This window comes from Arctopsyche grandis, chromosome 12, assembly GCF_051622035.1.
Source record: "Arctopsyche grandis isolate Sample6627 chromosome 12, ASM5162203v2, whole genome shotgun sequence".
Lineage (NCBI taxonomy): Eukaryota > Metazoa > Arthropoda > Insecta > Trichoptera > Hydropsychidae > Arctopsyche > Arctopsyche grandis.
Window position 1 is genome coordinate 20,485,712 of NC_135366.1, and position 241,965 is coordinate 20,727,676.

At 34.1% G+C, this 241,965-nt stretch overlaps 17 protein-coding genes and 1 pseudogene across 37 annotated transcripts; 9 read left to right on the forward strand and 9 right to left on the reverse strand.

Annotated features, from left to right (window-relative positions):
• Positions 1-15,888: 15,888 nt before the first annotated feature.
• Positions 15,889-17,920, reverse strand: LOC143919914 (uncharacterized). Its single transcript, XM_077442500.1, has 4 exons — positions 17,608-17,920; positions 16,676-17,520; positions 16,306-16,605; positions 15,889-16,222 (listed from the first exon to the last, which is right to left on the reverse strand). The coding sequence occupies exons 1-4, from the start codon at positions 17,779-17,781 to the stop codon at positions 16,120-16,122; spliced, it is 1,422 nt and encodes a 473-aa protein (XP_077298626.1). The 5' UTR covers positions 17,782-17,920; the 3' UTR covers positions 15,889-16,119.
• Positions 17,921-19,765: 1,845 nt separating this feature from the next.
• Positions 19,766-23,531, forward strand: ScsbetaG (Succinyl-coenzyme A synthetase beta subunit, GDP-forming). The gene is made up of 4 exons (XM_077442501.1): positions 19,766-20,701; positions 20,780-20,935; positions 21,606-21,840; positions 21,912-23,531. The coding sequence occupies exons 1-4, from the start codon at positions 20,042-20,044 to the stop codon at positions 22,103-22,105; spliced, it is 1,245 nt and encodes a 414-aa protein (XP_077298627.1). The 5' UTR covers positions 19,766-20,041; the 3' UTR covers positions 22,106-23,531.
• Positions 23,532-23,625: 94 nt separating this feature from the next.
• Positions 23,626-27,204, reverse strand: LOC143919916 (mitochondrial-processing peptidase subunit alpha). Its single transcript, XM_077442502.1, has 13 exons — positions 27,059-27,204; positions 26,605-26,846; positions 26,452-26,531; positions 26,235-26,375; positions 25,930-26,067; positions 25,717-25,854; positions 25,510-25,641; positions 24,887-24,959; positions 24,679-24,811; positions 24,439-24,604; positions 24,237-24,369; positions 24,060-24,166; positions 23,626-23,993 (listed from the first exon to the last, which is right to left on the reverse strand). Exons 1-13 carry the CDS (start codon positions 27,100-27,102, stop codon positions 23,934-23,936), a joined length of 1,587 nt encoding a protein of 528 aa, XP_077298628.1. The 5' UTR covers positions 27,103-27,204; the 3' UTR covers positions 23,626-23,933.
• A 3,855-nt stretch (positions 27,205-31,059) lies between these two features.
• dare (NADPH:adrenodoxin oxidoreductase, mitochondrial) lies at positions 31,060-34,659 on the forward strand. Of its 2 annotated transcripts, none has more exons than XM_077442520.1 (5): positions 31,060-31,151; positions 31,230-31,400; positions 32,750-32,906; positions 33,120-33,239; positions 33,316-34,659. In XM_077442520.1, the coding sequence occupies exons 1-5, from the start codon at positions 31,075-31,077 to the stop codon at positions 34,303-34,305; spliced, it is 1,515 nt and encodes a 504-aa protein (XP_077298646.1). In that variant the 5' UTR covers positions 31,060-31,074; the 3' UTR covers positions 34,306-34,659. The 2 variants fall into 2 exon arrangements, with proteins under 2 accessions (XP_077298646.1, XP_077298647.1); XM_077442521.1 differs by having other exon boundaries at positions 31,106-31,151; positions 31,216-31,400; positions 33,316-34,653.
• A 2,002-nt stretch (positions 34,660-36,661) lies between these two features.
• Positions 36,662-39,138, forward strand: LOC143920269 (nucleolar complex protein 4 homolog). Of its 2 annotated transcripts, none has more exons than XM_077443074.1 (8): positions 36,662-36,925; positions 37,086-37,403; positions 37,479-37,734; positions 37,818-38,009; positions 38,110-38,281; positions 38,365-38,534; positions 38,617-38,813; positions 38,886-39,138. In XM_077443074.1, the coding sequence occupies exons 1-8, from the start codon at positions 36,884-36,886 to the stop codon at positions 38,997-38,999; spliced, it is 1,461 nt and encodes a 486-aa protein (XP_077299200.1). In that variant the 5' UTR covers positions 36,662-36,883; the 3' UTR covers positions 39,000-39,138. The 2 variants fall into 2 exon arrangements, with proteins under 2 accessions (XP_077299200.1, XP_077299201.1); XM_077443075.1 differs by having other exon boundaries at positions 36,803-36,925; positions 37,192-37,403; positions 38,886-39,072.
• A 762-nt stretch (positions 39,139-39,900) lies between these two features.
• On the forward strand, positions 39,901-41,414 carry LOC143920272 (uncharacterized). The gene is made up of 3 exons (XM_077443083.1): positions 39,901-40,261; positions 40,343-40,712; positions 40,784-41,414. The coding sequence occupies exons 1-3, from the start codon at positions 40,054-40,056 to the stop codon at positions 40,944-40,946; spliced, it is 741 nt and encodes a 246-aa protein (XP_077299209.1). The 5' UTR covers positions 39,901-40,053; the 3' UTR covers positions 40,947-41,414.
• Positions 41,415-41,731: 317 nt separating this feature from the next.
• On the reverse strand, positions 41,732-44,106 carry LOC143920271 (uncharacterized). Of its 4 annotated transcripts, none has more exons than XM_077443082.1 (7): positions 44,031-44,106; positions 43,728-43,878; positions 43,543-43,652; positions 43,207-43,269; positions 43,015-43,142; positions 42,843-42,941; positions 41,732-42,772 (listed from the first exon to the last, which is right to left on the reverse strand). In XM_077443082.1, exons 2-7 carry the CDS (start codon positions 43,860-43,862, stop codon positions 42,495-42,497), a joined length of 813 nt encoding a protein of 270 aa, XP_077299208.1. In that variant the 5' UTR covers positions 43,863-43,878; positions 44,031-44,106; the 3' UTR covers positions 41,732-42,494. The 4 variants fall into 4 exon arrangements, with proteins under 4 accessions (XP_077299208.1, XP_077299204.1, XP_077299205.1 ...); XM_077443078.1 differs by having other exon boundaries at positions 43,728-43,908; positions 43,985-44,100; XM_077443079.1 differs by having other exon boundaries at positions 43,728-43,908; positions 44,031-44,094.
• A 20,758-nt stretch (positions 44,107-64,864) lies between these two features.
• Positions 64,865-71,291, reverse strand: LOC143920360 (folylpolyglutamate synthase, mitochondrial-like). 9 transcript variants are annotated; one of them, XM_077443224.1, is made up of 12 exons: positions 71,085-71,291; positions 70,520-70,585; positions 70,097-70,221; positions 69,917-70,000; positions 69,730-69,831; positions 69,104-69,283; positions 68,896-69,032; positions 68,638-68,818; positions 68,402-68,566; positions 68,104-68,321; positions 65,855-66,000; positions 64,865-65,787 (listed from the first exon to the last, which is right to left on the reverse strand). In XM_077443224.1, exons 3-12 carry the CDS (start codon positions 70,160-70,162, stop codon positions 65,513-65,515), a joined length of 1,554 nt encoding a protein of 517 aa, XP_077299350.1. In that variant the 5' UTR covers positions 70,163-70,221; positions 70,520-70,585; positions 71,085-71,291; the 3' UTR covers positions 64,865-65,512. The 9 variants fall into 9 exon arrangements, with proteins under 9 accessions (XP_077299350.1, XP_077299349.1, XP_077299351.1 ...); XM_077443223.1 differs by having other exon boundaries at positions 70,520-70,582; positions 71,085-71,260; XM_077443225.1 differs by having other exon boundaries at positions 70,887-71,158.
• LOC143920359 (putative RNA polymerase II subunit B1 CTD phosphatase RPAP2) lies at positions 66,257-68,033 on the forward strand. The gene has a single exon (XM_077443222.1). The coding sequence runs from the start codon at positions 66,295-66,297 to the stop codon at positions 67,972-67,974; it is 1,680 nt and encodes a 559-aa protein (XP_077299348.1). The 5' UTR covers positions 66,257-66,294; the 3' UTR covers positions 67,975-68,033.
• Positions 71,292-72,088: 797 nt separating the features above from the next.
• LOC143920464 (argininosuccinate synthase pseudogene) lies at positions 72,089-72,729 on the reverse strand (annotated as a pseudogene).
• Positions 72,730-73,469: 740 nt separating this feature from the next.
• LOC143920465 (putative RNA polymerase II subunit B1 CTD phosphatase RPAP2) lies at positions 73,470-74,318 on the forward strand. The gene has a single exon (XM_077443350.1). The coding sequence runs from the start codon at positions 73,470-73,472 to the stop codon at positions 74,316-74,318; it is 849 nt and encodes a 282-aa protein (XP_077299476.1).
• Positions 74,319-76,324: 2,006 nt separating this feature from the next.
• Positions 76,325-96,163, reverse strand: LOC143920499 (argininosuccinate synthase-like). 5 transcript variants are annotated; one of them, XM_077443378.1, is made up of 11 exons: positions 95,280-95,729; positions 94,967-95,200; positions 78,337-78,407; positions 78,152-78,257; positions 77,915-78,075; positions 77,666-77,750; positions 77,423-77,568; positions 77,212-77,333; positions 76,894-77,137; positions 76,667-76,815; positions 76,325-76,591 (listed from the first exon to the last, which is right to left on the reverse strand). In XM_077443378.1, exons 1-11 carry the CDS (start codon positions 95,391-95,393, stop codon positions 76,425-76,427), a joined length of 1,599 nt encoding a protein of 532 aa, XP_077299504.1. In that variant the 5' UTR covers positions 95,394-95,729; the 3' UTR covers positions 76,325-76,424. The 5 variants fall into 5 exon arrangements, with proteins under 5 accessions (XP_077299504.1, XP_077299507.1, XP_077299505.1 ...); XM_077443381.1 differs by lacking the exons at positions 94,967-95,200; positions 95,280-95,729 and adding an exon at positions 79,075-79,191; XM_077443379.1 differs by lacking the exons at positions 94,967-95,200; positions 95,280-95,729 and adding an exon at positions 78,849-78,954.
• On the forward strand, positions 81,787-89,177 carry LOC143920501 (uncharacterized). The gene is made up of 2 exons (XM_077443382.1): positions 81,787-82,297; positions 87,561-89,177. Exons 1-2 carry the CDS (start codon positions 82,292-82,294, stop codon positions 87,921-87,923), a joined length of 369 nt encoding a protein of 122 aa, XP_077299508.1. The 5' UTR covers positions 81,787-82,291; the 3' UTR covers positions 87,924-89,177.
• A 588-nt stretch (positions 96,164-96,751) lies between the features above and the next one.
• Positions 96,752-100,278, reverse strand: LOC143919891 (zinc finger MYM-type protein 1-like). Its single transcript, XM_077442458.1, has 2 exons — positions 100,195-100,278; positions 96,752-99,569 (listed from the first exon to the last, which is right to left on the reverse strand). The coding sequence occupies exon 2, from the start codon at positions 99,565-99,567 to the stop codon at positions 97,057-97,059; it is 2,511 nt and encodes an 836-aa protein (XP_077298584.1). The 5' UTR covers positions 99,568-99,569; positions 100,195-100,278; the 3' UTR covers positions 96,752-97,056.
• Positions 100,279-102,121: 1,843 nt separating this feature from the next.
• Positions 102,122-105,312, reverse strand: LOC143920466 (translin-associated factor X-interacting protein 1-like). Its single transcript, XM_077443351.1, has 11 exons — positions 105,256-105,312; positions 105,052-105,189; positions 104,818-104,952; positions 104,630-104,749; positions 104,380-104,555; positions 104,132-104,307; positions 103,812-104,047; positions 103,371-103,736; positions 103,147-103,302; positions 102,876-103,053; positions 102,122-102,786 (listed from the first exon to the last, which is right to left on the reverse strand). Exons 1-11 carry the CDS (start codon positions 105,310-105,312, stop codon positions 102,617-102,619), a joined length of 1,908 nt encoding a protein of 635 aa, XP_077299477.1. The 3' UTR covers positions 102,122-102,616.
• A 2,441-nt stretch (positions 105,313-107,753) lies between these two features.
• On the forward strand, positions 107,754-150,661 carry RanBPM (Ran-binding protein M). 4 transcript variants are annotated; one of them, XM_077442461.1, is made up of 13 exons: positions 107,754-107,870; positions 127,903-127,968; positions 144,632-144,796; positions 144,901-145,091; positions 146,254-146,438; positions 146,519-146,631; positions 146,707-146,858; positions 146,936-147,065; positions 147,187-147,363; positions 147,799-147,945; positions 148,018-148,214; positions 148,905-149,016; positions 149,093-150,661. In XM_077442461.1, exons 2-13 carry the CDS (start codon positions 127,962-127,964, stop codon positions 149,224-149,226), a joined length of 1,710 nt encoding a protein of 569 aa, XP_077298587.1. In that variant the 5' UTR covers positions 107,754-107,870; positions 127,903-127,961; the 3' UTR covers positions 149,227-150,661. The 4 variants fall into 4 exon arrangements, with proteins under 4 accessions (XP_077298587.1, XP_077298588.1, XP_077298585.1 ...); XM_077442459.1 differs by having other exon boundaries at positions 107,842-107,870; positions 146,936-147,038; XM_077442462.1 differs by lacking the exon at positions 127,903-127,968 and having other exon boundaries at positions 107,768-107,870.
• Positions 150,662-153,632: 2,971 nt separating this feature from the next.
• Dad1 (dolichyl-diphosphooligosaccharide--protein glycosyltransferase subunit) lies at positions 153,633-154,822 on the forward strand. The gene is made up of 2 exons (XM_077443384.1): positions 153,633-153,957; positions 154,078-154,822. Exons 1-2 carry the CDS (start codon positions 153,750-153,752, stop codon positions 154,206-154,208), a joined length of 339 nt encoding a protein of 112 aa, XP_077299510.1. The 5' UTR covers positions 153,633-153,749; the 3' UTR covers positions 154,209-154,822.
• LOC143920502 (E3 ubiquitin-protein ligase AMFR-like) lies at positions 154,730-220,308 on the reverse strand. The gene is made up of 9 exons (XM_077443383.1): positions 219,941-220,308; positions 181,427-181,684; positions 163,440-163,595; positions 159,100-159,458; positions 158,913-159,023; positions 158,694-158,842; positions 158,516-158,622; positions 156,931-157,310; positions 154,730-156,855 (listed from the first exon to the last, which is right to left on the reverse strand). Exons 1-9 carry the CDS (start codon positions 220,208-220,210, stop codon positions 156,636-156,638), a joined length of 2,010 nt encoding a protein of 669 aa, XP_077299509.1. The 5' UTR covers positions 220,211-220,308; the 3' UTR covers positions 154,730-156,635.
• Between the last annotated feature and the right edge of the window lie 21,657 nt (positions 220,309-241,965).

The following is a 241,965-nucleotide window of genomic DNA, read 5'->3' on the forward strand; positions in this document are numbered from 1 at the left end:
ATTTGGAAAGCAGATTCGGAATTTGCAGGAAAACATCTATAAGAAATATGTACCTTATTTAGTTCATGTCAAAAGTCACATTCAAAAAGTTTAATTTTGTATATCAGTGTAATTCAAGTTGTTTGGAGTTTATTTATCTATCCAAACCCTTGAAAATGTATAAAAATAATCTTATCTCTGTTCTCTTCACTTGATTCCCGTGTTTTTGACATTTTTCAATGTTCTCGAAGCACTGATTTGCGTCAAACGGACATCTTTTTATATTTTTTGTTAATTAATAAGCAACCCAAGATAGATAAAGTAGTGTTATATAATAGAGATTATATGATTTTTATATGTGAAATAAAATATGTATTTTTTTCCCGAAACATATTAACACCGCCAAAGGCGAAAAACTGCTAATTGACCGATTTTGCATCCCCCTTCTACCCATTTATTTTTTTTTTCAACTTGAGTCACTACCTGAACCCTAACTAGCATATTCATTCTTAAATTTCACAAATTTTTGTTTATATTTGCATTCAGTAGCCTGTTTTACTATTTAGCCTTAGTGGTCCATCCAATTGTGTCACACCTCTGTAGGTACATACATATGTACATAATATAATTCATATCTGGGTCTGGGTCACTGTATCGAAAGTCGAAAGCCGAAAGATCGAAAAGAATGTATGCATGGTAAACGGTACTATATACATATGTATGGTAATACTATCCACTATTCATATGTATGAACGGTAAACGAACTATTTCATATATTGTCATAAAAATCGCGAAAAATCTTGGTTTTTCCACATTCGATAGGCACTTTCGTTGCAGCGACGGCCACCATATACCTACATACATACATATATCGGTATAAAAATCACCACATTTTTTGTCTCCAATACACAAATTCAAACACGTGACAATCGAAACGCAATGATACATTACATTATAATCATTTAGGATTCTCGTGTACGTTTAGGTGCATACATATGTATAGGTATAATGCATATTCACGTTCACACGAGTGCGCGGGGCCAGCACTTGAATAGCGGTCATGTCTGTCATGTGCAATTTGTCATGTCATGTCTCCGCCGTAATTTGTAATGAATATAATTGTAAAGTCAAAAGCTGACATCGACTCACGTAATGCCCGACAATTGCTCTATCCGTGGCGCGCGCGCATCCACTGTGACTAGAGCTCACGCACTAAACTGCACTTGCACCAAACTGCATACAATTGATTGCACGTAAGTACATACATACGTATGCAGTCAGTGCTGATAATCCAGCAAGACAAGTTTGTTCCTTAAAAATATCAAACACACAGTCGAGTGTAATTTCACGCATGTATGCATATTGAATGATTTACTTATTATATGTCCTTTTGGGTATACTTGTAGATGGATATGAACGGTATACTTATCGAATTTGTATTCGAGTGGACTCCGAGCAATATTTACAATCTGCATAATTTTCCTACAACTTTTCAATTTTACTTTTGTGCGTTCAATTCGCAGTTGTATCGCATCGATACGCAAACATGTCGAACATTATTATTATCGGGTAAATGGAAAAGTGGAGTGATATTGTCAAAAAAAAAAGGAAAAATAAGCATTTCGTAAGAAAGTTTCCTACTAAAGAGTCTGAGTCCCCGTATTCAAATGATTGGAAATAGAAGAAAGTTCGAAATGGGTGGGTGGATGGGGTGGGTGTTTTGTGCATTAGCTACAGTTAAATATGGCGCCGCCCCGAAAGTCCCTACGCTTCTATTAAATTCCCTTTTTTCTGCCATTCCATTTCTTTTTCCCTTTTGTAAAAACTTCTCCTTAAAACTCAGTTAAAAACCTTTTTCGACTTTTAAATATGTTTCACGAGAGAGGGTTACCCAATCTGCTCGTTTCTTTCTAAACACACCCTGTTCGCGATGTATTCGTCGCTGTACAATTTATATCACGGTGAATTTTCATGGGAAAACATTCGGAAAATCACATTCATTTTGCGGAACACTGATTTCATCGAACTCTAATAAGTGATCCCTTATATATCTTTTTATTTTTATTCAATCATGCACACTCATCTTACAGGGTTCGGTCACTAAAATGTCGATCACGAAACATCTGGCACCCAAAAACTCCATCAATCGAGAGCTACACACGTGAAATATTGTACTAACGAGAACTCGAGTGCCAGATATTCCGTATTGACGATTTTTGTGAATTTTTGCAATTTGCTCAATAATCTGTTTACCGTCGAGTGCACTATACAGATCAATTATAAATACATAATTATTATATACCTATTTTATGACATCTATAGTCTGACATTGTAAGCATTATACAAGGCAAATACGTAAAGGCGAATCAAACATCCACTGAGACATCTATGGACACATTTTCAGCATTTATTCAAATCAGCGAAAATTCGAGATGCTGAATAACCGAATTTTGCGGGAGATAGGACAAGGATGCCAATTTGTTGGAACCGTTGCAATAAAAATCAGATAAATTGACAAACCCTGATAGGAAATGATCGACCTGGAGTCACATATTCAAGGTCTGCCCAGCAGCAACATATTCGAGCCTTGGTTAGCCTCGATTGAAGATAATTTATTCGGAGTATTTCAACAGTGCTACTGGTTAGACTTGGATATTTGTGATTCCAAGTCGATCGTTTCCTATCAGAGTTTGCCAATTTATCTGATTTCATTGTTGAAATCGTTCCTCATCAAATTGGCAAAGCCATCATACCTTCTATTTGTCACCACTAAATGAATATGATTTCAAATTTAAAATCTATAAATTTATATATATACAAGGTGTCGGGGGGAAAACCCGTAATGGTATCATGGTGAAATATAAATTTAGAAAACAATTACATATGTACATAAAAGACGAATCGCGATTTTAATATTTTCATCCATTTAATATATGTATGTATCATACAACATAATGTATGTACATATGTACATATGCGATATTTTCAACTATTGATATGTAATACAGTTCCAATGTAGACGTATTGATTTCTTATATATTTAAAACCTGCTTAAAATAAACCTTCGTGGGGTGGAAACAATGTATTTCATATGGATATTCAAATCAAAAACAAAAATAGAAAATAGAGCGAAATTCAATTCCAATTCAAATTACAGTTTCAAACAATATGTAAGGTCATCGGGCAAAACTTAACTGAAACAAAAATAGCCTGGTATATATTATATGTACATATGTATGTACATACATATTCATGTATTTATTATTTAATATGTATATATATTATATGTATAATAAAAAGAAGATGAAAATAGATTATCAGTTCTATTATAGAATAAATAAAATTTTAAATAAATATTGGATGATTGTTTAAGTTCGTGCCTGATTTTCGTTTATAGCAATAAACGTTTTTTAACAGAAAACGTGCCGGATCTAATTGGTACAACAGAGGTGGCCACGCGGGCTTTTTTGGTGTAGTTTATATTTTGGGGCTTATATTTTGGGGCTTTGGGGTGTAGTTTATATTTGGACCTTTATTTTACTAATAAAGAACGAATACCAGTCAAAAAAGTTATATTGTTCTTGCATATTTTGAAAGGAAATAACTGATATGAATACTTATGGTATATTTGTATCTGCTATGGCTATTCATTGAAACTAATTTTGTATGAAATGCTGTTAACCAAATACTTACATATGTATATCTATAAGCAGGACATTATTTAGCTGCCAGCAGGGATGTTCATTTTATTTTAAAATAATACTCTCAAAGAAGCCGAATAGTTAAAAACAGTAAATAATGGTTATTACGGACCGATGTCATTAAATGTAAGTGCAAGCCTAAATACAAAAGTAGGTATAATCGTCCTCTACAAATAGAAAAAGAAAAATAAAACGAAAATATTTACATCGTTATTGATTTATTTTATTAAAATACATATTATACTTTATATTGAAATCCCCTTTCAAATGCATCTGTATAAAAAATAGGCCAATAGGATAATACTGTAAAAATGAACTACGCACAAAAAGAGCCCGCGTGGCTACCTCTGTTATACAATCTTCTAGTGTGTAAAACAGCATTGAAAATTAGAACTGATTCGTGTAAAACATGAAAAGCTTTTATAGTTTATATTTTAAGGACGGTAAGCTACTGGTCTTAAATCGCATAAAATTTCATACTCTTTTACAGGAGCCCTGTATTTCTTGAGAGTGGCTAAAAAAATATAAATTTCCCCGAGCGGAGCTTAAAATCATTTATTATCCCGTCTGTGTCCTTTTTCCCATTCCGCCACCCGCCACCCCCACGCCAAGTTTCCGTGTCCATTAACAAGTGGAGGGGATAGAGAAGACCCCTCAAAAGTGGGCGGCGTAGGGATGAGGGTCAGGGAGGCAATAATAAAAACCCTATCCGTGAAAAAATTGCTTAGAACTTTCGTCGATGTCAAATGTTCGTTTGTCTTACGGCCGAGCCTTCGCGAGGGTCGTCTTAATTATCAACGAAAAGCAGACCCTCAGATTTGTATTTTTTTCGTCAGTAGTCCGCGTCGGTAACAACCGATCAATTCGGCCTAAAGCGTGCATTTTCATGTGAAAACATACTTTTTATTTATCATTAGTGCGCGCACAAAGGGAACGGAAGCAGAAACATCAAATGCCGCAATTTTGCGATTAACAAAGCGTGACTAAAAAGTTGCTTGCCATTCGTTCATTATTATTGTAATTCTAACCGACAGGGGGTGTCTTGGAAGTTACGCACACATACATATACACGCGTGCGCTTAATGCGATTAAGCTTGTCTAGTTTTCTATCGGAGGGGATGTGAGATGCCTTGGGATGAAGCGGGATCGTATAATGTCGTAGTCCGGATATCGCTCCGATTTCATAAAGATGCGGAGAAAACTTAATATGCTAAATAGACTGTGGATTCGGGGGAGGGGGATGGTGAAGTACAAGCCACCCCTGCGACCGCAGTCAAATCCGACAGTAAAATACGATACGCATGTAAATATTTTAGTTTGTGTAAAAAATTGAGTTTCATATTAAAACTAACAATCCGTAACCATCTAAATTATTATCTGCGCAATAACTGCGCGTAAGTAAAATACTTCGTTATATTTCCATTTGTTGGTATATACAAATGCAGTGTAAAAATATTGTGTTTTTTTTTTTAATAATTATCAATGCCTAGTTATAATATGTTCATACAAATTGTAGTATATATGTATGTATATGTATATACATATATACAATATGTACATAGAAGCATTCGCTGGAAAATTGCTTTATAATTAATTTATTTCGTTATTTAAGTAGGTATGTTAAATAAATTTAATAAAAAAACAAATTTATTTTATTTTATTTTACATATGTATATACATATATACCAGGAAGGCTTGACAAGAAGACCCCAATGCGCCTTCCTGGACAATTAATTACAAATAATACAGCATTTTATTATTACGTAAATCATTGTATTTCCAGAACTTGAAGAACAAGAATTAACAATTAATAAATTAATTACAGAATTAATCCATTGAGACATCTATGGATTTAAATTTTGTACATACTTTTTACAAATTTTACATACAATAAATAGAAGATTTGTGACAACAGGAAACATGATTTTTTGCCAATTTTAAGGAACCATTTCAACAATGATCAGATAAAATTGGCAAACTCTGATAAGAAACGATCGATTTGGAGTCACAAAACCCCCAAATCTAACCAGCAGTATAGTGGATCGAACCTATGATCACTTGGTGCTACCGTTAAGCCATACTGCTGGCATACAAATGTAGGATGTATAATTATTATTTAATATAAATGATTATAATTAATGTATAATAATGTGAGTGATGTTGAACGGTTGTTGCACGTGAGTGCTATAGTGTTAAGAGTTGGTGCCCAGAATGCGGCTGAATGGTGATTGGTCGGGAGTATCGGAGTATCAGCGGGCCGAGTCAGTGTATCATCTCGATACGAGATGACGTGTATTGTATAATAAACGTACAAGGTTGAACTAAGATCGCCTTTAATTGTCTCTCTCCTGCAACCCTCCCTATACCCAGGACTTCCTACACAAATGAATATTTACTATTAGTTTCGCCATGTTTAAGCTGTTTATATTAAAAATACTGAGCGAAGCCGGGTAAAAACACTAGTTTATTATAAAACGACGATCTAATTATCATTCTTATTGTGTTTAAATCACAATATTTAAGATGCAAATATTCAACAAATATTAAGATGCAAAATTTAAGTCATAATATTTTTGAAGCGTTCTAACAAGATCGTATAAATTATTAATTTGAAGCTCTTGCTTAATTTTGATTATACATATGTATGCACATACATACATATATCTGAAAAATGCACTATTCGAACATGCCTCTCGCAGCAGGTCCGACGTGCGTTTTGTGAATGGCGAAGTGGCCGTGATTGCCGAAACTGACGAATTACGTCAAAAGAATGGGATATTTCCTGTCGTATCTGTCGTGTGTGTGCATTATATCTGTCGGTTGTTAGCGTAATGAATGATCAAATCGTTTCTGTTTTTTTTTTTTTTTCATTTAATTCGACGTGCCGCCATTTTTGTTTCGGCTTGCGCTAATTGAGTTCGCCGTTTGGAAATTGCGCGCGCGACAGCCGCCGAATTATTGCCCCCTTTTCTAATATATATTTAATGACTTATAATTCCTTTTGCCGCTATTGTGAATCTTCTACGCTATCGGCGATCATTAATGCCATCGTTATTTTTGCCCCCTACGACTCCGTGCGAATGCGCCCAATAATGGAAAGATAGATAAGAGGCCAACTTAGCGCGATTACTAGAGCAACAACTCGAAATTTTCGACAAATATTATACAACAGCGTTTACGACATACCTATACTTCGGACTATACCCCAATTTGGCTTAATTGAACCTTGTGAAATCAATTCAGAGTGCGCTTCTCTATCGGAAAAACAGTGCAACGTACATATGTATATAATATGATACATCCGTATATCAAAATTTCATCAGAAAAAATCCTATACATTTGAAATATTATGATGAGAAATTGACAACTGAAATTATACCTATCAAATCATTAAACCCTGTACATATGAGATTCCACATAAGGTTGAATTAAGGTACTTTCATAAAACTATAATAATGGTCTCTTAAGTTTTCTTATCTTATTGCGATTTTCATACGAATAAAACAACTAATTTGCTTAGTAAAACGCAATTATGCAAATAATTCAATTTCAAAACGGCATTGCAGTATGTATACTAAAACGATTAGTATCAAATTGCGTTCAGCAACAATGTTGTATATTAATTTATTAAGAAAATTTTGCAATTGAAAACCAGTGATGTAATTTTTTTATTTATTTATTTTACAGGTATGCACCCATATATGTATGTTTTTAAATTAAAAACGACATCTATGGTCTAAAATTGTACAGAAGTATTGTAAGTATTATACAAGGCAAATACAAATATCAATTAACATCTATGGTCAAATTTGACATTTTGTGGTCAAGTTTGACACATCTATGGTCAAATTTGCGGTATTCTATACAAATCAGCCAAATTCTAAATGCTGAAAACTTGAAATTTGCGAAAAATGGATAAGGGTTACTAATTTGTTGGAACCGTTTCAGTGAAAATCAGATGAGTGTGCTGTGCTGTTATAAATACCATACATTATCAAGTATAAATTATTAAACACGATATCTACAGTCAAACATTGTACATTATCATTGTAAGCATTATACAAGGCAAATACGTACAGTGAATTAAATATCCACTGAGACATACATACATATATGGACAAATTTGAAGCATTTATTCAAATCAGCAAAAATTCGAGATGTTGAATAACTCGAATTTTGCGAGAGAGATAGGATAGGGATGCCTATTTGTTGGAACCGTTTCAGTGAAAATCAGATAAATTGATAAATTTTGAAAGGAAACGATCGACCTAGAGTCACAAATCGAAGGTCTGGCCAGCAGAAATCACTGGGATTTGAACCCGTGACCGATTTGTCCGAAGCATTATATGCATTATATGTACATCTATGGACAAATTTTATATAAACCAGTGAGACGTTGAAAACTGGAAATTTGCGATAAATGGGTAAAGATTGCCAACTCTGATAGGAAACGATTGACTTGGAATCACATATCCAAGGTCTGGCCAGCAGCAACCAGTAAGATTGAACCCGTGACCACTTTTTTTTAAAGCATTATATCTATATGCTAAACACTAGTCTATGCTGCGGGTTAATGTTATATATTAAAATATAAAATTAAGTGAGTATTAATTTGCAAATTATTACCGAATGGACACGATGCTTGTAGCTTAGACGAGTAACTTGGACGTACAAAACGTTCAAAAACGATTGGATCACCTGTTGCCACGCTTCGTGTACTCGCATCGTGTAAACCCGGTTTAAAGGTTCATTTATACCAGTACAGCTCAAGCCCGGAAACTCTACGTAAACAGCAGAACGAAAAATATTATTTACTACATTCATATGCTCCGTAATGTGTACGTGGCGTATCCGTAACAACAACTACCGACACGATCTATTCATACTATTCAGCAGTACATGTCACCTAAACGTATCAAACAGAACCGGTTTTCTTTAACCACTGTGGAAATATTCACGCATTACGTGACTTCATAGTGGCGAGTGCACCCGTACTAACTAAAGTGCTGTCATGCGCTTATATGAATATGTTTTGGGAAACGTCATATTGTGAATATTTACTTGGCGCGACGTAAACAATATTACGCCGTATTGTCCCGCTCTGTAATGTATGTATATGCAGTGGCGTCGCTAGGGGTGGTGTCACCTAAAAATTTTTTTTAATAATTATCAATATTTGTTAATTGTTATGAGAGAGAAGCGCCAAAAGAGAAGCTAAGTTCACACGTTGTATCTGGATTGCGTCTCCGTCTGACTGAATCAGTTAAACTTCTTACCTTTAGGTACATACATACATACACGGGATTCTCAGGAATTAGAACAAAAGCCAATTATGACTCATATTTAATGCTATATGTATATAGCTGCATCAGACGGATTTCACGGTAGCTGTATAAATACAGAAAGCTGTATATATATACAGAACTTGCAATGAGACGTGTCGCCGCTCGAGGACCGTCATACAACAAATATGTCGAATTAGCGTTATTCAATTTGAACAATTTGGTGTCGCCCCAAAAATGGTGTCACCTGGTGCAGACCACACTCCCCGCATAGTGACCTAGTGACGCTACTGATATATGTAAGATGATTTTATATCGCACACGTCCAAAACAAGTATGAACGTTCCGAATACGGTCGGTTTTGTATATAGTATGAATAGAAGTAGTCTTTTTGGTGCTGTGCCGAGCTGTTGACGTGCAGTGCTGGATTACATAAATGGACCAGAAGCTAATTTCTAATTCATACATTTTGTTACATATTATTCGTTTATTTATTTGTTTATTAAAATCAATGTACACTCGTCATTACAGATCGCTCCAATGCGACGAGTATACGATAACGGTCAGAATACAATAATACATAGAATACAACCAGAATACATAGAATATAATAATTAATCAAGTGCAGAAATAATAATTATAGAGACATCTATGGATTATTTTTAGATTTTGTGCACAATTATTATTACAATTTTTATACACATAATAAACACGAAATTATAGAGATGTCTATAGATTTCAGATTACTGTGCATAATTTCTACAAATTATACACACAGATCTGTGACAACGGGAAATGATGTATTACCAATTTTCAGGAACCGTTTCAACAATGATCAGATAAAATTGGCAAACTCTGATAGAGAAACGATCGATTTGGAGTCACAAAACCCCCAAGTTTGACGACTCGAACCATCGTTCTCAGTGGTGCTAAATATTATATATACGCTACCATTAAGCCAAACTGCTGGCTAAATGTCTAATACTTATCCGATGTGAACGCTTAAATTGTATATACGGATATGGTTATATGTATGTAGTATTTCAAATTGAGGATTTTCAAAAATGCATACACACATAAAAAAATCCGAATAGAGATGCTGACGTTCACTTAACATGAATGCACTCTGTATATGTAAATTTAAAATCTAAATTGTGTTGTGAATCGCACGTATACAGGGTCAGATTGTGGAGCACTGTCCCATGTATAATGGACGTACGAATCGGAGCGATTGCATATGAAAGGAAAATGAGTGTTCCTAGGGGGTGGGGTGGGGGGAGGGTGGGTCGGTGGGTGGTTGGGTGGCTGCTGGGCAGAGACATTAGGCATAATTCGTGGTTATCGGGTTCGAATCCCGGGGCGAGGCGATTTAATGAAGCGAGTCCGTCCGCATAAATTCGATTCGATGTCTGCGCCGGCATTTTGATTTCCTTTATAGGCGGCCGCCGCGGGGATGATTCGCCATTTCCGGTGGAAAAACACCCACACACACCCAACCCTGTTTACTGGAGCCCATAGTCCACCAATACACGCGCGAGAGCATTTTATCTCTCGGAATTTATCGGCCAACCCTCAAACTTTTCGCGAGAAAATTATTTTGTATGTGAAAATCGGGTGCAAATTTTGCAAGTAGTGAAATTTGTTCAATCGAAATTGAATTGACTTAATCAAATAAATATATTATTAAATGTTGAATGCGTGAAGTGCAATTATCAATTTAAATAAAAAAAAAGATCGTTCATATTCTAAATTCCATTTAAAACAATAAAAGTGGCATTTTACCGCATCGAAAGTCGGAAAATCGAAAATTTTCGTTTACCATGCATACATATGAAGAGTGGGTAGTATATGTATGTATATATTAGTGGCGTGCGGTAAAACTCTTCTCTCTCTTTCCCCCTATCATACAGCCTCACTTAATTTGCGCGAGCAGGATACAAGAGGAACGGGCTTTTCCTCCCGTATCCTGCCCGCGCACATTAAGCAAGGCTGTACGACAAAAAGATAGATAATTTCACCGCATGCCACTGATATATATTATATGGGTGACCGTAAAAAAGTCGAAAATGTTCGTTTACCATGCATACTTATGAAAAACGGTTAGTATATATACATACATGCATATATATCAGTGGCGTGCGGCTAAACTCTATACGTACATATATTATATATACATAGTACCGTTTACCATGCATACATTATTTTCGATCCTTCGACTTAAGATCTTTCGATTTTCGATCTTTCGAAGCTTCTATTAATCATACAAAAATCCAGTTTTTCAGTCAATTTTTCGGAACAATTGAGTACGAGTCTGAAGCAATAAATATTAAAATCAGTGGTGGATCACCTCGATTGGGGGCTCTCTAGGCATAATTTTATTTTGCCCCCTCCCCCCCCCCCCCCAATAAATAATACCACTTTTCAGGCATTCAAAGATATTTACTAAATTTAAAAAATGTGAAATTTTAAAATTGTTTAAACTTTTGGCATCGGATGGCTCCTATTCGTTGAAATCGTTGTTGCCGTGCCTGAATGTGATATTTTCCACCTCAGTGCGCGTAGGTTATCAGAGATTATTTTAGCCTATTTGTCTGGTGGCCTGCGCTCATCATTACTCTTATAATTGAATATGTTGTTGAATTTGATCTTCTCTCTTCCATTTGGGCTTCGCGGGGATGGTTAACGGCTGGTTCTTACATATTGGTGCTGGCTGTGGATGCAAGACGTTCCCTACTATATGTATATTCGGTTTATTTGGTTTTTACATATGTAACATATGTGCATATTTTTTTGTCATTTCTATTTTTCTGCTTTTACCTTTTTTTTATTCTAATGTTTTTTTTTCTTGATTTCTTATGTAAACCATTGTGGCGCTTTAGGCTCTTCCTGTAATGGCACAATTATCCAAAACTATAAATAAATAAATAATTTTCGGGGTTTTTTGGAGGCTCCTACGGATCAGGCAAGATCTAGGCAAGATCTTAGTGCACCTGTGGGATGATTCGCCACTCATTATAATACTAATAACTAAGAACACACTAAACAGTGAGGCATGGGACGCGTAGGTGGACTCCAGTTATAATAGGCGTGTCTTCATGTATTATTAATTCGTACGATATTATTATTTCGACAGTTTCTCCACATATGGGAATCGCCAGTATCGATCAGTGTCAAACCTATGTCAATACAAAGATAAAATACCATCGTAAACACTCCATAGGTGAGGTTTGCGAAGAGACGTGAAGAGAAGTATTTTGTATATTTACCTTTCCTGTATTAAGAAAAAATGTTTTAAATATTGAAAATAGTGTTGAATTTCATTTCAAATATTATATTCAAGGATTGGTGAATAATATATGTATGTAAATAAAATCAATTCCGATAAATTATTTGCAAAATATTTTCTGGCTATAAATAACGACAAACATTTCAATACATATTCAAATAATTCGTCCTTCAATTTGTTTCGTTACATCAATTGAGGTTTATCTGTGATGTATGGACTGCTAAGAGCCAGGTTGAGAATCTGTGAAACAGTATTTTTCCGACTCTATAATAGTATGGAATCTGGAAAAAGCCACCCTTGGCGCAGTGGTTAAATTGACAACCTAAATGTTTTCATTTGTATACAATTTATACCAACATATGATAAAAAAAATAATATCCATTACAATAACAATGAAATATAAATATAATACATTTTATAAAAATATAATAATTATACATAAATATCTAATTTAAATGTGGTCGTATTAAATGCAACGTTTAGTTATTCTATTTGGCTTTCAACGTATTTTTCGTAACATTATTCCGGACTAAAAGAAAATTTTCCAATTGGAAAATGTGAAAAATAGCGTTCGGCTACCGCCATCTATCCGCAGCACAACAGAAGCACAATGGCGTAGCGATAAAAACCATTCTCCCGCCGTATAGCCAATAAAATCTCTATTTTGTCGCAGCCATTTCCTAAATAAATTAATGAATAAAACATGAAGCTCAGTAGCCTCTGGGGTTGCCAGATCTGTGCGCGCAGACCCACCCAAACTCGGGGACGCGAACCTGCTTTTTTATTTAATTTATCTATTTACCACAATCAAATCATCAACGACAAACACCCGCAATCATAAAATAATAAATTTCAAAGAATTCAATATAAAATTTCATCATTTAGTATCAAACTATCGATATTCATAGGAGTGAAATTTGTATGTACATCTACAATTTAATTTAATTTATGTGTAAAATAATGTATCTGTTTAATTTAGAAGTAATTTTATGATTCTGTATTATTTGAGCTAACTATTCGATTAATTATATTAGGGGTTGAACATCCCTGAAATAGCCGACGAAGCTCCGAGTTTACACTATTTCCGGAGAAGCGTTCCCGCTCACAGTCTAACCGCTGACGGTCTATGAGCTTTCATTGAAAGATTGCTTAGAATGGTTGCGTGCACTAAAGTTTCATACTACTATTAGCGACCAATTTGTAGGAAAAAAACGTCTCTTTCGCAACATATCAGCTCGAATCGTCGACGAAAATCAGTTCAAGCGTTACGATTCATATTTTATATTTAGTGTATTTTATACGGTTGTGTGTATCTGCGGGTCTTTTTTTCATCTTTAATTTATTTTTCTTGAATAATGATTTCCAATCGCTTCCATTTCGAACGGACGGAACCTGAATATATATAGGCATTATCTCGTTTCATTACTCCTCTTATTCTTCACAACTAGATATTAGCTTATTCAAGCGTGATTTTATGGTGTTGCAGTCGAGGGAATGGGGTTCCGCACGATACATACATTTTGTTCGATGCGAAAAAAACATTATCAATTTTCGACCAATAAATCTGTATTAAATCATCGTCCGTTTCTTCATTTTAAGCGAATCGTACTAACTTGGTTTGTTCCTTGAACCTCCAATTATATAATAATACCAGGGCTGTGGAGCTGGAGTCGGCGTCGCGGAGTCGCAGCATTTCCAGGGGAGTCAGAGTCGGAGTCTGAGTCGTAAATAAACGTGTTTATTACGATTATATTTCAATTTAAATTTCTATCGTTGGCCAAACCGCGCAAAATGGCAAAGTTTCAAACCGATCGGAAGAATGTTGGAAATAGTGTCAGACCAAAAGGCGAAGTAAAACTAAAAAGAAAATCAACTGACTCCCGAGGTTTTTATTTAATTAATGGTATTATAGTATATGTCAACTATAGTCTCCAATTTTATTGAAATAAATCCACTAATAAATTTAAATTTAATAATTCCTTTATAAAAATCATGAATTTAAATTACATTATAAATAAAATCGGTGAATTGCACGTTGTGGCCAAAGCCGATTGCATGGTTTTTTTATTCTCATATTTCGAATTAAATTGATTTGTTTGCGTATAAAATTCGGGTCTACGTGACGAGCCAGAATGTTAAATTACAGAAAACACAAATATCGGAAGGCAAAGATCGAAAATCGAAAGATCTTAAGTCGAAAGATCGAAAAAAAAGGTGCATGGTAAACGGTACATACTCACTTAATTTGCGCGAGCAGGGTACAACAGGAACAAGAGGAACAGGCTTTTCCTTCCGTATTCTGCGCGCGCACATTAATACGATTTTCGATCTTTGCCTTCCGATATTTGTGTTTTCTGTAATTTAACATTCTAGCTCGTCACGGAGACCGATAAAATTCATACACATACACTAATTTAAGGAACTTACTTTTTATTTATACTTTTTTCATTACTAATCATATACATATATATATATATATATATATATATATATATATATATATATATATATATATATATATATATATATATATATATATATATATATATATATATATATATATATATATATATATATATATATATATATATATATATATATATATATAATATCGCTATTTTATGTGTCTGTGTAAGATAACGCTCGTCGTACTATAATAGTCATTTCGATTCGACATACATATGTACGTCACAGTTAAAACACTGCCAACAAAACGTACGAATATAATACGAACATAATAACAGATCAACAAAAAACTTATATATACTGTTTGTTACCAATGTTTCTAGGTAAATTAGTCTCTGAATATTTAGCGCCATCTATTCAAAATTTATTTAATTAATTTTTCGAACATAGACTGACACATTTTTTTCGTTTTTTTTTTTAATTAATAGCTTAATATGCCATAATCCATGCGATGATATTCCATCGGGCACAACATAATTCAATAAATTGGGTTACATGTCAATTTTTAGTGATTTCTTTAATACCTTTTTTATATGTATTTAGAAAATCACTATTATTTTTATTCTTGCTAACAATTTGTATGTTGGCTAGGATAGTCTTTCTTACTGAGTCAGATTTGGTAAATTTTGAAGCGACTCCACAGCCCTGAATAATACATTCAGATTAAATATGATTGTTACAAATAAAAACATTCGTTTTTTTTATATATATTTTATTTATATATATAGCCAGCAGCATAGCTCGGACGTTAAGTTTCTGCTTACCGTCAAGAAGGTGCCGGGTTCTATCCCTGAATGAAAATGAATTTTTCAGAGTATGCTGTTGGTCAGACCTGGATTTTTGACTCCAGGTTGATCGTTTCCTATCAGAGTTTGCCAATTTTCTCTGATTTCATTGTTGAAACGGTTCCCGGAAAAAAAAATTGGCTAAAAATCCTTCCTACCTACTATGTCACCACTATTTGAAAAATTTGATTGATGTACAATAAAAATTTATGTACAATTCATAGATGTCTCGTTAATTTGCGAGTTTTTTCAGTGTCTCGCAATTCAACGACTTATAATAAAAATGCTGTATTTGTATTTGTAATTGGCCAGGAAGGCGCATTTGGATTTACCTGTAAGGCCTTCCTGGTATATATGTAAAATAAAAATAAAATAAAATAAAATTACAAATTAGTATAGGATACACTTTTGTCATAAGATAAATAGAAAACATGTAATACTTTTCAACAAATTCATAATGTATTTTTATACTCAAAAATCAATACCAAGGAGATACCAATACTATGTAGTTTAATCCTTTATTCACATTTGAAAGAAAAGAAAAACGCTTTTCAATTATAAAACAGAGGTATTACATGATGATTATGATAGAAACACTTTTATTCATTGAATATTAGAATTCATGTAAACACATCTGGATATTGTATTTTAAAATTTGCACATTTTGGAGTGTGAGCGTCAAAACATATTTTCTCCAAAAAACTACTATTGCAATAAGAACATCTGAAAATAAATTATAATACAGATATATAAAATAACAGTCAGTAGATAAATAATCAATTTACCAAAATTAAAATAAAGCAGACCTCAATGGAAGTTCTAGATTAAGAACGTCTTGTAAATTTGACGTCAGCGGAGGATGAATTTCATCACACAAATTGCATTTATTTGAGATTGTAACATCGTCTTTACTAATCTCATTGGAAGCTTTGACTTTGCCTTCACCCGTATGATGAATTTTTTCATGCCTAGAAAGAGCACTTCGGGAATAATATGCATACGGACAATGGATACAACGAAAGCGCTTTTCAGGAAAATGAATAAATTCATGCCGTTCCAATTCGCTACGACTAAAATACACTTTGGAACATGATCCGCATTTGTACCTAAAAACAAAATGATTCGATCATAATAGACATATACTATTTAATTATATACATAATAAGTTTTGCCAACATTGGTTGTCTTTGGTGTTTCTTCAAATGTGCAGCTTTAGTCAGTCTATTTTTGCACATGAAACCACAAATGGGACATTCGTACTTCACTCCAGCATCTTCGTGAATTATCTCATGGCCTTTTAAGTCAGATTTTCGTTTAAATCCTATGGCACACACGGAACAGATGAAATTTCGTTTGCCGTGTATGAGAGTATGTTGCCTTAGGGCCGGTTTTGAATGAAATCCAGCCTCACATCTATCATATGAACATGTAAATGGTTTCAGGTTTAAGTATTCCCGCTGGTGCACGAGGAGATTAAAACGATAGCTGAATTTCTTCCCGCAATGTTTGCAAATCAGGTTTTTTTCACCGAGTTGATAGTACGGTTCTAAATCAGTTCCTTGAATGTGACTATCAATATGAGAATGTAAGCTTGTATCATCTGAAAACTCTTCTAAGCATAATAAACATTCTTTATTCTTGCTTGTCACGAATAAATTGGATAGCCTAGGTAGTAATACATCTTTGGGTTGTATTTTTTTTAGTTTTTTTCTTTTTTTAATTGAACTCAACCTTTCAACTTTTCTTTTACCAAGTTTTTGGGTTGTGGGATTTATAATTTCTTCGTTGCTATCCTTCTTAATATTAGAAAGGTCGTATTCCGGTTCTAATGTGCTCATTGTAATTTCATTTGTCTTTTCTTTTGACATCGTTTTTCTAATAAATTCTAAGCCATCATCGAAAAGGTTTGCCGAAAGTGTTTTATTTGATTGCAAGACCATAGTTTTAAATTCATGGCACATCTCGATCATATATCGGCATCTATGGCATATTTTTTCTGGCTTAGAAGCATCTAGGCTTACCTAATAATAATAAAATCTATTATAGTATGGCTTAGCGAACACATAGAATCAAATATATCATAGTATACAGAATATTAATAAGAATACCTGAATATCAACAAAAGACTTCAACTGTTCTATTATTGATTTATCGCAATCATCGAAAATGGAAGTCATCGCACCACTTGAACGGAGACAAAATCTGCAAATACGATTAATATCCACGATTAACAATACATGTTGCTGGTCATCACTTGGCGAAGTTAAACCGTCGAAAACCATTCTGTTGATTTTTATCACGAAATCTATTATAAATATTTAGAATACTGCTTTATTTTGACACATTTAAATCTAGGTTATAATACTAAAAACGTTGCCAAGGCAACGACAGCTCTGAACAAACATAAAACTGTCAAAAGACAAAGCTGCCAACACAATTCTAGGTTGGAAAGGAATCTGTCAACTTATATATTTTCAAATGTAAACTATAGATAATAATTGGAAGTTCTTGCTAATTTTAGTTGTTAATTTGCAATGCCAATATAAAGTAATCAAATAAAACTTATTTTCAAAATTAATCGTGAATAGGGAAAAATGATTATATTAGAAAATAAAAAATTTGAGAAAATGTTTGATTAGGCAACAGATTTATTTTGCGGCTTTTAAGTGAGTTTTGTCTTAGGCGTATCCTACAGTTCTTTGGGCACATCGCGAAACAAGACAGAACAACCTGGAAAATTTTAGGGTTTCTAGAGAGAGTTGAAGGAAGCCGAGGAAGAGGAAGATCCCTAACAAGATGAAACGGTAAGGTCGGGGCTACCATTGAGAAAACAAGGCCAAAGGACTATGACGGGCTGGTTGGAAAACTCGAAATTTGCGAGAAAATGGATAAGGTTGCCAATTTGTTGGAACCGTTTCAATGAAAATCAAATAAATTGGCAAATTCTGATAGGAAACGATTGACCTGGAGTCCAGTGGCGGCTCATCTATATGGGCTGCGGGGCTACAGTCCTCCCAATATAGTACAAATGCATGCTATTTTTACCGTCCATATGGGCTGCGGGGCTACAGCCCTCCCAGTATAGTACAAATGCATGCTATTTTTACCGTCCATATGGGCTGCGGGGCTACAGCCCTCCCAGTATAGTACAAATGCATGCTATTTTTAGCGTCCATATGGGCTGCAGGGCTGCAGACCTCCCAGTATAGTACATAGGCATGCTATTTTTGCCTGTATTTGATCACCGGTATGGTCAACGAGCTATTACATCCCGATTAATCTCTGCAGCCCCTCCTCTGAATTCTCACGAGCCGCCACTGCTGGAGTCACAAATCCAAAGTCTGGCCAACAGAAATCACTGGGATTTGAACCCGTGACCACTTTGTCCAAAGCATTATAAGTATAGAAGTAGAATGCATAGAATGGTCATTGTTAACAAAAGTATCGTCTAAAAGCGAGCCATCGAAGAGAGAGACGGAAAGTCAGAAGAGAGACAAGAGAGAGAGAGAGACGAAGTTTAGCAAACAATGAACAAACTCTGCCACGCAGAGTTTCTGTAGCAACATTTTTAGAGGCTGAGAGCGATTCTATGCATTCTACTTCTATGATTATAAGCTAACCACTAGTCAATTCTGCAGGTTGATATATGAAATCACTGCTTTTGATTCGGGATAGCACAAATTATGCTTTATTCTTACAATCCAAAATAAAGATTGATGAAATCATACACCCGAAACCTTAATTTTGTTGCCGTTCCTTTCTTCGATATATATATATTGAGTGAATGCGACAATATATATCAATATATATATTGAGTGAATGCGACAATATATATCAATATATATATATTGAGTGAATGCGACAATATATATCAATATATATATTGAGTGAATGCGACAGTTTCGCTTCGACCAGATAATACGTATTTTAAATCGACAAAATCGAGGTTTCATATTCTCCTATATTCTCCATCAAAACTGGACCAATTTTAAAAAAAAATCATCATCGGTATGAGAAAGATATTTTCTGTGCAACTATGCGCGTATTTTTTTTTTTAAATCAACCGTTAAATAAGCACACTGGACTCTTTTTGTGGGTGTAAAAAAGAGGCGATTTTATAGATGTTTGGCGGCTCCTAACTCCTATAAAAAATAACTAATCAAAAAAATAAAACGATAGATGCATCCCAATGGTGGATATCCATAGCATATTAAAAAAGAATTTCTCTAAAACCATAATTAAGGAAGGGAGAAGTCTAATACGTTTGTATGGACAAGGCGCTGGTGTCCATCCCTCTTAATAAACGTTGGAAGTTTTTTCTAAATACATATAGTGAATGTCTGAATGTAAATTTACATAGTTATAAGCCACAAACAACTTTCTTCAACTAGTAAATACAACATTGTGGCCGAAACATTTAATTAAAAAAAATTATGTAACGTGCAAAGTCCGCTGTTTGCAGGTTACCGATAGACCGAGTGACGTTTGTCGCTCATTTCAATTAATCACTGTAAGTAGACACGTTCTAACTCCTAAAAGAAAATGACTTCACTATCCAAGTGCGTACTATTCCAAAGAATCGCCCGCCGATCGCTCCTGACTCCGTCGAGGAATCTCAGCCTTCAAGAATACCAGAGCAAAGCACTACTCCAACAACACAACGTCAACATACAAAAGTTTCGCGTCCTCGACTCGGACACCAACAAAACAGCTCTCAAAGACTTCCACGCCAAGGAGTACGTCATCAAAGCCCAAGTGTTGGCCGGTGGCCGAGGTAAAGGACACTTTGACAACGGCTTCAAAGGCGGCGTTCACCTCACCAAGAATGTCGAAGAAGTATTCCAACTGGCCGATAAAATGGTCGGCAACAGACTCATCACCCAACAGACACCCAAAGACGGTATCCTCGTTCGGAAGGTGATGGTGGCCGAGAGTGTAAATATCGTCAGAGAGACGTATTTATGCATTTTGTTAGATAGACAACACAACGGTCCAGTTTTGGTAGCTTCCCCGGCTGGTGGTATGGATATTGAAAAAGTTGCCGCCGACACTCCCGAGCTTATTAAAACGATGCCGATTGATATATTCGAAGGTGTGACAAGAGAGATGGCCGAAGAAGTAGCTTCGTTTCTGAAATTCGACGGGGAATTGAAGAGTAAGTGTGCTGATGAAATCACCAAGCTATGGAAGCTATTCCTCGAGGTATGAAACTTAATATTAGTACAATTTTTTATTCATATGAAAAGTTTCTATTGATAACTTAATATACATAATTTTCAGGTTGATGCAGTACAATTAGAAATAAATCCTTTGGTTGAGACGGATGATAATCAAGTTATTTCCGTAGATGCCAAGATCAATTTTGATGATAATGCAAAGTTCAGACAAAAAGAAGTATTTGCAATGGATGATACGAGCGAAAGCGATCCACGAGAGGTACAAATCCATTTATAAAAGATTCATATCTGATTACATACTTATTTACGGCCGTGACTAAGGAAAATTTACGACACATTTCAAAATATTAATGATTAACATCAACAAGATATCATAAATTAGCATATTAATTATTTTAATCATTAACTCTTTGCCCGCGGCAATAAATATAGCGAACAAGCCCTGTACGCGGCACCTTTTTCGCGAATTTGGCAATCGAGTTTTCGACCTTAAATACAGATTTTAATATTTACTCAAGTAACCAGATATGTTAATTAACACATAAAGTATTATTTTAAACAATAAAATACATGATATATCTCGTAGTTTTGGATCAATTGTCAAATAATCATTCTTCGTAATTGTATGAGGATGTGACGTCACATAAACGAGGTTTCAGTATGGTTCCACAAAAAACTAATTTTTGACTGGTATATATTCATTTTAAGCAAATTGAATAGATGGCATTCAACTCTCAGTAATATATTCAACCGATTTTGAACCTTAAAACAGTTGAAATAGGCGCATATAAGGCTCAAAATCCCGTGCAAAGTTCAGAAATTCTACGGAAAACAGCCGCGCTACAGACTTGTCGCCCAAAGCTTCCATAGAAGACGGCCGTGGGCAAACGGTCAAAACTAATATGGTTTTCCGTGTGATGTAAATTTAGGTAGAAGCAGCCAAACACAATTTAAACTACATCGGAATGGAAGGAAATGTAGGATGTTTGGTCAACGGTGCAGGACTCGCCATGGCAACCATGGATATGATTACACTGAGCGGAGGCAAACCAGCTAATTTCTTAGACGTGGGTGGTGCTGTTGGTGAAGAGCAAGTAAAAGCCGCATTCAAACTCCTCGCTGCCGACGAAAACGTCAAAGCTATACTCGTCAACGTCTTCGGAGGTACACTTCAAACCACAAATGTTATAAAATGTTATTTATCATCAACATAATGATTGACGTCATCATTCCAGGAATTGTTAACTGCGCTACCATCGCGAGAGGTATCATCGCTGCGTGTCGTAGCATGGAATTGGGAGTACCCCTCGTCGTTAGGCTCGAAGGCACAAATGTCGGCGAAGCCAGGCAATTGTTACACGACTCGAAATTGCCGATAAGAGAGGCTTCGGATCTCGACAAGGCCGCTGCTCTCGCCGTGAAGAATTAATCGACCTTTTATATGCATAATTTTGTTACTTATTATTGTTTGTATCAAATAATTTGTGTATTGTTTAATGATTCCGTATGAGCATTTAAAAAGTCATGCCGAAAAAGGTTAACTATGATAAATTTGTGTTCTTATCACATTGTGTCCTTGCGTGAGCTTGCCCTGTGCATTCGAATGCTATATTAATTTGTGATAAGCTGCCATTGGGTTATCTCAAATACATACAGTTTCGAATGCATGTAAATTTTGTCTTCCAAATTACAAATACGTGTGGTTTACATCTCTTTTTGGGTGTAGCACTGCATTTTATGTCGACACGCATTTCTTACTTAGTACAAAACATGTGTACTGAGCAACAAGAAAAAATTACCAGAGCGGAGCCAATCAATTTTTAAATTTTGAGCCACTGAATTCGAATATGATAATGATTTTGTGGTTTGCTTTCGTTTATGAGATATGAATGTTTAAAATAATGCGTAATTTTTGCATTTTTTTTTTTACTTTTACAGTTTAATTCAAAATCTAGTATTGCTATGCTCAAAGTGACTATTGAGTATAGAGATTTTTGTATTGATTGTGATTTTTAATGACTTGTCATCATCTACAGCCGCACACAATCCACTGCTGGATGAAGACCTCTCCAACACGTTTCCACTCGTCTCTGTTTTGCACAACTCTCATCCATCTCACTCCACACATTTTCCTTATTTCGTCTGTCCATCTTATTTGTGGTCTTTCTTTTATCCTTTTGCATTCTCTTGGGTACCATTCTAGTACTTCTTTTGTCCACCTTTCGTTTATTCTTCTAGCCACATGGGCCGCCCATTGCCATTTCAATCTATCAACTATATCCACTACTCTTGTCATACCTCTCACCCATGTATTCCGTTTCCTATCTTTACTCGTTATACCAGCGTTCCATACTTCTTTGAGTGAATTGGACTTTATGTAGCATCTTGGCGTTCAATGCCCAAGTTTCGTATCCATATAATCTAGCGAATTTTAAAAGTCGAAACTTTTTTTTCCACGATATGCGTTTATTTGGCTAATTTTTCATTTCACCACGTTTGTAAAGATTGGTTTTCTATCTCATTTTTTAAATATCTTAACGTATTACATAATTGGAGCTGTACGATATTGATTTAGCTCCGCACTGCAAACTCAAAAACGTGATTTTTTGTAGCTCAGTGTGTAATCAGACTGTTCTGCAACTATAATACATATGTACATTAGGTTAAATTTTAGATTTAGAAATTCCAATGTTGTTTTTGTTATGTATTTTTTTAATCGATTTTTTTGCATGTCCGTCTACCTCTCAAATTATTCAATATAATTTTATTGACCGAATTAAATGCACAAATTTTTATAACACATATTTAATTTTTATATTAAACGAATAGGTAAGAAGATAATTTTATGATTGTAGATAATATGATTTTTATTTTGACTGTTCTACAATTATACTAGGTATAATACTTAAATATATAATAATAAAATATGTAAATATATATACAATTTAAACTTATACAAGTATTTTAATCTATACTACGCATTTTAACAATCGAACAATTTGGAGACTTTAAAAATCAAACACAATTTGTGACACCTGATTATTGACGTTGATGACAAATAATACATAGCTTTAATGGTAACACCTAACAAAGCCGGTCGTAAATTATAATGAGACATTCAAGCAACCTAAATACACAATAAACTTATTTGAAATATATGTATGATGGCATCCAAGGTGCAATAGAAAATAAAAAAAAAGTGTTTCATAACAATAGACATCCATCCGCTCATTGACACTCTTTTTTCACTATTGTATTTATCTAAAGAGAGATAACCGTCCAGGCGCTGGAGGAGGGTTAGAAATCGTATCCTGAATCTGAAACAGATCATCGTTAAATTTAACAATACTTGAACCTCACATGATTAATAAAACACTACAAACCTTTTGAAGGGAACGCATTGTGCCAAGACGGCCACGAGCGGCAACAGATGGAGATGTTGACAGCAATCTCTGAGCGACCCTCCTAACATCATCCACCGTCACCGATTCTATAAAAAAAAACAAATACTATTATATAACAATTCAAAATTTTTGTATCAATTACAGAAGAATCCTCACCGATAGCTTCAATGAAATACGTCGGGCTACGTCGCATCCCGGTAGCCAACACTTGTCGGGCAATATCCTCAAATACGACTGGCCTCGCTTCCAAATTCATCAATAACATTGATTGCAATTGCGTCTTTGCTCTCTGTCAAATAAAATAAATCAGTATAAATAAAAATAACATTGAAATCCAAGTAATAAAAATCGAAATTACCTTAAGCTCTATGTCAGGACAGTGTCCTGACATTGCAACTAATTCCTTTACAATGATATCGACTGTATCTCCGAGTCTTGGGGGAGGCGATGATGCGTGGATGCAAAACAATCCGGAGTCGGCGTAAGCGTGATTATATGCAGTTGCATTGTACATCCAATGATATCTAAAATTAATTAAATATATTAATAAAATAAAGTCAATACAATATTATTTCAAATAGAATGTTATATTTAATACCTATTAAGCACATTAGTGTATAGTCTAGTGTACATGCCCTTTCCGGGACCTCCTGCTGAAAAAGATCCACCGCCTCCCATCATCATATTCAAAACACACATGGCTATGAAGTCGTCGTCTTGATGTGAACAACCTAAATAATTAAACAATTTGTAAATTAAATCCAGTCATATTCACAGTGAAAGTATATGCATGTATTTTGACTAACTCTCAAATCCTATTACGACGTGTGAAAGCTCGGGTAAATCAGATCCAGGATACAATGGTACTTCACAATCTTCCTATAATGCAATGTTCATTAGTTATAATAATTAAATTTCAGTATATTTTATTGTTACAATCAATATACACTCGTCATTACAGATCGCTCCAATGCGACGAGTGTACGATAACGGTCAGAAATACAATAATACATGTACAATCAGAATACATAGCATATAACAATTAATCAGTACAGAAATAATAATCATAGACATCTATGGATTATTTTTAGATTTTTTGTGTACAATTTTTATACATATAATAAACACGAAATTATAGAGATGTCTATAGATTTCAGATTACTGTGCATAATTTTTACAAATTATACACACAGATTTTGTGACAACAGGAAATGATCTAATACCAATTTTCAGGAACCGTTTCAACAATGATCAGATAAAATTGGCAAACTCTGATAGAGAAACGATCGATTTGGAGTCACAAAACCCCCAAACCTAACCAGTAGTTTGACGAGGACTCGAACCTCCGACCTCAGTGGTGCTAAATATATACGCTACCATTAAGCCAAACTGCTGGCAATGTATGTAACCATTATAAAATATTACTAACGTGAACTATTCCGCCGGCATATTTAGCTTTTGATAAATCTGGAGACAATGCACTGGGTTTTACTTCAGGCCACGCAGATGGTGAATCGACGAAATATTTTTGAACGTATTCGACGAGTGCTCCGTGTTCAACCTAATGAAGTATGTAATACAATATTAAAAAGATCATTTGTAAGCATTCTGTTAAATATTATATGTAAGTACTTACACCAACACCGGCGACTACCATTCTTTTGGGAACGAAATGATTGCTAATATATTGAAAAATTGTTTTTTTATCAATTTTGGCTACATTATCTTGAGGACATATTTTCGGTAATCCTAATGTACTATTTCCATATCCCGCCTAAAAAATAAGTAGAATTTCAATATGTTTGTATTACATATGCAATTCATTACCCATACAATAATTTTAACATACAGAATGAATCATATCAATTAAAATTGTCTCTTGCTCCGGTCGCATTGCTAAAGTTTCCAAATCAAAAGCTACAGCTTGCTGTGCCATTTCAACTTCCTCGTTGGATAATATAGGTCGTAATACTACTTCTGCTAATACCTAAAGAAAATAATAACAATTTGACTTATGTGTATGTATATAAGGATATTGTGCAATAGAACTTTGATTATTTTGATAATCTTGGCTCTAATACCGGATCAACACAGCGTCCGAGTGACCAAACGTATTGTGTCAACCCAGTATAATGCATATATTTTCTATATTGCCTGAGTAATAGTAGATAAACCGCGAGTATCAGCACTGGTAGCGTACATGAGAGCATCCCGTGATGATTGACAGTCGCATATGCCTCCATGCTTTTCGAGTGCCGAAAGAAGTTTAATTTTATCACCATATTTTTGTGTTTGCTGGAAAAATCAAATAAATATATAGTATAAAATAAAATAAGCAAATCAAATATGAAATTAACAGGTAAAAACATACACCAAACGCCAACTTTTCTAGAAAATGTGAAATCCCACTGGGATGAGCGACTTCATATCTAGATCCGGAATCGACGACAACTGAAAATTATAAAAAAAATTTGTTAAAATTTTATGATAATAATTTTAATTGTTTTGAGTAAAATATTCTCACCGCCTACGGTGCAGAATTGGCCAAAACGTTTCTCCGAAGCTACTTTTAATCCATTGCTGAGAGTCGTCACTTCTGTAGTATTGCCTTCAAATTTAGAAGTAGAATAAATAGGAGTGGGTAGTCCAGGCATCGGTTCCGTGAGCGGAGGCAAAGGTGTGACTATTTCAGTAGAAGGTATATTAACAGTAGATTTATCTGGCTCTCTACTGAATTGCCTCTTTGATAGTTTAAATTCATTAAACCTGAAAATTAAGTTAACGAGGAAAATAATTTAACAATCCAACAACTATAGGGAAATCGATTTAATAAAAAAAATATGATGCAATAGTTTGAAATATACAATCATTGAACATTAAACGAAACTTTTCAAATTAAAATTATTCATGCATAATATATACAGATTGAAGAAAAATTTGACACATAACCTCAAAAATATGTACAACAAATATCTTACTTGATCGAGCGGCCCGCAGCCGTCAGACGCAGCCGAAGGGCCATCTCTTATCTCTTATTTTTACTAATTATATCTTCAATTCCCGAAGCTACAAAACCCACGACCCTTTCGGAGATGAGAGATGTCGACCCTCGAGCACCAAAAAGATCAATGTACGACCCTGTCTAAATCACCATAAAATGGTAATTCGACTATTCGTCACATTGCGGTGGTCACAAAGACAATTTTTGCACATTTTAAATTATTGCGTTGCAATGACACTCATTCCCATTTTTCCCGTTTCCGTTCCCGTTTTTTTTCACAGTAATCTTCCCGGACATGCACACAACAAATCCTGAAAGTTTCATCGTAATCGGTTCCTATTCGAGGCACACACACACACATACACACAGACATTAATTTTTATATATATATATATATATATATATATATATATATATATATATATATATATATATATATATATATATATATATATATAAAATGGGAATGAGTGTCATTGCAACGCAATAATTTAAAATGTGTTCGCTACCTGCGTTTTTCCGACAAATGGGAATGGGAACGAGAACGGGAACGGGAACGGGAATTGCATGCGTTATTATGGCATTGCAAAGCATGCCGGGGTTCAGCTAATAAAATATATAAAATCATACACCCGAAAACAAGTAGTTTTCTTTGCAAATACTTTGTGCAAAACAAAACACCGATTGGCTAAACTTAAGAATCATCTCGCACGAAAGCGACATCTATAGAAAATTCATCTTGGCGTTGTGGAACCAGAAATTTTTTGAAATCGGTTTCATTCTGTCTTGTGGATTTGACCCTCTTCTTTTACACATCAATACAGCATTTCTTCGATGCATGCTCAACAAGTTGGAATATCAGCCAGTATTTTATGTTATTTTATTTTATTAATTGAAAAATCAACAGACAGAATGTACATAGATATGTATAAAAAAACAAATAGTAAATAAATAATATATGTAACATCCGAGTCCAATAATAGATTTTTACAAAAATGAAAAAGATAAATATAAGGAAAACAAATTAAAAAGTAAATAATGAAGGCATGACAAAATATGTAGAACATTGCATAATTAAACTATAGTATTAAAATATTTGGAAAAGGTTATAAAATAGAACATAAGAAATTGAAATTTACAAATATAAAACAAATACGTAAAAAAAAAGGTAAATACAAAATAAACAAATGAAAAGGAAAAGAATGAAAGCTATAATATGATTAAATAGCACATCACATAACTAAACTAAAGTATAAAAATATTGGAAATATTGGAAAAATAGAATAGGAGAAGAAATGAATCAATCGGTCAAGATTCTCTTGATGTTAGACCTGAATTGATGTAGGGAAATACCAAATAGATCAACCTCATTCAGCTCTCCGTTAACATCTGTTAACATAGTATTATGGCTCGGTTGTTGCGTTTATGTTTAGCACTGAGAGGTTCACTCCAGGTATTTTTTTTTTGTCAGTAATTTTTATTAATTATATCAACAAGCCAACAGTATGGCTCGGTGGTTGCGTTTATGTTTAGCATCAAGAGGTTACCGGGTTCGATCCCGTGCTAATCTTTAATACTGCTGGTCAGACTTGCATATTTGTGACTCGATCGTTTCTGATCAGAGTTTGCCAATTTATTTGATTTTCATTGTTGAAACGGTTCCTCAAATTGCCAAAAATCATCCTACCTACTGTCACAAATATCTGAATTTAATTAATGTACAATATGTACAAAATTATGTAAAAGTCTAAATCCATAGATGTCTCAATGGATTTATTAATTACACTGAGCAACAGAAAAAATTACCAGAGCGGAGACTAACCAATCTTTACTAACTTTGACCCACTAAATTTGAATATGATAATGATTTTTGTTGGTGGGTGATCGTTTACGAGATATGAGCGTTTAAAAAAATGTGCGATTTTTAGAGTTTTTTGGCTTTTGCGGTCTTTAACACAAAATCTAGTATTGTTGTGCTCAAAGTGAGTATTGGAATCGATAGTCAGATGTTTTTCCTATTGATTGTAATATTTCATTGCTTTAAAATACTTCTAATTAATTATCTAGCGAATTTTAAAAGTCAAAAATATATTTTTTTTTACGGTGTCTCCATGCTATTTTGCATTTATTTGACAATTTTTTTATTTCACCATGTTTATAAGGATTGGTGTTCTATCTCAATGTTTTTTTTTAATCTAAACGTCCTAATTCGAATGGTAATTTCAATTTAAATGCTTTCATTGTGGGTTTGGTGCAAACGATCGAAAAGCGCCAGATAGATTGAACCACAGATTAACTGGATGGCTGCTTTGAACGCAATTCTCGACTTCACGAATGAAAAATTGCACATCAGATGACGAGTAACCTTTCAATGTGCACAGATGCAATTATTAAAATTGAGTTGGATCTTTCTGGCGAGTTTTTAACAATTTAATAAGGAAAAATTCGGAACTAAAGTTGTACAGACTCCAGGGATGTTCAACTCGAGAGCACCCCCGAAGTCGGTTTTCTGAGATAGCTAGTGGTAAGCTTGGGCGGGACTGGTTTCCTCACGGTGCCTTCCTTCGTCGTCGGTGGTCTGGTCTCTGCTGATGTCGGCTGCTCTGCTATGTCCCTTTCTCCTTCGTAATGTGCGTGGGATGCGTGATGTGGAAAAAGGGAGGAAATTGTATAATAATAAAAACAGGTTGTAATTCTGTTTGTATGGTGACTGTATTTTATATATGTATAAATACAGAGAATAAGCAGGGGGGGGGGGGAGTCCGTCGTGAAATTAGCGCGCACGTGTTCGAGAGGTTATGATAACCTCACTCCTCACGTGACTACGTGATCTGACTTCGACGAAGAAAGACCAGGATTTCCTCACTTCTCACCGGACGTATACTGAAGCTGTACTTCCAGTATCGTCTGCCGATCCAGGCTGAGCTGATCGGGACTCGGTGGTGGGAACAAACTCGGTAGCGAACAGAGATGTTCACTCGACCGAAGCGGAAAACGAATAGGGGGCGGGTACGCGCGCTCGGCGCCGATCTCCCTCCAAAACGGCTCCTTTGGTCGTAACGCCACGAAAGCTGACCATGAAGACTTGGTCGGAACAAAAGTATCAGAAGCACAGAACGTATACAGGGTAGGTATGTCGGGACTTCGGGTAGATTTCGCTTAATGTAAGTGCGAGCAGTGCGCACGCATAAGGTACACGTGTCGTTAATCTGTGGTTCAGTCTATCTGGCGTTTTTCGATCGTTTGCAACGCATCGAGGTGGATTACATGCCATCTCTCTTGCACTTACATTTAATTACATTTGTAATGAACGGTTTTTCGCGGGTCTTTATGCAGAGGGCGTTATACGTCGTTATTCTTCCAAGAGTCGTGTTATGTAGGAACGTGGACTAACCTTGGGATAGTTATATAAATGTATATAGTCGGGGAGGTTCCTGACGGCAAGTCGTCTGCGTTGATAACAGCTTCCTCGTCGGTCTCACGGCTGAGGTTTCTCCGGAAACAGCGTGAGGAATGCAGGGGAAATTGGGCTGGAACTCAGGGGAGGGAGTGATGCTACACTCGACCTCGTGGTGGTTCTTCAGCAAGATGGCGGTGGATCTCTCGGCCCCGTCTCCCCCTGGAGACGTGCACAGGAGAGATCTTTCTTCGACGGGAGTTCGCGGGTAAGAGGCCGCGCGCCACCTGCGTGTGCGCCTATATAGATTTTCCCTGGGTGGCCACTCGAAATAAAGGGCTAGTGCTGCCCTATGGGACGATGGGAAAACGTCGCGTTACACATTTAATTTACATTAATTTGCACTTACATTTAATTTGCAGATATAGTACCTGCAAATAGCCACAACCATTAATTATTATCGCTTGTTCGAAATACGTGGTTTGCAAGTGGCAACTACGATGGTCTCGGAATTTGGAATCTTGGATATAGAGTTTTCATCCAAGGTAATAAATTATTTTCAAACGTCAGACTTTATACTGTTTGTTTTTTTTAGCATGGCAGCATTAGTAATGGTGTGTCACTCTTTCGCGCAATATTTCATAAGCGAGACAGGCGCAGAGCTGATTGTCAAGTGAGTGTCAAGTGAGCTATCGAGTATAGAGTATAGATAGAGTGGTCGTATAAAATATCGTTAGTCTTGGATGAGTAGCGGGAGGTGGTTGGTCGGTTCGTTCGCAATGTCTTTAAGCAGTGTTCTTCGTGTGTGTGTGGTGGGAGCCGGGCCAGGCGGCTTTTACGCGGCTCAGCACCTCGCTAAACATCTACCAAATGCCACTGTTGACATCATTGAAAAATTGCCGGTGCCCTTTGGATTAGTCAGGTTCTTATGCATATCTTGTTGTTTTCAAACATTTCAGTTTTATGCGTGAATGATATTTTATTACACTGATACACAGTTTCACATATCAAATCGATTGCATGATTTAGGAACTCCGATTTTGCTAGCATGTATGTATGTGTGAAGTTGCTGTTTAAATCAAAAATTTGAATTACAAAATACATTCAATTCGGAAGAGTACTCTAAACTTATGTAAAGCTATCCACCTACATAGTTTTTAAACTTCTTTTAACAATTTTGTATCAAAGCTATAATATAATGTTATTTTTTGATTTTTAAATGCTTTTTATTATTACGAAATTATGTTCACAATACATCTTATATCTATTTTAATAGCTACTGATCTACTGATCATTTTCTATTTTACAATTTAATTTAATTTGGTTAGTAATCATAGTATTATATTATTCTAATGTTAATCTGCAGCATACTAGGAAAAATAACTCAAAAACCTATTTACAATCCTTATAAATGCTCATAATACATCTAATACATAATATTAATTAAATACTCACTAAAGTCGATGACCTAAAGCATATTGTGTTTAGGTAATCTGTGTTTATACCTGAAGGGTATTGACTATAGGGTATATAATGTTATAATTTGCAGGCGGCCGAAAGAAATGAGAGTCGAAAAAATTATATTCCTTTAAAAATACGAAACATGACATCGTACTTTTTAAAATGCATTTAGTTTGTCGTGTTGTATAGTTGTAGATTGCTGTTGCAAGCTAAAATTATACAACACACTCGAACTATAGCGGCGTAAGCACACTGAGTAGATTGTGAATACACACTGAGTACATGTTGATACTTTCAACATGTACTCAGTGTGTAAACAACATGTAAACACACTGAGTACATGTTGATACTTTCAAAAAAACGCAGCACCCCTAGCCCATATTCATGGTACACAATCCCAAAAATCACCCCCTGGAGTGTTTTCGGTGATATTTTATCTTTGCTTGACAGTGATCAATAATGGTGAATCCCATATTTCAAAAAAATGATGGAGAACTTGAAAACATTCAGTCTCTCTTGTCGTCTGGTCCTGTTCAGAAGTAAACGTTTTTGTTTTCTGTCTGTTTTTCTAGTTAATTTTTATTGTGATTAAAATTTTCAACACTATCCCGAATTAATATGATTTATACAAATGCTGATGAAATTTAAGAGCAGCCAATTTAAGCCGAGCAGAACTCCTAGGCGCGGCCCTAATAATTTGAATACAAAAAAAGTTTTATATTATAATACATAGACAAAGTTTTTTAGTATTGTTCGGGTGGATGAAAGCCTTTCAAAAACCCATTTATAATCAAATGTTATTGTTTTCAGATTTGGCGTTGCTCCAGATCATCCCGAAGTGAAGAATGTGATTAATACATTTACTAAAGTTGCCGAAAGCAAAAATGTTAACTTTTATGGAAATATTACATTAGGAAAAGATATTACGCTAACACAACTCAAAGACAATTATCATGCAGTACTTTTGGTGAGACAAACTATTTTCTTCCCTTCATTTTAGATTCTATCGTTTATCTGCCAATATTTGTAATATGCAAAAACTGATTTTGTATTATTCACAACCCAAATTTCATAATTCAATCGTTGTCATACTAAATTAAGGCTTACAAAATATACACTTTTAGATTCAGCATATTCTATTTCAATATTGATATATCATATATATATATATTTTTTGCAGGCATATGGAGCTGAGCATGATAAGCAATTAAACATTCCAAATGAAAAATTTCCGAATGTTTTATCAGCAAGAAACTTTGTTGGATGGTACAATGGAGTTCCGACTGATCAGAATTTGGAGGTATACATTTTTTTTGCAATATTCATGTACATGTTTTTATTCATTATTATTTTCTTATAATTTTACTAACTTGCAGGTCGATCTATCTGGTTCATCGGCTGCAATATTAGGACAAGGAAATGTTGCTATGGATGTTGCTAGAATTTTACTAACACCTGTCGATATATTGAAAAAGACAGACATTACAGAAAACGCCCTTGCTGTGTTGTCAGACTCGAAAATAAAAAACGTCCATCTTATTGGAAGAAGGGGCCCATTGCAGGCTGCATTTACCATAAAAGAATTAAGAGAGCTTATCAAACTTCCAATGTGTAAGACGGTGTGGAGAGAAAAAGATTTCATCGGTATCGCAGAAGTAACATCAGGCTTAGCTCGTCCAAAGAAACGAATTACAGAACTAATGCTAAAAAGTCTTTCGGAAATGAACGCATCATCAACGTATGACAAACGGTTTCTGCCCGTATTCTGTCGGAGTCCTTTAAAATTTCTTACAACCGAGTTGAATCGATTGGTTGGCGTTGAGTTAGCTCTCAATCAATTAATTGGGGACGACTTACTGACGCAAACGTGCGTTAAGACCGAACAAAGAGAAATCCTGAATTGTGATTTGGCACTAAGAAGTATCGGTTATAAGAGTATACAAGCAGATCCCGACATACATTTTGATTTTTCTAATGGCCGCGTTGCTAACGAACATGGTAGAATAATATCAAAAGACGGCAACGGTGTTCAATTTGATAAGAAAATAGTAGATCCGGGTTTATATGTGAGCGGTTGGCTGCGAACTGGTCCAGTAGGTGTTATTTTAACTACCATGTCGAATGCTTTTGAGGTCGCAGCAAATATATGCAAAGATTTCGACGATTCGAGAAATTTTCTGAGATCGGATGTTAAAAAGGGTGGATTTGCTAGTATTAGGAGAATTTTGGAGAAAAATAATGTACAAATAGTACATTGGGAAGGTTGGGAAAAAATTGACAAGTACGAAATTGAGCTGGGGTCAAAATCTGGTAAACCTCGGGAAAAAATTTGTGACGTTTCCAAAATGTTAGATATTTGCAGTTGATTTTCATTATTCAGATGTCATTATTTTTGAGAAATTTTATAAAATTAGTCCTAGATAAGACTGACTGTAACTTAATTCAAATTTGAAATGCTGTTTATTGTTGGCTTTTATATAATAGTTGGAATTCATTTTGGTAAATGGAACCTATTTATTACTTATATTTTTGTAGGCTCATTGTAAATGAATAATAGTCATGATAATTATTATCATCTTTTCCAGAAATTGTGATTTTTTATCAATACATTTTAGGATTGTGAATGATTTATTAATATAATTAAAAACTTATTTTCTGTTAGTAACAGTTTTATAATGTTACGGTTTATATATTTTTAATAAAAAATTTAAAACCTGTTAATTATGTTTTTCAATTTTCAGACTTCCCCTATTTTTTTTCCAAAAATTTAGGCCGATTATCATACTTCGAATCTGGATATCACTTGTTTCACAAAAATGCATTGATAATACATAAATTCGTTAAATGGATTATTTGCCACAAAAATCGCGAATACGGAATATCTGGCACTCGAGTTCTCGTTAGTACAATATATCGCGTGGATAGCTTTCGATTGATGGAGTTTTTGGGTGCCAGATGTTCCGTAATCGAGATTTTAGTGACATGCGCGAGATCGCTTTTTGCAGAATAATCACCAAACCCATAAATTCATGTGATATTTTATTTTTTACATAGATATATACCAAGAAGGCTTGACAGGAAGACCCCAATGCGCCTTCCTGGACAATTGATTACAAACAATGCAGCATTTTATTATTACATAAATAACTGTATTTCCAGAAGCTGAAGAACACGAAATAACAATTAATTATATAGGGCTGGTAGAGGTTTCCACCGTTTCCCGGCCTATGGAAACTCAGTTGGGTTTTGAAGAGGATCTTTATTACTTTATTAATACAGATGTATTTGCTCCGCCGGAATAAGCCAGGTCGATACTACAATTAATTAATTAATTAAAGGATTAATCCATTGAGATATCTATGGATTTAGATTTTGTACATAATTTTTACAAATTGTACATACAATATATACAGAGGATTTGTGACAACAGGAAAGATGATTTTTTGCCAATTTTGAGGAACCGTTTCAACAATGATCAGATAAAATTGGCAAACTGATAAAAAACGATCGATTTGGAGTCACAAATACCCTCAAATCTAACCAGCAGTATAGCGGATCGAACTCACTGATCACTTCGTGCTAAACATACACGCTACCATTAAAGGTCTGTTCATACTTAACAGCACTGCACGGCTTCAGCACTGCACGACTCCGTTTCAAATATGTCATTTTATTACATTTCTATTCATATCTACCTACACGTCGCGGTCACGTCGCGTTTACAGCAATTTGGCCGAGTGCAAGGCAAAATCGGCTTACTTATACATTACAGGCCAGGACGATACGGCGCAATATTGCTTACGTCGTATTGTCGAGTACTTACAATATGAATGCATACACGTGCATTCGTAGCTACGCGTCAGAATACAAGTCAGCAAAAATGTTTCGACGTTTATCGAACGAAAAATTATGTATAATCGCACTGTTGTTGGAAGAAGAAGCTCAAGATGGCAATAAAAAAGGACAGTTGACAGCTGTTCAATCTTTCGATATGGTTTTGGCGCAAATATTAAAAAAAAATTAAATTTTTTACGGAAATATTTAAAAAAAATTTGTCCATCATCCACAAGCTCCTTATACAGTGTCCAAAACTCTCTTTCGGTTTTTTTTATTTTTTAACATGGGATGCACATCAAAACGCCTCCGTGCTTTTTTATTGCCTTCTTGAGCTTCTTCTTCCAAAAACAGTGCGATTATATATAATTTTTCGTTCGATAAACGTCGAAACATTCTGTCTGACTTGTATTCTGACGCGTAGCTACGAATGCACGTGTATGCATTCATATTGCAAGTACACGACAATACGATGTAAGCAATATTGCGCCGTATCGTCATGGCCTCTAATGTATAAGTAAGCCGATTTTGCCTTCCACTCGGCCAAATTGCTGTAAACGTGACGTGACCGCGACGTGTAGGTAGATATGAATAGAAATGTAATAAAATGACATATTTGAAACGGAGTCGTGCAGTGCTGAATCCGTGCAGTGCTGAAGCCGTGCAGTGCTGTTAAGTATGAACAGACCTAAAAACGGTTACATATCAGAAAGGTAAACGGACTACTTGTCATATGTAAACCAGTCACAGGACAAACGGTCGCTCTAGATCGGTCACACGTGATCACCCGTCACACTAAAACTGGTCACACCCTAAAACTGGTCACATCCTAAAACTGGTCACACCCTAAAATCGGTCACGAGAAAACTAATTGACCGATTTTAGGGTGTGACCAGTTTTAGTGTGACGGGTGATCACGTGTGACCGATCTAGAGCAACCGGTTGTCCTGTGACCGGCTTACATTTGACTAGTAATCACCGAACCATCAGAAAAGAAAACAATTTGAAGAAAATATTTTTAAGTCTGGCAACACTCAAGTATACACGGTATTTTTGACGCACGTGTGTTTGACGTTTGAAGAGTTATCAACTTATTAGGAGCAGTCAAACATGGCTTTTCAGAGCCTTTTAGATACGATTGATAAGTTTTTGGTAATTTTTTTAAGTATTTTTTTATTTGCCATATTAATTTTTGTATGAATTTGTCTTTGTAATCGTTTAACGAAACTCCTGTATAGGTTATGTTATGTTATTCATTGAGCATTTCTTTTAAAATGTTTTACCTGCAATTAAATTACGATTTATTTTGTAGGAAGAAAAGAATAATTTCAAATCAGATATAATATCTATTGAGAAATTTTTCAAAAAATTTGCAAAGTTGAATGAAAACATTGAAAAAAACATATGTATTATTGAAGATCCAAACAATGCAATAGAGAGTGATGTTGATGAGATGCGTCAAACGGCTTTCAAGCTGTCGTGGCAAGTTGTTATTGGAAACATTCTTCGTGGGGGAATCGACAGCCGGCTACAAGCTTTAACGACGGCTTGTAATTTATTAAAAATACAAGCAGAACTTTTATCTACTAAAAAGTTTGATAAATTTTATTTTCCTTCACATATGTTACAAGTAAATCCTTTCACTTTTACTGTGCTCATCTATTTTCAAATCACTTATTTCTAAATCGTTTTTATTTCTCTTTAGGGAATTATTTTGCAACTTTTAAGCGACAAATCAGACAATAGTCAAATTATTCAACATTTTCAAAAGTATACCGACCATAATGATATATTATTTTACTCTTGGAAAATACTTACTACAATTCCACATCCAACACCTGTTAACAATGTCTATATAAATAATTATCTTGATTTGGTTAATATTTTACCACTTCAAAACGATCGCAAAAGAAAATTAGATGAAGAGGACAATAAGCCAAAAATTTTCTGTGAAACACTTGGTGAGTTTAAAAGGCAGCTCATAAGGTTTCAGTATTTATTTTAAAGAATAATATAACATGTTAAACAAAAATGTTATTCATAGGAAGCCGTCGATTTCGTTTTGACATAAAGTGTGTTCATCAATGGATGGAAGAATCTTGGAATTTTATTAGTTCTCAAAAATTACACGGAGCAGTTCTCCAAAAAGCTCTGTTAGTTTTACACGACACACTACTTCCACATTTACCACGCCCCGTTCTTCTTACTGATTTCCTTATGACTTCTATGGACGCAGGTTCGTCTTCACATATTTTAATTCATTCTCGTTTTAAATGTGATAATTTCTTATTAAATATTATATGATATCCATAATTCACTAAATATATATTCCACAGGTGGTGCAGTGAGCGTTTTGGCCCTTCAAGGTGTATTCACCCTCATGCAAAAACATAATTTGGAATATCCATTGGTCTATAATAAATTATACATTATGTATGAACCAGAAATGTTCTTTACCAAACACAAATCTAGATTGTTTTATTTGACTGATATATTTTTGGGCTCTACGTATGTTAAATAAAAAAAATCATAATTTACATTAATTGTTTATGATAAAATTTTATTTTTAACACATTGCTAATTTTATTTAGACATTTGCCGGAAGTTTTGGTAGCAGGATTTCTAAAGAAATTTTCTCGATTAGCCCTTGTTGTACCATCGTCTGATGCAATAATTCTACTTCACATGATTGCTAATCTGGTCATCAGGCATCCTGGTTTGAAGAAAATGTTAGATTATGGAAAATCATCCGAAACGCAATGTAAATTATGAATATTTTATGTTATAAAATTGTGAAAATTATATGATTAACATTGATTAATAATTTACACATGAACTTTTAGTAAAGGAGGATCCATACAATATTGACACAACCGACCCGAGTTTAAGTGGTGCAATATCGTCAAGCCTTTGGGAAGTTGCTGATTTGAGACAACATATCCATCCAGCAGTAGCATCTGCCGCTACATATGCATTCAATGCACACCATAATAAATTGGAAAAACCCATTTCTGAATTTTTAGATGATACCATGGATACGGTACTATATTTTTTTTATCTATTATTAAAATTGTATGTTTGATAGTTATTTATTTGTTGGTGTTTGTTACAGTTGATTGAAGCGGAATTTAAAAGAAAATATAAACAAGTATTTTTAACCACAAAGCCACCCACTTCAATGAAAGATTCTTCAGATGATAGAATAATGCAATTTTGGCAAATTTAATAATATGCTATGTGTTATAAATAAGCAATGTATAATTTATTTGAAATAAATGGATGAAATAATTTTCTATGTATCTAATCTGTTTAATTAATATAATGATAATATTTATGTCTTTCAATGCTGTTGAAAGAAAATCGACCGTATTTATTTCAATTATATTTAGGGGGAAAAGCAGTGGTCTGCCCCCTTAGAAAAACCTTATTTTTCAACCTATCTGCATTTCGCTTTATTTTATATTATTTATATTAGCTGATAATTCTCTTTTTACATATTCTTTTAATGTTTAAACAAATTTAGTTTTTTCTCAAATAATTCAAATGTGAGAAATCTGTTAATAGTTGAAAAACGCAATATTTCATTTTAGGATTTTTTTGGAACATCCAAAAAAATGTCTTAAGAAAAGTGAAATAATTTAAGTAGAACATTTACTTCGTTCAAATATGTACAGTTTAACAGACCTAGATATAAACAGATCTTTATATGTAAACATTTCCATACAAATGTTCACACTTAAACTCATGCCTTAACCTCAACCTAATATTAGTTTAGAATGCGCTTAAATACTAATTTTAAATGTATTTCAATACGGCAAATGAATTTTTGCAACTTACATATATTACGTATTTTCATATATAAACCCGGTAGGACTACTAGTCAAATATGAACCAGTCGCTCTAGATCGGTCACACGTGATCACTCATCACTCTAAAACTGGTCACACCCGAAAATTGGTTACGAAAAAACTGGTCACAGCCAAAAATTCGACCAATTTTTAATTTTTGGGTGTGACCAGTTTTAGTGTGACGGGTGATCACATGTGACCGATCTAAAGCGACCGGTTCACATTTGACTAGTAATCACCGAACCATAAACCCATTTTCTTAGGGTCAAAATAAATAGTATTATGGCCAAACATTAACTGTCAGTGTCAAGTTTGAATGTGACCGTTTGGCAGACGGGCAACGAAACTTCAGAGATCACTTCAAATCATCAATTTTTCTAAAGTTGGGCGTGTTTAATATTCAACTTCTTGGTTTATTCATTTTAATAAACAATGAAGACGGAAAATGGAGAGTTGAAGGAAGTAAACCATCATAAAAAAGAACTGCTGGTCAATTTGCTGTGGGACTGTTTACTATATGACAAATTACCATCGCCACTCGCAAGTCGAGTAAAAGATTTAATGGCGTATTGGGATCTACTTGACAGTATTAAAACACTTAATGCGAAATGTCCCGAATCTGCAAATTACACCCCGATGGGTAACCTATTTATATAAATTCACGTGATCTAATCCAAACCGAACTTACTATACTATGCTTAATCACATCTATACATTTTAGGTATTGAGTTGAAACCTGAAAAACTTACTTTGAACGAAAAGAAAACGATTCAAGCCGTACTAGAAAAGAAGATCTGTGACACATATCCAGATTTATTAGAGAAATTCGACAAATTTACGAATGGAGAAATCAAAAACAAACTGAAACACGGCAAATCTAAAGACACTGCCTTAACTGCCGAACATAACAAAATCGTACAACTTTGTACGGTGTATCAAAAACGTTTAGAAGACATGCACAATATAAATATCGAGCTGTGTCACTGCTTGAAAGAATGGATAGACTTACGGTTAGGTGTGGCAGCGACGAGGATAGAACGCAGAGCTGAATTGTGCAATCAAAAATCTAAAATCAACGAACTGAAGGCAAAGTGCGTAACGGAATGCTTAAAGATGTTTTCAATGACATTATTCATTTACTAATAATTTATTAATTTTTCAGATTGATAAATGTGCAATTAAAAAGGTTCGTATACGGAGGAACGACTGCTATTAGAGACTACATGGAGTACTATTTAAGTATGAAGGAAAAATTCGATGATTACAAAAAGGAAATATATAACTATACGAAAATCTTAAGATTCGACAATGACGATGAAATATAATTGAATATTTTAAATTTAATTTATATGGAATAATAAAACATTTGAAACGTCAGTGTATAACGTTGGATTTGATATATTGTATATTTTTAGAACTTTTTGGTAACAATAAAATCTACTACAACTTATAATTTCGACTAACTATAATACATAAAACTACATAGTTTATCGGATACAAAAATAATGTGCATACATATATATGTTATGTAATATATATTTTAAATAAACAATAATATCAAACATAACGATACATATGTGTAGATAGTTTCGACTGAATAAATCATTATGATTATTCAGGTTTAAAATTATAATTTTGCATACGCGTCTAATAATAAAGATGACACTTTAAATGCAAAATTTACGAATATTTGATGATTGCACAGTGCTACTACATTTTTCACTATTTTGTTACTTCAGTTTTGGCCCAGTTAGCGATTTTTAGCGTGACTAGAAAATATATTATTGTATTGTACTTTCTTATCAGCCTTTTAATATATACGATATAAAATATGACTTGATGTAAACCTTGTCAAAGGTGCCTTATATATATATATATATATATATATATATATATATATATATATATATATATATATATATATATATATATATATATATATATATATATATATATATATATATATTTTCACAAAAAGGAAACATATTCAATACCTTACAAAATTTTAAAGTCTTGTCGAAACCGTCTCAAATGGATTGTCGAATGGACGATTTCATTACAAATAATTTATCATTAATTCAACATACCCCATTACAATAATTTTGTATTATAATATCTTAAGTGATATCACAGTAATCATTTTAACAATAATGTAAGACATTGTCATACAATAAGTGGCAATTTAATTGTTCAGCCTTTTGATAAGGAAAATCTATAAAATAAAATTTTAATAAACTACTATAAATTTAGAGTTTGATATTAATCTCTTCGGGTCAAAAAACTTCACTGATTAGGTAATTTGATCAGGAATACAATTATAATATTTTACATACTAATAACATTAATTACACTGAGCAATTCACTGATAACTCAAAAATCACGTTTTTGAGTTATCAGAACGGAGACTAATCAATCTTTACTAAGTTTGACCCAATAAATTCGAATATGACAATGATTTTTGTTGGTTCGCTTTCGTTTACGAGATATGAGCGTTTCACAAAATGCGCAATTTTTACAGTTTTTTTTGCGGTCTTTAATTCAAAATCTCAAAATATATTTTTGAATTCGCTAGACAATTAATTATAAGTATTTTCAAGCAACGAAATATCACAATCAATAGGAAAAACATCTGACTAATGATTCCAATACTTATTTTGAACACAGAAATACTATGTTTTAATTTACTGACTGCAAAAGCCAAAAATATGGAAGTTTTTATATTTTTTAAATCGCTCATATCTCATAAACGAGAGCGAACCAACCAATATCATTATCATATTCGAATTAAGTGGTAAACTTAGTAAATATAAATTAGTCTCCGCTCTGGTAATTTTTTTTAATGCTCAGTGTTATTAAAATCATCACATTTTACATTATTTGACTGATTTGTAATTATTTAAGGCTGTAATTTCACTGCACACTTCATTGTCGCAAGTTTCATCAGTAGACTCCTTATCAATATAAAATCCACGATACACCGATGGTTCGATTTCTATTGAAGATGAATCGCTGAGACATTTGTCCTTTTGACATTTTTCAATATCTGCATTATGAGCACCTTCAGACGAACCAGCATTGTGCACTTCAAATTCGCACGTCTGAATATTACTTTCTGAAGCCCCCGGAATAAGTGGAGGTGTCGTGCCATCATCTACAATGGCGATTGAATCAAAAATCGTATCATTAATTTGTTATTAAAAATTTCATACAAATGTAATTACCGTTCTCACAATCTGGCATACACACAACGACAGGTTTTCTGCTTTGCAAAACACTTTTTATATTATACATACAACCAATGTATCCAAATATAAAGTAGCCTACGATAAAAAAAGTGCATTGTAATGTAATAAAATTTTGATGTGTAACATTAATAGCACAAAAAATTCATACCTGCTGCAATTCCAATAATTATCGAAACTGATAAATAACCATTATACAGCATAAAGCCCAACATCATCAAATATTTTATAAAATTATTTGTTGAGAACAGCAATACATTTCCTATCAAAATCCAGTATCTATAAAAAAAACTTATCGTAAGTATATTTTTATTTTTAAATTAAATAAATAATTTCTACTCACCTGCTTTGTAATGTAGATTGAATCATTATTGTTATTCGATTATTTACACTTGATTCCGCCCCGCTGAAATATTGCATAAAAAATGTATTAAACTTCTATATATATATACATGAAAAGAATGTCATATCATTTCAAATTTGTATACATATTTAGTTCATAAGACATTAATCAGAAATAAACAAAAGAGTCTTCATAATTTCAAGTTATTAAAACAAAATTATAAAATTTTCTTTATCTCATCATTAATAAAGAATGATAGGATTCAATATTTTATTTAAGCCGATCTTTAAATTGGAATATGTTATAAAATATAAAAATAAAAATATGTAATCATACTTTTGCACGTGATCGGGATTCAATAGATTATTCCTATCATCAGAGCAACGGCCCGATGTGGTCCTCCTAATTCGCATATCATTTTCATGGTGCAATTTTGTTTCTATAACCTGTAAAATAGTACTATTGATACACTCAATTTCTCTAAATGACTATGAGAATGAAAGATTATTCAGCTGAATTACTTTAAGGCCTTCAAAAATCATTGCCAGAATCATCATGAAGATGCAAGCGAAAACCATCGATGCAGCATTCCTAACCGATACACCATCAATGTAAAAATCACCGAGATCCCAATCCCACCAAAAGCTCATATGCATCTTGATAAACTATTATCTGACCCCGGAATAATGGAAATAGTTCAAACTGATAATACAAAGGTTATACAAAAACGTTGTAATGTATGGTACAATTAAACAAAACAAATATGCAATTTAAGTACCTGTTAAACTGTCAATAATTAAAATATCACAAAACGAAAAATTTACTTTTTAGGTTCACTGTAAAAATCTCATTTCAATGTATGAAGTGATAACACGAACGAACGTCAACAAGCTAGCAGACAGTTGGCCATAAAATACTATAAAATGACCATTTCTCTGATAAGCATGATAACCAAATATCACGCGTAGGACAATAAAAACGTCCGGATTGAGTTCCATGCTAAAAATTATATTTGTAAGGTCTTTGTGTGTTCATAATGGTATTATTGTTGACTAATTTATTGATTGTGGGGTAAGATTTTGTTTTTAAGTTTAAATCTATCATTGAAATCTAAGGCTTCTGATCCGGTTACCTGACAACTCGTTCACATATTTTCCGTAAACCGATGATGTGCTCCAGGCATTACGTATACGGCCATCTCTTTCTCACCCCGTCTGTTCACCATGATCTTGTTTACTATGCCATTACGTATGCGGCCATCTCTTTCACAGACTGTCTGTTATCGGTGAAAAAATGGTCTGTGAAAGAGATGGCTGCATACGTAATGGCAGAGAAAACGAGATCATGGTGAACAGACGCATATTCCCATAAGTGATACGAGAATCACCACTCATATACACCTCTCACTCGTGCGCATATCTAAGTTTCCCATCCGAATTGACGCTATTACTACTACTCGCCACCGGTGTCGCGTCGATAGCTCACACACACTAACAGACATTTGTTTACGTTTTCACATTTGACAGTTGACGTGTGTGTACTCCATACTGCGGCATATATAATACATTCATGAGTCAGTGTACACTTTTCTTCGAAGCCGTTGATATAGCTGAACACCATCTAACTCATCTATCATGTCCAACTTTTCTAAAGAATACAAACATAACCCCCTGGGTTCCACATCAGATGACGGTTTATCCATAAAGCTTTTTGCCGGGATGGATTTCATTGTATGCTGGTCTAACAAATTCAAGGTGGATCGTTTCCAAGTGATTTCAATGCTGATGTGGCGGCTCGCTTATACGACATGGTCGAGTTTGGTTGCCTTCCTGCGAGTGGGAACCAACTCGGCTGGGTTCGGAGAGCTACTACTCACTCTGTCTTCAGCTGTCATATAATAAACACGTGCATTAACATGCCAGTCGTCTCATTCGTTCATCCTCCATACTATTTTCATAGTATAGTGGATGTGGTGGAGGCAGTTATCATATATAATGCAATTGTCCGACCACATTTTATGTGTTGTGGATCTTATCTTAGATGCACATAAATAGGTATATTAGTATAAGATCCGTGTTAAAGTATTTAATAAATTTGATGATACTCTGAAAATATATATGTCGGTTTTTATTTATAAGTTAGATAAGAAAATGTTACCTAGGTATTTCGATAGATATTTTATTAGAGGTATGGGGGAAGGCGAGTGCAACAGTGACGGTGTTGTTTATTCTGACGAAGAGAATGCTTCCCGCAAAACGATGACTGACCGTGCATCGCATTGGTACTGCCAGAACCCCGGTGGTCACCACAGAGGGTTACATTTACATAAATATAGCATTAGAGGTAGCAATAAATCACAGAATTTAAAATTAAATAAGAGTAGGAAAAACGTGTATGTATGTAAGTGTTGTTACTTATAATAAGCTGCCAGATGAAATTACAAATATACTTGTAATATTGATAAACTTATGGTAGCTGTAAGGTAACATCTCAAACAGTGTGCATGTATCTATGTACATATGTGAATGTATGTGTATATATTAATACATTATTATTTGTGTGATTGAATATAATTAGTTATTAAGCTTGGGTATATCTTAAATAAACAAATAAAACCTTGATTGTTTCAACACTCTACAATCACACTTCCTATTCAAATCTAAACTGTCAAATATCATTCTGATTGTATAGATACTCCTTTCAAAATTTCAAAACTTGTCTAAATCTTGTTTACACAAAACTGCTATTTGGAACATTAGCCGCTACACACATGAATTGTCATCGTAGTATATTCTGCTTACAATCTACTATTTCTGCTTTTTAATTTACATGTTGTATTTAAGAAAGAAAATAACTGTATCATAATGCAATTTTATAGAGTTATAATTACTTAAGTATGTTTCGAAATCTTAATTCACTGAAATAAATCCCAATTTATGATTGATCGTGTAAATACAATATGACTCGGAATTCCCAAACATTGGCTATTTTTTTTTTTTTTTTTTTGATGCTTGACCATTTCTCGTCCACCTTGATTTTTCGGTTTTAAATTGAAATAAGAGTCAGGTAATTGGGTTTACATACGGGCCACTCAAGCAACAGAATAGCATTTATTCATATAAAAGCATTAAAATATAATTTTAATAACATTTAAAACAATTGTAACAAAAAATATATATTCATTAATGTAAAACACAAAAAAGACACATGAAATAAGTGATTTAAACATTGAATCATTGAAGAATCACCAAATAAAAAAAAATCAGATGTCTCCGTCCTTCGGTGAATTCTTTTCATGAGTTTTAAGACAGAATATCGATAATGAACTTTTCGCAAGAGAATAGGTAAAAGAGAATGATTAGAACTATTAAATTATTTTAATTAAAAGAGATAAACTTTATATGGTGAATGATAAGCTGATTAATATTTAAGTCAAATATGTAATTATAAGAATAACAGAGAATTACACATCTTAAGAAAAATTGCTTTAAACAATATAAATAAGTAATAAAGGTAAAACATTATAAACAAACAATATATGTAAAACATTAATTATTTAGAAAAGGTAAAAACAAAAAAATGTATGTATCAATTTTAAGTTCTGGTAGAACAATGTGAAAACAAGGTTATAATCTAATCGTGATATTTTAGTCAGTTTGGAACTAGAAATAAACAATATTTTTATGGAAAACAAAAGTTTAAACCAGTCTAAGTATTTTCTGCATACCTCTGAACTATTAAATATAATAAAGTTTATTTCAGTTTCATGGGATGGGATGAGTTGTAAATAATTATATTTTTAAATAATCTATATAAAATCTGTCTATCCACTATTAAAACTCCAACCATAGATCCATCTCCAAATCCTTAACAACATTTGTGAGAGCTAAGCGTTCGCCATGAGAATCGGCAGTCATTATATATTTTGGATTTATGCTCCCCAGAAATCTTTCAAAAGAGCAAATGCTGAAAAATTCTCAAAAGTAGTTAGACTTTAGTAGTGATAACTGCTAATGGAACAGCGCTGGCTATACTTTCTGTCAGAACAAAAGTTATAGTGTGTTGTTGCAAATCACAGGATGACGTTGAGTCAATAAATATAATGTTATTAGGGTTTGGTCTCTCTTCATTAGCGGAGTCGTGATTATTACAGTAAAGGGATTTTCTATAAATTTAATTTTGGCGCCTCCTATTCTCCCTATACATTGAATAGTCTAACATTGAATGTATATTTTCTGTAAGAAAAGAATTTTAAATTTATTATGTACATATGTAGCTTTATAAAATGTTCATTGTTATAATATTCATTACCTTGATCATACTAGTCATTTTTCCACCTCTTTCATATAAAAATGCAGCATGCTGTTGAACTGCCTCCACCACATCCACTATACTATTAAAATAGCATTGAAATCAGTGGAACCCAATCACGGGAATGTGTATCGACTTGGAATCGATCCACCTTGAATTTGTTAGACCAGCATACAATGAAATCCATCCCGACAAAAAGCTTTATGGATAAACCGTCATCTGATGTGGAACCCACGGGGTTATGTTTGTATTCTTTAGAAAAGTTGGACATGATAGAGGAGTTAGATGGTGTTCAGCTATATCAACGGCTTCGAAGAAAAGTGTACACTGACTCATGAATGTATTATATATGCCGCAGTATGGAGTACACACACGTCAAATGTCAAATGTGAAAACGTAAACAAATGTCTGTTAGTGTGTGTGTGTGTGTGTGAGCTATCGACGCGACACCGGTGGCGAGTAGTAGTAATAGCGTAAATTCGGATGGGAAACTTAGATATGCCTTCCGCCACTAGCGCCATTGCGCCACTAGCGCAATACTTGCGCAGCTAAGACTTTTTTTGATTCTCGAGATTCGAGAATCTCCTTTTCACGGAATAGTTGAATCTCGAGATTTGAGAATCGTATTTTCTCGAAATATTTGAATCTCGAGAATTCGAGATTTTCTTTTTTTGTTTCTCGAGATTCTCGAGAAAGTATAATTTTTTTTTAATATAGTGAATTGATTCTTTTATCATATAGATGACAACATACGAAAATCAAAAGGACACAAACACTGCATATGTATATTATATCAGGGGTTTACAACTTTATTAAAGACATGACGAAAGAAAGATATAGAGAGATACAATAGAACATTGAATAGAAAACAAAGTAAAATTATATAGAAAAAAATATTATAAAAGAAGGCATGAAAAGAAAATAAAAATATACAAAAGTAATTTAAAATAGTAAAAATAACAGTATGTAAAAAATAATTTTATAAAATTCCCATTGTTGCTACCCGGCTTTGCCCATATTTTTGTGACCGGACAAATAATAATAAAAATACTGACCATCTATGCATATTGAAATAATTACTATAAATTGATTAATATCTAAGGAACAAATACTCGAATTAATAAATCAAAAATCTTTGTTTTGTGTGTGTTACAGTGGGGTCATACTTCAGTGAAAATATATTTTCACTAGAGTTTTAGTGATATCATAACCGAATACTTTCGCACTAGTAACTAGTACCTATATGCACATACATATATGTATATTTGCTGTCGGTTCCCTCATCACTGAGGATCGTGACTATGATGTGCGGTCAACCAGCTGCCTCCATTCAGTTCTAAATTCGGCCAGGCGAAGACTTGCTACCGTGGAAGCGCCCGTCGCTGCAGATACTTGGTCAGTCCAGCGTGCGGGGGATCTGCCTCTGGCTCTTCTGCCTTCGACGCTACCAACCACAACCAACCGCTCCAGGCTCTCCTCACCTCTTCGTGCAATGTGGCCGAAGAACTGCAATATACGTTTCAGGCATATTGTTGACAATCTATCCTTGATTTTCAATTCTTCAAGAATAGACACATTCGTGCGTTTGTCGGTCCAAGGCACGCGCAGTAGCCGTCTCCAGGACCACATCTCGAAGGCATCGATTCTCCGTCTATCCGCCGCCTTCATGGTCCACGTCTCGACACCATAAAGGCAGACAGAAAAAACGAGACTCTTCACGAGACGGATTTTGACAGCAGTTGTAATGGCTCTATTCTTCCAAATCTTCGTTAGTTGTGACATTGCCGATTTTGCTAATGTAATCCGGCGCCGTATTTCCAATTCGCTGCCGCCGTTGTTAGATATGAGTGACCCCAGATAGATAAAATTATCAACCACATCTATACCGTTTAAAGCTGAGTTGTTGTTTTGCAGCTGTTGGTGACGGTCAATTATCATAATTTTTGTTTTGGGGCGGTTTATCTGGAGGCCAAGCACATTACTCTCTGTCTCAACACGACGGATCAGTTCGGCCATTTCTTCATGATTATTAGCTATGAGCGTTGTGTCATCCGCATACCGAAGATTGGATAGTTTTTTTCCACCAATGGACACTCCACCCTTCCAACCATCCAGTGCTCTACGCATTATATACTCTCCATATATATTAAATAGGTCTGGAGATAATATACACCCTTGCCTTACTCCACGTTGTACTCGAAAATTTGTCGAGTTTAGCGAATTGATTCGAACTACTGCATTGTTATCATTATACAAGTTATGTATTATCTTTACAAGATGCATGGGGACTCCCATGTCCAGTAGAACTTTCCACAGATAGTCCCAGTTCACAAAGTCAAAAGCTTTTTTATAGTCTATAAAACAAAGAACGGCTGGAGTTTGAAACTCCCGACATTTTTCAATGAGTTGACGTATATTCAGTATTTGTTCCCTCGTCCCTTTGCCTTTTACAAACCCTGCTTGTTCGTTCGGTATTTGCCATCCAAGGTAACTGCTCAAACGATCTTTAATTATATACAGCAATACTTTACTAGAGTGCGATATTAAGGCTAAGGTCCTGTAATTCTCGCATTTTTTTGTAGATCCTTTCTTGTGTAAGGGAATGAATATTGAATTGACCCAATCTTTCGGCCATACTCCGTTTACCCAGATCTTGTTGCACATATTACATAGCGCCTTTATCGCAGTTTCACCAAGCTCTTTCAGAAGTTCAGCTTGTATACCATCGCTGCCAGGAGACTTTTTACATTTCAGTTTCTTTATGGCATTTACAACTTCAGATGTCAAGATGTCAGGCTCCCTGACATCATCAATTAGGGAAACAATTGAGGTCGACGAACTACCACTGTACAATTCCGAACAGTATTCTTTCCATCGGTTGAGTATCACATCAATATCTGTAAGCGTGTTTCCAAATTGATCATCTATTGTCCAAGTTTTGGGTGAAAATTTTTGAGTGACGATTTTTACTTTGTGAAAAATATCCCTTGCCTGATTCTTTAATGCGTGTTTTTCTATCTCCTCACATATGTCATTTATATATTTAGCTTTATCCCGCCTACAACTCCTTTGAATATCTTTATGTAATATTGCATACCTTTCAAGATATTCTGTCGATGTTATGCCAGTTTGTTTAAGTCTTTTACGTTCTTTTATCTTAACCCAAGTTGAATCAGAGATAAAAGACTTACGATGTTCATTTTGCGGTGTTTGATGTTTTCTGGCATACCGAATTATGAGATCTTTAAAAATTTTCCAAGACTCTTCTACATCTACATTAGGATTTATTTGGAATTCTGCATCTTTTTCTCTGATTACATTGCCAAAATTAATTACATCATCATTGGTGAGTTTAATTGCTTTATTTTGATGTCTTTTAATCATTTTCAATTTCAGTCGAAATTTAGCAACAAGTAAGTTATGGTCCGATCCGCAATCTGCACCTGGATATGTTTTGACGTTATGTATCGATGATTTCCATCTAGAATTTATTAATACATAATCGATTTGGTTGCGGTGACGATCCCCAGGAGATATCCAAGTGTACAATCGCCTAGGATGATGTTGAAACCAAGTATTCATAATGGACATTTTATTTTCAATGCAGAAACTTATAAGTTTCTCTCCTCTCTCATTTTGAATACCCAATCCATATTTACCTACTATGTTATCAATGTTGCTATTATTACCGACTTTGGCATTAAAATCACCAAGAATGATGGTCATTTCTTTGTTTGAGATATTTGACAATGTATCGAGTAGTGAAGCATAGAACGCATTTATTTTAATATCTTCGGCATCTGCAGTAGGAGCATATATTTGAAGGATGTTTAGTTTATACGGATGCGTGTTGAGTTTTAAGTGTATAAGTCTGTCACTTATGGGGTTGTAGCCAATTAGTGCACTGGTTAATTTAGATGCTAAGATCACCGCGACACCGCTATGTGACGAATCTTGGTTACCAGAAAAATATATCGTATTTCCATTTGAAGTTTTATAATGGCCGTTGTTCTTCCAGTGCGTTTCCGAGATTCCGAGTATATCTAGCCCATGAGTGTACATCTCTTTCTCAACAACCAGTGTTTTCCCAGGATTCAGGAGTCCTCTAACGTTCCAAGTACCTATTTTGGATTTGTTCCGTAAAGTTTCTCCAGTCGCATATTTTCCACATGATGCCTGGTGAGTCACATGCATGTGGCCAGTAGCCAATTTCACACCGTGAGACCTGGAACCTCGAAGGCGCCGGGTGTCAGCCGGAGAGTCAGACTTCTTCACACTTTTATTTTTGTACATCATAGTTATCTTGGGAGAATACTGCAGTGGATTCCCACTTCCTTCTACAGCGCAGTAAATGTTTTGACATCTTATACTGGCAGAGCTGCTGCCCACTACCAGGGATTTATTATAGAGTTTCCTTCTCTGTCAAAGATGATACGGTACCTTCGAAAACCGGGTTGTGCTTTTGTTAAGCGGCGGCACTTACTCGCCGCTGACCTGAGACCGTCATAGTGTTGTGTGACATTTTATAGAGTGAAACTTACCACGGATTCACTCATCACCACTCTTATCTCAGCGCTCCTTGTCCAGGACCACCATGTCGCCATGGCAGTTGACTGCAAGAGTCGTTCCCCTATTTGCAACTTGGGGACCTGAGCGGTTGCATGGAGCTCTGCTCTGAGCTTATTAATTACTCCGTGCGGACGGACGTGTGTTTCCATTTATGATATATTTACATATATAGACAGTTTATTCACAATCATAATATTTATGAAATTAGTACCAAACAATAACGTTAACGTTGAGTACAAGTATCCAATATCAAATATTAAATTATCAAAACTAAATATTAAATAATTCAACACTCAATATTAAATAATCAATTATGAAATAATTCAACACTCAACATTAAATAATCAATTATGAAATAATTCAACATTAAATATCAAACCATTCACTCAATATTAAATATGAAATAATTCAACGTTAAATATTATCAATACTATCATTAATAAATCAATCGACGTTAATAGTAAATTATTATCAAAAGAAATGTGATCGAAATTATGTGGGTAATTATGTAAATATGAAAATATTATAAATTTAAATTTCATTTAAAAAATATGAAATCAAGCATAGGTAATGATTCTGAATATGTACTAACTTGCGAGGCGCCAGAAGAGCTACATACTCATCCCAGCACCTCCTCTTTAGCTCCAATTTAACACAAAATTCTACATACTTATCGGGAACAACACACAAACACACGTCCGCACCGAGCTCGCTCAACCCGCGACTATGTATGTAACTTAAAAATATATGTATGTAACTTAAAAATATTGCGATTTCGTTGTAACATGTGTATATGTACTTATATGATGACCGAATAATAACTTACCGGACAAATAATAAAAATACTGATCATCTTTACATATTAAAATACTTCACAAAATTATTTACGAGTTAACAAGTATACAAATCAGTCAGTTTATTGAGCAAAAACATGTAGTGATAAATTAAAAATATTCTCGATATTTTCGAGATTCTAATAAACGATTTCTCGAGATACGAGAATCTCGAATTTTCATAATAGAATATTCTCGAAAAATGAGAATCTCGAAATTTTACAATAAAATATTCTCGAGAAACGAGAATCAAAATTTCTCGAGAAATCTCGAGACGACATTTCTTGATCACAACCTCTAGCCTCGACGCGTCCCGGAATTGTCTCTGAAAAAGTTGGCAGCCCTAGTCTTAAGCTTCTACAAGCGTCTAGGCATCCATGTCGACTATCGACTAATCGACTTATCGAGGACACTATTGAGCTTCTTCCTCTCTCAGGTAGCGATGGAGTGCAGACTTTGTCTCTGCCAGCAGGGTCCAGCAGGGTCCTTCGTCTCCATCCATGACGACCCTCATCCACCTCAGAGTTTGGTGCAACGCATTTGGACCTGCTGTCAGCTGCGGGTCAGTCGCCGTCACTTACCAAGTGTAAGCCATTGCTATTGTTAATTCGCTACTCCTCGTGATCTTTACCTTTGCCTTTCACATTTGCAGGTTAGGAAAGGTGACCATCTGCCAGATACGATATGCCTTTCTTGTGTCAACAATCTGGAATTGCTCGACACCTTTCGAAACTCTTGTTTTCGGAATGACACAACGTCGAGGCTGGAATTAGACAAGTGTTTGAAAGTCAAGCCGGAGGAGGTTTTGCTGGAAGATTTAATATGGGAAGATGAGTTGGGTGCTGATTGGCCACCCAACATTTCCAGTTCACCCGACGATGGCCAGGTAAGTCAATAGGTTTCTAGTGCTTTAGATCGATTCTAAACAAATTGACATGTAAAATGACATCTAATCACTCTATAAATATACATACATGTTTAATTGAATAACGTTCGGTTTATATTTTAGACACCTGGAAGAAAAAATACTTCGAAAGATAATGTGGCAGCAATAATAGATACCAATACACACATTCTAGTGGAAGAATTAACATGTCGAAATACTTTAGATGAGATGTGCCCTACAAATTCTGAATTGGATCATAAAATCAATAGTGTGACACAAAAAAATTCGGATACTCGAAGAAAGCTGCATTATTGTGACATTTGTTCAAAATCATTTACTTCGAAACAATATCTTAGTACACATATAGGTATTCATACTGGGGTAAAGCCACACAAATGTGACATTTGTTCAAAATCATTTACTATGAAAAACAATCTTAGTAGACATATGGGTATTCATACTGGGGTAAAGCCACACAAATGTGACATTTGTTCAAAATCATTTACTATGAAACAAACTCTTAGTACACATATGGGTATTCATACTGAGGTAAAACCACACAAATGTGACATTTGTTCAAAATCATTTATTACGAAATATCAGCTTAGTAGACATATGGGTATTCATACTGGGTTAAAGCCATACAAATGTGACATTTGTTCAAAATCATTTACTGAGAAACAAAATCTGAGTGCACATATAAGTATTCATGCTGGGGTAAAGCCACACAAATGTGACATTTGTTCAAAATCATTTACTTCGAAACACAGTCTTAGTACACATATAGGTATTCATACTGGGGTAAAGCCATACAAATGTGACATTTGTTCAAAATCATTTACTTTGGAAAAATTTCTTAGTGTACATATGGGTATTCATGCTGGGGTAAAACCACACAAATGTGACATTTGTTCAAAATCTTTTACTACGAAACAATATCTTAGTTCACATATAGGTATTCATACTGGGGTAAAACCACACAAATGTGACATTTGTTCAAAATCATTTACTATGAAAAACAAACTTAGTAGACATATGGGTATTCATACTGGGGTAAAGCCACACAAATGTGACATTTGTTCAAAATCATTTACTATGAAACACACTCTTAGTATACATATGGGTATTCATACTGAGGTAAAACCACACAAATGTGACATTTGTTCAAAATCATTTATTACGAAATATCAGCTTAGTAGTCATATGGGTATTCATACTGAGGTAAAACCACACAAATGTGACATTTGTTCAAAATCATTTACTACGAAAAAATATCTTCGTTCACATATAGGTATTCATACTGGGGTAAAGCCACACAAATGTGACATTTGTTCAAAATCATTTATTATGAAATATCAGCTTAGTAGTCATATGGGTATTCATACTGGGGTAAAGGCACACAAATGTGACATTTGTTCAAAATCATTTACTACGAAACAATATCTTAGTTCACATATAGGTATTCATACTGGGGTAAAGCCACACAAATGTGACATTTGTTCAAAATCATTTACTTCGAAACGACATCTTAGTACACATATAGTTATTCATACTGGGGTAAAACAACACAAATGTGACATTTGTTCAAAATCATTTATTATGAAATATCAGCTTAGTAGTCATATGGGTATTCATACTGGGGTAAAGGCACACAAATGTGACATTTGTTCAAAATCATTTACTACGAAACAATATCTTAGTTCACATATAGGTATTCATACTGGGGTAAAGCCACACAAATGTGACATTTGTTCAAAATCATTTACTTCGAAACGACATCTTAGTACACATATAGTTATTCATACTGGGGTAAAACAACACAAATGTGACATTTGTTCAAAATCATTTAATATGAAACACATTCTTAGTAGACATATGGGTATTCATACTGGGGTAAAGCCACACAAATGTGACATTTGTTCAAAATCATTTATTATGAAATATCAGCTTAGTAGTCATATGGGTATTCATACTGGGGTAAAGGCACACAAATGTGACATTTGTTCAAAATCATTTACTACGAAACAATATCTTAGTTCACATATAGGTATTCATACTGGGGTAAAACCACACAAATGTGACATTTGTTCAAAATCATTTACTATGAAAAAATATCTTCGTTCACATATAGGTATTCATACTGGGGTAAAGCCACACAAATGTGACATTTGTTCAAAATCATTTATTATGAAATATCAGCTTAGTAGTCATATGGGTATTCATACTGGGGTAAAGGCACACAAATGTGACATTTGTTCAAAATCATTTACTACGAAACAATATCTTAGTTCACATATAGGTATTCATACTGGGGTAAAGCCACACAAATGTGACATTTGTTCAAAATCATTTACTTCGAAACGACATCTTAGTACACATATAGTTATTCATACTGGGGTAAAACAACACAAATGTGACATTTGTTCAAAATCATTTATTATGAAATATCAGCTTAGTAGTCATATGGGTATTCATACTGGGGTAAAGGCACACAAATGTGACATTTGTTCAAAATCATTTACTACGAAACAATATCTTAGTTCACATATAGGTATTCATACTGGGGTAAAGCCACACAAATGTGACATTTGTTCAAAATCATTTACTTCGAAACGACATCTTAGTACACATATAGTTATTCATACTGGGGTAAAACAACACAAATGTGACATTTGTTAAAAATCATTTAATATGAAACACATTCTTAGTAGACATATGGGTATTCATACTGGGGTAAAGCCACACAAATGTGACATTTGTTCAAAATCATTTATTATGAAATATCAGCTTAGTAGTCATATGGGTATTCATACTGGGGTAAAGGCACACAAATGTGACATTTGTTCAAAATCATTTACTACGAAACAATATCTTAGTTCACATATAGGTATTCATACTGGGGTAAAACCACACAAATGTGACATTTGTTCAAAATCATTTACTATGAAAAAATATCTTCGTTCACATATAGGTATTCATACTGGGGTAAAGCCACACAAATGTGACATTTGTTCAAAATCATTTATTATGAAATATCAGCTTAGTAGTCATATGGGTATTCATACTGGGGTAAAGGCACACAAATGTGACATTTGTTCAAAATCATTTACTACGAAACAATATCTTAGTTCACATATAGGTATTCATACTGGGGTAAAGCCACACAAATGTGACATTTGTTCAAAATCATTTACTTCGAAACGACATCTTAGTACACATATAGTTATTCATACTGGGGTAAAACAACACAAATGTGACATTTGTTCAAAATCATTTCCTATGAAACACACTCTTAGTAGACATATGGGTATTCATACTGGGGTAAAGCCACACAAATGTGACATTTGTTCAAAATCATTTATTATGAAATATCAGCTTAGTAGTCATATGGGTATTCATACTGGGGTAAAGGCACACAAATGTGACATTTGTTCAAAATCATTTACTACGAAACAATATCTTAGTTCACATATAGGTATTCATACTGGGGTAAAGCCACACAAATGTGACATTTGTTCAAAATCATTTACTTCGAAACGACATCTTAGTACACATATAGTTATTCATACTGGGGTAAAACAACACAAATGTGACATTTGTTCAAAATCATTTAATATGAAACACATTCTTAGTAGACATATGGGTATTCATACTGGGGTAAAGCCACACAAATGTGACATTTGTTCAAAATCATTTAATATGAAACACATTCTTAGTAGACATATGGGTATTCATACTGGGGTAAAGCCACACAAATGTGACATTTGTTCAAAATCATTTACTTCGAAACGACATCTTAGTACACATATAGTTATTCATACTGGGGTAAAACAACACAAATGTGACATTTGTTCAAAATCATTTCCTATGAAACACACTCTTAGTAGACATATGGGTATTCATACTGGGGTAAAGCCACACAAATGTGACATTTGTTCAAAATCATTTATTATGAAATATCAGCTTAGTAGTCATATGGGTATTCATACTGGGGTAAAGGCACACAAATGTGACATTTGTTCAAAATCATTTACTACGAAACAATATCTTAGTTCACATATAGGTATTCATACTGGGGTAAAGCCACACAAATGTGACATTTGTTCAAAATCATTTACTTCGAAACGACATCTTAGTACACATATAGTTATTCATACTGGGGTAAAACAACACAAATGTGACATTTGTTCAAAATCATTTAATATGAAACACATTCTTAGTAGACATATGGGTATTCATACTGGGGTAAAGCCACACAAATGTGACATTTGTTCAAAATCATTTAATATGAAACACATTCTTAGTAGACATATGGGTATTCATACTGGGGTAAAGCCACACAAATGTGACATTTGTTCAAAATCATTTAATATGAAATATCAGCTTAGTAGACATATAGTTATTCATACTGGGGTAAAACCACACAAATGTGACATTTGTTCAAAATCATTTACTAAGAAATATTACCTTAGTAGACATATGGGTATTCATGCTGGGGTCCCGTGTTGAGCTGGAATGTAGAGCTACTGCGGCACTTATCTATCTAGACGATTGGGCCATAATTAACAAACTTTCTTTCTCGCCCTCGTAAGTCCAAGTTCTTACTTATAAAGGGTTCTCTTGTTAGAGCCCCTAATATCAAACTCTGAGACTGTAAGATCAAATTTGTCAACGAGTCCACTTATATGGGTGTTGTTCTCGATGTCAGGCTTACATTCAATGGTCATATTGGGAGAGCATTAGATAAAGCTAAGGTTTCCTTTGGTCGTATTGGTCGCTCATGGGGTTTGGGTTTCTATGAAAAACGCTTGGTATACGAAGCTGTGTTTGTGAACTCTTTGACGTATGCATCTAGCATTTGGGGTCATCTTGTCGAATTAAAGACTATTTGTCTTAAATGCCGACATATTCAATGAAATTATGTTACAATTACTCGAGAAAACATAAAAAGTTTTTCATTCTTGTTTTTGCAAGGGCAACAAATCCTTTAACCGCTTAGCTGCCCAAAGCGCCTTAAGGCGCAAACATCCGTATCAATTGTACGCCCAGCGCGTCGGCTGGGCGTCTAAGCGGTTAATCATGAGCCTACCATTGACGGAACACCATACGTACAAATTCCTACACAAAACTCCCATGATAATTTAAATTGTTCTAAATATGAAGAAATAAAATAAAAAACATCTTGTCGTATCGTACGCGTAGATATATTGATTCAATATTTTGTTTTTTCATTTATGAAACGAACGAATCCTATTTTAACTAGTTCAAGGATTTTTCTGTTTTTAGGATAAATTAATTTTTTTCGGTGCACTTGCAACAAGCTCGCGGTGCAAGTGCAGTTAAGAACCACTGCACTAGGCTATAGCGTTTTGTTTCTTTTCCGGTCTAAACTTACTCCCCTTACTAAAAAAAATTGTAAAATTGCTTTAGTGTTTTTATAGTTAGGTTTGAATAGTAAAATAAAATAAAAGTATGTACATAGGTAAATTGAAAACGACCTTCAGAGGAACAATTTTTGCTTATACCATATCTCCAGTTATTAAAATAATGCTCCTTGCACCGTTATACCTACATACATCTACAGATAAAGAAAGAACATTTTCGGTATCTAATAATTTTTGCACTTAACTGAGATCGGCATTGGGGGATAAGTCTCTCAATGCTTTAGTGTTTCTCAAGTATTATTACATATGTTCAAATTAGGAGAACTAAATAAAAATTTTAATTTAATTTAATTTTGCATTATGATATATGTACATACTGTATTATATTTGTATTTCTTTATTATATGTTTTTTATCACCTATAATATTTTTCCAGAATTGTATAATGAAAAAAAATAAAATTTGAATTGAAAATCTGGAAATTTTTGATTTTGAATTTGGACCCGGATCCGCCGGGTTTGCAAAATTTTGGACCCGAATATAATGTCGGGTTTTCAGAAACCCTAGGATATCATAAGAAACCCTAACATATCATAAGTTAGAATAAATATGATTGCTTCAATTATAACAATATTTTAACATTATTGAAATATAACCGCAATGCATGTACGGATGTTAAAACAGCGGTCGGCAACCTATGCCACAGGTGCATGCATGATGCATGTGGAATGTCTTGTATTTTGGGCACATTGCTCTTAATGCTTAATTGATGCTAAAATTCGGAATAGATGCTAATAGATGCTAAATTCATAAAATATGCGAATAGATGCTAAAATAACAAACAAAGGTGATATTTGCATAAAATTTATAAAATTAATGGACAATTTAGAAGGGTCTTCCTATCCCTTTGCCCATTTATTATGTGAAGAAATTGAGGGGATAAAACAGAGCTTGCAGTTTACCATAGACGGTGTTTTTCCAGTCGAAGCCAAGCAACTGCTTTTGTCTACTACTGTAAAGAAAAGAAGACAGTTGGAGCTGTGTATCCAAAAGGCTGCTCAAAAAAGAATCTTAAAACTAGACTCTCACTCAAGACTAAATGAGACAAATCTATTCCTCCAAACATTTTGTAAACTATTCAATCCATCTGTGGCAGGTTCAAAATCTAATATTAATGTTAAAGAAACAGTTTTGTTTTTTAGAAACCTGCCATTGTTTAATGTATTAACAGAGGCTCAATATTTGGAAGGATATCAGCACTTTTTAGACAATTAATAGAGAAAGTGAATCCACGCCGGATATATTGTTATTATTGATGGCAACAAAAATTAAATATGAAGAGTTTGGTTGTACCTCTTTAAAATCTGTTTGGTGTCCCGTCAATAGTGTGGGTGCTGTAAAGTATTTTAGTAAATACAATATAATTGTTACCGATCGTCGCACGAATCTCATAAAAGAATCTGTAGAAATATGCTCCATGTTAATAAGTACAAGAGTAAATTGAGATTCGAATTGATATGAGAAAATTGGGGCTATTTATTCGGGTGCTTAAAATGTACTGATACTTATTTTTACGCTATACATTTTCGTATTCAATAAATATATTATTAAATTCAAATCCCTCTAATTATTTCATTACAAAATTATTTAAAAACACATTGAAAAAAGTTTGTGACCACTATATCGTTGTATACAATGACGCACATTGCATACAGCGTGCAATGATGCAGCGCACACAACACAAATTTGTGCTCTACTAATACGAAAATTTTCCTCACAATTTTACCGGTTTAAAATTCACCACACATCCAATTAACCCTTTTAAACGAAATCAAAAAATAGTGTGGCCAGAACACTATCTTAATAAACATGTTTCAATAGAAAATACTCAATATAATATAGTATTAACAGTGGGAAAAAATCCCAAGTGAAAATACGTAATTTTGACTTTTGATTTGAACTGAACGACTACTTAGAGAGATTTGACAGCTGAAAAGTACTACAAATGAAAGATAAAATACCCGACTGTAGATTCCAATATTCATTTTGAACAGAAAATTAACAGATTTTGAGAAATCGACCGAACAACACCAAGATATAGAAAAATCGCGCGATTTAAAACACACATATATGTATCTCCGAATCTCGAGCCAATCAACACTTTTTATTACCAGATTCGTGTTCACTGGGCATAGATCTATAAGAAAAGTCATATCCCGTCTCTGAAACATTTTAAAAGTCGTCATTTGTCGAACAGTGTAATTATATTTTTAAATAATCTATATAATATCTGTCTATCCACTATTAAAACTCCAATCATAGATCCATCTCCAAATCCTTAACAAGATTAGTGAGAGCTAAGCGTTCGGCATGAGAATCGGCAGTCATTATATATTTTGGATTTATGCTCCCCAGAAATCTTTCAAAAGAGCAAATGCTGAAAAATTCTTAAAAGTTGTTTGACTTTAGTAGTGATAACTGCTAATGGAACAGCGCTGGCTATACTTTCTGTCAGAACAAAAGTTATAGTGTGTTGTTGCAAATCACAGGATGACGTTGAGTCAATAAATATAATGTTATTATGGTTTGGTCTCTCTTCATTAGCGGAGTCGTGATTATTACAGTTGTGGCGGCTCGCTTATACGACATGGTCGAGTTTGGTTGCCTTCCTGCGAGTGGGGACCAACCCGGCTGGGTTCGGAGAGCCGCTACTCACTCTGTCTTCAGCTGTCATATAATAAACACGTGCATTAACATGCCAGTCGTCTCATTCGTTCATCCTCCATACAGTAAAGGGATTTTCTATAAATTTAATTTTGGCGCCTCCTATTCTCCCTATACATTGAATAGTCTAACATTGAATGTATATTTTCTGTAAGAAAAGAATTTTAAATTTATTATGTACATATGTAGCTTTATAAAATGTTCATTGTCATAATATTCATTACCTTGATCATACTAGTCATTTTTCCACCTCTTTCATATAAAAATGCAGCATGCTGTTGAACTGCCTCCACCACATCCACTATACTATGAAAATAGCATTGAAATCAGTGGAACCCAATCACGGGAATGTTTATCGACTTGGGAACGATCCACCTTGAATTTGTTAGACCAGCATACAATGAAATCCATCCCGGCAAAAAGCTTTATGGATAAACCGTCATCTGATGTGGAACCCACGGGGTTATGTTTGTATTCTTTAGAAAAGTTGGACATGATAGAGGAGTTAGATGGTGTTCAGCTATATCAACGGCTTCGAAGAAAAGTGTACACTGACTCATTAATGTATTATATATGCCGCAGTATAGAATACACACACGTCAAATGTCAAATGTGAAAACGTAAACAAATGTCTGTTATGGTGCTTACGGACTAAACCAACGACGATTTTGGGCCAACTTTTTAACCAGCAGTAGCGTACAAAATATCGAAATAAAAATTAATTTTTAAAATTGAAATTAAATATCAAAATCAAGCTAAAGAGCGAGATTGAGCTAAAATTAGATCATCGTTGATGTTTTGAATTACAACAATATTTTGAATTACGACGATACCGCATTTAAAACCAGAGAAATATTATAATTTCTCTGCTTACGAGCGAAAAAAAAAATTGTTTAAGTCGTCACGAGATGTTACTGTATTTCCACGTGGATGATCGATAAAAAAAAACAATTCATAAAAAACGCGGTGTCGGATGTCGGTGATTTGTCAAAGGGTTTTTTTTTCTTTCGTCGAAATAAAATTAATAATCACACATTATCCGATAAATTTTACCTCTGATATGATTTAATTACTTGATTTATTTCGACGAGAGAAACAATTGAAGAATAAAAAAATCCGTTTGATGTGACCGACAACACCCCGGGTTAGCAAAAATCGTTGGATCACCCATACTAATACATGATATATTTTGCGCATTACGGGGAAGTAAAAATAATAATTCTTTGATTTTTTTTCGATCTTAGTCCGTATCTTCGTAAGTCAAAACATCTTCGACAAAAACAAAAGTCGAGGATTACCTGTATGTTCTAAAGGAAAAGTTGATGATCTAATTTTAGGTCAATCTCGAAAATTTATTGAAATTGTGCATGTTCTGTTTTAACTTTCAATATTTCATTTTAATTTTAATATAATGATTATAATTTTATTTTGATACTTGAATTTAATTTTAATATAATAATAATAGTTTTAATTTTGATATTTAATTTCAATTTTTAAATTTAATTTTTATTTCGATATTTTGTACGCTACTGGTTTTAAAAGTTGGCCTGTGAGCCGTTCGTTGGCTTGGTGCGTACGCACCATTAGTGTGTGTGTATGTGAGCTATCGACGCGACACCGGTGGCGAGTAGTAGTAATAACGTAAATTCGGATGGGAAACTTAGATATGCTGTCGGTCAGTTGACCTAAATCGGCCATTTCACCTCTCACACCGATTGGGAGAGAGATTCTTTTGCTGTCGTTACTCTACATAGTGCGTGGTGTTCATTTTCATACACCTCAAATAGTATAAGGTGGATTCGATTTCGGACGATGGGTTGTCGATGAAGATCTTTGCTGAAATCCACGACATTGACGGTTGTGCCGACTGGGTTTCTTTGTATGCCTAACTTACGAATTCGAGGTGGATTGTATCCCAGTCGAGAGGCGATGGCGGAAAATTCGTTTGCAGGCAACTTCCTATCACCTATATCTATACAAATGTTAGCGTTACTTATGCCTTTTTTTGAAGAAAAAATATGTTTTTTTTTTACAGAAAACTTTATAAATGCCAATTCAGCCGTACAAATAAAAAGTTGAAAAAAATAAATCGACTGTTTAGCGTCTATTAATATTATAGTGAAATATACGTATACACATACTAGATATCTTTACCAACACGTGAAGGTAAAAAATACATAGTATTTAATACTTTTATTTCAAAAAAATTAATTTATATTACTTTTACTTTTTTGTTTATTTTAGGAAAATTTGCCTGCCATAATAACCATTAATTTACATCATTCCCATGACACGGAGAGTGCCGAAGCTCTCACTTCGTTAGCTCCATCTTCTGCCACATTTGATAGATTTCAATGCTATTTTCACAGCAAAATGGGTGTGGCAGAAGCAATTCGAGAGCATGCTGCATTTCTTAAAGAAGAATTTAGGGATGATGATAAATTAATGGTGAATGGTACATTCAACCCCAAAAGAAGGACTGTCGCCTATTGGTATGAAAACTGAAAGAAAAATCATTTAGGTGATACAACTGCTTCTGGAATGATCAAGGTAATACAATTTATAACAATGTACATGATACAAGGTTGTGTACATAAAAAAATTTTTTTTACAGAAAATATATGAAACTATTGAAGCGATGGAGAAAGTAGGGGCTGCGAAGATTAAATTCATTGAAGATCTATTCACCGTTTGCATTATGACTCCATTGATGGAAAGAGCTTCAAATTTACAATCAACAAAGGACATAATTTTCATCGACTCGACTTCATCATGCGACCTGCAGCAAAACACTATCACATTTGTCTTAACTGAAAGTGTGGTAGGTGCTGTGTCGTTAGCTGTCATTATCACCAAAGGTCGAGTATTCATCAGCATTTACTCATTAAACTTATTATTTGAATTTTTGTAAATTAAATATTTTTATAATTTTTAGTATATATAAATAACTTTGAATGTCCAAAATGTATATATTTTTTTGTTATGAATGTTTTAAATATTACAAATGTAAATTGTTTTTTTTATTTTGTATGAATAAATGCCATTTCATTGGGATAAACTGGCTTTTATTTTAATCTAAAACCGAAAACCCAAGGTAGCTGAGGAATGATCAAATATCAAAAATAATTGTCAATGAAGATTGAACTTTCTGAACATTTGTGGCGAATAGCGGAAACGCATATGCGCCTCTCACTCTCTCACTATGAGCACGAGTGAGAGGTGTATATGCATGATAATTCTCTCATAGGTTTCGGGTATATGCGAAACGCATGCATATATGCATCCTTATACGTTTTTAAATCATGTATGTAATGACCAATTTGCTCGAACGCTCCAAATTAAACTTATTATAAATACTTATTTTATTAAAAAAAATCGTAAATGCATATAAAAAAATATTTCAGTTGTCTAAATCAAAAGACAACACTTAGAGAATATTTGATAAAAAAAAATCAAATAATTGGTCATGTTATCTTAAAGAAGCCGGTAGGAAACCCTATACTATGGTAAAACAAATAGATTATATATATACACACATATGTAATAAAGAATAATTTTAATTTAAGATTTATTTTACATAGCAAGCACCAGATAATTCGTTTAAAGATTTTTTTGTGATTTAACCAATAAAGGATCCAAAACTGCCAATGCCGCGCCGACCAAATGTAAAGATCCAGTTATCAATATTTGTGGTCTTTTTACGTCATCATTGATCAAATGAATTTTCGAAATAAAACTAATTGCTGACAACATATTCGAAAATACTTTGATTGAGCATTGTTGACCTTCTGATAGCGACAATTTTTTCCAGAGATCTGCGTTTTCATTACATACTACGAGATGCTGACTCATATTTGTATTGATGCATATTTGATCTGAAATAACACAAAATATGAACGAAATATACGAAAACTTATATAAATAGTATAACTTAATGATTACCTGATGAATTCTTAATTATTTTTTCATCAAAAGCAACATTGGGAACGAAAAGAGCCATATCAAAATTGCAGTCTAAGAGCAATCTCATCAGTGGCTCGGGGTTCCTGTCTCTTACATGAAAAATTAAAATCCTATATGAAGAATATCTGAAATAAGACAACGGTTATATAATATTCAAAAACAATATTTGAACAAGATATCTTGATAAATATCCAAAAACGCTTAGAGATAAGTAAATTTATTAGTACAGGCAAATACTATTTTTTAACACTGGTAACACTAATGCATAACCTCGAAACTGGAAAAATACTATGGAATGACAGCTGCGCTGGTTTAGAACGTTTGACATTTAAATAAAGTAAACAATTCTATTCTAATAATAAAACCCATTTACAAAAATCATGGCTACAAAAGCAAGGAAAGTACCGAAAAAGGAAGACATGACAGAAGATCAATTAAAAGCATTCTCAACGAAGAAAAAAGAATGCGATAATAAAGCACAAACTATAGTTATTGAATTGTTAGAGTCACCAATATCACAAACCACCCTTCTGGAACTTCTGCCATATATAAATCAAAATCACTACGAAGATATAACTGTGGAACGGGCTATAATAAAAAAATGTGGATACCCTCTGTGCACTAAAAAACTACCAGACAAATTACCTTCGCGTAAATACAAAGTATGCACCAAAACTAACAAAGTGTACGACATAACAACGAGGAAGAACTTTTGCAGTGACCAGTGCTATGCAGCCTCTACGTACTTAAAACAGCAAATGATGACTACTCCACTTTGGTTCCGCGAAAAGGACGACATACCCAAGTTCTGTTTGTTACCTTTGGATATTAAAGGTGTCAAGGGTGAACTGATAGATATATCCATCACTGAAAAAATTCCCAAGGATAATAAAAAACCATTCGCTAGTTATCTCGATTTTACACAAGCATCTTTAAATGAAATTGATGCGACATCTGACGATGTACAGACATCAGAGCAACCAAAGGATGAAAATACAAACAAACAGCCTGAAAATACAGTACCTGAAAGTAAGAGCAGTACAATTCCATTTAAAGAAAAAGAAACAACGAATAAACCTGTTCTGAGCAAACCAAGCAACCCAACGAAAAATTTTAAAAATACTAAACTATTAGGAGAGGTTATCGAGAGACAACCACCTAAAGTGGATCCCATAATTACAGCTGGATTGAGTTTAAAAATGAAAATGTCTAAAGAATCCGACGAAATTGCAGCCAAAAAGAATGCCGAGACCCAGCAGAAGAACAAAGAAATAAATGCTGGAACTGAATGCTCTCCTCTCGTCATGCACATAGAAAAAAGCTTCGGCGAGTGGATCAATTTAGATACACTTATTTTTATACTCGGTGAAATTAAATTGAAAGAAATAGTCTCGGACAAAGGAGATGAAATTAAAGCACGCTTAGAAGGCATGATGAGTTCAATATCAAGCGATTTTAAATTTTCAGATCAGTATCAAAGATTATGCCGCAAATTGAATTTATTAGAATTGGAAGATAGGAAGTATGATCAAAAATCTAACGACATAGATTTGAAACCATTGCCTGATTATAGAATACTCCAAGAAGAAGGCAAGACGTTGGATTTGAAAGTTAACGCATTTTTCAAAGGCACTATGGAAATACCAGTGCTGAAAAATACAGAAAAAAGTAAAGTCGAAACTGAAGATGAAGAATATCCGAACATTCCACCAGTGGATAAAAATGCACAATCAACACTCCGTAGAAAGATATTCCTAACCGGTTTAGATAAAGTCCTACCGGACATGTTGAAAGCACTTCAGTTGCCGGCTCGAGAGATCAGTGGAGACGTACGGCAATTAGTCGCGACATTTGATTTGAAACCGCACAATGTGATGTTTAAAAACGTGCAGTGGAATCTGATAGCTATTGTTATAATCAAATTACTTTCTATAAGAAATCAAAGGTTGTCGAAGCATTTGAATGGACCGACATCGAACACACATCTCAATTTAATTTTGATGTCTTATAGACAAGATTTTGGGTATTTGGATAGACTCATATGGTGGTTGACAGACATAGACAGGGTGTTACAGACAACTGTTGATACTAAACATTGATTTTAATTAATTTAAAAATTTTCAAATCCAATTTGATATTTTTTACCTACATCTGTATGTATTTAAAAATTTCACTTAACACTTATAATTAAAAATGTTATCAATGATTTTGAATAAATTTTTACAAACCTATAGTGACTTTTAAACCATTCAGCACAAACTTGCATAGACTCTTCAGTGTGAGCACCATCGATATAATAATCTCCGAATTCACACTCTAAAACTTGACAACGACCAGGCCAGACGCTGGATTGTATGGCGTTGAATGTTTCGATTGAAATATCATTTATAGTGAGATCATTATTTTGGTTAATATTATCACAATTTTCAATTAATCCATAAATATTCTAAAATTAAATTTACATATTTTGTCATAGAAAAATTTGTACTCAGATTCAACCTAATATATAAATGAAATTCGAATTACCTGTTTGCATGGAAAATTTTTATTATCGGCCATCCAATTGTGTGCCAATTGTATGGCTAACGATGCGTTCAAATATTTTGCAGGATTTGTGAGACTTGAACTGTTTATTTTAGTCGTACCTATCCACTTATAATCTTCAAGATTTTGAACAACAGCAAGTGAACACTAAATATATAATTTTTCAATTAATCGTAAGATACATAAGTTTGATACTTGTTCAGAAATTAAAAGTATACCTGTCTTATGTTTGCCATTTCTTTGAGTACCTCCATAGCAGGAGGAAGTTGTTTAACTGTAAATGCTTTGCAACCAGGCTTCATTATTCCAGCTTTCTGTCTAGCTATATCTTCTATTCGATTGCCTAACAAATTGGTATGATCATATCCCAGCAATGTTATCCCTACTGTGGGAACATTACTGCAAATGAAAGGTTTAATATTATTTTAAAATATCGAACTACGCCACCAATTGAAATACATTCTATGTAAATGTACCTCACGATATTCGTCTGATCATACTCTCCACCAATTCCTACTTCAATTATAGCAACATCTACTTTTTCACGAATGAATATATTGAATGCCATCACAGTTAAAAATCCAAAATAAGCTGGCATGTCTCCATTATATTTCTTAAGAAAAAATAGAGCAAATTACAGTAAACGTTAAAAAGAAAAATTGCATACTAGTTTATCTTAATTACTTGATTTTCATTAAGCTGCTCATATATTTCACTAAAAATCTTGGCAAAATATTCTTCTTGTATTGATACACCATCCAATTTTATTCTTTCTGTTACTGATAGCAAGTGAGGAGAACTGAAAAATCCTGTTTTATATCCGTTAGACCTTAAAATTGATTCACACATAGCACTGGTGCTACCCTATAAAAAGTAAATATAATACATACATATATAGTTACAGCAATTCGCCATCCACTGCTGGATGAAGAACTTTACATCCAACACACTCCCATTCATCTCTGTTTTGTGCAATTCTCATCCATCCACCTCACATTTTTATTTAAATTTCATCTACCCATCTTCCTTTCACTCTTTTACATTCTCCCGGGTACTATTCCAGCACTTTTGTCCACCTTTCGTCCATTCTTCTAGCTATGTTTGGCCCGCTCCTTGCCATTTCAATCTCTTCACTCTCTCCGGTATAGCCACTAGCCTTGTCACACTTCTCACCCATCTATTCCGATTCCTATCTCTCCTCGTTCCATACTCTATTGAGTACATTGGACAATGGAACACATCCATATGTCATCACTGTTTATATGTATATATATATATAGTATATATTATTATTTCAATTAAATGTGTACCTTTCCTTTGGTGCCAGCTATATGTATTACAGAAAGTTCATTTAATCGACTAGCATTGTAACCCGTGTAGCTCAAATATCTCAAAATGCTATCTCTTTTAATCTAAACATTAAAAATATAATTATAAAAAAAAAAAATATAACTCTCTTATATTGTATGGAGGTATGTACATATAAATAGAAAGTACTTGTTTCTGTTTGAGTGAACTGATGATTGATTGCTTTATTGTGTCTGTATTTGATGGTAATTTATTAAGTTTATCGATGGATTCCTAAAAAAATTATAATGCTTAGTCTTCAACAGATATATACAGAGGAAAAAAGTATTCTACATTAAAATTAACATAACAGTGTAAATATAATTTAACCTTAAATGCAGAATAGGTTGATTTTAAACAGTGATGGTGGGATCGCAGCCTATGATTAAATTTCATTGCAAGACTCTGAATAAACTCTACCGTAAATCAGTAAGGCAAACTCGTTTGGTTTATCCCTAAATGTAAAAGACAGCATATTAATGATTATGCATAAAAAAATTATAATGTGATTAATTTAAGTGATAACAAAAAATAATAGTGGATATAAAAAAAATGAAAAATGAAATATTGAATATCGTGTACGATATAATAAAAACTGTTATGTTAATTTTCACACACATTGAATGTAAAGAAAAACAGACAACATATACAGTATAACGTGACACACTTTACAGATTGTAATAAAACAAAATAATGATTAAATTGAATCAATTCATCATAAATGTATTCATTTCTAAGTGAAGAAAAACTCACCCCGTAATCAAAATTGAAACTCATCTTCATACGACAAGATCTGCAGTATATGCTTTTTACTGACTGCTAAAACAGATAACAAAAAAATAATACATAATATTTGGGACAATTCTACTCAACCATGACGAAATTGTCTTTTATCAGCAATGAAGCAACGTAAACTATTACAAAAGAAGTAAACCGATAAAATACCATAACAAATATTTAGAACTCAATATTATAGTGTTATTTATGGCTATACAAATAAAAAAATAGTTTTTCGCGCGAAACGTCACTTCCATTTTAAACGCTATAGGTTATGTTATTAAGTTTCCTGTTGTATTTATTAATTATAAATTACAATAAAAATATATATGTTTATACTCACTATCTTGATGGGAAATTTCTAGTACTATACGTATGTGCAACGTTGCTCGATAAACACGAAACTATTAGAATTAAGTGTAATGTCCTAAGCTGTTTACAACGTGGTTATTTGATAACATTGGAATAAATCCTTGACACCGTGAACTTTTGATAAATATATGAACAATGTGGAAGTGAGGGGAAAAGCCTAGATACTTGCCTGAATGGAAGAGCGTCGTATTGAACACCTCGATGCGGAACGAAAACACGTGTGCAATACGTGCTCTAATGACCAACTGCTCCAACATAACCATTTCGAAGTTTGACAGTTTGGATTTATTTACGTCGTTAAAAATAAAAAACCTTGTAAAAATTGACAAATTTTGACATATCAATGGGTCGTAATTATAAATTTCGCGCCCATAATGAGCCGTAACGTCGTTAGCATACGGCCATTAATAAATATAAATAAACGTAATAAAATCTCATTTTCATATGGCGATGTGCTACTATTTGTTGTTAACTTTTCAAATTGTATTAGTTAGATACAATTTTAAATGTTAAATAACATTTTAACTTCCATTTTATTAAATGTTTTATTTTAACTGAATTACTAAAAGTGTTAGAGTGGCTCAGTTGCATCAAAATTATGGTCGAAACTTGGTTATGAATAGAAAAAGATTGTTGAAACAAAGAAAAATTTCTGGAATATATGTACATAGAACCAAGCGCGGCTCGTGCATAGGAACTGCGGCGCTGCAGCACCCCCAGAAAAATTACAAAAAATCGCATTTACAACTTGTATTTAGATATATTTGACATACTCATTAATAATGATTATGTCAAATATGTAATAATTATTATTTAAATTATAGTCACAAGTTGTAAATGTATACAAATGGGATTTTTTATATTTTTTCTGGGGGTGCTGCAGCGCCGCAGTTCCTATGCAGGAGCCGCGCCTGCATAGAACCTACCTACATTTTAAATTTTTAACATATTTATTTACATATTTACGTATTTAATGGTTCGGTGATTATTTCGCAAAAAGCGATCTCGCGCAAGTCACTAAAGTCTCGATCACGAAACACTGCACCAATCGAAAGCTTTAGGCGAAATATTGTACTAACGAGAGCTCGAGTGCCAGATGTTCCGTGATTTAGTGACTATAGTGAATAATCCGTTTACCTTATTTAATATGTCACATACAATTAATATCATTATTTAGTTTAGTGCAACAAACAAAATAGTACCAGCTGGAGTTTTATACACGCCGCGTGACTTAAGCCCGATAAATCTATTTTCAACAATATATATTCTACCAATACCATATTCTCCACCCAGCTTATTCAGTTCTTCAACCATTTTTAAAGGATCGGTGATTTCATCAGTAGTTTTAGAATTGTTATAAATAACAGCCTTGATCGGAAATCCTATGATTTATTATAATTGTAAAGTCTTAATGTGTGTATTATCAATATATAATAAAATATATTTGATAAATATACCATCTAAAATAACTGGAGTGTTTGGAGCGTCAGTAGGATTTCGAGTAATTTGAAATAGATTGATTGGTGCTGAACGGGAAGGATCTTCAACTATCCCAGATTCATAACTGATTTAAAATCATATTTTAATCAAAATTTTTTATATAATGTAGATAGATTAGGCACATTTTTTAAATCATTATTATAATATATGTACCTGATATGCATGATGTTAGCATCCATTGACCACGGTTCTTTCAGAGTGACCGGTACTGGAATACCATTCTGTGGAGCATATTTTATCAAATCTTGTCTTCCTAAAAATCTAGTGAAGAACTCTTCTTCTCCGGGAAGGATCTTCAAGTATCCCAGATTCATAACTGACTTAAAATCATATTTCAGTTCAAATTATTTATATGATGTGGATAGCTTAGGCACATTTTTTAAATCTTTATTATAATATAATATATGTACCTGATGTGCATGATCAAGCAATTTTTCTAGAGGGGGGAGATTTCGAATTCCAAAAAAAAAAAAAAAACGCAGTTAATATTCATAGTAAACATTCGATCTATTGACGATGCAATTAAAAATAAAAATACAATGATTATAAAAAAACGATGTTTTGCTAAAATATTTTAAATCAATATATAATTTTCGAACGGTAGACTGGATTTAGTTAGTTAGTTACTGGATTTAGTTCAAAGTTAGTTTTTAAATTAATAATATTTGTCGTTTACGAATTCATTTTTATTATTCAACTGTTTTCTATGTTGAATGCACCCCAGGCCTTCGTCCCCAGTGCTCCCCTGGGCCTTCGCCCCCGGTGCATCCTGGGCTTTCGCCCAGGCGCCCCAGGGGCGAAGACCCGTCCTCCGTCCCCATGTCGACATGGAAACTTTGACTTTTTTACAAAGCTCGCAACGAATGTTACATATATACATACATACATATATACAAAGTCTCTTTCAAAATTATATATTAGAAGGTAATTTTCAGCACTCTTTCCATATTTATTTCTATGACGACAATTCGATTATTTTTTCGATTCAAATAAATTTAATAAAAAAACAAATGAGTATTTACTATTAGATTCGAAGGTACCAAAAAAGGAAAACATGGCAGAAGACCAATTAAAAGCATTCTCAATAAAAGCAGAATCCGACGAAATTGCAGCCAAAAAGAATGCCGAGACCCAGCAGAAGAACAAAGAAATAAATGCTGAAACTGAATGTTCTCCTCTTGTCGTGCACGTAGAAAAAAGCTTCGGCGAATGGATCAATTTAGAAACACTTATTTTTATACTCGGTGAAATTAAATTGAAAGAAATAGTCTCGGACAAAGGAGATGAAATTAAAGCACGCATAGAAGGCATGTTGAGTTCAAAATCAAGCGGTTTTAAATTTTCAGATCAGTATCAAAGATTATGCCGCAAATTGAATTTATTAGAATTGGAAGATAGAAAGTATGATCAAAAATCTAACGACATAGATTTGAAACCATTGCCTGATTATAGAATACTTCAAGAAGAAGGCAAGACGTTGGATTTGAAAGTCGAAGAATATCCAAACATTCCACCAGTGGATAAAAATGCACAATCAACACTCCGTAGAAAGATATTCCTAACCGGTTTAGATGAAGTTCTACCGGACATGTTGAATGCACTACAGTTGCCGGCACGAGAGATCAGTGGAGACGTTTGGCAATTAGTCGCGACATTTGATTTAACATCGCATAATGTGATGTTTACAAACGTGCAGTGGAATCTGATAGCTATTGTTATAATCAAATTGCTCTCTATACGAAATCAAAGGTTGTCGATGCATTTGAGCAGACCGACGTCGAACACACATCTCAAGTTAATTTTGATGTCTTACAGTCAAGATTTTGAGTATTTGGATAGACTCATATGGTGGTTGACAGACATAGACAGGGTTTTACAGACAACTGTTGATACTAAGCATTGATTTTAATTCATTTAAAAATGTTTGAACACTATTAAATGAATTAAAATCAATGCTTAGTGTCATCAGTTGTCTGTAACAACCTGTCTATGTCTGTCAACCACCATATGATTCTATCCAAATACCCAAAATCTTGTCTATAATACATCAAAATTAAATTGAGATGTGTGTTCGATGTCGGTCCATTCAAATGCTTCGACAACCTTTGATTTATAATACATACAGACAGTGGCGGACTGGGACTGAAATCAGTGCATGCCAGGAGTCAAAGGGGGGCCCCCCAGGGTTAAAAAAATTTGTCCCCCCCCCCCCCATATAACAAAATTTTCTTCTTTCCACCACGTCAGGGACGTCATTTCAGCTTTTTCTCGGGGGGGGGCAGGCAAAGATTGGTCAAATTGAATTTTTTTTCAAAAAATCTTTTTTATATCGGAATAAAAATGGAAAATATTCTTTGAATACACCTAATTGAGTTATAAAATATGAAAAAAATAAGCTTATTTTTGAAAAAGTAATAAAAAAATATTATGTAAAGAGAAAAAAGCGCCGCAGGTGAAAATTTTTTTCCACAAATCTTCACATGGTCAACATTAATCGACCATCAAACTGAGTCATCAAAAAACTATCAATTAACTTAATTTCTACCAACTGTCTTTTCACTTTATCTATGTACATGTGCGTAATAACAATAGATAAAGTTTTGTTTTGTTTCTCTTCAAAGCACATAGCAGCGATTATTTTATTAGTTACCCAAAAGTAACATACATAAGAAATAAACGTAGCATTCATAGATCCGTAGTATCTCATTAATCATTAAATTCATAATATTTTCTAAATTCACACTATTCCTTAGTTTAGAGGGGCGAGTGCCACCCCAAATTACGTCCCTGAAAAAAAATGCATAATATTTTCAATGAATGTTAACCGAAAATCGGGATTTTGGGGAGGGGGCCCCTATCCTATATTTCTATTTACATGGATGTGTCTAAATTAGGAATAGATTTTATATTCGGAAACTGTTTAAAATTGTGTATTTAAATCTTACTATATCATCGAAGTATAATCAAATGTTATTTTGAAAGTATGAAGTAAATTTAAATCGCTGGTTGATGATGAATCGTCCTATCAAAATTGTTTTATGCAATTATGTTTATATTTTTCACGAAAATTTGTTTATTCCCATTTTTATTTCAGTAGTTAGTTGTTACATAGGTATTGGTATATACATAATATTGAGGTTGGAAATGGGCCCGGCAAAAGGGCCCACGCAAATGTTGAAACTTACATTTCGAGCCTAATAAAAAAAGTTAACCGATCCTTGGGCTGTTAAAGCAGGTATTAGTTGTTTGTGTATATCGTAAGAAATTTGTTTTGTTGAAATACCCAAACTTTAGGTCCCAAAGTTGCAATATCCTATAAATAGTTAAAAAGTTATTTAATTTTACTGAGGGCCCATATTTTCTAACAGATAGTGGGGCCCACATGCCATCGGGCATGTTCGCTTGTATGGCCAGTCCGCCACTGCATACAGATTTATTTGTGTATGTATTTATAAATTTCACTTAACACTTCAAATTAAAAATGTTATCAATGATGTTGAATAAATTTTTACAAACCTACAGTGACTTTTAAACCATTCAGCACAAACTTGTATAGATTCTTCAGTGTGAGCACCATCGATACAAAAATCTCCAAATTCTTTTTTTTTTTTTATACAATATTTCATTATTTTATTTTGACCTTTTAAATTATTTAAAATCCGACAACCGGAAGTAGAAATTTTTTCTTGTGCAAGTTTCCATACATTTGCGCTTAATTTGTATCTAAAATGCTGTGACAGCTATTAGTTATGAATAATGATTATTATTATACAGCTATTATGAATAATGCTGCCGGTATGTGTGAATGTGTCTGTACGGTTCAATATCGAATTTTGTTTTGTGACCTTCTTATATTCCTCAAATACATCGATAAAGACATGGGTTGGACACATCCGAATTTTTTTTTTTAAATTAAATACGAATTATTCTAATAGTAGCAACAGTGTTTATTGTTTATTTTAATTATTTATTCAACAGGCAAATACATACATATGTAGAATAGAATAAATTACATTTTTCCACTTTGTTGACAAAATCTTGAAAATTCTTTTAAGCGTATTGCATGAATATTTATAAATCCAGTAGCATGGTCAGGTCGCAAGCCTCCATGCTGATCCATACTTACCAATTGCTCACTATATAGAGAAATATCACTCTTTCTAGCCAATACTCTCACTGAAAATAGTTTTTTAATTACTTAATCTGAAAAAAACTTTAATTTAACTAAACATATATTAAGAAAATACTTACCAGATCCTTTATATAATTGTAGCTTTACGTAGCCAGTGACTCCACTTTGAGAATATTCTAAGCAATGCTTTGCAAAATATACTTCAGGGGAAAACCAAAATCCATTATACACTAAATCAGACATGCGGTCTTGATATAATTTCTTCAACCTGAAATTTTTAAATATATGATTTCATTAAACTTTTTACTTTAATATTGTCAATGCTTTAAATTCAAACTATCCAAACCTGAGAACTTCTTTATCAAGGCTATAAACCTCCAAATCTTCATGTGCAACAAACAAAATAGTACCAGCTGGAGTTTCATACACGCCGCGTGACTTAAGCCCGATAAATCTATTTTCAACAATATCTATTCTACCAACACCATGTTCTCCACCCAGCTTATTCAGTTCTTCAACCATTTTTAAAGGATCGGTAATTTCATCAGTAGTTTTAGAATTGTTATAAATAACAGCCTTGATCGGAAATCCTATGATTTGTTATAATTGTAAAGTCTTAATGTGTGTATTATCAATATATAATAAAATATATTTGATAAATTACCATCTTTAAATACAACATCTAACATAACTGGAGTGTTTGGAGCGTCAGTAGGATTTCGAGTCATTTGAAATAGATTGATTGGTGCTGAACGGGAAGGATCTTCAAGTATCCCAGATTCATAACTGATTTAAAATCATATTTTAATTTAAATTATTTATATAATATAAATAGATTAGGCACGTTTTTTAAATCATTATTATAATATATGTACCTGATATGCATGATGTTAGCATCCATTGACCACGGTTCTTTCGGAGTGACTGGTACTGAAATACCATTCTGCTGAGCATATTTTATCAAATCTTGTCTTCCTAAAAATCTAGTGAAGAACTCTTCTTCGCGCCATGGAGCAATCACCTAAAATCATCATGTTGTTAAATATTTTTTTTTATTTTTGGATAAAAGAAAATGTAAATATTGTTGATTCTACTAAGAAAAAAAAGTAAAAAAGAACCTTGGTTTCTGGACTCAACGCATACACGCTTAATTCAAATCTCACTTGATCATTTCCTTTTCCCGTAGCCCCGTGGGAAACATATCTAAAATAAAAAATGTATACATACTCATGTGATATTTATGATTAAGATGAATAAAATTTTCAGTGAGGTGGAGTTGGAAAAATGCAACAAATGACAACATTTTCAGGCAAATTGTATTGCAGAGCAAACAACTGTGGATAGTGATAATTTGCTCATTTACATACTTTGCTTTCAAAGACTTAGCAGTATTGACGAGGCCTTCAGCAATACATGGACGAGCTAGAGATGTTCCAAGTAAATATCGATTCTCATATAATAGCCCCATTTGAACAGCTTTCAACATATAATTTTCAACAAAGTCTCGTCGACGGTCATCTATTACAACCTAGAAAATAAAAAATAACAGTATTGATGAAATTTTCATATATATTCATTAAATATATGTAAACAGTCGAGATTACATCCTTAGCTCCAATATTCAAAGCTTTCTCGCGAGCTGCTTTAAAGTCTTCATCTTGACCAACATTTGCCATATAACAAACCACATGGAAACCTTTGTCGAGTAACCTGTGTTCAAATTATAAAGGCTCATTTGAAATGTATTTTTTATTATAGTTCATTCGAAAACATAATCAAATAAGCATACCATTTCAGGATACAACTTGTATCCAATCCACCAGAATATGCGAGAACAACCAGTTCTTGATTCATCTTGAGCTAAAATTGACAATGAAAATCAACGTATAATGAATTTTATGCTAGTTCACTCGATAAAGTTCGAACATTTTGATTATATTGTATTATATAATGTTCAGCACTCCTTCAATATTTATTTTAAAATAGAATTTACTAAGTTCATTTATTGAAATATTTTATTTTTATTACAAATTTGTTTAAATCATAAGCTTTTGGTGAAAATTGAAAGTTGATTTATATTACATGGCAAACTAATCCGAATACATTTATTTATCAATATCACCGGAAATTTAAATGTATTGTTCATATGTTTTAGAATATTTGTTTTAATTGCTAAACGTGACAAATATTTTTCCATTTGATAACCTTAGTAAAATTGATATTAAGGTTAAATATAAAACGTTACGTATCGATAAAAACAGAAAAATAAATTGACTGTAATTTGTATATGTATGTAATTACCAGATTTTGCTTCATTTTGAAGTAATGAAACCAGAAATAAATTAAAAATGCACGCAAAAGTACGGAACGGTACGACACGCCTAGGTAGGATCTAGCTACGATAGGCGTGTATTCATGTCATTGTTAATCCGTACGATTTTATTATTTCAACACCTAACCAGCAGTATGGCTCGGTGGTTGCTTTTATTATTTATTTATTTTTACATATATACCAAGAAGGCCTTACAGCAGCGGTTTCCAAACTGGGAGGCGCGCCTCCCAGGGGAGGCGCGGACTATTGCCAGGGGAGGCGCCAAAACTTTTTAATAAAAAAATAATTTTCATACCATAATATCTACAGATAAATAAAACTTCATATCGTAGCTTAACAGTAAAAATTCAATGCATGAATGTTTATTTTTCTTTCATTTTTATATATACACTAGTGAATAGCCCGATGAAACATCATCGCACGGGTATAAAATTATTATATACTCGTATAAACCTAAAAAAAAATCCGGAACCGGAACCGGACTCTCATAGATAGTTTTCAATTCTTTATTTGTAATAATTTTCAATTCTTAAAGTTAACGTTAACAAAATGCTAATTTAAGTTAACAAAACGTAAAATTTTCCGACTATACACAAACGGTCATTGACCTCGTAACGTTGAATATTATTATTACACAACACAAATTAAGTGCATATTCATATGCTGTGTATTTACAACCCGTATCCTGGGCAAGGATATGGCATGCGGCGCGGGCTCGTGAGCACATCGCGTTTGGCACAAATCGGAGGGTCCGAGGTTCGATTCCCGGCGGATTTTAATTTCAATTTAATTAAAAATAAATATATAAAAAAAATGGTTCAAAACCTCGCTAAATAAAATAATTTTATTACGTATTTTTATATGGCGATAGCGAAAATTTTCAATTAATGTTTAAAAAAAAAAGGAGAATTTCAAATTGGATCGTGGCGTAACTCCCAACCTTGAATACACCTATAAGAGGGTATTTGAGTGAGGGATGATCGGTTCGAGTCGCGACAAAGTCGTCTCGTCGAAAAATTAATTTATCGATTTTTATCGATTCGTTCATTATGTTCGGCGAGCGTTGGGACACACACACACACACACAGATTACCGTCTTTATATATAGGATTTAATTCCTATAAAATATTATCCGGAGAAGAAGATTTTAAAAATTGCAGCTTTGCAAACGCTCTGTTTTAGCTAAAGATGCAATGCCATTTAATTGAATATGTTCGATATGTCGCGGATAATAATATATTAGAAGATATATTATTTTGCAAACACATTCTTGGGAAGACCACATCCATTGAAAATTTTAATATAATTTTTTTTTTGACAGTTTTGTTGAAGAAAACGACATAAAGTGAAATAATTGCGTTGTGAACGACATAAAATAATAATTGGACTGTGTACCGACGGAGCTCACTCAATGTACGCACACAAAGCAGGCCTTAAAGCATTGATCAAAAAGAAAGCACCACATGCTATCTGGACACACTGTATGATTCTCAGAGCAGCTCTATTGTCAAAAAATATGAGCGAGGAACTGAACAGCATTTTTACAAAAGTTATAAAAATTATAAACTACATTAAGAATAGTCCTTTGAGAGCAAGGCTGTTTGCAAAGCTGTGTGCTGATATGGAAGCTATACCTCACTTTTGTATTATTGTGAAGTTCGCTGGCAATCTCGTGCAAAAATGATTCTAAAGGGTGTTTGAACTCAAAGAAGAAATAGCAACCTTTCTCGAAGAAAACCAACATGAAGAGGCACATTTGTGGACGAAAGATAATTTTATTGTTAAACTTGGCTATTTGGTTGACGTTTTTGGAAAATTGAGCGGTTTAAATAAATCAATGCAGGGATCACAAATACACCCACTTGTTCAAAAAGACAAAGAAAAGCTTTCATTAAAAAATTAAAGTTATGGAAATCAAATTTACAAAAGAATGGGTTGGATAGGTTTTCACTTTCCAAAGATTTCTGGGCCACAGCCAATATTGAAGCAAGTAAAAATATTTTTACCGACCACTTGGATGTTTTAGTGCTGCATTTTTCCAATTATTTCAAAGACCTTGATTTATCAAAGTTTTTATGGATACAGAATCCATTTAACTACAATGAAGAAGACGAATTCGAGCTGACAACCATCGAAAAATAAAAATTGACAGAATTATCATGCGATAGCTCACTAAAACAAAAGTTTCAAAATGAAACCATAATTGAATTTTGGATGAATCTTAGTGGAGAGTATGAATCTTTGTATTGCAAAGAAATGCAAGTGCTGCTACCGTTCGTAACGTCTTATTTATGCGAAACGGGCTTTTCGGCACTAGCTGCAATGAAAACCAAATATCGAGCCAGGTTAATAGTAGAAAAGGAGTTACGAGTGGCACTCTACATATTGCCCCCAAGATTTGATAAACTTTGTGCCAATAAACAACAACATCCTTCGCATTCAATTTTGATGTATTAGACGTAGTTTAATTAGTAATTTAATATAAAAATAAATATATGTACGTGTTCGAATAAATTTATGTTATAGCAAAACCTTTTTATTATTCTGTCTATTGTAGAGTTCAGTATTTTATTTTTAAATAAAGGTTTATTATTTAAAACGTGTCTATATTATTATATCTATTAAAAAATAAAAGGTAGGGAGGCGCGAAAAAAAAAATATTTTAGGGAGGCGTAGAAGCATAAAGTTTGGAAACCGCTGCCTTACAGGTAAACCCCAATGCGCCTTCCTGGCCAATTACAAATTACAATTATAATGCAGAATTTTTATTACAAGCAGTGGCGTAGCTAAAAATTTTGGGCCCTGATGCAAATATTACGCAAGGGCCCTGTTCCGACTTTTATAATGACGTATGGCAAACAGTCTTATTAACTGATTGTCGATTGGCATTATTGACGAGTTGGCAGTAGTGTCGACCCAAGCGGAAGAACGCTACGGTCGGGTAGTCAGCGAAAAGACGGCGTACGGAGAAGTTGTGTTCTCGTACGCTCCGATGAACCATATCCACGTGCAGATTTTACATTTCAATAAACTACATCAAACCATTATCGAAGTCTTTTCCATGATGGTCATTTCGAACCGGACACCAGTAACCTAGGCCACAACACCAAACGGACAAACCAATAGGAAAAAACGTGGTCGAGAAAAAATGGATGTCAATTAAGAAATCGGTATCGTTCCTTTGTTACTATCCGTACCTTTCCAATACTAATAACATGTTTGCTTCTATTTCAGCAATATATTGATTGATGTACAGAGGTACATGACCGCGTGATTGGACGCAGAAAATATATAAATAAAAACATAACCTACAAAGACGCATGGGACACAGAGGTAATCCAAAATTATCGGAACGATCACATAAACATCGTAAAGGATATTCAATCTCAGGCAATCTGTTCAAAAGGCAATCATGTGGGTAGGTCAGTTTTTAAAAATATGTTTTAAAGTATAACAATTAATTAACGCGATTGTATAAAATAATATCGCGCTACGAAGGAATGTTTCATCGGTCGCATCGAATTTCGTATTAAAAGTGTAAAATCAGATGTAGTGTAAAATTAGCAAAGCACGTGGGGAATTATACTTGTAGCCCCAAAGTGGTTTAAAGCAAGTACATACCGGTATATTCATACATCGGTAGATCTATTTGTTTCTTAATGTGTGTAGAAACATCCTCCCCCCCCCCCTCCACGATAAATGTGGAATTATACTTGTAGCCCCAAAGTGGCTTAAACCAAGTACATACCGGTATATTCATACATCGGTAGATCTATTTGTTTCTTAATGTGTGTAGAAACATCCTCCCCCCCCCCCCCTCCACGATAAATGTGGAATTATACTTGTAGCCCCAAAGTGGCTTAAACCAAGTACATACCGGTATATTCATACATCGGTAGATCTATTTGTTTCTTAATGTGTGTAGAAACATCCTCCCCCCCCCCCTCCACGATAAATGTGGAATTACACTTGTAGCCCCAAAGTGGCTTAAACCAAGTACGTACCGGTATATTCATACATCGGTAGATCTCTTTGTTTCATAATGTGTGATGAAACAGTGGTGATTTAAAATAAATCACAAGACTTGTAGCCCCAAAGTGGATTAAATCAAGTACATACCGGTATATTCATACATCGGTAGATCTCTTTGTTTCATAATGTGTGATGAAACAGTGGTGATTTAAAATAAATCACAAGACTTGTAGCCCCAAAGTGGTTTAAATCAAGCACCCACCAATTTAGGGTTGTTATTTCTTCCAAAATATGTTGGATAGATTCTGGTGATAATAGTTAAAGTAGAATATTAAGATTCACGGTTAATTATTGAATATTATTACCTTATCTCTACGAATAGTTCAATTGACAGCTATAGTAGAGAATAACTGTATTATGAGACGAAATAGTGCAACTTTCTGAAATAAATGTCAAGTGCTGAAAACGAGGAAATAGAAGCTTCGACTTCCAAGTCGCATAAAGGTCGAAATCCAACTAGGGACGTAGAACTTATTAGAGACAGGTCAAGCTCTAGAATACATCAGACTCGAAGTCAGACTCAATCGATAGAAATATTAGCGAAGGAAAATAAAGTAGAAGTTACAATGGCGTCAATAGAATTAAGGTATTCGGGCGCGTTAAAAAGACTAAAGGGAAAAATAGAAAGAACCTCCGAAATAAATGAAGGACAGTATCAAATTATTGAAAAAGCATACGACTATTTCCATAAACTCCATTATGAGTATTTAGACAACCTCACAGATATAGAGCAGGCGGATCAAATAGACGAAGAGTTCGACATGATTTCAATGACAATTCAAAATCTTAAAGCGACATTAGATAGACAATCCATTCAAAATAATCAACTAAAAGTAGAGCAAACAACAATTAAATTTGCTAGAGATAAGTTACCGACGTTGACTATTCCCACATTTCAGGGAGATCCATCTGAATGGCAATCATTTCAACAAGCTTTTAAGAATATAATAGGAAACAAAACGGAATATTCGAATGTCACGAAATTACTATATTTGCATCAATCATTACTCGGTCCCGCTTTAGCAGCTGTATCAGGGTTAGATATTAGCTCAGACAATTATGAAATAACGTGGAGTATTTTAGACAAGCAATACAATTTACCAAGACTTAATCTTAAAACTAGGATCAACTCACTTTGTGACTTAAAATTAATCACAAAGGAATCACATATCGAATTGAGAGATCTATTAAATAAGGTAACGGTGTGTATTAAAAACATTGAATCATTGGGTTACGCGAGAGAAATTTTAGATCCATGGGTAACATGTTTAGTTCTAAGGAAATTACCATTTAGTTTATTAAAGGACTGGGAAACATCTCTGGTTGACAGAGAAATGCCACCGTACGAGAAGTTAGAAACGTTTCTGCAGAATAGATGTAACGTATTACAATCTACTGCATCTGTAATTACGGTGAAAGAATTCCCTCATAACCGTCAACGAATCAGGAGAACTCATGTCGCGAATAAAAACCCATCAAGTAAGGTAAACGCATGTGCATTTTGTCGAAATAATCATTTCATAGGCAAATGTGATAAATTCAAAGCAAAATCCAGTTTGGAAAGAAATGAATTCGTTAAATCTAATAACATGTGTTTTAAATGTTTAAATTCATCGCATAAGATAACAAATTGCAAGTCTAACTATAATTGCTTAAGGTGCAAACAAAACCATCATACTTTGTTGCATCAGGACGATACATTTAGTTCAAATAATACGGGAAGGAAGTCAATTAATGCTCATTCTACTTATTTCTCTCAAAGGGAGATAATTTTACCCACGGTACAAGTAGACATTATAACGTCCAATGGAACGGTCGTTAAGGGTCGCACATTATTAGATTCCGGCTCACAAGTCAACTATGTTACCACATCTTTCGCTAAGAAGAATAACTTCAAGTTAGAGAAAATCTCTCAAAAAATTGTAGGTATCGCTAATCAAGAAAGTAGCATTCGTCACATCACCAAGGTGACCATAAGGTCTTCAACCACTAATTACTCAACCAAAGTGTTGTGTTTGGTATTACCAGAAATTACTGGCGAAATTCCAACTGTGAAACTGGATCAACAGTTAATTTCAATACCAGCGGGAATCAAGTTATCAGATCCCCTTTGGAATAAACCGACGCCAATCGATTTATTGCTCGGCGCCGAGATTTGCGTTCATGCTATGAAAGCAGGAACCATCCAGTTAGGAAAAGGTATGCCTATCTTAAAGGATACCGAATTCGGATGGACAATAGTTGGTCCATATCCCGAGGTAAATAATGCTCCAGGGAAGAGCCACATAGGCTTAAGTCAATTAGACAGTCACATTCAAAACTTTTGGATGATAGACCAGGTTCCTATTGTAAAACATCAATCTCTTGAGGAGAAAAGATGTGAGGAACATTTCCAAGCACACACATCACGAGATAAAAACGGTAGATTTTGTGTAGCTTTACCATATAAAAATTCCCCGGTAGTATTAGGAAGTTCATTGCACATTGCGGAGAAAAGACACAAAACTTTGGAAAGACGTTTTTTAGCCAATAATAATTTAAAAATGGAATACAATAAAGTTTTAGAAGAGTATATAAATTCAGGACATATGTCAGAGTGTGAACCTCCGGAGGCACATGAGGTTCATTGTTATTCACCTCATCACGTCGTAGTTAAGGAGTCTAGCCTTACCACTAAATATCGTGTAGTTTTTGATGCGTCCGCAAAGACAACGTCCAATATCTCACTAAATAATATTTTGATGGTGGGACCTAGTGTCCAATCAGATTGGTTAAATTTATTTTTATTAAAACTTATTGAACTCATTCCTCAGACAATCTTCAAAAAATGGAAGGATTGTCAATTATCCAATACAGTCATGAAACTTTAAAAAATTCCTAGATTGATAATACTAAATAATGCCATTAATATACAGGCACACGGATTTTGTGACGCATCCGAGAAAGCTTATGGTGCTTGTATTTATGTAAAATGTACTGATCAATTGGGAAATTCCAAATGTCATCTTGTGTGTTCTCGTTCGAGAGTCGCTCCGCTCAGTTTTGTAACTATTCCGCGTTTAGAGCTGTGCTCCGCTATGTTATTATCAAAGTTAATGAAGTCAACAATAGACCAATTAACAATTCATATTAATGAAAAATATTATTGGACGGATTCAACCGTCGCATTGCATTGGATTAGGGGAGAGTCATGTAAATGGACTACCTTCGTTGCCAATCGAGTGGCCGAAATCCAATCAATATCTCAACCCATTGAGTGGTACCATGTCTCCTCTACAGACAATCCAGCAGATTTAATTTCTCGAGGGACTCAACCATCAGAATTAAATCATAATTCGTTATGGTGGGACGGCCCTAGTTGGTTGAAATTAGATGAATCACGATGGCCTCGAAGACCTCCTGAGATCACAATAGATCTTCCAGAGAGAAGGGTAGTCACTAACGCTACCCTTGTGAGGGAAAATAATTGGATAGATAAATATTCTCATCTTCCAAGACTCCTTCGAGTTTTATCATATGTTCGTCGGCCACTAAGGAATAAACAATTAAACGTTAAAGAAAATAACGAACCGTCCGCTTTAGAATTAAAAGATGCTTTAAATAATTTGATTAGGTTATCGCAAATGGAATCATTTCCATTGGAATATCATTTGCTGAGCAAGGGACATCCAATTCCCAGTAGCAGTAAATTAGCTAAATTGTCCCCTCTATTCCATGAGAATTTAATTTGTGTTGGAAGTAGACTTCCTCTGGGAACAACTCTATCAACGTCACCCATTATCTTGTCAAATAAGCATAAACTTACACACATGATTGTCCGAGATGCACACTTGAAATATATTCACTTGGGTACTCAAGCCTTACTGTCGTTATTGCGGCAGACCTATTGGCCATTGGCCGGACATAATACTGTCAAAGGAGTGGTGCGTTCATGTGTCATTTGTTTCAGAAATAAACCACTGTCACACAATAGATTAATGGGATTACTCCCGCTTGAACGTACCACTGCGAATTTTCCTTTCAGTCATGCGGGGATAGACTTCGCAGGACCTTTTCCTGTGAAGAGTGGTTGCAATAAGAATTCTAAGATAATTAAGGGTTACGTTTGTGTCTTTGTGTGTTTTTCCAGTAAGGCAGTTCACTTGGAACTTGTCGGAGACTTAACGAGTTCAAATTTCTTAAATTGTTTAAGAAGATTCGTAGCCAGACGTGGCAGGCCCAATACGATATATTCCGACAATGCTACTAATTTTGTCGGTGCAAGTCGTGAACTCGTTAATTTAGTAAAATTAATTTACGAACGTCCTCATGAGGAGAAGCTACTACGGTATGTAGCCTCCGAAGGGATTCGTTGGAAGTTTAACCCGCCAAGGGCGCCTCACATGGGAGGGCTGTGGGAAGCAGCGGTTAAATCCATGAAAATTCATTTAAACAAGGTGTTAAAGGCCACCACCTTAAATTTCGAATCATTTTGTACGGTATTGACTCAAATAGAAGCTTGCATGAATTCCCGTCCTCTTAGTCCCTTGTCATCGGATCCACTAGACCTTTTACCCCTCACACCTGGACATTTCTTAATTGGCAGATCCTTACTCGCTCTTCCAATGGAGGTTAAATATAACACTAATGTCCATGCCAATCTGCTTCAGATACAATTGACCACAGCAGCATTTTGGAAACGTTGGTCGGCGGAATATTTACATTCTTTGCAGTTACGACACAAATGGAAGAAGGACTCGAGCAACAATCTGAGTGTGGGTCAAATGGTCCTGTTAAAGGAGGAACACATGCTGCCAACCCGATGGGTCTTGGGTCGAGTCACTAAATTGTATCCCGGACCAGATGGCAGAGTTCGAGTCGTCGACGTCTTTACTGCCAGCGGAGAGTTTCGTCGGTCCAGTCATCTAGTGGCGCCATTGCCGATTCTACCACAAGGACCACTTGACAGGAAGGAAGATCAGCAAGAGGGAGGAGAAACAGCAGCTTCAATTCCGTCAACTTCGGTAGCTTAGTTTAACCCGAAGACACTACCCCCAACGCATATTACTTATTAGATGTAATCATGAGTTTAAATCATTCAATGTTAATAGTAGTACTCCGTAATTCACTTTAATTGTGTTGTGTGTATAATTTAAGCTATTTTCATTTTAACATTCGGCAGTATATATCTCCGAATTTAATCTAATCATTTTGTCTTTATAATATAAGACTTGTCTCATGTCATCACTCGGAAGGATTATATCCGAGTTTAAAATAAACTGTTCAAATTTGACAGTTAAAATTATATTCATGATTCGTTAATGTTAGTCTCCAAGTCAAACTTAATGGAGCATCTTAAAGTACTTCATGTCTACTTAATTATAACCTGCCGGGAGTCATCCGCAGGTCTTATGTTTCTTGTTATGAAAACATAAGTTAACTCTTACTGTTTATAGTATCTATGTGAATCATAGAATAAGTAAATATTATAATACTGAACATTTCAATGTTTAACGTAGAGACATCTATAATCATAGTTCGCCTTCATTTCCTGCTTGTAGGAATGAATGAATGACTTTCCAATTTACTTGTAATTTAGCAATGTTTGTGTTACTTGTTGATGAAATCAAGTTAACTTAGGAGCATTACACTCACTAATCAAGTTTAGTTGATCGGTAATAGCTGATCTGTATTGACAACTGTAATAGTGTCAACATTGTATTGTCTAAGTTAACATCAAGATGAGGAATGCTTAAGTTAAACCATATACAGTCCACTCTCTCTTCTTTAAAGTAAACTTATCTTGTAATGCTTATTCACAGCTTCAAAGGAGATTTCAAAAATTTTAATGTAAATAGAAATAACATTCACCAGAGGTATACCTATAAGTTGAAATATTACTGAACCAATAAATTGATTTTATCCTCACACTGGATGAGGCAAAGGTTTCATTATTCACCCTCTATTTAATTATCTTAAGAGCTATGAGTTATTGTAAACGACTCGTCAGTAATGCTGTAACTCTGTAGAATAACTGTATTGTTCAACAGTTTTCCTATGTGGGACTATGTTCCGACTTTTATAATGACGTATGGCAAACAGTCTTATTAACTGATTGTCGATTGGCATTATTGACGAGTTGGCAGTAGTGTCGACCCAAGCGGAAGAACGCTACGGTCGGGTAGTCAGCGAAAAGACGGCGTACGGAGAAGTTGTGTTCTCGTACGCTCCGCTGAACCATATCCACGTGCAGATTTTACATTTCAATAAACTACATCAAACCATTATCGAAGTCTTTTCCAGGCCCCTTGATATTTTTTTCAAATACGAAATGAAATAAGTTTATGTACATATTTTACATAATAAATAATAAATAATAAAATATTTTAGAAATAATCTCACCAATTTTAATTTTCCTTTCTTGCTTTCATAATCACTTATTAAAATTTGCCGCTTATTTATGTTCAATGGCCAACAATTCAAGATTGTTTTGTCTGGATTGTCCGATAGTGTTTCTTTCGTTGTTTTTAATCATTTTTAATTTACTGAAAAATCTTTCAATACTCGCCACTGTTATTGGTAAAGTAAAAAATAACATAAACACGACATAAGCTTCCGAAAATTCACTTTCAAAACAACTGTATTTTGTTATAAGTAATTATGAAAATTGTTTTATGGTCATGTTTTCAGTGAAATCGTTTTTCAATAATGAAAGTACTTGAATGAACTAGTCATCAAATTGAACTGAGAAAACTTCTGGATATTTTTTCATTAATTTTAAACAATTTTCTAAAATATTTTAATTATGATGAATTCATAATATTGTAACGTAAAGATTAGGTGGGTGGCGCTCGTGGACCGATGGCTTACGAGCGCTAATCACCTGATCTTTCGTTCGCGCCAAAATGTCCTCGCCGAATGAATGAGCCGTATGTAACGGCCAATGGGATCGCCCCACTCATCGACCAATAGTTTACATGTGTATGTATGTATGTGTGTTGTGCCCAACGGGTATAAATATGGGGCGCTCTCGGTCTGGAAACCATTCCGACCTGGAGCGCCGACGCGAGCACACGAATAAACACCTTCTACAACGCTCCTGCGTCTTTCTCTCCGATTCTGGAAACCCCCTCTTCACGCCCACGCAACAATATTAAGAAAACTGAAATAGTTTTTCACTGACTGCATTCCTTGAAAGCGACTTTTAAGTTGAAGGTTTACTTTGTTAATAATGTTATAAAATACTGTTACGTACGCCATGGATTGAGCGAATTGTACTTAGACCAACGGATATCTGTTATCGGTTAACTAAATGCATGCACTTACTTCCAAAGATTATATCTGGACTCTAAGTGCATTTAGCCTAAACAATGACCGTTATTAGTTAGTTCTCAGAATCGGTACGGGAAGACCCATTATCTTGGAAATACATATCCGAATACGTGACTATACAACAGGTAAACAGATTAGGCGTCCTGAGAGATCTACCCTTTATAAGGCGGTACGTAGGCGATATAATTCATTCTGGACGGAGCAGTGACAGTGTGTGTAACTCCTTTATCATCAATAAATGCTGTGAAACGACTGTTGGCCTTTTACTTATCCTCCACCCACCCCAACGCAACAATACATTTAGTCTGAATAGTTATTCACTGTTGAATCTGTAATCGGATGGTTTGTGCGATTTTACTCCACTATGAATACCTAAATGTGAATTGAGGTGTGATTTTGTGAAGAATGCTTTTGAACAAATGTCACATTTGTGTGGCTTTACCCCAGTATGAATACCCATATGTGCACTAAGATTTCGTTTCGTAGCATATGTTTTTGAACAAATGTCACATTTGTATGGCTTTACCCCAGTATGAATAATTACATGTAAACTGAGTTCACATTTTCTACGGAATGATTTTAAGCAAGAGTCACATTTGTATGACTTTACCCCACTGTGAACTTTCATGTGTACATTTAGATTATCTTTTCTGTTAAAAGATTTTAAACAGATTTCACAAGCATGCGACTTTCTTCGGGCATCCGAGTTTTTCTGTGTCACAAGATTGTTTTTATGAGTAAACAATTTGTGTTGGAAATCTATTTTATGGTCGAATTTAGAATTTGTGGAGCACATCTTATCGAAAGATTTTCGAAATGGTAATTCTTCCGCTAGAGTGTGTCTATTGGTATCTATTATTGCTGCCATATTATCCCTCGAAGTAATTTTTCTTCCAAGGGTCTAAAAAATAAACCAAACGTTATTCACACGTAACACGTGTAACTTTTTTATAGTGTGATTATTTTACATGCGAATTTATATTTTCGATTAACTGAATGTTTCGGTAACCCTTTGCCCGCGGCAATAAATATGGCGAACAAGCCCTGTACCTGTAACTGTACCTTTTTCGCGAATTCGGCAATCGAGTTTTCGACCTTAAATACAGATTTTAATATTTACTCAAGTAACCAGATACGTTAATTTACACATAAAGTATTATTTTAAACAATAAAAAACAATATATCTCGTAGTTTTATTTAATATTAAAACGTTACAATTTTCTTACATATATTCGAAGAAACGAGATTATGGATAATTTAATGAGACACGTAGAACTTTTCACTGTCGCGAAAAGTATTCGAGTGCTGATTTTCACCGCTTGCGGAACATTTGTCAGCGGGTCATAGTGCTTGTAGACCGATGGTTGACGAAATGTGATGAGGGCTATTTCCGTCAAGTGCGGTAGAGCTGGTTGCTTCCATCAGTAGTGGATCCTTTTGATACGAAGAGGTTGGAGCTTCGGAGAAATGGTCTGGTTCAGCTCCAGAAGTTCACTCTTCGGAGAAGTATGCTGGTCAGACTCCAGGGGAATACTGTCTGCGGAGAAGTATGCTGGTCGGTTTCTGCGGAGAAGTATGCTGGTCGGTTTCTGCGGAGAAGTATGCTGGTCGGTTTCTGCGGAGAAGTATGCTGGTCGGTCTCCAGGAGGATAATGTCTAATGTTGGGTCGGAAGTATTGGTTTATATACTTTTTTAGGACACGTGGCACTCTTTGTTCTCTGGACGTATGTTGACCTAATATCGGACATATGTACTCGTTGTTCTTTGTTCTTTGGGTACACGCGTTTGACCTATATTCGAGGCGCGTGCTCGGTTCAATGTGCCGTGGGTTTTGTTCGGGTTTTTATGGGTTCAGTGCCAGGACGCAATTAGTTTGAGAATGGGGCCATGCGCTGACCTAAATTAAAGGCACGATTTTATTACCTTGGGTTCATTCGCCTGGACGTAGTTCGTGGTTTTTATGGGTTCATTTGTTGACCTAATTTCGAGCGCGTGCATCCTACACGTGGGGTTTATAGATTGTTTTAACGATCGATCATTGAACCCGTCCTTCTGGAATATTCGAAGGGGTCGCTGCCTTTGACTTCTGCACGTGTTGATCGGCATTCTTGATGATGATGACTGTTAATGATAAGGAAGGTACATAACAGTACATACATCTACACGTCTGACGAACGAACCAGTACTACTGCTGCATTTACAAATGCAGACGTAGTATTTGGAAAGTATTGGACGCTAGATTCGATGACTAAAAAAATAATGCGCATGGAGGAAAAGTCAATTTGGCAGAGGTAAGTTGAAGGAAATGAGAAGAGAACTTCCAAGGCAATTTCGCTTACAAAGGATATTTGTTTTAAGGATACGTTCTTTTACAAAAATCGTAATTTTTTCATGTTACCCTTATTATTTTGGAAATAAAAATCACTGAGTGCTTCCCTGTGTACATACTTTTAATCTGAATACAAAAAAAGCCAAAAAAAATTTGAATTTTATGAAATACAATGGGACCAAAATGACTTTCTATTTTTATTTTTTTTTTGTATTATTTCTAATTTCTATTTTTGTGACTTTACCCCACTATGCATATTGATATGTGCAGTAAGTTTTCGTTTCTTAGTATATGTTTTTGAACAAATGTCACATTTGTATGGCTTTACCCCAGTATGAATAACCATATGTGAACTAAGATATCGTTTCGCAGTAAATGTTTTTGAACAAATGTCACATTTGTGTGGCTTGACCCCAGTATGAATAGCCATATGTTCGCTAAGACCTTGTTTCGCAGCATATGTTTTTGAACAAATGTCACATTTGTGTGGCTTGACCCCAGTGTGAATATTCATATGTGCATTAAGATTTCGTTTCATAGTATATGTTTTTGAACAAATGTCACATTTGTGTGGCTTTACCCCAGTATGAATAACCATATGTAAAGTAAGATATCGTTTCGCAGTAAATGTTTTTGAACAAATGTCACATTTGTGTGGCTTGACCCCAGTATGAATAGCCATATGTTCGCTAAGACTTTGTTTCGCAGCATATGTTTTTGAACAAATGTCACATTTGTGTGGCTTGACCCCAGTATGAATAATCATATGTTCACTAAGACTTTGTTTCGCAGCATATGTTTTTGAACAAATGTCACATTTGTGTGGCTTTACCCCAGTGTGAATACTCATATGTGCATTGAGATTTCGTTTCATAGTATATGTTTTTGAACAAATATCACATTTGTGTGGCTTTACCCCGGTATGAATAATCATATGTTCACTAAGATTTCGTTTCGTAGTAAATGTTTTTGAACAAATGTCACATTTGTGTGGCTTGACGCCAGTATGAATAGCCATATGTCCGCTAAGACTTTGTTTCGCAGCATATGTTTTTGAACAAATGTCACATTTGTGTGGCTTTACCCCAGTATGAATAGCCACGTGTGCACCGAGTTCCCATTTTCTACGGAATGCTTTTAAACAAATGTCACATTTGTGCGATTTTACTCCACTATGAATACCTAAATGTGAATTGAGGTGTGATTTTGTGAAGAATGCTTTTGAACAAATGTCACATTTGTGTGGCTTTACCCCAGTATGAATACCCATATGTGCACTGAGTAAATATTTTTTAAGGAATGATTTTAAACAAAAGTCACATTTGTGCGGCTTTACCACAGAATGAATACCCATATGTGCACTAAGATTTCGTTTCGTAGCATATGTTTTTGAACAAATGTCACATTTGTATGGCTTTACCCCAGTATGAATAATTACATGTAAACCGAGTTCACATTTTCTACGGAATGATTTTAAGCAAGAGTCACATTTGTATGACTTTACCCCACTGTGAACTTTCATGTGTACATTTAGATTATCTTTTCTGTTAAAAGATTTTAAACAGATTTCACAAGCATGCGACTTTCTTCGGGTATCCGAGTTTTTCTGTGTCACAAGATTGTTTTTATGAGTAAACAATTTGTGTTGGAAATCTATTTTATGGTCCAATTTAGAATTTGTGGAGCACATCTTATCGAAAGATTTTCGAAATGGTAATTCTTCCGCTAGAGTGTGTCTATTGGTATCTATTATTGCTGCCATATTATCCCTCAAAGTAATTTTTCTTCCAAGGGTCTAAAAAATAAACCAAACGTTATTCACACGTAACACGTGTAACTTTTTTATAGTGTGATTATTTTACATGCGAATTTATATTTTCGATTAACTGAATGTTTCGGTAACCCTTTGCCCGCGGCAATAAATATGGCGAACAAGCCCTGTACCTGTAACTGTACCTTTTTCGCGAATTTGGCAATCGAGTTTTCGACCTCAAATACAGATTTTAATATTTACTCAAGTAACCAGATACGTTAATTAACACATAAAGTATCATTTTAAACAATAAAAAACATAATATATCTCGTAGTTTTGGATTAATTGTCAAATTATCATTCTTCATAATTGTATGAAGAACTGACGTCACATAAACGAAGTTTCAGTATGGTTCCATAAAAAACTAATTTTTGACTGGTAATATATTCATTTTAAGCAAATTGAATAGATGAAATTCAACCAATTTTGAACCTTAAAACAGTTGAAATAGGCGCATATAAGCCTGAAAATCCTGTGCAAAGTTCAGAAATTCTATGGAAGACAGCCGCGCTACAGACTTGTCGCCCAAAGCTTCCATAGAAGACGGCCGCGGGCAAACGGTTAAGAATTGATCTAAAGCACTCGAATTCTATTTACTTACCTCGCCATCGTCTGGTGAACTAGAAATGTTGGGTGGCCGATCAGCGCCCAACTTATCTTCCCATATTAAATCTTCCAGCAAAACTTCCTCCGACTTGACCATCAAATACTTGTCTAATTTCACCCTCGACGTTGTGTCATTCTGAAAACAAGCGTTTCGAAAGCTGTCGAAGAATTCCAGATTGTTGACACAGGAAAGGCATATCATATCTGGCAGATGGTCACCTTTCCTAACCTGCAAATGTGAAAGGTATTGACAATTACGAGGAGTAGCGAATTAACAATAGCGATTGTTGAAGTGTAACGTAACTGACCCGCAGCTGACAGCAGGTCCAAATGCGTTGCACCAAAAGCGGTGGATGAGGGTTGTCATGGATGGAGACGAAGGACCCTGCTGGAGCAGAGCAGAGACAAAGTCTGCACTCCATCGCTTCTTGGGAGGGAGAAGCACAAACTCCTGGAGAGTGGATAGTGGACGATGGATGCCTAGATGTAGATGCTTAAGACGTTTTGAGTTGAGGATCTTCCTAGGCTGACATGCAAGTGATGTTTCTAGATTGTTGGGTGTCAAAATTAGGGTTGCCAGCCGTCATTTTCTCCTGGAAAATCCAGGCATTTGTACGTTGGCAAGAAAAGTCCACTTTTCTGGTCTGTATTTTTGGTTCGGTGATTACTAGTCAAATGTGAACGTTTTAGTGTGACGGGTTATCACGTGTGACCGATCTAGAGCGACCGGTTGCCTTGTGACTGGTTCACATATGACTAGTAGTCCGTTTACCGTATTTTTGGTGTTTAAATTTTTGGTCTGTGTTCAAATATGAAGGGTCAGTATTTATATTAACGCTAAAATTTGGCTTAATACAAAAGTCATTATTACTTAAGAGATTTATTTATAGGTGATTTGTAGACATTAATGAAATATTGAAGTCTTCAATGTGAAACTATGCCGCACGGACATGCGGTACATGCGAGCCTTTAGATTTAGGGACCGGGAAGGGTTTTAAATACTAGACATTTTTCAAATAAACATCTTGAAAGTCGTCAAAATTATTCATGACTAATAGGAAGCACTAGTTAGGGTCTTACCTAATCGGCACGAACCGACTTCAACAGGTATCCGACAGTACGAAAAGTATTCTTTGGTACATTTTGTATGGGTCTTTTCGTACTGTCCGTCATGCTTACGCCACGTCGCACTTACAACAGTATCCGTTATCTTCTATTCATACCTTTCCGTCAACGTATCGTTTCCGTCTTTTTGACCATCGTGGAGATATACACGCGCATTACGTGCCATGAGTCTTTGCCGTCACTAACGCTTTGCCTCACCTACGGGGGCCTTTTGTTAACATTTGCATGCGGGCCTAATTTTCCTAGTTATGCCACTGTGTGAAACCCAGAATTTTTCTCTAAAATGCCACAAACCCAGAGGCACTTTGTAGAGTTGATTCGAGATCACCAATATTCCACAAAAAGCGATCTCGTACAAGTCACTGAAATCTTGATCACGGAACATCTGGCACCCACCCAAAAACTGCATCAATCGAAAGTAACCCACTCGAAATATTGTACTGACGAGAACTCGATGCCAGATGTTCCGTGATCAAGATTTTAGTGACTTGCGCGAGATCGCTTTTTGCGGAATAATCCGTTTACCGTTTTTATAAGCTACTAGTGGTTTTACCCGGCTTCGCTCGGTATTTGTAATATAAACAACTTAAACATGGCAAAACATTAATAATATGTAATATGTAATAGTAAACTTTTTTTTTTATTAAATTTATTTGAATCGAAAAAAAATTATATTCAACGATATCGATATCGTCGTCATAGAAACTTTGATTTGTTTTCGATGCTCCCACCCAAACCTTTAAACCTTACGTACAAAGTCTCTTTCGAAACTATATATTAGATTTATTAGTTGCTTTTTAACTTTAAAATCCAAGTGACCAATGATTTAATTTATCCTGCCCTATTCGTAAAATTATTTTAAAATATTTTAGTGTAATAAATAAAACAATGTTGATATTATTATTAAACAGAAATGATTTATTGTGATAAAAATTACAGAATGAAAAATGTACTCAAGATTTAAGAATCCACATTCGGACACTGAACAGATGTAAAAGCATCAATCGTATCATTCATGCATGTGGTACTCGATATTTGACTTTCAATTGATAATAATGATAAATCAGCTGAATTTTCTTCACTTATAGGGCTATGTAAAAAATTTTTGATTATGTCCAATTTGGAAAGGCTTCCATCTTGTTCACTCAACATCAACGGAAATGTGAAAAATATTCTCAATAATATAAGAACATTGGGAAATACGGTTTCTAAATCATTTTTAGATATAAAATTCATTGTGTCCAATGTTGACATTTCTGGAGTTAAAAATCCAAATAAATTTTTCAGTTCAGTACACATATCATTTCCGTCAATATCGGAATAATCGCCTTCTCTCAGAGTCTTATCCACATTATCACAATACTCTTTTAGAGTATCTGCACCGAGATTCTGAAGTTCAAATATATTATAAAAGACTTTGAACGTTTCGTAATGATTTTTAATTTGCATTAACCGTTCTTCGGTAATTCTCGTCGTATTATCAATTACATATTCAAAGAAATTAATAATAAAATGCTCTTTAGGATCAACTACAGCTTGACCATCTTCGTTGGTCGTCAGTCTCTTATTGAGACGAGTCTTAACAATGTCAACAGCGGGGAAAATTGTTTCGATTTCAATTTCTTGAGCTATTTTCTCTGCCTCACGTAACACCTCACTAAAGCCAACTTGTTTGTACTGTTTGAAATGCAATGCAGCATCGCTCATCGACACTATAATTTCCTGAAGGTTTGGATTGGAAGATTGTAGCATGTTTGAAATAGGACTAATTTTAGTCAAAATTTCATGCCATATTATTATACCGCATACGAATTTAAATGTACTGATATCTTCCGCTAAACATTGGGCTTCGTACATCTCATATGGATCTCTGTTCCTATCCTCACCAATTTCACATAAAGCTTCGAAAATTTGCGATAGATGATTTTGCAAATAATCCATGATTTTCAATTGATAATCCCAATCTGATGTTTTAGAAAATTTTGTCGATAAGGTAGGACTATATTTCTTTAACACATCCCAGTGATATTCAGAAATCGTGAAAAAATCAAAAAGTTTTCGAAAAGTCACAAAACAATGGATAACTTCCATTGATTCACATAATACTGTACGGACAACTGAAACAAGAGAATGACAAGCACTTGGCAAAATGAAAGCCCTTTTATTCATTTGTGTGATTCTGCTTTGAAGCAGCGATTTTTCCGCTTTTAAAAGTGATCGATGATCATATGCTTGACATCTAATATCATTCACACAAAGTTCCATCTTAGCCAATTCATTCAATAGAACATCACCAATATCTGTTATATTGTTAGGTTGTACAAGAAAGCACAGAAAATGTTCACGAGGGTAAAATTTCTGAGTTTCTTGATCCTTTGCAACAAATCTCACTATCAAAGAATAATATTCGTCGGAACCTTTATCTAAAGAAGTACTTATAATTATGGAATAATATTTGGCTTGTTTGATCGATTCAATTATTTGTTTCTTTGTTTGAGTGGCCATTACGGCTATTAATTCCGTCTGAATCAAATCGCTCATATAATTAACTTTCCAAAGGTAGGAATTGGTGGTAACTCGCCGCACATGTTCACTGATGTGTGGATCAAATTTGGCCATCAATTCAATCAACTTCAAAAAATTTCCGTTATCTCTGTCATATAATTCGTCGGAGGTGCCTCGTAAAGACAAACCCTGAGAAGTCAAGAATTTAATAATTGAAATAAATCTTTCGAGTACATTTTGACAGTGCTCCTTTTCCTGTTTGATTATTTTTCGGTGTTCAGCGTCTGAGGAATTTTGATTTTTGAGAAAGATTTCCAATTCTTTCCACTTCCGAAACGCTACCATGTGTGATCTAGCTTTTTCATGCATCAACAGCGCCCTGGATGTATGCCTCCAATTTGAAAATCCTTCCGTAGGCCATTGCTTAGATTCACTCTCTCTAGCAAATAACTTACAGCAGAAACAATACACTGCATTTTTGTGCTGTGAATAAATCAACCATTTACGATCCAATTCCTCCCCGTTGGTCAGCAAACGCTTATAATGCAAATGTGTGAATCTCCTTCCACTCTCATCACTGGGAAATGTGATATCTTTAATCTGAATAGGACCGGTCCGAATGAGGTATTCCTTCATTTTGAAGCTTATATAATCGCCCCAAAGACCCGGATCCAAAGTGTAAGATATCTGTGCGTCAGATGGATCTTCATCTTGACAATCAATGAGAGTGAGTTCAAAATTTTCCTTGGAATCTATTTCATTATCGTACATATCCAACTGTTCCGAATTTTCTATATTGTGATTGTCTTCCATCATATCGTCGCCCAAAGTTGAATACTGCTTGTCGGTACTTTCTGAAGAGTCTTCATTAGAAAGTAAAGCCTGCATTCTAATTTCGAACTCCTTAGCTTTTCGTCTTTTTCTGTATTGGGCCCCAGACAATTTTATACGCTTTGGTGTAAACATATCTGAAAATCATAAGAATATTAAAATTAACATTTATTATTGAGAACGACTCCATTATCAATGAAACTAATAAAAAGCTTGCAAAAATAGAAACATTAAATTTATCTTATCCCTACACTATTAAATGAGCTATTCCTGACAATTTTATACTCAAAAATGGTTCAAATAAACGACCTAGACTTTCCCTACACTTAATAAAATTAATTAAATTTTATTAAAATTAACAAAAATAAGCGTAAAATATCTAATATACATCTCAAATAATCAGATTCAAACAATTCAAGTAATCAGAAACAGGTAAATAAATATGTATACGTTTAAGATGTACATACATACATAGTGAATAATCTAAAGAAATAAACATGAGAACTGCCCATTCTTTAAAATGCAAACTAAATTTTCACGAATAAACCATTAAATTTTATAAACAATTGCAACGAATTTCGAACGTAATAAATAAATTGTATAACAAAATAGTGAAGATGTTTGAAAGGGTGGAAAATCAGAAATGTCAAGGGTTGTTCAATGGGCGATAATTATATGTGCACGGATCGTTGTGAAAAGAAAGCAAACATCTCAGTATCAGGCTATCGGTTTTGGTTCACAGACGAACTTAAAAAAAAGCACCTTATCGACAAAAACCCGCGAATTTCGTGTGTCACAACAATCACAAGAGCACCGGCCGCAGCAGGAATGGTAGTAATTGGTAGTGGCATCAAACACGCGTTATAACGACCAGGTTTAGTTTTCAACTTTTTATTTTTATTATTTATTTCTCATCATTTTAGCGGTGGTGTTTTATATTAAAGTATCCTATACTCATATGTTTCATATTTAAGAGGGCTGGACACCAGCGCCTTGTCCATACAAACGTATTACACTTCTCCCTTCCTCAATTAAGGCACTAGATAAATTATTTTTTAATATGCTATGGATATCCACCATTGAGATGCATCTATCGTTTTATTTTTTTGATTAGTTATTTTTTATAGGAGCTAGGAGCCGCCGAACATCTATAAAATCGCCTCTTTTTTACACCCACGAAAAGAGTCCAGCGTGCTTATTTAACGGTCGATTTTTAAAAAAATACGCGCATAGTTGCACAGAAAACATCTTTCTCATACCGATGATGATTTTTTTTTTAATTGGTCCAGTTTTGGAGGAGAAAATAGGAGAATACGAAACCTCGATTTTGTCGATTTAAAATACGTATTATCTGGTCGAAGCGCAACTGTCGCATTCACTCAATATATATATATATATATATATATATATATATATATATATATATATATATATATATATATATATATATATATATATATATATATATATATATCGAAGAAAGGAACGGCAACAAAATTAAGGTTTCGGGTGTACAGCCCTCTTAAGGGTTATGAGTCGAGATAAGCGCGACCGTGTTAACCATTGTCAATTTCAATGACCAACCTTTTTTTTGCTCTCTAGCTTTATAGTTGTGCATGCACAACTATAAAGTGTTTAACTTTATAACGTGTTTGCCGAACAATGGATAGCACTGTGACTATCCTACCTCTAGTTGTGAGCATTATCAGGGAGATCGTTGCAAACAGGGGAGACACAATATATTGTGTACATTATATGTAGTGGTTGACCTCTAAAATTTTAAAGCTAAAGGTAGAATAGCCAGCAGCATGGCTCAGTGGTTGGACTTTTACCTAGCACTGAGAGGCATCGGGTTCGATCCCATGAGTTGATCTCGATTTAAAAGAATTTATTCTGAGTATATCTGTAATGCTGCTGGTCAGACTTGGATATTTAAAGGTAGAATAGCCAGCAGCATGGCTCAGTGGTTGGACTTTTGCCTAGCACTGAGAGGCGCCGGGTTCGATCCCATGAGTTGATCTCGATTTAAAATAATTTATTCTGATTATATCTGTAATGCTGCTGGTCAGACTTGGATATTTGTGCTCCAGGTTGATCGTTTCCTATTAGAGTTTGCCAATTTTTCTGATTTCATTGTTGAAACGGTTCCTCGATTAAATTTGCTAAAAACCTTCTTACCTACTATATCATCACTATTTGAGTATGATTTATACAAGCTAAAATTCATAGATGTCTCGTTAATTTCGAGATTTCAGTGTCTCGCAATTCAGCTACATGTAATAAAAATGCTGCATTATTTGTAAATGGCCAGGAAGGCGCATTGGGGTTTACTTGTTAGGCGTTCCTGGTATATATTATATTTATATAACAAAATAAAATGTAATCGATTTGTATTGAATGTAATCAAAAGACCAGACAGGTAAGCATAATTTCCGCCCATTTCTTATATTTTTTTGTTAAATATCAATCTTTTGTCCGTTAATTTGAATGCAAAATGTTTTTATTTTTGCTACTTAATAATTTTTTTATTCAAATGAGTACATATTGTAGCTACTTGATGTTTTGAACTTGCATGCTTTTGAAGTATGTATGTAAGTATATATTTACAACTTTATTTCAGTAAAATTAATTAAAATAATTGATTTATTGTGTCATTTTTAGAAATAAAAAATAAATAAAAAACAGATTTATATGGTTAATTTATAGTAGCACTTAATGTAACAAATACAATTTCAATCTATGTGATTATAACTTCATATTAAATATTATAATATATTTGCCACAATTTTTCGTTATTGGTAATTACAATATTAAGTACTTCTTAGCTATTGGAAAATTTGTCTATTTATTCATAAATAAAATAAAACTACAATACAATAAAACTCCCAAATGCAAGCTTCCTGTGCGAGTAACACTGGAAATAATTAATTAATCTTATATTTATGCTATCTCAAGTAAGCGTATTTTTTATACTATTAATATGTAAGTATTTCCTTTCGTTGAATTTTTTTCTATAAATATAATCAATACATAAGATATTTACACATTTAGTCATTACTATAGTTCCAATGCATACGCATTTGTTTCTTATACTTTCTTGTACATTTAAAAACTGCTTAGAAGAATTTTTTAAACACGCTATCGTGAGATGAAAATACTATACTTTATTTATTATGATGATAAGCTAGTAGCGTGTGACTCTACTAAATTTACCATGCTTCAAGCCAACTCTTTGAATATTTCCCGTTGATAACTTTGAAATTAAAGTTCTTAAAGTTATGGGATAAATCATGTTCAAGTCTGAAGTTTTATCTGAAAATATCCATCTGATATTTAATTCCATTATGATGTGATCTGAAATATTTAAATATATTTTACAATGAATATCTTTACATTAGTTTCATATTAAAATGAAATACCGATTGATTAACATTGTAGCTTACCTATATGAGGATCTATAATTACAAATGCTCTTTTCAGACTTTCGACAGATATAAGTTTATTTAAATTTTTTCTTCCACCTAGTTGTACAATAATTTCTTTTATATATTTTTCTTGGGAGATTTGACGCTGCCTATACAATTCTTTACCCAAATCAGTGCGATGAAATCCTTCTTCACTCTTTAATTAATTATGAACGTGGTATAAATAATATGTATGTACATATGTCAATTTATTGTTTCATTAGTTAAAAATAATTTTAAAAATTCAAACCTCTGTAAAGAGTTTAATAACATCAATATCAAGTGAATTTAATTTTAATTTTAATTGCTTTTTGGCTGCTTCAATAATATTTTGTATCTCCACATCTGATTTCATAGCATATGTTGTTTTTATAATCTTTTCAAATTCTGCTATATTTATTCCTGTCTTCAAAAATCAATTTCTTTACAACACTATAATAAAGTATATCAAAAAATATTTGCAATAAAATTTACTTCATTCATTTTAATAGCATCTAATGTATTTTTTCTCAATGTATCCCAGTCAGCTTTTAGATAATAATAAATATCTTGACTGTGAGAACCGTTTAAAACCCCCCAAAACAATTTAACCTGTTCATCATCATCAAGTAATTCTTTGCAGGCATTATACAAATTATAAGCCCACTCAGCTCGAGTGATAGGCTGTTCATGTAATTCTAAAAAATATTTCTTTAAAAAATCCTGCATTGATATTCCTTTATCGTTTATCTTTGCCTTCCATATATCGTTGATCAAAATATATAACTCTCTTTTTGATAGTCTATGATTCTTTACTGGACCTTCATATTGTAAATATTCTGGTATTATCGGATCAAACCCCTATTTTCAAAAATTAATTTTTAATCATATGTATATGTAAAATCGTCATTATCATATTATTATGAATTAACTTACTAATCCTTTAAAATATTCAACATTATCCCGTTCTGTTGTCGGTCCCAATTCACTCAAAACCAATTGTAAGTTTTGTTTACTAGTTAAACCTTTTGTAATTTGTTTCCATCGGCCAACACCACCTCCTATATATTTTGCACATATCTCCCATTCTGGTCTTGGTGTACCAGTTTCTTCTAATTCTGTTAATTTTTCGTTCAATTCTTCAATCTCATCTTTTAAACTCTTACGATCATCTTTAAAATACATAATTGTCAAGTTATCAATATAATTACTTGCTAATCATATGCAATTTAATGGATTTGGTAAATAAAACTTACCCAAAACTTTTTGATGTTTTTCAGTCAATTCACTTAATTGTTTTAATAATTCATTGTGTTTTCTCGTCATATCAAATTGCTCAGTTTCTAAAACTTCATAATCTTTTTTTGGAATTGAATCTGAATATTTTTCCACCGCATCATTATATTTTTGTACTACTGTTGTAAGGTCTTTTCTGTATAATAAAAGTAATTATTGATTTTAAAAAGTTAGCACTAATAATATTTATTTGAGCATTCAAAAATACCTGCACTGCTCCAATGCTATTTGTAGGACTACAGAATCTTTTGGTTTTTCATAACATCTTTCAGACGAAAATTTTTTGATTTCTTTTTTTAGTTTTACATTCTCCACCAGCAATGTGTAGCGTGCATCTTTTTCAATTGATAATGCTTGATGATTTGAAAACGATTCATTTTCTAGCTAAGAATTTAATATATACATATATACGTGTTTATTAAAAAAGGAAACCATATTTCCTACATGTATGTACATACCTTGTGGTTTTTATTTTTAATAAATTTAATTTCTACTTCCAAATCTGCTATCCGTCTTTCAAGTTGCTCTTTTTCTTCAGCCAATAAATTTTTCCTTTCTTTATCCAAACTCATTGCTCTCTTGAATTAAATGCATAGTATAACTTTTGGAATTAAAGTTGCTAAATATTGAAAAAATATATATTTACCAGTAAGGAGCTATTCAATCTGATTATTTCATCGCGAATATTTAATGAATTCTCATAAGCTATTTTTATATCAAACAAAAGATTTTTAAATGTTGTAACGTTGTTTAATAAGCCGTCAAAAGCATCTCTGTAAATCTGATAAAAATTATTTCATTATCAATTGAACTGAAGTCACTAAAATTTTTAAACAATATAATAGAAAAACAATTCTAAAGTATATGAATGTATATATACTTTTAAGACATCATCGACGAATATTATTTTGTCAGACAATAATTTGCTATCATCCTTTTTCAATAATAATAAATTAGTTTTGATTTTTCTTTCGATCTCAACGAGGAATTTTGCATTGTGTTTTGGATACAAAATTTTCTAATGAAAAATAAATTATAAATTTATGTATTTATACATATATGAATAAAAAAATAAGTTAAATACTGTTTGATTGCCCATTTCACTTATTCCGTGCGTCTTTGTTTGATCCATTTTATTCATCCTTGTTTGGGTGAAAACTTAGCAATTATCTATATTTGCATACGATAACAACTTATCGTTCCAACGCGTTATTTTATTTATCAGTGAAGGATGCAATATATTTATACACAGTTTTAGCGTATTCATATTTCGGTATATTTTTCATAAGTTTGAAAATTGTGCAATAAAATGAGATAAGTGTATCGTCGAGAGATAAAAACTTTTGTACAACTAGGGTATAAATAAAGTTTTACATAGGTACTCGATATAGATTTAGAGTGATAATCGTCGGGCGCTTGAATTGAAATAATAGAGATTTGTGGATGTGAAGAAAGATTTCCAGATCAGGGTGAAAGAAAGACGATGCGTATTAACGGCAGTAGTAATTTAAAGTTGATATTTCGGAAAGCCACGTTGGAATTACAAAACGGAGCGGTTCGTCGGTCTTTTATATTTAAGTATGCTCAACGCATGAAGTAGTCGATCAATTGAAAGGTCCCATTGATCGATTGAAACCAGGGCCGCGTCTAGGAGTTTGGCCGCCTGTGTGCAAACTTAAATCGGCCGCTCTTTAATTTTATCAGCATTTGTATAAATCATATTAATAAATAAAAAATAAAAATCATGATTGCGAGTAGTGCAAAAATCTTACCTTGTGATACATATTTTGTGAGAAATAAAGTGTTGAAAATATTAATCACAATTGAAATTAACCAGAAAAACTCACAGAAAACCAAAACGTTTAGTTCTGAACGGGACTAAAAGACAAGAGAAACTGAACGTTTTCAAGTTCATTCATGAAAATATACCAATCAATACTCAACATCCTTGACGAAATACATCTGTCAGTCGCAAAGGTAATAGAATTTAAAAGGCCTATGTAGCTCTATGTGGACCTCGTTATTTCCTCAAATTATAGTTCGCGGGTGTTCACTTGCAACAGCAATCAACGAGACAACCAAAATTAATTTTAAAAAGTGCGATGTCTTGTTTCGTATTTTTAAAGAATATACTGTAACGTAGAGATTAGGTGGGTGGCGCTCGTGGACCGATGGCTCACGAGCGCTAATCACCTGATCTCTCGTTCCCGCCAAAACGGCCTCCACGATTGATTGAGCCGTATGCAACGGCCAACGGGATCGCCCCACTCATCGACCAATAGTTTACATGTGTATGTATGTATGTGCATTGTGCCCAACGGGTATAAATATGGGGCGCTCTCGGTCTGGAAGCTATTCCAACACGAATAAACACCTTCTACAACCGTTCTGCATCTTTCACTCCGACTCTGGAAGTCCCCTTTTCACGTCCACGCAACAATACTTTTTTCAACTCTCATTTTTTTCTTTAAATTTCAGCCGCCTGTGTGCGTTGCACACATTTGTATGGTTCTCGGAAAAATTGCTTTAAATTGCACTGAATTGTGCGCAGTTTCGATAAGTCCTAATTATCAAAGGCGCTCAAAAAGAACTTACGCAATAAAATTCCACAAAAAAAGGTTAGCACCCTCGGATAACATACAAATACGCTTTGACGCTTTTTTGTGGAATTCTTTTGCATTAGTTCTCCTTGAGCATCTTTGAAAGTTTGGATATCTCGAGAGTCCATTTTTCCGGTCATCCATTTGTACATATGGTAGGCGCGGCCCTGATCATTTGAGTCGACAGTTCATAAGCCGGCGAATGCTGATCACCCATTCAACGTCCAATTTCCACGTCGTAAAACATTAAAATCTATTTACTTTCAATTAATACAAGTCGAAGGGACGAAAGTTACTCGGTAACGTTACAATATCGTTAACAAATTTTAAATCAAAATGGTCGATGAGTTTAGCAGGGTGAACGATTAGCGTTTCCTCTATGTGAGTATTCATACGTACATACATACCTAGTTTTATTCTTATTTAAATACAAACCTATGGAATATCTAACAGTGGCGAACGGAGGAACGGAGGAACGGAGGAACCGGTGAAAGGCTGAAAAGAAACATCGCATTCGGTGATCGGCAGGTTGCCATCCGTATATTCAGCAGTTGGCATTTGTGGCAGTGCGACAGTGGTCGAGTGGTCGAGTGTTCGAGTGTTGGAGTGGTGGCACTGGCAGTGGCAGTGGCAGTGGGAGAACAGCGAACACTCGAGAGGGCGACTAGTGTGTGGGAGTCTGTCCCTCTGGCAGGTCGAGCGCGCGTGCGGGAACGGGAGTGGGAGTGGGAGTGGGAGGCGGCAGGCGGAAGGGCTCGGTCGGGGGAAGAATCGCTAGTCGCGGGTCGCGAGTCGCGAGTCGTGTCGGCCGCCATGTCGGGGTCGGGGTCGGGGTCGGGGGCGGGCGCGGCTGGAGCGGGGTCGGGTGGGGGTGGGGGTGGGGGTGGGGGCGCAGGCGCGGGCGGGTCGGGAGGGGCGGGCGCGGGGGGCGCGGGAGCGGGCAGCTCGTGGGGGGCAGCCCTGCAGGGGGCCGACCGGCTGCGCTCTCTCTACCCGAACGTCAACGAGCAGGAGACGCCTCTGCCCCGCGCCTGGTCCACCAAGGACAAGTACAATTACATTGGCCTCTCGCAGAACAACCTGCGCGTGCACTACAAAGGTACGCCACAACACCGACACCAACCAACACCAACCAACACCAACCGCACCAACAACACCACACCAACACCAACACTAATGTCATCGACCGACCCACACCAAACAAAGGGATCAGCTGATCGGGTGCGAGCCCACCGGAGTGGGGAGGGTCGGGGGCGAGGGGAACTATTGACCCTTCCTATCGGGGGTGACTTTGGAGCGAGTTGCCCTCGTCCGGTGGGGGCTCGCTAGGGCTCCGCAGGACACGGGGGCGCTCCGTCAGCTCGCCAATATCCCATGGCGGCCATGTCCGCTCGACATTGCGCAATATCGCACGGCTCGTGTCGTCGCGCTCTCTCGTCAAACTGGATCGCAACACTTCGCCAGTACGACCATTGACGTTTCTCGTGTGTCTTTTTTTCAGCTCTAAAAATTAATCTCGGTTTAATTCTCCGACCAAGTGTCGTACGTGTTGCCAACTGTCAGAAAAAAATTCAAACATTGAAACGTTTCGATGACGACGGCGAAAATTTTGCATTCGAATCAATTTGAAAATCATCCGATGACGAAATGCGTCGCTTTTTATCGTTGCCAAATTCACTCTTTTCTTATGCGTAGATTTCGACTAATGTCGGCCGTAAATACATATAAACATTCAAAGTCGATAGAAAATAATAAAAAAAAAAACAAAAACAAAAAATAAAACAACTATTTTTCATATATCGTATTCGTATTTAAAATAACGAAAACATGTCTCTCGTTCCTTATCGTTCAATGCCACATCAAATATTTGCAATCGAATTATAAAATCGTTATTTATGTACTTAATGAAATATTTGTTTTATACAGGCGTCCATCCCTGTGCGTCTAAAAAAAAATCTTCCCCGTTATGTATGTATAAATCTATCGTATTTCTATCTCGTACTTATTCCGTTTAATCATTTCATTATCATCTTTCTAATTGCCAATTAAATGTGTTAATATTATTGACTATAATTACAGATATTCGATAGCGTTGTGAAGACAAAAGTATATAATTTACGTTTTCATCTTTTTCAAATAAGTCAGCCATTTTGTCATCCATGTGAGGGAAGGGAAAAACGATAGACAAAATTAAATTAAATTTTTTACAAAACTATTGATTCTTTTGTTTTAGATTCTGTCCATAATTCGTGAATTGTAATTTATATAATTTTTCAGTGATACAATTTGTTCAATTTTAGCAGTTATTTAAACTTCTTCTATTATGCATATAAAATTATAAAGATGGTTGCTAATATAAAATTGATATATGCAAATACATGTATACGTTGAATATTGGTTATATAAATTCAATTCATACAATAAGGTAGACATTTTAATAACAAAACAATTGAAATTTTTGTTTATTTTCATTCAAATTTTGTAACTTTTTTTTATTGCTCTTCCTATTTTCATATATTGAAATATGTTCATATATTATATTTTATTTTATATATATATATATATATATATATATATATATATATATATATATATATATACATATATATATATATATATATATATATATATATATATATATATATATATATATATATATACATATATATATATATATATATATATATATATATATATATATATATATATATATATATATATATATATATATATATATATATATATACATATATATATATATATCAATATATATATCAATATATATATCAATATATATATATATATATATATATATATATATATATATATATATATATATATATATATATATATCCAAAACAAAGAAAATTAAATTACCTATTTAAAATGGAAGGTTGACGGTTTTGTAGAATTATGTATTCCTGGCGTTCTTCCTTTGTGTAGTTGAAAGAAACTCATTCGTAAGCAGAAGTTCCATTATGTAGAAATATTTTTGTGACAATAAGAAAGGTCTATTCCTTTTTTTCTGTTTATTGAGCATATGTTTCAATTTGAACAGAAACATTCTGAAATCCCTTATTGACACGAAACGGGTTTCTTAATTTTGATTGAAAAAATAGGTAACTCTTAGGGGTGGTGAAAGAGCAGACATTGAACTTCGTCCGGGTTGTACTTTGACCCAAATAACAGGTCAACGGGGATCTGAGGGGCGGGGGGGGGGGGGTCATCTGGGGGGCGGCGGCTCCTCTTGCGGGGCTGCAGCGGCGCCTGCGCGCGCGCCCCTGATGCGCCTGCACGTGCACACCCACACATTCACCACCCCTGACCCAGTTGCTCTATTTATATTGACGTGAACCAACCCCATACTTTTGGGTACGTATGTATGTACCCTTCAGTCGAGATACGCACATTTGCACGTGCGTGAACCCCTCTAGACCCCCCCCCCCACGAAGCCACCTACTGCAGGTTAAATTTCTCGCTTAGAGAGAAATTTGCATTTTGACGTGCGAATCCAATTTTTCGATGAATAATCAATTTACTTCACATGTTCTAGTTGTATACATACAAATATTCGAACGAGCCGACCCGAGGGGTGAATTTTTGGAGTGCAGTGCTGCTGCTGTGTCTGTATTCGAGCGGTCTCCGTGACGAGACAGAACGTTAAATTACAGACAACGCAAAGATCTAAAATCGAAAGATCAAAAAAAAAATGGTGCATGGTAAACGGTACATACTCACTTAATTTGCGCGAGCAGGGTACAACAGGAACAAGAGGAACAGGCTTTTTCTCCCGTAATAATGTGCGCGCGCAGAATACGGGAGGAAAAGCATGTTCCTCTTGTTCCTGTTGTATCCTGCTCGCGCAAATTAAGTGAGTATGTACCGTTTACCATGCACCATTTTTTTTTGATCTTTTGACTTAAGATCTTTCGATTTTTGATCTTTGCCTTCCGATATTTGTGTTTTCTGTAATTTAACATTCTGTCTCGTCACGTAGACCCGTATTCGAGATACATACATAAATATATTGATTCATGAGAAATATGTTGTAGTCTAGTCGTTGCCATTCTCTCGGTTAAATACGAGTAAACACTAGTAAGAGCTTTTTGTTCGAAATTTTACCGATTTAATGTTCACCACACATCCAATTAACCCTTTTAAACGAAATAAAAAAATAGCGTGGCCAGAACACTATCCTAATAAACATGTTTCAATAGAAAATACTCAATATAATATAGTATTAACAGTGGGAAAAAATCCCAAGTGAAAATACGTAATTTTGACTTTTGATTTGAACTGGATGACTACTAAGAGAAATTTTAAAGCTGAAAAGTACTACAAATGAAAGATAAAATACCCGACTGTAGATTCCAATATTCATTTTTAACAGGAAATTAACAGATTTTGAGAAATCGACCGAACAACACCAAGATATAGAAAAATCGCGCGATTTAAAAAACACACATATCTCCGAATCTCGAGCCAATCAACACTTTTTATTACCAGATTCGTGTTCACTGGGCATTGATCTATAAGAAAAGTCATATCTCGTCTCTGAAACATTTTTCGTGTCGAACAGTGTAATTAACCATTCTGTAAAGTGTAAATGATCGACGGTGTATGCCATATCCATATGTTACAAAGGTTTTCGATCGCTTTGCTCGTAAGAATGAAGTCTCCAGATTTTTTCTGCACCTCATGTTAGGGGTGCATACCTGGATTAGTTTCGAGTCACTTTCAGTTCACCTTTGTGCAGTTAAGATAGAGTGGGGCGATTTCGTTGTAAAAGGTGGGTCAGACATTTTCAACACGATGAAAAAAATAAATCAAAATTTCGAGTACGTTTGTGTGTGGAACGATCCACATCCTACTCAGTATTCGATAACCAAAGAGGTGGCCCGTCGAGAATGGTTCGAACGTCGAATGTACATATATAGTTTTTGCAGTTTAAGAGCGAATTCGAAGAAATACCCCCGAAGACAGAAAATCATGTCACGAGAAATGGAAATATCTCCAAGATCAATATCTGGAATACCTAAAACTTACCTTAGTCTCGGTGCTTATAAAATTTACACGTCATTTGCTTACGACGTCTGTGAAGATAACGAAACTCATCAAATCAAAGGAGCTTGCTTATTCGTTGTCACGGTGCTGGGGGTGCAGAAAAAAAAATTACAGTTGAAGAAAAACAAAAATGATGCCAGAATGGTCCAGAAAACTCTAGTAGTGGTAGTGGACATCACTCATCCCCTTCACTCGAAGGGATCGTAAAACTACATAAATTACATAGCAGATGTCCTGGATGCGTTGTGAAACTCAAACCTATTCAATAATGAGTATTGATCATCTCAACAGGATTCGAAATCAGTTCAAAAAGCAAAAAAAACAACAACAAGCAGGCGTGGCTGACTGCTAACATTCCGGGATTATCAGTACGGCAGAATGGCCTTTCAGTGAGTCCCGACCATAATCCATTGGATTATAAATCTGCAGAAAATGGCATACTCCAAACGCTTTAACTATTTCATAATAATTATCCACTGCTGGATGTAAGACTTCAACACGCTTCGAATTGTCTCTGTTTTGACCAACTCTCAGGGCGAAAACACACGGCGATGAACATGGCACTTGTTTTTTTTTTTTTAGATAGTTAAACGTGCAAAAAATGCTACGTGCCTTGCACAGATTCATGGAACGGCCAGCCCGCGTCGTCCCAAAATGACCCCCTGGAGTGTTTTTGGTAAAATTGTATCCTTGTATTTATACTTGCTTGACAGTGATCGATAACGGTGTATCCCATATTTGAAGAAATGTAGGAGAACTTGTCGACGTTCCACGTGCCACGTTTCGTGCTATGTGTTTTCGCCCTTATTTCATCCACCCATCTCCCTTGTGGCCTTCCTTGCACCCTTTTACATTACATTTGTCCGTTCTTCTAGCTGCGTTACTCGCCCATTGCCATTTTAATCTCCGCACTCACTATATCAACTACCATATTTAAGAGTCATTAACGATGTATCTGAACAAAGCAATCGACGAATATCCAATGGAAGTGCAATATTTGTAACGGAACTTATACCAAGACTAGGTACAAATATATTCCCATAAGTAACAGTGGAATGAAATTGCGCATAATCACACTGTTTTTATTGGTAGTAAAATTGACTCAAAACGAATTTCGTGTCTGTCGTTTTCGTGTTGTTTATTGAAAAAATAACTACACACGCAGGCAGTGCTACCGATAGTGTGTATCTGAGGAAAAAGTGTTTGCTTATCTAATCATGGTTGACAAGAGTCCCAAGTTAAGATATTCAAGTTGACAAAGTCAATGGTAAAGTCGCACTAGCGAGACCCAAATACAGCTTCCCCATTGGTCGTTTAATTTCGCCTGTCGGTTTTTCTTTGTCCTTCAGTCGCATCCTCATCTAATCTAATTGCTACTTGATGGATTGTCGTTTCTAACGCATTACACAAATTTCGCACTCGCCTAATTTATTATTTGAAATTAATTACTCGGTTAATTGACGGGATCTTTTTATCTTATTAGAGAGTTTCAAAAGTAAATTACAATGTTTTATTGTGAATCTGATAGGACGTACAGCGGTGACCTAATAAAATGTGTCTTCTTCCTAGTTTGTTCAAGGTTCTGTTCCAAGTTGAAGGCAGCTTCTTTGATTTGATGTGACCAACTCTTGGGAGACCGTTTTCTAGCTCGCCTTCAGCGTTCCTGTGACTACCAGAACACATTCTTCCGGGCCATGTGGCCAAAGTAGGAAAGAACCCTATAATAGATATAAAATATGCAGATTTGTTTTAAAAAACGTTTTAGTATTATTTCTCGGTCTCAACATTCTGACGGATTTTTGGTGCTTTTGTAGATTTACATATTAGAATTGTTCTTAAAATCTTGTGAAATTCATTTAAAATAATATTTCGCTGCTTTTAAACGCATTACCCGTCAGATTAAGCTGGAATTTTGCTTTCAACATCAATGTTGAATCGTACAAATGGGATGGTTTAATCCGTCGATTGCGAAATGTTATGTTTTTTCTTTCACCTTTTTCTCCCTTGTCTATATTTCTTGACAAGATAATCTTGTATGTATATTTGTTTGTCATTATATGGAAATATCGTGTGTGTGGACGGCGTCATTAGGAAAACTCATCTAGATGGTTGAATTGCTCTTGTAGTCGGTGAATTTTCAATAGCACGTGATTGTAGAATTTTATCTTGCTCTCACACACGCGAGCAAGGCTGTATGGAATATGGAAGTTACGCTCACGTTAAGATTGTACATAAAAAATTGTATGTCCGAAGAAGTACATAACAGAAGTACAGAGCAGATTTTTTCGTAACATACGTATGTTTGTTTAATTATTTTCAATTGCTGATGAATTCTGCATCGAATTTCGAGAAAATTTGCAACCCGATCAAATCTACAATGCAGATGAAACAGGCCTGTACTGGAAGTGCTTGCCGACAAAAACACTGGCTTTAATGAGAGAAAAGTCCGCTCCTAAATAAATAAATAACATAAAACGTCCAAAGGAAACGCACCAGGAACTCATAAAATGAAATTTTTGGTGATTGGGAAAGCAAAGAAACCTCGATCTTATAAGGGAACTGAAATGAAAAATCTTCCGTCGATTATTATAGTCAGAAAGGGGCAAAAAAAAATGATGGACTTATGGTTACAAAATTTTTGCTCCCTAATATGATATCTTTGATTCCGTCCATGGACCAAGGTGTTATTTCATCAATGAAACGTCTTTATCGTCAAAGTCTTCTGAAATCTCTTGTTGAGGAAGATGGCAACCTGATAAATTTCTGAAGAAAAATGACGATATTGGATGCTATAAACGGAATAACACAATCTTGGTCAAAAGTAAAACCAATAACACTTGTTTGATCATGGATTCCTCCTGACATTGAAATAGATTTAGTGGATTCTGAAGAGAATGAAGCACATGATATGTATATCTGAAATATGTGGATTATTAGAAAATTTAAAATGTTTTGAAAACGTGGGTAAGGAAAACATCGAGGAGTGGCTCAATCATGATTTAAGTGATCCAGGCTTTAAACGCATGGATGATGCAGATATCGTTTCTTTTGTTTTTCAAGAGGAAGAAAATGAGAGTGACACTACAAGTGAAGAAGATACCAGTGGTTACATTAGTCATAAAACGGTACAACACTAGTACTACATAACTACTAACGGCCACTTATCTGCTTAACTATGAGAGTTTTTCTTAATAAATAATGAGTATTAAAATTTTGAAACAAAAATTTGTGTTGTAAATATGATATTATATTCGAAACCAAGTCAAAATTTGACGATTCGGATTATCCGTATTTTTCAATTATCCGTGCCCGTCCTCCCCAGAATTAGCCCGGATAATCGAGAGTATACTGTATATCTTTATTTAATTTTTCGATTATAGCTCGGTCGTCAGGATCGGTCACAGCCAAACCCAAGTCATACTCTCTGTACTAGGGATTGCAATACCGGTAAATCGACGAAAATTCGCCAATTACCGTAACTATTTTATCACGAATTATATAGGCATATAATTCCATAATATTGCATTAAAAATCGATGCAAATGGCGTATTGCGGATTAGGTTGTATGGAATTATTTTACTGTCAGAATTAAATGTGGCAATTTCAAATTTAAAAATTCACTGGCAAACCAAATCGTAATAAATGCGATCAGACGATTGTTTCAATTATGATCGAAACTTTCAAATGGTCTAAACTTTAAATAAATAAATATGATTGGTCAAAAAAACAACATATTCAATAATAAAATATATAATAATAACTATATCCGAATTGGGTTTGGGGAACACCACCGTCACAGCGGGGAGCCAAGTACATGACGTTCCGTACCACTCAGTGTGTTTTCACACTACTCCCCGGTTGAAAACATACAATACTTGATACAGCCTTACTAGAATTAGGATAATTCGTTCTAAATGTCACAACCTGTACTGTGTAACCTGCACTTGTCCGGTGATATTCAAATGTCAGAGTAATAGATCGCGTGTGGCTTACGATACGCATCGTACCATTCACGCTAATTGGTGCACGCGTGCCACAGCAGTACATGCATACATATACTAATTGGTACATACACAGATCCAACATTATCTGGACGCATATGTGTAATAAACCACTATCCACGCATCCAGTTGCGTTTCGGTGTTCCACATTCGACCGATTTGTCCGATTGTGACACACGTTCGCCGATAGAGAATCTGCGAGCCAGATTGTATAAACTGCTCCATCGTTGTTCAATTTGAATCGATTTCGCCGTTTGTGTTGAATCTTTTTTCTTTTGTTTTGTCAGTACATATGTATGAATGTGCGTTGCCGAATTTACATTTTTCTATTAAATCGCCGCTGACAATGTTTACGACACGACGCAGCACGCTGACACAAATCTTATTGACCTGTCATAAACGTAAATGGCGCAATTGAGCTACGAGGCAGTGTTTCTGTGTTTGCGGCGTGCGGACCAGTTGGAACATTTTAAACGGTCTGTTGCAAATTTTTTTTATAATAAAGTAAGACGGTGCAAAATTTTGGTATATATAGTATGTGCAGCGACGCAGCACGGCCAAATATTGTATGTATGAAATTGTATGAGATAGAACGCACTGTTAGTGGCGCGACATTGCGCGTCAGAGTTGCCTTTTGTACCAACTCTGTTGTGCTGCGCTGCGTCACTGCAGCGTACTGTCGCCTAGTGCAGAGCCACGCAACCTCTTGGTATTCGCGGAACACGTTGTTACGACTCGTAGAATTTGTTAGCTACGTACATACATATGCACTTTATTAACAGTCGCTAGCTAGTCCCTACACATAGGTGACAAAAATTTGACTTGGTCGGTTTTCTCCCTCACGCATTAGATCAAAATGGTGCTTACTCTGCTAGGAGTTCCGCGGACATCACGTTGTGATGCTCTGGCCTAGTGCGTTCGGACCTCTAGGTGGGAGCAAAAACGCGAATTTTGAATTTTCAACGATGGACCTAATGGAAAACTTTCGTCGTATCGAGAGCGTTAAATAAAAAAAAATAATCATTAATTTTAACCAATGTCCCCTACAAATGCCCTCAACCAATCGGTTTATCTGGAAAAATATTAAAAGCGAAGTTTTAAACTGGGCAATGAGCACAGCTGATATATGCTATAGCGACCCCGGCCAAAAGTCATCTAATCTAATGACAGACAATATTTCTATTGAAAGTTGGGTTTTAAGCCGGGCAATCAGTTGGTCCTTAAATATTTCATAGCGTTGCTTGCTAAAATAATTTTCGTAGCATGCAATTTATAGAGCGGCTTATATTATTACCCAGTTTGCTGTTTAGGGTCTAGACACGTCTTGTACGCGGCACGTGTTTTCTTTTACCGCAAGTGAAAAAAAACGCAACACGCCTGATCTATGCTATGGCGACCCAGGCCAAAACTCAACTCCTGGGGGTGTTTCGGTGATATTTTATCCTTGTATTGACATACGTTTGATAGTGATCAATAATGGTAATTCCCATATTTGAAGAAATGTAGGAGAAACATGTCGAAATAATAAGATCGTACGAATTAGGCGTACCCTGTCGTTCAATTCAGTGTGCGTCCTTAGAATTACCTTTGCAGTTTTATTCGATGTGTTGTCGTTCCTTGTTGATTTAACTTTTAGATTTGATGTCGAACTTCAAATTAGGTACTGTTCAGTGGCGCGCCGTGGAAGTTTCCCTGTTTTTTGGTCGCACAACCTTATTTACGTGTGCGCGAGCAGAATAGTACCCTGCTCGCTGGAAAACAGAGAGATTTCCACAGCACGCCACTGGTAGTTTGTTATATTTCTAGAGACATTGATAGGGATAGAAATAGTCGGAACGCACACCTACTGTTATCTTATCGAGATGAACTCCTTTTTTTGTCGTGTCACAGATCGTATTCATAGTCCATGAATAATCTCTTCATTGGTGCCCGGCATCGAAACGGAGACATGTTTTACATTAATTCTGGTAAGGTTTATCGGTGGAAGAACAGGTTTCGTCTCGAAGAAGTGGTCCGCAAAATGCGGAACTTTTTCAAAACACTGTCGCTGTCCACTCATTGTCAGACCGAAACTACTTTTTTTACTACACGTTGTATGTATGTATATATGTATTATTATCACACATCGACTTTCGGATCATCTTGTGTATTTTAGCCAACAGCAGTAGGCCTGTGGTGCTGAGCGTAACTAGGTCGCGACATTCGAGCGCTCCCTGCTGCGTAACAGTATATTCCAACGGAACACTGTAAACCTCTTCTCGTTGCACATACACATCTTCCACAGCTTTTACGGATATCGTTTACTTTACGAGTAGTTACTCCCTCCCCCATATTTTCCTTTTCCTCCTTTTTTACAAACCTCCTTTACGTTTTTTCTTCCTCGTGTTTCTTTTATCTGTCAACCTAGGGAGCAAGACACGTGCACTGTAATAAGCTTGAATTTGGAATATGAAAGATCGTCTCGAGAGTTGGTTCGTCTTGAAATACTCTCTGGCCGTATGCCTACTTTCGGGACGGGTTTATTTGACTTTTGCCCTTGTATTATTGGAAACACCCGTGACGTTGCATGTCAAATTGTGCTTCGGTGTATCCGTGTACGTTTTAGAACAGCTGCTAGTATTTCCTTTATGAGATCGATGTATAGGTATATCCGACCTGGTGATTCAGTCCGGCTTACCTGCTCTTATCAAACAAAAAGTTCTTTGTTATCAGCTCAAAGCCGCACAACAAGCACTTCCTTTTGCACTCTCTTTATCTCTCAAACCGTCAAAGAACTACAATGTACGTAGTTGGCGAATGGTGACGTTTGGAAATGCCATGACCTAGTACAATTTTGGATCGTTCATCACCGCTAGACCGGAAACTTCCGTGCCTCATTTGGACTACAAACAATCTCCTAATTTGGTTGGCTCGTCGAGTCTGTGTTTTTTTTTAATTATTTATCTCCATTCTGTCCTATCTCTAGTCTGTTTTTGTAACAATAGTTAGGAAAATAAACCGCTTACCGCAATTTTTCGATTATGAAACACTTGCACATGCATTCAATCAGTTGACGCGTCGATTTACCAGTTTATCGCTGAGCTCGTTCCATATTCTCTTTGTATGTAAAAAATTTAGTTTGATTCTGTTTAGTTCTTTATGTGCTCAACTTGGTTTTCTAATTATAATTTACTGCCCCAAGAGTTCTCTTGCCGCTCGCCCAAAACGAACAATTAAGAGATAGGTCTACGCTCCCTGTGGATTCAAACAAACGTAAAACTATTATTAATTTATTTCACTAGAATTATTAATAAAATATTTTAAATTTATTTTCGAATCGTTCCTAATTGAACACGATTTGAATCTGTTCCTTTCAGTTATTACATTTGTACTCACTTCTTCGATTGCGTTGTTTTCTTTTACCTATCCACAATATCACTTCTAAAAATGTATGTAGATCCAAGGCTTCCTTTTTTAAACGTAACGGAATATTATATCTAAAGCGCTTTCACCATATAAGGCTTTGCAGACATTGTCTTCCTAATACAATTATTTCATCCCATTTGACCAGTAAGCTTGCATGCCTTTTGCGACAGTTAGAGGGAGAGTATGACTCAAATAGTTGGACCCAAAACTATTTAGCGTGCGACGTTTGTATATTAATTACAACATTCCTTCCACTTTATGTATTCATAATTTCACTTGAATCACTTAGGACTTTGGGTCTTCATTAACTACACTCGGCATTCATGTTTCCAACTACATACTCTGTCGGTTTTATCGCTCTTAATTTCAAATCCAGGCATCGCCGGTCGATTCAATTTTCCCTTTTATCCTTGGCTCCCCCCGTCGACGATGACCCAGTTTTCCCAAAGAGCACCTGACCTATATAATAATAGACGGGAGAAATGCACCCCCCCAATCGTCACAGTTTGTGTCACCGCCACTCCCCCGACTAATTAACTTGCGTACGAAAAATTTCAATAAATCATCATCAGAGATCGGCGCGGAAATGCGCCAGCACATAAAAAAATGGGATCCTTTTGTCAATTTCTATTGTTAACCTGTTTTTTTTGCTCTCTGGAGAGCAAAAAAAAGGTTAACATTACAGGTGTCGATCATTGAAATCGCATCGCCGTTAATTTTAGATTTCGTTAAGTTAGCTGTTCTTATTTCGATGATTTGGTGATGCGATTTCAACGAACGTCACTGTATACTTGTTTGAGTGAATCGCGGAAACATTGTTGAGCGAATTTAATTAATTGCTTCTCATATTATTTTTGGACGGGTATTTAAACATACCGTGTAATTCGAAGTAACCGTGGCCTACATTTAACCTTTTTTCTATTTGAACCTCGAAGATTGATATCGCATTTGAGTGCGCAATGTTCCCTAGTTCGATAAGTTATCGAGTAAACCGCAAAGAGGTCGATTTAATCAGTAACCAGTACTACTACATATGCTTGTAATGAATCACCTTCTAATCAAGAGATATGAATGTATATTTCGGATTAAAAAATAAATAAAATTCTGCATAGGTGTGTTCGTTCTTGCTGTGACGTTTTTGTTTATTTTGTATGTATGTATATTGAATTATTTGAAGTATTTGCACGTTCTTTGTTGTTCGCGACAAAGAATCTAATTTTGACACACCGCTTCTAGCAGAGCATTTGCTGCCAGCGTTCGAAAAGATATTTACGAATGTGCTAAGATTGTAAAATCGTTATCATCATCATCGTGGTCGCGCTAAGTACACACACAGGTTCATTCGTATAAATGTCACAATCGATTTACGGTGAGATTGTATTCAGGACGGAGACCGCCTTTGGTATTATTTCTTTCTTATTATACTTGTTCTGTATGTATGTATTTGTGTTTAAGCTGCGGTAAAACAAACGTGCGGAATGTCCAAAATATTTTGGTAGTTATATTTTTTACGTACAATGTATGTATGTAACTTCGTCAAAAATTTAAGTGAAATTTTGCTGCGGTCTCTGCGGCAAAATGTTACTACGGCGTGACATTTTATGTAACTCTTGGAAAAAAATTGTATACGTCTCGTACTGAAAATCGTTAGTTCCCAAAAAATTTACTGTAATATTCTCGACGAAGTTTCGAAATTGATATTTTATAATTCAAATGCCTTTGCGCAATGTTTTGCGGGCGAATATGGTGATGCTTTTCGTTTGGTTTGGGTAGAATTGTTATTGTGTACAATTTGTGCAGATTGATAGTAAGCAATGTGTATATTGTTCGCTGGAGTTATTTTATCATTCCATTTACATAGTTAATGGGTCTCATCATTTTTAGGAATCTGTCAAATTCCTGTCCGAAAATGGTCTGTAAGGAACATGGCATTTAATTATTGGTAAGGATGCACTCAGAAGTGCGGTACGAGATGCGCTCGTGGTTTCCAGCTGTAATGAATCGTACGAAATACGTGCGATCTTATTATTTCGGCAAGTTTTTCCTACATTTCTTCAAATACCATTCGAATCTTGTTAATGGTTATGAAAGTTTTTATTTATTTATTCAAATAGCAAAACTGCTAATACATACAATACAAAATAACAACGTTTATACTAATAATTTATTGTAGCTAAAATTTAACGCACTCAAAAGTGCGGCACGGCTCGTCCAGGTTGCACTGCAGCTGTGATAGGCGTGTCTTCACGTCAGTGTTAATTCGTTTAAGTTTATCCTACATTTTCAAATACCATTCGAATGGTATTACCAATGGTTATGAATGTTTATAAATCACTGTTATTGATCAGTATTGTCAATACAAAGATTAAATATCATCGAAAACACTCCAGGGGATGATTTTTGGGAAGGATCGCGAGGTTTCAGACTAGGCCTGCCAACGTTTTTCTTTTTGCATATGAAAAACAACATGTGTCGCGTACCAATCGGTGTGTCTTAACCCTTTGACTGCTACAACAACGATAAATCGTTGTTTTGAAATCGGCGAAGATTGCTACGACGATCGTTGTTGACGTCATTAATTGTCGTATTTCAATACTTTCTTTGAGCCACCAGCACATCAGTGGAACGAAACATTTTTTTTATATACGTATTTATATTTATTTTTCAATCAAGCTTTATAAATATTTATCAATTTTTTAAATAAAAGCTCTTCAATTTCGGGTTCATCATCAAAGTAAATTTCGGGTTCGTTGTCAATGTCATATAAGGAGTTATTACTTGGGAATTGATTATTATCGATAAATTCATTTTCAGAATCAGTAGAGCTGCTGATTTGTCGAGTTCCTCGGCGAGGAGCTATTATTTCGCTTTCATCACTTTCACTGTCCGATATCATTTTGCAGAGTTAAAATAAATGGCAAAAAACAATAGAAATCCGCTTTCAATTATATAGGTCACGAGACGTCACGAATTCATGCAATCAATCAAATGCAACTGAAATGCATACAAAATGTTTATGATACATGTTGAAAAATTATTTGATTATTAGAAACTTCGCATCCTTGTGTGTCTCGCTCACACGTACACAATTAAAACCAAGAAAGAAAGAGAGAGAGACCGCTACCTGTTTCGAATATATCGCATGTTGTAAGGATACATCGATATCTAAAAATAGATTATTGAAAAGAATAAAGCCTCGGAAAACAATCGTCAAAACTTATTTAGTGTATATATGTAGGTATCTCTTTCGCACGCACGCATGTAAAAGCAAGACAGAAAGAGAGAGCACGAGTCCACGACTGCTTCTTAAAAATGTATATAAAGTATTATAAAAATTACGAGTGTTCGGCGAAGTAAGTATGTAAAAAAAAATATTATATTTTTTTTTTTCAAAATAATTACAAATGTTAGCATTTTTCGCTTGGACATTGAAAAACCTCGTAGCAGCCAAAGGGTTAATATTTGTACTACTGCGAAATAATAATAAATTTATTTTGACGAAATATAGACATGAAAATAAAAGGATGAAAGGAAAATAAAGTATATATATTTGCATAGAAAAAACATAAAATGTAGAAGCGAAGAGAAAGGAAAAATAAAGGAAAACGTTCGATGTTCGCAATTCACCCAATTATTTTTACAAAACACTACCGTTGCTTATTTGATAACAATTTGAAGATCTCATTTATTTTTTTATGTAAAATCTTTCATCCTTATTAAAATAACATGTATTGCAGATGTTCACATATTTTGCGCAATATAAAATCCAACATTTAGAAAATGGCAATAATAGACGAAGACATTCATCTGTCTAAATGCAGATAGATCCTTTTATGAAAATCTGCGTACGTATTGACACTTATTATGCAATTGGCTCACCTTAACTATAAATTGTAAAATACGTGCACACTTTTAATCGAATGGGTTCAGGATTCAAACGTTCCAACGGTATAACGAAACACTGATATTTTTATTCTCATTCATCGGAACCGTTCGCATTGCTTCCTTCGGTTTGTTTGATATGTACTCCATCACTTATACAATTGGAAGGTTGAACTTTATCTCAACTACCTACATTTAAAATGGACGCCCTCGTTCATGTGTTTATGTATTTGCATGACGCAAAATTAGCGTGTCGTCTCCTAGAATAAGCGATTGTGTGTGTGTGTGCGTGTATTTTTACGCAATATTTGTAAACACAGATGACCTCCGACGGGTAACCCACATATTTACACGAATTTTACTCGAGTGGGTAAAAATTTTTATGAAACCGACCCGCCCGGTTTTCACTTTTGATTACGCGCGCGACAAACCGATTCGCGGGTCGATAAAGCAGGAGTCTGCTCGGTCGGTTGACGTTTTTTCTTCGCTCTCTTCAGGCGTTCGACTGCGCGATGATGGCGTGACTTTCGTTTTTATTTTTATCGCGGATTCGCCCGACGAAAGTGAGCGAGTCGTCGTACAGCGCTTCTCAATGTTCGGCTTCGGGATGTTTTGGCCGGGGAAAGCAACGTTGATCTTGCCCCAGATTCGACCCCCGATGCTCACCTACATACGTACGTCAAAACGCGGCTGTTTCGTCACATGGTAGAGTTCTAACACACGCACCACTCGACGTCAGTGTCAATCGACCACGTGTCGCGTTGGCTATAATTCGACCTTATGGAAGTTGTTGCCGAGTGCCATAATCGCCTCCGCAAGTCTATGAATTATTTACGTTCGTTAGTTAGTTGGAAGGTTGGTTCGGTGTGTCGAAAAGCGACAGTACTCCATTTTCTGTTAACCCTTTGAGTGCTGACGTATTTTTTATTGAAAGCCGCCACGCTGAAAATTTCGCCAACATTTGCAACTAGAATTATTTTTAAATCCAATAGAAAGCAGGTAGAAAAATTGTAGCTAATATAAACAAACCTCAGATCACTACCGCCGAGGATTTCGAGTTTTGCAAAGGTGTGGTTAGACTCTCTATTATATCTTGCAACAATATAAAATAAGCAAAGGAAGTCTTAATGAATGTATTTTTGTAATGTAATGCTCACAATCTAAATGCCAAGCCACAATCTAAGATACTCGGCAGCTAGGGATTTTTATTATTGGAAAATCTACAATGGTTATAAATTCAAAAATTCCGGTGTAAACCAGTCTTTATAAACGTTGACAAATGAATTACACGACAATCTTTATAAACGTTGGATTACAACCCATTTTCAATGCAATGTTACCTGGAAAGGCTTAGCGGGTAGTGTTTTTGTTTACTTTGTACATGCTCAAAATACAACGCCTGTCGGCGTTTTCCAGGCCTATGGACTGACGTTTTAAAAATAATTGGATTGGCGTTTTGCCAACAATTATTTTTTCAGGGCCTGGAATTCCTCTCGGCGGCCCTAGACCTGTGTGCACATATTAATGCACTTGGTAAAATATCGCAATTCGGATCAAAGGGGATCAATTTTGGAACTGGATATGGAAAATATTGTAAGTAATATTGTTGGTGACGACGGCCCCAAAGAAAGCCTCCATAATGATATGGCGACATAATCAAAAGAATAAATTCAAAATTCAAAATTTTTTTTTTCAAAAAAAAAAATTTTTTTTAAATATAATATGCCGCGTCTCTTTCCACGATTTCAAGGAGAGAAAGAGATACGGAGCATGGTGAGTGAGTACTTCGTACGGTGACATACAGGCGGAGCATGTACCGTGACAAAATAAATGTCTTTCATTTTCGAAATGATTTCGTCACTTCGGGGACTATCTCGCCTTATAACCAGCGGCGTGGACTCGTGGTTAACATAGTATGCTTTCGAGCAGAATGGTCAGAATGGTCAGAATGGTCAGAATGGTCCCGCTGTTGGTCAGACCTTGGTTTTTGCTCCAGGTCGATCGTTTCTCATCAGAGTTTGCCAATTTTTCATTGAAACGGTTCCTGTAAAATTGGTATCTTCTTTCCTATCTCTCTCTTGTTAATCTCAAGCTATTCAGCGTCCTGTGAATGTTTGTATGAATTTACGTTGTGTAAAATGCTTATGTACATATATTGATTGTATTGTATCTGCACACTTCAGTGCACTGGAGCGATCTGTAAAGGCGAGTGTTCATGTTCTATGAAATAAAATAAAATACACAATTCACCATAGTGTGAAAAAGTTATATGAAAGGCAATTTTGACCTCTGCTCCACAGGAGATTTCGCCGGAATCAATACGCTCACCAAACACAATGAAATGTCAGCTATTTAAATCATCCATTTTTTGACGGCCGCCTGTGCTCAAATTCTAATAATAAAATAACTTGTTATTGAAATCGAATGAACCACCCCTATTTTTTTTTTATTTATCAAGAGGCAATACTCATACGGGAAAAGTAATCTAGCCAATCAGGTTGCACGTTTCAAACTCGGTACTAACTCGCATCTAGAGACAAACTACGTAGTCAACAATCAAGTTTACCAAAGTTTATCGGTGATACCCTGCGGTCGTGTACAAACTCGGGTTTAAGATCATCTGTTTGAGAATACTGTTATAAGTAGAGGTAGGATAGTCACAGTGCTATCAATTGTTCGGAAAACCTTTAACAATGCATTTACAACCTTTGAACAATACACGGCCCCCTCAGACTCCGGTGACTAGTTATAAGTTCGAATGTTGCTCGATTTGTTGTTTCATATATCTGTGACCGCAAGTTATGGGAATTTTACGTCGTACATATTCGCATCCCAATAATCTACGGATTTGATTGAAGCTGCATACATAAATATCATACAAATACATATCGTACACAACTTGATTAATATTTTACATTGAATTAACATTCCCTTTTATTTGTTTCAGGTATGACTTTAAAGTGTTTATATCAATTCACCATCAAGCATCTACTACATTGTTTCTCTCATCATAGATGGTAACATTAAAAATTCATATATTTATAATAAAAAAAAAACAACACTTCATATGTGTATGTATGTATCGCTAATCCGCTAATAATATAAACAGTTTCAGCCAATTTCAATTATAAAATTACTCACAAACTGCTCATTACGAATACATATTGCTTTCTCGAAAAACATTAATTATAAATAGAAGCATAGGAGAGATAATTGCGTCTGCTGTGACGTAAATCTGAAACCTTTCACGAGCTTTTTAGTGTGCATGTGCGTATGAGAGTAAAACACGACACTTTCATTAGATAAATTTATGATTGTGTAAACAAATCGGTGTATATTTATATAGCGATGCACACTTGTATCTCAACTGATAAATTGAACTTTACTCGAGTGAGTGCAACACGATTTCCATTAATTATATTGAAAGTATGTGTTCATCTCTGACGAGATATACGTGCATAGTGATGTGACACGATGCGACGAGGACGCTTTAATTATTCTGTTGACAGTTAGCTCTTCGCTGTCTGTCGTGTCGCCTCTGTAGCCTAAGGGCGAAAACACACTGAGTGGTACGGGACGTCACGTCCTTGGCTTCCCGCTGTGACCAGTGGGTGTTCCCCAAACCGAATTCGGGTGTAGTTGCACGTGCAGAACGCATATGTTTGGGAGGTCGCACGTGTATGTATATATCCATATGAAACCGACAAGTTTCTCCTACATTTCTTCAAATATGGGATTCACCGTTATCGATCATTATCAAGCAATGATAAATACAAAGATAAAATATCACCGAAAACACCAGAAGGTGATTTTTGGGACTGTGTACCACATATCCATGGTTAGGGGTGCTGCATTTCGTATGTTTAAAAGTATCTAAAAAAAAAACACGTACTATTCAGTGTGTTTTCGTCGTTTCTGGTTGCGCCACTATGCACGTGAATTCACTCTCGATTTAGAGGCTTGTATTCGCGAATCTTATACCGGGTTGACACGATGCGAGTAACTTGGACGTTACTCGTAGCGTGGAATCTGGTGATTCTTTCGTTTTTGAACGTTTTGAACGTCCAATTTACTCTTACAAGCTACTCGCATCGTGTCAACCCGGTATTAACCTTTGCGCACAGCATGCTTGATAGATTCGTTGTTTATTACAACCAAACACGTATTGAATTATGCATACTGTTTAAATCGTAATTGTTGCAGCATGCTTGTTTTTTTGTTGTTTTTTTTTTTTTTGTAATATAAAATGAAGTCTTTCAGGGATAACTGATGTAATCAAATCGAAATTTGTTAACGAGTTAACTGAACAGTTTTTTTTTTCGGCACGAAATGGCATTCAGCCATGTTTTATTTACAGATAAAAGCGTCGCGAATATAGTAGGTATATATGTTTTTGTTATTATTATTTGCTATATTTTTCAAAACATTTATGACACGAAACGTTTTTGTGACGTCGACCTGGAATAAAATATGTATGCCTGTTTCTGATGTTATATTCGCGTTTATTTATTTTTTTATTGTATTATTTCAACGAATTTATATATTTTTTAAAAAAAATCGCGATATATCAAAATTTAAATTAATATTCAAGAACAGTGTATTTATATGTATGTATTAAAATGACTTTCGCTGATATTGTTGTGTTGGTCCGTACGTCGAACTGTATAGAGACACTGTTCTGGAATAAGCCATGATTGGAATTGTTTGATTATGTTTGATTTGTATTTTCATACTTGAGGCCCTCCCCCTCTGATAAATGGTATTTTTGTGCTCCTAAAGGTGGTACCCAGGGCCCCGGCAGGAGACCACATCTGCCTTACCTCCACTTACGCCTCTGGATGTATCGTACGTCAGATTAAACGTTTCACATTTGAATGTTTTAATCGTATGTGTCCCTTTGCTTCTTTGTCTCTCATTTGTATTAACTTATTTGTGCAAAATCAATTGCCATTGGCGGCTCGTCGATATCGATCAAAATTTCACACCGTGCAATATATTTAACCTCGTCGCGTTCCTCTGTTGTCTCAATGTTTCTTAAATAATATATATATATATATATATATATATATATATATATATATATATATATATATATATATATATTTTTAGGAAGAAAAAAAAAGCAATTTTTATAATTTTGTCGGACCGTGTTGAATTACGAGCCGTCAGTGGTTATTGGGATCGTCATCACATTCAGTGTAGTTTCATTTGTCTTATTTTTTTTAGTAAGAGTTCAGTTCCGATGTCTCACAATAAATCAGAACAATAAATCCTCGATATCTGTGCTGTACTCTTTATCACTTCAACTAATTAATTGTGTATCATCATCATCTTCATCCCACACGCTCATATAAAATTATCATCTCCTTTGCATGCCTGAGAAGTCATCCACATAACGAGCAGTTAATTACTAACTCCTTATTAACGCTAAATCATCATCATTCATATTTTGAAATGAACTATGTGATTTATTAGAATTTTTGTAATTTTTTTTTATTTTATACTAGCAATATCAAAAATAATCGATTGAATTCATTTGTTAAGACATGTATGTATGTAGCATTGATTGTTTCGCTATAAGCTGGGCGTTTTTAATTTAATGTTGGTCTTCATTCGAGGCTGCCATGTCATTTAGGCCTGCTCTAAGAAATTGAACATCGTATGAAAAATCTGACTCATTATTAGGTATGTATTATGCGATAATTGGGCCTTTGATCTTATGTTAAATTTTGAAAATCGGATTGGGAAGTGAGTCAGATTTTCCATTTGTTTGTTGTGTACGGTTGGGCATCGCAAATGTCGGAGATGACGCGACGGCCTCGTTTTAATCAATTTCATAGTATTACAGTGCCTCAAAAATTGTTTTGTATTTTAGTTTGGGTTGGTAGTGTATTTTTTTTATCGTATCTTTATTTGAAAAAGAAATCTTCACGTGGGGAAACTAATCAGTGACTAACTATTATTACTAACGCATGATATGATTTATGTATTTATTTATTCAATGTGCATAATTGTTCATATATACACATATGAAACCTTTTTATTTTTTTTAAGCTTGTTTATGTTTCACAATTCATAACATTACACACACACACACACACACACACACACACACACACACACACACACGCGCGCGCGCGAAATTAAATTTTAAACAACGGTATTTTCATTATTACATACATATATGAACTAGTTCGTATGTACAATTACATTATGAATTCGCTTACGATTGCACTTTGATAGTCACTCGAACAATAGACACAATACGAATTCATTACTATGCACATCGCTGCAACGCCCAGCACTTCTGGTCTGACAAAGGACGAGTGCCACATTTGAAATCATCGCAGAACGCTCTCAAACGGCGCAGCGTCATCGAGATGCGTTTTCATCATCGTTTATTTATTGGTCGGGTTTAATTTTCATTCGCTTCCGCAAAATCTGCGAAGGCCGCTTCTGAACTAAGTAAGTATGTCGCGTTCGTACAACCTTGAATGTACCTACATACCTGTCCATTCTCACAACGATTTACATATTTCGATAACTAGTCGTCTCATAATTATGCAGTTTACGATTACAACGTGTAAGAGCAATTGATTCGCGTCGTAATCGTATGTTTCTTTATTTAATGTGCTTCTCTTTTTATGGAAACTGCCTCTGTATTTGTATCTAGTGGCAGCTTGGGTTACACTCATGGACCGAAGTCGGGATTACATGTAGTTACTATAATTTTAGCTGTTTTCGTTGATCGCCCACTTGGAATTTCCCGTGTTGGCTCAACCCTTTCTCTTGCTCATAGCTAAAAGAAGACCATTTAACCCCACGCGATGTAACAATATGTATCAAGGAAGATGCGCCACACGTCTAGGACTCCAGGTTATGTCGATCTAATTTCAGTGCATCATGTGGGATGAATACGACGACGCCACAATTGCTGCGGCAATTAATGTTTTGTCATTAATTGAGCCTATCCATTGTATGTAATTGTCAAATATTAAAAGAATTTCCAATATTTCCATTCAAATACCAGGAAACTAGTATGCTACGAAATAGTATTAAAAGACGAATCGTTAGGTTCAATTTTCGATTACACTATTATGGATATCGAATTTAACTCTATTATTGTTTTTGGACCAATTCATACCGATTCACATAATACTATAAATTTATATAATAACGGATTATTAATTGATATATTCTGTAGTTGGTCGTGAATCCATTTTAGGCAAACTATCTTTTTTACTAACCTCTTCTTATTGACAATCCCAAGTTCAACAATTTGGCAGAACTTGGAACCATTGCCTTCGAATAACTGGACACCACAGCTTATAACAATTCTTCATTTGATACATTCCTCTCTATGCAATACCGGGTCGACACGATATGCTTCAAGGCGCAAACACTGAATCGTACGTCATGCATGTGCTCGTGGTTTCCAGCTGGGAAGGGCGTTTCTTCAGGCCGTTAATTGTTAATTCGTACGATCTTATTATTTCGTCAAGTTTCTCCCACTTTTCTCCAACCAGCAACATAGATCAGCGGTTAGCATGTAATGCTAACCACTGATGTAATGTGGTTAGCATTACATGGTACGGGTTCTATCCCTGGCTTTGTTTCTAGCTAGACCTTGGATATGGAACTCTAAACGATTCCAACAACAACAACAACTCATAATTTTTTGGACTTTACCAACACTAGAAAAAATTGTGCATAAATGCCTTTATGATGATTGATTGATTGTTTGATGATCGTTGTTTGTAATTGACCTTGGATAATACTTATGTAAAAATGGGTGTAAACCTGTATAAATAAATAAAATATGGAAATCACCGTTATCGATCACTTTCCATGGGTAAGTATGACAGTTTTTTTGCATGTGCAAAATTATTTAAGAAAAGAAACGCGTGCCGCTTACGATTCTGTGTGTCAGCACCTTAAACCCAGACCGAGTCGCTCGGACGTTACTCGTAACGTGGCAACGTTCGAGTGACCAAATTAGCGCACTCGTATCGTGTCAACCCGTTATAATATAAATAACAGCGACAATTACATTTTATAGTTTATTTCAACTTATTGTTGGCAATCACTTCCTATTTGCATAAAAGCTCTCTTATACGGCCAATTGTGTCTTGCTCTTCATTACCAATTACCATTTCTCGGACGTTATACATACGTATGTACGATCGTGCACACATGTTGCATTTAGCGTTTCTTTCCTAGAATCGTAGTGGATCGCTACGACGATGATGATGATTATTCAGCTCGTAACGGTTCTTCGCATCTCGAGAGTTTGTATGATATAGGAATCACAACACATTTAGCAGATTTCCCGGTCAATTCACTCACTCGCTTTTCAATTAAACCAATCGAATGTGACAGTTCGAGATTGCGTTCGTATTTATAAACGTGTGGGTTGGTCTGTGACCGGTTTGAGCTCCTCGGCAACACGTGGAATATCCTTGAGCTCGTTACGCTGCTTGAGAATCGAATCGAACCGACGATTGTTACGATCCAGAAGTGTTGCCACATCGCTAACCTCGAGCCTCGGATGAAAATCATCAAATAAATCACGTTCGAAGTCTTTGAAACTGTGCAAACTTGTCGAAACGCTCACCCATCCTTCCGTTGGCTGACGTACCGTACTAAGGTCATCAAACTCTTAAATTTACACATGTTTTTTTTTGCGTGTGACAGATCGTCGGTCTTCGTTCGATGTTTTTCATGCGACCCTCTTCATCATCGATTGCGACTCTTTATGATTTGATTTTTAAATGCTTTTTATTATTACGAAATTATGTTCACAATACATCTTATATCTATTTTAATAGCTACTGATCTACTGATCATTTTCTATTTTACAATTTTAATTTGGTTAGTAATCACAGTATTATATTATTCTAATGTTAATCTAAAGAAGAATAGGAAAAAGAGCTCAAAAACCTATCCTCTTTATGATTGAAAGTGTATCTGCTAATGTGTTTTGTTCTATTTTTTGAAACGTTGTTGAAGTTCAATTCTGGCTAAACAGGTTTGAGCTCTGGTTCTACATAGTCTCCCTCTAAACAGCGGCGACGTCACTGGATTGTTTGATTCATCTTTTATTCGTAACCGTTATCTTTGTGGAATAAATTTTCGATCTGGAAAATTTGAATTGTTTAACATTTCCGTATTTGAATAAATAAATTCCGTTGACCCAGAACTATTTCTGTTGGATGCGCTTATTTGGTTTCACATACCGGTCTATTACGACAATTGAAACGATGATTAAGTACACTTTACGCCTATTAATAATTTTCTTGGCTCTTATGATGTGGTATCAAGATAACCAAATTTTTGCAGACATTGCAAATAGAGTGATTTGAATGGGACAAACGTCGATAGTGTTACTGTAACCCATGACGCATTAACCCGTTATACCTGCCATTCGACGATGAAGCTGTATGTACATGGATGGATCCATCAACTCAATTTTGTTTTACAGAACTGTAAGATTTGTAGAGCACCTGTAAAATTATCTTCGACCCTAAGACTGAATACACAAAAAATCACGTTTTTACTTACCGAAGTTTGACCTAGTGAATTCCAATATTACAATATTTTTTGTCGGATTGTTCTCGTTTAAAAAACATTTCATATTATAATTTAAAATCATTTGCCGCTCGAATCAGTACGTTTCGATAAAAAAAATATATTGACATAAAAAACCAATCCTTATAAACGTGGTTAAGTAAAAAATTAGTGAAATTAGCTCATTATATTGTGGAAAAAATGTGTACAAAAAAAGTCTATTTTTGTTTTAAAATTCGCTAGATAATTAATTATAGGTATCAAAGTAATATAAAATTACAATCAATAGAAAAAAACATCTGACTTTTGATTCCAATATTCACTGAATTCAATATTCACTTGACAAAGCAATACTAGATTTTGAATTAACGCGATATTGCCCATTTTTGACAAGGCTCTTCTATATTTCACTTCGCTCATTGGTCTGGCAACATATTATATTATATCCTACATTCTTCCGATTGTTTTGAAATTTTGTCATTTTGCGTGGTTTGGTCAACGATAGATATTTAAATCAATTCCGCCAATACGATAGTAAAAAATAATCGTAATAGATACGTTTAAAAATGCGAACATTTTGGATACCTCGAAGATTAGTGGTCAGTATCCTTATGTTTGACTTTCCGCCACCCTCTCGTTTTGTCAGATTTTAATTGTTTAAACGTCTAACTTTTTCTTTTTCACACTATATCTTATAAAATTTGCATTATAGGTTCTCATTATCTCTCATATATATTTTTACTTCACTCATAGGTTATATAATGAATGTTATTTAAGCGCTCATATCTAGTCACCGGACCCAGAAGGTGCCGCGTATTGTTCAAAGGTTGTAAATGCATTATTAATGGTTTGCCGAACCTTTTTTACAAAGGATTTACAACAATGAAACAACGGATAGCACTGTGACTATCCTACCTCATATCCATACTCATATCTCTTAAACGAGTCGAAGCCAACAAAAATCATTGTCATATTCGAATTCAGTGGGTCAAACTTAATAAATATTAATTAGTCTCCGCTCCAGTATTTTTCTTTTGTTGCTCAGTGATATCAGAGTATATTGTCTAAATTTCGAAAGGCTACAGCTGATTAGCTGTAGGGAGTTAAGTTGGTCTGGAACGATAATATTAATTTGTATTTTTTTTTTTTTAGATATAATGATCACAATAAGATCTTTATCGCTTATTGCCCTTGAGCATTTGTAAAAATCAGAAAGGTGAATATATCTCTATACTTTTTATGACACATAACTATGTTTATCTTTTGTCAGCTCTTACTTCCTAGCATTACTCATCACAATTCTAACACAAAACCACGACTAACAGGTGCTGTAAAATAATACTAAAATCTACCACCTGCAAAGTTAAACTGGTTTTACCATGGTAAAGTTCATTGTTTTGTAATACGTCGCCGATTATTCAATTTAGCGCGTATCCCATGCCCTACAAACCACTCGGTAGTACGATCCAAAAGAGTTTACTAGTTTACTGCTACAATGCAATGAACGTACGTTACTTACTTACCACTGTATTTGGTTTGTGTGAGTTCATTATACAAACCTGAGATTAAAAAAAAATGTAACCGTAAAAAGCAGGCTAATCTTGAAATCAGATAGATGCGACCCAGACTATCGGCTCATTTGTAAATCTGACCCCTCCCCAAGTGAACCAAGTTATGTTGTGCGCAGTTGATATATACAAATAATTTTTATGATTCGCACTTTGTGAATACGTGCTCGATTTGATTTTGCCGTATTGAGAAAACTGACTGGATTATTCTGAGGGTGACATTATACCGATGTCAGAGTGCATTCGCATCTGCAGAACCCGTGTTTTCATTGTCGTCTCGTACGTGGACACGACTATGTACGTTAGTCGAGTGCGCAGGTTTCCTCTTGCATTTTTCCCCTCAGCTCAGTGGCGGCTCGCGAGGTTGTTGACACCTCGTGCCCCGTCACGCGGCGCAAATGCAAACCATAAAAGACAACAACCCTATGGATAAAGATAGTAGGGGCGGGAGAGAGGGAGGGAGGGGGGGGGGAAGGAGAGAGTGCAGGGTCGGCGCGTGCCCACTGCGATTTTGACAGTTTGCGCAAGTTAATGACAGCGCGTGGGAGGAGTGGGGATACATACGTAATGTCAATTGCAGCTGACCAAGTGGCTACTGCACTTTGAGAGTTAATTCGATTAACGAGAACTCGTTCCGCACTGCTGCCCACTCAATCAATACTTTGAAATCTGATCCAACACCCGAAATGCCATATGTTTCGTAAAACGAATTTTGAGGCAACTGTTCATTCGGGACCGTTCTGGAAAAGCCCTTTGAAAAAATGGTTATAATATCATTTTTAGTTACATTATATAATTTTGTTATTTTTAAAAAAAAATCCTTATCGTGGCCTAATTTAGAATTGTAAATAATATTTATGAATAACAAAAGATACTAAAAACGCAAACACACTGAATCGTACGGCATATACGTGCTCGTGGTTTCTCGCTGGCAAGGATATTTCTTCAGGTCAATGGAACCTATGCCACTATCAATATTATCACGCGGTCTGTTTGATAGTGTAATAGGTAAGTATCGTGATTATCAGTAGCGAATCTGGATCGTTTTGAAATCCGCGATATTAGAATCACGATCCGTATTGATAGTGTAATACCCCCATTGTTAATTCGTACTATCTTATTATTTCGACAAGTTTCTCCTATATTTCTTCAAATATAGGAATCGCCATTATTGATCACTCAATACAAGGATAAAATATTAACGAAAACACTCCAGGAGGTGAATTTTGGAAGATCGCGACAGCACAGACAGCATGCCAGCGTTTTTTGCATGTGCTTTAAAAAGTGGTGTGCCGTTAAAATCTCACTGTTTTGGTCGCACAGTCTTGCTCACTGGAGCGCGAGCGGGATACAGTAGGACTAGGTGACGTCATACCGAGTCCCTTTCTATCCTGCTCGCACACGCGTAAATAAGGCTGTGCGACAAAAACAAGGAGAATTTCACCGCACGCCACTGATGCAAAACTGTCTAAATAAAGATGTGCCGTACCGCGTACGATTCGGTGTCTAAAAATAAATAAATAATAACGAATAGTTACCTAAAGATATAAACTATTTGAAATGCCGGCACTCTCTTATCAATATTTTTTATAGAAAATTAGACAAAATTTTTCATTTTCCCCATTTCTAATCTTGGTTTAATTAAATATCTAATGGGATGGGTTTTGACCTTGCTTAGAGGGTTAAATTAGCTTTGGAACTTGTTACGTTTAGATTTCCCGCATATTGCATCCTACTGGCGCACATGCAAGTAAAACTGTGTGCCAGTAGGATCCAAGCTGTGTGCCTTACTGGCGTTGTGCAAGCAGGATGAAAGATGACTTTAAGGACTTTATCCTCTCTTTAACAGACAAAGATTAGTCTTTCAGTTCTTAAAGTTTTAGCGGAGTGGGTCCATACATCTCGAGGTACGAGTAATATTTACTGTCAGTTTTGGTGAGCATTGTTGCCAGGAAACAGTATTTTTTTTTATAAAACTGAAATCATTGCCCACAATGGACCTATCCATGCTGCATCTGCCCGTGAAACAGATACAAATAATAGTCTGATTTTAGGAACAGGACGCAAGAAATGATGCGGGCTCAAATTCTCGCTTCACAACACTTTGCATGCATCTGTCAACTTTCATACCGTTGTATGGACCTTCACTTCACTTCTTTGCATTTACAAAATAATGCCCTAAGCCTAGTGAGCATTCGTAACTGGGCTTAGGGCATTAGTGCGTCTCGTGTTCGAAGACTGTATGCTCTGTCGATCCAACAATATTGCTAAACCGTGACCGTTAAAACATCATGATAATAAACAGTGTTGATTAAACGGGCTAAACGTCCATGTCGTCATTGAAGAAGTTCACATTTGAATTAATTATATACAATATTTGAGTTGAGTCTGGTGTGTGTGTGTGTATATATAATATTTAGCCCACTGCCGTTCGCGAGACTTCCTATCCGATGCAGCGATCGTTTATATTGGAACAATAAACGTTAAATTGTTAAACTAGGCATTGTTGATCTGTAACAGTATTTGGTATAAATGACTCATTAGTTTATTGTGAAGTGGCTTCTTTAGAGACTGATATCCGCAATCGCGTGCTGTTGCTCCACTCGATTATCACCTGTGCTCTTGTCGATGCTCGTTTTCACACATAACGGTTCAATTCTTTGGCAATATCGTGTTTATCAGTAAAAGTTATGTAGCTCGTCCGCCAGTTTTTTTCTCGCTCTTTTTAATTGTGCAAATCGTAATGGCGAAGTAGTTTCGAAACTATTGCGATTCGCTTTGCCCATTCTTGGCAATTACCCTCGTGATTATTTTCGCGATCGGAGTAAGGTTATCATTCTGTGACCCGTGTTACGTTTCGATTGGAATATGTACTTCTAATTTATGAATGATCGGAAACTACGACTAAAGGTCTTAAGCATTCACATTTCAACTGCACGTAACTGCACGTAAACAGCAGTACGAAAAGTATTCTGTGGCACATGTTTTTTTTAAACGCGCGAAAAAAATGTGGCGTGCCTTGCACAGATTCGTGGCAAGCCGTCCCAAAATTACCCCCTGGAGTGATTTCGGTAAAATTGTATCCATGTATTTATCCTTGCTTGACAGTGATCGATAACGGTGTATCCCATATTTGAAGAAATATAGGAGAACTTGTCGACGTTCACGTGCCACATTCCTTGCTGTGTGTTTTCGCCTTTAATGTGTACGTGGCGTAGACGTAACAGCAGTAGCCGACAGAATCTATTCACATTATACAGTGATACGTGTCACCATCGTCCTCTGTGATGTATGTTTAAGCCGATTTTGCCTTGTACACGGCCAAAACTTGTCTGTATAGTATGAATAAAAGTAGTCTTTTCCGTACACTGCTGTACCGGACTGTTGCTTGGCAATGCTCGATGGTGAGAATAGACTTAAATATAGATAAATTATTTTCGCGATGATCAATATGATAAAATCCATTCATACCGTGAGAAAAATCTGTAAAAAAATGATTCTGAAATAATTCAAGTTTGTATATTAAAATGCTGCTGAAAATTTTTCTTTTCCAGAGTTTGTAGTGCTTTTTAATTGAGTTTTGTCAGATGAACTTACATATTTCAAGCTACTACTGGAATCTGCTCATATGCTGATCTCATCTTATTCGTCTACCCCATCTGTATAGCTACATACTGGTACTGCAGAAAGAACCGTATTTATTATTCATATTTATTGACAATTTATGACGTCAAAGACGTATTTTCTTCTGAAAGTACCATATTCGATCATATATTTTACAGAATACTTTTCTGAATACTGTTATAAGTAGACTCCGGACCCAAAGCGCGCCGTTGATTGTTCAATTGTTGTAAATGCTTTGTTAAATGTTCGCCGAACCTTTTTTTTTTGCACTCTAGCTTTGTAAATAGAGCCAAACCGCCCCGATTCCTGGAAAAAGCACGCTCTCTATCCGTAGTCTAGTTATAAGTAGAGGTAGGACCGGAAGCGTACCGTTTATTGTTCAATTGTTGTAAATCCTTTGTAAAAAAGGTTCGGCAAACCTTTAACAATGCATTTACAACATTTGAACAATATACAGCCCCCTCAGGGTCCGGGCTTTAGTTATAAGCAGTGAGCGGCGCTAGGATGTGCCAGCTCGAAATAAATGGGTTTCTTTTGTCAATTTCTATTGTTAACCTTTTTTTTTGCTCTCTAGAGAGCAAAAAAAAGGTTAATAATAGGAACCCGTTTCAGCGCATTTTCGCGCCTATCTCTGGTTTTGACGAAATAGATAGATCTATTTCGTCAAAATACTCGTATTCTAAAATACATTTGTTTGAATAAATCACCGTGTACTCATACTCACCTAACCCTGGAACTTTTGGCTCATATGAAATTAAATTTACAGCGAAATCTTATTTTAAGTCGTTTCTGAGATCAAAGCAACTGGCGAAAGAGCTGCTGAAATAATTTTTAAAACGCCTACTAATACATAGTTCCTGAATTACTGGAGTGTGTGCCAATGGACTTGTTGATATTTGTAATAATTATATTCTATGACTACATATTATTTTCATTTTTGATAAAACTGTCGTATGTACCTACATAAAAAAAAAAAACAAAAAAAAAGTGATATCCAAATAGGCAGATATGCGTCACACATGCAAACGACCGATCGATCGATCGACAGCAGAGGTTTGAACCTTAATTTAATAAGCTGACGCTTGTATCATCTGCGACGTCATGGCGCATTTGTTAATGTGAACGATTTTCAGTTCGTTGGCCTCAGGTTTTCCCCTTTGCCGAGAGGTATGCACATTCTGCGGGAATAGGGAGAGAGTGGGGTTTGCGAAAACTCCCGTCTAGACCGCTCCGGCTGTTGACGTTGGATCCTGAGGGCACTCGCCCTCCCTCCACCCCCTCTTTGTTTTGGCGATTCAGAGGGTGCTTTGCCACCCGCACATAGATACGACTACTCACTACTGTGAACCCGGAAAATTCGCTTTTCCCTAATAAAGATACCTACATTTCCAGTACCGGTTAGATAGAATTCCTACTGAAACTATGCTTTCTAAAGATATGAAATTAGGATTATGTCTTGATCATCTCGTTTCCAGTGTGTGAAATGTAGTATGTCAGAGGTGGCCACGCGGAATTTTTTTGGGCATAGTTCATTTTTCCAGTATTATTCTATTGGCCTATTTTTTTCTATAGATGTAGTTGAAAGGGGTTTTCAATATAAAATATGATATGTATTGTAATAAAATAAATCAATGTAAATATTTTCGTGTTTAATGTTTTAGATAAGATCCATCGTTTTTTTTCTTTTTGTCTGGGAGGTTTATACCTACTTTTGTATTTATGCTTGCACTTTATGTACATTTAACAACATCCATCAGTTCATCTGTATTAAACATTATTTCCCGTTTTTAACTATTCGGCTCCTACTAAGAGTATTATTTTTAAATAAAATGAACATCCCCGCTTGCTGGTAGCTAAATAATGTCTTGCTTAGAGAAAAAAGTCCATAAGTATTAATTTTAGATATTTCCTTTCAAAACAATGCCAGAACAATATCAATTTCTTGGCCGGTATTCGTCCTTTATTAGTCGAAAATAAAAGGTTCACGCCTAAAAAAAGCCCCCATGGCTACCACTGTAGTAAGTAGTTAGATCCAGACTTTTCTTTCTTAGTATAATGGTGGATCTTTAACCTTTCCACCGCGTACGACTACTATACATGTCCTAGCGAACATGCCCTCAGCGCGTGAGACACGCATAGATGTCTTGGAAGTTCCAACCTGTATAAGAGCCGTATATTGTGTTAAAATTTTATAACTTGGTTGAAAATATTACTAAATGTATACTTTACCAAATTCAATAGATGGCAGTAGTCAAAAAAATTCAATATAGGCTAAAATAATTTATAAAATATTACAACCTATATTTATAGTCGAAAACGCGATAGCAAAATCCGCAAAAAAGCAACCGCGTACAGGGCATGTTCGCTAAATTTGGTGACGCGGGCAAAGGGTTAAACATTCATAATGTAAAACTTTATAATATTTCATTTGTAATACATCCAGAACTGGATTTATCTATTAGATAACTAGGCTGAAGACTAGGACCTCAAAATTCAGTGGACCTCCAGCCGAAATGTAAAATTAAAGATGGGCAGTTCTAAAATCATATTTGGAACCTCAGTCGAAAGTCCTTAAATATTTGTCAAGACACTAGGGGGTAAGATCATGAAATAGCCACAGAAGCTATTTTGGAAAGTCACAGTGCTCTTGTTGATGCACTGTCTCATACAGAAATTAAATAAAAGGAAAATTCCATTGCATTATCCTTTACTCTTGATTTGGAGGACTTGGTGGGGCTCACAAGTGGAGTAGTCTACAGCCTCTTCATCTAAATCCGGCTTTGAATACAGCATTTGCATCCCGAAATCTCTATTCCTATTGGTCGAAATGCTTTGCTATGAATCTCTAACGTGCGCTTTTCTTTTTGGTCAGAACATCTAAGCTGGTGTAGCATAAACGTCAAGTGAATTTATGAGTCGGTGTAATAATAATATTTGCTCTCGATTAAACTATTGGTTGTGTATCAAAAAAATTAAAGGCGAGTCGTGAGCTAAGTAATTTGACCATAGTTGCCTTTTAGTACTCGTAGATTCTTGTTTGTATATTTTTTATTGAATGAAAGTTGGATTAAGTATGTAAGATGTCAGTTCAAAATTGTTTTTTTTTTATTATTGAAATTTTTCTGCTTAACACCACTGCATCATATGTTGTCATATATTTATGCAAATGAAGTACAATGCCAAAGAACACACGTTTTTTAGTTTCCTCACTTGGTACATGCTTTTCGTTCGTAGCAAATTAACTGTCAGTCGATGATAAAATGCTTTTACTTTTTTATTGATTTGCTAAAGGTCTAAAGATTTGCTAAAATTTTACCACACTAAAAAAAACCGTTCTAGCTGTATGTATTTAATCAATAGTCTAAATAGTATTGTAAATAGTATTAAATAGTATTCTCACCCAATGGTAATATTCTAAGACAGCTTCGGACGCTACAAACACGATATGTAAACATTTTGACTAGTCCAATTCAACACTATTCATATTTAATTAAATGGTTTTATTTAAAGAATGCACAATTGCTTCCAAGCTTTTGTATGGCTACTTAATACACCCTTCTTTTGATTTTATGTGAATTTATTTATATATATATAAGAAAATCCTTTTGGTATTCCCGTGCGTGTGAGAAATGCGAAAGACGTGTCTAAATCAATATGCATCGTAAGCTTTCTATCGCCGTTCAATTTTTATGTTCACACCGTATTGTCGTCACAATGCTGGCACGCGTTGTAAACACTACGTGTAATTTGAACTGTGAATGTAATTATTACCGTGTATGCTTCCGAATCGAACTGACAGACTCTTTCAGTGACGTCTGTAGCCATCATCGTCGGCCGCACCCGGTCAGCCTGCAACGTTTACTTTTATTATATTATGGCACGGATAATTGCAATAGCGAAAAACCCAACAGCCATGTAATTTCGTATATATAGTATTTGCACACATTTCCCGAGCGAGTATTGAACGGTACTGAAGCGCAACAATCAGGCCGGTGTGTGTGTGTGCAATATGTATGGTGGATACAATCGCATCTGAATTCAGCATTGTTTCGTCGCGGATGCGTTCAATTTGAGCGCTTGCATCTGTCTATATAGATTAGATGCGTTTTCATACATGGTTTAGGATATGTTTGTACATGTGTGCACATTAGAATCTGGTCAACGGAGACGGATTCGTTCATGCGGTACAATTATATATGTTCTTTGTTCGTTTCTGCCGATGGTGAAGATGCTCTGTGTTTGGATTTGTATCCGACGGTTTCATTATGATTGTATTTTACATTTTTCAATGTTTAACGAAGGATACTTATCATATAATAATTTTGAAATATCATATAATAATAAAAGTATCATATAATAATTTTGTTGTAATTCTTTTCATAACAATTTAATTTTGTTCAATTTGACTCTCCGTCTTTCTAAATTAAATAATATCGCCATATCTAGCTTTAATTTAATGACCGTTTTTATTTACACAAACTAACTTTTAAGTTTTTTCTCAAATGACATTTCGATTAATAAGACTTAATAACGATAACAATAAGGGAACAATTTAAAAGTCCATTTTATAAAATAAATATGCATTTAAAAATGCAATTTAAAAAAATGTTTTGTACATTAAAAAAAGTTTCTATGCATTTCTAAATGACAGGTACAGATTGCATTAGAAAGTTTGCTTTGATCATTGAAAAAAATATTTGCCACCAAAAAAGTGGATGAAATGTGCATTAAAATGACATATGAACTGTATCGGCAACATCGCGAATACCAAAATACGAACCAACTTTTGGTTAGGTTTTTTGTTGAGGTTAGGGTCGGTTTTATTTATTTAAGATTACATTTCACCAGTGAGATTATAATTTCAATAGTGAGAAACAAAAGTAAACATTTTTGACAGTTGACAATTTTCAATAGCAATGTTGCCACTTTTTGTATCTATTCTAATGCTAAAATCTATTTTTTCGAATGATCGTTTCATATTTTTTAATGGTCACTTTATAATGCCAAAATATTGTATTTGATGCAAAATACGAGATTGTTTAATGCACCGAAAATAATGCAAATTTTAATGCACAAACATTTTTCTTAAGATACAAAGTATTTTTCACAATGTACAGTTAAATCGTACCCCAACAATAATTTTTTAAATAACAATTTTACTTTTAGAGAGTATTTTGTGATGTTAATTTTTTTCGTTTGTGATAAGCAAGCTAGAGTACATATAATGCGATTGTGTGGAATCTGCATGATGGATATTACTCTCTAGTTATTGAGAAAGTGCAAAAAAAGTGCATTTTTCGTTTCCTATATAGGAAAGAGTATGGGTATTACCCATATCTCTCCCCTACTCTCTTCCTTTTGGGCATGCTTCGGTATAATTCCCTTGAACTTCGGAGGAACTTCTCTTTAATTCGTTTTGTTCTCCAGCTTCTACATGATAATACGTCATGCCCGTCGATACTGGAACAGTTGGGACTTATTAACTATGTATATTATACTCTTGCCTGCATAGTTTTATTATTGGATGGCTTCTACTCCAACAGCTATCTAATGTAATATTTTCCACGTTAGTGAGAGTAGGTTATCGAAGATTATTTATCTGGTAGCCTGCGCTCATCATTATTTTCATAATTGATGTGATGTATGAATTTTGGAATTTTGATCTTCTCTCTTCCATTTGGGTCTTGTGGGGATGCTTTGTATTTACGGTTGATTCTTATATCAGGGCTGGCTGCAGATCCAAGACATTTATTTCCTACTATGTATTCTGATATTTTTATTTTTTATTGTGTATTTTTTTAGGTTGTGGAGTTTGAGTCGGAGACCTCGATTTCGCGTTTGATTCGCGTTTATTCTTTTAAAATAAATAATGTATATGAATATTGAATTACTGACTAAGAGTGAGTCACCAATATCCAATGTATGCAAATCCGAGACACTCTGTTTATATCTCTTTGTCAATTTCTTATGTTTAGGTCAAATTGAGGAGAGTTTCATGTATCTAAAATATACAAATTTTTTAATTAAAGATTAATGGTTTACATCAACACACTATACTGGTACCTAAAAGATATTCTAAAATTGACCAAATTGGAAAAAAATTATTTAAAATTTTTATAATTTGAGTCGGAGAGTTGGAGTCCGAGTTGTGTTTTTTTTAACAACTTTACAGCCCTAGTGGATGCAATACATATCAATATTTGTATTTTAAGACTTGAACAAGCAATAATTAAGAATAGAGCAATTTATCTATTGAAAACTTTTTGATGTGTTCAATCATTTATTATTATTACATTGATATTTGAGTTTTAATAATTGATGATACTAATGATAAAAAAAATTATTCTATTTAGACAAAATGAATGCGTACAGCATAAAGTAAGAATATACAAATTTTGCCTCGTAATCATTAAAGGAATTTCGGAACAGGAAAATAACAAAAAAATAAACGAAAAGTCAAAAACAGACCTTTACAAAAAAGAAAAGTACCAACTCATCGTCATTCGTAAACTTGAACTCTGTGTGAATTCGAAACGTCACTCGATTTACCTCTGGGCGTTTTTGTCGTAGCACGCGCAAAATGTACGAAACATGTGTGCGGTCTGGACCGAAGCCAATGTTCTGGCTCGAATCTGGCCTCTGGGCCACATGCTCCAGCTTCTTTATCCCATCGCAGGCACACAAATCACAACAAATAGTCAAACGCACAATGCCCATAAACTAAACACACACTTATCGTCTCTTTTCAGGTCATGGAAAGACGCACAAAGATGCAGCAAGCGTCCGCGCAACACATCCCATACCACCAGCGTGCGGCCTTTACTATTTCGAAGTCCGTATCGTGTCCAAAGGCCGAGATGGCTATATGGGTATCGGTCTCAGTGCTCAAGGTGTCAATATGAATCGACTTCCAGGTATTGAAATCTTTTTATACCTACACATACATATATGTACATTCGTATACAATTCGATTTTCGTCGGTATACTTTTTAATTCGGTGATTTTGTGTTGTTTTCAGGTTGGGATAAACACTCGTATGGATATCACGGTGATGACGGTCATTCGTTTTGCTCGTCTGGAACCGGACAGCCGTACGGGCCGACGTTCACCACGGGAGACGTCATCGGCTGTGGAGTAAATCTCATAGATAACACGTGCTTCTACACGAAGAACGGCCACCATCTAGGAGTTGCCTTCCGTGATTTGCCTGTAAGTGTCGAACGGAGGTCCAAAAACGTTATTAAGGTAAGATAGTCAAAATAGCAGAAAGTACACAATTCTTCAGGTGGTCGTCTCGTTGAAAGAATTTTTTTCCTAATTTTGATTATTATAATATTTTATAGTTGCAATAGTATAATTATTATTATTTTTTTTAAATGTGTAATGCAATTTTAACTAATTAATTTTCAATGTAAAATCCACCTGAAGAACAGCTATGAATCAAAGAACATGTCCAAATATAAGTTCCTTTAAAATTTATTCACTTAAATATTTTTTGAAAAATATATTCTTTGATTTATGTAGCTATCGTAGATTATATAGTAAATAAAATAAATAAAGAGCAGACTATCAGGATGTCGTCCATAAAAGAATTGGTAAGGATTTATTTTCATTTATATTCATAATATACATTTGTATTGTTAAGTTTCATTGCAATAATTTATTTTTGCTTGGTATTTGATGTGTTTCTTTTATGATTAAGTATAATAATATATGCGTTAAGTATTATATATGCTTTATTAAATATGATTATTAATCAATTGTTTTTTTTTCGTCTCTTATGATGCACCTTTTTGATGCTTGTATGTAGCATGTGACGTACCGTGTAACCCGTTTCTAGAATTCAAAAATTTTCAAATTTGTGTATCTTTATCCGACTGATCTGTCAATTGCTGCATGTTTCCTGCTTTTAACTTTTGTATGAAGTCGCCAAGTGTGATTACAAGTCCGTGTGTAGAACTCAGAATTGCTTTCGAAAAGAAACTTGTAACTGTCGATACACTTACAAATACATCAAATACAAAATAAAAATGTTTTTGATTTTGAATCATTTAGTTATACTATCATATTAATTTCTCATTGATGTGATGAAGTTTCGCGCATCATAATTGAGCACATTTAAATAATCAAAATCATTTCATTTTGTACTTGTGTGTATCCAGTTTTTTTTTTTTTGTTTTGTACTTACATGTTTTATTGTTATTGAGAATCTTAGAAATGCCAATGATGAATATTTTGCGTTAAATTTAATTCATTCAATTAAATTTTAGTATAAAAATCAAACGAATATAATTATTGATCTCTCTCTGTTATACATATGCATTGGCTATTGTTGTGATTTGGATTAATTTGAACTTTTTTGTGTTTTCAGCCTAATTTATATCCGACAGTGGGTTTACAGACTCCCGGAGAGGTAGTGGATGCCAATTTCGGTCAACAACCTTTTGTGTTCGATATAGAAGATATGATTAGAGAATTACGAGCTCGAACGCGTCTCACGATCAACGAGTTTCCTATTCCTGATGTCCAAGGAGAATGGCAAGCTATTATGCAAAAGTTAGTGTATACACACTTTGATATGCCTTTCCATTAATATTTAACTGCAAAATTATTAATGTGTTTTGTTTTATTTTTAGAATGGTGTCTTCTTATTTAGTTCATCATGGCTATTGTGGCACAGCTGAAGCATTCGCTCGTGCCACTGGCCAAGTTTTTGATGAAGAAATATCTTCTATAAAAAATAGACAAAGTGAGTGTTTTGGTACATGGAAGTATTTTGATTGTACGCACTGTTCATATATTAATTTAAAATGTTATGTTTTAGGAATTTTGAAGTTAGTTTTAGCAGGTCGAATGGGTGAAGCAATAGAAAGTGCTAGAAGACTGTATCCCAATCTACTAGAACAAAATCAAAATTTATTATTTATGCTCAAGTGCAGACAGTTTGTAGAAATGGTGAACGGATCAGATTCTGAGGTAAACTTTTGACGAAAATCGATATATTATATATTATCTTTGAGTAACGTTTAATTGATTTTACTTTTTTTTAATAGATGTGCGTATCACGAATTGGTGGAGTAAGCGATATAGGTAGTGGAGGTCAGACATCAGTTATTTTACACACCAATAGCAATGCAAGTCCAACACACAACCATAGTAAACACCATAATTCTCACACTAATGGTATTTTTTAATTTCATTCATATTCATTGTTTTGCTTTTTTAATTGATACGTATATCGTATTATTTGTACTACTCTAGTGTTTTAATGATGCCTTAAGTGTTGAATTTCGTGAATGTTCAGGTACAAAAGAGGAACTGAATAATCAAACCAATATAGCAATGAATGGTACTAACTGTGATAGTGAGATTATTAAAATCAGTCATTCTCCCACAACGGTTGTCGAGGATAATAGCAGTGATGTAGAAATGGAATCCTCTTCTAATTCAACTAATGGCCTTTCGTCAAGTGCTAGTAATGGTGTGTTTGAATTTGTATTCTCCATTGAATCCAACCTCCTGCTATTTTGCGTAAAATTTCCAGTATTATGAAAGTGGTTAAGTCACCCCTTGCTTGTTTTGAGATAAGTGAATTGTGTTTGTCGCGCTTTGTACAAACAGCCAAACTTTCACAAGTCATTTTTTATGTTGTTTGGTAATATCGTGAAATATTTCGTCAATGCTTATAATTAAATTGAAGGAAATTAAACAACAATGTTTTCAATAATACAACTCATAAAGATCAAGAATCTTTTCAAACTATTCATATGTACATATAATCAGTACGTTTTTTTAAGTTGACTTTATCACTTTCATAATCACTGGCACGTTGCACATTGCACACTAAATCAAATGATCTACATATAATGGTATAGGATTTTGATATTATAGAATTGATTATAAATTGTATTTTTAGGTACAAATGGTTCAGTAAGTAGCAATGGATATCAATCACATAGAATAAGTACTACTCTTCCACACGTACAAAAAGGAATGCCCGGTATCACTGCAACTTTGGATTCAACGGCCGATCCAACGATTTTACAGGATGATGACGATATGGGTATGATTTTTGTTTTATTTTGTAAATATTTTCAATAGTTTGTAATTAATTATCTTGAAATTATTTGTATAGAAGTGGATTTGATTGGTGCAAGTATGGTGACAGGCAGCAGTACGTCGGCGGCGACAACTACCACACGTCAAGTATGCGGAGGAAGTAGAGCATCTGTCGAGCGTATGCTTGAATTTGGAAAAGAATTGTATAATATGAGCCAACACTTACCCCAAGAGAATGCTGTTACTTTAAGTGCTAATAAAAAAATGCTCGAGGCTAGTTTTATACTATTTTATATGTATATTGTAAATAAAAGGGAACAATTTAAACGTCTATTTTATAAAATAAATGTGCATTTAAAAATAATTTTGTACATTAAAAAATGTTTCTGTTCATTACAAAAAAGTTTGTGTGCATTTCTAAATGACGGATACAGATTGCATTAGAAAGTTTGCTTTGATCATTAAAAAAAATATTTGCTACTTAAAAACTGGATGTAATGTGCATTAAAATGACAGATGAACTGCATCGTCGCGAATACCAAAATACGAACCAACGTTTGGTTAGGTTTTATTTATTTATGGTTTAGTTAGGGTTGGTTTTATTTATTTAAGACTACATTTCACTAGTGAGATTATAATTTCATTAGTGAGAAACAAAAGTAAACACTTTTGACAGTTGACAACTGTCAATAGCGGAAGACTGCAAAGTTGCCACTTTTTGTATCTATTCCAATGCTAATATCTATTTTTTCGAATGATTGTTTCATATTTTTTAATGGTCACTTTATAATGCCAAAATATTTTATTCAAAGCACAATACGAGATTGTTAAATGCACCGAAAATAATGCAAATTTTTAATGCACTAACATTTTTTTTAAGATACAAAGTATTTTTCCCAATGTACAGTTAAATCGTACCCTAAATAAAATGCTGTTATAAAACTTTTTATTTTACTATTTCAGGACGCATTTAGTCTTTTAGCTTATAGTAATCCTTGGGCAAGTCCTGTCGGTTGGCAGCTAGATCCGTCAAGAAGGGAACCTGTATGTTCAGCTCTTAATTCTGCTATATTAGGTATTCGATTTTTCTGCTTTCAAGTATCGCATAATAATGGAGTGGTATTGGTGTTTATGTATTGTTTTCTTTGCAGAGTCACAAAAGTTGCCGTGGCGAGCCCCTCTAGAAGCGTGTGCCGGACATGCTGCAGGACTTTTGGCATTAATGGCCGCTCGAGGATTGGGAGCGTGTGCATTTGCCGATCTGCAAGATTTGTTGCGTCACTGACCATCCTATTATTCTCACATGCACTGTCACGTCGGCTGACAAACTCAGAACATAATAAACACGTATTAAATAAATAAAAATAATACATAAATGTATAGACTATTAACTTGAGCATCTCACGATGAAAACATTAATTAACAGTGTATTTGTGAAAGTGAATATAATTACAGCTTGCTTTTGGCCTTGAAATTTATAGTGTTATCAAACTTTACGGGGGTGTATTTTATAAGGGTTGTTAAATTTTGAACCATGACTTCAAAGTATTGAAAAGTATCTCATTAGAATTTTTAAGTTGAAAATGATACGCTAAATGCCTGTCCATTCTTGAACACACGCATAATATGAAGATACCACACACTCTTTAATATCATGTTTATTCTGAAAGTTTTATCGTAGTAAATTTTATTTTTTTTCACTTCGTTTTTATTTGATGATCTTTATGCCGAGCGATAAATTTATAAATATGTGACCAATTTTGGCGATTAAAATATTAATTTGGATTAAAATTTAGTTTTTAGTATATTATAATTTTATTAGTTTCCAATTAAAATTTTCGCTATATCGTAAAATGTCAATTGTTGGTGAATACCATTTGAGAAATCATAGTGAAAACATCTATATTGTTTAAATTAAAGAATTTTAATACTTATGACTGTCTTGTCTCGTAAATTAGTTTTGTTTAAAATATTGTTAATCATAATATGTTTTTAATTATATTTTTCTAGGAAATATTTTCCAAATTGTGTTTACACTAAAAATGTGCCTGACTTTCCACACAAACAATGTAATTACCAGTAATTTTATTTCAAGTCATAAACTCATTATGAATTGTTTCGAGTGGAATTTTTCGAGTAAATGGATTTTCGAGTTCATTATTAGTAAAGGTTGTCTATTTATTTTATGAATAAATGTCTAATTTTTTAATTTTTATTTAATGAATCGTTTAAACCTAAGACTCAGTCATTCAAATATATTTATTTCTACCAATGAATTAAACCAGAGTGTGCGTTGTGACACATCAATGATGAAATCATATACTTTTTTTCCTAATAAAGGTTTTCTAGAAACTTAAAACTGTCGTACGTCACTATGGTAATATGTTTCTTCTTCCATATATAGAAATTTTGATACATACATATGTATGTGTCACAGCATGCTCTCTCGGCTTACGTTTACCCGTATATTTATGCAGTACATTTAACATCTTATATTTTATTTTCATGTATAACTCTAATATATTAAAGATTCCTACACTTTGTGTATATGTATATATAATATATATTATCAGATTTGATAAATATCAAAACAAAAATGAAAATGTGAAAGAATCTTGAATTTTTATTTTAAATAAATTTATTTTAACCGATCCACTGTCTTAGATTATTCATTCCTTCGAATATTGATATAACTGCTCATACACAAGTAATGTTTAATTAAAAAAAAAAAAAACTTGTATAGATGGTTCGAATGAACTAAATCAGGATTAAAATGTATTTGTATCCGTGTTGTCTAGTATGCTATGTATTTGCAAATTGTACAGTCAATGAAAATTTATCAAATAAGATCTCATACTAATGCATATAGCGTGTTTTGTTATATCTTCACTAAACCTTGTTAATTTGTAATTTCATATCTAAAGTGTACTATAATAGAGATTACTTTTATTTACTGCAAAACTGAAGACGATACGAGACGTATTTGCAAATTTTGTTTTGCATTAATGAAATGCTCGTTTATAATCATTCAATTCACCAAGTGCGTTAAACGATACCGACTGTTGACCAAAAACGAGTACACGAACCCTCTGTACCAAATCTGTTATGATTTCATGTATGTAGTATTTATTGTGTGTATTTTGTGTGCGTGCATGAGCACAAAATGTAAACGACTTATATATAAATTTACATATTGTCGACAATATCACAATTATTAAATATGTATAAATGAAGATTTTGCAGTCATGGAAATGTTTAAAGACTATGTGATAATTTGGGCATATTTTTAAGCGTATGCCTCTCGTAACTATTTTAATAATAAATAAAAATCTTTGATTAGAGGTTGTAGATGGATATGTGCCTGATTTGATTGTAGACAGTGAATCATTTTGTATAATATAAAAAAAATTACCATTACGTTCACAACGAGCTACAAATTCAATACGATCAGTGTTGATTTGAAATTAAAGTATATTATATTTATAAAATACATTTTCTCATTTTTCAAATTTATTATAATTTATATTATTTTGCTATTTGTATTGTGTACTACTATTAATTTTTTTTTACTCTGATGTATGTGTATGTATATGTTTATCAGTGCTTATTGTATTTTATTATATTCTGTTTGTTCACAAACCTACATATATATATTTACAAAATGTGCTGTGGTGATAATGCATATTTTTCTGAGTGTCAAAATAAAGAAAAATGGTTTACAAACAATATGTCTATCGAATTGTGTAAATTTACTGCAAAACTTGTATTTATTAATAAAACCTTGGAGTAATGTCATGGAAAATTAATTTTATTTTTAATTTAGCTATTTTCTATATGTATGGAAAATTCTAATGATATTGAATAATTTTTTTTTTTACAAACGCTTTATGTTTGGACATTTCATTTATTGTATTTGTGTTATAGATTATTTTCCAGTAAATATAAATCAAAATTGTCTTTTTTCTTCTTATCAATAATCATTTTCTATGTGGGTTGATTTTGAATGATTTTTGTTTGCTTCTTTGAAATATATTGAATCCAATATGCTTGATATTAAAATAAAATCAACAGTGTTTTAAATATAAATAAGTGTTTGTTTACTGTAAAGTTTGGATAATTTTTATTCAAATTTAATATAGTTTATTTATCGCTAAAAGTCTGTACATATAAACTTACAATAGAATTTTATCAACGAGAGAAATTGAAAATAAAGAAAAGCTAATGATTTTGCAAGAATAGTGAAAGTTTTGCAATTGCGATAATATAAAATTAAAAACAATGGGCATATGATAAACATACGGCCTTCACTGAAATTTACATGGGCGAATGGATTATAAGAAGTTCAGAGGCTGAAATTGTAACTAAAAATTTTATTCTTGTTTTACCATTATTATTAATATAAGATGGATTATAAATATATATATATATATATATATATATATATATATATATATATATTCAGTAATAAAATGAATAATTATAACCAACATTTAATTTAAGAGAGGAATGTATTTATCTTTAAAGTGTTGTGTTTTTGTACTACCATGTATTGTCGATTAGTTTTTATTTGTATTAATTGATTATCGTTTCAAAACTGGCTACATGTTTGATACAAAACCAATAAATGCATCATTTTAGCATATGTCGATGTGATTTCAAATTTATTCCCCTTTTTATATTTTTCTTCGCCTTTTTTTTTAATAATATAAATATAAGGAAAACCTGCAGACATCAAAATATTTAATCAATTTAAATTATTTATTGTGCAAACAAAAGAATACATTAATTGTTTTGAATGTAGCTGTCAGGGTTGCACACGAGGGGGCTGCCACTATCAAAAATTTAATTTCAATGTTGCAGCTCATAAAAAATATATAAACGACGGCTGTAAATAAATGGATTTTTATTATTTCAACGATCGTATTATAAAAAATGAAGGCTAAACTTAAGAATCACACCACACTAAAGTTACATCTATAAAAAATTTATAATCTTTTTTTAAATTAATATATTGTAGAACCAGGAATTTTTTGAAATCGGTTTCGTGTGGATTCGACCCTCTTTTTTTACTAGCCTCTTCTTAGTACATATACACACTGATACTCCAAATACTGCCGATCGCTTCGGATGCGAAGTCGCATTTCTTCGTTACATGCTGGACAAGTTGGAATATCACCGAGAAATCCTTTTTGGATCAGCCACGATATCATTTCTTCGCGATTTTCTAATATTCTTAGGGTAAAAGTCTAAATTCTCGACAGGACGGAGACCGCTCGGTCCGAAAGGAGGCTCGGTCGACCCGTTCTTCCTGTGATTGGCTACTCTTTGCGATGCCAATAGTATTGCCGTGCCCTGAATCAGGTAAAAGTCGAGTTAAATCAGGGTATGGCAATACTATTGGCATCGCAAAGAGTAGCCAATCACAGGAAGGAACGGGTCGACCGAGCCTCTCTTCTGATCGTGTGGTTTCCGTTCTGTCGGGAATTCAGACTTTTTTTGCCCCCCATTTTTTGCCGGTATTCAGAAGTATGTAATTACTTTGGTCCATATCATTTAGGTTTCTCTATATTGAAAATGGTGCGGGATGTATCTAAAGTGGCCCCAAAATGAATGAAGCGATTCAGCATCTTATACTTTTTAAAAGTTTAGAAAATTTTGTCGCAAAAAAAAAATAGGATTATGGTCGTAGCGAACACTGCTAGGGCAAAGCGGCCACGTCTCTTTACCGAGCTGTCAACGCCGACCAACGCCGGCTGTCAACCGAGCTCGTACACTCGTAGTCCATTGTCTGTCGATAGACCCGTTAAAATGAGCCAGCTTCTATCCGTTGTGGGTAAACTGCGCCAGGAGTACAAGTCGCGCACGCCCGCCAAGCTGAAAGTGGTGGACGCCTACCTGGCTTATGTGCTGCTCACCGGCATTGTACAATTCGGCTATTGCTGTCTCGTCGGCACTTTCCCTTTCAACTCCTTCCTCAGCGGATTCATCTCCACAGTCAGCTCGTTCGTGCTAGCAGGTAATACCTATATATCTATCTAAGCACACATAACCTTCAATCGCGCTTATCAATACCCCTGTAATTATTCGTTCATGATTGCAGTACTGCCAACTTACTATTTTACTCTTATTTTTTCAGTATGCCTGAGATTACAAGTCAACCCGGAGAATAAAGTACACTTCCTCGGCATTAGTCCAGAACGTGGATTCGCCGACTTTATATTTGCTCACATCATCCTACACATTGTCGTAGTCAATTTCATAGGTTAATGTTATATATGTCTGCTGTTTATGTCACAATTTTGTATGTACTAAAATTCCACAAAGCTTTCATTGTTGATTTTCTTTAAAATAAAAATTACATATTTAATTTAACGGTTTTCAGTGAGTATCTATAATAATATTTAATAATTATTGAATGAATTGTCATATTAAAAAATCTTAAAAGAAAATTCTGATAATTTAACAGTATGCATGTCATGCATTTGATTGAAAACTGTTGATTTAAGTGGTTTTATATATTTAAAATATAGTTTTATTTACAATACAATTATTTGCATATTTATTTGAATCTATTATACTACTATTTTTCGTTATTCATTCAAGAGAAGCCTGCTACTGCATTCACAGCATTCTTTACCTTCTTATTCCTATTCTGCATATCTGTATCTACTCGCTCAGTAACTCCAGTATTCATTCTTCAAGATGATTAAGTAAGGGAGAGAGAATGTTATGTCCGTTGTGTTTCATACAATGCTGATTAAATTAACAAGGAGGAATAAAAAAGTGGACACATTTAACAATATATATTTTTCGCTACAGGAAAATGGCAAAACACCAACATTACTCAAGTAAATAAACATTAAAAATAATATCACTCGAACTGTTTAACCATCGAACTTATATATTTCACTCTATATGTTGTGTGAAATGACTTGTTGAATTTTAAAAACGAAAAGCACAACACTTACTATTTAATACACATACAAGTATCGTATAGGAGACTTTTTAATTTAAACAATAATATTTACACATCAATTAACGACACATGACATTTAAATTTTTTGTAGTTTTTTTATTTTATTTTTTTAATGATTAGTTATAATATAATTCATGCTCTGCATAAGAACTGACTTTTTTTTTTTATTATTAATGTACACATTTTAATATTTAATTGGACACACTGTTTTTACTACACAGAAGTTGAAAAAATAAAATAAACATTTTCTTAGTCTACGTGAAATGTATCTACATCATAGTTTGTAATGTTGAATTAGCTAAAAAAAAGCCAAATCCTAAGTAATGATAGTTCAACTCGCATTATTCCAGCTTTCCATGACACATTAACTTTTCATATAAAAACTAGTATTCTCTGTCCACGCATACATACATATAAGGATTAGAAAGAAAAATCAATATTATTACAAAGGCTTAAGATTAATTATATTAATTAATAATAAACAAAAAACACAACTTCGTATGGTACAAGACTAACATTATGACCGAGTCACAGCCTCTATCAGACAGATACATTTACACCTCAACGTACAATATTTTTACTAACAATACATTACAATAATACTTTGGCATTAACGATCTAAGTAACAGGTGAAAGAAAATATTTGATAGAACAATTTAGAAAATCAAATTCGTCAACAATTCATTTCACGTAATAATAATGAATTCATATGTAATTCTAATTAAAAAATCATAACATTAGTTCACATTAATTAATAGAGTTTTTACACTACTTAGTATTGGGCAAAGTAAGAAATTTGACTTTGGTACATCAGAAAGTATCGTCACACATAAATACATATACATACATCATTAATGCAATATTTACACAGGTCAGTCATAAGTCACATTCAGCATATGAGTCGTTATATAATATTTGAAAGTGGCATAAGTCCTTCTTTTTTCATTTCGAGAAATATTCAAATTATATGTAGCAAAACATTAAATATAATGTTTTGCGTTTAACAATATTTAAAAATACTGGTGGCCTGTAATACGTTTATTCTGATTTTCCTAGATTCTACACACATTGAACTCGAAGGAGTGATAACAATTTGTGAATTAAGTCAAACAGAAATAGTGTTTTTGGAACTGAAAATTGGACTTCCGCCACTTTCGAAAATAGCGGCTCATATAACAAGCTGCTCAATCTACTAATTACAAAACTAAAATTTTTCACATTCCATGTTTACATGATTAGTACGAGCACAATCTAATCATTATAATAATTTTCAGCAACACATGAATTATTTTACAATAAGTACGACACAAAGGAGGTTTTTATATGCTACAATTTCAGTAATTTTAGCAAACACCATTGACAGGAAATAATCTATTAAAGTCAGGATTTTCCAGTCAATAAAATATCATACAAAAGTTAGTAGAGGTCACGACAGAATAACATGCATGTACAGATAGGAAAGATTAAATGCACATTTTCTACAATATGTGTCAATTTTAAAAGATAAATTGCATTAACAGTCGTATACTCGCCAAAGACTTCTCGAAAGATTATACATATTAAAACGCACAAAATAAATTATCATCACACATTCATTGGCAGTCTTCAAATAAGAAACATCAAAAATATTTGCAATAGTCATTTCTGCAGAGCGGCTAACCCTTTAAATGACCAGCAATCTGGCATCGAACAAATACTTCCAACAGTATTCTTCATATTCAAGTATTCAAATCTTTAGCAGCGGTATTGAAAAGACGCTGCGCCGACGAGCTGGACTCCCCGCAACGGTTGTCGCTAGACTTGTTCTTCAATTTCGCTTGTTTGTCCAAGAACTTCTTCCTCGCACTGTTGAGCAGTTGTTCTTTACGCTTCCGAAGAATTCGTTCGCGTTCGTGAGAACATTTCGAAAATCTACCGCGTATCGGAACATGATCCTCACTAAAACAGAATTCAACAATTTAAATAAACATTCAAAACTATTAAATAAATCAAATTCGATTGAGATAAACGGACTTCTCATGCGACGACGGTGTTCCAAAGTTTCGAGGTATTGCATGCGTTTGGTAATGATCGGGTTGGGCTGGAACGAGCGGCAACGAAAACTGTAAAATTCTACGGGTGATGAGATCCGGCGAAGACGGCGGCGGACGTCTTGAGTTCATGTTTTGCGCCAGCAGTATTGCCGGAAGTACCGGGATACCTGGGATTACGTGCAAGGCTGTCAACGCTGAACTGATTCCAGACACGTTCGAATTGTTATCCATTGAGACGAACCTCGGCGGCGGAACAAGTCGCCCGTCGAGAATGTTCTCAATGGTCACCTCCATCGATTTTGTCGATTGAAGGTCTAGGAGTATAACCGAGAGTGGAAAGTGAGGAAACAATTGTTGAACCTGAAAATTAAAAATGTATTAAAAATAACCAGAATTGTATAAACGTTTGTTACATATTATATTTGAATTTAAATCTACATATATATAAGGCCTATTGCGCACTGTCGACTGGTCGACGGGCGACCGGTCGTCGTCGACTGTAATTTATACACTCAAAGTCGCTCACTGTGTGAAGATTTACAATGGGTCGCCGCTGATACAGCAACACCGCTCACTCCAGAATAATGAATCTACCATGTGTACCTCCTTATAAAGGACAAGTTGCCCAGCATAGCATCTCCGATCCGTTTCTATCGTCTAGGCACGTAGGTCTACCCGCACTAGCCCCGTTTGGTGAGAACCCCAGCGTATCCTTTGTTCGGGCACTTACTGAGTCCCGTTAGCCTAATACGGGGTCTCTATTGTTCACTTAGACAGTGGATACTCTCTCCCATGTTCCCACGTTACAATAGAACGCGCACCGGTGCGCTTATGGCGATGAAGTGGTTAATGATTCTTAGTCTGTATACCACACTCGTCGCTTTGGAGGAATCTGTTAAGACGGATGTGCATAATTGATTGAAATAAAACAAATAAATGTTGTGTGTTGTGAGTATTTATATTATTATAGATCGCAAGTCGAGTAGCATTACTGTTTTATCGTTAGTTGAAGAGTGCATTAGTATTGTTGCGTAGGGGTGGGTGGAGGATCCAAGTAAAAGGTCAAAGTCGTGTCACAGCATTTATTGGTGATTAAGGAGATACACACACTGGCAGTGCTCCGTCCAGAATGTCTTGATATCGCCTAAGTACCGCCTTATAACGGGTCGGTCGCTTAAGGCATCTTCGACGTCTAGTTACTTCCCTATTGTTTAGGCATGTACCCGGATATGTATTCCCACGACACCCAGTCCCACGGTATCGGTCACTTCTGAGAAAGGACTAATAGCGGCCGATTCGGTGGCCATTGTTTAGCAATACATGCACTTAGTCTAAAGATAATCCTTGAAACCAATTATAACGGTCACACAGTCTCTGGGATGCTACTCGGCCTAATCTGATTGCACTTACTCGGCGGTGTACGTAACAGTATTTTGTTATATGGCTTTCATGTAAAATCGTAAAATACAACGTATATCTTTATTCGGCTGTACGCTTTAAATATTGAAAAATGTAGATTTTGCATACAAAACATTCATTTTTATGTAGTAGATTGTATGTAGTACCTGTCTGGCCATAGCATCCATTTGAGAATTTGTCGCATGCAGCTCTGCTCTCATCATATGAGTAACCTCTACAGAAAAGCTGGGAAGCCACGAAACGTAACGAGAGCCTAAAACAATTTTTACAATGTTAAAATTCATTATCAGAAAGATTTATTGAAATCAAATGAAAGATATATACCGTCGAAATGGAAAAAGTGGTTGGGATGTCGATTCGGAGGAGGATGAGTAGGCACTGAATTCGTAGGCGAAGACGGCAACCACAATGAAAGTCGTAGACGGCATGTCGGACAAGACGTATCTTGTTGCAACCACGACGACAAACAAGAACTAAAAATATATACATCAAATTACAATTGTTTCGAATTGAAATACATTTTCAATATTACATTATACTAACTTGTGGAATAGATGCGAACACGGCAACTTTCTGGCCGTCTCTAATTTTTCCCAACATATAGCACAATTGTCAGAATTTGCAGTCAATTCTTCATTTGTCGCCATTGGATACCTAAAAAAAAAACAAACAATGCATTAAACAAACATAACATTTCATACGTGCATATGAGAAATAAAATATAACTAACGTTCTCTCCATGTGATTAAGCACCCAGATGTAGTTACGGTGTTTCTTAACCCGTCGTTGAATCTCATGAAATAGATATCTAAGCTGCATACATATGACTAGCGAAGCCATCGACAGGAATATGTTGCTCCATAAAAGCATGTGCAGATGATGGAGCAAGTCTATGATGAGAGCGGCGACCTCGAATGCGAGCTCGGTGTAGTAGGCTTTCGGAGTTCGGCGATCCCGAGTCGGAGTTGCATTGACGGACATGGGAGACGAAGCCGCAGCCCCACTGGAGTCTGGATCGTCGCGAGCGTCCATAACGTGAAAACCATATCGGAATATCACATGCAAAGTTCTGATACTTAGCAGTATGCACTGGAAAAACAAAACGTACATTGTAAAAGACACATTCAAACTGTAAAATGTTATCGAAATACAAACAGAGTAAGCATCATGTATAATATAAACATTTGATCAGATGTGCTATTTTGTGGGAATTATATATATGTTCGCTCTTAATGGTCTGTATGATATCATCGAAGTAGCGCCGCATAAGTATTATACATACATACATCCGTTTCTATAAAAATTGAATATAAATAGGAATATTATTATTATAAACACTAATATTAAGCATAAAAAAACTTGTACTGGTTGTTAGCAAAAAAAAATTCGATAAGTACTCAAATATAATATATGTATGTGCGAGCAATAAAACAGCTGGAATTTTTTCGTCTCGTCTGATTGAGGAACGACGATTATGCGTAATGTCGTTCTGACGGTCACATCCCGAGGAAGTAAACAGAACTATTACTAGGAGACGGACCAATTTAACTTTTTTGGCAAAACTCATTATCCAATTCAACGTTGGTCAAACATCAAGCAATGATTTGATTGTCAGAGCGCAAGGACGTTGGTCTTAAAATAAATTCAGCATAATCAGCCCAAGATCACATTCGATATTCATAGCTAAAATGGTGATATACATATATGTATATATATTGACAAAAAAAAAAAAAACACAATTAAACAAGTTAGAAAATGAAAACAAAAAAACTTAATTTAACACTCCTGATATTTTGACATTTAAATCTAAAGAATGCAGACAAAATATCAACGCCTCACAAAAAGACGATACATTATAATTGAATGTCTTTAAAATATGAATAATATACGAAATATAAATCTATGAAGCAACTCTTTTGTAGCATATAATATAATATATTAAACAAGTTATTTCAATTTGAGTTACTCGGAAGAAATTGAAAGTACATAGTTTCTTAAAAATGAATGAGTTGGTTCTGTCAGATCAGAGTTCTTAACCTTTCGTGTTCTATGGACCCCTTCGACATTTAGATGAAAGCCATGGACCCCACCTCAAAATAAAGGTGCTTCTGATAAAGTTAATAACTTTTATAAGTGTTGATATAACTCATATCAGGTTGTTGAAAGAGTATTTGTTGCCGTTGCATGTCTACGGACCCCCTAAATTAATTCCACAGATTCTTTGGAACTGTGGATCTGTGGAACCCCAAAGAGTCCACATATTGATTTTGATTGATTAAACTTTTTCTTCTAATGAAATGTTATTTTCATACTACATAAGATTGACAGAAGTTTCTTAAAAAATATTTGTAAAAATTAATGAGTTGGTTCTATCAGATCAGGGTTCACAACCTTTATTGTTCTATGGACCCCTTCAGCAGGCAGATGAAAGCCACAGACCCCACCTCAAAATAAAAGTGCTTTTGATAAAGTTAATAACTTTTACAGCTGTTGATATATGTAACTTATTTCGGGTTGTTGGACGAGTATTTGTTGCCGTTGCATGTCTACGGACCCCCTAAATTAATTCCACATAGTCTTTAGGGGCCCATGGAACCCATATTAAGAACCCATGTATAAGACGAAACTACATCCACATATCGATTATATTTAATTAAACTTTTTCATCTAATGAAATGTTATTTTCTTACTAAGTATAGTAAAATTCAACTTTATTCTCATTTAATTTCAAATACAAATTGCTCTAATTGAGAATATACTTATATTTTTCAATACAATACCACAGTATCTAATCTTAAGGATCGTAAATTATTTTTTTATATAAATTATCTCAATTTTAGCCATCCACTCCATTCGTAGCACACATTTGTGACATTCCTATACAACTATGTAAGTAGGTTATCTAACACAAACTCGATACTCGAAGAACCAAAGTAAATATTGAAACACTAGCAACCACCAACGCAATCATTATAACTGTTTAAAGAAAGGGCATTAATGATATGGTTCTGGTGTGGGTTTCTGGTGCTCGAAACAGCTGCCGGCGACTCAGATTAGTCCCCAGCATGCGCTATACCGGTTTCTTGTGAAAATTGGCCTTGGCTTTCGCACCAGAGCCTGTGTATGGCCAAAGAGAGCTGACGCACTTCCTCAACGTGCACACAGCCTTGCCATTTACCTTCGCGTGAAGTCGACCGGACAAGGCGAACGAGCCCTGCTCTGATCTGTTATATCATCAGACACTGTCAATGCTACTAACGCTGAATCTAACACATTCTCATATCTCGGATCAGTCGGTCACTGGAACAAATTGACTAACTTTGACCTCAATGTCCTTTAACAGTTGCTACTGTATCTAGATTGAAATTTGAACAACAGCTAGTTGATAATCGCAATTTATTAGAACACGATTCAATGTAGACTATATTATACAGTGACTTGTATTTTAATGATACAATGTAGAACTCTCTAAGGCATATATCCAGTGGTGTTATCCCAATTTCGGAACAACGGGTTTCCCATCTACATACATATGTAGTATGTATGTTTACCAGTTGCGGTTCATCCATATGGGCTACGGGCTGTAGCCCTCTTATGCAGTATAATTACAGTGATCATACGTCCTTTATTTAATAGGACCAGTCCTTTCTTTCACTGTTCTGTCCTTTAAATTTATTTATTTTCTAAAATTGCCCCTTTGTCCTTTATTTTTTTGTAAAGTCGACTGTTTCGCTAGGACTAGGAAGATGCTACCGGCGTACACTTAAAAAATCAGTTCTGTTTTCTGCTGTAGAAATGTTAGAGAGATCAAAGATTGACAAATGAAAAGATCGAAGAATGACGACAAAGTGACAACATGGATTTATTTTAAAAATCGCCGAATTTTTCATATGTCTCCCTGGATCTAATGCCCCCCCCCCCCCATTGAACGAATATTTTCATTAGTGAATTAAGAATATGTGGACCAATGAGAAAACCCAATTAAAAATAGACACATTATATTTATATAGGAGCATGCATTTATACCAAATGCAACTTTTCAATGTGCTGAAAAGCTTAATATTCACCAATTGCAGTTTAACTGAATCGATTATGATAAGTTTTGGCTGATTCGCGAGAATTCAAAGTCGCTATTTTACCAGAAACTCCCATACAAAGCGCGCCACGCTCACAACGCCCATTTTTGTAGTGAAAGCGTTCTTTTAAGAAAATCATCATTTCACGTAATTATTTTGAAAATAAAAGTAGTTAAGGGCTTCCTTGGGTATATACAAAATTTATTTTGAATACAAAAAATGTCGAAATAATAACGAATCTTCATAAATATAATCAGGTCAAAATGTCATATTTTGACATAAAACATGAGATTGTACTCAGCTATGAATTTAGCGAATTTTAACTATTACTTAAAATTACAATCGTCTAAAATTATTAAAAAAATATTCGTATTAATTTTTAACAAAATTGACATCAGATTTTCGCAATGTTCCGATTTGAAACTTTTGATTTTTAGCAACAGCTTTCCGAAAATCCTCAGAAACCCCAGGATGTATTACTGCATATACACTTACTTTCATACGGGAAGACATTAATCGGCAAATTAGTCTCTCGTAGTTTTTAGCTACGATGTTTGCCGTAGTAAGAGACGCTACGACAGACCTTAAGAAATAAATCTTTCGACTTGGTTTTTATTGAACAAAAAATTCTTTCAACTAAATCTTGTCGTTTACTCATTGTGAGTATGTTCGGTTTATCGTTTGATTGTATTTTGAGTACTTAAAAGGCAACTATGAACTGTCCTTGAGAAACCGATCTATAAAAATTGTCGACGGATAAATCTCTACACAAAATTGCTAGCCATATACATACATATATGTAGTCTATATAAATTGTTAGCTATACTATATAAATGTCCTGTGAAGCTTGAGTTGATTGAATCCTTTTTACTTACAGAAATGTGCAACGAGCCGTTAATGGCTCAATACAACGATCAAAGTAATTATGAGCTAGCAATTTGCGGAATCGATTGCATTAGAATTGAAAGGGATTACTCAGTAGAAATAGACGTACTTCTGCAGCCATAAAGGCGAACGTGTTGAAACCACCTCCGTAGAAGGCCACAGCTCCACACAGCATCAGCAGGACGATGGCCGAAGCTAGGACGATTGACAGGAGAGCGCCCAACCTGGCACCAGCCCATCCACCAGAACTAGACGAGAAGGACAACTGAAAAAAGCAAAAAAAAAACAAATCGTGAACAAAAAGAAAACCTTCACTTACATACCTACGTTTGTGACAAAAAACAAACGGCCAATGCTTTGTATTTACCTACACATAATACATATAGTTAGTCTATCGTTAACTTATCGTACGCTTTGTTGATTTCTGCGAGTCATCGAGCCTTTTGACAAGGTTGTTCGAACCATAATTTAGCTTACGGATAAACGAATGTATTATAATACTATATGTATTATTATACGTTTCGGAGAAAATCGATTGAACCCACTCGTTATTCATATAGTCTCATATTGAGTTAGTGACTATAATAGACTAGTGTTGTGTCCGTTGATTTCAATGTGTGACTTCGGAAAGGAATTGATACACGACTTAAAATAAAGTTATATATAATATATATAAAAACGGACGGGATGTAGGTATGTGACATACCCACATCCTACATAGACACAAAACCAATCAAAGACGAAGTGGGGGGGGGGGGGGGGGGGGGGGCGGTAGAGCGTCATTTGACGTCAGGCCGAGCGACGGGTGACACACACACACACATTCATTCATCATTTCGAACGGGCGAACGGCGCATTAATTCGCACGCGCGCCTATAAATTACCTTACACTATATTTATATACGACTTCGGAAAGGAATTGATACACGACTTAAAATAAGTTATATATTATATATAAATATAGTGTAAGGTAATTTAAGGCCGTTCGCCCGTTCGAAATGATGAATGAATGAATGTGTGTGTGTGTGTGTGTGTGTGTGTGTGTCACCCGTCGCTCGGCCTGACGTCGTATGATGCTCTACCGCCCCCCCCACTTCGTCTTTGATTGGTTTTGTATCTATGTAGGATGTGGGTATGTCACATACCCACATCCAGTCCGTTTTTATATATATTATTACTATTACTAGTGTTGTGTCTGTTGATTTCGGTTCGGTGATTGTTGGTCACAAAGCGCTCGCTCATAAGTCACTAAAATCTCTATAATGGAACATCTGGCAGCCGAAAAGTCCATCACACTAACGAGAACTCGAGTGCCAAATATTCCGTATTCGCGATTTTCATGGCAAAAATTGTCTTTTGGGCGATCGTGATGTGACTAATAATCCAATTACCGTTGATTTCAACGGGTGGCTTCGGAAAGGAATTGATATGTGCATAACATATACTCCTGTGCATAACGTATACTCCTGGTATTCTAAAATTTATCTTTTTGAAATCTCCATACTGGCCGACGCGTCTGTCACATACAAACACACATCACGTCCGTTTTTATATATATTATTCACTTTGAAACTAAACGTACATGGGTGCAACAACAAGATAAGGTACACGGATACAAATTATTCAAACTGCTTGCGCCGGAAAATTCACGGAGATAAAGTAAACTTTGGTAGATACAACGCTTCTCAAACGGTAGTCTTTACAAGATGTCTAACCCCTTCCATGCGTGGACTTTTGGCCGAATGGACACTTGGCCGATTGTGTATCGAATAATACTGACTAAAATCAGATACATTATTCAGAAATCACCTAGACGTCATTAAAATTGTAAATTTTTGATAAATTTAAACAATCAAAAATTTAATTTCGAACGTATCGAACCAGCAGCGTGGACTAGTGGTTAGCAAATTATACTTTCGAGCGGAATGGTCACGGTTCGATTCCCACTAGTAGCTTTGTGACCCCAAGTCGATCGTTTCCTTTCAGAGTTTGCCAATTTTTCTGATTTTCATTGAAGCGGTACCCGTAAATTGGCATTTCCTTTACAATCTCTCTCGCAAATCTCAAATTTATTTTTATATTATTCAATTAATCATGTACACTCGTCTAACAGATTGCATCCAAAGCGACGAGTGTATTATACAGATTAAGAAACATATATCAAATTACCTATGTACATATAATACATAATCTATAAGCATTTTATACAGTACGAATATTCTTGTACATTAATCATCAACAGAGACATCTATGGTGAAATTTTTGCAGCATTTTTGTATACAATCGACGAACCATGAGACACTGAACAACTCAAGGCTTACGAGAGAAATTGGGAAGGGAATGCCAATTTTTACAGGAACTGTTTCAATGAAAATCAGAAAAATTGGCAAATTCAAATTCAAACCACTAGGCCACGCTGCTGGTTACAAGTCATTCAGCGTCTTGAAGTTTGCCGATTTCTATAATAAAATCTACATAGATATACATATATCACTGTGGTTGAAGTGAATGAATTCGCATCGTATAAAATACTTGTATTAAATTGTATTGTATTGTATATGTAATAATACACTCGTCGCTTTGGAGCGATCTGTAAACGCGAGTGTATATGTTCGATTGAAATAAAAATAAATATCGATATTCCGTCTTGTAAGAAAAGGGTTAAATTTGCGAAATTTAGCACAAGGTATAATAATATGAGAAAAAAAGTAAACGAAAATGAAACGGCAAGTGTGTCAATAAATTAATTATGTTTAAATATGTAGGCGTACGACAATTAACTTAACCGGTTGTATTTTAAAACAGTACAAATTCAAATTTTAGAATCCACAAACTGCATAATCAATATGCAAATAAAAGATCGCTAATAATAAAAAAGAAAATGTGAACTATGAAAAAATTACACATATTTTTTTTAACATGTTGACTGTTTATTTTCTTGCGAAACGTGACGACTTTCCCCTCATTCACTTATTAAATTAGCATAATTTCACTAATGAGAAACCGAAGATACAAAACGTGCACAAGTGATTAAACGTCATTTATGTACGTCATATAAGTGGATACAATATCTACTTATTTATAAATTTTCATTTACACGCGGATAATATGTATTATAACAGGCGTATAATGCTTTTTTAACGACATTGTCCACAATCCGAGGTATTGCAAATGACAATTGAAACCGTACACTGTAACGGCGAACAAATTGCGAAAGGAAAATTCGGAAAAGCGTGAAATTGATCCAGATGAGAAAATGTATATAAAAAATATATATGTAGTATGTTTATATCCTCCGACACTGAGTAGGATTGCGTGAAAACAAATAATTGAACAAGTCAAAGAAAAAACCCAGTGGAACTAATTTTTGAGATTTTTTTACACTGACAAAGGTGATATATTACATAGATTTCAAACAATATAAAAGTAAAATTATCAAATTAGGTTATACATACATATAATATATCGCTATTAGCTTGTAAATTTAAATTGGCAACAAAATTTTTGATCAGTTATTTGTTTGATACAATTGGTCAGTAAATTTTAAATTAAATGGTAAGTATTTGGTAATTTGGTCCAACCGTCAAAAAATCTGACCATATAAATAAAGTTACCGTTAAATATATGTAAAATACTCACTAAATCAATAAACCATTCATTATAAATACTGAACGTTTATTTGCATGTATAAACGGAAGATATGTATGTATTTTTTTTCATAGACAAGTAAGGAGTTTTCACAAAAATAATATAACAATTATCAGAAGTTTATAAGAATGCAGGAGATCGCGCCTTTGAGCACTGGCAAGAACATTCTCATCTGTACGCGGACGGCCGGGGAAGCATGCGGGGATAGAGTGAGAAAGGGCGATGCGAATTAGCGACAATAGCCTCGGTGTGGTTCATGTATGAATTCTTTTTCAAAATCACTCATTGAAAATATCAACGGGCACAATACTAGTTTATTATAATAATAGACCAAAAGCATTTAAAATTACTAACCAAAATTATATAAAACAAATATAATTAAAAAAAAATCATTTTTTCCCGAAAAAAAACCTAGTAGTATTTACATTAACCCTTTGAGTGCTGACATCCTTTCCGCTGAAATATCGCCAACATTTCCAACTAGAATTATTTAGAAATCCAATAGAAAGCAGATATAAAAATTGTAGCTTATCCAAACAAACCCCAGATCACTACACTAGATAACTACCGCCGAGAATTTTGAGTTTTGTAAAGGCGTGTTTAGACTATCTAATATCCCCTGCAACAATATAAAATAAACAAAAGAAGTCTATTATAAATGTATTTTTCCAAAACTAGTTCCATCTTCTTCATTGTTGTTAAAGTGTAATGCTCACAATCTAAGTGCCAAGCCACAATCTAAAATACTCAGCAGTTAGGGATTTCCATCGGGAAATTCTGCTATGGTTATACATTCAGAAATTCCGGTGTAAACGAATCTTTATAAACGTTGAAAAATTAATGACACGGATTACACGACCCATGTTCAATGCATTTTTTTTAATGCTTAAGTCTTAGCGGGTAGTATTCTTGTTTACTTTGTACTTATCTGTTAAGGTTTAGCGGGTAGTATTCTTGTTTACTTTGTACATGTTTAAAATTCAACGCCTATCGGCGTTAATCAGCATTCAAAGGGTTGAAAAAAAAGTAGTGTTTATATTAAATTCAGTGAATCTGAATTTATACTGTAAAAAAATATCTACATATGTACTTATGTATACAGTTATAGTTAAAAAAAATCATCCATATGGATTGGTTCCTTTGGGCAAAACTACGTCCGATCAAACGGTCAAATCTGTGATCAGAAATCAATATTCCGAAACGGACGTAATCAGTTTTCGGTGAAAGCTGTCAAAAAATGGAAACACGTGACGTTTTGACACGTGTGATGGATCGTCGTCACTTTTATCCGTCGTCAATATTAATAACGCTAAAAGGATTCGGGTTCGGTTCATAAATTATTACACTAAATTAACCCTATAGTGGCAGCAAACAATATGCTAATGCCACGTGCCATTTTGGTAATTTACCGGTTTAAAAAATACCAGAAAATCTAAGGTCAACAACCTAGATATAAGACTCCAATTTACGAATGTTTGCCCTATTGATACATATACCGAGTTCGAGACTCGGTTCACTTAAGACCGGTTATCCTCAATGTGATTTTTTTATTATTGTTTTTGATGTTAGATCCAATGAAGTTTATCCCTAAAGTATCAATTAAAAATACCTTACACTTAACACTTACATAGTTCTCCAAAGAATAGCGTATTGCCTTACTTACTCTACATATATTATCTGGGTTTGGTGCATCCGCTCTAAAATCGCCAGATTAACAGAACGGCAGCTTTAAACGTAATTCTCGTTTTCTCGAATGATAGATTGCACATCAGATGACGAGTAATCTTTCTGGCGAGTTTAATAAGGCAAGATTCGGAACTTATCGAATCTTGCTTTATTAAACTCGCCTGAAAGATCCAACTCAATTTTAATAATTGCATCTGTGCACACCGAAAGGTTACCCGTCATCTGATGTGCAATCTATCATTCGAGAAGATGAGAATTGCATTTAAAGTTCAATTTGTCTGGCGATTTTAGAGCGGTTGCACCGCATCCATATTATCTATTCAAGAAAAAATCTAAATAGGAACACATTATCGTAAATAGATCGTGTTTATCAATTTCGAATCCCGGAAATATTAGTTTCTAATCTGAATAATGGATCAATTAAACTGGTTCTCATTGGTAGTTACTTATCGCGAGTTTCTATTGTAACATTAAAATGAGTAAACCGGTATTAAATCGGAGAATTCAGTTGAAAAATTCAGAATTTTTAAAAATAAAAATGTTGAAACGAATGTTTGTATTTAGTAATAAAAGATAAATAACGAAATGGAAGTACGTTTTCGGGTCAAAACCGTAACGGGACATTGAAAAAATTCCACGCAATGTATAAACAATAACAAAAACATAAACCGTGTTCACAAATAACGCTAAGGTTCTACTTAAAATTCGGAGAAGAATAAACTGAATCATCATCATGGAAAGTGCTATTGTTATGCACTAATTAGCTCATTAGATTCGCTCAAATTTCCTGCACACACAAATACGATGACAAAAGAAGGAAAATGTGACAATTTCAGTTTCATTCAATGAAGTGGGTTTCATCAGTTTCGCTCTGATAAGGCCGTTCACTCTTCAGTCGAACTAAAATGGCGTAAGTAACGCCAGCGTGATGAAAATATCAAATCTCGGAAGTATACGACGCAAAGTAGATAAGGATCAGTATTGCTTAGCGGTTGAGATTACATTTTCAAATTTCTATTTTGCATTGTTGTATAGATGGAGCTTTTTTGAAGTGTCATTTAGCTTACATAATATTTTTTGCTTCAGGTGATTATTCGTGTAGAGATTTGTAGTTACGAGAGACATATTAATTAACAAATTTTCCGAAAAAAAAAAAAATATTGTCAAATGCAATTTTATTTAAAGATTCTGTCAAATTTCATTCGGAGATCGTATTGATAATAAGAGATATTGAGAGCCTATAAAAATATGTGATTGTGAAAAAGATTAATTTATAGGCGTTTAAACAATTAAAATCTGACAAAACAAGTAGGTGGCGGAAAGTCAAACATACTATTACTTAATAATTTTATTTTATTTTATTTTACAAAATCAATTAATCAAACACACTCGTCTAACAGATTGCTCCAAAGCGACGAGTGTGCTAAATAGATTAAGAAGTACAAAAGGAAAAAATACAAGTTAAATAAATAAATTATATATACAAATATACAAATTAAATAAGGAAAAGATAACTAAATAAAACATGAAATCATAATAAAATCATAATTAAAAACACTAACTCAACCTTTCTAAATGTTCGCGACCTCCATAACTTAGGAAGTGGTGCAGAGAATGAAGAGAGACGTGACAAATGACAATGGCACCATCCAGTGAATTTAAGAAACGGAGGCCGCGAGGAATGGGAGAATAACTAAAAGCCACAGTTCTAGCCAAAGGAGTGTGAAAAAGGGGACGATGGCGGGTCCATATCACACTCTCTGGAGCATGAAGGCCCAACTCAGCCAGGATAGACGGACAGGAGATACAGCCTCTAAATATGGAAAACAAGAACTTGATGAGGGCAACACTCCTCCTGTGGTCAAGATAAGTGTAGCCGACCATACCCATGACGAATTTTGAAGGTTTGAAGGTAATAATGGTCGGTCAGGGGTGTGTTCGGCGACGAGTCTTCTCCACTCCTCCCTGGATTCGGCTTTTCGAAGGGCAGTGACTACAGAGCAGCCTTCTTGACTTGGTCAGTCCATCGAGTAGGAGATCTTCCTGTTCCTCTCCTCCCCTCGGTGGCACCAACGACGACAAGTTTCTCCAGGTTGCCATCATCCCTTCTCGCCACGTGTCCAAGGAATTGCAGAACTAGACGCAGACATATCGTGGATAGGCGGTCTTTCACCCGAAGCTCCTTCAGGATTGAGATGTTGATGCGTTTACCTGTCCAGGGGATCCTCAGCATCCTTCTTCAGCACCACATTTCAAAAGCCTCAATTTTATTTCGTTCAGCTGCCTTTATCGTCCAGGTTTCGGCTGCATACAAACCTATTGAGAAAATAAGACTTCTGACAAGTCCTTCCAAATTTTGGTAAGCCGGATCATTGTGCTTTTGGCCATTCCGATTCTTCTTATTACTTCTCCATCGCATCCTCCACAGTTGTCAATTCTGGAGCCTAAATAAACAAAATTGTCTACAATCTCTAGTCCATAGAGTGTATTTGTGTTAAAATTCCAACTATTGTTTCTATCGACTATCATTACTTTTGTTTTCGGTCTGTTCAGCTCTAGACCTAACCTTCTGCTCTCTGTTTCGACGCGATGTAGAAGTTCGATTATTTCATCGGGATTACTAGCTATGAGCGTTGTGTCATCGGCATATTTTAGGTTGGACAATTTCTTGCCCCCTATGGACACTCCACCATTCCATCCATCAAGTGCCCTTCGCATTATGTATAAATATGTGTTGAAAATATCAGGTGAGAGAATGCATCCCTGTCTTACTCCCTTCTGCACGTTGAATGGAGTTGTCAATGGAGTTGAGTCTAACTGATGCAGAGTTGATGGAGTAAAGATAACACACAACAGTTATGAGATACTCTGGCACTCCCATCTTCAATAGAACATTCCATAGCGAATCCCAGTCTACGGAGTCGAAAGCTTTCGTGTAATCTAAGAAGCACAACACTATCGGTGTTTGGAATTCTAGGATTTTCTCAACGAGTTGGCGTATATTCAGGATTTCTCTCTCTTGTCCTTTTTCCTTGTACGAACCCCGCTTGCTCATTTCGTATCTGTCAGCTGATGTAATTGGCAAGACGTTGTTTGACAACGTAAAGCATTACTTTTCTGGCGTGAGAAATCAATGCAACTGCATACTACTACCACTAAACGTCATCGTCTCCAAAATTTTTGCATTCTTATACGATTATTTTTCACCGTCGAATTATCGGATTTTTTGAATTTCTATCGGTGACCAAACCGCGCAAAATAGCAAAGTTTCAAACTGATCGGAAGAATTTAGGAATATTTCAACAATTTATTATTTCAAAAATTTTCTTCCACATTTGTTAAAATATGGGAATCACCTTTATCGATCACTGTCAATACAAGAACAAAATATCACCGAAAACACTCCAGAGGGCGATGTCTGCGAAGGGACGCGACGATACAGATTTGGCGGACTAGCGTTTTTTTTTACTTACAAAACTATCTAAAAAAGTGCCGCGCACCTCTCTGTCTTTACCTTTACGGTCAAATTGCTAGAGGTTTGCAGAAAAACTCTATATGAACGGACTATTTTTAACTTAAATGATGCACTTTTTTTTAATTAACAGCATTAAATATCTATTCCTTTTCTAATTTATTTTTTATTTTTACATATAATTTACATTACATTGTATATATCAGGAAGGCCTAACAGGCAAACTCCAATGCGCCTTCCTAGATAATTAATTACAAATATTGCAACATTTTTTATTACATAAATCGCTGTATTTCGAGAGGCTGAAGAACACGAAATTAACGAATTAATCCATCGAGACATCTATGGATTTAGACTTGTACATAAATTTTTAAATATTGTACATAAATCAGATTCATATTTGTGACAGCGGGTAGGATGTTTTTTTGCCAATTTAATAGAGGAACCGTTTCAACAATGAGATCAGACAAATGAGCAAACTCTGATAGGAAACGATCGACTTAGAGTCACAAATATCCAAGTCTGACCAGCAGCATTTAATATTAGCACAGGATCGAACCCGGCAACCTCTCGGTGCTAAACATAAACGCAACTACCGAGCCATACTGCTGGCTAATACGTTTGACTTAGACCTGTACGTGCGCTGATTTTGTCAAAATAAATAGAAAATAATAAAGCAATATTATAGATAGTATTCAATAATAGAATAACTGCAGCTTAGATACATTTTACAGCAATATTAGATACATTAAAACAAAGTACAAAACGATTTCACCATTAGAGCAATTCAGACGATCAAACCAGTTTCGCAGATTGCACAACATGCAGTACACGGTGCATTTTATTCGGTCTAGGTTGAAGGTCGATCGGTTTATCGTCAACATTTTAAAAATTACGAAGTAGAAGGCGACCCTGCAGTTTGAGCAGCTCGGGTTTTTACAACGACCGTGTGTCAAACCTCCACACGTAAAAATACATAGTCGAAGTCATCAATTATACGATCTGAAAGCCGAAGTGGACAACTCAATGGAAGACGACTAATTGGTACACAAAAGAGTACCGGGCATTGAAAAATTGGAAACACACTTTTTTCACACGACCTTTGAGTTCTGAAAATACACATACACACAGGCATATGTAGTCGCTTAATTAAATTACACGCTTAAAAGTAACCATTCGAGTTTGTAGTGTACGCTGCAAAGTGGAAAATTACTATAGTGAAGCGAAGTGGAAAATTTTCGTGACTCTGAATGGGTGTTATCAATGTATGAAGACTAAAGTCAATGTAATATGTAAAACGAAGGCTTCTAAATGCGGTCTTCCGCGAAATGCCGAACGTTGGGTTGTAAGAGGTTCTTTTTTATTAAATTTTTGATCGTTCTGTATGTACATATGTAGGCTGTATGGAATTAAAAAACAGACTCGTACAGAAGGCTTCGTTCTACTTTTGGTGCCTTTTAAAGTTTTACTTTATCTATGTTAATATTTATGTACGTCGTAAATAACAAAAAATCACGTTTTTTACTAAGGCTAATCAATCAATCAAGTTTGACCCACTGAATTCAAATACGACAATGATTTTTGTTGATTTATTCTCGTTTAAAAAAATGCGATCCATTTACCGATTTTTGGCTTTAGTAATCTTTTAATTCAACTCAAAATTAAGTGAGTATTGGGATCAATAATCAGATTTTTTTAATATTAATTTTGATTTTAAATTGATTGCTTTAATATAAGCATAATCTAGCGAATTTTAAATCAAAAATACATTTTTTTTTGCACATTTTTCTCGAGCAATCATGCATTTATTGGGCCAGTTTCATATTTTAAGGATTTGATTTTAAGTCAAAGACTAATATTTTGAGCGACTTTTTTGCACGACCGGATCAAATGTATGCAGTTATATGGAGCATGCCACATCGGGTACTCACCGGTTGCCCGAGTCAAAAAAATCAACCGTCCAGTGAGATCGGTTGCTGGCGTTCGATTTAATTTCTTGGGTGACCCTTAGATCTTCTTTTTCATAAAACGACAATATAGAAAACACACAATAGCTATGATAGTATCTTACAAAATATTTTGCAAAAAAACGAATCCAATTCACTCGATATAGGCAGAATTACGCGGATATGACACAGAACTACACACATACATATATAAAATACGTTCAAACTAAAAATGAGTTTTGAGGTCGCTTAACTGCAACAAATTGCAAATGCAACTCAATTCAAGTGCACGCGCTCAATTCGTATATTAATTCGCAAACATGGACCATACATTTTGCAATTAATTATGTGCCTAGTATGTCTGGCCATGTTCCGATATTAAAATTCACAGAAAAAAATCCAATCCAATAAACAAACTATTTTATTATGAGTATATGTATACAATTTTATATTGTATACGTTTACTTATATATTTTCCTTATAGACTAACTTGTTTTACTTGATATGGTATTTATACGACAAGGAAAAATTCCATTTTTCTTTTCATTATGAACTTCATATTGAATATAAATTTGAAATTCAGGACGTGCAAAATCGAAAATGAAAGAACGTGACGTTTATACATCAGTTGGTTCAATCGAAATCAAAAACGTGATTGGATTACACATTATTATATCACACTATATAAGTACATATGATCGATTTCGTGGCCGAAATTGCAGAATATCTCCTCTCAGAAGTGATACAATCTTCAGTCAAAGCAGTCACATTACCGATAAGATAAGTGTGTTACCACCTGTGTGTTATCTGAAATTGCATTGTGCATCACGAAATGCATTTAACCGTTCTAGTTAGCACGTAATCCATTACACGGTCGACTAACGACAATGGGCGATTATTTGCGAATTCTAAAAACGATAGTCAAATATCGAAACACACACGTACATTATGTCAATCGGTTTCTCAACAGCTTGCTGAAAATGAATTGAATGCTAATATACAACAAACATACATATGTACATATAAAGCGAGAAAACTCACACAAATTTTCATTTCCAATCAATGCATATCATAGTTAATAATGAAAATTTACACACGATCGATCGATTCTCATCGAATCGCGCCAGTTGAAATTTCTCAGAGCAAAACAAAAACAAAAACACCGCATAATTTTTAATACATGCATACATCTAATGATAATTTAAAATTACATTGGCATACACGTGACATATTCTCTATTTACTATGCCCATTGGCAAGGTTGAACGCTGAAGTTGGAGTGCGTATAGATATAGTAAAATGTGAGTTGGTATATGTACGTAATTTCGGAACGAGGTTATACTATTACTATTATCAAAATGGGGTGATAATGTTGTCGCAAAGTCGCCCGTGAAATTAGCAGTGTAAATGAAAATTTAGGGCAACCGTAGAAGTTACGTACATATATATGTATGTATGTATATCGTTGATAAAAATGCCAGCTTTAGTTAATCGAAATAAATTTTCAACTGTATGGAGAGAGTCCTTGAATTTATTCATTTCGTACAATATCATACTAATTATTTTATGTACATATGTATGCACGATATAATAGTTCAGCCAAACATTATGTAAACACAAATATGTTTGTATAGGTTAAGGTTCGTATACTTAGCTTTAAACTCGAGTCGACCTTTCTGAGATACATATGTATGTATGTATATATGATCCGTTACATGAATATTTAAGTGGCGGAAGTCCATTTTCAGTTCCAAAAACACTATTTCTGTTTGACTCAATTCACAAATTGTTATCACTTATTTTAATTCGATATATCCATAATCTCGGAAAAGCAGAATAAACGTATTTTTAAATATTGTTAAACGGAAAACATTATATTTAATCTTTTGCGAGATATTTCTCAAAATGAAGAAAAGTGGACTTACATATGTATGTCGCGTTCAATAATAACGGCTCATATGTTAGAATTAATATGTTCATTCGTGCATGAACATACTAGTTTGTTCATACAAGAACCAATCTGGCCAGTTATATATTCTAGTACACAAATAAACACATTGACAAACGAACTACGAGTAATAGTTTATTCATGCACAAACTATTATATTATGCATAAGTTCAAGTATTCTCAACCGTTTTCCTATCCCCTATGTACATATGTATGTATGTACATATTTATGCAAACTTTGGGTTGCAATATTTAAAAAATTATTAATACATAGTTGTATATAATTAGTAAAAAGTTGTAATATGGTTTCCATAGGATTTCCCTTTTAAATATTTGGTGACATCTTTAAAAGTTTTGACAGCTGAAAGTTTAATGCTGTTTAAATTTCTCATTAAACTTTCTTTAATGCAAATAAAGTCAAATTCCTTCTCGAAACTAAACTAAATTTAATGGAGTGTGAATGCGTGAAAATTTTTACGATCGTGTGTGTTTAAAGAATGATTAAATCAGTAAGTTGGAACAATTTAATTGGAATATATTCACCAAAGCAATAAAATATGTATAATTTATTGCTTCCAGAGTTAATAAGCTTTCAAAGCTTGTGAAAATTTTGCGGAAAACATTTATGGTGGTAGTGCGCGTATGTTAAAATGACGAAATGACCCATTCAGTGTCGTCAAAATGAAAAAATGTCACTCAAAATACTCTCAAACATTCTAGAAAGTCCTATTACTATTCAAACATTCTAGAAATTCTAGAATCATCTAAAAAGCGAATAAACTATCTGGAGATGTTTTATAACCAAGAAAAAAGAGAATAATCTTTTGGAGAATATTCTTGGAATATTCTCGACTTACAACACTACATATGTATGTATGTACATATAAATATAATAAAGTAATATAATGTTAGTAGCTGAAAGTTTAATGAGAATTTTTTATGCGGTATCCCGCTGAACGTATTTATCGCATAAAAACATAACTGAGTGTATATATATGTATATGTAGCTTAAAATGAACAAAACTGAAAAGCAAATGTATTAACTATGTATGCACAAAGTATTTTTTTTTAATAATGTAGTGAGAAAGGTGATATTCAACAGCGAGTTTTAAGTTCACCTACATAAGTGACATTATCATAAAAAACGTCTTTGTAGCGTAATGCTATCATATGTACATATTCAATTTTCTTTTAAGATTATTGATTTTCCAGATAGTGAATCATCTAACTGTTTCCACCCCACCCTGACCTTCGATCCATCTAAAACATTACCTAAATATTTTAATTACATTATTGGATTTTCGATTATTGTAGGGTATTTTATATCTACTAGTGACTAGGTTAGTAAAGCCGGCAATTCATTAGCTTCAAATGTAGAATTCAGAAAATTTAAATCTAAGAAGAATAAAAAATGTATATGACAATTTTTTCAAATCAAATTCGTAAGTAATATATCCATACGTACATAATCATCGAACCAAATTATTTAAGAAAAAATGTATGAATTAGGTTTCTGACAGTCAATTTAAGGCATCACGGATTAACATACAATTGAGAAGAATGAAAAAGCAATTTCAGTCAGTACATTTAACCCCGAGACAAGGCAAATCTTCGATGGTGCAATTTTAATTAGAGACTCGCAATCTGCGTTGCGCAATTCTGCTTGACATTCGGTATTCTCTAGGCGAGCTTGCGCAATTAGACATACAATATGTGTACGGCACAAACGCACAACAATGAGAATATAATGTGTACTAAGGTCATCATCGACCTTCGACAATCGAACGGATAAGACGACGACAGTCGTGACAATTTGCAATTTAAATAAAAAGGGTAGCGGAAAAAAAAACGTCGATACAAATGAAAAAGGTGAAGAGAGTCGAGGTGAGGTGAACAATACTTGTAAGTAAGTGTCCGACAAGGTTGAGGTTTCCCGACGAAGGTTTATCCGGTGGGTTTACAATGCTATTTTAATTATCCGCACATTGTTATCACGGGAGACCGTATCGGAATGGCAGTCTGGAGGAAAACTGCAAATGAAGTGCCACAGTGTGAAAACGTGCGGACAAATTGGCTTTATTTGCTAATGCGAATTATATTGGGTCGCACAGTTGACTCGTACGAATTGAAGTGATAACTCTGTTATAAAAGGAAATATATAAGAATATAATTTTGCAGTTTCGGTGTTAAAGTATAATAAGTGTATGTCACAGTGAAATTATATTTCAAGTGAAAATATATTTTCACTGACGTTTCAATGAAATCATAACCAGTTACATTTTCAGGGTTGGTTTTATTCATTTAAGATTAGATTGTTAGGGTTGGTATTATTTCAGGGTTAGGAAAGGTTAGGTTAAGTAAGGGTTGGCCCTATTCATTTAAGATTTATATATATATTAAATTTATTTAAACGTTGTAAATTCATTGTTTGATACATTTTCACTGCTTGAATTGGTGAAAATATATTTTCACTATAACATACATATACATATGTATATGAAATACACGAATAATCGAATAATCAGAATTAGTGTAACATACACATGTTACACACATACATATAGGGATTGCAATACCGAAAGAACCAATACCGGTGGTATGACCGAAAATAAACCGGTATTAAAAAAAGAAAGACCGATAGTATCGATTTTTTTCAAATTCGTACATTTTATTTGTCGAAAACGGTATTATAAAGTGCTGATTTTTTAATTACGTTCATACATTTTAAATGTGATAAAACATATTATTTGATGCATTTTTTCAGTACGATATATATATATATATATATAAAATGATATTACGCCAGGAACTATTTTTCTAATTAGCGTATTGAAAAAAATATATAATTTGTCTTTCAACAACAACAAATTCCCCAGTTGATAGTTGACTCTTCGTTTGCATCTCCAGTGAACGATAATTGGATATCTGATAAGCTTAAGTCGGAATTGCAATAAAAAAAAAACTAAAAATCACACAAAAAAAAAAACACAAAGAAACATTATAATCGTTTATACCTGGGACGTACCTACTTAACAGTTTCTTCCCGAATATCCTGTATTTGAATGTTCAATTTTAGCATATGTTTCAATAAACATGTTGAAACATATGCTAAAAGTGTCGGGATATCAGAAGCAATGTTTTTTTTATTAAAAAATACCGAAAGTATCTTTCTTTTTATTTTGATAATACCGGTATCGGAAATTCCAGTATTCTTGCAATCCCTACACACATACATATACATACTAGTTATACTTTACTTAATCATATACATTATCGTCTTCTTCAAAAACAACGCATACATATGTAATTAAAATCAATATTTTATTTGTGCAAAGAAATCCAATTAAAGTATCCGGAATATGATAGTGCATATTGTATGAATGTCTATTTAAAAAATTATACATAAAAAGATAACCCTCTTTGTCAATTTGTATGTATGTAGGTATAATTCTGTACATTGAACTTTACTTAAAAAATTATCAATAATTTGTTTAAATTACGTTGTCATACAAATAAAAAATGACACTTTTTAAGCACACACATATATTTCGAGGTAAACATGCGTGTCGAGGAAACGCAATATGATTATGTGATACGACGAATTATGTATTTCACTTAAATTTAACGTGGGGTTACATTTGCGGCAAAACATTCGCCTCGTCGGTAAACAGTGAACCAAGTCTACACTAACGAGACAAAATTTTTCTCATATATCACATCTCACTCGCAACAAACAGCACTCGCTTTTCCCCCATTACATTAAATCCCCCAACAAATATGGGTGTCAACTCCTGGCTAATTATCCCGATTTAAATGAGAGCCTCTGATATTTCAAGCGAATGATTCAATGCACACAAACGTCCTTGGTAATATATCGTCACGATTGAATTTTGCAAATGCCACGTCATTTGAAACGCGCTCTACCCACCTAATACAATACAAGATGACGTGGTGATACACCATTGCTTGTACGTATGTCAATGACACAGTATATTGATCTGGTCTAAAACTGAGTATGTTCGTTTCTGTAACAAATGGAAACATCTTATATTCGATCTGAGGTACGTATAATCTTCTGGGCGTAGGTAAGTAGGAAAAGCATTGGTTTGATTAAGTGAAGGTTTTTGGTTCGATTCCGGATACGTTAATCGATTCAAATAGGTACAGCCGTTGGCTGTTTTGGATGTTTATCAAATTAGTTATTAAAAATTCTTTCCAAATTAACCCACTTGAAATCAACTACTGCTTATTCAGTTTTAGATAAAAATTATCATCTGTGAAGGTGCTTCCTCACCTTATTCTAATTTGACCGAAGGTTGGATGGAATTTCAAGTTTGAATTTTACGCCTCTAAACAATGATAATCTATTGCAAATAACTGAATTCAATGAATAATGATCGAGTATAGAAGACAAATGTAATAGAAATGATAAATGAAACTGTGTCAAGATTAATCAAATTTAGATTTGGGAGCAACTATTTTGTTTTAAACAGATAAAATAAAAACATCAAAACACTTAAAAAATATGTTTAACCCTTTGAATGCTGACACCAACGCCGATCGGCGTTTTGTCAACAAGTCCATGGGCCTGAAAAACGCCGATAGGCGTTGTATTTTGAGCACGTACAAAGTAAACAAGAATACTACCCGCTAAGCCTTTCCAGGTAGCATTGAAAAATAAAAATGCATTGAACATGGGTTGTGTAATCCGTGTCATACATTTGTCAATAAAGACTGGTTTACACCGGAATTTCTGAATTTATAACCATAGCAGAATTTCCCGATGGAACTGCCGAGTATTTTAAATTGTGGCTTGGCATTTAGATTGTGAGCATTACATTTTAACAACAATGAAGAAGATGGAACTAGTTTTGGAAAAATGCATTTATTAATATACTTCTTCTTCTGTTTATTTTATATTATTGCAAGATATATTAGAGAGTCTAAACACACATTTACAAAACTCGAAATCCTCGGCGGTAGTTACCTATGGTAGTGATCTAGGATTCGTATGGATTAGCTACAATTTTTATACCTGCTTTCTATTTCTAAACAACTCTATTTGGAAATGTTGGCGAAATTTTCAGCGTGGCGGGCATTCAACCGAAAAGAAGTCACCACTCAAAGGGTTAACGAATAGTAAGTAGGTTAGTATGTACTACATTTTAGAACTAGACGCACGTACACTATCTAGCATTCGTCGAACCCACAAACTATGACATAAATTTTCTTCTTTTCCATTCCATTGACAAGCCTACGCTTACTTAATGCTCCACCGTCATTGAGAACGAATATGTTAAACAGTTCGTAAGTCATTTTAGAAGAATAAATTACCTAACAATATTAAGTGAAACGTCTCATCAATCAACATGTATGTAAGTTTCCAATACTACTTACATATTCGAATCGATCCTTGCAGAGTTGGGCGAGCAGTTGCAAGAAGCCGACGGCCGAGAACCATGCACACCAGAGGACGACCTCATCCATGAACTGCACATTGATGACACCGAAAACGAAGATGAATTTGTAGAAGATGAAGTTCCAAAACTTGTCTTTCACGTGCTGGCGCTCCGACACTCGCAACTCGCCGAACACCACTCGCTGGATCGACTTGCCCAAGATGAAGAGGCAGCAATACGCCAAGTTGATCAACGTCTGCAAAATAACAAAGATAATCAGCAAAACACGAAACGGAAGCTATACATAATATCAACTGTGTACATAGTGTATTATACAATGGGGGAGGATACGTGTAAGTGTAGTTTTTTGGCAAAGGACCAGATGGAAGTACACGATATCGACTTGTTGGTGTCGAAGGCTTTCTCTCAATTCGACGACGCCAATGCGGCAAATGTACACCGAAATCAGGGGTCAATAACCTTTTTTAGATTGGGAAGGTAAATAAGAGAAATCAGAGCAAGAAGAACAACATATCATAAAAAAAATCAATTTCTCAGTTTAATTTTGAGAAAATCTGATATCTAAAATGCACTATGGGAACGAATTCTATAATAGTACGTAGTACGCAAACAAATTATACTTTTGAAAAATAGATTGTTTTTTCAAGGTCGCGTTGTTATTTTTTTTATTTGTATACAAATACATACACAAAATTCATTTCATACACGATTTTGGGGTCTACCTCACGGGCCGGAATGTGAAATGCCGGAAAACGCAAATATCGGAAGGCAAAGATTGAAAATCGAAAGATCTTAAGTCGAAAGATCAAAAAAAAAGGGTGCATGGTAAACGGTACATACTCACTTAATTTGCGCGAGCAGGATACAACAGGAACAGACTTTTCCTCCCGTATTAATGTGCGCGCGCAGAATACGGGAGGAAAAGCCTGTTCCTCTTGTTCCTGTTGTATCCTGCTCGCGCAAATTAAGTGAGTATGTACCGTTTACCATGCACCATTTTTTTTGATCTTTCGACTTAAGATCTTTCGATTTTCGATCTTTGCCTTCCGATATTTGGATTTTCCGGCATTTCACATTCCGGCCCGTCACGGAGACCGACGATTTTGATATGACACGGTTCAAAATACAAAACAAACAATTTCTAGAACTTACGCGGTGCAAATGTTTAAGACGTATTGCCTTTCTTATATTTGAAAAAGAGGGTTTCTACTTTTAAATTCTATTTTATAAATCGCTTTTTATATATTTTACACTTTTTAGCCATAGAACCAACGGCACAATGTAAAATTTTTACACGAAATGTACCCAACGTGTAAAAATATCATTAGGTGTACATACTTCTATTTAGAATCTTTTCATAAAATATATGTAAATAGGCAAAAACAAACCATCTGACCTAAACTATTTAGATACAGCCCAAATCGAACTAGGATTCAGTATATATGCATGTATAATGGATTGTGTATATGCATGTATAATGTTTGTATGTTTATGGATGTATGTATTGTATGTGTATGTGTACATATATGTATATGTATATGTGTATGTATGTATATGTGAATATATATATATATATATATATATATATATATATATATATATATATATATATATATATATATATATATGTGTAGGTGTGTATGTATGTATATGTATATATGTGTATTTTTATATTTATGAATGTATGTATGTGTATTTGTGTATACGTGTAAGAATTTGTGTATATATGGATGGTGTGCATATATGTTTATATAATTGTCTTTGGCCAGGAAGGTGCATTGGGTTTACCTGTTAGGCCTTCTTGGTGTTAATTAAATAAAAAAATAAAATATTAACTGAATCCTAGTTCGAATTGGGGCTGCAATGAAAGTGTATATTAACACTTTCATATATATTCTATTATGTTCACTTCATAAAAATACTAAATTCATCATGCACGAATTAAAAGTGCTAATAGAAATCGTTAAATAGATTCCCATCGGCACGACTATAAAAATATTGTAACCTATGGAAAGCATACATATGTATGTATGTACATAGTGGATGGGACAAACTATTGAGAATATTTAAACTTTAAATATTACAAATATTATATTACAAATTATATTATATTAAATATTATATTGCGGTTTATATTACAAATAGAAAAACTCTCGATGAAAATTTTTCGACACCATAAATTGTTTTCATATAAAAAAGTCAACTGTAAAATTCTCTTTTTAAACGTAAGCTTAAAAAATCATAAATTCCATTTACATATACATATATGTACGATAACCTTATATTAAACATTATTCGGTTCAAAAATGGATCGTAAATTTTCATACAAGCACCGCATGCGGGTTGCCGAATCCGACCGAGATAGATTGCGTGAGATTTCTTCAGTACCGAGGCCTAAAGTGTATTCGCAAGTATGCGAGCACATTGAAAGTGCAGTTTATGAATATACAACATTTAATGTGCATGACGACGTCATTAAAGGCATTATTGTTCTGCAGGGTTCGTGACGTCCGACGATTACCTACGCTGAAAAATGGCGTAACAACATTTGCCTAGTAATGTGTTGGGAGGGCTAAATTGACATCGCGTGCCATACTCCCCCCCCACCCACCCACCCTGTCGTCTCCTGTTACACCGATAGAATTTCAAATGTATGGGTGCAAAAATACGTATGGGTACAAAACACGATTGACGCACATAATAAATTGACAATAGGGTAATTACCGAGCCTTTGAATAGTAAGGTATTCACGGGTATGCTGAAAAGTGAAATGACAAGCATTGAAAAATTGTTCGAATGGTTATGAAGTGTTTTTTGATCGATTCATAAAGTGAGTTCGTTATTAGAATACAATCGAATTCCATTTTCAGATAGTAATTACATACTTTGAATTGTGGTATGTATGTATGTATGTACATATGTATGTAAGTATGTATACACCGGTGACACGACAACTCGTTCACAGATTTTCCGTAAACCGACGATGCGTTCCAGGCATTACGTATACGGCCATCTCTTTCTCACCCCGTCTGTTCACCATGATCTCGTTTACTCTGCCATTACGTATGCAGCCATCTCTTTCACAGACCATTTTTTCACCGATAACAGACGGTCTGTGAAAGAGATGGCTGCATACGTAATGGCATAGTAAACAAGATCATGGTGAACAGACGGGGTGAGAAAGAGATGGCCGTATACGTAATGCCTGGAGCGCATCATCGGTTTACGGAAAATCTGTGAACGAGTTGTCAGGTAACCGTATACACCACCAGCAACATAACTCTGCGGTTACCGTGTAATGCTTTTAACTGAGGGGTCATGGGTTAATTCCCTGGCCCGTTGTTTAGACTTAAGATATATGTATGACTTCAGGTCGATCGTTTCCTATCAGAGTTTGCCAATTTATTTGATTTCATTGTTGAAACGGTTCCACCAAAATCGGCAACCTATCATATCTTTCGCAAATTTGAGTTTATATCATCTCAAATTTGTTGTTATATATATATAAATATGATACCCATTTTGTAAAATGTATGTTTTTGTCGTAAAAATTTATTGAATGTCGATTTTTTCATTTCCATAGATGTATCTATGATATTGTATAAATAAAATCGTTTATCGATGTTTGTAATTGGCCAGGAAGGCAATGCATTGGGTTTACCTACTAGGCCTTTCTGGTGTATAAAAAAGAAAATGTATGGAAATATTTGGAAGAAGTCATCCTAGAATTCGGCCCGGACATGTACCTATGTACATATGTATATAATAACTCTTTTGATATTGTATCTGGATATTACTAGATAAAAAAACGTAATCTTTTTAAAAAATACCTATAGTATGAAGTAAGCTACGCGACACGCTATTCGTAGAATAATTGGGTATACTCTTTTGTATTCTTATAATTATATGAAAAAAAACAGACCACATGTACACCTCATTTAAGTAAACTTGGCAGTAAGAAGAAAAATAAGCGATTATTATTTAGCGAGTAGTGGTTCATATCAAAGCTCATAGACCAATAAGGCAGAGCATCGTAACCTTTGGATATTCGCGGCACACATTGTTTACGACTCGTAGAGTTTGTCAGCTACGTACATACATATGTACATATGTACTTCATCGGCAGTCGCTAGTTATTCCGTATATGCATAGGGACGAAACATTAACTAACATCGGTTTTCTCCCTCACAGGCGATCTCACTCGCACGCATTAGGCCGAAGTGCTGTTCGGGGAACACATATTACCGCGGTGCACAGGTTACGATGCTCTGCAATAAGGTGCAGACACAGAGTGGTACGCGTTTTTTTTTTAAGTTAGAACCTTACCAAAATTCACCCCCTGGAGTGTTTTCAGTGATAATTTATACTTGAATTGACAGTGATCGATGTCGAAGAGTCCCGTATTTGAAGAAATATGGGAGAAACTTATCGAAACAATAAGATCGTACGAGTTAACAATGACACGAAGACACGCCAAATCACAGCTGGAGTCCAACCGAGGCATTATTCGCACTTTTTGTGCCTTACCGCAATTTTGAGTGATCTATCAACATTCTAGTTAAATTAAGGTTGGACAAGATTTGAATGGTATCAAATCCGGATCGGCTTTCTCCAGTTAAAATTTACAGATTTTATCTGACAGCGTTTGATTCAGAACCACCATCATCGAATTTGCAACTTAAAGATCCTTCTATCCATTTCAAAAAAGCAACGGAAAATTACCGGAGAAATATCCTTCATTAAATCGCACACTAAAAATGCACGTACGAGGAATCGAATACGCTACCGGCTACATTGTGCGATCGACCATGAACCAGACTGGTTTCAGATATGGAACCGATCACGTATAAACCGACCTTATAAGTACATGCATATAAATCTTTTAAATAAAACAAACTTGTTACTTATGTACTTGCAACTTATTTGGAAAATTTTATCAATATAAATAGCAATATATTATTTTCAAAACATTGCATAATGTGTTTCAAATATTTTTAACATGATACAAATAAGCAATAGCATGAAATGATAAAACAAATACAGAGATAAACATTTGACCCTAGCATTGAAACTTATGATCCCGAATGTTTCTCCATTTCTAGTGAGTCATAAATAAGAGAAGAAAATGCACTTGATAACATAGTCTAGGTCAAACATCCTATTAAACCAGTTTTCTAATATAATTTACTTTTATATAGATTTAAGAGCATTTTTTTTTACTCCGACGGTCGTTTTGCAGAAAAACAAGCGCCAATTTAAAAAGAAAACCGACCGATCGATATTTCATATTATTATTTTTCCAACCCACAGCGTTCTCATTACTGAAGAGTTCTTATTGTTGAAAAATATGAATTCAAATTCCGTTCGTCGAGAATGTACTTGAAAATTTATATTGTAGCACGCTTCATCCTACAATGAACGAATACGTATCCAGATAAAATTTGAGTGGCACTCAATATGAGAGAAATGCATAGAGCCTCCCTAACAATGAGAGCATTGTAGATACATATGTATGCTAGTATATGCATACATATTTCCTATTCAAGTACCATTTTCATACTATGTAACATCGGAACTTGAAATATCGACTTTCGAAGCCTTAAAATAAGCGCCAATGGAAATGACAACTTGAAAGTGGTCGATAGAATAAGCCCTAGATATAGAAGGTTAATAAATATACTTATTGCATGAGAGAAAATTGCGTTATAATGACATCTATTACATCTATGTATTTTGTACAGAGTACATCTATTTTGAATTGTTTTTATATTTTCGAAAACGAAGACCAAATACTGAATTGGAGATTTATCATTTCCTCTCCGTCCCTCCACATTTCCTGCCACTTAATCAAACTAATGACATAATTTTTAGTCATTTGGATCTTAGTATATGAAATTTTGGCAAACTATAGTAGAAGATTTATGGCTGAGACAATGAAAAAGTGTCAACGCATATTTTTTTAACAGTAATATTTGAAAGTGACGGAAGTCCAATTTTCAGTTCCAAAAACGCTATTTCTGTTTGACTTACATAATTCAAAAATTGTTATCACTTATAAAATCGATATGTCTAGAATCTCAGAAAAGCAGAATAAACGTACAGGCCACCAGTATTTTTAAATATTTTCAAAATCAATACATTAAATTTAATGTTTTGCGAGATATTTCTCGAAATGAAGAAAAGTGGACTTATGCCACTTTCAATTACATATAACGGCTCATATGTAGTGTATATGTTTAAACATAAATTTAAGCGGATTTGTGTTTAAGCTAAGTCCTACTCGAAAGCTCAGGCGAGAGAACTTTAGAATGGAGAAAATGGAGAAATGTCAAAATCCGGAAAGTTCTGCTTTACTTTACTTTAATCTTACGGTCCAATTCCCCAATACAAGTGAACGTAAACATTGGTGATTCTGTACATAATTCTCAATTTTAAATATTGAGATTCGGTATTTTGACACATATCTGCTCAGATAAGATCAAAAAGAAAAAAAATTCTGAGTAACAAATTGATTTATTTACATACATATATATACCAGGAAGGCCTAACAGGTAAACCCCAATGCGACATTCTGGCCAATTACAAATAATGCAGCATTTTTATTACATAAGTCGCTGAATTACGAGACACCGAAGAAATCGAAATTAACGACACGTCTATGAATTTAAAATTGTACATAAATTTTTACTGTAGGTACTTACATCATACTGAAATAGTGGTGACATAGTAGGTAGGATGGTTTTTAATCAATTTAATGGAGGAACCGTTTCAACAATGAAATCAGATAAATTGGCAAACTCTGATAGGAAACGATTGACCTGGAGTCGCAAATATACAAGTCGAACCAGCAGCATTACAGATAACACACTTTTCAATCGAGGTCAACTCACGGGATCGAACCCGGCGACCTCTCTATGCTAAGTAAAAGCCCAACCACCGAGCCATGCTGCTGGCTATGAGATTCAAACGATCGAATACAATTTATTCGCTCGAGTATAATCGCCAATATTCCATAAACAACGAGATTAAGCACCTTTCCCAGTCAGATCATCATACTTAAAGCCACGCAAGACCAACAAATTTCTGCCATATATTAAATGTGCAATAACTATAAACCATATCGGATCTAAAACACGCTAAAGCGATCAAATTTCAAGTTAAACTTGCGCTGAACCGAAATAAAACCACTAAACAAACTATGAATCAATATACACATCTAAAACGAACGGATTTATACATCAGTTTCAAAGATCATCAAGATAGCTCTAACGACCGGAAAGGATCAATTTCGCATGTGAATCGAAAACAATACACAAAATTGGTTATGTTTCATTTTAATGATCTTCGCTGTGATTCAGCATCTGTCTATGCCGCATAATTTGGACACGTCACAAAATGGCGTAACTGACTGGTAGAAAGGTGAAAAAGCAACGGTTCGTTTGGTAAACTCGAATGTGAAAGACAGTAGTGAAAGTCACAGAATCGGTCCGGTCCACGAAGAAATTTCTAGACGAAACTGCTTCTGCTGTACCCAACTAACTAACCAAACGACGCAAGTGACCCCGTTCGAATGGATCGTGTCGGGTTCAAAGCCCCCATCGGATATATCATAACCATCCACATTCGATACTGTCTAATTTGAATCCGTTTAGATCGAAAAAGCTATGTAGAAACCCCGTTGAAATGTAGGAGACGAAAACTCATCCGACGCTAAGATCAAAGGTTAATTGACTGAATTTTTGCATAAACATTCGCCGTTTAAATTTTCATAATGCCTAAACGAGAATGCAAATTGTTGCTCTTATTGTAAACGTACATACATAAATATGCATATACTTGAAATTCGATAAGCTTTGGAAAAACTGTCGCTATGCAACTATTAGCCGCTTGCAAGGAAAACCAAATTCAAAGAACTGCTATGCAAATTGTGAAAAACGAACGACTCGAGTTTAATATTAACGAGAGGTAAAGTATTGCGGGATTATACAATTTGTCACAAGGGTATTTCCATTTAATATTGTGGAAATTCGTCGGTCGTTATATAAAAATGTATATACATAAGACTTATTTTCTATGGATGTAAATGAACAGTCAATTACGTAGATTTTGAATATGTATGGATGTATACAATGGTCGAGCAATTTTCAGAGCTTTTCAATAATACACGACCAAATTAGATCCGAGACAAAATTGGAGCATTATTAGTTAATAATGCTCCAATTTTGCCTTTTGCTCCAAAATTGCACAGCTTTGGGTAATACTGAATAGATATTTTTAAATTATGTTATGTGTTATTGAAATATGTGAAACTGTTATTGTCAGTGAAATTATAATTTCACTGACTCAAGGAGTGAGTACGGATATAACAATATAATTACAAATTAACTTATCAATGTCAGTGAATTTGTAATTTGAATTACAGCGTACGAATTATATTCACAACGTACTACCAACTCTAACAACCTAATCTTTAACCCTTTGCCCGCGTCACCAAATTTAGCGAACATGCCCTGTACGCGGCTGCTTTTTTGCGGATTTTGTTATCGCGTTTTCGACTATAAATATAGGTTGTAATATTTTATAAATTATTTTAGCCTATATTGAATTTTTTTTGACTACTGCCATCTATTGAATTTGGTAAAGTATACATTTAGTAATATTTTCAACCAAGTTATAAAATTTTAACACAATTGACGGCTCTTATACAGGTTGGAACTTCCAAGACATCTATGCGTGTCTTACGCGCTGAGGGCATGTTCGCTAGGACATGTATAGTAGTCGTACGCGGTGGAAAGGTTAATAAATAAAACCAACCATAACGTATTCGCTGCTAAGATACGAGTATTATGATGTGTTTGCGTCTGCATTCAGTCCAGCCAGAAGCCAAATCGAAACAGATATTGAACCATGAGGAGAGTGGAAATGAACAGAAGAGGGGTTGCAGGGAGGGCGTGTGAGCGCTAGTTCGGCATCGGAGTGGGGATGGAGAAGAGCGGGGCTATGACGTGGGATGGCGCGATTCGTATCGGCGACGCACTATCATCCAGCTGTCAAAAATTATAATGTCACTGATAGGGGCCAGTGAAAATGTAATTGGGCAAGATTTCACTGAACTATATCCAGTGAAAATATAACTGGTTATGATTTCAGTGAAATTATAATTTCACCGGTACCATAATCATCATTTACAGCCATTCGCCATGACTGTTGGATGAAGACGACTCCAACACGCTTCAGTTCGTCTCTGATTTTGGACAGTTCACTCACAATTTCCGCACATGGCGATCACACGTCGCTAAAATCTCGATCACGGAATATTTGGCACTCGAAAATTCCACCCACCAAGAGAAACACACGAACTATCATACTGACGACAATTAGAGTGCCAGATATTCCGCAATTTTCGGGTGCGAGATTACCATGTGCGACATTGTCCGTTTACCGTTTTGGGCAACTCTCATCCATTAGCCAGCAGCATAGCTCGGTCGTTAAGCTTCTGCTTAACACATGAGCTGACCTCGATTGAAAAGATTTTTTCTGAGTACATCTGTAGTGCTGCTTGTCAGACTTCGATATTTGTGACTCCAGGTCGACCGTTTCCTATCAGAGTTTGCCAATTTTCTCTGATTTCATTGTTGAAACGGTTCCCGATTAAAATTGGCTAAAATCCTTCCTACCTACTATGTCACCAGTATTTGAGTGTGATAAATGTACAAAAAAGTTATGTACAATTCATAGATGTCTCGTTAATTTGCGAGTTTTTCAGTGTCTCGTAATTCAACGACTTGTAATAAAAAAAATGCTGCATTGTTTGTAATTGGCCAGGAAGGCGCATTGGGATTTACCTGTAAGGTCTTCCTGGTATATATGTAAAAAATAAAATTAAAATTAATCTCATCCCATACACTTTCATCCACCCGTTTACATTCTCACGGATACCATTCGAGCATTTCTTTCGTCCATCTATAGTCCGTTTTTCTACGTGATAGCTACGTGACCTGCCCATTGCCATTTCAATATCATTATTCTTCCCATTATATCAACTAGATCTCCATCTTCATCCCCAAAGAGCTAGCAGTTTCAGAGAGACCCTCTACAACATATAAGGAAAAGGGTCCTTTCCTACTTCATCCATAGGCACAGAACCGGGAGGAGTGGAAGTGGATCGTCCATCAAATTTCAGGCGACATCAATGACCACGACGCTCACCATTGAGCATACGAGGAAGAATCATATCAACTAACTTTGTCATACTTCTCACCCACGTATTCAGTTTTATATCTCTCAACGTTATGCCGTTATCTCTCAACATACAGCGTTCAATAATTCTTTAAATGAATTAAACTTGATGTAGCATTCTGACGGTCAATGCCCAAGATTCAAAGGGGCTTTTTGTATTTGAAAACGGCGGTCATTCGCTATTTATTACTGGACATGTCAATGGTTTGGCCTAGACACTAATAAGTTCTCACCACTTCTACTGTCTTATTGTCTAATGTAATACAATTGGACTTGCAGATACTATGTAATATACCATAAGTATTCATTGCAGTTATTTCTTCTCAAAAGATGCGAGAACAATATCAATTTCTTGACTGGTATTCGTCCTTCATTACCTGTCATGGTTATCATTCGGCTTAGTTTGAATTCATCGATTTCTGATGTTCGCATAATATTAAATATCGTTGCTGATTCCATACTTTGTTGACTTAATTAATTTCAATATTTTTAAGTGTTTTGCCATTTGACATTTGCACTCAAGCAAACGACGATAACACGAAAAAATCGTTTAAACGATATCAAATTTAATAAACGTCATCTAATAACTCATGCGTGCAATGAAAAATGGATAGACAGTGACTGTCCAAAGTTTGGTCCCGATAATTCAAACGATGTAGAAATTATTTGCACGAAAATAATTAACATATGTATGTACATAGAAGATGATATTTCATTTTATACGCACGTCATATCTGCATGTGAAGTAATCGAAACGAAGTTACATATGTAACGTCACAATTATTTTGAAAATATAAAAAATAGATAGTTTGCAAAAACCAAAACCAATTACAAACATACATATGCATATAGGAAATGGTATGTATAAAGTTAAGCTGGCAAAGCTCAACCAGAGTTGGCATCAAATTAAATGGGCAATTTCGTAATCCTAAAAGTCGAATCAATTCAAACAAAAATGTAGTGTATTTAGACATAAGGTCAACCACTCATAATTCACGAAAAGATGCAATGCCCCTTCCGTGTTACTTAATAGCCAAATCAATTAAATCCACATTGCAACCTTGATGTGTGACTTCCTTGAAAACAGACATCGATAAAAATTTTCAAAACCGTACTATGCGTTGATATATTGGCAAGGATTGGCTTTTAGAATGCAAATTCATTCATATTTGCACATTACGACGGCACGCATAAATAAATCTAGCGTTAAACAGAGTCAAGGCTTCGTCGAAGAACATTTATAGATATTATATAAGAAAGAAATGCATGTGGTTATTATATAATGAAATGTAATTTTACACGGTCAAATGTAAGCGTGTGCGTGCGTCATTAGTTCAAGTCGGAATATTCAATTGCGATTTTTCTTTGTGCCGGAATTTTTGCATTGATAAATGCGCGTTTTTAGCATCTCTGCGTGAATATGATAACGTTGAAAAAACACAAGTAAAAAACAATAGCGAAATTAAATACATCGGAAACGATCAAACAAGTTCGTGGAATTGACAAAAAAATAGTTATGACTAAATTTTCCAAAACTAAATATCTACGTGCATAAAAAGTAGCATACTTCAAATGTTATTAAAATAAATAATACACTACATATAAGTAAAATCTGTCAATTGGTATCGTTATGCGTACTTTTTTTTAGATATTTTTGCTAGTGTATAAAATTATTGTTAGACGTTGAATATTTTATTTTATTTTACATATATTATATATGTATGTTAAAGTCGAAGTGTATTTTTAGTTGTAATATATTCGAACAGGCGTTTTAGGTCATTCATATTCGAATACATATCTACAAGCGCAAATACATTTGCAACAATGTGGGCCAGTTGAAAAATAATATAATAGTTGAGTTTGGATAGCTATGTATATTTACGACTGCTTTAGAATTCAATAATGCGTTAATATTTGTTACGAATAAAGGTAATGAGTAGTCACCGGACCCAGAAGGTGCCGCGTATTGTTCAAAGGTTGTAAATGCATTTTTAAAGGTTTGCCGAGCCTTTTTTACAAAGGATTTACTACAATGGAACAATGGATAGCACTGTGACTATCCTACCTTTAGTAATGAGAATCGTATTACGACAACCAGGGACCCGAACCGGAAACGAAAACCGTTATTTTTGCCGGAGGGAAAACCGAAACCAAACCGATGTTTATTTAGGTTCGGTATGATGAAAATATCAATGAACACATTATAAATTGGCTATCTAAAAGTGCACGATTCAAACACCTGTGAATGGAAAAGCAAGAGTAAATACACCCATACCTGTAAAAATTAACTTCAAGAATAAAACAAACTACTAGATTCTTTCTAAACTGTTGTCGCACTTTTGTTCCTAAAAGCAGGGCCCGATGAAAAGTTGGTAAGCCTAGAGAAAGTCAATTAAGTATGAATAAAAAAAATGTATTTTATCTGCATTTTAGCTACATCACAATCCGCTCTCTATTCCGCAGTGCACCAGCGGCAAGTTGCACACGCAAGGAAATATTCTCCTTTGACATTTTAATTATGTATATGATCACAATAAGTTATAGCGAAAATCCGTATAAAGGGAGGTATAGGCGGTGTGTGCGTGTATTTGCATTAACTTGCTAATATTTAAATAAAAGAGAACCGAAAACCGGAACTGAACCGATATATTTATTTTTTAACCGAATCGGAATGAAAATAAAGGAGGTTTGTAAAAATAGCGGTCGGAAATGTGTTCAAAACAAAAATGTGAGTTTCCAACTCAATTATTGACTGGTCGAGTGACGTTTTCCCGAAAACCTAACCACTCCAACCTACTTATAGTCGAACTGTATTTTTAGTTGTAATATATTTTGAACTGTTGGAATGTAATTCGCCATATGGGTCAACACACTTACATACGTGGGTTAGACGGAATATATGTCTAGTCACCGGAGCCTGAGGGGGCCGTGTATTGTTCAAAGGTTGTAAATGCATTGTTAAAGGTTTGCCGAACAATGGATAGCACTGTGACTATCCTACCTCTATATATAACTATTCAAATATAAATTATAACTTAAAATACACTTCAACTATAAAGGAAGCCGGTACCAGGTTAGATGGAATATATTCCAAATAGTCAAAATATATTATAACTGGAAGATACATTTCAACTGTAACATATGTATGTACATATATACCAGGAAGACCCAACAGGTAAAACCAATGCGCTTTTCCCGGCCAATTACCAACAATTATATTTATACAGTATCATAGAGACGTTTGGACACAGGAAAATTCGATTATACTAATATTCAGATAAGTATGTACATTCATACTAATTACAGAGTGGATAGCATGTTTTATATCATAATCAACAAATTCGAGATGTTATAAACTCGAATTTGCGAGAGACTGGATAGGTTGCCGATTTTGTTGGAACCGTTTCAAAAATGAAATAAGATAAAATTGCCAAACTCTGTTAGGAAACGATTGACCTGGAGTCATATATGTATTCAAGGTCTGGCCAACAACACCGGACCAGGAAACGAACCCATGACCCCTCAGTTGAGAGTATTACAAGCTAACCACTGACCCATATTGCTGGTTAATATGGTCGATGGCTTATTTTCTCCCTATTTTTACGTGATATTTTACGACTGTGTTGACGGGGAGATGAATAAATGAAGATGAATAGTGAAGTCTAACCGGATTTATCTGTTTGTGCCTGTACATATATTGCAAAATCAATAAATCAATTTTTTTTCACAAATGACAATATGCACCAGTACGGACGCAGACACACAGAGTGGTACGCGGTAGATATTTTTGCACATATAAAAAAAACGCTAGCACTACTGAAATATGCCATGGCGACCCAGGCCAAAACTCACCCCCTGGATTGTTTTCGGTGATATTTTATAATTGTATTGATATAGGTTTGACAGTGATCGATAGAGATGAGTCCCATATTTGATGAAATGTAAGAGATACTTGTCGAAATAATAAGATCTTACGAATTAACAATAACATTAGGATACGCCCATAGTTGGAGTCTACCTAGGCACGCCGTGCCATACGATTCAGTGAGTCTGCGTTCTTATACATTTTCATTATGTCACAAACGTGTATAAATATACATAAGTTACGGCCTTATTACTGTACCTTTTTCATCGCTTTTAAAATATGAAATATCTCATTTAAAAACACTTTCGAGAGGATGAAAGCGGCAACATTCTATACAAAGAGCTGCATGCGCCACTGAAGCTACAAGTTTCCCATTCTACATATATGTACATATATAAATTATAATATATACTACCAACGTTCAATAAACAGACTCCAGGAAAATGAAAATGCAACGTTTCCACTATTCGAACACCATTTATGTACACATATACATATATACCCATTTTATAACGACTGTAATACAAATAATACCAACGCTGATTACACAGTAAGATTCTTCAATGCAGTATTACATCTTTCTCATCATCTCCAAAAATCAAAATAACACATTAAAGGCTAATTTACGAGTGAAAGCAACAACAACAAAAAAAAAAACCCCCCATTAGATCCAATCTTAAATGCATCGATGACATACATACACAGATTTGAAATTGTTCAAGTTTGGCGTGTACATAAAAAAACTCGATGATGATGATGATATTGTCGAGTAGTTTCAGAGCACTATGAATAAAAGCGTATGCTACACCATTATACACATATATGTACATACATAGTAAGAGCTTTCAATTTGAAACTATGCACTTTCAGACGGTTTTAAGCACACGCTCTATTTCAAGCCAGCTTTTGCTATTGTGCATTCATTTTTAATAGAAGTGCATTAGTGGATCGCATGCGCGCAGAGAGAGCCCTTGTAACATTGTATAACATGAATGTTAACGAAAACAGTCGTATGACGATCTGGTGGCAACATCAGTCCTTTGAGGATCTGCTGGCAGCATTGATCCTTCGACAATCTGGTGGCAGCATTGGTCCTTTGATAACAACGAGCAACAAAAAAATCTTGTTTTTACTTGGTTTTAATTAGTTTCACTAAATATTTACTTATCGGAGTGGAGACTTGAATATGACTGTTTGTTGGTTTCTTCTCGTTTATGAGATATGAGCGTTTAAATAATATAATATGTTGTCAGAACAATGAGCGAAGTGAAATATAGAAGAGCCTCGTAAAAAATGCGCAAATTTTACAGATTTTGGGCTGTTGCTATTGATTGTGATCTTCTATTCATTTAAAATACTTTAATTATTATTAATAAATTCATCAACTAATTATCTAGCGAATGTTTTGTCAAAAATATTCTATTATTTTTCTAGCTATCATGCATTCAATGCGTTATATTTCAATATCAATATGTTTTTATTTTATCTGAACGTACTAATTCGAGCGGTAAATGATTTTAAATTACAATATGAAATGTTCTTGACGGGGCCGCTCATCGCTCCTAAGTGAGATGTGCTTTTCATTTTTCATCTTGCTTTTGTTTCACGTATACAACAGCATTTTTAGCTCAATTTAAAATCAGTTGCCGCTCGAATTAATACGTTTTGATTCTAAAACAATCTTTATAAACGTGCTTAAGTGAAAAATTATCGAAATAATTTCATAATATATTTTTGACTTAATAAATTCGCTAGATAATAAATTTTAACTTTTATAAAGCAATAAAAAATCACAGTCAATAGAAAAAACATTAGAATATTGATTTCAATACTCACTTTTGCCACAGCAATACTATATGTAGATTTTGAGTCAAAGACGACAAAATTAAATAATCTTTAAAAATTGCACATTTTTTTAACCATTTAATCGCCATAAGCGCACCGGTCCGCGCTCTTTCGTGTTTAAAACTATAACTTGAAATTAATTTGGTTTCTTCACAGTGACATCTAAAAATATCTTGTAATATAATAATGAAATTGAAAAAAGTCAATATTTTTCCTTAGTTTGTTATATGTACATATATTCAAGAGGTAGTGTCAAGGGTTGGCACTAAACACAACCATAAAATAATCGAATCGGTTTCTAAAAACGCGTGACAATGCTTGCTGGTTAGATTTGGGGGTTTTGTGACTCCGAATCGATCGTTTCTCTATCAGAGTTTGCCAATTTTATCTGATCATTGCTGAAACGGTTCCTGAAAATTGGTATTAAATCTAATCCTGTTGTCACAAAAATCCGCCTGTGTATAATTTGTATTAATTATACACAGTAATCTGAAATCCATAGATGTCACTATGATTATTATTTCTGATTAATTGTTATATTCTATATATTCTGATTGTATATGTATGTATTACTGTATTTCTGATTGTTTATGTATTTCATTAACGTACACCCGTCGCATTGGAGCAAATCTGTAATGGCGAGTGTGTATTGATTTGTGACAAGAAAATAAATAAAATATCTCATAAACGAAAAGAAAGCAACAAAAACCATTGTCATATTCGAATTCAGTGGGTAAAATTTAGTAACGATCGAATAGTATTTGCTCCGTTTATTACTTTATCTATGTACGCAGTAACAATAGACGAATTTTTGTGATCATGCGAAAATTCAAACTCGAGATTTTGACTGATTCGAACTCAGAATCGATCACTGATCACGTTTTCATGATCTAGAAAAGTTGCTCAGTGTAATATGATGGAAGCATCGGTTCTTTAATGATCTGCTGTTAGCACTAGTCCTTTGATCTGGTGGCAGCATCGGTTCTTTGACGATTTGCTAGCATCATCGATACTTCAACGATCTGGTGGCAGCATCTATACTTTGACGATCTGGTGGCAGCATCGATCTTTTGACAATCTGGTGACAGCATCTATACTTTGACGACCTGGTGGCAGCATCGATCTTTTGACGATATGGTGGCAGAATCTATCCTTTGACGACTTGGTGGCAGCATCTATCTTTTGACGATCCGGTGGTAAATTTGTATAGAACCTCTTCGCTAATTTTTGCGTAGATACCGCGAACGCTCGTTTCTCTTATCGTGACGTGACACGCAATCGCGCATGATAACGCGTGGCGTGAGACGCTGTCCGCCTATAGGAGAGTCGCGACAAAGTTCACACTACGACCAAAATAAACAGAGCGAGCTAAGCGGCTATTTTCGAAAAGACATCGAGACTGAAATACACGTCGTTTGTAAACAAGATGCAATGGTAGACAACACAAACACATACATACACGTCAGATGAATATGTATTGTACCTGTAAACAATGCGCGATCGTTGTGGAAAACGAGAAATATTTATATCCCGGGAGTCTGAAAGGATCTATTTATATCATTTGATAATGATATTTGAGCAGCTGAATACAAAAGAAGGGTGCTATCGACTTTAAAAGATTATTTTTACGTAAGTCACCTTGACCTTGTGCGACGAATATGAATAAATCAAATATTTCTGCATATTTAGTATAGCGTATGCTTTGAAAGCCATTTTAAATATTTTTACAAAAATAAATATACTTGTCTAGTAACATTATGAATGACGACATTTACAAGCCAGGAGAGTTGGATTGAAAAGAATCATAAGCTGTATGATTTCAATTATTTCTGCGGTGCTGCTGGTTAGACTAGGATATTTGCGACTTTAAGTCGATTGTTTCGTATCAGAGTTTGCTAATTTATCTAATCTAATTGTTGAAACGGTTCCTCACAAAATTGGCCGACTACTGTCTATTTTTTGTCACCGCTGTCTAATCTAATATATAATTTTGAAAGAGACTTTGTACGTATGCATACATGTAACATTCATAGGCGCCGATTCGATTTTTTTCGATTCAAAGGATTGGAAGTCCCCGGGGGCGAAGGCGCAGAGGGCGAAGGCATCTTCGCGCCGGGGGCGAAGGCGTCGCCGGATTCTGGTATACATATGATTTCGAAAGAGACTTAGTATATATGTATGTTTGTTTTTTCGTGACAGTCGATTTAATAAAAAAAACAAATGAATATTCAAATAAATTTATATAAAATAAAACTATTCTAATAAATTTAATAAAACGTTTAATATTAGATTAGTCATGTTTAAGCAGTTTATATTACAAATACCGAGCGTAGCCGGGTAAAACCACTGGTTTATAATTTAAAATTTATAAACATATATGGTACATGGTATCCGGACATGTACCCCCTGGTTTTTTGCACGGGGGGTTGATGACCAAGGGGTTTTTGACCGGGGGTATGTGTCCAGGGGGTAAGTGTCCTAGAACCATGGTACATATGTATGTACATACAAGCCTAGGCATAGAGCTACCGGTTTGGCACAATTGGTAAAATTTTTAAAAATTAAGGTTGCCAATTTTTGCTTGCAATTGATATTTACATATTTATTTCTAAACAGACTGTATATATGTATTCTTGAACAAGCAAACACGGGTCGTTCCAAACTTTTGAATGAAAGTCCGTCACGATGATAAGGAAGACTATTCATGGTCGAATCGTTCATATGTTTCATATGACAATCAAAATTGCACTCTATGTGAAATTTGAGATCAACAGATGATATGATATGATACTGCGTTCAAATTAAGATAAACGATAAGTAAAAGGCCTCATTTGAGTTGAAATGAGTTTCCGTATGTCCTAATTTGAACACATCTCAATTAGGATACGGCCTGTAAAACGATTGTATGGGTAAATTAAAAACACCATATGATCAGTTATCAAACGCGATAACCACCTAAAATAAGGTCTTTAAAATACAAGAAGAAAATATGTATGTGAACTACATATATATACATACATCTGTGATATTTTAGTAAATACATCATGCTGCTGTCAAGTTCGTGTCAATATCGCGTATTCAATCAGATGCATCAAATGCAACTCGGAAACATTTGGCACTAAGTGATTAAATTGAATAATTTGTAGTTAGCTTGTCGCGCTCGTTACAAAATCGCATTCAATTACATTGTATACTAAGGTGCATTGTTTCATAACGATTATAATGAAATGATGGAACTTAATGATAGTAATAGAGTAATGATTTTATAATTGCCTTGAGCATACTGATATAGAAGAAAATCGTGTACATCCATACCCACTTTCGATTTAACTAACAAACTGCCACAAAAATGTAAATACACACATTATATGTATATGTAGTATACTAAGTAGCAGGATTCACGCGTAAAAAAAAAGATCGTCGGTAACAAATAACGTTGAAAAATGAGGTAATGACGCTTGAAAAATTAACGTCTGAAAGGATGGAATTAATTTGAGAGGCAGGCGATTCGATGGCGTGTGTAAAATGTGTAATTGTTCATCAAAAGAACAAAAAAGTTTCCTGGAATTACGTAAACGTGACAGGGCAATTTATATGATCGTAACTTTACAACAGAGTGTATGTAAGTGTTTGCAAACTAAAGTACAGTGCGAATAATAAGCAACTTTAAAAGTGTTTAAACAAAGTAAGTGTGCTCAAGTCTATTGTTATATATATATATATATATATATATATATATATATATATATATATATATATATATATATATATTATATAACAGTAGGTAAGATGTTGTTGAATATGATTTATGAAAAATCGAAAAAATATAAAATTTATGTGTTAATGTTTTCTCTTGTTATTCTTTGATTCCTTTTATATCATTTCTGTATTTCATTTATAGCATAAAATGAGTTTGTACCTATCTGGTGATATACAGTGCATCGGTACAACCTGTTACGTCACTGTCATAATTTAAAATAGATAAAAAAAGTTACTAGCATTACAAAATCTTGAAAATCTTGAAAGTCAAAGTAATTACATGTCAAATTTTTTAAATGGTCAAATTTTTTTTCGAAAATATAACATGGTTAATAAATTTGAAAATTTGGTCCAAAAAAGTAAAAAAATAGCGTCAAGTCGATTATTTTATTCCACGTAACATTCTAGTCGTTTGAATTCACTGGCTAATTATTTATTTCAAATTTGCCGAAGAAAATGTACACTAACTCTAATTTTCCGCATATTGTGGGAACGAAAAAAAGCTTATATAAAGCTACGATATTTCTCTTAAAAAATGTTTGGGGGGGGGGAGGGGGAGAAAAAAAATCTACTATATATTTTTTAACAAACGGATAATAGTCGATCAATCAGTGACCAACAATCATTGATGTATAATACACATAGATGGGCCCTGACGTGTGATTTTGGTCGGAGATCTTGTCTTCACTAACTGAGGAGTACGGGGGGTTTAACTAGCGGGGAAGTTGGGAAAAAAATGGTTTTTTTCCCTACGACGCAGCGGTACCTACTGTGCAGGTAGAAACTGTGCATGCTCCATGTATTTTGCATGCGCCAAAAGGGAGACGAAGTTACCAAATAAATACAGACCTTTACATATACATACATGTAAAGATGTCTAAAACAAATATCAATATATTTTTACAAGCCTCATTTATTCCCTATATTCTGACACCGAAAAATCATTACGACTTATTTTTTGCCCTCTTTGTGTAAAAAGTGTGGAGAAAATGCAGAAACAAAAGTCTTCACAAGAAAATTCACTACACGAAAAAATACTGCAATACAGTAAAAGTGTTCGAACGTAGTAAAAAACTGCAAGAAACCCAGTTTGCAATACATATGTATGTACATACATATAAATAAAATAAAAAATTGTCAATGGCTGCCTTTGGATGTAAAATAACTTAATAATATCGCATAATCACGAAATTACGAATGGAAATTTTGTCATACTACAAAAATAAATATAATAAATAAAAAATATCATTGACATATGTATAAACATGTTGTCAATATTAGTGAGATGTAATTCAGCATTAGTGAGATGTTATTCAACATACAAAAATCAATAGCTCGCTTAAAATAAATATAAAACTCAAAGCTGAATCTTACTTTGAAAACGTACCAACACAAAAAAAAGAAACTGCATTTGAATTGAAGTCGGAAAATTGCAATTTAAATATGCGAAGATTTTCCACTCGACTGAAATACGATTCAAAGAGACGGGAAAATATTACCGATCTCAATCTGGAAACGGAAGGTCTCTAATGGTGGCCGGCTATTTATTTTCCAGAAAGCCTTTATTTTAAACGTTTAAAAGGGGTTAATAACGCAACGGTATATTTACCGATTTCCCCTCTCCCCCTCCCCCCACTCACTCACCCTAACTAAGTACATAAATTCGTAAAAACAATTACAGCGTACGTCGAAACGAACAAACAAACACAAGCCTAATCAAGGAAAATCCTACGAAATTCCCATAGCGTTCGTCAAAATGGATCGTCATTATTTGACAAATAATTCACAAAGGCGCTATTATTTACCAGAATCATTTTCACGCGAATGTCTAAACAACCTTCGTACAATTGAAGATTTTTTTTAATTAAAACGAAAATGTTAAAGAAGCTTATGACAACAGGAAAAAATGTTTGGCATAATGTTAAGTTGTTGACGTGAACTTCTATACATCTTGCCAACTCAAAAGCGTCACCACTGACTCAAAACAAATACACAAATAAATATCAATAATAAAAACACTTGGAATCTAAACAATTAGAATAATTCAATTTTTATTGCACGACGCATCAACACATTCAAAATAAGCGAATCAACTTGAAAAACGAATAAACCGATTCTCCAACGGATCTGCAAACTTACTTAACACAAATCTGCGAAAATACTCAAATTCTTACAAAAAAAGAGTATCATAAACCGAATCGCATCGGACATGCAATGTCAATGCGTAAATATCAAATAAAACGTGGTCGAATAATTACATCGCGTGTTTTACCATGTATCGTCACGTTTTGAAACATGTGTTCTCAAAATGAAGAACGACATCTTCTCGCCTAATCGGATTGTATCGACAAACATTCTGCGGAAAATGGTGTACGTACATACATATCATATCATTATACAGACATATATATATATATATATATATATATATATATATATATATATATATATATATATATATATATATATATATATATATATATATATAATATCGCTATTCTGTAAGTGTGTCTGTTTGTCTATCTGTGTATCTGAGATAACGCTCGCCGTACTGAAATAGTCGCTTCGAATCGGCATACATACATACATCACAGCTAAACCACTGCTAACAAAACGTATACGAATATAATACGATCATAATAACAAAAGAAAAAACTGTTTGCTACCAGATTATCACCATTGAAAATTTATTTAATTAATTTTTCTATTGGTGTTTTATATTTTTTACATGTAGGTAGTAGCTAGGTAGTTTTTATCTTTTTTTCATATTAAACAATTAAATATAAATACTAAATTTATTATATTTAAAAGATATTTGAAATTCGTGGTCGAATTGAGCGCGTGCGGATCGAACACATGACCGACGCACGACCGATTTCTTCTAATTTTTTATTATTTAATAACTTTATATGCCAACGCCCATGCGATGATATTTTATCGGGTACAACACTAGTGTTAATATACATATGTAGGTATAAAATCAACCAAGGTACATTAAATATATATGTACATACATACATAGAATTCGAGATACAAAGGTGCACTTCATGAACAATAGGCTGACTCGTACATGCATTTCATAGTCGAGAGACAGTTCAATGAAGTAAACGAGAATATGTATGTACAAAAGGGCAGAAACAAATTGAAGGGTACGTGGTACGTGTTTTAGAAAAATAGTAAAAATGTACAAATTCTATTGATAACTGGCTTACCTCGATAAAATAAATGAATTTTTGTTATTTATCAACAAGAATATTTGAAATATGATTTTTCTAAGTAGAATTTTATTTAATTTTCATATAAAGACAATTTAATATATTATCCCTATTAATTCAATTCAGATTCGTGTAAATACTAGTATGAGCTTTTAGTTCGCAAACTTACCGATTTAAAATTCAGCACACTTCCAATTAACCCTTTTAAACGAAAACAAAAAATAGTGTGGCCAGAACACTATCCCAATAAAAATCTTGCAATAGAAAATACTCGATATAAAAATAGTATTAACAGTGGGAAAAAATCCCAAGTGAAAATACGTACTTTTGACTTTTGATTTGAACTGGACGACAACTTAGAGAGATTTGAAAGCTGAAAAGTACTACAAATGAAAGATAAAATACCCGACTATAGATTCCAATATTCATTTTAAACAGGAAATTGACAGTTTTCGAGACATCGACCGAACAACACCAAGATATAGAAAAATCGCGCGATTTAAAAAACACATACATATATCTCCGAATCTCGAGCCAATCAACATTTTTTATTACCAGATTCGTGTTCACTGGGCATAGATCTATAAGAAAAGTCATATCTCGTCTCTGAACCAAAAAAAAGTGGTCATTTGTCGAACAGTGTTATTGTAACATTTGTCTGGAAAAAACCCAACAGCAAAATATTGTTTTGAATAAGACATTTATTTACACACCAAACTTATTATTTAATGTTAATAATATTTAATAACAGTATTTTATTACACAAATACATACATAATACCAACAACAAACGAACAATTGTTAGAATTTAATTTTATCGTAGGTACGCTAATATAAAATTATATTTTATGGCACAAAACGACATTATAAAATGTCATTTCAGAACGCATAAATGCAACCAAGCTATGCAGCAACTATCAATGCACGTGAATCGTATTTATATTATTTCAATATTGCAAATTGAATGCATGCACAATATGCATATATGTATATGTACGTACGTGTTCGATTTGCGCATAACCTAACGAATATACGCAAAATAAAAATATTCAGAACTGCATATGCACACAATGTGTAGGGTTGTAAATAATCAACAATGAAGCTTTCATTGCGTGAAAAATTATAAATGTAAATACACGTGTATGCGAAAATGATTATTAACACAGTAAGAGCGATGCGATAGTGAGGCTTTCGAATGATGTATTTCAACACGTAAAATGTCAAGAATATATACTTATTATCATTTCTATATACCATATGAAGTTCATCAATTCAGTGGAACGTATTGCAAACTAGATATGTATATTATGGCAAACGGATTATTGCGCAAATTGCGATCGCGCGCACGACAATCGTTGTCGTTGGCGCCACAAAAGTCGCGAATATGGAATACCTGGCACTCGTGTTCTCGTTAATACATTATTTCGCGATTGATGGAGTTTTTGGGTGCTAGATGTTCCATGGTCGAGATTTTAGTGACGTGCGCGATATCGCTTTTTGCGGAATAATCACCGAACCGTATATTTTATACATAGAATGCGGCTTAGCATCGATTCATGAAATCATTGAAAATGAATCTATATGGAATTTATGCACATACTCGTATGTTGAGTTATGATTAACATCCAAAAGAAATATAACAAACAACGTTAGGCAGGTGATTTTTTTTAAGCTAATCAGATGGAGAATTTTAGCCCTCGCGGTTCATAGAAAGAATTCAACGCTGATTACATAACACTGAGCAACAAAAATATCGTTTTTTACTTACCGGAGCGTAATTGATTAGATTAAGAAGTTGTCTTGGCTTCGAAACATGCGCATGTTTCGAAACATGTGGACCGATATGAGCGCCGAAGACTGTTCCGAACCGCTGAAGACCGATGCTGATATCTTCAAAAAATCGACGAGGTGGTCGCCAACGTCTGAATGCGGACATGGCATTGAGAAGAAGTTAAGTCGAGGAATATATATTTTTTTTTTTCGGTGATTTTACTTACTTTTATTATGTAAGTGCGAACCATCGTAAGTCGAGGACTACCTGTATATTAAGTTTTGTGACCATGTAAAAATTCGATGTCGATATTTTGAACTTAAAGTCGGTCACTTCAGTCGTAAACAGCAAAATTATATAATTCATCAAATCAAAGGATAGACCAAATTACGTTTGATTAGAGAGACCATTCAAAGATATGACATCAAACCAATCAGCGTTAATCATTCCATACGAAATCCTTGACATAGGTAATGTTATTTAACACGAACGCAACACTGATTGAAACATACACAGATCAAATTGAAAGCAATAGTTGTAAATTCAAGGCGAGCCGAAAATAAGTGCAGGTAATTTCCACCGATTAAAACCTTCTGTACTTACCTTTCGAGTTATAAGAATCGAATTTTCAATACCTCGAATCAAAATCGAGGTCAGCTGTAGGTGCGAACAGAATAAATTTGATAGATTAATCAATATCGAAAACGAACTAATCCGTGCCGCTCGTTTCGAGAGGCGTCCGTAAAGTAGGGGGTTAATCCGTCGACAAAAACGTATACATATAAATGTACGTAAACAGGTAAATTTATAACGAGCCCTATTATTAATTAGGGGTGGCTATTATATGTATATGTATATACCGATTCAAACCCTTTTCGTAAAATTATTTTACATGAAAAAAAAATTCGACTTTAATTAAATGTATTCAACATTTAAAAAATATAATATGTATATTCCAATATTAAACAAATATATTTATTGCACATTATTAGCGAAAAATTATTAGCACTGGAATTTATTTATTTGCACTTTAAAATTACTAAATTACACGGATATTTTTTACTGGCAACATTATTTTGTTTATTAGTGTCTTGGTAAGCGAATTTATATATGTATACATATATATATATATATATATATATATATATATATATATATATATATATATATATATATATATATATATATATATATATATATATATATATATATATATATATATAATTTATTTATATATTATAGAAGATAGAATATGAACCATCTTCTTGAATTAACCAATAATTATGATTCGGAAAGTGAAGAGGGATCAAGTGAAATATGTCACAACGTAATACAAAAATGAAACAATAGTCCTTGACAATTCAGTTTTAAACAAAATTACACCATCTTTCTTCAACAATATCTCGAACATTAAAAAATTCCAATTGAAAACTATTCAATCAAAAGTTCATGGTACTACATATTAAGTCAAAATTTTCTAAATGTAAGTGCATGGTATTTAACGTATCCGTATTGGAAATAAAGTCAAGGTATACCAAGTGAATAGTAACTAATTTTAAATGTAAATTGGCCAAATTAAAGTTCCGTGTACTCCGTGATTGAATATAAATATACAATCAAAAATAAAGTTCATTTATATAATTATAACCAGCAGCGTGGACTAGTGGTTAGCATTTTATGCTTTCGAGCAGAGTGGTCATGGTTTGATCCCCACTAGTAGCTGATAGCAGTTTGCCAATAATCCTAATTTTCATTTAAATGGTTCCTGTAAATTAGGATATCCTCTTCAATCTCTCTTGCAAATCTCAAGCTATTCAGCATATTTAAGTTTGTCAATTTTTATAATAAATGCTGCAAAAATTTCTCCATACACGTCACTGTGGATGAAATGTACACTCGTCGATTTGGAGCGCTTTGTAAAGGAAGGTATACATGTTCGATTGAAAAAAAATATATATATTCCCTGCATTTTAAAACTATTAAAAGTAAAACTCGTTGTTGAAAAACTTGTTGTGATATTAATGTCCGTCACATTATTTCGCTGGTATACTGCCAGAAAGCTTTAAGTCAAAAATCCTTATTTGGAGAAAGTAATTTTTTTCAGAAATCAATAAGTTTGAAGCTCTCTATTTTGTGATCAAAATCATTGTTCATTTTTTTGTCTTAACAAAATTCAATAACAAATACAAAACAACCAGCAGCATGGACTAGTGTTTAGCATATCTTGCTATGGTCAGTGTGGTTACGATTTCGAGCCACACTGGTTGCTGCTGGCCAGACCTGGGTTTGTCAATCGTTTTCTATCAGAGTTTTGCCAATTTTTCTGATTTTCATTGAAACGATTCCCGCAAAATTGGCTTTCCCTCCCAATTTCTCTCGCAAAATCTTGAGTCATTATGTTATATCTCAAGGTTCGTCGGGTTTCTCTCCATAGATGTCCTCTGTGGATCATTATTGTACAAAAATTCGTATTGCTGTGTAAATATTTGTTGTTTGCAATGCACTTTGCAATGTTTGACCATAGACGTCATGTATAATTTCGAATTATGTGATAATTATGTAGTATATAATTTGGTGTTCTCTGATCTGTATCATACACTCGTCGCATTGGAGCGTTCTGTAATGACGAGTGTACATAAATTGATTAAATAAAAAAAATCCGTTTTATGCCAGTATACCAACGGTATATAATAAAGTCCGTGAAAGACAACAACGACCGTATTTGTTGGCAGACAAATTGCTGGTCTCTAAGAAAACACTACTACATACATACTACAAAACCGCTAGGAACTTGTCTGCAGACGATACAGGTCACCGTAACATACTTTTCCAAATCTACATACATACATACGTTTCAAGCAAACGAGATTTTTTACTCGATAGCAGTCATTGCTCAGTGCAGAGATAATAAACATGCACAAAAGTACATTACATAAACAGCAAAATTTTACACAAAATTTCAAAAACATCACACGCAAAAATCCGTTACCGGGTGTGTCCACAAAACAAAGAACACGTAACAAATTTGACTTTACACGTTAACGAGACACGTCACGCCATCGTCGAGCGAAACGTAGAAGACGCAATTTGACGAAAGACAACAACAAAAACGCAATAATCGATAGAAAAAGTCTTCGATTCAACAAAAAACAAAGTGAAAATTTTCGTCTAGGGTTAGAGTCGAATTAACATTTTGCGCCCCGCCCGGTGATATATAGGGGTTGAAAGGACCGCGGTTTGTTTTTATCGTGCAAAAGATCGTGTGATACGAGCTGTCGTTTTTCTTTTTTTGACGAAAGTTCGCATAAATCACACGGCACGGTGCGTAATTCATCGAAACGTCAGAAAATGTCACGGTTTTCGACCTCGCCGCATCTCCGATCATTAATGTAAGTATGTAAATATTTCGAGTGAACGAAAAAACAAATAAAACAAGTAGTTGTTCCTCAATTTCAAATAGGTACTTTTGACGAACATGCGAAGGTTAATTTGTAATAAATAAACCGTCAAAAGTATGCAAGGTTGTTATAACAATGATACGCTTCCTAACACTCTGTTAATGACATAAATACATACATCGTAAGCAAAATTAGTATACAATATGTTATTGAACTTTAGAAAATGCATACAAATTAAATGAAAATTCGCTTTTAAGTGCATATATTGTTATTGAGATTTTCTTAATAACCTACAAAACAAAATTATCGGTTTTTGAACTCGCCCTATCATAATTATCATCATTTGCAGCCACTCGCCACCCACTGTTGGATGAACTCACTCCAACACGTCCCCATTCTTCACTATTATGGACAACTCACATCCAACACTTTTTACTAGCCTCTTCTATACTTCAGTTTTACTAAATTCATCCACCCATCTCCCGTGTTACCTTCTTTGCATCCTTTTACATTCTATTGGGTAGCATTGGAGCCCTTCTCTCGCCAATATATCGTCTGTTCTTCAGCTACGTGTCCCACCCATTGGCATTTAAATGTCTATACTCTCTTCATTATATGAACTAAACTTGTCATACTTCTCAAACAAGTATTCCATTTTCTATCTCTCCTCGTTATGCCAAGCATGCAAAAATTCAATACTTACTTGAGTAAATTGGACTTAATGCGTTCAATGCTCAAGTTTCGCATCCATACAGTCAAGACACTGACAAGACATATTGATCGAAAATCTGTTTCTTCAGACAAAGTTGCATTTTGGATTTTAAAACGTATTAATTAGTCAGTAGCATAGCTCGGTGGTTTCGTTAATGCTAACCACTGAAAGTTTTCGGGGTTCAAGCCCTAGGTTGACCTCGATTAAAATTTAAAAATATCAACAATTAAATTACAATAAACTCGAATCGTTGTCCATATAGATATTGTTCACTAGAATTAGCGAGGTTTAGAAAGAACAATCGGCCCTGCCTGACGTATTGGTAGTGAATTGTTACGGTATGGTCCACCACGTCGTTCGCTTGCACGGACTCGCTGTTTCAACTCTTCCCTTCGCGGAACTGGAGAATTTTCATGAATAGGCGTTCCATCGAAGATAATTTTTTTGTAAATTAGCTCGTCTCTTCAAGCATTTGTGGAATTTTCATTAAGAATATTCCGATTTGTGTCCATCGAACATTTTTTGAAATCAAACATGACCTATATTTTTGTTAAAATAACACATATTTACACATAACTTCTTGAGTGCAAATATGGCAAGGAACTCGGCTCACGAAACGATTCCCTCAGAACAAATCAGAGCGCACGAAGAAATAACGAGGCCTTGAAATATTGCATTCTCGATCGATTGCTCGACGAATCATTCAGAAGAATAAGTTTTGAAGACCAACAAGATGTTATTATGAAAGGTAGGCTAATTGGGATATTTATGTTAGCACAAAACTGAAAAATTATACTCATCACTTAAAGACAGGTGATTATAATTCAAAAATTAAAAATATTTATTTATTTAAAAATATTTATATATGTATTTATTTTTTTGTCCATACACAGTCCCCTGTTTTAAAAGTCACGGCACTCCACTGATGCATATGCATTTTTAAAAGAGCATGCGGTATATCGTCACAGCATGCAACTGTACCCTAGTCACGCACACCTAAGTAAAGCTGTGCGATAGAAACAGATAAATTTCTACCGTAAACCACTGATTAAATACATTTTGCAAATCCATTCCAAAACCACCACAAATTTTATACATCAACAAGCAGTACACTAATCACTAATGTTTGATATTGATATTATTCACTTGTGTACTATACAAAATCATGGATAAACACACCGGGATTAAAAGCGTGCCATCAACTTGCATAAATTTGTTCATGTGTGCCGTTTAATCCTATCGATAAAGAATAGGATAAGATTACGCGATGAAACATAGCGCCATACTACTATGTACATACATATACATATGAGATGAAATGAACATATGTACAAATCAATTCCGTTTACGAATGAATAAACCAACTGAACCTTTTAAAAATATATCTCGTTCTGTTTTAGGAATTTCAAAACAAATGACGTCACTTGATAAAAAACGGCATTTTATCGACACATACAAGTTTAACCGCATTATAAATTTCGAGCGAAATTATTGACCGGTTTACTTGAATAAGGTTTATCATTATATGGCGGTGAACCATCCCACTGCCCTTAATGCAAATAAAATTGTATCGAATTCTGGCAATCTGTTCAACAAGTGAATTATTTGAAAAGAGCAAGTATGTATATGTAAGTAGAACGTCGTATAAGAACAAAGCGTTTTTACAAATTGGCTTATGCACATACATATGTATATATATGGATATTTTCACGAAATAATATTTCTCGACATTGAATAGTTAAAAATCATTCGAGTTTAAATTTCGAAATGAATATGAATACATATATGCAACGTACAAATATGTACGGATGAAAGATATACATACATACACATTGTGCAGAGGAAAATGGCGTTAATTAGAAGAGCAATTTGTGCAGGTAAACACAATGTGTATGCAATTTAGGCAAATATTGGTCAATGCTAATTCTATGACGGTTTTGTTGGAAAAACAAATTAAGCAAATTTATTCGCAATGATTAAGAACAGGATGAGAAATATCACACATGTGCTACACACAATCGACGATTTTCAGTGAATATATTTAGAAATTATTATATAAATAGATTATTAGTATGAAATTAATTACAACGACGTTTTTTTTATAACTGAACATATGTATGTAGTTTTGCAAAAATAAACCTACTTTATGTTAGTTGGAACCTTTTTAACTATGTACATACAAATATATGTAGATATGTATGTCCGATTATATATGCTATTTTAGAATACAAATCATAGTAAGGGCGGTCAATGGAATTGGTAAGCAAGCTATGCCGATAGTCTATTGCACAAGTTCCCAACCTTTTTCGGTAGCGTGACTTATACTATGGTCAATATCTTTTTTGTTTGATAAATTTCGTTGGTAACCACACGGAAAACCCTTTGCGACCCCATTTTTTTTTATAAACACATATACATATTTACAGAAACTATAGGTACCTTGACAGGTTGCCCAAAGGCGACACCTATGGTCAGATTTTTTTGCATATGAAAAAAAATATTATTATGCAATAAAATAGAGCCACCTACGTACAAGCTGGTCAGTTAAACAATCAACAATCGACAAATTCACATTTTACAGAGAATGTAGGTAGCATATTTATAATAATCAACAATTGTGAGATGCTAGAAACTCGAATTTGCCGAATGGTGGCATATAATGCCGATTTATTGGATCCGTCACAACAATTAAGACAGATAATCGGCAACTCTAGCAGGAGACGATCAATCTGGGTGTTAATAACCACCCACATTTCATCAACAGCGTATATGGATCGAATAATTACTCGATTCCGGCCGGGACTTGAACCCACGACCTCTCTACTAGTATAAAATAGTTGGGTATACCTCACGGCACCGAAAGTCAAAAGATCAAAAAAGCAAATATCGGAAGGCAAAGATCGAAAATCGAAAGATTTTAAGTCGAAAGATCAAAAAAAAGGGTGCATGGTAAACGGTACTATGTATGTATAATATATATTAGTGGCATGCGGTGAAATTATCTCTTTTTGTCATACAGCCTTGTTTAATGTGCGCGCGCAGGATATGGGAAGAAAAGCCTGTTCCTTTTGTATCCTGCTCGCGCAAATTTAAAGTGAGAATGTACGACGGGGGGGAGAGAGAGTTTTACCGCACGCCACTGATATACTCGTATATACTAACCGTTTTTCATATTCCTGCATGGTAAACGAACATTTTCGATTTTTTAACATTCGGTGCGGTCACGGTCACCCAAAATAACTGTATCAGTAAACCACGCTCTGGCTACTTTGGGGTCGCGACCTATATGTTAGGAACCCGTGGTCTATATTGATATTGTATTTTTTTTATTTATCCTTGGTATAAATTGATCTTGTACAAACAACTGTGACATTTTCAAAAAAATTGCATAGTTCTAAAAACCGTTTTGGTAAAAAAAATTGTATTAAAAATAAAAAAAATTCTCATCAATGTCAAAGTCTTGAAAATTTGTATAACATTAATATATCAGATGGTTAACCGGTTTATATAAAAAAACTTGTTTAACACCTTTCACTTACAACGCAAATTAAAAAAATGAGTAGCTGCATTACACCAAATTATTTAAGAAATGAAAAGTTTTATTAAAAAAAAATTAAGAAACGGTACCGAACTGTATATTTTCAATGCAATGAATTGCAAAAACCTAAATGTTTCAATGTTTTGAAACTACTACATTACTACATATGTATGTATGTATATTCCTCAAAGAAGTGTTACACGAGTCATGAACGCACCGCAATCATCAATATCATCATCACATAAACACATTATCTCATCTATGTACATATATATGTACGTATGTAGATTGCATCGTCTGACCATATGGCCTATCAGGCACAGAAGATAACAATATTATGATTGATGAAATTTGAACTTATCAAAATCGGAAAAATCAAGTAAAGCGGAAGTATTATTATGAACACACCTGACCGTCGAAAGAATCAATAAACAATTCTAACTATGTAGTATGTATGCGAGGTGAAGAGTGTGGAAGAAGGATTTCACGCGAAGAATATTTTTATCGAATTATGCGGAAGTAATTCGATTTTGCGCAAAGCCGGGCGAACGGGTAATCGAATTATTAACGTAATTAAAGCGGACCGGTCTATATCGTGTCATCCTGGCGGAGAACTATAAATAAAATCGATTTAAACGTAAATAACATGTTATATATAGGAAGTGTGTAACGAAGTTATTATTCGATACGTCCGGGTTTGAGAAAATTCGATTTTGTATCGAGACTTCGATCGTCACTCTCTATGTACAATGTATGTATGTATGTACATAGACTCAAAAAGGATTATCGAGAGTTTCACGATAATATTTAGGTCGAGTGCACAGTGAAGCGAAGCAAGTTGAAGTTATCGATTGATCATTGATCGCCTACCGTCGATACGCGTCGCTTCACTTACATATATAAAGTGGGAGACAGTCAATGGACTGAACCCAATTTTATCTACGCCTCGATTAATTCATAATCAGTAAATAAAAGTCGAGCCAATATATTCATGAATTTGCATTATGGGAATTTGCATATTTATAGGAGCAAGAGAAAATTTGATTCTACATCGATAATATTTTATAATAAAAATGAGATACAAAATGGGGACAATTTAAATGCGCATTTTATAAAACAAGTGCGCATTTATCGCAAGCATTTAATAAAATGTGTGAATTAAAAAATATATTGCATCATTTATAAATATTAATTGTATATATATATATATGTATGTACAATTAAAAAATACTTTTTCCTATATTAAAATAAAAAAAAATGCAATAGAAAAAAGTCTTATATATTATAATATTTGTACACTTAAAATAATCTAAGACTAAAAATAAATAAACAAAAAATAATTAAAAAATACTTGATTACTTGAAAAATTACAAATCCATTGTTTTAGTTACCTTCATAATAGAAAAAATATAAAGCAACCTAAAATTAATGAAATGCGCATTAGCGCTGAGCATTAAAGATCTCAGCGCTAGGGGCTAAAACACATAGAGATAAACGGAACGGCACGCGGTCAAGAAAAGGCGTTTCCAGTTCATTTTTAATTCGTACGATCTTATTATTTCGACAAGGTTCTCCTACATTTATTCAAATATGGGATTTGCCATTATCAATCACTGTTAAGCTTGTATCAATACAGGGACAAAATTTCACCGAAAACACTCCAGGGGGTGATTTTGGGACGGTGTGCCTTGAATATGTGCTAGGCCGCATTTTTTTCACACTTAAAAGTATCTAAAAAAAAACCATGCGCTTTCTTTTCTTTGTGATTTCGTCCTAAGTTGGCCCACTCTGTATAATGGGTGTTTAATCTTAATAGCTCGCGATTTAAGAATTTGTGTATTAAACTGCAAAAAAGTTTGTTGTAGTTAAAACGTGAGAATTTTTTAATTCTATCTTTAACTGCCCACTTTTGAACTGTTAAATGATCGACTTTTTTTAATAATAAAATATTATTTTAACAAATAAAATATTGCTCAATGTAACATTTTTTTATTTAACAGAAATATATTTATTAGATCAATTTCTTTTATTCGAAATAGTGATTCGTTCAAAGGGGCGAAGTTAAATATTTTTAAATGCACCGTTAAATTATACCCATACAAAATCCAGTAGTCATAATCAATAAAATTTTATATGTCGCAGATATGGAAGAGAATGTATGAATAAATAAACAGAAATTTCATTATGATTTGACTTGGACAGAGGACAAGTTAAAAATCGATAAAAACAAAGAAAAAATTAAATTCGGAAAAAATAATATACATATATGTACGTCTATACATACATCCATACAACAAGGACAAGCATTCTAATAACGATCAACATTTGAATTCGGGATTCATTTTACGCATGCTAATTAAAAAAATAAATAACAAGGTTAAATTGATAGCACGATGTTGGTAATAACTTATTTTTATACCCGAGCGTAATTATTATTACTGTCGTAGGTAAAAAAAACTAAGTCATAAAAGCTTTTAATTTATTTTTACTTTTATTAGTGTACTATGTATGTATATTTGGGTCAATAACGCTAAATTACATGGTAGATATCTTTATATGTACATATGTGTGTATATAATTTGTATAATATTTTTTAAAACATATGTGTATACTCGCATAAAATGCAGCCTTTGCAAATTAACAACGTAGCGAGCAAACTGTTGCTCACTATACATATGTACATACATATGTAGCTAAATCGGTCTCCGTCATGAGCCCGAATGTGAAAACGGAAAGATCGAAAATCGGAAGATCTTAAGTCGAAAGATAAAAAAAGGGTGCATGGTAAACGGTACATACTCAATTTGCGCGAGCAGGATACAACAGGAACAAAGAGGAACAGGATTTTCCTTCCGTATTAATGTGCGCGCGCAGAATACGGGAGGAAAAGCCTGTTCCTCTTGTTCCTGTTGTATCCTGCTCGCGCAAATTAATTGAGGATGTACGACGGGGGGAGAGGTTTACCATGCACCCTTTTTTTTGTTGATCTTTCGACTTAAGATCTTTCGATTTTCGATCTTTGCCTTCCGATATTTGGTTTTTCGTGCATTTCACATTCGATCCCGTGGGGTAGACCCGTACATACATACATATATATAGAGCCGGAATGTTAAATTACTGAAAACGCAAATGTCGGAAGGCAAAGATCGAAAATCGAAAGATCTTAAGTCGAAAGATCAAAAAAAAGGGTGCATGGTAAACCGCGGCCGCGAGGTTAAACTGTTGAACGTCGCCAGGGGACGGCACAAAAAATAATTAAAAAAAACTTTATATATATTCGCAGATACATGCGAATAAATACATATCATCATCATCATCATTTACAGCCATTCGCCATCCACTGCTGGATGAAGGCCTCTCCAACACGCTTCCACTCGTCTCTGTTTTGCGCAACACACATCCATCTCATTCCGCACATTTTCCTAATTTAGTTCACCCATCTTCCTTGCGGTCTTCCTTTTACTCTTTTTCCTTCTCTTGGGTACCATTCAAGCACTTCTTTTGTCCACCTTTCGTCCATCCTCCTAGCTACGTGACCCGCCCATTGCCATTTCAATCTCTTCACTCTATCCACTATGTCCACTACCCTTGTCATATTTCTCACCCACGTGTTCCGCTTTCTGTCTTTCCTCGTTATGCCAAGCATACAGCGTTCCATACTTCTTTGAGTGCATCGGATTTTATTTAGCATCTTGGCGTTCAGTGTCCAAGTTTCACATCCACACGTCATCACTGGCAAAACGCATTGATCAAAGATCCTTTTCTTCAGGCAGAGTGGCATTTTTGATTTAAAAACAGCATTCATCCGTCCAAATGCACTCCATCGTAATTTCATACGTCTCTTTATCTCTTCATTTTTACTACCAGACATGTCAATTATTTGACCTAAATATAAATAATTATTTACTACTTCTACTGGTTTATCACCTAAGGGGATGCTATCAGGCATGCAATATCTATTGAATATTAGTTTAGTCTTATCTACGTTAATTTTTAATCCTACTTTTCTACTTTCCCTATCCAGCTGTGTTAGTCTGATAAGTAGGTCAGCTGAATCACGAGCTACTAAAACTATATCGTCTGCGAACCGAAGGTGACTCAAAAAGCGACCATTGATGCTTACTCCGGCTGTATCCCAATCCAAGTTCCTGAAAACTCCCTCAAGCACCGCATTGAATAACTTGGGCGAGATTGTATCTCCTTGTCTTACTCCTTTTCCTATGCTAAATCTATCTGTACCTGAAAAAATTTTAACCGAAGCTGTGGCATTCTTATATATTGCAGCTAACAGTCCCACATAGGGTTCCGGCACTCCCTGTGTTTGTAGAGCGTTAAGTACTGCATTATGACTAACTGTATCGAAGGCTTTCTCATAATCGACGAAACCTAGGCACAATGGCCGTTGATATTCGTTGGCGCGCTCGATTAGTTCGCCAACTACTTGGAGGTGGTCTATTGTGCTGAAATTTGCCCTAAACCCTGCCTGCTCTATAGGTTGGTTCTCGTCGAGGATATTTTTCAGCCTTTCTGTAATAACCTTCGTGAAGAGCTTGTAGACCGCTGAAAGTAAACTAATGGGTCGGTAGTTCTTGATATCGCTTTTGTCGCCTTTTTTGTGTATTAAAATGATAGTTGCGTTATTCCATCCTTCTGGTATAGCTTAACAAATGCCCTGCACTCCGTTAAAGATGTTAGTGTTTTAAGTAAAGTAGATATAGGTAGCGATCACAGATTAGTCCGTTCCAGGATGGCCATTAATATAAATTGCGAACGTAGGAAATTAATAAAAGGATGCAGTAACTCTCCAGATTTCGCTCAACTAAGGTCTAGGAAAAAGGAATTCGAACTCGAACTTGGAAATCGATACGGGAAATTAAACCCAGAAGCAGACATCGAGGATTTGAACACTGTAATTAGTTCGGTTCTAACCTCAACAGGTAAGAAATTAGTTGGACTCGGGAAACAGATTAAGCTAAGCAAAATTTCAGAGGAAACCAAAAATCTAATTAAGCATAAAAGGAAGTTAGATAGGGATAATAATAAGCAAGAATACAATCTAGTAAATAAGGAAATTAAGAAGAGAATAGTCAGGGATGTCAGGGATTTTAACAGCAAGCTAATAGAAAATACCATTAAGAATAACCGTAGCCTGAAAAAGTGCAAACAAGATCTTTTCTTAGGCAAAAACCAAATGATATACATATATATAGATATATATAGATCGATTGAAGAAAACGTAATACAAAAATATATCAGCGGACTGAAGCAGTTCGCGCAGTCGCGAATCATATATGCATCAGCGGCCAGTAAGCGTTGGCACCAGTGGCGTGCGCTGAAATTCTCTCTCTTTTTGTCGTAGAGCCTTACTTAATGTGCACAAGCAGGATACAAGAGGAACAGGCTGTTCCTCTGGTATTCCGTCCGAGAGAGAATTTCAGCGCACGCCCCTGGTTGGCACCAACATGATGCAAATATGAGTCAGCGGCCGCCATTTTGTTAAGTCGAAAGATCAAAAAAAAAAAGGGTGCATGGTAAACGGTACATACTCATTTAATTTGCGCGAGCAGGATACAACTGGAACAGACTTTTCCTCCCGTATTAATATGTGCGCGCGCAGAATACGGGAGGAAAAGCCCGTTCCTCAGAATACGGGAGGAAAAGCTGTTGTATCCTGCTCGCGAAAATTAAATGAGTATGTACCGTTTACCATGCACCCTTTTTTTTTTTTGATCTTTCGATTTTCGATCTTTGCCTTCCGATATTTTACGTTTTCCGGCATTTCACATTCCGGCTCGTCACGGAGACCGATAGAGCACACATCAATACCGAAATGGGACAGGCAAATCTATACATATGCGAAACTAATTACATTGCATATTGCGTTCAATACTAGAACACTCTCCAGTATTCAATTCGTCTTTCGAATCAGCACTGCGGTTGAAAAGTGAACCTGTCAAAATTTTGACATTTCCAAACCGAAATTCCGCGAAAAATTTACCTAAAAATAATAATAAAAAAAAAACACAGCAAGCTGACATTACGCAAACCATGACCTGCAGACAGGGTGGGTTGCGCAAAGCAGTGACGCCAGCCGCGGAAAGGGGTGGTGGGGTGGTGGGGTGGTGGGGTGGTGGGGTGGAGAAACTCACCCATACGCAGGCGGGCTCCTGCACCATGTAAGCGGCCACATCAGCCGCGTAGGTGGCAGCCGTGCGGGGGGCGGCAGGGGCGGCGGGCTGGGGGGCGGCGGTGGGGACGGTGGAGGGGGCGGCGGGGGCGGCGGGGGCGCTCCTCCAGTTGGGGTCGCGCGTTCCGCTGATGGCCTGGTAGAGGGAAACCCCGACGAGGGCGGCCGACGCGCACAGGTAGAGGCGGGCGCTCGGCATCGGCAGCCGCACCACCTCTCCCAGCCACGGCATCGCTGGATTCGCGCACGGCACGGCCTGGAGTCAGGAGTCAGGAGTCGACAATCTCACGGGACGCAACGACCGACCGACCCAAAGCGCGAGCCGCGACTGGCGCCGGGCGAACGTCCTCGTGGGCCGCCGGCTGACGTTAGCCCCCTCCATCGCCAAATGCATTGTAAATATTTAGAGACGCCTAGCGCTCGCTCTTCTCACTATTTCTGTTCAATCTGCGCCACTGCACTAGTGCGCGTTATGTTATGTACCACGCTTAGATGGCGGTTATTTACAATTATCCACGTACCTACTTTATTCTTTTGTTTTCAATTTTACGTCGAGTAAAGCGACACCTATCATAATGAATAATCGTACATAATTATAAATTGAATTATTTCGTTTACGTTTTATTATAAACTAATGGTTTTACCAGGCTTCGCTCGGTATTTTTTTTATATATAAAACGCTTAAACATGGCCAATCTAATAGTAAATATTTTATTAAATTTATTTGAATAGTTTTATAATTTATTTGAATATTCATTTATTTTTTATTAAATTTAACTCTTTTGAAATTATATATTAGATTACCGATACACATTACATTTGTATGTAATTAACATTTTTTTTGTGTGTAACTATAAACTTACATACATACAAAGTCTCTTTCGAAATTATATATTAGATAAATAACTAGTTACCTGTCTGCACATAATTGTGCACTCGGTAAAATATTGCAATTCGGATCAACGGAATTAATAATAAAAAATTAATTTTTTTTTTTGAAAAAAAGTTGTTTTTTTTGTTGTCCGGAAAACGCATGTGAACGAAGTGATTTGCCGCGTCTTTTTTCGCGATATACGATTCCATGGGGAGAAAGAAAGACGGAACATGTTAACGATATTCAAATTATATGAATTTTTAGATTAAATAACGGGTTTCCGGAAACCCATGGAAACCATTACGGTGACACCACTGCTTTTTCGGTTCGGTGATTATTGGTCACAAATCGCTCGCTCAAAAGTCACTAAAATCTCTATAACGAACATCTGGCAGCCGAAAAGTCCATCATACTAACGAGAACTCGAGTGTCAAATATTCTGTATTCGCGATTTTCATGGCAAAAATTGTCTTTTGGGGGATCGCAATGTGACTAATATTCCAAAATTACCGCCTTTTCAATTTCAATTTGAAATGAAAAAGGGTTAATTTGGAATGAAAAACCTATATACGATTTGTCATTTTAAAATTAGCCTTTAATTGAAATACATATTTATTTCAAAATATACTACATGTATGTATGTATATTTGTGTGTTTCGGAATAAATTTACGATATAAATATAAAAAATCGATCTAAAATATTATAATTATGATAAAATGCAGGAAAACGTCAATCAATCAAATGCATAAACGAAAAATCAGAAGTTTTTAAAAAATTTTTACGTCTCGCGTCTAAATTTCAAATCGATTATGTAGATAAATGAGATTTTTTGTTCTTGTTGCAGTTCAAATTTATTTGAAATAAAACATTTTAAATGTGTGAATTTTTAGGCCGAGATGTGGTTAAGAGAAAAGCAAGGTAAAAAGAGAATAGACTTTGTAAAAAAAAACAAGAAGCAAATTATACATAAGGTGAGCTGAAAAAATCATACTTGCATAATTTTGTCGTTCTTGTTAAATATACGCTTATTTTTTTCGTTCCGGTTTGGTAAAAAAGATATATATCGGTTCAGTTCCAGTTTTCGGTTTTCGGTTTTCGGTTCGAATCCAAATCCCTAAATTATTCCGATGAAATGAGGGAAAGAACAGTTCACAATGGAAGATAGCATATTTGCTTCATAATCTCAAATTCAATTCAATTCAATTCAAATTCAATTCAATTCAATTCAAATTCAATTCAATTCATAATTAATATTCCAATTTTCTTCGTCTATTTCGGTTTCTAACAAGTTGACAAATTTGATTTTCTTTGATTATCTGATGTCACAAAGTAGAATTATTTAATATCGATATTATATTTTTCTAAAAGTATCAAATATGTACATATTTTTAATATATTTTATAATTTCCAAAGTACAAATATTAATTTTACGAAACCGAAAACAATATCGGTTCAGTTTCGGTTTTCGTTCCGCCAAAAATAACGGTTTTCCGGTTTTCGGTTCGTGTCCCTGCTTGTATATACATAATACAAAAATTACATCACTATAAAAAGGCATCTGCATAGCACGTTTTTCAATTTTATTTTTCGAATAAGCTTCGTTTTCTAATGCGAAAAAATAACACTTAATAAACTGAATAAAGAAAAATTGTCAAAGCTTTGAATTTTCACCGCTAGATGTTCCTTGTGAAAATTCCGTCAAGATTTATCTGAAACGACCTGACATTGACCGAATAATACATATGTACATATATATATATGTATATGTTTTCTTTTTTTGTTTACGACGAGTACATAATTACTATCATATTATACTTCACCTTAAAAATCAGTAAATACATATGTACGTACGACGTAATCTTCCGCGCAATTAAAATAAATATAACTATAATATTTTCCGTTTTAAAGTGATTTTTTTTTCACTGTAACGAATGAAAATAAATACACACGAAGTGTACGTACAATATTTGCGAAATGATCCACGTCCGGATAAAAGCCATCGATAATGATCGTGTGCATCATTACGTCGTAAACTGCTTCACAAGTGAAATAATATTATAATCGACATTCTGCTGCCCATTTTAATATCATAAAAATTAACGTAATTATCCAATACTATACGTATTTTCTATAGATATAATCACCTTTGATGAGGATATGCAATAAAGCACGATACACTGACTTTCATGGAGTTTAAATTGACTTCGCTGTTTGACGAAAATATAGCAATGCATGTTCTTTCTATACTTTCTTTGTAAATTTTAGGTAAGCGATTTTCAACCTTATTCATCAGTATATAAATATTTCATTCGAATATCTATTGTTTATTTATTAATTTTAAATTGCAATATTACGATTTAAAAATTAAATTTTTGTCTATTGTTTTGAGCTTTTCAACGTATCCATTTTTATCTTATTGCCCTTTCTTTTTGAATAAAAGGTTGCGTGTTTACGAAAGTATCATATAGATTTACACATCAGAAAATTACAAACAATGAATTATCACATCATCGAGAGAATTTCAAAGAAGAAATAACAACCATAAAACTCCCGGAATTACAGCAGTCTAGTCCGCTCTCAAAACATGTTATATGTATGTTTCAAAGATAAATATTATATAGCCACTAAAATATATATAACACGTAGATAAGTACACGAAAATAAAAAAATAGAAGACAAATCGTTTACAGAAAAACGTCGTCTATCGACAAGAAATCCTTATCAGTTGATAAAAATCACCAGAAAATTGCGGATCTCAACCACAAGATAAACGACCTTCAATAAGATATACCTACCGAAAATACCGGGCCGAATTAAATTCGCTGTGTTTAAACGTTGAATTAAAAATACTAGTGGAATTAACAATATTTTCGTATTATTTAATTAATTTAAGGATTATCATAAAAAAATCCATTTACCAGGGCTTTGGAGTCGGAATCAAGCGACTCCGACTCGGATTTATATCTCATTTATAATTTTTTTATTAAATATTGAATTATTAACTAAGAGGAATGACTCACCAATATCTGATGAATGCAAATCTGGAGATGCAATGTTTCTATTTTTGTTTTTCTCATGTTTAGGTTAAATTGAGAACAGTTCGATATTTGAAAAATTCGCTACGCCAAATGCGTACATTTTATTAGTTTCATGTCATCATTGTCATCATTATCATTATTTACAGCAAGTGCTGGATGACGGAACTATGTAAAACACGCTTCCATTCGTTTCTGTTTTGGGGAACTCTCATCCATCTCATCCAGGGTTGCCAGATTTCCAAAATTACAGATTCACTTTTTCGAACGATGAAAAAAAAGAAGTTAAAAACTTAAGGAAGAAATTTAATAAAAAAACATTACTTCAATTAAATTATAATACATGTAAATAAGTACATATGCATACAGAAAAGAATATATAAAAAACATCCGCCTATTTTATTTAATATTTTTTCTGGCTCAGATATGGCTAGTATTTTTCATTCAATTTCTTCACAAATGAAGGATAAATACAATTTCTACATTTAAAATTACAATCAATTTCTTCACAAATCAAGCATAAATACATATTTCCATATTTCTTCATTAACATAATTTTCTAATGCACTCTAGGTTTGTCTAAATAATAATATATTTATCAGATAGTCACATAATAGTAAGCAGGAATCATAGTTATTAAAATGTATTGTTTAGTTACAGGAATTATATTTTGATTTAAATGCAACAATAACAGTTTTATCAGTAGTATCTTTCCGAGATTTTAGCTTGTTTGAAAATAAATATGTTCGCCATCTTTGCTCGATAAAATTTTTCATTACAATTATCAATGTCATGACAATTTTAATCAAAATTTTGTTTGATCATTGATTTATCTTCTACGGTTTTTAATAGTAATCTGCTGCACTCATATAATAATCTATATATATATATATAAAAATGAATATCTGTCTGTCTGTGTGTCTCGAATAGGCTCCTAAACCACTGAACCGATTACGATGGAACATTCCGGATTTGTTGTATGCATGTCCGGGAAGATTACTATAAAAAATAAACGGGGAAAAACCTCTTAATAATAATATTCGTAATTACGATTTTACTAACGCGAAAGTAAAGCTATCCCGCCTTCAACGCATCACGCCGCGAGTGTAACAATAATCGCGCCACGCCTACCTCGCACTCTCATTGTGACATTGCAACGCATGTCGGGTTCAGCTAGTGATTAATAAAATTGCTACCGTATTTATATATCTGGAAATGGTCTTAAAATGTTTTAATATTTTAAGACCATTACCAGATATATTCAGGCGCGGCTCGTGCATAGGAACTGCGGCGCTGCAGCACCCCCAGAAAATATACAAAAAAATCACATTTGTATACATTTACAACTTGTGAATATAATTTAAATAAGAATGATTAGATATTTGACATAATCATTATTAATGAGTATGTCATTAATACTGAGAAGTAGTAGATAATATTAAGTATTTAGGCATTTATTTGGATTATAAATTAAGTTTTAAGGTGCACGCAGATTATATTAATAAAAAATGGCAAAAAAAGTTGGTGTACTTTGTAGGTTAAGAACTTTATTAAGTATAAAAAGTAAAATATTGATATATAATTGTATTGTACGGACTCATACTGTATACTGCGCTACAGTGCTCAATCTATTTAGTGGTTTGTGTATTGATAAACTGCAGAAAGTGCAGAATAGAGCAATGCGTGCAATTTTGAATGTGAGGAAATGTAATAATGTTAGAAGTATGTTAGATGAATTGAAATGGTTGGACATTAGAAATAGTCTTAAAGTAAGCACTTTAAAGTTTATATATAAGCTAGATAAGAATCTATTACCCAAATATTTTAATAATCATATAGTTAGGAATAGAGATATACATAATTATAAAACGAGAAATAGGAATAAATTAATTATAGGTAGAGTTAAGAAAGCTAAAACTGCAGGAGGTGTTTTTCACAGAGGTGTTCAAATGTATAATGCCCTTCCTGAAGGCATTAGAAGTTCTAATAACATTTATGCTTTCTTGAAGGGTGTTAATGGATACCTTTGTGGAAGACGATTTATAATTTTTTGTTGTTATTTTGTTATTTTGTGTTATATGTATTAGCAGTTTGCTATATAAATAAATATATTAAAATGCAAGTTGTAAATGCGATTTTTTTGTAATTTTTCTGGGGGTGCTGCAGCGCCGCAGTTCCTATGCACGAGCCGCGCCTGGATATATTTATAAATAAGGTATGTTATAAAAGATTATATGACAACTTTTTTAAATCGGAGTTATGTATATTTTCTTAACGACTTTTACAAAATTTTGACGCAATACTGCGAACTGACTGTATGAAACCATGTCAACTTATCATTATTTAGTATTATTACTATGCGGGAGATAATCTCAGTTTTATAGCGATTTTAAAGGCTACAATTTGAGTCGTGGCCACTGCTTATATGTATCTCCACGAATGCGTAGATAGCTCTATGTCAAAAAAAGACAAATCACTAACAGTCAAACTCTGCCAATCGAAAATAAACCCTTATCAGCTGATAAAAATTGCAAGTATGAGACATTTTAATAAGAATTGGTTTGGTATGTACTTACGTATATGTATATAAAAATTCGAAAACGACACACATGTGTTTATAATAAAATATGTGTAAGGGCAAGTTGGTGTAAAGGGCGAGCATGTGCCATGTCTGGTGATAACGGCTATCGGAAAGGGGGCAAGGGGCGCCGCCTCGGACCCAGTCGGGGGCCTACCGTCTGGCACTCCGGGTGCTCCATGGTGTTATGACTATGGACAGAGGGGGACAGGAGGCTGAGGCTCCTGATGCTGCAGACGGGAACACCATGGACGTGTGCGTCTTCGAGGCCATGGGACGCTGCGATTACGACTTCAAAGACCCAGAAATTATCACCAGTCATCAACACACTTCCGTCATAGTCCATGGGAGCCCCTCCGATGATGCAGGTGAGGGTGCATGTGTGTCATTTTGACGTAGAACTACGCACATACATATGTTGAGACACAAAAAAATGAGATTAGATTTTGCATAGAGTAAGAATGACCCTTTGTTTCAAATATAGGTATAACCAGTGGATAAGATATCTGGGGGTGCTGCGGTTGATTAAAAATAAAAAAATGTTTATTCGGATTATATTTTACTATTAACATCATTATTATCAAAATTAAACATTATATGTATTTTATTTCATTATAAAATTGATTCTTCTGTCTTTTTTCCTTGAAAAAAGATCTATCACCTTATCGTTAAATTTTTTACTGTCCATAATCATTTTTTTTCAATTGACAGCATAGACAAAGGCGTCAATCTTTCCTGAACCATTGTGTTTATTGATGGAAAAACACCGTTCTGGCTCAGAGGTAGTTAAAGTTGTAAGCAGAATTTGAATAAGTTTTGCTATTTCCACACGAACTTTGCATAAATTGATTGCAAAAATAAGTTTTAAAAATATTAATAAATCGTTAAAACTATGCATTTCTTCCCTCGAGTAAAACACTTTTAATTCAGTTTGAAGTTTTTCTTTATCTAGCATTGGATATGATTCAACGGTTAGTAGTAGATCTTTCATTGGCATTTTCTTTCAGTACTTTTCAAAATTTTCTTTATTAAATATATTTCACAGCTTTTAATTGATTAGAAAAAGTATATCTTTCTTTTATATCCTTAATAATAACATCGCAAATATTTTTGGCTTCTATAATATGTGCGATAATATATGCATCACATATTTTTGGCTTCTATTTTTTCTCCTATTTGTATAATGACATTAGTAAAACTTTTTAAGTTTTCTTTAATTGAAAATGCATCGATATTACTGGATTGCATTTCGTTATAAATAATTTCTGCATGCGGCATTGACTTGTGAAAAAGTTCTGACTAAAATAAAAAATTGTATTCAGTAAATTGGTAGAATCTGTTATTGTTTTATCAGTATTTTCGGAAGAATATTTAAGTTCTTGAAAACATTGGCTCAGCTTCTCTTGATTTTTATACCATCTTAAATACTTAGAGTGACGTGTAGAAGGAAATATAGAAAGATAGAAAGTGTAAGAGGTGTAGAAAGAAAGACAAAAGGTGTAGAAGAAATGACGAAAAGTGAGGAGCGTGTTGAGCGCGCGGCGCGCACACGAACGCAACAAGAAATGTGTATAGCACTGTTGGGAGTGCAGTACAGACCAAGCTTCTAGCTGCCCCACGCCCCTCCTTCGCCCACTCGAGCAATTCCATCGAAAACCGTACTGCCCAAAATCATAAACGATGCCTCACTTTCTGATATTAGTACCGCGAAGTATGATCATTATTGGATGTATTGGTGTGCGGGCGAGCTTAATACACGCTTAAATAGTATTGATATTTTCATATAATATACATACATTTATGTATATAAAAATATTAAATTTTCCTCAATTTCCTTGGGGGTGCTGCAGTACCGCAGTGCGTATGGACGAGCCGCCACTGGGTATAACTTACCGTACAAAAAGTCCGGTATATGACCCTAACAATGCCAACTATTGATGTTCACACAGCAAATTATATGAAAATTGCAACTTTCGTGTTTTCATTTCTTAGTTAGTGTGCATACGTATTTTTAGTTTCAGGAATGTTGATAGAATTGCGACATTTTCGTTATATAAGTGTTCGTTGTATGTATGTACATAGTTGGAGCGTTTCGTAATCGAATATATTTGACTAGATTATCATAAATAATCGTCCGTGTCTATGATTTGCGTTTATAAAAATGGATGTGATTGTGTTTGAATTTAAATATAACATAATGCTATTCAATTATATTAATTATCGATCTATTTATGTAAGCGTACATATGTTTTATCTGTGTATTGTTGTTATTATATGTAATCGAATATTTTATTTTTAAATTTTCTAAGTTCAATATCCAGTTGAATATATTATGTATGTATGTATATGTAGAAGGATGTTGTGATGTTTACTTTTATTATACTTCAGTTTTATATGATGATGAAATGACAGTTTATAGCAAAAATTTTTGCCAAAAACAATATAATGTGACTACTCAGGATTTGATCTATGTATTTATTTTATATAGAAAACACTTGCAGTATTTGAGAGCGACTTGTGGTCAATGTATTAACTATCCTTAATATATTGTACGTGATTATAAGAACATGATTTTTCTGTAAATATAATTTGTATATGTTACAGTTGAAGTGTATTTTTAGTCGTAATATATTCCAACTGGCATTTTAGGTCATTCATATTCGAATACAATTACAATTCAATAATGCTTTAATATTTACGAATAAAGGTAATGAGTACCGTATTACGATAACTCAATTCGTATTGTGTTCAAAGCAAAACTATGTCTTTTCAACTCAATTTACTAGTCAAGTGATGATTTCACGAAAACCTTACCTCTCCATCTAACCTGGTACCAACTTATAGTTGATTTGACCAGTTGGAATGTAATTCGCCATACGAATCAACTTACGTTGGTTAGACGGAATATATTCCAACTAGTCAAAACTACTACAACTGAAAATACACTTAACTATGACGACAGTTGGTACCAGGTTAGATGGAATATAGTACTAGTCTATATAATATAGTTCAACTGTATCTTCCAATATGAATACTTATGTATATACATAGACCTATATATAGACGACATGGAACTAATCTGTAATTTCAATATTGCAAAATTGTAATAAATAAATAAAGGTTGTGGCTATTTGCAGGTACTATAGCTGCAAATGATTGGCTATTTGCAGGTACTATATCTGCGAATTATTGGCTATTTGCAGGTACTTGCGCATGCACGTGAACTGTCACTGTCAGCGTGTTTACTGCTAAAAATGTCTTAAACCTCTTAAAATTTAGTTCGAACTCATAAAGTTACGTAGAGTAAAAAATATAATCCAAATTAGTTAGTATTATTAATTGTTAGAAAATTATTATCAATACCTACATACAAATATATTATAATAACGTGCGAAATTTATTTGCTTCAAGTATAATGAACGATTGATTAAACTAGTCTAGCATTAAATGTAAAAAAATATAATCGGATTAAGTTCACGCGCATGCGCAGAAGGCTTTGCGCCTGTCGCAGATATAGTACCTGCAAATAGCCAATAACTCGCAGATATGGTACCTGCAAATAGACACAACCATAAGTAAATACATACTGAAAATTTGTTGAATTCGATTGCCTATATAATTTGGTAAGAATGAGTAGAGTTTAATTGGCATGAAATTAGGACTTTTGACAAATATTGCGCACTGAAAATGGAGCTATACATACAAAAATATCTCGTTTGTATATAACATGATCAGCAATCCTTTGTTCTTGATTTATCATTTACATAAATTATTTAAATTTGTATAATCATAATGAAAAGAAAATACGAAGTAAAATGAATTCTTTTTAAGTGAATCAGAAGGAAATGTATTAAAAAAAAACAAAGTAAAACTTATGTATCTGGTTTAAATAAAAATCCTCTATGGAATTATTGTATGTAATATGGAACGTTTATTATGACGTGAAGTGTTTTAAAACATAATGCTTGGAATGATATTATTCTTAGTAAATTGTTAAAGACAATTCTGACAAACTTAAATATTTTTTTATTGTTCGAAAAAATCATCATGATACATAGGTACTACATAATGTGCCATATGTATGTAGTAATATTATCACACATTTTATAAAGAAATTGACGCAACACATATAATTGTAAAATATTTTGTAAAAAAACGTGTGTATTAGTATGATTAATGTTTCCGTAAATAAACACAATTCTGGTAGCACTTGGAGCGAGTATCGATTCTCAAACGTTTCTATGCAATATAAATTTATTAGTGAAATGCACTTGAAACGGCGAGTGTATCGAATGAATGGTCGATAAATGATTAATACATACAAAATGATTTTCGACATTTATCTCTATTTGAATATATTTACATACGTGTCAAATGCAAGTCATTTATGTTATCTAAGAATATTATAACTATATGTACGTAGCTTGTTTAAAACAAATATGTGCACTTAATAATAGTTACTCCACTGTCAAAAATAAATAGCACTATCGCATGAGCTTTATTTACGATACGTTTGCCGATATCTACATAAATATAATGCATATACATACATATGTATATGTAAGATATTATGTACAAGCACTACTCATGCGCTTCTTAGTTTTCGTTATGAATCCTTAAATTTTGAGATATCAGTTTTGTGTGCTTATTATTATATTAACAATGTTGAAACATAACTGGTTTAATCGATTGTTTGCTATCTTCAAAACTTTCGTATGATAAGCATTGATTTTCTTATCTTTTTTCGATGGATAAGTTAAAGTAGGCGTAGAAGACTATGATTTTTTTCCAAAAGCATGTAAAATTAAATGTTTATTTTCAATGTAAAGTTATTTCGAGACTGAATTTTGAAAAAAAATCACATTTGACGTCAACGTATTATATTTTGAAAGAAGTTATTTTGCATATCTATTCAGTGGGGATTAAGTTTAACGTGATTAAAAATTTTAATATAAAAAGCTTAGACGTTTGAAATCGGGGAAAAAATGGATGAAAAAGTTTTCGAAGTAAATGTTGATTTAAAATTAAATTAAACTTTATTATTATTATTGAATTTATGATTTGAGGAAAATTTCTCGAAGAAAATACGCCAAGTATTTTTTTTACTATATTTATTCATATTTATTAAATAAACAAAAGCATCGTTTTACACGAAATTCTTTTATTTGCCAATTCACCACATTATGAGGAAATTATCACATACATATTTAAACGGTTGCTTCGACTAATCGTTGCTTCCTAAATATAATATTACTAGCTTTATTACCCGGCTTCGCTCGGTATTTGTCATATAAACCGCTTAAACATTACTTATCTAATAGTAAATATTTTATTAAATTTATTTGAATAGTTTTATTTTATATAAATTTATTTGAATACTTGACTGTCACAATAATTGACTGTCACGAACAAAAAAACGTATGTACATATATAGTAAGTCTCTTATAAAAAATTATATGTACACCCCCGGGGTCAGCGCCCCCTATGCGGCGGAGCCCTAGAGCTTCGCCCTCGGGCGCCTACGCCTCCGGGAACTTTGAATCCTTTGAATAAAAAAAAATAAAAAAAAAAACGAATTTTATTTTTAATTTTTTTTTAATTTTAAATACATATTTTTACATACATATATACAAATATACCAGGAAGGCTTAACAGGTAAACCCCAAATGCGCCTTCCTGGTCCACATAATTATTACATAGATACATGTAAATCTAAATATCTGACATCTATGGTCAGTATACATATATTACAAACATCGTATTAATACGATAAATAACGATGAATAACTTTCATGTAACAATACGAATTTTAAATTCGATAAACAACCACAGAGACATCTATGGTGAGCAATATGGCGAAACCTAAGATATAACAATAACTAAAGGTTCGCAACAGAAAATTGGGAAGGAAACGCCAATTTTACAGGAATCGTTTCAATAAAAATCATAAAAATTGGCAAATTCTGATAAGAAACGATCGACCTAGACAAATCAAGGTCTGGCCAACAACGAGACTTAGCGGGGAATCGAGCTCGTAACATCAAGTACGAAATAATTCAACATTCACCACTAGACCACGCTGCTGGTTTGTTTGATGATGTCAGAATAATAGACTGTTGACGAAAAATACGTAGGTATATACATACATACATACATACGAACAAACAAAATTTAGTGTTTTATATGTAAGATTTAATGGAAAGTGTATTTTATACCTTACGAAATACTTAGATAGAATATGCACATATGTATGTATGTATGTACACGTAGAATTTACTTTTCAAACCTTTTGACGATTTTTTAGACCACTTCCGGTAAAATTTTATCCTTGCTTGACAGTGATCGATAACGGTGTATCCCATAAAATTTTACCGAAAATGGTCAATGGGTCGGTTTGGTATATGTATATCACTGTCAAGCAAGGATAAACACTACTATAAAATTTCAACGAAACAGCTCAAATGTTTCGTTTTGAAAAGACGGTACCAGGTATGGTACCATTAACGCCATATTTTTTCTATGTGTTTAAAACTATTAAAAAACAAACATACGTCCCACATCCCACACTGTGTGATTTCGCCCTTTAAGTTGGTATGCTGCGGTACGCCACGACCCAATTCGAGAAATGTACATGATTTAACCCTTTCCCCGCGGATGACCGCTGTAGACGTCAGAAGCGAGAATAGCGTGACTAACTGTGTAAACAAAATACTTAAAGCATGATTCACTATTTAAAAAAATACTTCAGGTGTCAATTGGCATATTTGGTCACTTGAATGAATATTACAATATATATTTATGGTTGAAAACTCGATTTACAAATTCGCTGAAAAAAGTACTATGAAAGTTACCGCGGGCAAAGGGTTAAAGCGCTGAATGAATCTTATTGGCTACCTTACTGCGTGCCAATTCGTCATGTGCTTACATATATTATTGTATTGCTTACATATATTACATATATGTATGTATGTACATGTCGTTAAGATTCTACCTAACACCGAGAGGCGCCAGGTTCGATCCCATGAGCTGATCTAGATTGAAAATAATTTTTCTGAGTATATCTGTAGTGCTGCTGGTCAGACCTGGATATTTGTGACTCCAGATCGATCGTTTCCTATCTGAGTTTGCCAATTTTCTCTGATTTCATTGTTGAAACGGTTCCCGATTAAAAATCGGCTAAAATCTTTCCTACCTACTATGTATGTCACCACTATTTGAGTATGATTAATGTACAATAAAATGTATGTAAAATTCATAGATATCTCGTTCATTTCGAGTTTTTCAGTGTCTCATCATTCAGCGAATTATGTAATAAAAATGCTGCATTGTTTTTAATTGGCCAGGAAGGCGCATTGGGGTTTACCTGTTAGGCCTTCCTGGGATATTTGTACATATGTAAAAAAAACATGGTCTTCTCTGTTTATTAATAAAAATATAAAAAATTCTTAAAAAACAATATTCCTTGATATTTAACAATTTCAACTGAAATTTTGTTACTATGTGTAAAAGAGATAAAAAGCAAAAAAACTGGATAATCAATTAAAAATATTATTGCCATACGAAATTCGTTCAAGATAATAAAAAAAAAAGATTTATATAAATAAATTAATACCATTTATAGTCGTTGGCGAAGAGTATTAACAGAAAAAAAGATATTTAAAAATATTTAGCAATTTCCAAATAGCAAAACTACATATACATATGTGTATGTACAAATTACGCAAGCGTTTATATTTTTCAACATTGAAATCTTAAAAAAATTGATTTGCCATTAACCACTTACATGTATACAATTTTTTTAAATTATTAATTAATATTTATATTCGTATTACAAGAAGTACTATTTTTTTATTTGAAATACATATAAAAGACGTAAAAACAACCCAAAACGATAAAATTATACAATAATCCGTCGCATTCGCAACTTCGATATTTTATTTGAGAATATGATAAAATAGTAATACACAAACAATCATCAATCAAAAGGCGTTAATCCCGATTAAAACATTAAAGCCAGATTTACAACCATCTTTTAGTTGATTCTATTCGCGTGTAAACTGAAAATATGATTGCTTTTTTTAAGATTCCTTTCATTTAAACCCATAGATAGAATCATAGATTGAACACGGTAGTAAAGTTATCCCGATGAGTAAAAAACATCTAAATAAATCACACTCTTATATAGGATGATATATCAATACGAAGATTGAACTGAATTGAATTTGGCAACTAATTAAATGGCCAATCGTTTATTGCAAAATTGTCAGTATAAATAACATTATAACATTAAATGTCAGTATAAATAACAAATGGTCAGTATAAATAAAACGAAAGAACTTTCGATGGGGAAGTCAATAGGGGGGGGGGGGGGGGTGACACCACCCCTAGTGACACCACTGGCATATTTCATTTTTATTTTTACATAGATATATACCAGGAAGGCTTGACAGGAAGACCCCAATGTGCCTTCCTGGACAATTAATTACAAACAATGCAGCATTTTATTATTACATAAATCACTATATTTCCAGAAGCTGAAGAACACGAAATAACAATTAATTAATTACAGAATTAATCCATTAAGACATCTATGGATTTAGATTTTGTACATATTTTTTACAAATTATACACACAATAAATACAGAAGATTTGTGACAACAGGAAAGATGATTTTTTTTGCAAATTTTGAGGAACTGTTTCAACAATGATCAGATAAAATTGGCAAACTCTGATAAGAAACGATCGATTTGCAGTCACAAATACCCCCAAATCTAACCAGCAGTATGGCGGATCGAACGCACTGATCACTTGGTGCTAAACATACACGCTACCATTAAGCCATACTGCTGGCTAATATGTACATATGCAGTACTATGTATGTATGTACATATGTAGGTACTGTAACATTTTATTAACGGATTTCTAGCAGAAATGAAAATATTAAAATTAATGTTTGTACTAGAGAATATTAGTGCCATTTTTGCTCTATTCGATGATTTAAACATTTTTATATTATCGAAATAAAGCATATTGGTGGGAAAGGGGCCTATAGGTTACATATAAGTATATAGGTAGCTTCACAAATGTATAAGAATAAAGTAAGGGGCCTATATAAAGGTTCTTCATATACGAAAACCTTATTTAAATAATTTATGAACAATTTGCCATGATTTTATGATAGGCGTGTAGGTATATATTTATGTATGAATATACATATGTATGTATGTATGTACGACCTCAGATACGTGGAGATTCGTAATTTTCACTATAAACGTTTCGAATAAATTATCGAAATTGTTGTGTGTGTAGCCACTTTTTTTTTATGAATTTTTATATCCCTAACCGCAAACTTACTAGCAATAATATTAACATAAATAGAAACTGAAAAAAATTGTTCGTGAAAGAATACATTGTAATTGAAGGGTGGGTCATTTCACTATACATACATATTATATGTATGTTGTCGCATTTTTATTATATTACTCACCAATAGTAGAATAATGACGTTTGAAATCATACGTGTTTAGAATATATGTACGTATGCATGTTATTTAAAAGTGTTTTTCTTAATATTTGCCACGAAAAATAGTTGTTTTTATGAAAATTTTAAAACGTTTTGGGTATTTTTTCTTTCATAATTTCTATTAGCATATTTTTGGATACTAATCAGTTTTAATTCATTTTCCAAGTATTGTTAATATTAAGAACTTAATGTATTTCGCAAACATGCATATATGTATGTATTTAATTGATAATAAAAATGCATAATATTTTAATTATGAAACAAAATTTTGTGAAAATAATCTAGTACATATACTACATATATTTTTTCTAATTGTTTATTTAAAATATAAAAAAATTCAAAATAGCCATAACCGTGCTTACACTTATCGGCGATTTATTAAGCTCGTCGATATCGATTGATTATTAATGATATGTGACCATAAAAATAGTTCGTTTTAATAGTTTAAATAATCTTGAACCCATTCAAATCATTTGCATTCGTATTTTTTTCAATCAATAAAAATTAAATAAAGCGTTTATTAATTAGGAATGGAAGTGGAAAATCGTTTTTCTGTCATTGATTACTAATTACAGGAAACAGTGATATTGACTGTGAAGGTTTCTAGTATTGATTCACAAACAGGTGCATAAAATAATGCACAAGTGCATTCTTACTTGAAATAAACTCTGTCGCGAACTTTTATTATTAATCATTTACACGAAATTTGTACAATATCAGTGGGTTTGGTAGGTTCGTGAAATGACCTTTTAAAGAGTTTAGAAAAAAGCATTTATACGTATGATATTTAAATTTATTTTAAAACATTGAATACACTTATAATAATTTCGTGAGAAAAAAAAAATTATTGTGCTGAACAATTATTTTGAAATTTTTTCGTTTCAATATAAATTTGTAAGTATGTACATATATGTAATGTGTTTACATTTGCAAGTGCAAAAAAGTATTATGCCATTCTATAATAAAAACTATTTATTTATATTTAAAATTAGAAAATATCCATTATATCATGATTTTTATCGGGGCTAAGAATTGATTGTAATGCGTTCTTCGATGTGAAAATTGCTTTAGAACAGAAGTTTTTAATGATAACGTATCTTTTTATATACATATAAGTATGTATATATGTACATATTTTATCACCAGATAAATCAGAATTCATCTCTTAAACAATTATGATACGATTTATCTTCTTTCTACATCTATGTATCTACTTTTGCAAGATTTTTTAAACTATGTGACAAACATTCAACAGTATTCGTATATTATTGGATCAATGTTATTTTTCTGTTATTGTTACAACATATAAAATATATATTAAACATATGCACATACATACATTGCTGATACTAAAATTATAATACATAATCAAACCAAAATGTACTAACATGCAGTGTTCATAATTGACAGATCGATAAATCATTCCAGCTTATCCGTAGATTTTGTTTTTAAGAGAATGTGATATTGTTTTAAGTTTTACAAGCATAGATAAAATTAATAATCGTTCTTGTTTGATTGCAATACCTATATAATATTAAAAAAATCAATCATATTTTGTATAGATATGTATTCGAAAATAATTTAATTTTAATAAAATTGAGTGCTTTCTTCTAAAATTTGATAAATCCTGTATTATGTTTCGATTAAAATGACGCTATTATGGTATTGTTCTAGACACAGCTGTCAAAGTATTGTAGTTTAGTTTTAAATATATGTAGTTCGTAGCATCGATTTTCCGTCGTACACTTGTTTAATAATGTATTTGTAACTTGTCTTATCGAATTTGGTGGGAAATTATGCGGAAAATCGACATGTATTCACACGCTTCAATAGAGGAAAATGTGATGATCGAGACTCGAGGTCAATATAGGAAAAACTTCTAAGTAGGTAATGTTTATAGTAAACGTTAGCAAAACAGTAATAGATCGAAAAAAAATTAAAAACTTAAAAAATTTGCTTGGTGGAAACACATTATTTTCACAATGAAAGCAAAAATCTTTATCACAGAGTCAATAAATAACCATGAAATTTGAGACCCAAAAAATATATATACAAAAAAAATAACAATTGATTTATGTAAAGAAAAAGTTGTAGGTACTATATTTTGCATAATAATTTACAAATAAACTTTAAATGATTCATTAAAACCGTTCATACACCGTAATTTAAAAAATAATATTGTATTAGTGTTTTTTTGCGTATGAAATAAATTTGGAGCCATTACAATAATTCCAATAATTTCCAAATACTGCAAATATGATGTTTGCATGATGCATACTCTCATGTCGCTAATAATGTATTATTTAAAGACGTGTCTATAGATCATTTAGAATTTGTTTCCCAACTGGCTTTTATTAGTTAACGAAAATAATATTTATATTATTTGTATTTAAAATTTTTAAAAATATTCACATACGGCAGTCTATTGCATTGCTATATGTGTGTGTAGAATAAAATTTTATGAAGTGATACTTTATCTGTGTATGTTTTTATCTCGCGGCTGAAACATTATACAAACAGTTTAAATCGTGTTTTGCGCTCGTCTTCTGAAAAACTAATAAATCAAAGCCAAGGAATCTTACAAAAAATTCACCTTGAACTTCACCAATTTTGTTAGAGAACTGAGTTATATTTACTGATTACGTATTTTGAAATAGAAAACTGTATTAAAAATTTTGAATTTGCATGTGTTTGAATTATAATATGATAGTGTATGTATGTATTTATAATAGTTTTTAAAAAATTTCGCGGTCTTCAAATCGTAACAAATTGCGTTTTTACATAGCTAATATATGAACCTTTTTTTGAAAAATTGTAACTGCTAAATATTTATACTGATATGAATCCGATTACCTTAATTAAGTACTCACATAAAAAGATCTCATACGAAATGGCCAACTTTAGTAGTATCCTTCATAATTCAAATGTTATAAGTTACGTAGTATTATTACGAAATTATCTTCACAATACATGTTATATCTATTTTAATAGCTACTGATCTACTGATCATTTTCTATTTTACAATTTAATTTAATTTGGTTAATAATCATAGTATTATATTATTCTAATGCTAATGTACAGCATAATATGAAAAAGTGCACAAAAGCCTATTTACAATTCTTATAAATGCTCATAATACATAATATTAATTAAAGACTCTCTAAGTCGATGACCTAAAGCAGGTTGTGTTTAGGTAATCTGTGTGTTATACCTGAAGGGTATAGACATTTTGTTATAATCACCGAGACTATTCACAAGTGTGTTAGTATGGTTATTAGTGATTCTGTCATAGAATCTACTGGTTAGTTTGTTAGTAATGTCTGTAACAAACGGAATATTATATATGGCATGCAGTTTTTTCAAGTTAGTATATATGGGTGTATTATAAATTATTTTGAGGGATTCATTTTGTATTACTTGGAGCTTGGAATTAGTTAGTTAGTATTCGAGGCGTTATTCCATACAGGTGAAGCATAGGTTAATAATGGTAATATGAGCGCGCGATATAATTTTATTTTATTTTGAGTTGATAAAGAACTATGGCGATTAAATATTGGATATATTGAGGATATACCCCGCATCGCCTTGCATTTCGAGCATTCGAGCATAAAATACTGATAGTTCTATGGAAAATGAATATTTCATAAGATTATTTTTACCCTATTGATTAAAATCTTCTTAAAAATATACCATTTTCCATTTTTTTTTAAATTGGATACTTTTCATTTCTTCGACAGCCAAAGTTTAATCAGCCACTTTTTATAAACTTTTTTTGCTTTTTATTATAAATGTAGGTATACGAAATATATTTTTCAATAATTTTCTTTAAATTAAAGAATACATACATACATACATATATAGACAAATGTACATATGTAGTTAAACTAATAATGGAAATAAGGAAAAATGGAGAAATAAACCATTTTTCCTATATCATCCTTCCAGGAGAGACTTTCACGATTGCATTCATGTCGAATGGTAATAATATCAACATATCATCGAATCGATTCTCAAATACTTACATATATTTCGTGAAAAATTTGACCCCGGCCGTGAGAACCTTGTTCCATAAAAATTTGGCACTTTTGTACGAAACTGTATCATCAACAGTCAACTGTATAATATATGTAAACGTCAAATTTTGGCTAGCTTTCAACCACATCCAAAACTCGGTTTGTTCCAAATTAAAACGATAGCAGTTTATGTATACTCGAAATAATCGATGTATCAAAAGTCTTTCGACCGTAATGTAATGCTTACGAGAAGAGACATTGAAATGTCACTTTGCGGTAGAATTTCACCTGAATGCTTTTATACGATTAGACAGTGCCGTAACTAGGTAGATCCGACGGGTGCGAAGGCACTTCGCCTAAAAAGAAAAGTGGACGAAATAGAACTAACCCTATTTTGTTATTAATCTTGATATTTTTCATACTTATCTTTCTAATATTTAGTAATAAAAAAAATATATGAACAAAATCCATCAACCGTAAGTAGAACTTTCGTCTTATTGAAAATCTAAAATGTGAGTTACCGTACATTTGTGCTCAAACGTGTATCGGAAATGTTTTTATTGCCGGTTCTTAAATCCTCCTATAGTGCGTTTAAATAAACAAATAAATGTGTGGTTCACTATCAATTTTTTTCTTGATACTTTTTATTTTCCTCAAATATAATACATAGATAATGTCATGGTTTGGTCGCATCCGAATTTTTTTTTTAGTTCGAGTTTATTTCTTATATAAAATTCTCACTTGCAGCGCATGATTTTTTTTCATATTTGTCCAAAAAATTTCAATCAAATATAATACAGACAAAGATGTTAATTTAGACTATCCAATGACGAGAGATCGGCGTTGGATGGAAGCTTTTCAAATAACAACAGACTGCTCCATTAGTGTTCGAAGCAAGAGAGCAATAAAGCATGGCTTTTGTAAGAAATTGAGAAAAATCAACCATTTTTTGTGCGAAAAGCATCCATCGACCGCCAATCTTTGGTAATGATATCTATATTTTTATAATATTTTTCAAAAAAAAAAAATCAAACGGCCCCAGATTAAAACCAATATCCATGAAAGTCTAATTATCTCACACGTACATATATATACGTTTATTTAAAATTTAAGAGTCACGCAGGGCCAATGAGAGGGGGGGAGGGGGAGCCCGGGTAAAGTTCCAGGACCCGGACTACCCGAGGGGCCCTACTTCTATATATGACGGCCTGAAAACCAGACTGGTACAAGCGACAAAAAGATTAAAGGGAGATAATAAATTTATTTGTGTATATATTTGAGGATTTTTATTATAAAATTACTAAAATAAATCTCAACATAGTCCTTACATAATAAAATACTTCTGACATGAAAAGTGTTAAATATAATAATTATTTATCTCACAAAATTAAAAATAAAATCACTTATACCACTATGACTCGCAAAAATTTAAAAATTATAAACCTTGTGGTTCATAATAATTATAGATTTTTGGGAGCCAGTTTAATTATTTATATCAGGTATATAGTCGAGAATGCTTTCTTTATCTGTGTGCACCATCGAATGTAATCTAAAAGAGTCATCAAGTTCTTTGTTTTCTCTTTTTTATTTTAATTTTTTCTGTCCCTTAGTTGAGGAAGACTCAGGTATGTTGCATCTCTTGGTACCCATATTTATTTTTCTAAATTGCATGGATGTGTCCAAGGATTCTTTGAAAAACATATTGTTTGGCTGCCGTTTTATGAATCTCATCTATCTAATCTTGAGCCAATTAAGTTTTTTCTTTGCTGTGTCAATTTTTCTATTAATTATTACCTTTGCTATTGGATCTGTTGATACGAAATCTTCTTGTTGCGTTTTGTGCACACAAAATTTCTTTCGAGTTTCTTGAACTACATATTTTCATCAAATCTCCACTTACACTGCACGACACATCTGTTGCAGGAACAGACACATTACGGTCATATGGTACCCATGTTGCATC

Bases quoted from the DNA above. Each gene is read 5' to 3' on its own strand.
- LOC143919914 (XM_077442500.1), bottom strand. From the start codon at position 17,781: ATGGTTTTCGACGGTTTAACTTCGCCAAGTGATGACCAGCAACATGTA. The intron at 17,521-17,607 runs GTATTCTTATTA...TATTATTATTAG, and splicing joins AGTCTTTTGTTGATATTCAG to GTAAGCCTAGATGCTTCTAA. The intron at 16,606-16,675 runs GTTGGCAAAACT...TTTTGTTTTTAG, and splicing joins AAACACCAAAGACAACCAAT to GTACAAATGCGGATCATGTT.
- ScsbetaG (XM_077442501.1), top strand. From the start codon at position 20,042: ATGACTTCACTATCCAAGTGCGTACTATTCCAAAGAATCGCCCGCCGA. The intron at 20,936-21,605 runs GTACAAATCCAT...ATGTAAATTTAG, and splicing joins GCGAAAGCGATCCACGAGAG to GTAGAAGCAGCCAAACACAA. The intron at 21,841-21,911 runs GTACACTTCAAA...TCATCATTCCAG, and splicing joins ACTCGTCAACGTCTTCGGAG to GAATTGTTAACTGCGCTACC.
- LOC143919916 (XM_077442502.1), bottom strand. From the start codon at position 27,102: ATGGCCCTTCGGCTGCGTCTGACGGCTGCGGGCCGCTCGATCAA. The intron at 26,847-27,058 runs GTAAGATATTTG...CTTAATTTTCAG, and splicing joins GCTGCGGGCCGCTCGATCAA to GTTTAATGAATTTAAACTAT. The intron at 24,370-24,438 runs GTAATTTCGATT...TTTATTTGACAG, and splicing joins GTCCTGACATAGAGCTTAAG to AGAGCAAAGACGCAATTGCA.
- dare (XM_077442520.1), top strand. From the start codon at position 31,075: ATGGCAGCATTAGTAATGGTGTGTCACTCTTTCGCGCAATATTTCATA. The intron at 31,152-31,229 runs GTGAGTGTCAAG...TTGGATGAGTAG, and splicing joins GGCGCAGAGCTGATTGTCAA to CGGGAGGTGGTTGGTCGGTT. The intron at 32,907-33,119 runs GTGAGACAAACT...TATTTTTTGCAG, and splicing joins ATTATCATGCAGTACTTTTG to GCATATGGAGCTGAGCATGA.
- LOC143920269 (XM_077443074.1), top strand. From the start codon at position 36,884: ATGGCTTTTCAGAGCCTTTTAGATACGATTGATAAGTTTTTG. The intron at 38,010-38,109 runs GTTCGTCTTCAC...TATATTCCACAG, and splicing joins TATGACTTCTATGGACGCAG to GTGGTGCAGTGAGCGTTTTG. The intron at 38,282-38,364 runs GTATGTTAAATA...AATTTTATTTAG, and splicing joins GATATATTTTTGGGCTCTAC to ACATTTGCCGGAAGTTTTGG.
- LOC143920272 (XM_077443083.1), top strand. From the start codon at position 40,054: ATGAAGACGGAAAATGGAGAGTTGAAGGAAGTAAACCATCATAAAAAA. The intron at 40,262-40,342 runs GTAACCTATTTA...TATACATTTTAG, and splicing joins TGCAAATTACACCCCGATGG to GTATTGAGTTGAAACCTGAA. The intron at 40,713-40,783 runs GTGCGTAACGGA...TTAATTTTTCAG, and splicing joins ATCAACGAACTGAAGGCAAA to ATTGATAAATGTGCAATTAA.
- LOC143920271 (XM_077443082.1), bottom strand. From the start codon at position 43,862: ATGCATATGAGCTTTTGGTGGGATTGGGATCTCGGTGATTTTTACATT. The intron at 42,942-43,014 runs GTATGAATTTTT...TTTTTATCGTAG, and splicing joins AATTATTGGAATTGCAGCAG to GCTACTTTATATTTGGATAC. The intron at 42,773-42,842 runs GTAATTACATTT...TCGCCATTGTAG, and splicing joins TATGCCAGATTGTGAGAACG to ATGATGGCACGACACCTCCA.
- LOC143920359 (XM_077443222.1), top strand. From the start codon at position 66,295: ATGACAGAAGATCAATTAAAAGCATTCTCAACGAAGAAAAAAGAATGC.
- LOC143920360 (XM_077443224.1), bottom strand. From the start codon at position 70,162: ATGAAATTTAATCATAGGCTGCGATCCCACCATCACTGTTTAAAATCA. The intron at 68,567-68,637 runs GTATACTTTTAA...TTATATATTTAG, and splicing joins AAATGGCAAACATAAGACAG to TGTTCACTTGCTGTTGTTCA. The intron at 66,001-68,103 runs GTTTGTAAAAAT...GTCTTATTTCAG, and splicing joins TGGTTTAAAAGTCACTATAG to ATATTCTTCATATAGGATTT.
- LOC143920465 (XM_077443350.1), top strand. From the start codon at position 73,470: ATGGCAGAAGACCAATTAAAAGCATTCTCAATAAAAGCAGAATCCGAC.
- LOC143920499 (XM_077443377.1), bottom strand. From the start codon at position 95,393: ATGGAGTGCAGACTTTGTCTCTGCTCTGCTCCAGCAGGGTCCTTCGTC. The intron at 95,201-95,279 runs GTCAGTTACGTT...TCACATTTGCAG, and splicing joins GGACCTGCTGTCAGCTGCGG to GTTAGGAAAGGTGACCATCT. The intron at 94,348-94,966 runs GTAAGTAAATAG...TTTATTTTTTAG, and splicing joins GTTCACCAGACGATGGCGAG to ACCCTTGGAAGAAAAATTAC.
- LOC143919891 (XM_077442458.1), bottom strand. From the start codon at position 99,567: ATGTTTACACCAAAGCGTATAAAATTGTCTGGGGCCCAATACAGAAAA.
- LOC143920466 (XM_077443351.1), bottom strand. From the start codon at position 105,312: ATGAATAAAATGGATCAAACAAAGACGCACGGAATAAGTGAAATGGGC. The intron at 104,750-104,817 runs GTAAATATATAT...ATTTAATTCAAG, and splicing joins GATTGAATAGCTCCTTACTG to AGAGCAATGAGTTTGGATAA. The intron at 104,048-104,131 runs GTAAGTTTTATT...TGTATTTTAAAG, and splicing joins AAAACATCAAAAAGTTTTGG to ATGATCGTAAGAGTTTAAAA.
- RanBPM (XM_077442461.1), top strand. The intron at 144,797-144,900 runs GTATTGAAATCT...TGTTGTTTTCAG, and splicing joins CAATATGAATCGACTTCCAG to GTTGGGATAAACACTCGTAT. The intron at 147,364-147,798 runs GTGTGTTTGAAT...TTGTATTTTTAG, and splicing joins TTCGTCAAGTGCTAGTAATG to GTACAAATGGTTCAGTAAGT.
- Dad1 (XM_077443384.1), top strand. From the start codon at position 153,750: ATGAGCCAGCTTCTATCCGTTGTGGGTAAACTGCGCCAGGAGTACAAG. The intron at 153,958-154,077 runs GTAATACCTATA...TTATTTTTTCAG, and splicing joins CAGCTCGTTCGTGCTAGCAG to TATGCCTGAGATTACAAGTC.
- LOC143920502 (XM_077443383.1), bottom strand. From the start codon at position 220,210: ATGCCGTGGCTGGGAGAGGTGGTGCGGCTGCCGATGCCGAGCGCCCGC. The intron at 181,685-219,940 runs GTGAGTTTCTCC...GTTATTTTGCAG, and splicing joins AGGAGCCCGCCTGCGTATGG to ACGTTGATCAACTTGGCGTA. The intron at 158,623-158,693 runs GTATATATCTTT...AAATTGTTTTAG, and splicing joins CCACTTTTTCCATTTCGACG to GCTCTCGTTACGTTTCGTGG.